General features: G+C 44.9%; 3 protein-coding genes across 4 annotated transcripts; 1 reads left to right on the top strand and 2 right to left on the bottom strand.

Moving 5' to 3' along the window:
- Positions 1-93,552: 93,552 nt before the first annotated feature.
- On the bottom strand, positions 93,553-124,179 carry LOC142566040 (pseudouridylate synthase TRUB1-like). Its single transcript, XM_075676749.1, has 7 exons — positions 123,828-124,179; positions 122,448-122,528; positions 121,816-121,871; positions 115,570-115,651; positions 108,612-108,809; positions 97,245-97,301; positions 93,553-95,538 (listed from the first exon to the last, which is right to left on the bottom strand). Exons 1-7 carry the CDS (start codon positions 123,967-123,969, stop codon positions 95,324-95,326), a joined length of 831 nt encoding a protein of 276 aa, XP_075532864.1. The 5' UTR covers positions 123,970-124,179; the 3' UTR covers positions 93,553-95,323.
- Positions 124,180-124,694: 515 nt separating this feature from the next.
- LOC142566041 (uncharacterized) lies at positions 124,695-125,872 on the top strand. Its single transcript, XM_075676750.1, has 3 exons — positions 124,695-124,948; positions 125,038-125,577; positions 125,662-125,872. Exons 1-2 carry the CDS (start codon positions 124,761-124,763, stop codon positions 125,162-125,164), a joined length of 315 nt encoding a protein of 104 aa, XP_075532865.1. The 5' UTR covers positions 124,695-124,760; the 3' UTR covers positions 125,165-125,577; positions 125,662-125,872.
- Positions 125,873-139,758: 13,886 nt separating this feature from the next.
- Positions 139,759-263,322, bottom strand: dsd (attractin-like protein dsd). Of its 2 annotated transcripts, XM_075676488.1 has the most exons (24): positions 263,037-263,322; positions 259,740-259,940; positions 254,308-254,433; positions 253,195-253,370; positions 251,756-251,915; positions 231,441-231,534; positions 223,703-223,949; positions 216,919-217,099; positions 199,955-200,109; positions 198,982-199,069; positions 197,322-197,386; positions 197,070-197,216; positions 192,080-192,201; positions 191,693-191,852; positions 189,517-189,720; positions 187,546-187,746; positions 177,937-178,011; positions 173,258-173,417; positions 173,103-173,161; positions 171,124-171,282; positions 164,394-164,622; positions 158,114-158,192; positions 155,348-155,461; positions 139,759-147,948 (listed from the first exon to the last, which is right to left on the bottom strand). In XM_075676488.1, the coding sequence occupies exons 1-24, from the start codon at positions 263,288-263,290 to the stop codon at positions 147,715-147,717; spliced, it is 3,690 nt and encodes a 1,229-aa protein (XP_075532603.1). In that variant the 5' UTR covers positions 263,291-263,322; the 3' UTR covers positions 139,759-147,714. The 2 variants fall into 2 exon arrangements, with proteins under 2 accessions (XP_075532603.1, XP_075532604.1); XM_075676489.1 differs by lacking the exons at positions 259,740-259,940; positions 263,037-263,322 and adding an exon at positions 257,501-257,618.
- Positions 263,323-288,358: the final 25,036 nt, after the last annotated feature.

Genomic DNA, 288,358 nt, shown 5'->3' with positions numbered 1-288,358 from the left:
GTTGTTACATTTACTATCGGAGAAAGGTGCACGTGCATGCAACCATAGCACACGTAGTCAGCTTACGAACCATACAGATAGTAATGGCGCCATTATAGTGCCATCTGCTACACAATTAAGTTAGTGGGGCCTTTTTTGTCAAATCAAGACACGATCGTTAGCGCGCATTGCATGCACTGCGCTTGTCAGCTCACAATGGTCAGACCTGGTCTCTGCTGAACTCGCTGCGCAGACTACCACCAAAGGTCGTGGGTTCGAGTAACTAAATTAACTGTGCCCTAATTAACTGTCTTGTTTAACTTTGCCTTAATTAACGCCACAGGTCGTGCTGACGCTTCTTCGCCTTGGCTTCACGCTTTCTTATAAAGAAATTGATATCTTAATTCGCACTAATTAACACCAAAGCCCGTCGGTCTTAATTAAATTCGCCTTAATTAACACTACCAGAAGTGCGTTTGAGTCCCACCAATGGTCGAGGGTTCGACTCCATATGAATTTTCGTGCCATAACGCCGGACGGCCTGACGCCGGACATCAGAGTTTTCGTCCCATCAGCTGTCTAAGTCTTTCGCCATAAGTTATTGCGCTTTAGAACTGTTCGTAAACGCATTCACATGCCAGCCAATCGTGATGTCTGATATATAATTAACCAAGGTGGCCAGTCAATGGCCCACAGTGCTTTCAAAGAAGTTGACAATGAGCAAAACGAGAAGATGAACGCAGGAGCCAACGTTTCGACAAGTCCGTATCGACAAGCCCTACGTAGGGCAAACGGGGCGGTGTATCAATCAGATGCTAATGGAACATAAAAGGTCGTTAACAGGTTGATCGCCTTCTAATATTTCCTTAAATTGCCAAAACTGCCAAGATTGTAACGGCATGCCTAAATTAGATGAATGCGCGACATTGTACAGGCATAGGAATATAGATATGCGTCTTATGGTCGAGGCATATGGCATATAAATAATAGCGGAAGTACGTGCGTGAGTCAGCCTTCGATTACCTTACATAAAAAAGAGATCAAATGCCTTAACAGTTACCTGTCACGTAGACCGGCACGTGTACCCGATTGACACGTGGTGCTACCTTTCCAGAGCATACGCACATGAGTTTTGTGTCTTCTTTCTTTTCTCGCCTCAGTGCTTCCTTCAGTTGATAGTCGGCGTTCGTGCTGGCCACTTCTCTTGTGTCCGTGTCTGCACGCCTTACCCCTTCTTTGCAATATGAATCCTTAGCAACTAGCTCAGCTTTCTTTCGTTCTAAGTGGACTTGTCTTTTTCAAGTCCATTTGTCGAAACGTTGGCTACTGCGTTCATTTTGTTCTCGTTTTGCTCATCGTCTTGAATTTACATCTGCCGCATTCCCCGTGTTTTCCCCTAAAAAGTTGACAGTCACTTTAGCATACGCTAAAGAGGATGAATGCGAAAGCCTGCACACTCGCGAGACATTCATTAAATTAATTGACATGCTCATTAGAATGCGTTGTTACTTCCTATTTTACCCGCCGTGGTTGCTCAGTGGCTATGATGTTGGGCTGCTGAGCACGAGGTCGCGGGATCGAATCCCGGCCACGGCGGCCACATTTCGGTGGGGGCGAAAAGCGAAAACACCCGTGTACTTAGGTGCACGTCATGGATGGTGCATTATATAAAAATGCGAATCGTGCTGAAGGAATCGTTATATTATAACTGCCCAGCGCGGGAGACCTTAAAGCGCGCGCGAGTCCTAGAGTACACCAGTGCGTATAGGCTATCATTTGGGTCCGATCACGAGCATGGTGTCCAACCACACGGCAGTGCACTGCATAGTGTCCCCTTGAGAACCCGTAGATTGGTACCAAGGGCGCTATAACGTAAATCCTATTCCAAACTCTTTTATTCCAATCCTACAATCAGCCCTCCACGATTGGTCAAAACATTTTCAGATCATCCCCCACTTTTCCTGTCTGTCACGTGACGTCACAAAACCCGCGAAAACGCCCCTCTGATATATGTGCAAACTGTACATGCATGATTCAACCAAACGAAAGAAAAATAAATATTTCTGATTCGACGCCTTTTTCGCCATCAGCCCTCTGCTATTGGTCAAACGTTTTCGGGCTGCGCCCACTTTGCCTGTCTGTGACGTGACGCCACAAAACCACGAAAACTTACCGCGTCAAAGTGAAGTCCACGCGTTAAAGATGCATTATTATGCCGAACAAAACTGATTTTTTTTCTTAATAACCGGAGACTTCCCCGTTCCGAAAGGAATAGAAGGTGGCTGCCCGCCGATCGCACTGGCACTGGCTACTCGGAGCTGCCGGAGAGTATGGATTTATTTGCGCATAATAAAATTTAAAGAAAAAAAGCTTTCTCGAGCACTTTCGGCACGTATACGACATGGCTCTGCCAACACTTCTTTGCTAAGAATGCGTTTTAGCGTCATTTTTAACGTTCCGTTGCAAGCCACTGTGATTTCCGACCAACCATGGCAAGCATGTAAGGGGAAGCGGACCAATCGCAGACGCCGGCACTACCCTCCTCATGCGGTTATTTACTTTCATTGTGCTGGCTCGAGCCACATCGAAACCTTCTCCACTTGAGCGTGCTCCTCGCCTCTTGTCAGCCAAATAGATAATAGGCGGCATCGTTGTTGAGCTCGAACTAAAGCTTCCTCTTAAGAAAAGTCACGCAGACACTCCTCTGGGAGTTGTCTAAGTATGCGTAAGCATTGTGCCACTTGTTCATCTCCACGTAGTCTGATGTCATTATCAATATTATGAAAGTTGATCAGGCGAGTGCAAACGACAGCGCCGTGGCAACACGAACTGGTGCGGACGGTGGCGCAAGGAGCATTGATGACCCAAGCAAGTACTGCAGGTGGCGACGCCATGTGCGCCGATGACGTTCTGATCAGTATAAGCCGTTATTGCTATTTAGCACGTTATACATCCGCGTCGAACCATTATGAACCGTGACCAAACGTACTCGGGCGGCGACGTCGTGTGGCACCGCCGTGCGGGCCGCACCTTGAAAGCGATCTGCGACCCCGACAAAGAGTGCCGACTGCTGATAGCTTCGCGGGCTGTGCTCTCGCTGCTTACTTAGCGTTGAAGGCAGACGCGCGGGCCCCTATATTGCAAGCGACCTGCGAAAGTGGCAGAGTGAGGCGTGTGCTGAGAGCTCCGTGAGCGCAGTGTTCTCGCCGCTTCGTTGGCGCTGAAGCGAGAGGCAGCGCGCGAGTGAATTCGCTCGCTTTTGCGGGCTCTATCTTGAAAGCGTTCGTCTTAAAGGACGAACGGAGGGGCGTATGGTTTTCTAGTTGGATAAGCATAGAAATGCTTATACATTTAACGCTACTCAGTATAGACAATGCTATTCGCTTTGAAAGCAAAAGAAAACAAAACAAGTGATTTCCTATAAACGAGGAGTGCGTTTGATTGGCCTTTAAGAAAAACGCTGCGGGTTACTGCCCGATGCTTGCGCCGGTGATTAAGTAAGTTTGACGTTAGTAGATGGGAATAGAAGCAGATTGTAATAGTTTTAAGTTACAGGGCTCAAGTGCCGTGTTTTTCAGCGATTCTTTTCATTTCCCATTCTTCTTGCTCTTCGTTTGCCCTTCGTCACTGAATCGCACGAATCCGCCACTGCTATATCGCCGGACTTGGTCACACTGTGGAAAAAATGACATGAAATAAACACAACCGGAGCAAACGAATGTTCATAAAATATGGCTCCAAGTGTTTAGATTTTTCAGTCCACTCTGGAGTGCTCATCGACACACTCCAGCGTATCAGCACAAAAGCTCTCGCGCACGCTCCCCGCCTTCGAAACGTGTGGCTTGGACTCGAACTCACGACCCTGAGTCAGCAGGCGAAACAACCGCTCAGACCTCCCCCCCCCCCCCCCATAGGCATGGGCGGACGGGTGTGCACTCAGCTGATGTCGTAACTGTCTGGAAATGTATTCGATGCGAACAGGAGCCGTTTGGCGATGACGCAATCGCTATACCTGTCGCGAATCGTTGGCCAAGCGCTGCTCGCGCCGAATATGACTGAAAGGCCCCTAATAGATCGAGCATTCTTCGCCGCAGTCGCGCTCCCGTGTCCTCAATTAATATTCATGACGCAGTGCGCCAAATGTGAAGTAATGATATCTTCGACGACGTCGCTCACCACCGCCGTCTGCGAACTGCAACAGCATGCGCTATTCGCGAGCTGTGCGCATGCAGGAGCGAAGCATAGCTGCGCTAAACCCTCCTCGACAATGACCCGAGCGCTTTCCACTGCCGCCTACAGCGTCTGGACCGCAGGCGTAGCAACGCACATGGTGATCTCTATACAGCACATGACCTGGCCAGTTCACGCCGTCGGTAAGCAAGAAACGTAAGAAGAAAGAGAGAGACAAGCAGGAACAAAAAATCAGCTCCACAAACTATGTGCGAATTTGCATGCAGCTTTTAAGGGGGTCAAAGATTCTGTAAATATGACTCGCAAGAATTTGCAGAACTGGTGCAAATTGAAGTCTCATTATGCCTTAAAGTATCGACGCACAGACAACATCGGTGTCGTCTTTAGAGGAAGCTCTAGCCCGGGCCGAGGCTCCCACCTAAATACCGTGAGAATGCAGAAATCTTTTTGTTCAGCATCACTGCACCAAATTTGGTGAGGTTTGTTGCATCTATAAGAAAGACTTAATATCTAGTGAGTGTAGGAAGCGTATTCGTTATTTAGGGCGTCAATTTTTTTACGAAAATTGTTGACAACAGCAAAATTGAAAAGAAAGACTCGAGCATCAAGTTTACAACTCTGTAACCGAGCAATAAACACACGATATGACCATTCTGTAAACTGCAGCTAACAATAAATCTAAGGAGGATAATATAGATACAGTATACCCGACTATGAGATATGTCGATAATTTGCGAGCAAGTTTTTGCAAAACCCTCGTAAACGCTGTAACAAATCCACGCCAGCTCTAAATTGTCCCTTTGAGATGCTCTAACAGATGCACATTACAAAACCGCGATGTGTGTTTTTGATACATCGTTACGGATCTGTAAACCTTGTGCTTCAATCCTTCTTTTTTTTTTTTGCTTCCAAATTTCCGGGAGTATATTGTAACCTAGCCGAAGAAGAAGTGAGGAAGATGCTCCGGAAGAGGAAGCAGTAGGCGGCTTTTTATGAACAGAAATAAACAGTGATGACCACCTTGTTGGCCTGGTCACCTGTTCTCTTAAAATTTGGCACAGTCGGCAGGATTTTTTCAAAGCTTTATATGGAAACACAAGAAAAAAGACATTGAAAAACTATGTAAGGTCATGTCATTTCTACCAGATAAACGAAGCCAAGTACCGGCCACGACCAGACGAGCTTAATTGTGTTGCCTGAACACTCGAAAGACCTTTTGAAGTCATACATGTAGACTTCGCCGAGCAATTTTGTAAGAGGCTAACAAGGCGGCCATCACTGTTTATTTCTGTTCATTTATCCAAAGAGCAAGCTTCCCGCTTGGTTCCAACATATTCAGGAGGTAAGTCAAGGTTTGATGATTTCTATGTAATTTAAGCTTGCTTCCATAGATATATGACCGAAAATAGCGCACTGGCATTAAAACAGCCGGGGCTTCTTTCTCGTTCGTAGTATAATTAAATTGACGAGGGTTGAAGGTGTAGGAATAGTAACCCATCACTCATAGCTGCTGACTTCGGGAAGGTCGCGTGTCTCTTTGGTATAACACTGCCCAAGCACCATTGTTAGATGCGTCAATATTTATCGCACAGAGCAAGCTGAAGTCCTGTAAAGTAATCACTAGGTCGGATGATATGCGATGTACGAGTTCCTGGTAGGCTGCCTCACGTTATTCAGTCCACAGAAAAGGAACACCATTTTTTGGTCAGTTCAGCCAAGCATTTTGCTATTTTAGCAAAATCTTTGATAAATGCGCTGAAATGGCCAGCAAGTCCAAGAAAAACTCTGAATGAATGCAAATCATGTGTCTTCGAGTTTCGAGATTCGTTGCACCGATTCTTGTTTGCGCTCTTAGTGGCACCATCATACACCCTTCGAAGAAAAACTGCCCGAGGCTTGAATAATTTCATTTTTTCTTTCGTTTATCTTCAAAGCTGCATCACTAAGCGCTTGCAGAATAATGGTAAAGTGCTCAAAATGCTCTTTTTCCGACTTCAAGTAAATTATAATATCATCAATGTAGAGGTTGCATAAGCGTCCAAGATGTGGCTTCCAGAACATTATTCATCATCTTTTGAAATCAAGCTGGCGAATTCTTCCAACCAAAAGGCAGTTTAATATATTCATACATGTCGAAAGGTGTGACAAGTGCTGAAAACGCTTTGGTCTCCTCTTCTAAAGGCACTCGTCAAAAGCCCTTACAAAGATCCTAGCGTGAGAAGACGCTGGAGCCACCAGTTTCGTTGATAATTTCGTACATGTGTGGCATCGGGAAAGGAAACAGGACAGTTTAAGTTGACGGTAGTCGATGCAAGGTCGATACCTTCCGTCTTCTTTCGGTGCTATAGTGATAGGTGATGCGAAGGTAGACGTGGACGGTCGGATAACACTAGTGTCGAGCATCTCCTGCAGTTCTTCCTTGAGCCATATCTTCTTATCCAGCGACATGTTGTAAGGCTTGCGTTTCACAACTGTTGTGTCTCCAAGCTCAAACGGTACCTTAAACTTGGATTTTGCCTTAGGGTAACCTCCTACGCTAAGGAGCTCTGGGTACATCCTGGTAACGTAATCTGCTGTAGCGGGCTTCCGAAAGCTTTCAGTAAGTAGGGAGAACGATGATGACTGATAACCATCTGAAATAGTAACTTAGCCATCCCAATAAAGATTTAGACGGACCTCTTGCATTACTGGACATGACAAAAGCATTTGATATTTTACTCCGTAGAGGACCAGCGCTCTGGTTTCGATACTCTTGCCCTGACACGTGATGATTACCTCCGCCCGCTCATTGTGCACTTGCTTTCAACGCGACAGCGTTAAGGAGCCGGTGTCGCAGAAAATCCGGCGTCGGCGTCCCGCGTCGGCGTTGGACGTCGTTACCACAAAACGAATTTCGAACCAAATTCCGTACCACGCATAGCCAACCACTCATCTACCACCAAAGTTGCGAATACCTTGTCTTTCATTTTTTACGAAGTTTTTCCTCGGAATTTTGAGAACGGCAGCCCACAAATAAATGTAATGAGAAAAAAAAAACACCGACAGCGCATGTCCTTTATGTTAGCTCTTCTCAGACTGAAATATTGAAAGTGCGAAACAATAACAGGAGACCGACCCACGCAAAAGGCCGCGTGTCTACCAGAAAGCTTGCCTTCGTACATAGCGTTCGCAGCCAGCGTTTCCCGGTAAACGTCACGGTTACATAAGCTGCAGTTGCCAGAAAGCACGAAAAGCAGTAAATGATTTTCGAACGCTTTCGCGTTCCACTTTTAAAGGCGAAGCTTAAGCGTCGTCCAAATTTTTGCCGTCGTATCCATACAAAATGAGTGGAAAATCTTTTACCGGGTTCGCGAACTTCGTTTCAACAGATGACTACTGTCCTGAAGGCACATCTTGGACGCTTTTGCAATGTCTACAATGATGACATTATAGCTTATTCGAGGTAAAAAAAAAGAGCACTCTGAGCACTTGGCCACACTTTTGCAAGGGCTCATAGTGATGAAGATCTGAAGGTAAACGAAATAAAAAGTGTATAATTCTTCAAGCTTCGAGCAGTTTTTCTTCGAAGGCTGTTTGATGGTGCCACCAAGAGCACCAAACAAGAGTCGGTGCAACGAATCTTGAAGCTTACGAAGCCTTATGATCTGCATTAACTCAGAGATCTTCTTGGACTTGCTGGACACTTCTGAATATTTATCAAAGATTTTGCTAAAATAGCAAAATGCTTGACGGAACTGACCAAAAATGATATCCATTTTCTATGGACTGAGGAATGTGAGCCAGCCTACCAGGCACTCGTACATAGAATATCATCCGACCCAGTGCTTACGTTACTGGACTTCAGCCTGCCATTTGCGTTGAATACTGACGCATCTAACTACGGTGCTTGGGCAGTCTTATGCCAATGAGACGCACGAGATATATTGGCTGGCGCGGACAATCTGTCTCGTGCGGCACGTTCCAAACAGAACTATGTGTGGCGCGACTGCCTCGCTAATCGGGAGATCGCGAGAGGCGGCGCGTGGGTGACGCGTGGGCGCGATTCACAGCAGCCGCAGCAGACAGACCTCCGCTCATGCAGCGCTTTCTTTCCATACAGACGACGCGCTCTACTCTGGCGCCATCTCGTAGACATCGTCGCAGCAAAGCCAGTCTTGCATGGCACTACGCTTTGCTTCTCACGCTTTCGCCATACCCTCCTCCCCCGCTTTCCGTCTCATGGTTCCGCTGCACCGTCCTCCACCACTTTCCTCCTCATGCTGTTTTCGTGAGCGCAGGTTTTCATCTCCCGCTGCGCGCCTTATTTAAAAACAGTTGCTCCCCTAGATTTGCAAGTTTCCTCCAAAACGACTGTGGTGGACTTAGGAGGTAGGACTTGTCAAAAAAGTTTGACCCCTTGTACCAACTAACCCAACAGCAAACTCTCCTGAAGTAGCGCTATTATTTCTCTTCAATGCGTTAAGTTTCTTTCGTACTCCTCAGGAAACTTTGGCTGTTACTTCGTTAATACGGATATTGAGGTAAATGAGCCCGCCTCCATTCAACGAAAGTGAGAGAGTTAATTCACTAAAGGATGTTCTTACACGCTATGTTATTTCTTCAATTATTCTTTCTGCTTTGTTACTTGTTCACTTTTCATTACTGCTGTTAATGGTTTTAATGATGGATGACATCACTAACTAAAGCCTTACCTTTTGTTTCCAAACAAACGTGGCAAAATAAATTACAAATGGAATATAACTCAACGTACATTTTGCACAACCTAAATTTCCTCGCTAAAAATGAAGTGATTTAGCTTAGAATAACGCAGCTTAATTGGACACCTTATTTGATAAGTCAGCTGTGCCCTTGTGCTGCTGAGCACGAGGTCGTGGATTCGATTCCCGGGCGCCGCACCCCGATGGGGGCGGAATGCCCTATACACAGGCCAGCCCCATATTATAACATTGCGCGGTACAGAATTCGTGACGGCCATTTTTTGTCGCTGTTGTTCTCTCGTCCATTGGTCCTTGGTGTGCTGCTGTTCCCAAGAGTGCAGTACCAATGATCCCTTAATGCGTCAAGTGTAGATATTTTTTTTTATGGGCGCTCTCATATTGCGTAGGCAGTGGCACCATCTATGAGCTGTCGGCATGCTGGCTTGGGCGAACACGTATGCGAGGTATAGGCTCAGCGGCAGTGGCTGGTGGTTGTTTTCGAGCTTGCGTGGTCTGTTAGTATGACGTACGTGGCATCTTTTACGCCGAAAAAAGTTCTGTGAGACGTACTGAAGTGATCAAACTTGGCATGGCCATAGTTTCTGCTGCTGGTGAGGAGGGCAGAGCACGCAGTGCAATGTGCACGCGCATGTTTGAGCCTGCAAGCAGTCTCGGAAATAAGTTGTGTATTTCTAAAACATTTTTTTCATGAATGTGTCCTTACTGCAACATTCTCCTTGCAATTCTATTCTGTGGTTTAGCAGCAAGGAGTTAAGAAGCAGACGCGACTATTGTAACAGCGTGGGTACCGTTGCTGCGGAATAAGTTCTGCTGTTTATTGATCGTTCAAATTGTTATCTGTCGATACATTGCTCGACTGCCTCTGGGTGGACGCAGTTTCCGTTCACGACAAAATAGTTTTAGTTAGTAATAACAGCATACTGGTGCAGTGTGAAGCACATTTGTCAAGTAGTCGAGCGGCCGACAGCTGATTGCACGAGCGTCCGAAACAGCCGCAGCCGCTTGGTGATAGATCTGTCTGTTCATAGCGCATGGGTTGAACATGTGTCTTGACCATTTTTATTTATTCACCATCCATACTTTTTAATGTGTGTGTGTGTGTGTGTGTGTGTGTGTGTGTGTGTGTGTGTGTGTGTGTGTGTGTGTGTGTGTGTGTGTGTGTGTGTGTGTGTGTGTGTGTGTGTGTGTGTGTGTGTGTGTGTGTGTGTGTGTGTGTGTGTGTGTGTGTGTGTGTGTGTGTGTGTGTGTGTGTGTGTGACCACTATACGCCGCACTCATCCGAATTAAAAAAATTGCGTCCTCGCAAAAATAGCCATCGCATTCTTTTTATGTGATTCCCTTTGAATATTACTGCTTTACAAGGCAAAGAGTCAAATGCTGATGCACACAGTTTATACGTACGTATCATGCTGGTTTACCAAACGCAATGATCGCTGTGTTGAGCCACGCCATCACATTAATTTAGACATAGCTTAGCTGACTTCAAATGTGTGAAAACGATGCCGGTGGCTGACGTAAATATTCTCTAACGATTGATGCTAAGATGTTCCTGGGTTGCATTTGGTTGGCCGTACACGAGGACTCTTACGTTTCAATTCTCACGCCAAGCGAAATGAGAACCTGTTACATTTCACTCGCGAAATTCACAGACGCCGCTACTGTTCACCGGGTGGAAACCGATATAGTCAAAATAATTCGCGACACGTACACACACTGCGGCTGATGATACACGTCGAATGTTTGCACAGCCAAAAGAAATTTCCGCATACTCTAGTTACTGCTGAACCCAAAGGCTACACAGCGGTTCCCCGACTAGCTTGGATGAACTGATATCACGTAAATTTCCCAGCGAGGGAGCTAAAACGTATCCGAATCGTTGCGCAGCACGCGACAGCAACGCATTCAAGCAGTGCCGCACGGGCTCGCACACGCCAGAGCGCAAAGGTACGCGACGCGCCCTTTCCTCCTCTCCCGAAGATAAGCTCAATAAAACATTCAGTGACAGCACAATTTTAGCAAGAATAATTATACTATATATTACGCTGCATAGTGTTCTTTGACGGGCGTCTCTTGGGTGCAATGCAATATGGGCCGATACCGAAAGCACTGTGCACTTTTGTTACAGTTCCTCACCGCAAAAAAGCCGAATAATTTCAATAACTAGCCAGTAAAAGCGAACGGGAGAAAAATAGTCGCAGTTTCGCTCGAAGGGCGAGGCATCGATTGCCATAGCAAATTATTAGACAGTTATACGCCGTAAGGATAGTAGTTTTATCGACCGTATGAACTTGTAAACATTCTCTTACTACCTAAACAAGAATGGTGTCAGGCACGCATAGGCCAATATGAACACGTCTCATTGATGACCGCGACACTCGCTGTAAAAACGCTGGAACTAGGAAGAGCGGCAATAGCATCGAGCGAATTGATCTTCGTGCTGCCTCTCGCTTCCACGCGAACTAAGCGGCCAACACACACGAAGCTATCAGCCCTCGGTGCGCTTAAACTATGTACCCATCGCAGATCGCTTTCAAGATAGGACCCGCGATGCCGCGCCGTACGCACCCGCCGCCGGAGCAGACCCCCACCCCCCTGGTGTCTTGGCGTGATGGAAGACGGCGCGCTTCCTCCCCGCCTTCCTCCCATGCACGCGCGAGATCGAGCCACCCATACTCAGCTCACCCTCACACGCTTTCACTCGCGCCTATACAGCATTAGGCGCACGGCCTTCCACGGTCCTGTGGCGTCCCACTTCGACTTTATACGTAACTTCACGCTGACGTCAACGCCGATGAAGGAAATGCTCCTGGAGTGTCATATAATTGCTGCCGCAATGAAGAAGAAAGTAGAGCGCATACCTTCGTTTCCACGCTGGTAAGTGTGACACTGACGCAATTAGTACTTGGATGGTGGTGTTTACGGCTGTCGAATGTTAAGCACTGTGCAATCCAGCGATGCCGCATCGCAACTTCAAGCACACACATAAGCACACACACACACACACATTAATTCCACTTTTCGTCCCGGGCCGATAGCGTACAGACGTCACAACTGCAAGTAACCATGGTACATAGCGCGTTTCTGGTTGTTAGTAGAAGTTAGCAGAAACTTGTCATGAGTCAGTAACGTGAGGGCATGTACGGGTGATGAACCCAACCTGACCCTCAACGTAGGTGATTTTCCCCTCCAGACCTTTTATTGTTTCTCCGAAATGTGTTATCCACCCCACCGCACCTCCACAATATGGTGCTGCAAGTAGCGAAGAGCACACGCTCATTCGTTGCTACTACAAAACATTTGTGACGTGCGCGGAACCCGTTGCAGGCTGATCCTTCTTTACCGCATTGCAATGAAAAAAGTGAAGTAGGTCGCTAAAAAAGAGGCACCCAGTTAGAAATTACTTAAATTATTAAATTTGTAATTAGATTACAAGATTAAACCACGCCATAAGAAAACAAAGGTTTGAGGTTTATTTCAGACAACCAGACAACAATAAAAAAATTTGCAGTGCCTTGGGACTGGGGAAAAGACAAACCACAACAACGAGAACAAAAGAAAGCCTTTAGGTTTTTTTTTTCTTCTGGCTGCTCAAGTAAAATGTAAATTGACGTGATATATGGTACGGTGTAATCACGGCACCAACGCAAACCCTGCTGTAAGTACATCACTATGGAGCGAATAACTAATCACGAGCAATAATACACGAAGCAACGTGCATGAGAACCAGCTGAGACACACTAGTAACTGTAGACAGCCGTGAATGCTGTAACGCAGTTCCTTTGTAGCATCATCAATTCCTCTGGGCTCTCAAAGGCACCGGTCGAGTTACACGTGAGACGAGCGGGACAACAGAAAGTCCGATGGCGTCATAAGGAACACGCTGTGACGCAACGCGCTTTTACCCTTGCACTGGCCTCTGACGACGAGCTACCGCTCCCTATACGCAGCTCGTCTGCAACGCACGCCGTGTCCTTCAAGCTTTCAGCCTTTTGTTCGCGCACAAGGCGTACCTTGTGGCTTAGGAATAAGAGAGCGGGAAGCCTCAGCGAATCTCCGACAGTGCTGCGCGCGTTACGTATATCGCTGCGGGAAGAATTTTGCCCGCGAAGAACAATTAAGGGCGAATGTTCAGGAGAGGTTATTGGTAATAAAGACCATGGGTTTGTACTTCACAAAGCTCGGTAAGCGTCGAGCCGAGACAATAGGGGGTTAAAGAGCTTTCGCAGTGAAATTTCTTACTACCGAATCAATAGGTAATTCGTTCTGACACGAAAATGTTAGTTAGTTAATTAGAGTTTAATAGCCCAAAAGCGGCTAAGGCCATGCTGCGCCAGTCACATGACAGTACAAAATCCGATGTTAAGGCAGCAATAGCTGCATTACTTTAAAGTCGATGTAAATACCCAGATTCATCTAAAAACTCCAACAAGTCAGTGAATGGCACTTGCGGCTCATCTCCGAATATTAAGGTAGGGTGTAAAGGTATATGCAAGTGATACAAATCGTTGAAATGTTTCCACCTCTGTGTTTCAGTATGTGGGCATGACATAATAATGTGGTTTACTAAAAGCGATTCATGGGTATTTCTCGCAAGTTGATAGGTTTTCTTTTCGAAATAGAAAATTGTGTGTTAGATGCGTGTGTCCAGTTCGAAGTCGACATAAGATCACCTCGTAGAACCGTTCTTGGTGACTGCATGATTTGCACTTGCCAAGCAGGGGTTTAGTCACATGTAACTTATTATTTATGCACGAGTTCCATTCTTGCTGCCATTTTGACGCTAGGGCCTTTCGAATCACTCGGATACTGTCTTTGTATGGAAGTGTTATGGGAGTTAGGCTTTCGTGCGTTGCCATGGATGCGCTTCTATCTACTGCTTCATTCCCTGGTATCCCAACATTGCTAGGGACCCAGCAGAATAGTAGGGTTCTTCCGTATTTGTTATTAAAGACCATGTTCAGGATATCGTCAAGCAGGGGTTCAGACGCGGAGTTTAAGTTTAGAGCTCTGAGGGCACTTAATGAATCGATATAAATAATAGCATTCTTCTGCTTGTCGGTAGTAATTTTTTTACTGCCGTCCATATCGCATAAACTTCGGCGGTAAAGACCGAAGAAAAATTATTTATACGAATGCTATTTTCCCAATTTCTGTTACGATTCCGACACCTACGTATTCTTGTGTTTTAGAGCCGTCAGTGCAAAATTCCGTGTAATTTTTATATTTTTCTTGAGTAGGGTTGAGTTGAGTTGTTGTAGGCTACTGGTGGGATTAGCCTTGCAGTTGCTGCCGGCAATTGCTCCACCGTAGCGACAATTAAAATAAATAAATCACATAATCAGACACAGACCTCCCAATTACAAATGGTCACTCCTCAGTTCTTTGTGGAGCTCACCTCACAAGCCATGTGTGATCAAGGGTCTCAAAAGAAACCAAGCCACCTTACTGCTCCGCATTCGCACGGGCTCTGCTCGTACCCCTGCGTGGAAGTATAAGACTGGCCTGGCGTTATCACCATTATGTTCAACGTGTGGTGTGTGCGGTGACATAGAACATTACCTAATGTGCTGTATTGTGTATAACGCGGAAAGGAGGGTGTTATTCGGGTCCCTCCAGAACACAGGACTTCCTCACAGCTCTCTTCAGGACATTGTTTTCCCGCGCGGGAACCGATTTTGTAGGAAGGAGGTCTCTCGCCTTCTGTTAAATTACCTACAGGACACGGATTTGGCATGGTCTTGAGTAGGCTCGGAACTCTTGTATTATGTGTTCTTGTGGAATGTGTTTTTTCGTTAGATGTGTTGGTGTCCAATCACATAGCTGTGTAAAATTGCCCCACGGGGGCAATCCTGGTAGCCTTTCAGCAATCTGCAGGACCTCATGAGAAATATCATAAGTTCGACAGTTTTCCTCGTGTCATAAGATAAGTGGCCGAATCATGTTCGGTTTATTTGTGCAGTGTACCCGTGATTTGCACTGTGTTACGATGTTGTAGCATATATGTTGTGGTGATGACCAAATTTTCAGTATATAGGAAAATGTAAGTTGTGCTCTGCCGTGCTGTAAGGAAGGCTCATTGCAGTCGACATATAAACTTTGAACAGTTGATGTTCTGTACGCACCGCTCGCCAATCGTAGGCCGAGATTATGAACTGGATCAAGTCGCTTAATGTAGGACTGCCTAGCTGCACCATAAACTACACTACTGTAGTCGAGGATGCTACGTGCAAGGGACCGGTATATACGTAGTAAACATGTTCGGTAAGATCCCAAGTGCTTGCGCGATAATATTTTGAACATATTAGTGCTTTATTTGCCTTTATTTTAGTTGTGTTGTGTTGTGTAAGATTATTTATCGTTACGTGTAATTGTCTTTCACAGGTGGGAAGATTTGAGGCGCGGCACGCCACTTGGAAATTGTCGACATATATTGAGTGCATAACAGAGGATGAGGGGGGGATAATTTTATTAATAGAGTTCATTTTTACTATGAAGAGTGTCGTGTTCAGAATGCAACCTTATGGCACGCTATTTTCTTGTGTAAAAGTGCGTGAAAGTATTGTGCCCAGACGTACCAGAAATGTTCTGTTTGACATGAAATCAGATAGACAGTTTAGCATTCTGCAACGGATTCCCAAGTCACGCAGGTCTCTCAAAATTTAATATCGCCACGTGGTATCATACGCTTTTTCTAAATCAAAGAAAATCGCGGGACAGTGTTGTTTGTGTAAAAATTCATCACGTATTTCATGTTCTAGTCGGACGAGATGTTCAGTGGTGGAGCAGCCCTTTTTTGTATCCGCACTGGTGTATGGCTATTAGGCTTCTTGACTCAAGGATGAATGTGAGTCAGATGTTTACGATGCTCTCATAGGATTTGGCTGGACAACTTGTTAGTGCAAGGGGTCTGTAGCTGCTTGGGGATGTTGCAGGTTCACCATATTTTAGAAAAGGCACTACTACTGCATTTTTCCAATCTGTAGGCATTACCCCAGACTCCCATATCCTCTTGAAAAATTTAAGAAGTGCCTCTGCCGATGCTCGAGATAGGTGTGCCAGCATTGCGTAGTAAACATGGTCAAGACCTGTTGCCGTTTTTTTACCGGCAGAAAGAACTCTGTTCAATTCATGTATTGTGAGGGGGTTATTACAGATTTCAGCTGAGACCCCAGTGGTGGGCAGTCTCTGTTTCTCCGCCAACTCCTTATATTTTAAGAATGTATTTGAGTAGTTTCCTGAGCTGGAGATGTAAAAGTGTTCGCCTAATAAGTTGGCCTGGTCCTGTAGTGTTGTTTGTGTCCCTGGACATGTAAGTAGTGGTATTGTGTATGACGAGTACTCTCCTTTAAATTTCCTCACCTGGACCCACGTTCATTTTGATGTGACCGTACTATTAATTGAAGATATGTAGCTTTGCCATGATGATTTCTCCGCCTGTCTTCAAATAAATCGTGCTTTGGATTTGGCCTGTTTGAAGATTAAAAGGTTGCTATAGGTGGGGGGTACCTCCGTAAAATTCCCTAGGCCTTATTTTGTTCTTTTTTAGCTTCGGTACGCTCCTTTGTCCACCAGGGGTTTAGCGTTTTACGCACAATACTGGATGACTGGGGTATCGCCTTTTCTGCCGCTAAGATTACTACCTCAGTGAATTTTCTGTTAGGTCTGTGAACGCTTAGTGCTGGCGAAAAGATATCTTCCAGTTTCGCGTTCTCCATAAAAACCAGCCAGTTAGCGAGCTGTAATTTCCATCGGCGTGGCCTAGTGCTTAAGGTTGGTGGTGATGATAAGAGTTTAATGACTGCGGGTAAGTGATCACTACCATATGACGTTTCGAGGGCTTCCCATTTCAGATCATCAAAAAGAAATGGTGAGAAAAAAGCTAAATCTAAACAAATAAAATGGGGGAAGTTGCTGAAAAGTAGGTCAGTGCACCTGAATTTAAAAGGTAGATATCATTGGATAGAATAAAATCTTCAACCAGTCGTCCTCTTTGGTGAGTTTTGACACTGCCCCAAAGAGTACAATGAGCATTAAAATCCCCTGCTAAAACAAATGGCTCCGGTAATTTATCTGTTAAATTTTATAAGTGCTTAGTAGTAAAGTGGGTGTGGGGGGGTGGAATATGCAGTGAGCAAATGGTGAGGGTTTTGTGAGACAGAATGGTGATGGCTATGGCCTCGAAAGATGTATTCAACTGCACATTTCGAGTAGGAGTGCCGCCCTGCACGACTATAGCGACTCCTCCTGATAAACGGCTGGAAGATTCGGGGTCCCTTCGGACAACGGTGTAACCTTTGAGAATTTGACTATTTTTTGCACCGAGATTCGTTTCCTGAAGACACACTGCAACTGGGGAAAAAATGTTGATGATGTCTTTGATGTCACCTAGATTGTGTATGAGACCTCTACAATTCCAATGGATAGTAACAGCCATTTTGAAATTGAAAAGTAAAAATGGTACTATGAAAGAATAAGAGATAAGAAGATGTTAGGTGACATAGATTTAAAGAAGACTAATACAAGTGAGCTATAACATTTAGGTTATCATGTTCTCATTTAACATGCTTATTGGAACTTTGTCACTCTTTCCGCGCTCGAGCGAGCGCTTGTCGTTCGGTGTCGATGACACCGGGGTTCTTGCGTTGACCTCCATCGCTCTCTCTGAGGCCCTGAAGGACCGAGAGTTGGGCGCCGAGACACGTGTCTCCGGCCTTGGAGTTCGGTTGATTTTAGGACCCTGCGGGACTGGTGTCTGCAGGGCCCTTGAAGAGGATTGAGCAGCGCTGGCTGCTTCCACTACGGGGGCGGGAGGGGTCACTGCGGGATCACTATGCGTGGGCTCGGAGGACTCCTAAAGCCTCTGTGACAGTGCCCCCGCCTGCGTCACATCGGCATAACTTCTTCGCGAAAGGTATGAAAATCGCTTTCTTGCTTCAAAGAATTAGATTTTTTTTCTTTGACAGTTAGTGCAATTACTTCTTTTTCTTTTTTCCAGCAAGGGCAAGATCGCGAGTAAGCTAGATGATCTCCTTTGCAGTTAACACAATGTGGGGAAGAGGTGCAATTGTCGGATTGGTGGTCGTCGGAGCTGCATTTAGCACAAGTTGTTTGTCCTCGGCGGGCATGTGAAGCTTGTCCAAACCTTGAGCATTTGAAATATTGTCTGGGGTTCGGGATATATGGTCTGACATTTACATAACCTGCATCCAGCGAGGTGGGCATTACGCTTATTCCAAAGGTGAGTATAACATGCTTTGTCGGGATTTCTTGGTCGTTTCTGCGGATGACACTTCTTTGTACTTTGATAACATTTTGTTCCTGAAAACCTTCTAGCAGTTCCTCATCACTCAAGCCAAGAAAGTCTTCCTCAGATATCACTCCCCTGCTTGTATTAAGTGTTCTGTGGGCTGAAATTGTCACTGTCGCGTCGCCAATACTGTTTAGTTCCGAGAGCTTCTGTGCTTGATCTTTATCATTAAGTTTTAGGAGGAGGCCGCCGCTAGACATTCTTGAGGCTTTGTATGTCGGTCCAATTTTGTCTTTCAGGCACTCGGCCACCGGAATGGAGAGAGCTTTCTTACTGGTTATGTTGTTTTAGCTGTGCAGTACACAGTAATTGGGAAATGATGAAGCGTTGCTCCGAAAGGAGAATTGGAACGGTGCTTCGGTGCGGAATCTTTTCAGACGCCGATCATAGACGACAGAAGTTTGTGCTGCCATAAGAAAATGTGTATGTTCAGCAACAGCGCCGACCGCCCTCCACGGAGCCCAACGAGGTGACGGGGCAGAGCTTGCGTACTAGTCTGCACGACGCCAGTCCTACGCCGTCACTATAACCAAATATGGTATACCAAAGGTAGGATAGACACACAAGGTTAACCCTTGCCGCCAAGAAGAAAGGAAGTAAATGGAAGAGAGAAGAAGACGGGAAAGGTCAAAAAGTGAGAGAGAAAGACAAAGATTTGAGGAGAGAGAGACAGGAAAAGGCGACTGTCGACTTCCCCCGGATGGGTCAGTCCGAGGGTGCCATCTACGTGAAACAGAGGCAAAGAGGTGTGTTGCCTCAGATTAACGGTCCGAACACCCGGCATCGGCTCAACCACCAGGATCCCCCTTTCCCCGGACACGGCTAAGCCGCTCACGGCTACACGCGGGAGGGTCCAATCATCGTGTACTCGAGTACACGATGATCGGGTACGTGGTGTCGCAACACACCAATCGCCTGCTTACGCAGACGCCCTTGCGGGGGAAACAAAAATGAATTGAAGAAAAAGTATTCTATGCATCGTACACATGCTAATCACACACGGGCACCCTCACGAGGGCGTGGTTTCGCGAGGGCCTCCTTCACCGTCATCTCACCTCACCCTCACGCGGTGAGGTGAGGGTGAGCATCGCCTTCGGGAAGGTTGGTGGGGGCGAGGTGAGAGAGGATGCGGCGACGAGGTGACCTTAAATGAGGAAAAGGCAATTCATATTGTTGAAGCACAGAAAGAGTCATTAAGAACGCATGCATGGCGGGTTTAAGGTCTAAAGCTTTAAAGAGCTCTGGCAGTAAGTTTCTCTAGCGCAGATGTACGTCGAAGCTCACTTTTAACTGACTAAAGTCATAAATGGCTGTTAATAGCGGTAGATAAACCTATCTAAAGTTGCAGCCACTTAAAGAGGCAACGAGAGCGGGAGGAGTGATGGCGATTGGCGAACTCAGATTTTTTTTATTTTTCGCTGATCACCACCGGTCAGCGCACTCCTTTATCCGAAGTAAACACCCTCGAATTTACTTTTTCTTGCTCTAATTAAATCGACAAAAATTTGAGTTTGTATATTTTCGGGCACAGATAACCTTAGTTGACATATGAACTAAAGGAAACATCAAGATGAAGAAAAAACATGGTAATATAGCTAAAGCTTATCTACAGTACAACCAAAAGTTGTTTGCTTTATTCTTCAGCTCGCGCATGAAAGCGACAGTCAAGCGACATTATTTACAGTAAACATTCAGCCTAAGTGTTTTAGCTCAACCTCTACAACGTCGAGCTGTTGCACTGATTCTCAAGAATAAGCACAGCAGCACAGTTGATAGATTAACACGTAGTTGCTTAGTATATATTAGTATACGTAGTAGCCCGGAGCGGGGAGGGAGACACACTTGGTATTTGCCCTCCCCCCCCCCCCCGCGCCATCTGAAATTTCTCTGTGCCATAGGATTTCACCAGCCCAGCCCCTGCCCCATCTCGTTCCCGGAAAAGTGGATCTGCCCCCCCCCCCCCGATTTCTCTCCCGAAAACATTCCTGGCTACGCAACTGCATGCAGTTAAGAATTAAATAAGCTGCACACCTATAGCAATGTGGAAATATTATCCTGTCTATTTCGCCATTTTACTCCCACATTCAGAAGTGGGCTCTATGTTAGTAATAAAGCAGTGCTAGCTCCGAAAGCTTTGCGGTCAGCTTAATACTTAGGTTTAGTCAAGCGCATAGGTCGGCAAACTCACTCATGAACTGACTCACTCATATTCAGACCAACCCGTGAGTCTGAGTCCGAGTGAGCCCGGCTGTGTTGCATTGTGCGGAGTCTGACTTCGAGTGAGTTCGGCTCAATTTGGTCAGTTTGAGTGCGAGTATGCCCGGCTGGGTAAAATTTTTGCGAGTCTGACCACGAGTAAGTTCGGCTGAGTTGCAGTTTGGCCAGTCTGAGTGCGAGTGAGCCCGGCTGAGTAAAATTTTGGCGAGTCTGACCACGAGTAAGTTCGGCTTACCTGCAGTTTGGTCAGTCTGAGTCTGACTGAGTCTGACTGAGTCTGTCTAAATTGCAGTTTCGTAAGTCTTGGTAATATTTTGTTGAGTCTGAGTTCGAGTGAGCGCGGCTGAGTTGAGTTTGGGGGAGTCTGAGCAAGCCCGGCTGAGTAAATGTTTGGCGAGTCTGACCCCGAGTGAGTTCGGCTGAGTTTGGTCAGTCTGAGTTCGGGTATGCCCGGCTGAGTAAAATTTTGGCGAGTCTAACCCCGAGTGAGTTCGGCTGAGTTGCAGGTTGGTCAGTCTGCGTGCGAATGAGCCTAGCTGAGTTGCCTTTTGGTGAGTCTGAGTGCGAGTGAGCCCGGCTGAGTGAAATTTTGGCGTGTCTGAGTGCGAGTGAGCCCGGCTGAGTAAAATTTTGGCGAATCTGTTGTCCAGGTTCGGTTTACCTGCAGTTTTTCCAGTCTGCGTCTGACTGAGTCTGGCTGAGTTGCAGTTTACTAAGTCTGAGTGCGAGTGAGCCCGGCTGGGTTGAATTTGGTGGAGTCCGAGCAAGCCCGGCTGCGTAAAAGTTTGGCGAGTTTGAGTCCGATGGAGTTCGACTGAGTAAAATTTTGGCGAGACTGACCTCGAGTGAGTTCGACTGAGTTTGGTAAGTCTAAGTACGATTATGCCCGGCTCGCTGAGTAAAATTTTGGCGAGCCTGACCCCGAGTGAGTTCGGCTAAGTTGCACTTTGGTCAGTCTGAGTGCGAGTAAGCTTGTCAAATGCGTTCTGTGAATTTCTCATCGCGGAGAACTCGTCAATGACTGTGCGTGCCGTGAGGCATTTGGTTTCATCCACAATAAGTACAAAGCACTTGGAGCTTTTCATCTCTACCTTCATAATTATTAATGTGATGTGACTGAGAATTTCGAAGATCTGGTCTTGTATCGAATGATGAACGTACTTCGCGTTCGCTGCTCAACCATTCAGTTTCTTTTTGACAGTACCGTCATATTTGCCAAACGAGTTCAAGAGCTCAACAAAGTTTCCCTTTTTTAACTTCTGGCACTTTCATTGGGGCCCCTCTGAGCGATTCCCTGAACGGCAGTGAATCGCAAAATATCTGACACTCTTGCTATATAGAAGCGATCTTCCTGCACCTCCCTGGAGTACACATCGCTGAGATGTGTTGCAAGTGACTTACTCTGTTCTCCCGGCTTCATCTGGGTGTAGGAAACCCATGATGTCTGGCAAGACATGCGCGAGTGAGTTTTCGTGCTTTCTGAGACCAGCATCTTCTTCTAGGGCTTTTTTCCGGTTACTGTATCCACCATTGGCAAATGCAGAGTTCTCATTGGCACCAGTAGAAAACATTCTGCAAGGGTAATAGAAAGCTGCGTAAGTCTGCGCGCTGTACTCCAATCAAGGAAATAGACGGTACCAGTCCGAGTGGAAGCTTCTGATCTATTTGCCGTACTTTTTAGAAGGAAATTGATTTAGTATTGGCTGTGTGGGTGACCATGTCTTAAATTTCGAGATGTCCAACTGGCCTGCATGGTCGACATCCAAATCCGAGGCGGTAAATTCTTTCGCAGAATCAGGTTCATGCCTTGCTGCCCACAATGCGGAAAGCTCTTCGCACTGACTGCCCATTTGCACCGACAAGGACGGGCAAGCGTCGTCAGAAGTGATGCTGTACACAGTCTCTTCAAGCGGAATCAAAACAGAGTGCTGAGAAAGATTTTCTTGTCCATGGAGCTTCTCTGAATCTCCCATTGCAGAAGCAGAAAGCTCGGTGGGGACACATTGTTGCTTGGCCCGCTTTTGCAGTCGAAAAAAAAAGTTGGCAATGGACGTTTTCTGCGACATCCGGAGGCAAACAAAAGGTCCTGTGGCGTCGACCACACGTTGGAGCCTCTTCCGGAGGCGAGATCAGCTGGCGTTTACTCCCGCGACACGAGAACTGCTTGCGAGCGTGCAAACGAACTAGCTGAAGTGGTTGGTGCCACCGCTACAGTGAACTGGAAGGCTAGAATGGGTCAGTGAAATGAGCGGAACGGCTGCGCTGCATCGTGAATGGTGCCCCCAGGAGCGATTGTAGCTGTGCCACTGTCATCGCTCACTGCTGAAGCTCCCGACTGTTACGTCTCCATACGGAGAAAAGCATTTATTAGATGTTTACCAGGGCACGGCCGGTCTGGACTGAGTGAGCGCGCGCATCCAGACCGGCCGTGACCAGAGCTAAGCCACACCATTTATCACCCGCCTATCCATTAGTCAACGTACCTTTGACGCCGACTGTTGACGGGTCAAGAAAAGACCCTCTACCTGAAAATGACAAGCTGAACTAATGGTTGAAAGAGGCCCATGTCGACGGTTACCGAAGAACAGCGCCAACCTTGGATTCACAGGTTGCTATACGGTCACATACGTATTTCATACTTAACAACTATTTCATACTTAACACACATTTTGTTTCACACCGCCTACCTTCAGTTTTCCAGCGCGGTGGGAGGGGGGGGCCGCTCCCGTGCCCCCCCCCCCCTTGGAGCCGCCCCTGCGAGTGAGCCGGGCTGAGGAAAATTTTGGCGAGTGAGAGTGCAAGTGAGTTCGGCTGAGTTGCAGTTTGGTCAGCCTGAGTCCAACTGAGTCTGGCTGAGTTGCAGTTTGGTAAGTCTGAGTGCGAGTGAGCCTGGTTGAGTAATATTTTGGTGAGTCTGAATTCGAGTGAGCCCTGCTGAGTTGAATTTGGGGGAGTTTGAGTCCGAGGAAGCCCGGCTGAGTTAAAGTTTGGCGATTCTGACCCCAAGTGAGTTCGGCTCCCTTTGGTCAGTCTGATTGTGAGTATGCCCGGCTGAATAAAATTTTGGCGAGTCTGACCCCGAGTAAGTTCGGCTGAGTTGTAGTTTGGCCAGTCTGAGTGCGAGTGAGTCCGGCTGAGTTGCAGCTTGGTTAGTCTGAGTGTGAGTGAGCCCGGCTGAAAAAAACGTTTGGCGAGTCTTGAGTACGACGCGTCTCTGTGCCTCAACAGCGATTTACCCCTCGCCTTTACGAATGCGCGCCTCCACTTTTACCCTCGGCTGGCACCGCTGCGTCCCGACTGTCGAATACCGGTGCCGCCCTTCCACCCCACCCCCCTCCATGTATGTTCTCTTCTTGGCTATTAAGTATTCTTGGAAGAGAAGTGGGGGAAGCGTGGAGAATGGAGGAAGGATTGCTGCAAAGCGCCAAGCATCCAGGCACTTTCGAACATAGTGTATGTCGTGTAAGCGTTCCGTTTCTCTCTTGCGCCCAAGGTCAAACAAGGCGTGCTGCAGGTGGGCTGCGTTGTTGCGAGAAGTGAGCAAGTTCGACGCTGTCGGAGTTTCTCCAGTTTAGTAAGTTTCGTCAGCGCAGTTAACATTTCCGTTCAGCGTTCGTTTGCACCCTCCCCTGTTTTGCTTGGGCGCTCGAGCCTTCGTGCGGAAGCAGTGCGGGCTGCCGTTCAGCGTGATTTGACATCATGGCCCTGCTCATTCGCTGGTCGTGCTGCTAAGCTACGCTTGTGGCATTGCCTATGATGAGTGGCACTACTGTTGCCTGTGGAGCGACCGGTCATTCCAAATGCTCAATGTCCAGTGCAATTTTCGAGATAAACGAAGTGAGGCGAACTTTCAGTATTGCTCTCGGGAATCGCAGTTCGATTATTACGTTCGAACTACGGGGGCTGGCGATCTTCGGGGAAGCGGCCGTCTAAACCTGCCCGGCCCGCTGCGGCGACTCGCTTTGTAAGGACGACAATACGCCTCGCCAACAACCCGTGGCGCCGGCATGTCTCTTGCGGCGACTCGCTTTTAAGGACGATCGTGCGCCGCTTCCCCAACCTTGCGGCGCTGGGATGTCTAGACGCGGTCGGTGGACCACGTATTGTTAGTGGATTCGCCATCAGTGTCACGGTTTGTATGGAGCGGGAAAACTCCTGGAACAAGATGTTTTGCGGCGCCGTCTCACGGACCTTAGAAGTCGCCAGTCAATGGACAGAGGCGGCGGCCTCTGTCTGCGGGGTGAACTCCGAGATCAAGAGGCGCCTACTCAGGGCAAGACCCGTGTCTGCGACAACCCTCTCACCTCTGAGTAGTCAGTGAAACCTGTGCGGAAGTGAGTGGGCAAACCCTTCCTCTCAAAGGCGGGTCGGCTACGATGACTTTAGACGCTCCGAAATGGTCGAAGGTTGAACGGCCGTTTTCCCTCACCTAGGAATCTAGGGAGGACAGAGTGTATTTAAGCAGCCGTTCAGTGTGCATTTTCTTCCAGTCATGCTAGACTGATGAACTGTAACGTTCTCATGTAGATGCTGTAAATAAATCCCATATTCCTCGTTCTCTATGAGAACAAGTATCTCTCTTAAACAACCTCCTCACGTGGATGAATTGGACGACGGCATGGGCCAGCTACCATCTATTTCATGCCCGACCCCAATCATTACACGATTGAACGTCGCCGATGTAGCTTTCACGCGCACACTTGCTGTCTTGATGGATGGCAAATACAAATAGCAGCGAGCATGACGCCAAGCAGCTGGCTTCGTAAGGTGTCGCTCCGCGACATTCTCTCCAAAGCCAATCTGTGCAATGAGTCTTCAGGAGTAGGCCCTGCACGGTGTTACGTCTCAACATCACCAAGGGTGTTAATTGAACGTTTGCCACGTGTCAAACCGCTGCACCTCCTAATCAGATGTCAGCGCGGCGTGGACAACGACTAAAAGCGCTCACCCCACAATCACCTGAAAACCGGAGAAAAGGATGAACGGGACAGAACCACGACAACGAATGGAAAGGCGCAGTTAATTACACGAGTCAAATCACCAACCATCCCTCGGCACTTCTCCAGCCGTCAAGACAGCGTGTAAACCGGCTGTTGCAGAGTTTCACGAAAGGTCCTCAGCCCGCCTTCGCAGTGGCGTAGCCAGAAATTTGGTTGGCGGAGGGGGAGGGCTCACGTTGCAGCTTGGCTTCCTCCTTATCGAATCTTTAGAGGGATCAAATACATGAATAATCGCTACATAGCCGCTGCCAAAGATGCTGCAAACGAATTCTTGAACGCTGCGCACTGTCGAGACAAGTGAAATATGTGTTTTTTCATAAAAGAATATACTCGCATGCCCCAAAAATTGTGCCCGAAGTAACTGACATCAATGCTTCCATGCTTTTTGTCTATTTAATAAGTAAAGAAAATATCACAGGAACTTTAGAACTATATCAGTTTGAAACCAGCAAAGCAGTGCATGCCGCTGACATGAAAAATGTTAATTCAATGAAATGAACAAGTTGAGCAGAAATATGTTAATGAAATTTTGTCAGTCAAGAACCTTGTTTAGATTTTTGTACATATGGATCGGCCACGGAAAAATCTCAATGACGCTGTGATTTGTTCCAATGTATTGTGCAGGAGCAACTGTCACCGCTCGTATATTGTGAGTAATCGCACCGAATCTATAGTCGCAACAGAGAGCACATATAAAAGCAGGAGTTCTGCAATACATATGAGCGCGAGACTAATGAAAGTTAGATAATGCGAATATATGACAAACGGGGTACCTTATTTCACAGCAGCGTCCATGAGCATTTACTGTAAGTGTTGGCGTCTGGCATCACTTGGCGAAAGGAATTTCATCCGACCATCTTCGTTGAAACGAGGCGTGACTTCTCCTGCGAGGGTTGGCGTCCCGCACCTCGTGCACAAAGAACTTTCTCTCACCCGACCTTCTTCCACAAGGCCTCGTCGAAATGGGGCGTGACTTTCAATCGCCATGACCGTTTCGAGTGTCTGCCTGTCTGCCGGAAGCCCCACAGTGTACAGGCCTGTTTTGTATGTGTGTGTGCGAGTTTAGAGAGGCCCTTTCCTCGAATTGGACCTAGAGGAGAACTTCCACGAACCCGCAACGCGTAGAAGAGACGGACAGGCGTCTAAAATTTCAGGAGGCGTGACGACTTTCTCCTTTCAGCAGGCTCGGTATAACCAGAGGAGGAGGGGCCCTCTTTCTGTGCCGGTCCGTGACGTCGACGGATGCAAGATCCCTCCCACGATTGTAGAGAGCCTATTTAAGGGGCTCCAAAATGTACTTGAACGCTTCATTCTCTTCTCATCATCTTTCATCTACCTTTGAATAAACCGTGCAAGTTTCCCACTAGAAATCGTCACGCCCTTGCTTGGTCGCCATGGTCTACCGGATGCCTGCAGCCCGCCGACAACGCCACGCTACCCAATAAGTAACGTCGGTCGAGCTTCGATAGGCAGGCGCCGCTACATCTCGGCAGCAGTACGATACGCTATCCGGGAGCACGCAACATTACACGTTTGTCCCACTGACTAACGAGTAGCATGAGTCAGGCCATAAAACGCCTTGGGTTGCTGCTTAAAAATTTCCGTAACTGACTTTTTCACGTTATCGCCCGACACGAATCTGGTTCCCTTGAGCTGTTTTTTCATTTTCCCCAAAATGAGGAAGTCGCAAGGCGACAGGTCTGGGCTGTACGGCGGTTGTTGCAGCGTTTCCCACTTGAACTTTGCCAGTTTTGTATTCACATCAGCGACGTGGGCACGGGCACTGTCGTGGAGCAAGATGACCCTATTCGTCAATTTTCCACGTCGTTTGTTCTTGATTGCGACACGCAGCCGATTTGGCGTTTCACAATATCGGAAACGATTAACAGTCTCTCCAGGTTTAGCAAATTCTATCAGTAATGGTCCCTGACCCTCGAAAAAAAAAGTCAACACTTTTCCGGCGGAAATGACAGCCTTTGCTTTGTTTGGGGGTGATGAACTCGAATGTTTCCACTGTAAGCTTTGCCGTCGTGTTTCAGGCTCGTAGCAGTGGCACCATGATTCGTCCCCGGTGACAACTGCAGACAAGAAGTCGTCACCCTCATTGCGATACTGGATCAAATGAGTCAACGCAGCGCCGAACTTCTCCGTCTTCTGACGCTGGTTCAAAATCTTGGGCATCCATTGCGCACACAAGAGCCGATAACCGAGATGTTCATGAATTGTGGTGTGAACCGAACCGTGACTGATGTTCACAGGCTCTCCCAGTTCATCGATGCTTATCCTCCATTTTTGTCTAATCAGCTGATCAACCTTTGAAATTGCGTTGGGGGTGATTGCACGGTGTTTTTGGCACGGTTTTGGATCGTCTTTGCAACTTTCGCGTCCTTCTTTGAACCGCTTGTTCCAACGCTTCACAGTGGCCAATGAAATGCAATGTTCAACGTACATAGCAGCCATACGGCGACTTATCTCTTTTTAAGAAACATCTTCAGCTGTAAAAAACCTCACGACATCACGCTGTTCAACTTTTGTAGCGTCCAGTACGTATGTCACGCAGCCATGTTCAACCCAGTGTATGAGAGCATTAATGAACATTTATCCTCACACCTGCATGTCACTGTTGTAAATGAGAGATGCCTGTGTACTACGCGCATGCCTCGCGGATAATGAACAGAACCATTATTGTGCGTGGTTGGTTGGCTCACTTTCCTTTGACTCGCTCTAGTACATTACAAATGCGAAGATACAATGGCATATACAAATGCGAAGTTACAGCTTGATAAAAGGCAAAAAAGTGTCGCTGGAAACAAAGTTCAGTGCACGTATACACAAAATCTCACAATAAGATTTTTAAATATGCGTCTCCAATAAATCTACTTATCTAAGAAAAAGTCAGTGTATATAATGCGTCAAACAAGGCAAATAAACATGTTGCGCAATCACAGATTCACAAATTACAGAATCTTATGGCTTCCCCCACTCCACCCACTCCCTCCGATGTATCGCGCGCGACGGAAGGCGGCGCGCTTCCTCCCCGCTTTTCTCCCTTGCGCACACAAGACTGAGCCACCATCATCGGCTCACCCATGCCCCCCCCCCCCTTATGCTTTCACTCGCACATACAGAATGTGGGGCGCGGTCACGATGTTATCGCTGTTGGACTTGATGCAGAAAATGAGGGCGACGGCGCCGACAGGAATGCGCCTGGAGTGTCCATATAATTGCTATCGCAAGAATATAATAAGAGTATCCGGCAACTGAAGCGTCCCGCAGCCCATTACTTTCCACAAAAGAAGTAACAAAATCTAACTTCCACCATGCGACAATTCGCTGCGCCGCAACAATGTCTTCTTTTTTTTCTTTGGTGGGGCGGGGGCACCGAAATGAAGAAACGCAAAGGAAAGCACGTTGGCCACAATCGAATGCCTACTTTGGGCACCTAATGCGGCTATCGAAGGAATATTAAAGAAAACGTGAGACGCTTGGTCCCCAGAGAAGCATACGCATACTGCTCGGTATCCTACATCCATGAGACAAGACTTTCCGGAGAGGTTGCGCTCAAACGAACGCGTCGCAATCCGTCGAGTCCCCACAGTGATGGCGGTGAGCGACCATAGTTCCTTTTTTTCATCTGCTAGCCAGAAAGCGTCCAAAACCCTGCGAGGCGAAAATACACTCGGCCAGAGAAAAACGAACGCGCACCGAAGCGCTCTGCGCGGTTGTTGAGAGTTTTTTATTGTGCATAATAATAAGGTTACAAATGGGGATTATACATACATATAGAGGGAGGTCCCATAGTCAACAGACTGTACAGGTGACCTCCTATTACAAATGAGTACGACATGTAAATACAAAGCAGCTATATGCATACGCACAAGACATCATATTAAGTTAGTCCCTAGCTAACGCTGTAAAATATTTAATGACACAAAGCACTTATTAATATAATGATAACGATCAAATTGTTATATTGAGTGCAAAAATTTACGAAGGTTTGATTTGAATGTGTAAAAAGGACAGATTATCTTAAAATGACACGGTAATGAGTCCCAAAGTAGTGTGGCTGAAAAATTAGTAGTAAATTTACCATAATTAGTTCTAGGTTTTGGTAGTAAATAGCTGTTGGTAGAAGCGAAACGGGTAGAGGTGGAATGTGGATACTGGCTGTCAGTTATAGGGAATGGGAGCTTTCCGTTAACAGATTTAGTAACAAGTATTCCAAGTGTGTATTTATTTAGTTTCTGTGACGATAAAATACCGTTCGATCTGAGCAATGGAGATGCTTTCGATGTGTAGCTGCTACGTGTAATGATGCGAATTGCTTGATTTTGACTATGCTGTAGTGGGGATAAATGTGTGGGATACGTCTTCTCCCATGATGATATGCAATAATTAATATGCGTGTGAATAAAGGCGTCGTAGAGGGAGATGAGTGTCTTCACATTAAAGAAATTACGAACTTTAATTATTATTCTAATTCCATAATGCTGCCTTCTTTGTTAAGGATAAAACATGCTAATCAAATTTTAGGTGTTTATCTAATATGACGCCAAGAAACAGTGCACTATCAGTAGGATAAAGTGTGCTGGAAGCAAAGGTTTCAGGATAACACGATAAAAACATGGTAACACGTTTCGGGGTAACACGAGAAAAACGCATGCACTCTGGCTGGCTCTTGCAGCCGCGGGTAGCGAGAACAGGAAAATTGAAAAGGCTCGATGTGGTCCTCGCGAATAAAGTCAAAGTAGAAAAATAAATACGAACGTAGTTACCTTTGCTAGCTTTAGTGTCTTGACATGGACGCTTTGGCGCAGGTGAAAAAAGTGTTGATATTTTTTTCTGTGACATGGCGGCAAATGAACCACCACAACGCTTCGTCTCATCGGACCTCGCTGCGTGCTTTGTCAACTTGTCTGATAGTGCGTTGATTTGGCTTGTCTCGTTGTACCTCCTTATGTACGGCTTTAGGAAAGTCAATGCAACTTTAGTGTGAAATGTTTATAACCGCATTAAACCCACAAAGCTCCGGAATTAAAAATCTAAAGCACGACTTTGGAAATGTCAATGCGCCTTTCGCATCAGAAGTTGGGGAACTTTTATACGCATAAAGTTTTGGAATTCAAATCCATGCACTCCGTAGATTCCGCGGCCAACGCAACATGCCGCGACGAACCCGCTCGCCATCAAAACACCCTTGAAACTTTGTGCTCCTTGTGTTATGTGACTCCCGATGCAGGGGCCAGCCCGAGTTCGCAATGCCAGCCCGAGTTCGCAATGTGCGCGCTGAAATGGCTTTTCGAGCGTGGAAAAGACCATTCCAGAAAAAATCCAGAATTACTTCCGGCGCCGGGGGTTGTTTTGATTGGTCGGCGGTGCATGGACAGCACGAAACAATTTCGGGGGGAGGGGCTGAAGCCCCATAAGCCCCCCCCCCCTTGGCTACGCCCTTGCCCCCTTCATCTGGCAGACTGAGCGAAGACCGGGGTGGGCAACGACGAACGAACCAGGTGTCGCCGAATGATTTCTTTCTTCTACAGATTCCAAACCACTTTCTTTGAAGAGAAGTGACTGCGGGTTAAGGATAGCATGGGCGTGGTATCGCAACGGAGTCGACGATGGTGATTTGCTGTTGGACAGTCTTCAGATTACCTACTCGACTCGCCTAGGGAAGACGACAGGATTAAAAGCAGAGACTTTTCGAGAGTGAGGACAGAGGGTCCTGATGTGAACTGAGCTGTTTAACTTGCTCCTGCATGGAGTGGGCTCCCGTACTGGAGCCGTGTAGCTAAGCTATTTTAATAAACCCTTCTTCCTTTATTTTCTACAACTTGACGTCGTAGTCGATGGGCTTGTTGGATTCCATGCCCTGAACGCCACCCTATAGCCGCAACAACGGTTATTGGGCTGTTTCAAACACTGTATGGTACGTTGTAGGTTTTAGTGGCGCCATCGTCGCGCGCTCTCCGTTAAATGCGCTCAGCGGATAAAAATTATTGCTTTGACATCACGTAGCGAGGGCCAATTTCCCATGAGCTTTTTTTAAAAATATTTTTCTGACTATGCTTCAAGATGATCACGTGACACTCCCTCTTAGATCTTTTCCGTCCTCCGTGTTTGACACTCGCGTTCAGCACAATTGACAGCAAATGTGGTTGCCAGCAGGGTCCCTGTTGGAATTGCGCATCTGCACTTATGGTACATATACAGGATGTTTCACGTAACCTGAACCAAGGATTTTAAAAGAGTGGTTAGCCGCAGCTGAATGAAACCATGGCATATGGTTTGCAGTCATGTGGCGCTCATTAGAGATTTTTTTATTCCGCTTAATTAGTTCATTAACTAAGATGAATTATGCAAAGATTTTAATATTGATTTTAGGGCCAAGTACGTTTCGTTGAGTTATAGAGGGGATTCAGAAATGACCGACCTAATTTCTTGTGGCAACGTACATGCTGGGTGGTGGTTTCTTTTGGCGTTTAAAGAAAGCCCGCGAAATATAGAATAAAACCACGTGACTGCGCTCATGCGCTATCGTATTGCAGCGCTCTTCAACCGCGCTTGGTGCGAAAGAGCCGTGCGCGCGGTCCGTGGCGAAGCGAGGGGCAGCAGCTCTATAGGCATCGGCTTCACAGTGCGTAGGCGTCTTTGGCGGTGGCACACGGAAAGGAAGCGCCATCGTTCCCTATAAGCGATAGGTAACGACGCACGGTTGAGAGCGCTGCAATACGATAGCGCACGAGCGCAGTCACGTGGTTTTAGTTCCTACCTCGCCTGCTTTCTTTAAACGCCGGAAAAGATCGCCACCTAGCAAGTACATTGCCACAAAAAATTGGAGCGGTCGCTTCTGAATCCCCCCTGCAACGCAACGAAACGCACTTGGCATTATAGTAAATATTAAAAATTTTGCATATATGATCTTAGCTAATTAACTAAGTAAGCGGAATATAAAAGTGCTCTAAAGAGCGCCACATGACGGCAAACCATATGTCGTTGGTTCCATTCAGCTGAAGCATGTGCTTGCTGCGGACGCGTCCGCGCCGGCTCCCGATTTCTCGCCAATTTAAATGTGCCTTTTGCCCAGTTTTGTGCCTTTTCTACTCGGAATCGGATTCTTGAAGTTCTTTTCTACCTAGGGAGGCCACATTTCGGCAAGTGCGTGACCTCTGGACTCTTTTACGAGTGATTTCATCTCTCGCCGCCCCGCCTCGGTCTCTAAGCCTAACGGCGAGTACGGCCGCCGCCATTAACGCCCGCCTCGACTCCGACCAAGCCGACGCCGACCTAAGACCTCCCCGCGCCCACCCCGGCTGAGGGGGCCTCCAGCGATCACAACAAACGAGCCTTCCACCCAAGAACGACCCTACAGCGATGGCATACGAAGTCAATGGCCAAGACATGAGCCCGGAAGACTTCACCGCAGACGCCGGGTGGACTATCGTGGCGCCGCGCCCGTCAGTAATCAAGACTGCGTTGAGCCAGCCCAACCTCTTTAACCACCAGCGAAAGGGAGGAAATACCAACGCAACCGTCTCAACAGCGAGAAACTCCTTGATCAAAGCAAACAGGATGCCCGCGATGCCCCAAGATGACATCAAGATCGTGATTCGCATACGTGGCGGTATCAACATAGCCAAGGTAGGCCAACTAACGGTCACCAAAGCAATTTGCATGGCTGCTTGCGTCGATCCTAACTAGCGAAGCGAGGACACGATATGCCCCAATTTGAAGCAGAACATCATGGTGGTCAGCACACCGTCCGAAGCGAACGCAGCGAAATACCTCAGGATCCGCAGCATTTCCATAGGAGAACAAACGTTTGAAACCACTGCATATAGGACGGCGCCGCACGAAACGTGCAAAGGCGTTATAAGAGGGGTTCCGCTCGATGAGACGCAGGACTCCATAAACCGCAAGATCGTCAACCCACGCAACCCGCTCGCTCTGGCAGAATCAAGGATAAGGAATAGAATCAAGGATACTGGCACGGTCATCATCGCCTTCGACGGCTTTCGAGTCCCGAACTATGTCTGATACGACAACGCCCTGATCAAATGTTCTCTTCACCGCAAGCAGATCGCCATGTGTGCGGCAGACTCGGCCATCGTGCCGACGTATACCCCTCGCCTGACGACGCAATTTGCAAAGGCTGTGGACTAGCTAACCCTAACGCAGATCATGTGTGCACCTCGATCAAGTGTGCGCTCTGCGAGGGAAATCACGTCACGGCAAGCAAGGAATGCCCGAACCGCTTCCAACTCCCCTACGTCGTCCGAAGAAAACGAGTTGAAAGAAGAATCGCAGCAAACGCAAGCAAAAGCACTACGAGATCGGGACCAATCGCCCTGAGTCAGCAAGATTTCCCGCCGCTCAAGAACGCCGAGTGTAGCGCCATCAACGACAACGTGGCCGCCAACGCAGATGCTCGCTTGTCCGGCGAGCGGGGCCGCTCGAGATCGAGGAACCGCGGTCGCCTGTCGTCACGATCGAGAGGACGCTCCAGGAACCCGAGCCAGAGATCCTCGTCAAGGATATGATTCACCCCCAGCCCACGAGTTGGCGGTGATGACCGGTTGACGTGGGCCCAACGAGTTCAGCAGCACCAATAACAGGAGCGACAAGAACAGCAGCACCAACAGCAGGCCGCCAGCCAGAGCAAGTAGAAATAGCAAATACGATTAAAAGATTAGAACACGAAAACAAAGAGTTAAGGCAAACAATCTCACAATTTGTCGAGGAAATCAGACAACTCAAAACGCCACAACCCTCCGACTCTAATCAAACCGAAGCCACATCAGAACCCACAGTAGTGGAAGTACCGGTCGCGGAATCCACGCGCAATCCACATAAGCGAAAAGCCGTGACAAACATACATCCATCGAGCACAGACAACGACATTAAGGAAATCAAGGAACTGCTCGGCGGGCTTGCAACTACCGTCGCGTCACTGAAGGAAGGGCAAGACAAACTTGCGACGACTAGGGACCCTCAAGGAAGGTTACGACAGGATAACGCTAGAAATCAACCACATGACGGAGACGATCAACAGCGGTGGGGCAAGGCTCAACGCGCTAAAAATGGCAGACCACCCGTCTGTGACGTCACAATTTACTATCACCAAGCTACATCGGGCGTTGTCGCTCGATAGACAAAGCAACAACGTGGCCTCACAAAGGCCACCTAATGCCAACCACTAAGATGGCTGCGCAAACTGAAGCGTTTCGCCTTTGGCAATGGAATTGTAGGGGCTACGTCAGCAAAAAGCCCTCCCTGCAACAATACATTCGAGCCAAAAAAGACAAACCCCAAGTCATTCTGCTACAAGAGACAAATACCGCTACACCCTCGCTATCCGGCTATGACGTGACCGCAACGACACCGCAACACAAATGTAGAGGTATCACCACGTTGGTAAGCAACAAGCTAGCCCACACGACACACAACATTAATCACGACCGCAGCAATTGCGAATTCATTCTCACCGAAGTCTTCCCTAGAGCCAAGAACGCCAAGAGCATATTCATCCTAAACGTTTACAGCAACCCCAAGCACAGAGCACAAAAATTTAGGCAAATACTCCAGCTCGCCCGCAACCGTGCCGGCGACAACCCCATGATCGTGGCCGGGGATTTCAACGCCCCTAACACGGCCTGGGGATACGTCGCCAGCAGAGCCAAGGGCAAGGGCTTACTAAACGACGCCGATGAACTTGACCTAACGCTCATCACGAACGCCGAGTACCCCACAAAAACGGGTAACTCGGTCAACCGCGACACAACGCCATATCTCACTTTCGTCCGCAACGTTCCAAACTATCAGTGGAACAACCTCTTCGAGGATCTGGGCAGCAATCATCCCACTGTTGAGACGATTGACACCCCACCCATAGAACCCAGAAAAATGACGTACGTCGACTGGGACAAGTTCCGCGAGTTCAGACACGAACGCCGAACAGGCAAAGAATCAATGGAACAATGGACGTCGCAACTAAAGGCCGACATTAAGGCGGCCACGAAGGAAATAGAGACATATCTCCCCGTTCAAAGCATGGACAGCCGACTGGCTCACATGCTCGAAGCCAAACAATCGCTCACCAGGAGATGGAAAGAACAAAGACACAATCGACGGCTGAGGAAAAGAATTTCTTCCCTCAACCGGCTGATTGCAGAATATTGCACGCAACTATCTAACCAGCAATGGAACGAGGTGTGCGACGCCGCGGACGGCCGCATCAACAGCGGGACGACGTGGCACAGAACTAGAACCAAAGCGGACCAGGGTCGTACGCTTAACAGGATCATGCACGAGGAAGTCAAAATTACCACGGAAAATGAACTCATTGACCGTCTCGCGTACACGTACCTCCCGCTGGCCAAAAATTCTAGAGGAACGACCGCCCAAGCATATCGTGGCAAAGCCTACCCAGAGCTAGATCGGGACTTCTCAACCGAAGAGATACGCACGGCGCTTCAGAACCTAAACAGCAAGTCAGCGCCGGGGCCGGACGGCGTAACTAACAAGGCACTTAGAAACCTAGACGACACCTCAATCAAAACCCTCACAGAGGAAATCAACAAAATCTGGAGGAACGGAGCACTACCCGAAGACTGGAAAACGGCCCTCATCGCGCTCATCCCAAAGCCTGGCAAGGCGCCCAACATTAATAACCTCGGACCGATCTCACTGACGTCTTGCGTCGGCAAGGTAGCCGAGCACGCGGTCCTAAACAGGCTCTCGAAACATCTCGAAGAAAAAGATATCTGCCCCTCAGCAATGATCGGCTTTAGACCTGGTCTATCCACCCAAGACGCCATGAAGCTCCTCAAACATGAGATCATTGACGCAGACGCGAGAGACGCGAGAGTAATCCTAGTGCTAGACCTCGAAGAGGCCTTCGATAATTTATCACATGACTACATACTCGACACGATCTCCAACCTCGACCTCGGCACGAGACTCTACGCTTATACAAAATCGTTCCTGAGCGACAGAACAGCCATCCTCCGTCTAGGGGAAATCAAGTCTCCGAAATACAAACTCGGCGGCAAGGGCACCCCGCAAGGTTCTGTCATCTCTCCGACGCTTTTTACCCTAGCGCTAGCCGGCCTAGGCAAGAGACTGGATCAAATCGAGAACGACAAATACACCATATACGCAGATGACGTAACGCTCTGGATCCTCGGAGGTAGCCTGGGATCAATCGAGAACGCTCTACAGCAAGCGATCGACGCGATCGAAGAATACTTCGCTCCCACGGGCCTGCGATGTTCGTCTGCGAAGTCGGAGCTCCTCGTGTACAAACCATCGAGAAGCAATCCCAAGCCAAAGGGCGAAATCAGAGACACACACGCCATTACTCTCAGAACAAAAGACGGAAGAACCATTCCACAAGTCAGCAGAATCAGAGTCCTCGGGATGCTCATTGAGAGCAACGGCTCTAACGCCGCGACAGTGGAGAAGATCGTGACAAAGTCGAATAATGCCTTGAATCTCATACGACGCGTAGCAAACAGACAACACGGCCTTAAGGAAGAAAATCTCCTCAAGCTAACACACGCCGTTGCGCTATGCCACTTCACCTACGAGGCGGCCACTCACAGATGGAAGGTAGCCGAGAAGGACAAGAGAGAGAGAGAAGGAAAGACGGCAACGCAGGGAGGTTAACCAGACTGAGTCCAGTTTGCTACCCTACACGTGGGGAGGGGAATGGGGAGTGAAAGAGAGAGAGAGATAACTTAGGTGTAGGATGTCTATAGTCGGGCAGTCAAGTCTGTTGCCCTCAGGTAGCGAAAAAGCGCTCGAACTGCTTTCTGGGCTAATGAACTGTGAGGCCAGGCTCCCAAGATCTTCGCTTCCGTAAATGGCCTGTCATCTAGTCTATTTAAGGCACACTGGAGAGTCTCACGTTGATTATCGAAGCGAGAACAGTGGCACTAAAGGTGACTGATGGTCTCTTCACACTTGCACTTAGCGCACATTGGTGAATCCGCCATTCCAATACGATAGATGTAGGAGTTGGTGAATGCTACTCCTACCCACAGCCGACACAGCAGTGTTGTGTCACGAGAAGGTTCGCTGGTAATTTAAGTTTCAGTGATGGGTCGAGGCTGTATAAACGACACTTAGAGTTCTGTGGTGTATGCCAGCAACCTAACGTGATGGTACGAGCGAGACTGCGAAGCTCTCTTGCAGCGTCGACTCTGGATAAAGGTATAAGGAGTGTCGGTGAGCCAGCCTGGGCACGTCGGGCAGCGTCATCGGCGAGGTGATTACCAACGATGCCACAATGTCCCGGCATCCACTGAAATATGATAGCATGTCCTCGTTCAGAAGCGCAATGACAGGTTTCGTTGATTTGTGACACCAGCTATTCATAATTGCCATGTCGTAAACTTCGCAAGCTCTGGAGGGCTGCTTTCGAGTTACAAAATATTGCCCATTTGTTGGGCGGTTCTTTTTCAGTGTATTCGACAGCAGCGCGAAGAGCAGCCGGTTCGGAACCTGCAGATGTCGTTACGTGTGAAGTCTTAAACTTGATGACGACCGATTGAGATGGTAGAACAACGGTGCCCGTAGAATTTTCCGAGACGGAACCATCCGTGTAAACATGAATTCGGTTAGCGTATGAACAGTGCAGAAGTTCCAATGTGACCTGCTTGAGAGCCGCGGTGGTCAGGCTAGCGTTCTTCACTATTCCTGGAACAGCAAGGTACACTGGAGGCTTCTTCAAGCACCACATAGGGGATGGCGTTCTTGTTGCGGGTGAGTGCCTCAAAAACAAAGAGTGCCGGTTAGCAGCAATTGATCTGGAGAACGCTGCCTTGGGTCTTTCCTCAGGCAAGCGAGCGAGATGGTGGTCAGGGACTCTGGATATATAGCGAATATGCGCCCGGAGTGCGTCGATATCAATATAAGTCCTTATTGGGTGATCTCTCGCGGTGGCAATTGTTGCCACGGTTGAAGCATTTCGAGGTAGCCCCAGACATGTTCGAAGGGCTTGGCCTTGAATGTTCTGTAGGACATGGATGTTAGTTTTGTTAACATTGGACAGCACTTGTGTGCTGTATCGCAAGTATCCTAGGAAGAGCGTCCTGTATAGTTGAAGCATAGATGCCACGGATGTGCTCCACGTTTTGCCGGCAAGAAACCTTAGTATATGGGAGATAGAAGTAAGCCTCGTCTTCAAGTATGAGATGTGGGGGCTCCATGAAAGGTCTCTGTCTATAATAACGCCTAAGAATCGGTGAGTTTCTGCGTAGGGAAATTGGTTGGTGGTCAATAGAAATGGGGTACCAGGTCATGGGCTTGTGGGTAAAAGCGACTAAGGCGCACTTCTCGGTCGAAATGCTGAGGCCTTGCGCACGCAGGTACGATGATGTTAGGGTCACTGCTTTTTGGAGCCGTGCACGCACCTGGAGACGTGTAACTGCCGAGGCCCATATGCTTATGTCGTCAGCATATATGGAAAGGTTTACTGTATGTGGTAGAACGTCGGCAAGTCCAAGGATTGCAAGGTTGAACATAGTGGGGCTAAGAACCCCACCCTGAGGGACGCCACGGCAAGTGTAATGGTCAGCAGTTCGGCCATCTGCACTGTGCACAAAGAAGGATCTTTTGAATCGATAGCTCCGAATCCACCAAAACATGCGTCCACCAATTCCATTATTTTCCAGGGCATCAAGGATGGCTTCATGCGTTACATTATCATAGGCGGTTTTCACGTCGAGGAATAGTGCAACCGATATACGCTTGTGGTGTTTCTCTTATTGTACAGACGTGACTAGATCGATGACGTTGTCTATAGAGGAACGGGCTCTTCTACAACCAGCCATGGCCTCGGGGTATACGCTGTGGCGCTCAAGATACCATTCTAGGCGGGTGAGAATCATTCTTTCCATGACCTTCCCAACACAGCTGGACAGCGCAATGGGTCGGTAGGACGCTAGGTCAAGTGGCGACTTTCCAGGCTTCAGGAGTGGTATCAAGCAGCTGGACTTCCACCGCTCAGGAACGACGCCATCATTCCATGACTGGTTATAACATTCGAGAAGTCTGCTTCGGCCATCTTCACCTAGGTGGCATAAAGCAGCGTAGGTGATGCCGTCTGGTCCTGGCGACGATGAGCGCCTGCATGTGGCCAGAGCAGCGTCCAATTCCTCAAGTGAGAAGGACACATTCAATTCTGGGAAGCGTGTCGCAGGAACCTCACCCAGAATTTCACTATTGATGGTGACCACACTGCCCGCAATCTTCACACAGAAATCTTCGGCTAAATCGACCTGTGAGCGGCCTTGATGGAGGGCTAGGGCTGAGAATGGGTGTCGTTGCTGTGGAGACGAGCCAAGGCCGCGCACCGTCCTCCATATGATAGACAGAGGCTTGCGGGGGTCAAGTGATTCGCAGAACGTCTTCCACCGTTGTTCCTCCAGCCTGTCCATACGACGTTGGATTTTCTTCTGTATACGTCGAGCGACTCTAAGGTCATGAATTGACTTCGTGCGCCTGTATCGCCTCTCGGCTCTTCTGCGAATCGCTCGAAGTCGCTCAAGTTCCATGTCAAAATCCGTACGTTTTTTAGCGGATGTAAATGTGTACTTAGACGATTCCAGTGCACTTGTAATAAGGTTCTCAATGGTGCCGGTAAATCCTTCTTTGCATGCCTCTTCCACCTTTGTCTTATACGTTGACCACCTTATATATACTTGTCGGGAAGTACAAAAGGAGAAGCTTCCAAATTCAGTGATACTTAAGTAGGTGGGAATATGGTCACTGCCATGAGTCTCGATGTCAGAGAACCATCGAACATTTTGACCAAGTTGCCGTGACACCAAGGTCAAGTCTAAGCAACTGCTATAGTTCGAACCACGCAAGTACGTGGGACTGCCATCGTTCATAATGCTAAGTTCATGGTCGGAAGCAAATTCCACAAGTTTCCGGCCCATGGAATGTATTCTGGAGCTTCCCCAAGCCATTAAGTGATGAGCATTAAGGTCTCCCGTGATAATCCAGGGTCCAGTAGTTGTCGTCAGGATGTCTCGCAATCGGTCGCCGTCGAACCGACTATATGGGGATATGTAGGCGCCTATAAGGGTGAAGGCCACGTTATTCTTTGTAATGCGGAGACACACGTATTGATTTCCATCATGAGGCTGCACCGAGTGGGGAATGTAAGTCAGTTCTGTACGGATGTAAACAATTACTTTGCTGGATTGCCCGCACGTCGACGCCATAAAGGCTTCGTATCCAGAGAGTCTTAGCGCTTTTGACACGTTCGGTTCACATATTACCACTATAGGAAATCGGTTCGTGAAAACGTATTGGCGGAAACATGAAATCCGTGATTTAAGTCCTCTGGCATTCCACTGGAAAATCGCCGCGCTACGCACTTCATCACGGAGTGAAGGCAGTGGAAGAGCCATTGTGCTTATGCAAGATTTGCAAGCACTGGGCTCAGGGCATCCAACACTTGCACTGCGCTTCGAGCTGTTGGCGTATTCGAGTTGGCCACAAGCGTGCGAATCGCATTTATCAAAGACTTGAGCATTGCTACAATTCGGCGGTCATGCTCTGTCAGCTCATCTGGGTGAGGGGTGGAGCATTGTGGTGCCTCTCCTTGTTGGGGTTTTTCCACAGGGCTAATCCTTGGCATTTGTGGCCATTCCACATCCACGGCATTCTTTTCAGATGCTCCGTTATCTATACGCGGTTTGGACACATTCTGCACTGGGGTTGGAGCATATTCAACAGTAAGAGGCTGTGCGGTACGCGTATTCTTTGTGCGGAGAGCAGAATTCCTTGATGCGAGCGTCTGCGACGAGAACGGCGTCGCCTGACGTCAGCAGCTGCTTCACGATGAGTCGACCGGTCCCTCACCCTTTTCTTCAAGATGGCGAGTTCTCGCTTAACTCTAGGACATTCCTTTGATGAGGCATCGTGGGGCTCTTGACAGTTCGGACACTTATAAGTTTTTGCTTAGCAGTTGCCTGCAGAGTGTTGTGCTGCACAGCGGGAACATATAGCAGACTTTCCACAGACGGCGCTCACGTGGCCGAATTTCTGGCAGTTTCTGCACTGCAGTGGCTTGGGAACAAAGGGTTGGACAGCATGTCGCAAATGACCTATCTTCACGTTCGATGGAAGGCAGTCACCTTTAAAGACAATTTTCACGCATCTGGAAGTTCCGAGACGGGCCACCTGTAGTATGTGGGTCCCATGATTGGCAGGCTTTATCAAAAGTGGTAAATCCTCGCCTGAGATGGCCGCATCAATGTCATATATGACGCCTGTAATAGCCTCTTTTCCCATCGGGATGATGGTACGGACGTTCATGCCACCGAGAACAGTGACAGCTGGCAGAGAATCTAACGCCGACGCTTGGGCGACGTCTACCACGACAACATTCTTCCGAGGGTTGACTCGTACGTCCTCAATGCCATTTGGCAACAGTCTCTCGAGTTCAACCGATGCAACTTGCCTGTTGAGGAACCTCATGTTGTCGGAGGGTAGCACAGGTAAGAAAAGGATGGTGTACTTCGGCGAACTCTGCGGAGTCCTCGTAGTAGATGTGTCCACTGAGGCCCTAAGCATCCGCCGCTTTGCTTTCTGGCTCAGGACAGTCACGTAGTCGTCGTCGGAGCTGTCGTCGCTCTCGGTCGAGTCTATCAGGGTAGCCTCGCTGTCGCTCGAGAGGCTGTTCCGCTTCCTTGAGGCTGCCGACGCGGGCGCCGCTACATCAGGTGGGAGTGCGGGTGGCTCCACTTACATTCCCGTCGGGCAGGGGACAGTGTTCCGCGGAAGAAAGCGAGAATTACCACAAAATACTGGTGACGGAGAACAAACACTCAGTAATAGGATCACTTCGTCGTCTTCCTCAATGGACAACTCAATGTACAACTGAGGAAGCTAGTCAAACTAGCGCTGGGAATCTCCAAGAACACCGAGACAGAGCTCCTGCTGCAGCTGGGGGTACACAATACACTTGAAGAAATCGCCGAAGCTCAAGAACGGGCTCAATGGGCAAGACTCTCTGGAACCAAACCGGGTAGAGAAATCCTAGCCAAACTAGGTCGTGACACCACAGTAATCGAGAATCTATATCAAAGCGTTCCGACGGACACGCGCAACTCCTACACGGTTCGCCCACTCCCGCGGAACATGAACCCCGCGCAACATCAACCCAAAAGGCTGGCACGCGGATCGTTCGTCCTGCTCGAAATACGTGATAAGAAGATCCTAGCCTGTTTCGTAGACGCGGCACAGTACCCGACCAGGAAGGTCTTCGTTGCCACCACGATCAATAAGCAAGGTCAAGTCACAAACGCTCTCACAGTCAAGAGCCACAAGTCCGAGATTGCAGAACAGGTCGCCATCGCACTCGCGCTCACAGACCCGACCACCACCCACGTCTACAGCGATTCACGCTCGGCCGTCAAAGCCTTTCAGAAAGGAGCCGTTGCAAGCCAAGCACTACAAATAATCAATAGATCCGCACCGCTGCAGCATCACACCTTCTGCTGGTTCCCGGCACACCTCGGAGAGATCGAGGACGCCCCTCGCAATCTCAGAGATGGCTCACAGGAGCGCGCGAGACCTAACCCTCCGCGACGCCACCTATTCTGGTCGTGACCATCCCAGCGAGAATCGGGACCAGATCACAAAGCACTTTTATCCAGACAGCAGAATATACAGCACACCTCACAATAAGCTCACCAGGCCTCAAACCCTCACGTTCAGAATGCTTCAAACAAACACGTACCCCACGCAGAACAGACTACATCACTACATGCCTGACCTATACAAAATATCATATTGCGAAAATTGCCATAGCACACTAGACGTACATCGCTTGCTCTGGCCGTGTGGTCGGACCCACACAAACAAGGATCAAGACTCCGCCAGGCTACAAGAAGCATTACGCAGCACGGACCCGGCGGAGCAGCTCTGGGCCGTCCAGCGAGCCCACGATGCGGCCAGGGAGTTACAACTCCCGGTCCCAACGTGGGAGTAGCCTGCTCTATGGGACCTTGCGCCCCGTAGCTCGCAGGACCTTTCATTAAAATTATTCCATCCATCCATTCAGCTGCGGTTAACCACTTTCTTAAAATTGTAGTTCAAGTTACGTTAAACAACCTGTATAGTGTAGACGAAACTACGATTGATTACGTGGACCAAAGAGGACTTAAGAAATTCTCAACGCCTAACGTTATGTCCGACACCTGGAAAAGCACTACAGCGAACTGGACTTCCTGCAGTTCTATAGCAAATCGTGGGTAAGTGGCATTACTTATAGTCAAGCTTCTTTGCGCACAATTTCAGCAGGGAAAGCTTTGAAGAGGCAAGCCTTCATTTAGTACAGTGCTAGAAAGAAATAACAGTTGTCTGTTACGAACTCCCAAAAATGCACATGCGCCACAGAAACAAAAGCGTGCGCGCACCGCACACGCACGCACCAACAAATAAGAATTTGCACATTCTCTGAATATCCTTTTTTCACATTTTATCTTTAGACGAAATAAATCCTGCAATGCCAACGTCGAACGTCGCACTTATTTTGTTTTTACAAGACATCGTGATCAACAAGAAATTGGGAAATTTTCTGTATATATATTAAGAGCTCCAGTGCATCCTCTTTTTCTAAATTGTTAGCGTTTGTAATATTTCTGCATTCCCTATATATCAGTCTGGTTTGAAGGTATATTTCATTGATATGTTCAGTTAAAGAGAAAGTCTGAGTTCGTGAGATCTGTGGGCTAAGATAACCTTTCTGGGTCTGATTGAGTGAGCCCGAGTGAACCCGGCTGAGTAGAATTTTGCTGAGTTTCAGTTCCAGTCATCGCTGCTGAGTATAATTATGGTGAGTCTAAGTCCGAATGAGCCCGGCTGAGCAGAATTTTCGTGAGTCTGAGTCCGAGCGAACATGGCTGATTATAGTTCAGGTGAGTGTGAGTCTGAATGAGCCCGGCTGAGTAGTATTTTCGTGAGTCTTAGTCCGAGTGAACCCGGGTGAGTGGAATTGCGGTGAGTCTCAGTCCGGACTAGCCCAGCTGAGTATATATCTGATGTGTCTGAGTCCAAATGATCCCGGCTGACTAGAATTTCGGCCAGTCCGTGTGAGCTCTGAGCAAAAAATATAATTTGCGAGTTAGTCTGACGGAGCTCCGTTTATTTTTGCCGAACTAAGGTCGAGCGCCTGAAAGCAAAGCAGGGTGGCACGCTTTGACAATATAGGAATGACACTAGACAATCAGTCTTGTAAACTAAGCTCGCGGGTTGAAAAAAAAACGGAATATAAGAGAAGGATGGTAGCCTTTGCAGCGTGAGGGGTAGGGTGAGGGAGGGAGGTCAAATTTAGTCAACGTGAGGGTGAGGTGAGGACGGTACTTGTGTCGTGAGGGTGAGGGAAGAAAACAAAAAAATAAGGGCATTTGTTTGCCCACCTCTGATGCTAACACATGTGCCACGCGTACAGCGAGTTTCTGAAGATAATCAACACTTACAGGGATGGCGCATACACGTGCTTACGTTGATAATGCATGAAATTCATCAAGCCGCTGCCGTGCTTTTGAAAAGGCTTAAAGAACAGCACGAGTATATGGGTCGGAGAACTCTTCATTTGTGGGATCTATTTACTGGAGAATTAATGCTACGTGACGGCGCGCGATTCCATGCTGGTACGGCCATATATATATATACTCTAATAAAAATCCCCGGGAAAACGGGAGTAACTGGGCTGTTAGTCCTAAAAAGGGTGCTTTCGTCCCTCAAAGGACTAACTGCATGAATGTGCGTGCCGTGTGCAAATTTCGGAGAGTAGGTGTTTAGTCCCTGGTCGGAAAGAGAGCAACGGGGAGGACGAACGACAACAGTTACTGCCCATGCACTTCGCTGTTTTCGTCCGCGTCATGGAGTGATGCGGCGAAAACGGTATTGTCTATAAATAGTGAATAGTTGGACGTTCGTGCACTGTCTATTGAACTACATGCAAAGCAGCACCTTGCCTCTTCGTGAGAAAATTGCGTGAAACTTAAAAGCTAGAATGTGAAGAGCCATGCCCTTCGTGCGCACACCATAAGTGAGCGATACACATTAAACGCGCAAGTCATTGATAGACGGCTAGATTTTTTTTTTGGTCAATAGTACCTAAGTTCCTTCTGTTCCAACGAGATTACGAACACAACTGAGGCGACGTGTAGCTCAAACGGGACACGCTAAGTGACAGAAATTGTCCTCCTCTGTCGTCTTGAGTGCCCCGTTTGAGCTCGCTACACGCAGTGCCTCAATTTAAATGACTCTAAGAATACTCGGGCTGATTTCTTTCCGCTGCAAGTACACTCAACGTTAGACTCTCACTGCATAGCATGCACAAAATGCCGATTTTCTCTTACATTGCCGCACTTGCGTTCCGATGCTTAACCCTGTCTGAATATCCGGCCCTGTCAACCGACCACCGTCGTCAAGTGAGGAAGATCACTCTGTGTACAGCAAAATTCGCGTATATATCGCACACTTTCAATGAAGTATTCATGTGCTGGGGCCTGAACAGTGCGCTCATGTCTAATAGCCATACGTGTTCGCCACACGCTGTACGTGCACAGAAGCATTAACAGATCGACAGGCACTCCCTCTGGTTCCGCGCATGGCAGGAAGCGTACCCCGAAAGCACTTAACGTCAAATACTTTTTAAAGCTGCGTTTTAGAATATCCCACAAAAACGCTGCGTCATGGCAGTCCAGAAAGATATGCTCGATCGTCTCCGGTTTTTTTGCATATAAAGCAATTCACAGACCAAGGTACTAAAATGATTGGCGAAGTGCTTTGGACAAAGTGCCTAGCCTACATTGTTTTTATCACAACACACCGGTCCGGCATTGGCTAGTTTTTTTTATGGCCATGTAATATTCACAGTGCACTTTCTTTTGCCAAGCCGGTAATAAAAAGAAAACACCGGGGTCAAGTGGTTAGAGTACCTAACCTGTGAGCGAGAGGACTTGAGTTCGAATCCTGCCTTCGGGGCACGTTTTTTTTTTTTCAGCTCAGTAACTTTTTATTAGGGTATAAATGCCTAATTTCATTAATTACACCTTTGCGGAGCATCGGAACGAATTACCGTTACCCCCTTGAGGAGCATCGGAAAAGGGCAACTGTTACTCCTCGAAGGAGTAAGCGCATGGGTAGTAACAGTTCATCCCATGTCAGTTAGTCCTCAAAAGGACTAACCTCCCTAGCCCCTTTCAGTCCTTTTTTTCTTAGAGTATATATATATATATATATATATATATATACTCTAAGAAAAAAGACTCTAAGAATATATATATATATATATATATATATATATATATATATATACACCCCTAGCATTCCGATTGATTATCTTGTAAAGTGTTAAAGTGGGAGGCTTTGGGAATCGTGTCAGAAGTGATTGGAATAGCACAATTACGTACGTCGAACAGCGAGTGTTATATTTTAATGAACGCTATTGCTGCAAACTTCTTTTAAAGTGTGGCGAATACTTTGACTAGCGGTAAGCGCCGCAGTTGTTCCTTGGGCGTCTCGTGATCGGGCTATATTGTTCTACTATACATTCTCGCTCTTCGGAGAATTTATGCTCACCGTTCGGCACGCAACCCGTGCACGCACCATAACTAAGCGGTCCAGAATGATGAATTGACAGAGTAAAGAAAGAAATGGAAACAATCAATACTCCTAAATAGTTGCCTAACAACTTCGTTTCATGGCGACAGCCGACTGCTGTCGCGAATGTCCTTCCCGCCTATATGTCTCCTCAGTCGCGCGTCTTCAAATCCTATCAGGATTTCCTTTTTCTTCTCATTCATTCTATTCCGTTCCTGCTTTCATTTTTAATTCGCCGTCCAATTGTCTTCGGTGCGTCGAATGCATTATGCAGCACGGCTCTTGATTTTGCTCAACCGCCGAAGAAATTGCTGATGACCCCTCGCTTCCCGCCGCCTACGGCGAATGGATCTCGCGGCGACCTGGCGCGTCGTCCTCGGAAACCATTTGGAAAATGCGTCGTTGCATCACCGCCAATCCTTTCTTTGGCGCCGCCGTCCCATATTTCACTCAGCGTCGCCCCCGCACGTAGGCCTCCCACACAAGGCACCGTCTCTGCTGCAGCAATATACGACGGGACGGGCAGGTATAAATAAGTGAGCAGATTACAAAAAAGCCGAGCTGTCCGGGTGAACGCGCGTGTCAGTTGGCGGCACGCAAACGTCGAAACGTGGAGCGCTGTCATCATACTGGAGCAGCAGCAGTAAGCGGGACCTTCTTATTTTTCTAGAACGCGGGGATATATTTTTCGAGGATATGACGTCTAGGAGATGGCGCCGGCTACTCTTCTTTTCACATAGAAATGCAAATAAGTCACGGGTAAGGAAAAAATTGTGCCAGAACCCATCTGGCGATGACTGTCGACGGTAATGCGTGATCATTGAATCAATATAGCGACACAATGTATTGCCACCATTGAAACGAGTTATGAGGCGTGTACATCAGCGGGATTTCACTTTCGCGCTTTGGACGGACGGACGGACGGACGGACGGATGGATGCATGGACGGATGGATGGATGGATGGATGGAAGGATGGATGGATGGATGGATGGATGGATGGATGGATGGATGGATGGATGGATGGATGGATGGATGGATGGATGCTATGAGAGTCCCCTTTGGAACGGGGCGGTCGATTGCACCACCAAGTTCTTATTATATTGGCTAATGTCTTACTTATGTTAAAAAAAAGAAAAAGTGAAAGAGGAAACACGAAAAACTCCCATCACCAAACTTTCTGAACCCCTACTGGAAACTTAGTATTGTACGCCTCCACTGTTTGTCGCTTGCCTACTTTTCTTCCACCAACCTTCCAGTCGCCTCTAACCAATCTCTCTTGTGGACATGTTTACTTTCCCCCTGCTCTTGCTGAACCCCAGAGTTTCAAGAATACCAGAGGTGACTAAATTGACCACTGGGCACCACTGGGAACATTCTAATAAAACATGCTCCATCGTTTCGGTTTCGTTTGGTTTGGTGCCTATGGATATGGCTCAACCCACTACGGGGGATCGGCCATGAATCGGGCGGCAGTGGGTTAGAAGGGAAGAAATGATTCAGAAATGATTCTATCGTTTCCCTAGCTTTACCGCAGCAAGCACATGCTTCTTATAATTTGTTCTTTCTCGCTCTATAAGTGCGTGTTATAAGGCATCCTGGTCTTGCTTCGAAAAGTAATGAGCTTCCCCTTGAGTTATCATAAATTGTTTCTTTCCTGATTTTGGTTTTTCCTCTTAAGTATAGTTACTCATAGCAAGTTTCCTTTCCATTGCCGCCACCCATGAGATTATCTCAGCCTCTCCGACATTCCGCTTGACGTTCTTTGTAGCCATGTTGCGACCATACTTTGCGACCATACCGGTCGCATAATTTCTGGTATGCTTCCTATTTCTTTTCCTCCACTGTGAAGTAATGGCTTTCCTGTTCAAATATCTGAACACTCTCCCAGCCCATTTACTTTCTTCCGCATTCCTCAGTCGTTCTTCATAATCAATTTTACTCTGAGCTTCCCTCACTTCAAAACTTGAGCAGCCCATATCGCCCTGCACAGCTTCATTAGTAGTCTTCTCGTGAGCGCCCAAAGCGAGGCGTCCCACTGACCTTTGGTTGCCATCGGGTCCTGATTGTACCCCTGACTTCAAGCAAACAACCGCATTTCCAAATGTAAGTCCTGGAACCATTACACCTTTCCACATACGCCGGAGCACCTCGTGCCTACTGTATCCCCATAGCGTTCTGTGTTTTATGGCCGCGTTTCTCTTCCCCTCTGCTGTTATTTTTTTCCTGTGTTTCCATGCATCTATTGCCTTCATTTATTCATATGCCAAGATATTTATGATCTTTTACCCGACGTATTTCCTGGCCCTGTATTGACACTGTCTGTTCGCTGTTTTCATTGAATACCAAAACACCTGATTTTTAGCGCTAAATTTCGTATCAATTCCTTCCTTCCTGTCCACAGATAGTAGACAGACGTTGCATATCACTTTGCTTGTTAGCTAGGAACACAAAGTCGTCCGCATAAAACAAACCTGAAAGCTGCTGCTCTACTACTATACCCGCCTGTTTGTATGAGAGATTAAACCCGACACTACTTCGCTCTAGCGCCATTTCCTTACAAACACTCGGCGCCATCTAGTGCTGCCGCTGGGAATACTGCGCGTGGCCTCTCAAGTGCATGGCGCGCTGGTGATTCTGAACGCTCAGAAGTGCGTCTTACGACAACTGGGCTCCTCGTTCGCGCTTCTTTCTGGGCATGCTGCGCCATCTAGTGGCGCTGCCGAGAAGTCCTCGCGTGGCCTCCGACTTGAGAAGCGCGGCCCGCCGGTGCCTGGGAATGCTGAGAATTGTTCCCTCACTTGCCGCGCTCAGTGGTACATACTTAGACTCAAGTTGGCGAGACGTTCATTGAAGAGTGGCACGTACCCAGTGCATTCATGGCGCAGCTCGCTACAGCGTTGGCGTGAAAGGTGTACATTGAAAGCAGCACACGTACCCAGTGCATTTGCGATGCAGCCTTCAAATGCGTCAGGTTGCTTTCCTTGAGGAACCCTTGTGATGTAAATTCGATTCCACTCAGCACTGGAGAAATTTGAGCGATCTTTTTCGTCGTTGTAGAGCGGCAAACTCCCAGTGGCACATACCTGGTTACCCAAGTTGGCGTCAGATGTGTCCATTGAAGAGTGGCACACATACCGGCAAATGCCCAGTGATCCGAGTTGGCATCGAAGAGGTCCATTGAAGACCAACACAGACGGAGTGGCACACACACAGTACTCCAAGTCCTCGTAAAAGGGTTTCTCGAAACAGCAGCGCCTGCCCAGTCCCGCATCTGCAGTGAATTTTTGTCGGCGTATCGGCGTGAAACAGGTTCGGTGAAGAGCGGCACGTATGTAGACATTGTCACATGCTCAGCGACTCAAGTTGATCCGACAGTTGGCTTCGAACCCTGTTACCCTAACACATCAGTCCGATGCGTTAAACATTCGACCACCGACTACCCAATGGCCCAGGTAAGCGGGAAAATGGTTAGCTACATAGATAGATACATAGTCCCTTTAAAGTGTGTGAAGTATAAAAAAATGCTAACTCATTAAAATTATCGCGTAAAGCTTAGTCAACTCATATGAATAAGTCAAGCACACATAAATAAGAGAGAGGGATGGAAGGCAGGAAGGAACACACATAATTAAGTGGAACACATTCAGTACAGATGACCCGTCACCTAACTGCGCTAAAGTCACGGTACAGAAGAAAAAGCTGAATAAATTCACAGGAAGCCACATGAAGTCAGGCACAGAATGTAACAAAGTTGGATCAAACAAAACACACACAGGGAGCGTACAATAAATGATAAATACTCTGCTCAATGTTTTTCGAGGAGAGCGCTCGCTTCCGGAAATTACTGAAGCGCCAATAATACTCGCCTTTGCAATGAATTCTCTCAAGGCTAAAGAGCTTGCTGCGAAATCCCATTACATCACGTATTCAACTTTATCTTTGTATACCGTGAGTAGAAGAGGTTGGATATGTTATTAAACGTCCTTTTTCATCGTTAACAAGTTGGCATCTATTCCTATACGACTTTAGCATAACATTACCACACTCCGTTAAAATTATGCTACGTTCTGACTGCACATGCGCACCTACAGCCTGAAGTAAAGAACGGTAACCGTGGCGGTAGCGACGGCGAGTAGAAAATGCACTCGCGCGACGCTGCGTCTTAGTGAGCACCCTTGCCTTTGCAATATCGCGACACCTCAGCCAATAGAGTGCATCACAAATACTGTCACGAGGTGTATGCGTAATATTTTGGGTGATAATAAAAAAGAAGCGCAGGAATTTTTGGTAGATCATTTAACTATAAATACTGGGAATGCAACACCGAAGATTATATTCGATATGCCTGCCCTTGGTCTTGATCACAGCCTTTAACCATTCAGGGTGCTCTTCAATGGCTGCCCGCTGGGTATCCTGGGAAAAGATTCACCACACTCACTCTGGACAGCGATGATTTCAGGGTCACCACGTTAGTTTGCTGATGGGCTCAGACCTTCTCTTCCAGAATAGCCCACACAAAGACGTTCATTCGGCTTTAGTCAGGGGGGTTTGCCGGTTACTCTTAAGCTGGAATCAAGTCAGGCGTGTGAGCGCGACACCACTGCTGGCGCTTCAATTTGTCCTGCTGCAAAGTTGAAAACTGCTCGCTGAAGTGGGACTGGGACCAGGGCAGAATTTTTCAGCGCATGTGTCAATGTCCATCTTTACGTATTTTGGCCCAAAAACAAGATGAGTCTGGCCCGTGGCGGCACCCCTGCCCAAACCATGACATATGCTGGACGTGAGTTTGGGAAACTGTCCGAAAGGCTGCATCCACAAGTCCTGACGTCGGAGCAACCACACGAGTTCTCAGTGTCGTGACGGGCAGCTGCCAAGTGCTTGCGCCAACAGCAGCCGGCACTTTTCCCACCTTCCCTTTTTTCGCGTTTCCATCAGTCCATGTTGCAAGAGTTGGGGTCGGGCATGTCAAAAGGGGTAGCTGGCCCATGCCGTCGTCCGACTCATCCGCGCCAAGGACGTTGTTGAAGTGGGGAACATGTTCTCATCCACAACGAGGAGTGCTGGGTTTATTTACAATATCTACATGAGGGGTGGAGAACATTACGTCTCAACAGTCTCGCATGACTTAATTGAAACACACTGAGGAGCCGAAAAAAGTTCGCTTACATCTCCTCTGTCCTAACTAGACTTCTAGGCCAGGGAAATCTGCCGTCCCACCTTCGTCCAACCGGAGGGTCCAAAGTGGTCGAAGGATCCGTGTTGGAGGGCGAGCGGGCACACAATTAATCTGGCACCTTCGATCACTGAACACACTGAAAGGAGGGGATCTTCGTAGACAGTAATTGTCACGCTTGACTCAAGCTGGCGCTTCTTGGTTCCTGGGATGGCCCAGCAATTAGCTGGAGCGTCTGTCAAATATCCGTGTCGGTTACATGGGTCCGTGACGAAACGGCGTATAACGCCCTTTCCCAGGAGTTTCTTGCTCCCAATGTCGATGACGGCGACAGTGAATCATCAAACAACACTCAGCCCGCCAAACGTGTCCCGCCTTGTTGTTGCCGCAGATCTGTCCGAGGGGATGCACTGTTAGCTTCACGAAGCGATTCGTCGCAGTGGTGCAGGAGAGGCTAGGAGACTCCCGCTGGCAGATCGTAACAATGTATTCTCTGGGATCTGTAAGCGAACTTCTTGAGTCCCCGTAGCACGACTCTTTTCACTCCCGCCACTTCCCAAACCAATTCACCGCAGCCCTTTAAGGGCAAAAATGTGAATAAAGACCTGTAAACAACAACAACACGACTCTTCTCGTTGTTGTCGCCACAAAGTTTGTGAAATGTCCACTATGAGACGAATAGAATCGCCATACAGCAGACGACGAAGGGGTGACTGGGAGCAAAGAAGAGAGGAAGAGGGGGAAGAAGTGTGAAGAATAATAAAAGGGCTATGAAGAAGAAGACGCGTCTCGCGGCACAGCCGCATCGCAAACGCGCGGCTCGGCTCGGCTCGGCTCGCACTGTTGATTGCTGGCGTCTTTTGGACGGTGCTTCGAGCTGTCTCGCCGTTCCCTGTCGCTGTGCTTCTGCATAAGGAGGCGCAAATAAACCTATTCTCAATTGACGGAGGTGCTGGGATTCAAACCCCGTCGCTTGAAACCCTGGAGCTGCGATCAAGAACGCTACCAACCGCCATGACCGACAGCTCATCCCAAACGGCGCCGACGCCACAGTCCGTCACCTGCGCCGGCGTTCCACGACAACGGGATCCCAAGATCTTCAGCGGTGCAGACGACGAAGACGTACAGGACTGGTTGGCGTCATACGAACGGGTGAGCGCGCACAACAAGTTGGATGACCCAGCGAAGTTAACCCATGTCATCTTTTATCTGGTTGGTGTTGCCCAACTATGGTTTCACAACCACGAAAGTGACGTACCCTCATGGTCAGTCTTCAAGACAACCTTTACGGAAGTGTTCGGCCGACCCGCTGTTCGCAAGCTGCGCGCTGAACAACGCTTGCGCGCCCGAGTACAGCAGACGGCAGAAACGTTCACGAGCTACATTGAAGACGACGTGGACCTTTGTAAATAAGTCAACGCCACCTTGCCCGAAGCTGAGCGAGTTCACCATATTCTGAAAGGCATCGATGACGGCGCATTCCAGATGCTCCTAGCCAGGAATCCGCGTACCGTTTCCGAAGTCGTCAGCCTATGCCAAAGTTATGATGAATTAAGGAAGCAACGTGCTTCGACTTGGCGTGCTACAGGAAGCGACGACTCGTTGGCGAGCCTTGACAGCATGTACGACCCATCCTCATGCTTTCAGCGGGTCAAGGACTTCGTGCGTGAGGAAGTTGCCCGCCAACTTTCCTTAGTCCCCTTCACTCAGGAGCCCACCTCCCGTCTTCCAAACACGCTCCGCACCCTCATTTCCGAAGAGGTCGCTCAAGTTGTCCCTTCCGCACACCATCAGCCGCCTGCAGGCAGTGCGCAGGCCTCCGCCAGCGTCTTTCTCGACCCAGTCCCAACCGGTGCCACCGGAAGCCCATGCTGCATTTTGGACCGCACCGAGAGCTAATCCTTGGAGGACGCCTGACAGTCGTCCCATCTGTTATTCTTGCTGCACTCCCGGACACGTCACCCGATAGTGCCGCCGTCGCCCTCAAGCGTTGGACGACGCCTCTCGGCCCTTCCAGTAAGGTAGCCAGCCCTTTCGCCAATACGCCACTCCTTCCCCCCAACCATATGCTAGTGCTGACCTCCCAGAATTACCGTGGCGTCGCTCGTCATCCCCTCGCCGACGCTCGCTCTCCCCGTCGGTGACCCGCACCATCTGTCCAGGAAAACTGAATGTCGCAGTTCAAGATGCAAGAACTGCGCCCCATTCGAACTTTCTAAGTCCTCGCGCCTGTCCTGCCAACGTGGTTGAAATTTCTGTATACGGTGTTCCTGCATTCGCTCTTGTGGATACCGGCGCAGCCGTTTCTGTGATAGCCGCCAAACTGTGCCGTTCACTGCGCAAGGTGACCACGCCGCTTTCTGGACTGTCGCTTCGTACGGCAAGCGCGCAGCACGTCACTCCGTACGCAGCCTGTAGTCTACGTGAGCTTATTCACGGCATTGTTTATGTCGTCGAATGTATTGTTCTTCCCGCCTGCTCGCGGTTAATATCTCTCTCCAATACCGTCAGAAAATAATTACGAAACTTATCTTTATCAAATATCTAAGTGTGATGCAAAGCTGAACTGGCGCAATCATATTGATCACATTAAATCTAGGGCAGCGCGCGCTGTTGGCATGATAAGCAAACTCGGCCGACACCGCTCTAGGCTACGCAGGCACACTCTTATAATGATTTATCGAAGGTGTGTTCGACCGATACTGGAATTTGGGTGCATCCAATTCTCTGGTGGGCCAGCATACAAGATCAGCCCACTCGTGCTTCTAGAGCGGGAGGCTCTTCGGTATTGTCTTGGTTTACCAAAATTTATTGCAAATGTTTATATCAAGAAGCATGATTGCCCGCTCTAGCCTGCACATTCCGCAATAGGAAAAAGATATTTAAACGTTTATGAATTTTCATTGAGGCGATCACAGTTTGTATTTATCAGTGAGACGAGAGCATTTTTCGATGAGCCATGGTCCTCTTTATATAGACCTCAGGTTTTATTTGTGCAAGCTGAGCTATAGAGTCATTAAAAGTTTATGTACGCGTGATTATTTGCCCAGACAAGCCCTTGCCTAACATAAATATTAAATTTGATTATATATTTCAATCTATGCAAAACTCATGTCCACTACGTGTTTAAATGACATGGTAAAGATCACATAACGCAATTAGGAACAGATAATGTCATCACGACTGATGCGTCAATGAGTGAGGATAAGGTGGATGTGGGTATTTTCTCTGAGGACTTATCCTGATCATATACATTGCGCGTTCCAGATTTTACACCCATATTTTAGGCTTAACTATCAGCTATTATTTTAGCTCTGCGAAAACTTCCTTTAAATTATTCAACAGCTAGCTGTCATAGCGACCGATTCCCTGGCAGTATGCACCATCACTCACTTCATCTTCAGAAAATATATACTGTAATGAATACCTTTAAATCATTTGTCCCTTCAAACTTACGACTGGTGCGATTGCTGCGGGTTCCAGGCCATCATAGTATATCCTTAAACGAAATGGCTGACACACTCGCGGGGATATCCCTTCATGAACAAGTTATATCAGTTATGCCTAATTCGGCTTATGTCACTGCGACTAGGTTTAGGAAATTTTCTCTATTCCATGATTCTATACCGAATTGAAAATCCCAACATATGAATTTACCCATTTGCTTTTTTCATGGGGCAATCAATGGTGTTCCACACATAAATTGGAAATCTCCCTTACAAAATTACACTGCCGCATCCAACCATTAAATGTTTACCTATACAGGTCCGCTCTAACACCGTTCGCTCTATGTCATACCTTCCAGGAACCTGAAAACATTGATCATTTTTTTAGCATGCCGTAGATTTACAAATAAAAGGAAAGATTCAAACTTTCACTCCAAAAATTGGGCATTTCTTTAAATGCTCAAAATATTCTCTCCGCCGGAGCTTCTTTATTAGGCTTTAGCCAGGAACATCTACATGGTCATTTGCAATTATTTCTGTCACCACAAGGAGCACACCATGTTTATTATACTGAATCAAACTGTATAATTAATCAATTCGCTGATCGTGTATTCGAAATTATTACAAGGCTGTCAAATTTGCTGTTTATATATAATTACAAGCATTTTTTATTCGCAGTCTCTGTCAAGTAAGTTTCCTACTTGTCAAAAATTTTTACCTTACTTTGACTTACTATCTCTTTCTCCACCCCCACTTTCCAAACGCCGGCTTCTTGTTCATGTACGCATGTAAGCGCCATGAAGAGTGCTTTATATAATTTTTTTTCTGCGCTTGTGGTATGTGTCGCTTGTTCTATCCGTTCCCGTTTTTGCGCGCTGTTTTATTTCAAGATGAGTCAAAGGAGAGCCCGTCAAGCTGCACGGTACCAACTGTGTTACAACGGAGCTGCTCAGCTCGGTCGCTTCGAATGCAAGCGTACAAGAGGCAAGACTGCTGGAACAAGGTACTGTGAGGATCAACGTCAGCACGGAGGAATATTTTAGATATCTTCATGCCCGTCATCAAAACCACGGTGCACGAGAGGGCCGAGTCCATGCGACAACGATAATTGCACACTTAGATGCTTGATACACAGAACAAGCAACAAGAATAACAATTGCAGTTGATAGCCGTCCTTATGGGAATAATACAAAGCAAGGATAATCGCGCAAGTCAAATTGTAAGGCCGCCTATTTTCGATGGATCATCAACATCTTCAACAACACGGCTAGAATTCTATGAATGCGCTTGTGATAACCAGTTGAATAGTAACTCAGAGATGGTACAGAACTCGTGCATGTTTCTTTCTGGAAACGCTGAAAAGTGATTTGATCTTCATATTTTACATCAAATCAGCTAGATTTGGAACAAGTCGAGCCAAAGTTGTGTGGCATGGTTCAGCTTAAACGCGATTGAACAGTGGGAGAAACTGATTTCGTATAAGCACCGCGGAGGCAGTCTTCTTGATTATTTATTTGAAAAATGAAAGTTGTTTCTGCTTGCTGACCCAAAACTTACAGGGACTACCGTTGTGCCTCCCCCCGTGCTGGCAACGAGCGAAGATGGTCAGAGGCAACTCTAAGCTAAACAGGACAGAAGTTCTAATGATCTTCACAGTTTGAAGTACGTCACAACTGAACCTGTACGTGGTAGCCAGCGTGCACGCTTCACTCAGAAGGCATCATATCGACACCAATTCAGCCCAGTAGATGCATGAGCAGGAACGAGTGCTTCTAATACCTGTAAAACTGCAGCAAGGAACAATTTAAGAGCCATGTGAACACTGTAGCTCCTTCGAAACGCATGCAGCCGTTTATCTTGTTGAACTTAACGTCTTACACGCCAAGATGAAAGTTAATCGAAGGGACATTGACGTTCTAGCTGACATCGCAACATCACTTAGTCTCATAAACTCGCGTTCGGTACACGAAGACAAGATCCGATGAGACAAACCGATCAATGTGCACAGCTATCATAACAAGACCAGACTTTGCAGGACTGTATAACCATTCCAGTGGAATTTAAAGGAGCAAAACATAATATTGAAGCTATATATAGCTATGCCGGACGTTGTGTTTACATTCATAAATTGTCAAGGCCGGGCATGAAGCCCCCTAGAGTTAAACCTCTTGAAAGGTGGAACAAGTGTTCTATCCCACGCCCATCGAAGAATCAGATGCAAGTGGCAGGTTTCTTCATGCCGTCAATACGGCAGAAGTTATTCTGAGCGCATATCCTGACTTAATATGTATCGGAGCGTATCCAGCCGCAACATCAGTGATCGAGGTGCCCTTTAAGCTGAAATACATTACACTCGTACGCAAAAAGCCTTACAGCTTTCCACGAAAGTGTGGTTGAGGAGTGAACTCCAGCAAATGCTGAGCGCTGGAATCATCAGCCAATCAACAACCGCATTCGCCCCTCCTATCACAACAGTTCAGAAGAAAGATGGCTCATTTAGAATGTGCACTGTCTAACCGCTTATCAGCAAGCAACCTAGTATTTTTCCCCTTTCCAATGCCGCGAACTGATGACATCATTTACGAAACGGGAGGCTGCCAACGGTTTTCAAGAACTGATCTCCGCAAAGGATATTGGCAGATACCTCTCCAAGAAGAATGCAAACAATACACAGTATTTGTCACACCTTTCAACGTCTATATGAATACAACAGGCTGTTTTTCGTTGGAAATATTCTAGAGCTTGGTTCTAGAAAAGAATGAAAGAAGCCCTGGAACATTTATCTGGCTATTGTTGCAATGTGTACGTCGACGAGACATAATTGTATATTCTCGCACTAAAGGAAAACACGAGCTTCAATTATAACGAGTTCTGGAAGCATTTGGGTAATACATATGCCACACATCTTCATCAGCTAGAAGTTTTGCAAAAGCAGGCATTACGATTAATTACATTCCAATCGCATACATCTCTCTCTGCTTCCATATTCCGTTCCCTAAATGTTTTACCTTTACGCGTGTTATTCAATCATAAGCTGTCACTACTTATGTTTCGTCTTATAAATACCAAGTTTAATATTCCCGGTTTTACTCGCTCTAGCCTCATCAATTATAACAACACAAGATTTTCAGCACACCTCAATTTTCTCCTTCCAAAAGCGAGAACTAATTATGGCAAATTTGCCGTCGCGTTTTCAGGCATTTCTGTTTGGAATTCAATACCATCTGATTTAAAGACATCTTCAAATCAAATCAAATCATATTTTATTCTCCAGCAAGTATCTGGATGGTCACCTGGGCTAAAAGCTGTACGAACAGCTTGACGAAGGCCCAGGAAACCATTACATGGCAGCAGCAGACAGAACGAAATAACACTATCAATACAGTAGTGGTCATCAAATCAACTCAAGTAGAGCAATCAAGTACAGCATCAGATCAAGTACAGCAATAACACAGAAGTTTTCTTAAACGACATATGAAGAAATACGGATTACATGTGCACAAAGTATGTTCGCAGTTGTTTTTGACTAAAACCTGAAGTATATTTATGTTTATTGAGAAAAAATGGCAGATTGTGGGCCAAGGATTGCAGCTTGTAATCGGTTCTAAACTGTGGTAAGGACCAAGTGTCAGTACAACGAGTGTTAACTATTGGTGTACGATATTCAAGGGAAGCAAGTTGTGTCAGGAAATTACTCATACCTGTGGAAGAAAAGTATATTATTTGTAACAAACGAAATTCATATATATTATCTACAGGGATCAACTTGAATGATGCTATTGTGGGATTAACACTCGACGTTGGTTCAATGTTAACGATAAGGCGAATAATTTTCCTCTGCAATACAAGAAGCTTGTTCATATTTCTTTTAGTTGTTGTTGCCCATACCAGTGTACAATAGTTAATGTGAGAAAGAAATAGGGCGTAATATATTTGTAGTTTAGCGCTTGTGGGAAGAAATGTGCGGCAGCGTGAGATTACACCTGTAACTGCAGACAGTTTTCTGGAGATGTAAACAACATGTGCGCCCCATTTTAGATGGACAGAAAAATACACACCGCGAACATTGTGCTCGGTGACTATTTCTATATGCTGGTCTTGAAGAATGAATGAATTCACCGGAGGAACTGCTTTATTCTGAGCACGAAAAATAACTGCTTTGGATTTACTTGGGTTTACTTTGATTTTATTTACTCTGGTCTATGCCGATAGTTTAGTGAGGATATCATTGCATTTTGGCTCTAGTGTGCTAATATTACTCCCAGAAATAAGTAAGGTGCTATCATAAGCATAGATTGCGAATTTTACTGTGGTGTTGATATTTACGATATCATTGATAAAAGTATTAAATAAAAGGGGCCCCAATATACTTCCTTGTGGCACGCCACATGCAATTGGTAAGAATGATTATTATCATTATTATCATTCAAGCGTAGAACGAAGGAGCATTTCATGAACACTTTATCTGACGCATAGTATAATTTAACGAACCTAGAATTAATTAGATATTGTTCTGCTTTACCGTTATGCGATGTACTGTGCAATTACCGAGTTACTGAATTTTGCCTACAATTGATACTTCTCGTTGTTAGATTTACGTGCCATTTATCCTCGTTTGAATTTCTGCAAGTTATTGTTAAGATTTCTTCAATTATTGTTCTTCTTTTTAACTGTGTGATTATACTTGTGATATTTTTAATAGATTTTTCTCTCTTACCGTTTATTTGCGATGATGATGTAGAAATTGTATAATATATGACATGACTCATTGTTTGCCGCGATCCTACTATCCCCCTTTTCATGTCTTGTTAGGAGGTCCCCCCGACAGTTGTTACTTCGGGACCTCCGAATATGTACTTATACCCATCTTGTATTTGATTTCGTCAAAAATAAAGATTGATTGATTGATTGATTGATTGATTGATTGATTGATTGATTGATTGATTGATTGATTGATTGATTGATTGATTGATTGATTGATTGATTGATTGATTGATTGATTGATTGATTGAGGCGAATCTGAAGAGCAGCTTACAGAAGAGTGAATTTCTTCAGGCGCGTGTCGTTTTTCTCAAGAAGAATTTTCGATGGCCATATAAAAAGCACCAAAGAGGAATCGGTGAAGAGAACGCTCACGAACTGCACTCTTTGAGAGGGTTTCTGGGTCTTGCGGGACATTTTAGAGCATTCATCAGACATTTCACGTCTAAAGCCAGATGTCTGACAGTTCTCACTCAGAAAGACGTTCCGTTTGTTTGGACTGAGGAATGCGAGCGAGCCTACCAAGAACTTGTCAAAGCAATTTCAGGTGACCCTGTCTTAGTGCTGCCTGACTTCAGTAAACCATTTGATCTATGAACCGACGAATTACCAAGTGACACTGAAGCAGTTTTATATCAGCGAGACTCATCTAAAGAACCTGGCCGTCAACTAAATGTTATAGGATGCTACTCTTACACGTTCAGTACATAGGAAGAGAATTATAACACCACGGAAAAACAGTCCTTGTCAGCTGTAATGACACAGATATATTTTAGAAGCTACCTGAAGGCCGATATTTCAAGTTATTCACTGACAACCGGGCCTCTTACTTACCTTCTAAATCTTGCTCAGTCAAAATGAAAGATAGCAAGATGGATCAGCGAGATACAGCAGCTCGCCTTTGATGTAACACATTGGTCAGGAAATAAACTTCCTGACGCTGATGCCTTGTCCAGGTTGCAAATCCCCAACACTGGCGTAAATGAGGGGATGCACTTGGCAAGCATTTCAAAGGGTACGGCAGAAATGACACAGAAGGATGGAAAGTTTGTAGTGCCAGAGACAAGTCGTCGAAATATTTTATATGTTTACTATGACAGCCCTGAATCTGGAAGACACGAAGGACATCTGAAAACTACATGAAGCTTAACCAACGCTTTGCATAGGAAAGCTTGGTGAAGGATAAATATATATGTAAAAGCGTACCACCTGTGTCAACTAACAAAACCTACGTACCACCCAAGTGAAAAACAGATTATTATTCCTGCGTACTCCGACAAACACTTTGAAGAAGTCCAGCAGGATATTGCGGAAGTCAAAAACCTACAGAAATTCTGAGAATTGTCTTCTAATGCGTAAGTATTGTTTAGCTCGGCTTTGGCTTCGTTCTTGCTTAGTTTCGCTTACTCGCCTTTCCTAGCTTATGCACGTCTACCCATGGCCTTTCCAGTGGCAAAGAATGCTTAGGCTTTAGTAGACAATTGTCACATTTCTCTCGCCGCATCAAACCCCTTCAATGCACTTGTACTAATTGAGCCGTAACGCCGTGCACGAGCGCGCCTCGACGGAGCAGAGCGGTACAAAGGGAAACCAGCTGCCGCAGTAGCGCGTGAGGCGTTGCGTGAGGGGAGACCGCCCCGCCGCGCTGCCGTGTCACCCTCGCTGTCGCTCTCGCAAGCCTGTGTTATGCTTGCGTTCCTTGTACACACAAGCTCTCGCCTGCATTCTGACTGTGCCTCTGTAAGGCCCAATGAAAACGCATCAAGCGTCTCAACGCGCTCGCTTGCCCGCGAGGTGTGCATAACTCGAAGGACGCTCAACAGCGTTCAATTGGACATTAGGCCACCCCAAATCTCAAGCGGTGGTGGTGGTGGTGGTGAGACTTTTATTCAACAGAGAGGGTTGAGTAAGTAGGCCCACACCCAAACTTCAAGTTCGCCCATCCTCAAATTTAAGTTGGCCCACCCCCAATTTCAATTTGACCCACCTACAAATTTAAGCTGGCCCACACCCACATTTCAACTTCGCCTACCCCCAAATTTCACTTGGCCCACCCCCAGATTTCAAGTTGGCCCACCACCAAATTTAAGTTGACCCCACCCTCGAAATTTTAAGTTGTCCCACCCCCAAATTTAAGTTGGGCCACCCTCAACTTTCAAGTTGGCCCACTCCCTAACTCAAGTTGGCCCACCACCAAAGTTATATTAGGCCCACCCCCAAATCTTAAGTTGGCCCACACCCTAATTTAAGTGTGCCCACCTACAAATTTCAAGTTGGCCCACCCCTACTACGCTTCATGATGCACTTTCGAAGGAGCCCTATGTACACTCTAACAGTTTACACCCTTTTGAGTGCCCCTTCCTGTCGGCAATGCTATCATGCTGATAACGCGCGTGCCGCTCGTTACTGGAAAGTACCGGGCTCGCAGCGTTAAAGAAAGGAAACGCATCAAGGCAGATGACGATTATCGTTGTGTGGCAGAAGGGGCACTCAAAAGGGTGTAAACTGTTCTTAGAGTGTATCTCTATGGATATTTCATTCTATTTTATATTTTTGCTTTAAATCGTTCCTTATCACTCGAAAGCTACCAATCATCTACATTTACATTATCATAACAATTAAATGTCTTAACTTTGCAAATTACGCATTTCTGTGTAGATACAAGGCATTGCATTTTTCGTGTGACGGAGCTGGGGAGCTAGCCAACTAAAGCTTACGCTTTAAAGGGCCCCTCACCAGGTCTGGCCATTTTGAGCTGACAAGCGCAGAGCATACATTGCGCGATAACAATCGTGTCTGCAAAGTATTACATCGCTACGCGCCGCGGAAAGATCTGAAATTTCAAATCGAACGCTGTTTTCCCTTCTCGCGGCCGCCGCGCTCCAAGCCGGGCGGCGACGCAATCGTGCCCCTGCGCCTACGTAATCGTGTCCGCAATGTGACGTCGCTCGTGGTGACGTGCTTCAAGAATTATTCTAGACAGCATCTGTTATCTGTGCGATCCGTTGCTTGAATTGATGAAGTTTAGAGAAATAATAAAACACACAAACGGAATGTCTGTGTGTTTGTTTGTTTGTTTTTTTTTTTTTTACTTCGCACCGAAGCAAGAGAGATGTACTTCCGCTTCGTCTGCTTGTTCCCACGGTCGTGCGGTCACATGCGCAGGTACCGAAACTATGCCATTTTCTACCGTGTTCCAGCGCGTGATCACGCTCTGTGATCCGCTTGTTCTGCCTCAGTATTCGTGTAGCAGTGAAATATACCGCTAGTCATGTTTCCTGGCGCACAGCGCGCAAAATTGTGCGCTGCGCGAACGAGACAACAGCTCGCGGGCGACGCCGTTGGCGGAAGTGCGTAGCGTCGAAAAAAAAAGCGAGGAGCAAAAAAAAAATACAATGAAAGCGAGGCCTGTAACGTATGTGTCACGCGATCCTCGAGGTCCGGCATGGGAGAACGCAGGGAAGGAATTTCGCTTGCGTAGGCTAGACGGGGCGAGTGGAGAGAGCGCCTTGCTTGGCAGTGGAGCCCGCCTGCTGAAATCATGGGTTCGTGGCACTGAAATATTTCTATCTCGGCTATTAATGAGCCGATTTGAAATTTTTTTTGCGGCGGAACGCTCCATAGAGGACACGTAACAACTTCCAGCGTATAACCAAAATTTGCTATGGGGCCTGGTGAGGGGCCCTTTAAAATAAGGGAGAAGGAGTATGAATCAAAACACGTTTTTCTGATTGCAGTTGGTGAAAACACCACAATGACCGCCACAAAGCCAGGAAAAGAAGTTTACAATGCTATTATCTTCCTCCTGCAGCGAAATATGTTCAAGCAAACAAAGGTTATAGCCTCTGACAACGAACGAACGCTTCGGAGCGAAAAATTGAAAACTTGGGCGAAAGAAAAAAAATTGACCGCTCTTTCACTACTGAGAAGAGGGGTGCAAGCGAAGCTCGGGCTCCGCAGCTCTTCGTTGTCGTGATGCCTCGGCTTCGCGCTCTCTCACGGCGAGGTCGGCACCTTGACGACGAGCCCTTTCTTGAGCGAGTTCCCGGCGGCGTTCATCAAACGCCGCCTGTTCTTCGGCCAAACACACGACGCGCGGCCCACTCCTGCTGCCATTTTTTCAACGCAGCCTGCTTTTCGGCAGAACGAACCAAAGGCGGCCTCCCCATCTGACTAGCGAGCCTGAATTGGCGGGAAACAGGGGGCGCGAGACGAGCGAACGCGCGATCGCACCTTTAAAGACGCGCGCCTTGTGCTGCGTCTACTTCTTCAGGCATATAAAACTCCGCTTTAAAGGGCACTGGTTTGACACTACTCATAATTCCATGCAATAAGGAAAAAACCGACAGTGGCTGAATCGGTTAGCGTGGCGGTCTCGGAAGTCGCGGTTCGAATCCACACCCCGAAAAGCATTTTTTTTTCACATGGCTTGGTTTTTTTTCTTACGGCAACACCAACACCAACGCCGGCACGGGCGAGGCAATACAAGCTCCGCTTGAAAAGGAATCGAGCTGAGATTTGCCACGGCATACCATCCGGAAGAAAACGCCTTGGCAGAGCGGTTGATCCGCGATGTGTAGATGTTTGTAGGACTGTAACCGAAGTTCCGAAGGCGTTTGGAAATGTGCTCGCGAAGAAGCTGTGAAGCACCAGAATCGCCCATGGACAGCTGGACTTGGTTGCAATCATCATTTTGGGCTGCTGAGCACGAGGTCGCGGGATCGAATTTCTGCCACGGCGGCGGCATTTCGATGGGGGCGAAATGCGAAAACATCCGTGTACTTAGATTTAGGTGCATGTTAAGGAACCCCAGGTGGTCGAAATTTCCGGAGTCCTCCACTACGGCGTGCCTCATAATCAGAAAGTGGTTTTGGCGAGTAAAACCCCATAATTGAATTTTTTTTTTTCATCATTTTGCTGCTTACGGAAATAGTCCATGGCTACCTGCTGATCAGCTTCTCTGTTTAGACGATGAAATGTTTATTCAGGAAGCTCCAAAACCCGAGAGCAATGAGACCGTACAAGCGCTCGTTGAAAAGTTGTTCCTATGCCCAATACTGAGTAAAAGTAACTGATATTGAGCCTAGGAACTTTGTGCCACTTTGTTCGCTGGCCGTTATATGGTCATCAAGACGGTGAAATAACGAGGTGTCCTCAAGACAATATATTACGAAAGCAAAGAGAAGAATATTGAATCCAGTATCATAGGAAACATCCTTCACTACCACAGGAGGAGTGCAGTCAAATGCCGCGGAGAATCTGAAGTGTCCGCACAAGAGGAATAGAATTGTCATAGCCATACAGCAGACGACGAAAGGGCAGCTGGTAGAAAAGAAGAGTGAAAGAGGAGGAAGAAGGAGTCTGAAAAATAATGTTTATTGCGGCAAGTCAGCCTCCCAATACATGGGTAATAAGCACAGCCTGAACTAGAGCTGCTGTGTAACGTTCAGGCAAAGAGTTCACCCGGTAATATAATCGTGAAAACTACTGAGCTGCCACACGTTGGCGGGAACTCGCGGTCCTCAAATTTAATTTCAGTGGCTTCCCACTCATACCGAAATAATTCGAAATTAACGAGCGGGCAAATCGGAAAAACGTCTACACCATTTCTCTGTTCAGCAATGGCGTCAGAAACATCCTAAAATTTATCGGCGAGAACATCATTTGAGGCATGTTCGATGGAGAGGCCAAAAGATCAATTTTGTATACCCTGGACTGAAATTATTTGTATATCTGAAGATACCGCGAAGCGCGGGAACATTATTTCAACGCTTTCGCCTTGGATCTGAACTACACTAAGCACTTTCTGTTTAAAATCTATGGTGCATGAAAGCTCCGTATCGTGCACGTGTGGAGTAGCCAACGAGGACGCAGTCCACATGTTGATGCACTGCCCCCTGAAATCCTGATATCGCTTACAGCTAATGTCCAGTGCCTGCGAGAGCCTACTACAAAAGTAAATCAAGAAGGTCGCAAGCAGATGCGGGGTTAATGCGGGATGCGGGCTATTCATGAAATAAAAGATATTATTATTATTATTATTATTATTATTATTATTATTATTATTATTATTATTATTATTATTATTATTCTCAGCTGCTTGCAAGTTGGGACAAATTTATTCACTAATGCCCAAACAAAAGAAGAGACAAAGTGCAAAGAAGCATGTAAACATTTTCAGGAATTGTGTCTCGGGTTTTACCGTATTGCGTTATCTTGCGGGCGAACGTACATAGAACATATAGGTTGTTACCTTAATGATTGCACGTGAGAGCACAGTATGACCGGAAGAAGTAACAATGGGGGGGGGGGGGGTCATTTAGCCTTCTATTTCCGGAGCTGCGGCTGCTCACCGCATTTCTATAAAATTAGGGTCATGGCAAGAGCACATCAGGCAGAACAGAAGATTATGGGAGCGTTGTTTATCAGGGAAAATATTGACAAGAGCGTAAGAACGCCTTCAATTTTACTTTCAGACAGGCAAGTTGCCTTTCTCGATGGTTATGTGTGTTTTTGACGCTTTCTGTATCTTCTCTCTGGAAATGTTGGTGTCATCAACCATCTGCTTTTTTTCTTCTTCAGTGTGTGTTTTTGTTATCTTCATGGCCACATTTTTGTTTCTTTTATTGCCATCCGTTGTCCATATTTTTTCGTTTTTGTTGTTTTTACTGTTGTTTTTGTTATGGCAGTGTCATGAGCTTTTCCCTGTCCACGGAGTAAGATAAACAGGAGCTCCGAGTCCCCTATCAGGTGACTCAGCCTGATCGTATCTTTACTCATTGCAGTAGCAACCGAAAAAAATGGTAGGCGGCCTTAATCTTTGACTTGGTGTCTCTCAGTGGCGCTCGCACCTCGGCGCTAGTGTTTCGGTTAAGCGAGCGAATGTCCTTACCCTGGCACGATATGCGGGCGAGGCGCGAATGAGGGCGAGGAGGAAGCGCAGCGCGGCCACCTGGCGGGGGGTAGCCCCCTAGCGAGTGGCGCACGAAGCTCACCTTACGCGCCCTCTCCGGTGCTGACGTCAGAAAATGTGACGAGCGCACGCGCGCAGGTGCGCGCCGGGAGTAGAAGCGAGATAGGAGGGAGTGACGTCACAGCCGCTCTGCTGGGCAGATGTTCAGTCTATGCCAGGCAACTGTTTTCCGTTAATCAGCCGGTTAAATATCATGTCACCTTCTTGTCACCGCCTTGAAAAAGACAAGACCCCTTGTCGAAACGTTTGCTCCCGCTTTCACCTTGTTCTCGTTTTGCTCATGCCACTTTCATGTGTGTGACGTCATTAGTTTCACTTTCTACTTCCGGGTTTTTAGGAATTTCGCCAAAGTCGTGCTCACGCGGCGGGTCTCTAAAGTCTACGATTATGTGCTTTGGTGTGCGGTAATCAGTAATTTCTAATTAATTCTAACTATTTCGGTCACTTCAGTAACTCATCTTCTAACTAAACTTGTGCTCTGATGTCATATCTATAATGAAACCCATGAATTTTGTACTGTACTATTTTTCTATTTTTTTTTCTTATTTATTTTGAATTTTGTCTCCGGTCATCTCAGGATGTGAACCGGAAGTGCTGCACAACAAACAAGAGTGTCACTCGATGCTCGCGTCACCAGAAATACGTCGCAAAGATATACCGCTCCAACCGGCGACAGCAGCATTCAATGCATTTAATATTTTGATAGCAGAAATGGTTCTAGACAGGTTCGTTTCTCGACTTGACCGACGCACGGCGCTAATATTTGGTGCCAACAGCTAGGGAAGCAAGAAAAAAAAAAGGGGGGGGGGGCGAGGACCTTGGAAAGCCATGAAGAAGGAAGGAGGTGAGCGGAGGCAGAGAGCACAGTGGAATACTGGGCGCTTGTTATCGCTGGGACACTAGTTGGCCGCGCCAAATGCACTGCAAGATAGCCGAGTAAGGAGCTCCTGCATTCCTGTCCGTGCCTCTAGCGTATCTATTTTTTCGCTTGTGAAAAAAAAAATGAGTGCGCATCTCGTGTTACATTGGAGGCAAAATGATTTTATAGGTTTTGTGCGCTTCCGGGTGGCGCATGTGATTGCCTATACATTGACTTCCTGTAATTTCATGCAATAAATAGATGGCAGTCCGAGCTCTGGCCTGTGTCTCTACCCTTCTTCATGTACTTTGCGCAGTACGTTACTCGTTCTGTTTAACTGGAAAGCCAATTATATGCTAGCACACTTTAAGGACTGATGTCTCGAAAGCGGTGCTCGTCATATAGGATTTCTGTGCACTACTGTGAGTTGTAGCCATGGCGGTATCGGAATTAGCGGCGCATCGGAGGCACTCGCCTCCTCCTTAACCCGATCTTTTTTTCACTTCATTACCATGAACGTGCGCTACTCCATACGTTTGTCCATTTCCAGTCGGCAAGCTCGTCAAAACGTTTACAGTACTGAACGCTTGTGACCTGCGCCTTAACTTGTTCTGACAGCGCGTTGACAATGCGGCTGCGCTAGGTTTCAAGGAAGCATATAGTCCATCCTATCACGGGCAAAGGCTTCGGCGAGGCATTGCCGGTAACACTCTCATACAGTCGTCTCCTCACGGTACTGATCGCATTACACACAATGGCATCATTCGATCGCGCCTCTCGGACTTGGACACAGTTTCAACGTTCGAACTCCGAGCACAATACCACGGCCACTCGATCACCTAGACAATTTACGGTGCGAAGATTGTGGTCCGCGATAGGCATGCTTTGGCGCGGTGTCTTTGCTTGACAGACAGTGCACATCCGTCCGGGTGGGCAGGAACGAAGAATGGCCTCTTTCTTTTATGAGCGTCATGCCATTGGTGCTCTTGACCATGTCTTAAGAAAAAGGCAACTGATCTTACGCTGAAACACAGTACAAGCGCAATCGTACAAAAATAATGTTTCTTAACCTCCCCTTGGGCCCCTTGAAAGTTGATTGCTGTGTTCTGCGGCTCGTCATTGTCAATAGGGATCAAATCACCCTGCAGCTCGAGTTCTTCGACTTATGAAAGTTGACTTTGTCACCCGTTGTGCTAGCTGTCTTTTAAATGTTTCTTTGCAACACCTTTCATCGCCATGAATACTCAGCAGTGTTTATCCTACAGTAGACGTTCTTCAATGTCATTGCGTTCTAAAAGGGATTGAAGATAAAGTGATCAATATGCAAAAATAAGTAGCCAATTATAGAGGTTAAATACGCTATTAAAGTAATGTCAAACGCATGCAAAACAACTAGGCAGGAGCGGGACAGCGTTCCATACCATTCCTCCCAAGGGCACGGGACAGAGCAAAACAATTTTCCCCGTTGAACAGTCGCTGATTAGTCTTCACAGCACAGTTCCAGAAAAGACTTCATCAATGCACGTTTTGAAGACTATTTCATCAGCGCACATACCCTGCTGTTTTGCTTCAGAATGGCACTTTGCCAGGACCTATTTCCCACCACCTCGCCAGCCTCACCGTAGAAAGGCCACGCACGACATTTTGTGCAACTGCTACCTGTCGGTGCGTATCGTGCCTCGCTAACATCGGGGTACGCACCTGCGGCCATGCAGCTGTTCATCCGTGTCGTTTGTGTCACCTCAATGAACCTCACCATTCCGGGGCTTAAGAAAAAGTCAGATCTACCACCGCCTGCACTGAGACAACTCAGCTTACCCCAGTTGTACGAGAATTACAGCAACAACGTGCGCATTTATACTAATAGATCGACATCAACCATTTCTGGCGGCGCTGTGGTTACACAGATGAGAGGGGTAGCACTGCAATTTAAGACGCCTCATATGTCACGAAGTCTGCAGCAGCAGAATTCGCGGCTCTCCGCAGTGGGCTTCAATTTATTATCACAGAGAGGTACATTGGCCGCGTTTTCTGACTCAAAACCAGTTTTACAGTGTATGCAGTCAGTCCTCCGACGTCGATCTCGCGAATAGCTGACAGCTGACGTACGAAATCGTCAAACTACAGCAAGACGTCAAACAAAAATGCCGTGAAATTTCATTCCACTGGTTACCTGGCCATTGTAGGATCAGTGGAATGATTACAGAGACAAAGCTGCTCGAGCGTCACATCAAGAAGACCGAAGTGTTTCCATTCCTCTTTCCAGGACAGACGCTGCAAGGCACCTTCGCCACCTGGCACGCACACTCTCGTTAGCAGAGCGGAATACGCCAAAGGGCACCAGGCTACACGAACTAAACTCTTTGTTGCAGCTCCGACCTCCCTAAGGGCTTCATTGATGTGAAGCATCGCTCCTCGACCGGTTGTGGTTAGGAGTGGCTTTCACGAAGACTTACACTACATTGATTACAGTGACTGCCAATGCTGCGTGTGATGTCCACGGTAGCGAAGTGAACATCGAGCATTTATTGCGCCACTTCCCTCGATTTCAGCCCCAAAGACAAACACTTTCCAACGCATTGCGATGACTGGACAACAAGCCGCTGTCCGCGCAAGTGCTACTTGAACACTGCCCCATCGCGATCGTCGGCCGACAAGACTATGAAGGCACATTCGTGTTTCTCGAGGATGACTGAATGTGGCGGCCACATTTCGATGAGGCCGAAATGCAAAACCGCCCGTGCACCGTGCATTTAGTGCACGTTAAAGAACCCCAGGTGGTCAAAATTAATCCGGAGTCTCCCACTACGGCATGTCTCATAATGAAATCGTGGTTTTGGCACGCAAACCCCGGAATTCTTTTTTCTTTTTTTTTTCTTTTTGTGGCTGGCCTGTGTGAATGCCTTTGATTTCGTGGTGCCCTCCGCAAGCGCCGTGTCGTTCCCTCCCTCCCCCTCTCTCTATTGTTCTGTTTCCCTTCCCCCAGCGGTGTAGCCAACCGGACGCTCTACTGGTTAACATCCATGCCTTCTCTATTTGTTTCCTTCTCCTCAGAGTGGCCATAACAAAACAGCTATTTGCTCATGTTTTGCAATCGAAAAAACGATTTTTCGAACACCCGAATTTATACACGACGAAACGATCACAGATTACAAACGTGGCCCTATTTGTGACGGGTTTCAACTGCGTAGCTCGGGTGGTATTAGAAATATTTGAGCTGTCCCACTCCTCCAACCGTCCGATACCTCCCGACTCTTTCCTATGAGTTTTTGTTAATGTTATCACGAAGTTCTGTAATACCCTTGAAGGACTTTATGTGAAACATTCATACTTTGAAATTTGGTAGTAGCTTACACAATATACATAATATCGTTCGTTACTCGCTTACGCTGTGGTTCGTGGCGAAACGGTCAGCTTGGAACATTCTTACGTAACATGTAAACCACCAATTGGTGACCCGCCGTGATGGCGTAGTGGCGTTGCGCTGCAAAGCCCGAGGGGACGGCATCAAATCCCGGACGCGGCGGCCGCATGTCGACAGGGGCGAAATGCAAAAAAAAAAAAAAAAACGTTTACCGTGCATTGGGTGTAGTACGTTAAAGAACCCCAAATGCTAGGAATTAATCCGGAGTCCCCCACTACGTACCTCATAATCATGTCGTGGTTTTGGCACGCAAAACCCGAGAATTCAATTCCACCAAGTGGTGGGAATACTTTTTAACGAGCGTACGCATATCTAATACGCGACTGCGAGTTTCAGTGAATGAGACCGAACGTTATATGAGACCATAAAAATAATGTTTGCGAGCGAGTGTATACTATTGGTTAACGCCTCCATCGCATATATGTTCCGGCTCTTTGGTCATGAGTACTTTTTCTGCAATCGTCAGTATAAGAAAGGGGGCGGCGTTGCACTTTTGCTAAAAGAAGATGGTTGAACCAGTTGAAGAGTTCACTCATTCAACTTCAGGTTATGAGGTATTAACAATGCAAAACCCGATAGATGTATTCTTTGTTGCGTACAGACCGGTGATGTAATCCTATTTTTAGCTTTTCTTGAAAAAAAAGCTATTTAGTTATGTAACGGGTTAAAAAAATGAATCGTGTGTTGGGAGGTGACGCCAATATCAAAATGTTTTCATCTTCCCAGTTGCAACAGAATTTCCAATCTTTAAATACAACTTGTGCTTTTTCAAATACAATATCTGCGGCGACGCGCGTGACTGCGGACGGCACCTCCTTACTAGATGCATTCATAACAAACATTAATTTTCACTCATTAGTCGCCGACGTTGTGTACACGACCAGTGACCATTTGGGTATCATTTCGCTAGAGAGTGAAATCAATCATGCGACCCGACAAATTAAGAAGTCAGTTTTTGTATACAGTATATTACTTCATAAGGCCTTGGAGCCTTTCACCATACTATTGTTCAGCAAACTTCGGACTGCGTTTACCGAGCATAAGACAGCGACTCTGCATACTCACTTTTCATGAATATTTTCAAAACTTTACATAATGCGCACTTTTTATACAAAAATATGACGACGCTATCTAAAGCACGGAAACCTTGGCTGACTCCTGTCCTTCCAGATATGAGTAAACAAAAACATGCGTTGTATGCCCAATGTGTAAAATCTAGAGTAAAATCTAGAGATTCGAGGAATTTAAGAAATTTAGAAACACTCAAACAAGCTTAAGGGTGCAAAGGATGCTTTTTTACGTATGCTTGCTGAACCTGCTAGCCAATGAAGTGATGTGATTTGGCATACACTGAGTACATTGTACCAACCTACTGCTATTGCAGATAATTTGTGTATAGACGGTGCAGCAACTTTCAAGAGATCCAATACCATTCACGATTAATGCATGCTTCACCCTAAAATCCCATCAGTGCCATGATCGGAGCCTCTACAGCTACGCTCAATTCCAACCAGAAAATAGGAAAGGAGCATCTCTTTTTCTCGCTCCAACTAGCTCTTCTGAAGTTTTCTCTTGTATCGGCACTGCTGGAAATAGGAAGCCTCTGGAAGCCGATGGTATCCTGATTCATCCCGTAAAGTATGTTCTATAGATATTATAAGCCCTGTTCTTAACCCATATTTACAACGCAATATTTCCTCAGGTACATTTCCCGGAAAAACGCCGATTACCAACGTTATTCTCGTATTTGAGGGCGGCGATAAGACTAGACTAAATAATTATCGGACTATTTATATAATTCCCGTTTTTTCTAAAGGTATTGAGAAAATTATGCTCATAAGATCGGGCCGATCGCGGCCAACATCCTAAAGAATAGCAACTCTAACAATAAGATACAACTTATATAGGTACCTGCTCACTCGGGGAGTCTAGGGAATGAGGCGGCCCACCTGGTAGCCCGAAGTTTAATCAACCGGGAGGTGGAGCCCTCAACTTCCGACAGGAAGGTATTACCACATACAACGAAATTACCGCTTATTATAGAGAGAATCGCAAGACATACGCGAACCCGCATACAGAACTAACAAGGAAGCAGGCTACGATATGGAGACGTATACAAACCGCTTCTATCCCCAGCCCCCATCGGATATCCAAAATCTACCCGGATGAAATCCAATCAAACTGCCAACAATGAAACCGCATGAAGGCTACCCAAAATCACATTCTTTGGGAATGCGAGGGAAACCCTCCTCCAGAGCCAATACTGCCAACTCCCTCCCACGAGACATGGGAGTCACACCTGTCGACGACTGACTACCAGATTCAGGCAGAAGTAACCAACGGGGCCGAAACGGTCGTGGCAAGCAATTGGCCATCACCCTTCGGACCGCCGGCAAGCTAATTTCACGACCTTGTTATGCCGTAAATAAAGTTCTCTCTATCTATATGCACATAAGATTGCTATCATTCTTTAAACGCCACAACTTCCTTCAAGATTTTCAGCATGGTATTGGAAAGCCCCATTCAACTGAAGCGGCACTCCTGGCTCAAAATGATATGATTATAGATACATTCAGTCGTAAACATCTGGTATAAGGTATTGTAAGGGTTGGGGTCGGGCATGAAATAGGTGGTAGCTGGCCCATGCCGTCGTCCAACTCATCCACGCTGAGGACGTTGTTGAAGGGAGAGGCTTGTTCTCATCGAGAACTAGGAATATGGGATTTATTTACGCAGTATCTACATGAGAACGTTACAGTTCATCAGTCTAGCATGACTGAAAGAGAATGCACACTGAACAGCCGACAACGGCTGCTTAAATACACTCTGTCTTCCCTAGATACCTCGGTGAGGGAGAACGGCCGTTCAACCATCGACCAATTCGGAGCGTCCAAAGTCATCGTAGCCGACCCGCCTTTGAGGGGGAGGGTTTACACACTCACTTCCGCACAGGTTTCACTGATCACACCGAGGTGAGAGGGTTCTCGCAGACACGGGTCCTGCCCCGAGCAGGCGCCTCTTGATCCCAGAGTTGACCCCGCAGACAGTGGACTCCACGTCTTGACTGACGACTTCTAAGGCCCGTGAGACAGCGCCGCAAAACACCTTTTTCCAGGAGTTCCCCCACTCCAAACAAACCGTGACGGTGACGGCGAATCCACAAACAATACTTGGTCCGCCGACTGCGTCTAGACATCCCGGCGCCGCTCGCTTGGGGACGCGGCGTATTGTCGTTCTTACAAAGCGAGTCGCCGCAGCAGACATGCCGGCGCCATCAGGTTGTTGACGAGGCGTATTGTCGTCCTTACAAAGCGAGTCGCCGCAGCGGGCCGGGCGCGTGCCAAGATCTGGTTCTCCGAATATCGCCACCCCCAACAGGTGCGGCTGGCTGGAAAAATTTTGTAGGTCGGTACCCTTGCAGGCCGTTCGTAACAGTATATAAATTGATTTCTCCAAGACTTTTGACTTAATTACTCATTCCAATTATGCGACATCTGCAAGGAAGACAGTCATCGTTGGTGTGCTGGAAGGAAGTATTTTAGGGCCACTGCTATTCTTGGTTTACATAAATGGCATCGTACGCTGTACAGATAATGCCACATTTGTTTCGTACGCTGCGGCATGACAGTTATATACTCGCAGGTACCTTAGCAAAGATAAAGAAAACAATTTCATCTACGATTACGATACTCCCTAATGTGAAATTTCAGAGCAGATCTATAGTGTTTTCATTTCGCGATATATTACCTGGCGCGGACAATCTGTCTCGTGCGGCACGTTGTAAATGGAGCGAAGTGCGGCGCGGCTGCCTTGCTAATCTGGATGTCGCTATAGTCAGCGTGTGGGTGACGCGTGGGCGCGATTCGCAGCAGCTACTCCGATGCCATCTCGTAGCCATCGTCGTCGCACTACGCTTTTCTTCTCACGCTTTCGCCATACCTGCCTCCGTTGTCTGCCTCATGGTACCGTTCCAGCCTCCTCTCCGCTTTCCTACTCGCATCTTCCATTGCCCGCTGCCTCCGCGTTCACTTTCATCTTTCACTGTGCTCGTTCGTTCGGTTACGCCGCCGCAGCCCACGCTCGCCGCAGGCACGGGCGCCAAGAGCTGCGCTCATAAAAAGGCTAACAAGACACTCTCTGATTTCGAAATCTGGGCCGTGGCCAACTGTTTAAAAATAAACCCTGATAAGACACAGATAATTTTGCACACGCCAAAACGTAAAACGTTGATAAAGGTGATGAATAGATTTCGCCAAGAGCTGCGCTCTAAAAAAGGCTAACAAGACACTCTTTGATCTATAAATCTGGGCCGTGGCCAACTGTTTAAAAATAAACCCTAATAAGGCACAGATAATTTTGCACACGCCAAAACGTAAAACGTTGATAAAGGTGATGAATATATTTCTAGAATCACAGCAGTTATATATGGCGGACTTGGAGTACATTTCTCAAAGCACCTTACTTGGAATGAACATGTAGAATACCCGAAATCCAAGATGTCATCTGCAATTGGTGCCAATGCTTGAATGCGACGCATTCTCCCTACTAAGGTTAAAATTATGCTAGACAACGCTTTAGTCGTATCTCGCATGCAGTACTGCAGCATGGTGTGAGGCACAACTGGTGTGACTTATTTACCCAACTTACGCTACAGAAGAGAGCTGTATTTTACACAGCTGGTGCACGTTATACTTACCCAACAAAACCTCTTCTTTCAAAATGTGAAATCCTTCCTATATTTAGTTTCTACAATTATAGTCTGACATTGCGTTACAAAGCTTTCGTTAAATCGGTATTGGTTAAATATTCGCCTTGCAAAACTAAAGTAAGTACTAGTATTCGTCAAAATAGACATAAAGAAATGTGGTTCATGCCCACCTTGGAACTTGTTATTACGAACGATATTTGTCGATCACCCTACCTGCACAACTAAACGCGTCGAATCTTGAAGATCTTGATACTTCTTGTAACCTAAACTAGCTCATTAAAATATTTTTCCACCATAGTTATTTCCAGGACTAGTAAAGCCGCCTATCTTGTCTCTGTTATCTTGTTCATGTTAAACTCAGCTGTTCATGTTTATACCGTATCATGTTCATGTCAAATTTTGCTTGTTTAGAGTATTTGTCGCTCCTGTATTACTCAATACTCTGTAACGCCACCCATGTTTTGTATAATTATTCGTGTAGGACTGGTCGTCATCTTGCTGTATTGCCAATTTGTAAGGGGTCAGGACCTCATCAAGCTATTCAACCTTATAGTCCTGTACGCCTCCTTATCAAAGGAAATAGAAATTGATAGATTCATTCGTTGATTCAGGTTTGCGGTGCTATCTGGCTAACATTTTTCTTGTAACTTTGCCTTTGATAAAAATAATAGGAAAATTGTTTTGCCACAGCAAAACGTTGGTTTGAGTTATATGGCGGTTTGATATTTTATTTCGTGGTTGTGGCGCAAAGAAACAAATACGAAGAAAACTTGTGAGGGCAGCAGCTACAGTAAAGCAGAGTTAACAGAACGCCATCAACCAGTGAAGCATATTTTTTCGATGCTTCTCCATTGCGAACACAAAACACTGCGAGTTGATCAGATTTTAGTACAACGATCTGTGTGAGAATGCCACAGTTGTCAGTCCATCAACTAGGAAGTAGCCGTACTCATACCTGTATACGTGCAGCATATTTAGCAGCATCAAACAAAAACAAAAAAAATGTGGTGTTTAGCATCCTCATACTGCAGCACAGCGGGTTTTCAGGGACGCTGTAGGGTTGGGGCTCCGGGTTCATTTCTACCATCCGGTGTTTACTAACGTGATCCCTACGTACAGGAGCGTTTTCGCATTCCAACTCTCGGAACGCGCGAGCCGCGATTGGGACAACCGGGAATCAAACCACCGCGGTGGTTGCGAGGCGGGACTTGCGGGACTACAAGGCGGGACTTGAGGCAACAAATGGCTAGGCGCGGCACAAGCGCCACGTGTTTATAGTAAGCGAACTAGCCATTCAAAAGGGCCTATGCCTACTATGACATAGCTAGCTCTCTCAAACGCGATCACTCCTGCTCGGATCAACAAACGTGCTGCCGAGCAACGCCTCTCTGAATGCCGCGGGAGAGGCTAAATTTAGCTCAGATGGCGTCATGCGTGCCCCGACAACGGCGCCATCTGCGCATGCGACACATGCATGTTTGCGTAATAGCTTCTTTCCAACCAAAGGACAAGGGCAAGTGAGCTCGCGTCTCCTCTTTCAAGCCGGCCGTGGTTGCACATGGCGGTCCGAGCCTACCCGCCGTATCAAGTCAGAATCAAATTTTATTACTACATACGAAGTTATTACAACATGTACTATAGAGGAGGAGGTCCCGGAGTCGGAGACTGAATTGGGACCTCCTGTACGTGATATATACGAAAGGAAAAGTAAACTTAGTTAACGCAGCAACTAAATACAACTAAAAACAAATGAGAAAGGCATCGATTAAAAAAAAAACAGTAGAACACGAATTAAATCAGTTAAGCAACATATGGAAACATGAACAAATTGAACAGAAAATGGGCTTGTTTAAACAGTTTCATACGTGATTAATAAGCATGATATAAACTTCAGTATTAACCAATAAAAATGCAAACGCATGCATTATGTGGCATATACAAAAAAATGTTATGTAAGGTTCGGTCGGTTTAAAAGGAATTTTTTGAATTCTGTAATAAATGAATATAGTGTCAATAATTTTAAAACAAATGGTAGCGAGTTCCATAATAAAAGAAAGCGTTGAAATGAACAGATTGCTTACATGCAATCTGCGAGAGGCAGCACGAGGCATTCGCTCCCCGCTGCCGGCGCTATTCATCACGCCAGCGTTGTGACAGCAAGTATTCGTGATCATCGAGTGAGATCTGTTCATGTTTTCCTTGGCGCGCATGACGCCATGCTTGTTAATTTAATGAGTAGTCGAATGTTTACCGCAATTTATACAGCCGACATAAAATTGTGAACCTTCGTGTAGTTGTCGAATACTTTGCTATCGCTATCAATGCGAATTCGCCTTTCGTGTGAAATTGAAACATTTATTTAGTGTGGGGATCGAGGTGGGGGGGGGGGGGGTGCCTTCCCGCACCTCATCCTCCAGCTTGCGCGTGGTGACGGCGATTTGCCAAGCTCAGTCTCCGGAAAATCACCGCCCCAGTGGCAACATCGCAGATACGTTTAGCCAAGCTAGTAAGTTTAACTCTGTGACGATGTGGATTGTATGGCCCCGACGAGGCGAAGAAGAAACTGTAGTTCTGATGATGTGGATTGTGTGGCCATGACGTAACAAAAAAAAAAAAAAGCGTAGCCACGAGAATGAGAGCTGAGTGCGGCTCAAGAGACAGACAGCTTGGCAAGGCAGCGCTTGGTGGCCCAGTAGGTTTCTTTATACCCAACCTTACTCTGCTGGCGGTGACAAGATTCCGAAGGCGCCTTAGGTAGAAAAAAAAATGAGCACCTGTTTGCTGCACCGGATTACGGACATTTAGAGTTCTCCTGGAATGTCCGGTAGTGTCCCTCTCGGCAATTCGAAGTTTTGACTGCCCTATTACCATGTCGAATACCGCAATTAAATCTGTACATGAGTAGGTGTGGGTTCGCACCATCGAACCTCTGTGCACCATGTGAGGATATAGAATCCCTGAACTACTTCCCCCACCACGGCCGAAAATATAATTCGGAAAGAAAGACCTGCTTAGAGAGAGAGAGAGAGAGAGAAATTATTCGAAGGAAGGCAAAGAGGTCGGCCTGAACTAGCGTGCTCTAGCCTGCTACTCTGCAGAGGGGTAGGGGAAACGGAGACTTAAAGGCTGGATGAGTGGTGATGATGACATGAAGAAGGATTCACAACGATTAAGGTAAGTTCAGCATTCTCATGGTTGTCAAGAAACTCCAAAAAAGTCATTCAGAAGTGTCATCCGCCTTCCAAAGCATGGCTAGAGTCACGAATCTAAGTATGTGGACTTCAGGAATCTGCTGAGTTCATCCGTGCGCATTTGTGAGATTCACCGCTTGGGGAACTCCCGGTGCATCAAACTAGTATTTGCTTCGTCGACTTTACCAGCGTCTGCCAAAGTGGGGTACGCGATTTATTGCGTCCGACCATTTGTCCCGAGGCCTCTGCAGTGTCGGAAATGTCTCAAGATAGGCCACGTAAGCGCTGTGTGCAGAAATCAAGCAACTTGCCAGCGTTGTGGTGGGCAGCATAATACCGCCGACTGTGAGGCACCTTTATTAACATGTGTCAACTGTCCTGGCTCTCACGAAGCAATTTCGAAGGATCGTCCGAAGATGCAACAGGAAGTTCGTATTCTCCAAAAAATGGCATGAGACAAATCTTCCCATAGAGAGGCTGCTCAATCGGTTCGCCGAGACAGAAAACGCTCGTGTAACAAGCGCCACCCAGTGACTTCAGAAAACCCGCATTCCGGGGCGCAGAGGCCACGATAACCTCTGCCTGTGCCGGAACCGAGGACGGTAAACATGCCTACTGCAAATTCAGGGTCGCTGAGAGCACAGGGCGAACATTCGTCGCTCTTGGGTGGCACAGACACGGAGTGGCATTTGCTGCCCTGTAGACTCACGGTCACGACGCCATACTTTTACATCAGAGAGTGGATGCTAATGCTAGTAAAGCCGATGACCCTACAGGCAAGCAAGGTGTCGAAAAGAATGACAAGAAAATCGTTGAAAAAAATACTGAAGCACCTGCTACAATCAATGCGCGTGATTCTCTGTGGTCTCCAGACTCCGGCCGCTAAACGCGTCGTGCATGTCCTCACCGCACTGGAGCCGCTTGTCGCTGCTCTTTACACAATTTAAAGACCTTTCTTGGCACCTGCGCTGCTCGCGCATAAGCCCCACACACAAGTTTCTTCGTTGCGCGTTTTTGTGGAGTTTCAATTACATTCGTGACCTACTTAGAGCAGCCCCTATTGCGTATTGGCCTTACTCGCTTGGTTATTGATATTTTATCTTTTGGTGCAAGCACCCTTAGTAGAGCCCGAAAGGAAGTGTGCCAGATTTTGCATGAGTATGTCATTGCTAATTAACACTAGATCGCATTGTTCTCATAATCTACCATCTTCGTCAAAATTAGCACTTCTCAAGAAAATAAAACAAAAGAAAAATAATTTATAATCACAATTAATATAGGTATAACTGATCAGGTTAACAGGAAGAACTTCACATTATGTTTCCATTGCGAACTATGGCTAACACCCATCGTGCGTACAACCCGCCGTGGTTGCTCAGTGGCTATAATGTTGGGCTGCTGAGCACGAGGCTGCGGGATCGAATCCCGGCCACGGCGGCCGCATTTCGATGGGGGCGAAAACACCAGTGCACTTAGATTTAGGTGCACGTTAAAGAACACCAAGTAGTCGAAATTTCCGGAGTCCTCCACTATGGCGTGCCTCATAATCAGAAAGTGGTTTTGACACGGTAAGACCTCACATTTTTTAATCGTGGGTACATGCCATAAGGAAGATCATGCGTTCAAATCGTACCTTCACAATTCTTTTAATAATAAGTAAGTGTTAAATCATAGCATTAATGTTATAAATTGTACTGATTATTCAGATTTATTAATCTGTCTGTTTTGATTGCTAATTTCATTTTATTTATAGTTTCTTGAAATATTATGTCAAGTTCAGCTGTCCAATTCTTGACCAATCCCCAGGGTGAGTACGAGCCATATTTTAGTGACATCATCATCTTGATCCGGCGTGGACCGACTCGGACGGCAGCTTGCTGAGCGGCGGTTCGAGTAGGGACCTCCTAAGACCGGGCGTTTTGCTGCCAGCGGACCTGGTGAGGCAGATAATCCGTGCTGCGCATGCTGCTCACCCGGCGACCTGCGGTCATAGCGGCCTGGTGCCATATTCGACTTGAGGGCCTGCACGATGGCCAGCGGTCTTCGCGGCCTGGGACCTAGGAGGCACCCGCCGCGGACCAGGTGGGCCGGTGTGCTCGCGGCAACAGTGGCTGGCTAGCCGCTGGCCTGAACTGCAGCAGCCTGGTGCTCTGCCGGTCTACTGTACGCCTCTTCTGCTGCCGAGTCACAGACCGATGGGGTGCACTGCGGACGCCGGAGGCAGCGGATGCCTATGTACAAGCCACTTCAAGTGGGGCTGGACTTCGGGCTGCCGGCGGATTATCCAAGACGACAACCACCACGGCAACTACGACAACATACCGGCGAATAGGACAGTAGTAGATGTGTACTTAGGCGCGTTAGGGATTCTAGACATTATAGATATTACTATTATCATCGTTCAGTTCTTTGTCGAGTCTGTAACTTATCGCGTCTGTGGAATAAATAGGCTGTGTTGTACGAGCAAAACACCTGACTGCCGTGTCAGCCATGGGTCAGGCTCATGGCTCTAAAAATCAGTTTTCCGGCGTTATCGAAAAATTGACCGTCCGACGTTATGGCACACACATTTATGGTGCCACTCACGACCATTGGTGGAAGTCGAACCCATGACTTTTGGTGAAATCAAAATTCAATGGCACCAAAATGAATGGTGCCACTATTGATGGTCGAACCTATGACCATTGGTGGGAGTCGAACCCACGACCTTTCGTGTTAATTAAGGCGCATTAAGGCACCCTAAACCACGGCTTTTGGTAGGAGTCGAACTCTCGACCTTTGGTGAGACCAACATTCAGTGGCGCCAAAATTGATGGTGTCACCATTGATGATCGAACCCACGACCAGTCGTAGGAGCCGAACCAACGACCTTTGGTGGTAAGGCGAAGTTAATTGAGGCACAATTAAGATATAGTTGATTAAGGCACTCGAAGCCACCACCTTTGGTGGGAGTAAACAATAGCAAGTAACAACACATTCGGACGAGAATGTCAAGTAACTTAATGAATGCCTCGTGAGCACGCAGGCTTTCGCCTTCCTCTTTATCATATGCTAAAGTGACTGTCAACATTTAATGGATCCTAGGTCCATATCATCTATCTTATCACAAGGTATAACCTCCTTGCGTCTAGCGCCAGAGCTATATATTTATTATACTGACTCTAGAGGAAAAGCAGTGCTAAAAAAGTGACAACCGCAACGACGCCGCCTTAATTGTTACTACCGCTCAGTGTTGTAACGCTAGAAGCCAAATATAACGCAAATACGAGCATTTATACGTAGCATGTATGTATGAACAATTTGTAAAGCTTGTTCCGTAAATATTTTAGAAATATCCAACAGCTATTTATTAAATTTTACGGTGCGTGAAAGAGTGCGTTTGAGGGCGCCTGAACGAATGGCGCCACCATACTGGGGGAGGCTTGGGATCGCGTTGATAACGCGTCTCCTCTAAATCGCATCTCGTCGTCTGTGCCTGCGCGCTTACTCAGCGTAGCAACATGGCGGCGCCCTTGCGGTTACCCATTTCAACGCATGGGCGCTAGGGGGATCTTTGGCTCTAGAGTACGTTGTATTGACTCTATGGTCGGAGCTGCTTTTCCGCGCAAACCGTGCTCTCCCTCAGGTCACCGTGTGAGCAGGCGTCACCAGGACGCACCCAAATTGGCCTCCCAGTGGCGGCGCCAGGGCTCCCTCTCCACCCGAGCTCGCTTACACTGAGCGCTTTCTTGCCTTTTCCTCTCCACAATCACTCCCTCTTGCTCGATGCGGCACGTGATCAACGAGTTGGTTACATGGGTCCAGTGCTCCCGCGACTTCACGTTCTCGTGCTTGGTGAATGGCTACCCGGTTAGCCTAGTGCAGCGGGTGCGCGTACTCGGTCTTGTGGCAAGCCTTTGCCCGCAAGCTGTGACTGTCACACTGTGGGGTATCTTGGGTTAATAAACTCATGTTTGTTGGCGATCTCACTCTGGAGCCTTCTCTGCCCCGTGTCGGATTCTACGAACCCTGCCATAGCGGCCTTTGTGCGTTGCAGAGTGGAGGAGCGTCGTGGCCTTTTCTGACCGTCGCTCGTAGGGCAAGCCTCGTGCACACCCATCTCCACAATAGCCAAGCAGGCATGTGCTGAATCATGTAACAGGTCACCGCTAGCAGCAATGTAGCTCTGAATGAACTATCTCGATCACACAAGTGAAAATGTCGATTTTTTAAGACAATGTTTTCTTAGCTGAGTTCACACGAATTTGGCGTATCTTGGTATCTTGTAACCGCTTCCAGAAGAAAACGACCTTCTCTCTAGAGTGGCGTAGCGAGCCCCACACGGTATTAAAATGCAGGTCTGAACGATACAAAAAGCGATAATTAGTCTCAGAGTAAGTAAAACTAACGGTACGGGCGTTATAAGCGTCAACAACCGAAAATTAACCACATTGCACTATACCCCTGTAAAGGGTGCACCGCCGTAGATACTGACACGATGAGGCAAAGCGACCGCATGGCACACTTGGAGTGTGTTCGCTTGGACTAAGTGCACGAGGCAATGGTGTCAGAAGGCGGCTTCGCCAGAGCTCACAAGGAGCTAGAATTAGTCGCAGAGTAGGTGAAATTGATTGTACGGGCATAATTGGCGCCAGTACAGTCGAAAATTAGCCACGTCTCCAGGACTGGCCCAGCTGGCCCTCCGTAAAAAAAAAAGTAAGCCAAGTTTCTACGCTGAAAAAGACAATGTCAATGTCGACGTGATTGCGCGTAAAATACGATATCAATAAGATACAAAATGAGTGAATAATGATTATGAAACAGAAGCAGACACGTACAGAGACATATGATCAACATGTAATGTGAATCATGTGAGCCACAATGCACGTCGACATTGTCTTGTTTGACGTTGACACCTGGTTGACCTCTAGTTAATTTTTTTTAACGTGAAACATCTTTCAGTGTGGTCTAGGGGTTCACTTGCTAAAGGTGCATGTAACGAAAACATGTTGTTATACTATAATCGCTTATATCTTTGCAACCATACTACCCACATGCATTTACTTTGATATCGTTGTGTAGAGGAAAAAAGCCTTTCCTCAATCACACATGGGTCACGTGCACAGATGGCGTGGTTTTCCCAGAATGCATGGTACAAGGTCAATTCACATGGTCGCGAAGGCGAGGCTGAAATGCCGTTCCAAACCAATGAGCAGTAACGTAAATTAGGGTCATGTGACAGTCGTGCGATTGAAGCGCAACGACATCTCGCGGGGCAAAACACCAGTTGATGAAGATTATGCATCCATTACTCACTCATGAAAACATCTGTAAAGTACAATCAGTGTCATTAAAATAGAAAAATGTTACGTTACAGGCTGTTTGCTTTCATCCACGAATAATTATGAATACGAAACTGTGCATGCTTTTTGCAGTTTGCTCGTGGCGGACGCGTGCTGAGATATGCCGCGATGGTGTTACCGAATTTAACACTGTCATGTCGTCAAAACTCTCTTTCTGCGTAGCCATAAATAGTAATTGCAATATATATGATATTAACCTTACAAATTTTGATCAGTAACTTTATTTTCTAACTGCATTTTCGCTAACTAATGTGTTTTAGTAATGCATTCAGTACCAGAGGAAAACTACAGGTAGCACGTGTGCCGTGTTAGTGAAGATGAAAGTGCGTTTTTTTTAATTATTTCAATGTAGCGTTGATTTTATCTTCCCGCCGAAATAACAGGTGTGCTAGCAAAAAGGGCATATGCATGTGGTACTTAGTTAAAAATCTGGATGAACCTACTGCTCTGAATTCATGCAAAACTCTTAAGGCTCCCCAGTGTACTTGCTGGCATTATAGGAGGAGGGCTAAAACACAGATGGGTCAGTTATCAATTGGTGTTGGATTGTGACGCGATGGGTGGCGAATATTCTCACTTACTTATACTGTTGTGTGTTCTTTGTATGTGGTAAAGGCGATGTGATGTTAGCACAAGCCTGGAATGGCAAAAATGTTTTTTCTCGAAAAGTTGGCCCCGTGAAATGTTAGAAAGAAAGTTAGAAAGAAGCGTGAAAAGTTAGAAAGAAGCTGTGGGCAAGTGCGAAAGAAAACCGCGAGAAGGGTGATAAAGTTTCCTTAGCTTTTGACAAATTATACATCAATAGGACAGCTTATATTTGGAGCGAGGAAACAAATGAAAGAATTCCTGTTGTAAAAAACGACGCAGAAAAACCATACCGCCCCACGACCCGTCGTCACGCGCAAGCGCAGAAATAGGCACGAGCGTCGCCGATGATCCAGACAATGCATCAGAACTTTCGTGTTTAGAAATCTTCGAACCTGCCATCCACAGAAATTCAGTTTCAGCCAAGGATAAACGTCTGCGTATCGTGAATTTTAATGCTCGTAGCGTGGTGAACAAGATAGATTCCCTAGAAATAAACTTGCTACAACACGATCCGCACATCGCAGTCATAACGGAAACCTGGTTGCGCAGCGATATAACAAATGAACTCGTTTTTCCACCCCATTACAAAGTATTTCGTAAGGATAGACTGCGCAGAGGCGGAGGTATAGCGGTTCTAGTTAAAGATCAAATCGGAGCCACGCTTATCGGTGATACTCCCGAACTAGAGTACCTATGCATCAGGTTATCGTGCTGGGGTCAATGCTTTGTGCTGTTCGCATTTTATAGACCACCTGATGCTACACCAGAATACTTGAATAAACTTAAAGAGCACATGTCTCTCTACCAAAATAAGAAAATTTTTCTGATTGGCATCTTAACTTGCCTGGTATCAATTGGGAGCTCCTCCAAACAAACAATAAGGCCGATGCAAATGCTAACATTATTTTTGACATTATACTAACACATGATCTTATTCAAGTGGTTAATGAACCCACGCGTGTGCAAGGGTCGTCATGTTCTATATTAGATGTTATTTTTTTAAACCGAACTTTTTCCGAGCATACCTTGTCAATCGAAAATGGCTTATCTGACCATTACCTTATTGCACTTTCCTTGCCCATTGTCAAAACTACTGTTCCTAAAACTTCCAATACCAAATCTTTTAAAGATTACACCAGAGCGGATGACGCCAGCATAGTCGACTACATGGAAACTTGTCTTACGTGCTTTGCAGACAGTGGTAGTGATGTGTCTGCACTTTGGACCGCGTTTACTACAATGTGCAGGCATTGCATAGATACATTCATACCCACTAAAACTAAGAAAGTCAATAAAAATACGCCTTGGATGACGCGTGGAATAATACAACTAAAGCGCAAAATCAAACGAATAAAAAAGAAGCATCGACGCACAGTGGATATCACGGAACTCCAAAAACAGCTGTCATGCGCCGTGCGCGATTCCAAAAATTTTTCTTTTTCCACAACATTGCCCAACTTTATAAAAAACGCACCGGATAAGTTTTGGGGATACCTTGGCAATAGCAAGAAGACTATTACGGAAATTGCAATTAATGGAACCATTCTTAACGACTTGAATGCCACCGCACAACATTTTAACACTTATTTTCATAGCGTATTCTCCCGTGCACGGTCAGGCCCACCTTTGAGTTCTGTAGTGTTGGAAGAGCATGAGGCGAGCTTTATATCTTACCATGGCATAGCGTCTATGTTACTCAATTTAAAAACCAAAACAACCCCTGGTCCTGACAACCTTCCGAATGTGTTTCTTAGGCGATACGCCGAAACTGTTGCCAAATTCTTAGTTGTATTATTCAGAGCATCTTTGTTAAGCACGAAAGTGCCTGAAGATTGGAAGATGGCTCGAGTTGTTCCGGTCTTTAAGAAAGGCGATTGATTATTGCTCGAGAATTGCCGCCCCATATCATTAACGTAATCGTGCTGCAAACTTTTCGAGCACATAATCGCAACTCGCATTAATGAATTTTTAGATGAACACTCCATACTAACAAGTGCTCAACATGGCTTCAGAAAAGGTTGTTCTACTACCACACAATTAGTAACAATAATTGATTCAATTGCCAAAGCTTTGGATGCCAACGGTCAAATTGATGCAGTGTTTTTGAACTTCAGTAAAGCATTCGATTGGGTAATTCACAGAAAGCTAATTTTAAAATTAAGGAACATTAATCTTCCGGACATCATAATTACCTGGATTACAGACTATCTGGATAATCGCCAACAGTATGTTTCAGTTGACGATCACAACTCGGGATATCTACCAGTCACTTCAGGTGTTCCCCAGGGCAGTGTCCTGGGTCCATTGCTCTTTCTTTTATATATTAATGACATTGTTACCGTCGTCAAACCAGGAACACAAATAAGGCTGTTTGCAGATGACTGCATTGTATTCCGTACTATTAAGTCCGTGGATGATCAGAAGGAACTTAACTCTAGCTTGAATAATTTATTTTTGTGGTGCGAAGAATGGGGCATGGCTGCAAACATAGATAAAACTGTCTCTCTTCGCATAACGCATAAAAAGAATCCCCTGGAATACACGTATCAAATGAGATCTGTTTCATTAAAGCAAGTTGAGAGTTACAAGTACCTTGGCGTAACGTTCACTAATAAATTTTCTTGGAACCTTCACATTGACAACACATGTTCTTCCGCCTTTCGGAAGCTAACCTATCTGCGACACAAACTAAGAAATGCCCCTTCAAACGTTAAGCTACTCACTTACCTAACCTATATCCGGCCAAAACTTGAATATGCTTGCGTTGCATGGGATCCCTATACTAAAGTCAATGTTAACAAACTTGAGAGAATACAGAGAAAATCTGTTCGTTTTAATTATTCCAAGTTTAAATGTTCGGATTCGCCGTCAGAGCTGATGTTGGCTAACGATATTCCTTCGCTTGAACAAAGAAGACAAAAACACAGGCTAGACTTTTTACATAATCTAATTATTCACAAATTGGCTTTGGACCCTTCACTATATGTAAGTCATCTCTCCACTAGGTATACACGACACCATCGTCCGGATACACTGACCTATCTATGCTAGGACAGACAGCTATAAGTTCTCCTTCTTTCCCCGAACTATTTCTGAATGGAATTCGCTGCCCGCCCCTTACAATATGTGACTGTGTTTTATGTAAGTTTTTGTTGTCTTTTTTTTTCTGTATAGAATGTGTTCTTCCTGTTGAATAAGCGGGGCAGGTCCTCGGCTCTCAAACTCCCTTGCCTTTGATGTGCAATTTCCCTTGCCTTTTTTTTCATCGTTCTGTTTGCACCATTAATTGATTTAGGTATTGTGTTTTGATCCTTTTCACTAAATGTTTGTGAGCAATATATCATTGTAAAGTATATCTATTTTATGAATGTATACGAACGTATCTTGTATATGTCTTGTACTCAATGTCTGTCCGTCCTGCAAGGACCACAATGTGGTCTGCAGTATGTACTAAATAAAAATAAAATAAATAATATATTGGAGCAAATGACAGCGTCATTGAGATATTTCATTGGCCGTTGAATATGTACAAGAATGTAAACAAGGTTCTTGAATGACAAAACCTCATTAACATGTTTGTCCTCAACTTGTTCATTTCATGGCCTTTAAATTTTTCATATCAGCGGCATGTACTGCTTTGCTGGTTTCGAACTGATATAGTTCTAAAGTTCGTGTGATATTTTCTTATTAAGTTATTATTAAATTATTATTATTACTATTATTATTATTATTAAATAGACAAAAAATATGGAAGCATTGATATCAGTTATTTTGGGCACAATTTTTGGCACGTACGAGTATATTCTTCTATTAAAAAATACATATTTTACTTGTTTTGACGGTGCGTAGCATTCAAGAAATCGTTCGCAGCATATTTGGCAATGACAATGCAGTATGTATTGATCCATGAATTCATGTATTTGATCCCTCGACAAATTGTTTAAGAGGAAGCTTTAGCTCGGGCCCAACTCCGACGCGGCCTATTCAAATACATGTAAAAAGCAGAAACGCTTTTCTGAGATAACCCCTGGATCACTTTTAACGAAATTTGTTGCATTTGAGAAAGAAAGTTCAATTCTAGTGTCTGTTGGAAACGGAATTTCGATTTAGGGTCTGAATTTTGTTTAAAATATTTTGAAAAACTCGAAATTTCGAAAAAATTAGTAGCACGACGTTTACAAATTAATAGCTCTGCATCAAGAACAGATATTGCGGTTCTGTAAACGGCATCTGTTAAAACAGTCAAAGCGGACAAATTTGGTACGTCAATTGGTATCTTACGTGAATTGGTTACGTTGTGTTCAAGGGTTCTGCAAAAGCCGTATTTCCATAATACTACATTTTTTTAGAATCATGTATAACAAAACAATTTTGTCCGCTGTAGATATACTATTAGATGCAATTCACAGAATCTTGATATCATTTTTTGTTGTTGAGTTAAAGAGTTTTAAACTTGATAATTTCGTTTTCTGAAAATTTGCGATTCATGCCAATCTTTAATAACAAAGTGACAGCCTAAATAAAAAAATCCATAACCAACAATCACTATAATTTAGGTTTTTCTTTTAAATGCAACAAACCTCGTGAAATTTGGTGCAGTGGTTGCCGAGAAAACGAATTTTCCTTGTACATGTATTTAGATACGAAAACCCGAGCTAAAGATTCCTCTTAAAGGGAAGCTGAAAGGTTTTCCAGAAAAATTGAGTGAACATGTGTATATAATGGTTTTCAACCCTCCGAATTCGAATATCGTATCGAAATTGAGCGAAAGAAAGCGCAAAAATATTTTATTTTGACGAAAAGTGCAGCAGCGGACACGCCCAGCTCGCGCGTCTCGTTTCCGCCTGTGATTGGTCGGGCGCCTCGTGACGTCAACTCTAGGGACCGACCGCTGCCGCTACACATGAAGCGCGGTGCCAGGTAGTTTGGTGCTGTAATGGAAAATTAAGAGGTAATGGAAAATTTAGAGAGACTGCGTTTTTCTGAGGAGTTCGGCGTTACTCCCTACATGTACGAGCCGATTGCGAAGAGCCGGCCTCTCGAAGAAGCAAACGATGCTGGGGCGAGCAGTGCTTTCGACGCGAACGAAAGCGAAGTCTTGGGATCTCCTCGTGTTGGAAATGCTCTTTGGTGAGTATGTTTTCTGCAAAGCGATCTAGTGATCTCGCCGATCTTTCGCCGATCTAGTGAGCTCGTTTCCGGTCAAACAACTGTAGTGTTGTGTTCCTGCATGCCTCCTCGTGGAACGTAAGCGGGGATGCGATCGTCGGCATTTGTGCGCTGTCCAAAGCTGTCGGCAATCTACAAAGACGGTTTAAACGCGTGAAAAGCTTCCCGGTTCATGCAGTACGTGTAGTGACCTTCATCTGTGCGCCATCCGCACACTACTCGTAACCGAAGGCTGCACAGAAAGCCGGCATGATCGGCCCACCACTTCAGTTGATGCTGCGCACGTTGACTACCACTCTACATACTCGCAGACGCCCCAACAAAGGAATGCAGGGTCGATCGAAGCAGATTACGATGGCATGCACGCAGAAACAAGCACGGTCAGGCACGGTCGCGCAGGCTGCGAAGGAACAAAACACTAGAGTTGACGTCACAACACCGCGGTTTCCGCTAGCATCGTCAGCGTCAGCAGCAGCGCGCGGCATTCGACGGGGGGCGGAGCTACAGCGCAATTTTAACCGACGATTACGTCGCTCCTAATTGAAAAAAAAACCCAAATTTTACCTACATGGTTTATAAGGTTCCTGCATCCGTATATGAGCGTCTTATTGAATTCGACAGACTCTTCAGCTTCCCTTTAAGGAGGAGGCCGAGCTGGGGCGTTTCATTTGCTTGTCGATACATGTATCCGTGGCTTAATGGTTTCAATATCAGGCTTCTGTGCTACAGTTTGAATCCTGCCGTCGGACAATTGTAATGGTTATTTAATTATTTATTACGCAGTACACTGTTCAAAATGACGCGTTTACAAAGTCACAAAGTCGTTTGAAGCCAAAAGGACGAAGTTTCGGCAAATCCATGTACTTCGCATAATTCCCATGCTGGTAGAACCGCTCTCATTGCAGCTCCCGTAGACAGTAGCGCCAGGGTTCCCGCTAGTAATTATTGTATGACACTCTGACTCCACCAGCCAATCACAGAAGCAAACAAATCGTCGTAATGCGACCTTTTCAAAATGGCGTCGTACTTGATACCTTCGGAGCGTCTGCTGTTCTTGAAGAGTCTTCATCCGCAGAAGCAATGAGTTATACAACAGACATGGACAAAGTGTATGGAGTCTGAACATTTCACTCTTGGAAAGTCTGCGGTACAGTTTATTTCACTGCTGAGCCCGTTTGATTCATGAAACAGTGCCAACTAAAGTGAAAATTGACAATAAATAGTTGCAGCGAAGCAAGCATTTTATTTCAATTCAATAAAAAATTAGGCTTTCACCATTTCACTATAATAGTCGAGGGAAAACATATAAAACTACATGCTAATAATTTTATTTTCGTGCTTACCGTCTTATTTCAGTAACAGGAAAAGTTGGAAGTACAAACTATTAGGAACAGTGGCTGGTGGTTATGAGGACGTGGGTGGGGCTTCACTGCAGGCCTTAGTTGTATCCGACTACAAACAAAGTAGCGACCACAAAGGCACCGCCATGTTGCTACCTCTCATTTCTGCAATGCTAAAAATATTCAAAATACGATGCAAAAAGAAGCATTTACACGTAGCACATACATATGGACTATGCGTAATGTTCATAGCGTATATATACATATATTTTTTTACAGGTACGATGGCTACTTATAAAATTTTGATGTGAAATTTATGGTGCGTGAAAGGATGTGTTTGCAGGTGCCTGAATTAGATGGCACAACCATAGTATGGGAGGCCTAGTGGGATGCTCAGCATCACATTGATTGCGCGTCTCGTCTGAACTGCATTTTGTCATCTGCACCTACGTGCCTGCACAGAGTAGCGACATGGTGGCGCCCTTGTGGTTACTGAATTCAGTGTATGGATGCTACGAGGTGGTTTTTCTGCAGAGTTGGTCTATGGTGCCCACCACATTTGACCACGCTGGCCCACTACAATTAGGGAGTGAGCGCAATTGTAAGATAAGACCGTAGGACTCCCGCTGGCTGTATCGAAAGTTTTAGGCTTTCTAATGCATGAAGATGTCATGCACTTCACTTTGGTATGTTTGCGTAGAGGAAAAAAGCCATTACTTGATCATGCATGTGTCGCTTGTGCTGATGGCAGCATTGTCGTGCCACATATGCTTGACGCAAATGGAGCTAAATTTAGCCTCGCATGTGGTGTTCATGAGGAGTTATAAGGTCTACAAGTGTGCAATGTGTTGCAGAAATTTCATGCTTGTTCAGCTATGGCGCCCCTTAGTTTGACAGGTATGACCCAAAAATGACGCAAGTAGACTCTGGCGGCAAGACAGGGGGATATCCAACCTCTTTGATGATGGAGAAATGGAGCCTGAACCATCTACGAGTGCGGCGGGCTCGAGTACTGTAGCTCGAGTGTTGCAGGACAGTCTCGGGCCCCACATTTCTGTACCCTAGTGCCTAAACACCCTCTGCAGAACAAACAGGCCCATAAAGAATAGGGAGCGAGTACGATTGCAAAATTAGACCATAGCACCCCCCACTAACTGTAAAATAAATTAAGTTTGTAAGCTTTCTAATGCGTGAATAAATGTAGCTTGTTTATTTGGTTACGTCATCTCTGTACCCTAGTGCCCATACGCCATCAACAGCACACACAAGATGTTTCACATACCCCACTGTAGCTATGTCCCTGATACAGCCTACCTGATATTTTTTTCATGGTTGTAGACATGAACTTGGAAGATCAATGCTTCAATTTTCTACAATTCCACAGTGGGGAACAGCGATGCTCCTTTCAGGGAGCATAAATGTTCATCTTGTACTCTCTTTACCAGGCTGTGTCCGATGTCAAAGGGGGTTACAAATTTCATGCAAGTGCTTTGAGCTCGTCGTCTAAGCAGCAATTACTCTTTTGACACAATAACAAGAGCTTCTAATGTCACAACGTTTATTTTTATACACTTCTTGAACTTGCCAAGGAAAGCATATCTGACCATTCCTCAAAAGTTAATTCTGCATCTTCTGTTAGTGAACCCTTTGCCTTTGAAAATCCTGTGCTCCTTTTGTAGCATTGCAGGTTTTACCTAACTCACAATTGGCAGCTAGCATAACACCTGATGCTTACCATGGCATCACATACTAAAAGTGCAGCTACAGGACACTGAACATAGAAGCTAATACCTGATTTTACATTGCTTCATTTTTTATGCTTGGAATAAAATGGTGGAACATCTTTCTTGCAGCAAATCGATTAAGCTGACAAGAGACAAACCTAAAAAAAATTGCTGTGAAACTGTGAGCCTTTTTTCATTTATTTTGCATCATTTGTTTCGCCATGCAGTGCTCACACCTTCATTCACAGAGCGCACTCATGTAGTACAAAAAGCAACCATGCAATGCACAAAAGCTTCCAGTAAGGCACAACCTCATTAATGACAGCAACACCAATGTCAAATCATTTAGCTCCCTGCTTGTCTAGCAATACTTTGGTACCAATGCCAAGAGAGTACCGCTTCTGAAGCAGTACTTCTGAAGTACTTCTGAAGCAGTCATTCGGCTTGTGTTAACGCTTTTAAAAAAGCATGAATTTAACAGCTTTCCTTGTCTGTCCATAAAAAACGACCAGCAATAACACAGTTGACTGTATTTTATGTCAATAGATTTTTTAAACATGAAGATCACATTGTCCTATGCTGGCTGCTGGCCTTGCTTAAACAACTCAACCTATGTGTTATGCTCTCCATACAAGTAAGGCTCATCAAATTAGGTTATGTGCCTTCATGCACTGAATATACTGTTGTAGAAATACTAAGTCTGCCAAAGAAAATGTTTGCAGTTATAATTTTAGAATGCTTTAGTAAACAGTGTGAAACTTGCAAATCCCAGAAACTGATATAGTTCACTCCAGTATGCCCATAATTTGGCTCTAAATATTTATGGATGCTTGCTAGAAAGTACAATGGAATCTCAATAAATGGAAATTGCTCAAATGGAAGCACCACTTAAACGGAACACTATCCTCATAGTTGGTTAGTTTTGTATTCATGCAATTGTATTCAGCTTTGTCTCTCAGTAAATAGAACTCCTAATAAATGTAACCAATTAACTCTGCTCTCTTGATGTTCTGTTTAAAGAGAGTCCACTATATTAAGTCACTAGTACTTGCAATCAAATCTGAGCAAAACAGCAGTGTGCAAAATTATACACACTATGTATGCAAGTCTGCAAATGTCTGAACGTTGTAATTTTGTTGTTTGCCACAAGAGTGCCTGGGCATCTGTTCGTCCCAGTTATAAGGCAATGACATAAAAAGATTTCAAGCAAATAAACATGGTGGCTATAGACATGTTTTGCAGAACCTCTTGCACTCTTAAAAAAAAAAAACACATTTTTAAGGATCATTTGCAATGTATATTTCTCGTACAACATCCAAAATATGAGTTAGTAGTGGATTGCAAACTCTGCATTGTTAGCACAATTCTCTTTGCAAAGAAAGATACCAAATCTTTCGTTAAACTCAAAATGTGAATTGTATTCATACCTGTTCTTCCCTCTCTCTTCTTTTTGAAGACTAATAAAGGAAGCAAAGAGCAAATACATGCTGAAGATAAATCAGTGTAACCTTATTGTAAACCTGTGCATTTGATAAATCAGTGTAACATAATTTATTGTAAACCTGTGAATTTCCAATTTGTGTTAAAAGTACCTCGCGACATTCTTGAAGTGGTCAGCTTTGTCCTTCATTTCCCTTCGAACATCTTCAATATGGGCGGACCAAAGGCTACGCAGCTTCTCAGATGTCACTCTGGCTTCTTCCCATGTCCATCTGTAGCTTGGTAGTGCATGCTCAAGTGTGAAGGGACCGTACTGTGTCAACTCCATGTGTGTCACATGAGCACAGCTACCCAATGCTGTAAACAGCAGACAAAAAGAAAAAAACAAAAGATGCAGTTTTGCCTGAAAGTCGAAGCATTGATTACGATATAAAACTATTAAACAGCTATATAAAGTAAGGTTAGTAGTTTTATCAGGTGCATAAATTGCTATAAGCATTTGCTTACTAACTAAATTAACAAGCATGCTGTCACATACGCACAGGCAAACATGAAAACAACTCAATCGATGAGCACAGACACTCGCTTTCAGAACGCTAGCATGATGACGAGCAGCAGGAGTGGCGAGCGAATTATCTTCGTGCTGCCTCTCACTTCAATATGAACTATGCACGCGAGAAAACATCGCACAGGAAGCCATCACCTATCTTGGGCCGCCTAGCCATCAAACATATCGTAAGGTGCCTCCGAGATAGGGTGCAGGCAGCCGCACATCCCAGACAAGGGCGAAATTTTCCTTCAACTACAAAGCTTTGTTTCTGAGAAACCCATGTGCGTTTCCTTTGTAACTTCATGCTACAGACGGGTGGATGTCCATTTTTCCTTTCAAGAGGACATGTGCACCAACCTGCTCCCTTCCCAAACCCCTCCTAGCACGCGCAAGGAGACGTCGCTGCCTCACGCCACCATCCTTCTCAGCTAAAGGCTGTTTCACAGGGTGCGAGTTTCATTCAACGACACAGCTATTTCCGTGGCTCCGCAGCTGCCTGCCAAATTGGTCATGCTGTTGCAGAGTCGTAGCGATTGGAGCAATTTTGTTGAAATTGGGCTTTTCTGGTGATGTTTATTTTATGACCTGTTGTGCAGGCATCTCCGAAGTTGAGAAATAAGCAATCGTAAATGTATAATACTATTAATGACAATACATCTTATTCTATTTGCATACATCTTATTCTATTTTCAAGTAACGACATTCAGGTGTATTTCTGTGTTATTTTATTGTAACAACAGAGGTGTGAATATGTACATTCAAAGCTGCATTCAATTTTGGGCACCGCTCTCATGGAAATCACACTGTTGTCAATGCATGTGAAAGCTGGCAGCGACAATTGCTCAGCAACGTGTGCGGCAGCAGCAAATTTTTTCGCTCGAGTCGCTGCATGTGAAACAACCCTTGCAACATTTCTCTTGCATCTATAGCATACAGTGCACAGCCACTATGCTATCAAACTTGGACTTTATATGGAACCTTACAGCAATGCCAACAACGATGGCAGAAATTCGCCTGGTGTGTCCGTGTAATTGCTATCGCAATAAAAGAAGCATTAACCCTCCACATTCAGATTTCAATGGACATAAAATGTATGCTAAGTTAAGCTGTATTAGTAAACTTAATTTCTAGAATGCCAAAAATATCACTACATTATTACGTGCAGAGGCTAGGCCAGAAGATACACAGAAAAGAAAGATGACTGGCAATGCCCCCTTTAAGTTCCCGTACCAGCTTCCTCTGACGTTGCACTTTTTATATTATCTCCTACAGTTCAGCTAACTTTTTGCTGGCACATATAGATTACATTGCATTCTAAAGGAACCAAAGGCTCACCCTATGACATCTACAGAACTTTTGCCTGCACTAGAACAGCTCAAATACAAGTGATGCATTCCTATAGGGCTTGAGAGAGGAATTGCATTTTGTTCATTATATTCATTATTTATATTTAATTATATTGTTTTTTATCACACGGAGGCTCAGCTGTATAAAGAGAATGCAGAGCACACACCTTTTCCCAAGTCGTGCACAAATACTCGAGGTGAAAAGCCCGGCCCGCACACTATTTCTGGAAAAAAGAGTGAGAGGAAGAGAGTAGAGAGATACATGAAAAATTACCTTTTCTTAACTTCAGTAGTATGAATGCTACTATTCAAGTAGCTAAGAAATTGTTGGACACTTGAATGGTCTACTTGTTTAAAGTCTGAAATAAGCAGAGTTTGTTCTAATCCACTTTAACTGCCCTGCAACCTATTTAAGCCACAATGTAAAAAAAAAATTCTCGAACATAAAACAAAAGAGACAAAAGGTGGTGGCTTCTAGCAACACAATAGCAGTAGTAGAAGATGTCAGGAAGTGCATATATGTACCAATTAGTAGCGGAATCATTTATCTAATTGGCAAGCTTATGGCTAAAATTCTAGTTGTGGAATTTAAGCCCCACTGCTCACGGCGTGTTCATTTACCATGAATCTTGAGACTAGTGCCAGTTTCAAGATGTTTATTCATCAAACACACTAGCATCCTGCAGTGCGCCATGCTGAAGTAGAACATGAGGAAGGTATTTTGGGAAAAAATTATGGGATATTATAACATATCCCATTGCCGAATTTAGTTTTCTGGAACTGGTACAGCGCAACATACAAGGGAAGAAACAAGCCGAGCCGGCCAGATAAAGGAACAGAGCGCTGACTTCCAACTGGTTTATTAGCGAGTTGCACGAAATATATACCTGCAAGAAAGCATCAGGACAAGTCATCACAACACTTCACAAAATGTCACACCGATAGAAGGCTACAACATCATGGGTCACAGAACGCGCAATTTCATCATGCCACCTTAAAGTGATCAAGAAATCTTGCTTCCTGTGGAAATAGGTGCAAAGATGGCACGCTAACGCACATGCTGCCAGCCCTTGCTATGAGATCAGCTTCAATGATCTCCCGGGTAAGTTGTGATCGGTGCTTTTTTAGCACTTCACACCGATAAAAATTCCGATTTATATCCACAGTCGCGACAGTGAATTGAAGTGTCCCTGTATAGCCCGGTGCACATTGTAATTATGTTCTTTTAGCCTTTCATTAAGGCAGCGACCAGTTTGACCTATATATCCCTTCCCGCATGACAGTGGAATTGAATAAACAACTCCAACAATGCATGACTGAAAACGCTTCTTGTGCATAGTCGAACAGACAGTAGTGTGCAGATGGAACACATTTATGACAGTACAGAGCCTGCGTAGCGTAACCAGCACAGAAAACACTAATTCCACGTTACCCTTGCGGCCAATCTTTTTTAATCAGTGAGAGACGTTATGCAAATATGGTATTACTACCAGCCTCTTGTGATCACTATTTCTTTGTTGAGCTTCCGTGACACTATCCTCCTTTAGCTGCTTTAATAGCTTTTCAGCTATGGCCGACAGTAGTGTGGCCAGGTACCCAGCGCACAAAAGTCGATGAACTTGCCCTGCAAAGCTGTGCTGCATGGTATGATGACAGGATTTCCCGAGGGCATTTGTGAGACAAAGATTAGTTATGCTTCGCTTAACTAGCTTAGAATGGGTTGAGTTAAATGATAAAAGAGGTTTTCCGTTTCTTGGTTCATACATCCAGCATACATGGTCATGTGAAAGAAGTAAATTGAGGTCTAAAAATCTTAAGCTGTTGTCGGTGGGCATCTCATGGGTGTAAACAAGCGGATGGAAGCAACTGTTAAAAGCTTTCACAATTTCGTCTGATGTGGGCAGGAAAGCAGCGTTGTCGCAATCTACAAAGACCAAAAAATCATCTACAAAACAGCATACTTTGACGACACTTTGTTTATCTAGCATGCTCAATAGCAGCCAGTCATGACGAGCAAGGTAGATGTCACTTAAGACCGAGGCCAGGCTTGTTTCTTCCCTTGTATGTTGCGCTGTACCAGTTCTAGAATGCAATACCAACTCGCCCCAATCCTCAACCCTAGTGCTCAATTTATGATGGGTATCTCCAGACTTGTGTTCGTCTCAGAAAAAAATGATGCCTGAACATTGGCTGTCTTAAATTTTACAACTGCCATAAATTATTATAAAAATGTTATTAAATTGGAAATGCATTAATAAGTTATCAAATTAAGGCAAATTGTGCTGACATCCCAAGTTCACAGTAGCAAAGTTTCTGTTGCTTAAAAAATTGGCTTTTTTATCAATGCCATGTACTGTCATTAGGAGCATTTTTTTTCTTTTTCCTAAAATACGCAGTGTCTCAAAGGCCTTTGAACATCTACTTCTAAATATAAGGTTTGGACTATTCAGTGGGGCATTTAACTAGCCTAGGAAAATCTTTAGAGGCAGAGGACTCCAGCTTGCATTGAGATTAACATCAGATGGCTTGTATGTGACATTACAGATTAGCCAGTTGGTCTATAAATAATTCCTAAGAAATGCACAAGAAAAGAAGTTCTGTCTTTCTTGTCACTGTTATTTTTTGCGCCGTTCTTAAGCTTGGCATATTACAGGTCTTTTATTGGAGAACAGTTCGCAGCTTCCACAGCAATAGTGAAAATAAGAGATAAGTAGGTAGCATTGAAGTGCAACTTCCCACTGTCCTTCTGGTGGTCCAACATGGCAGTTGCATTCATGCTAGTGCAAGACATATACTATAAAGTGACCTTTAAAAGTAGCCTTGATTTAGGTGTTATAAAAGCACCTAAGCTGCAAATTAAATTACATGGGTCAATTACTTGGATCACTGGGTATGTGCCACTCTTCAATCAACCTCTTTCATGCCAACTTGAGTCACTGGGTAGTCCGTGGTATCACGGGTAGAGAGCATCAGGCTGCTGTGTTCAGGGAACTGAGTTTGAAACCAACTGTGGGAACCACCTGGGTCACTGGGTATGCGACACTGGGCATGTGCCGCTCTTCAATGAACCTCTTTCACACAAACTTGGATCACTGGGTATGTGACACAGAGTATGTACCACTCTTCAATCAACCTCTTTCATTCCAGCTTGGGTCACTGGGTAGTCCGTGGTACCACGGGTAGAGAGCATCAGGCAGCTGTGTTCAGGGAACTGAGTTTGAAACCAACTGTGGGAACCACCTGGGTCACTGGGTAAGTGACACTGGGCATGTGCCGCTCTTCAATGAACCTCTTTCACACAAACTTGGATCACTGGGTATGTGACACAGAGTATGTACCACTCTTCAATCAACCTCTTTCATTCCAGCTTGGGTCACTGGGTAGTCCGTGGTATCACGGGTAGAGAGCATCAGGCTGCTGTGTTCAGGGAACTGAGTTTGAAACCAACTGTGGGAAACACCTGGGTCACTGGGTATGTGACACTGGGCATGTGCCGCTCTTCAATGAACCTCTTTCACACAAACTTGGATCACTGGGTATGTGACACAGAGTATGTGCCACTCTTCAATTAGCCTCTTTCATTTCAGCTTGGGTCACTGGGTAGTCCGTGGTATCACGGGTAGAGAGCATCAGGCTGCTGTGTTCAGGGAACTGAGTTTGAAACCAACTGTGGGAACCACCTGGGTCACTGGGTATGTGACACTGGGCATGTGCCGCTCTTCAATGAACCTCTTTCACACAAACTTGGATCACTGGGTATGTGACACAGAGTATGTGCCACTCTTCAATCAACCTCTTCATTCCAGCTTGGGTCACTGGGTAGTCCGTGGTATCACGGGTAGAGAGCATCAGGCTGCTGTGTTCAGGGAACTGAGTTTGAAACCAACTGTGGGAACCACCTGGGTCACTGGGTATGTGATACTGGGCATGTGCCGCTCTTCAATGAACCTCTTTCACACAAACTTGGATCACTGGGTATGTGACACAGAGTATGTGCCACTCTTCAATTAGCCTCTTTCATTCCAGCTTGGGTCACTGGGTAGTCTGTGGTATCACGGGTAGAGAGCATCAGGCTGCTGTGTTCAGGGAACTGAGTTTGAAACCAACTGTGGGAACCACCTGGGTCACTGGGTATGTGACACTGGGCATGTGCCGCTCTTCAATGAACCTCTTTCACACAAACTTGGATCACTGGGTATGTGACACAGAGTATGTGCCACTTTTCAATTAGCCTCTTTCATTCCAGCTTGGGTCACTGGGTAGTCCGTGGTATCACGGGTTGAGAGCATCAGGCTGCTGTGTTCAGGGAACTGAGTTTGAAACCAACTGTGGGAACCACCTGGGTCACTGGGTATGTGACACTGGGCATGTGCCGCTCTTCAATGAACCTCTTTCACACAAACTTGGATCACTGGGTATGTGACACAGAGTATGTACCACTCTTCAATTAGCCTCTTTCATTCCAGCTTGGGTCACTGGGTAGTCCGTGGTATCACGGGTTGAGAGCATCAGGCTGCTGTGTTCAGGGAACTGAGTTTGAAACCAACTGCGGGAACCACCTGGGTCACTGGGTATGTGACACTGGGCATGTGCCGCTCTTCAATGAACCTCTTTCACACAAACTTGGATCACTGGGTATGTGACACAGAGTATGTGCCACTCTGCAATTAGCCTCTTTCATTCCAGCTTGGGTCACTGGGTAGTCCGTGGTATCACGGGTTGAGAGCATCAGGCTGCTGTGTTCAGGGAACTGAGTTTGAAACCAACTGTGGGAACCACCTGGGTCACTGGGTAAGTGACACTGGGCATGTGCCGCTCTTCAATGAACCTCTTTCACACAAACTTGGATCACTGGGTATGTGACACAGAGTATGTGCCACTCTTCAATCAACCTCTTTCATTCCAGCTTGGGTCACTGGGTAGTCCGTGGTTTCACGGGTAGAGAGCATCAGGCTGCTGTGTTCAGGGAACTGAGTTTGAAACCAACTGTGGGAATCACCTGGGTCACTGGGTAAGTGACACTGGGCATGTGCCGTTCTTCAATGAACCTCTTTCACACAAACTTGGATCACTGGGTATGTGACACAGAGTATGTGCCACTCTTCAATCAACCTCTTTCATTCCAGCTTGGGTCACTGGGTAGTCCGTGGTTTCACGGGTAGAGAGCATCAGGCTGCTGTGTTCAGGGAACTGAGTTTGAAACCAACTGTGGGAATCACCTGGGTCACTGGGTAAGTGACACTGGGCATGTGCCGCTCTTCAATGAACCTCTTTCACACAAACTTGGATCACTGGGTATGTGACACAGAGTATGTGCCACTCTTCAATCTACCTCTTTCATTCCAGCTTGGGTCACTGGGTAGTTCGTGGTTTCACGGGTAGAGAGCATCAGGCTGCTGTGTTCAGGGAACTGAGTTTGAAACCAACTGTGGGAACCACCAGGGTCACTGGGTATGTGACACTGGGCATGTGCCGCTCTTCAATGAACCTCTTTCACACAAACTTGGATCACTGGGTATGTGACACAGAGTATGTGCCACTCTGCAATTAGCCTCTTTCATTCCAGCTTGGGTCACTGGGTAGTCCGTGGTATCACGGGTTGAGAGCATCAGGCTGCTGTGTTCAGGGAACTGAGTTTGAAACCAACTGTGGGAACCACCTGGGTCACTGGGTATGTGACACTGGGCATGTGCCGCTCTTCAATGAACCTCTTTCACACAAACTTGGATCACTGGGTATGTGACACAGAGTATGTGCCACTCTTCAATTAGCCTCTTTCATTCGAGCTTGGGTCACTGGGTCTCTGCTGCTTGCCAATAAACCTCTTTGAGGCCAACTTAGGTCACCGGATACTTGCCACTGGGTATGTGCAGCACTTCATATTAATCAGCACAACAAATAAAACATGTCACCAATTACCCATTATAAGATGGGTTGATAATCACCAATCATCTCCAAACGATGGATGCACCGCCAATTTTTTTGCGTATCAACACTTCAGCAGAAAACTTTATAAAGTTACAAAGACATTACAAGTGAGTCTTTAAAGGATACAAGGAATGACCAATACTTAAAGGTTCTTGAAACATCAATGTACAAACTATTTCGGTATTTCTTGGTGAGGAAATGCTCAACTACTGATATGCACATAGTTTTCACACTGACTAACACAGCTGGCAAGGTACCTTGAAGCCGGAGTATCAAACCAAACAAAAAAAAATACTGAAAAAGGAAACAAAATTTATGAATCAGAACAAAACCAGAACATAACAATTTTTCTTTTGCTCTAGCATAAAATTGATAAACAAAAACTTTCGATTCGCTCTGACCACCTCAAGAGCTTTTCATCCATGCACTAACTGCATGTGCCGCTCAACTATGCTATCTCACTTGTAAGTGCACACTAGCTTGCAACACTGAGTGCACACACAGAGCACCACTGATTTTTTGTACAAAATAAATTTATGCAATTTTACTTTAATTATTGGGTTATGCGAGCGAACATAAATAGATTCAAACTAGTTCGGACCATTAATTTACCACCCTGGAGTTGAACCAAAACTAAACCCTTTTTTTGAAAAAGTTTTGGCTTGACAGTCAGCTTGAAATCTTTTTCTTCCATAACAGTTACGCAATAATGGGATGTAATATTGTAAAAGATACAAAGATATGATTCTCACAATATCTGATAACTTCCTTGATCCCCCCCCCAAGGTTATTAACTTGATAAATATAACGTCAGCAGATGTAACATTTTGTTAAATCTGATGCACTGAATGTTGCACAATTAAAGTACTGCAATATAAAGTATAAATTCATTTCATACGGTCTAAGCCTCAACCACTGTTTATTGTATAAGATGTTTTGATGTTGTAGTGCTGCCTCAAACTAATGTACTTTTGCGGGAAGTACAAGGTTATCACAGAGCAAGGATAAATTGGAAGATAATTTTTTTTTGCTGATATTAAAAATTAGATTTTGGCATTTTACATGAAAAAACACACTTTTATTGTAATAGGGGTATGTGGATTAATTTTGACCACTGAGAGTTCTTTAATGTGCACCCTATGCCCAGTTCACAAGCACTCTTGCATGCCGCCTTTATCGGAATGCGGCTGCCGTGACCGAGATCAAACCTCATGCTCAATATAGCAACATCATAGTCACTGAACACCACAACATTCTTTTTTCGTTTTTAATGCAGTGTACTTCACTGCATTGATGATAACGTTACACAAATTATGTAAATAAGGCCATGTGTCACCTACATAAAGCATTGAATGATCTCAAAAGGCAGCAAGGAAACAGTGTTCCAACTCTGTTTTCTGTTCCTAACAAACATGCAAGAACATTATTGAAATGTGCAAGAATTAAAGTAACAGGTGATGCGACAAAACAATGCAGTCGTTCATGCGAGACTGATTTCCATAGTTTCACAAGGCAAGTTCCACATCAGGCTAAAAACATCACATCAATTTTGGTATATGGAACAGCTAAAGAAGATGAATGCACTTGGAAGAAACAGTAAGAAAGCAATTCAAGAGATCGGAGAATTTTGCAATGACAAAGAACATATCCAAGAGTGAGACCACTATATTTTTGTATCATACATAAATTATCTGTTTGATTGCTGTTTAGGAGCGTTTTGGCAATCTGTGCCATATGCATGTGTTATTGCAGTCACACACAGCTGGCATCAAACTATTCAATTAGAGTTGGCAGTAATAGCACCTGTCCGCTGCATGCCTTTGTCACTGCAATACTACAAGATTCTTCTATAAATACGCAAATTGTCCCAAACTTTAACAACGACTCATGTTCAGTGTCAAAGGTTTAATATTTGAAAAATTAACACAGTTTCTCGCTCTCTTGTTCCATGAATATATTTTTTCAAATCAAAGCTTGCCATCTTTTCCCGGGGACTATTTTTTTCCAAATGGGCGAGTGCGAATTACTATCACTTACTTCAACATCAGGCAATTTGTCTGATATTTCTAGCTAGGTGATAAGTTGTGGGCACTGTTCGAATTCTTTTATTACTGTAGTATTGCTGGAACGCATAAAAAGTCACAAAGATAACGTTAAAGTACTGCAATCTTGACATATATGCAACTGTGAAAGTGCTGGCCATGCAACTTCGTGAAATCACCGACTTCTGTGCTGAATTTGTGCTCCTCATGGACTAAACAACATTGAGCTTACAGACTTCCACTATGATCATCTACCTCTACCTCTACATCTACAATTTGCCCAGCAATACTAACGTTACTTAAACTGAATTTAACTGAACTGTTAAAACTTAATTTTAAAAATACTGAGAAATCAACACATTACTTTTCTAGCTTTTAGGTTCTAGCTGAAAAGTTCTAGCTATAAAAATAATCAAGCCTAGTTTTATTAATTTCAAGTATGGATACACCTGCAATGGTCCTCACCAAATTAGACCAGCGCAAAGCCTTTTTTTAGAAGTTCTTGGCATTAGGTTAACCTTTAACACTGACCTCTGTCGAGTGAGGCTAGGTTAGCAGGATTTTCCAAGGAACTATCAGACATTGTTCGGGATATCATTGGCCTTAGTGAGATTAGAAGAACTGGTGAGGCTTATACAGTGCTGACTAACGGCCATGTCCTCTGCTATAGAGGTCTCCCAGATAAGAAGCAACATGGGGTAAGATTCCTAATCCATAAAGACATAGCAGGCAACACTGACGAATTCTACAGCATTAATGAGAGGGTAGCAGTAGTCGTAATTGAACTTCAAATGATGTATAGATTAAAGGTAGTACACGCCTACGCTCCAACATCCAGTCACGATGATGATGAAGTAGATCAGTTTAATGAGGATGTAGAATTAGCGATGAGAAAAGTGCAAACTCAGTATACAGTAGTAATGGACGACTTCAATGCAAAAGTGGGGAAAAAGCAGGCTGGTGAACAAGCAATTGGCAAGTACAGCGTCGCTTCTAGGAACGCTAGTGGAGAGATGCTGTTAGAATTCGCGGAAAGCAATAAGATGCAAATAATGAACACCTTCTTCAGGAAGCGTAGAAACAGAAAGTGGACCTGGAAAAGCCCTAATTATGAAACAAGAAATGAAAGTGATTTCATACTTTCTGCCAACCCCAGCATAGTGCAGGATGTAGAAGTGTTAAAATGTTAGAAGGGTAAAGTGCAATGTGATCATAGGTTAGTGAGGGCTAGGATTCACCTCAATATGAAGAGAGAAAGAGTAAAATTGGTCAAGAAGAAACAGGCCAACCTAGATGCAGTAAGGGTCAAAGCAAACCAATTCAGTCTGTTGCTAACAAACAAACAAACAAACAAACTGAGGCATGAAGATGACATAGGGGCAATGAACGCAACCATAACTAGGCTGGCTTCAGAAGCAGCAATTGAAGTAGGAGGTCGGGCACAAAGGCGACCATTAGGTAAGCTCTGCCAAGTAATGAAAGGCCTCAAAGAAATGACAAAGAATGAAAGTGTCCAACTCAAGAGATAAGATAGAATTTGCGGAACTGTCAAAACTGATCAACAAGGCAAAAATAAGGGAAATTATAACGTGAGAAAGACTGAGGAAGCAGTAAAAAATCAACACAGCATGAAATTAGTGAGAAGGAAACTTGGCATAGGACGAACCAAGATGTATGCACTGAAAGATAAGCAAGCGAACATCATCAGCTATCTCGAAGGTATAGTAAAAGCAGCAAAAGAATTCTGTACTGACCTATACGGAACCCAGAGGAGCCACGATGCCTCCATTCGAAGCAGTAATGAAGAGGTTGCAGAGACTCTTTCTACAACTAGCGATGAGGTTAGAAGGGCCTCGTAAAACATGAAAAGGGGAAAAGCAGCAGGAGAAGATGGAATAACAGTCATAATGCTTGAAAAACTGGCGGCTCTCTATACGAAGTGTCTACCGACTTCAAGGGTCCCAGAAAAATGGAAGAATGCAAACATTACACTAACCCACAAAAAGGGAGATGTTAAAGTATTGAAAAATTATAGGCCCATTAGCTTACTCCCAGTATTATATAAAATATTCACCACGATAATTTGCAATACAATAAGGGCAACACTGGACTTCAGTCAACCAAGGGAACAGGCTGGCTTTAGGAAGGGATATTCTACAATGGATCACATCCATGTCATCAATCAGGTTATCGAGAAATCCGCAGAGTACAATCAGCCTCTATATATGGCTTTCATAGATTACGAAAAGGCATTTGATTCAGTAGAGATACCAGCAGTCATAGAGGCATTACGTAATCAAGGAGTACAGACCGCTTACGTAAATACCCTGTAAAATATCTACAGAGGTTCTACAGCTGCCTTAATATTATACAAGAAAAGCAGGAAGATACCTATAAAGAAAGGGGTCAGACAGGGAGGCACAATCTCTCCAATGCTATTCACTGCCTGCTTGGAAGAAGTATTCAAGATATTAAACTGGGAAGGCTTAGGAGTAAGGTCAGACGGCGAATATCTCGGCAACCTTCGGTTTGCTGATGACATTGTTCTATTCGGCAACACTGCAAACGAGTTACAACAAATGATTGAGGACCTTAACAGAGAGAGTGTAAGAGTGGGGTTGGAAGATGTCGAATATGCAAAGACAAAGATAATGATGAATAACGGGGGCAAAGGAGCAAGAGTTCAGGATCGCCATTCAGCCTTTAGAGCCTGTGAAGGAGTATGCTTACCTAGGTCAATTAATCATAGGGAACCCTGACAATGAGAAGGAAATTCACAGATGAATAAAAATGAGTTGGAGCGCATACAGCAGACATTTTCAGCTGTTGACTGGAAGCTTACCATTACCATTTAAAAGAAAGGAGTATAATCAGTGCACTTTACCGGTGCTGACACATGGGGCAGAGACTTGGAGATTGGCAAAGAAGCTTGAGAACAAGTTAAGGACCGTGCAAAGAGTGATGGAATGAAGAATGCTAGGTATAACATTAAGAGACAGAAAGAGAGCGGTTTGGATCAGAGAGCAAACGGGCATAGCCAATATTCTAATCGACATTGAGAGAGAAACGGTAGCTGGGCAGGTCATGTAATGCACAGGTTAGATAACTGGTGGACCATTAGGGTTACAGAACGGGTGCCAAGATAAGGGAAGTGCAGTCAAGGACAGCAGGAGACTAGGTGGGGTGATGAAATTAGGAAAGTCGCGGGTGTCAGTTGGAATCGGTTGACGCAGGACAGGGGTAATTGGAGATTATAGGGTGAGGCCGTCGTCCTGCAGTGGACATAAAACAGTATGATGATGATGATGATGAAGTATTTCTTAATAAACGGATGGCAACAGCCTTCAACAAGTTTTTCTCAGCCATGGGGATCTTACAGCATCCCAAAAGTGTATGAGCTCGAACATGAATGCACTCAGGTTTACATATCTTTTTAAGTGCTGTTTTCATATCCTCGCCGATGGCTTAACGCCCTACCCTACTTCACATTTATGTTATTAACATGGTGTTACAGCCCCATACTTATTTGTTTCACGTGCGCTGAAGAATGCATGAAAGGATTACCTAGTGAAAAGTGAGGCAGATTAAGCGCAGAACAGCTGATGCTATGACAAATGGCCAGATGCTCCATGACGGCAACATGGTTTCGTATGGGCTGGTTCTCTGACTGAGGCAAAGGCCCATCATAAGGGCTGACTGCCTGTTTGATTTGACCAAGGAACTGTGGGAACATCTGCATCAACTTTTCTTCTGTTATGTGATCTGTAACAAGAGTTTCAGCAGCCACATTCAAATATAAGTGAAGAGGCACATTCCCATGACATTCACTGCAATACACATGTACACAAAACACATCTACACATATGTACACCGGTGGCGCAAAAGTGAACAGAGGGTGAATTTGTGGTATGCAAGTCAGGAATAGCAACATGTCTCTATGCAACTATGCAAGTGCCACCATTCCACTTCCCATCTACTAGATAGAAAACAAATGCTGTTAGGCTATGTTTAATTTTCGTGCCATACGTACTGCCTGTACAAGTTTCCACATCCATGTCCTGCAGTTGCAATGAAAGCGAATGCTATCAATTTGCATTTGCTAGAGCTCTCACTCAGAATGAATGACACAAAGCAGCTAAAATAGCACTACAATGCCCATGGGCACAAAATTATAAGAACAAAGTGCCAAGGGTTTGAAAAGTTGAACACAGGATATATTTTCAAGCAAAACTGTGGGCTCCCAACTGCACATACACTAATACAGTGGAACCTCATCGATATGGTCCCATTATGTATGTTTTCCCAGTGCCAACATTTGCAATCGAGAACACAAAAAATTACCCAATAGGGTTACACTCATTTTCTGCCGGTTCATACGTTCCTGGAAAACAAAATTTTTCGGCAGAAACGTTCAGTATGTCGCCAAACTGCGATTGTATGATACGTTTTCCGGCCGCTAGATCCCATGTAATTAAGAAAACGGCGCCGCGGCAGCTGCACCGCAATACTCGTCCGGTCGACTGGCGTCAAAACGCCGGCGCGCACTCGGTTTCTCATTCCGGTACCAGCAAATCTCCTCCCGGGTCGTCGCACGCCGCATTCACAGCTATCGCCGCCAAACTTATCGCGATAAGTATCTTCGCCCATCTGTTTTACAGCGCGTGGTGCGTAGTGCTATTGGTAGCGTACTGCACGCTTTTAATAGGCGATAATCCAAACGCGCAGCCGTTCCCTGCTGCAGGGGAGCGATGTGGGCATTACGTTTCGCTTCGGCGGCAACCGGCGTCGCCCACCAGCTCAATTTCGTTTCGGTTTCCCGTCGCCTTCTTAAATCACGATGCAAAAGGAAAACAACAAAACGCATCTCGGGTCGCCGGAGCACTACCTGCTCGACGCGCATCGGCGTCTCGTGCAGCAACGATCCGCGCGACACTTCGCATTACGTTGATGTCAACAATAGTTGAGTCTGTCAAATTTTTTTTTTTTACTTCGGATCGTATGTTTTCCCGTTTAGTATGTTTCTTCTCGCGGTTTTCCCCCCAAACGAATGAACGAGGTTCTACTGTATTTGGTCCAGAATTTAAGAGGAAGCTTCAGCTCTGGGCCAACAGCCTACCTACTCAAATAGATGTAAAACGCAGAAATGCTTTTATGAGGCAGCCCCCCCCCCCCCCCCACCTATTGCAAAAACCAGCGTCTTCCAGTGCCTTCCAGTGTGAAAGCAGCGCGTTTGTTTTTTTTTTTTGTTTTTTTGTTTTTTGGCACTGGATCGCACTGGAGACGCTGGCGCTCGCTGGATGTCACTGGGACACCAGTGAGAATGCTGGATAAGAGCTGGGTCACACTGGACGAGACGCTGGTTTCACTGCCATGACGCTGGGGCACACAGGTTTGTGCTGTCAGTGCCTCCGCACTGGCGCTGTACACGCGCTGGTTCTTGCAGGTTCGTGCTGGAAACTGCGCTGGTTGCGTTTGTGCCGCAGTGGTTCCAGTACGCAAGGAGTATAGGCGCTACTGAATATTAAATACTTTATATAATTTCTTCACTTGGTGCTATCCTAAATAACGCTATATCTTTGGGTCATAAAAGTCTATTTCGTGTCGCAGCTGCTTGGAATAAAGGTGCGTGAGCTGCCCTGTCTATGCATGCATATTTGACACTGAAGATTACTTCTTTTTGTATTTTCCTTTTTGACTGAGCAGATAGCTACATTCTTGAACGAAACCATATAAACGTAGAGGACGCCTCGTTTTTTAGTAGCTTGTACGTAACCGATGACTGCGAGTTCTCACCATTGTCGCAGTGAAATTTAAGTCGAGCTGAGATAACACTACCAGGGGACATTAAACAGACCGAGCATATGCAAATACTAGGCATGAAATTTTGTAAAAGTGGCGTTTAACCTCACAAGTGGCGAGACGTCGTTCAGACGCGTTCGAACAGACTCCGAGTTCGAAGCCTACAGCTGATTGATATTATCGCACTGATAACAAAGCTGAGGCAATTCGTGCGCTTCCACTTTCCCTAGTGTACTAAAAGAAATAATAGATAAAAGGTCCCGAGGCTCAAATACACATTTTAGCATTCGCCAAGTACCCGCGCCGAGATCGGTCCCTTCTATCGAATCTTAGGCCTAGCGTATCCGCCGAGTCCGTCTACATGCTATTGGCCCGTCTGGCCTGGGCTCAGGAATCAATAAGTCTAACAAAGAGAAATCACTCTATATTACTACAGCTTTCGCATCAGTGTTCTTAAGAGGAAGCTTTAGCTCAAGTGCTCCTATCTAAATACATGTAAAAGGAGAATTCGTTTTTCTCGGCAACCACTGCACCAAATTTGACGAGGTTTGTTGCATTTAAAAGACAAACTTAAAATCTAATGACTGTTGGTTTCGAATTTTTGAGTTAGATCGTCAATTTTTTATTAAGAATTGGCAAAAATCGAAAATTTTCAAAAAACGATACTATCAACTTTCTTTACAACTCTGTAACTTAACCACTAAAAATGATAATACGATTCTGTGAATTGCATCTAATAGTACATCTAAAGCGGACAAAATTTATATGTTACACATGAATATAAAAAAATTTAATCATAGAGAAATACAACTTTTGCAAAACCATTGTAACCAACGTAACAAAATCACGTAAGATGTAAAATGACATATTGAATTTGTCCGCTTTGAATGATCTAATGGATGCCGTTTACAGAACCGCGATATCGGTTCTTGATGCAGAGCTATGAATTTATAAACTTCATGCTTCTATTTTTTTCAAACGGTCAAATATTTGAAAATCGTTTTAAGAAAATTCAAGCCCTAAATCGAAATTCCGCTTCCAACAGTCACTAGAATTTAACTTTCTCTTTCAAATGCGACAAATTTCATCAAAATCGGTCCAGGGGTTATCTCATAAAAACGTTTTTGCGTTTTACATGTATTTGAATAGGCCGCGCCGGAGTTGGGCCCGAGCTAAAGCTTCCTCTTAAATAAACAATTTTTTTCGTATCTACAGTGTCAGCAGAAAAAGCAATAAGCGCCGATGTGACGCGTTATAAATATGGGGATATGTGCTGTCGCCGAAGCCTGCCAGCACTAGCCTACGCTTCCCTGACGAAGATATGCGACTAGACAGACATGTCGATTGAAACGCATCACTGAACTAAGAAAACGTTGCATATCCCTTACGCGAAGAACAAGAAACGGCTACCAAAATCGACAGTAACAACCCATACAGCATCCTGGGTCGGCGAATCATTTAGAACTTTTTTCAAAATCAAAATACCAATCGCAAACAAAAATCGGTGTCGTGGCACTTGCAAGCATAATATTGAATACGGACGACAACTTTTTCCTTCTGATACAGGCGTAAGTTTTTGTTGCAGGGCGATAGCACATCTATAATGTCTGCAAGATGTCTCTCTGTGAAACTAAACCTGCGCCTGGACCATGACACCCACAGCCCCGTTACAAAGGGGACGCTCATAGCCACATCTGTGGCCACGACCTACTGGAACTCCAGACCTGCACAGAACTTCCTGCTCCAGCATGTCTGTTCTAGTTCGCCCTTTTTGCTGCTAGGGACAGAGTGTAAGAGCAGAGTGGTGCTAGTTATAAACTGTCCGCTGTTGTCTGCTTCTGCGACCTGTTCAGCAATCGTGCTGCCATTTTGGCAGGCACAATGTGCTTGTATTGGTGGTAAATGAATAAATTCACAAATATAAGAACAAAACAAGAATTTGCGAATGCTTTGCGTTTGAATAGTGAAATTAAAGGAGGAGGTATGAAAGGTATGCATGAAAGGTAAACAACGAGCACGAGTGGCAGCTGCAATGCTAGATGGTATAAATTTCCCTTTCCTAGCCTCCGTAAGAGACTGGAAAAATTGTTTTAAAAGATTCATAGAATAATATAGCTTTTTTTGAGTTGATTACAGAGAACATAATGTCGTAGATGACATCAGGATTTACTGCTGTGCGCCATAGTGAAAGGCAGGTGATCTGGTAAAAGTATTCGCAAGTAAGTCCTGGACCCGATATGTGAAATAGGTTGATCGAGTCTATTTCAAGGAAAGGTGAGCATAGCTTGTTTTTAATGTTGTTGGATGCCTAGCTCAGTAGAAACTACAAAGCGATCCCAATGCTTTAACACGTGCTGCGCTGCAGACCTTATGTCGTGGAACTGTTTTCAAACTGCAAAGCTAGCTTTTGTGCGTGGTACGGCGGCAGCATAATGGTGGTGCGAAAGAAACGTACGCAGTGAAGCTGCATGCATAATTCTCTTTTTGAACTCACGACACATTCATGGACAACTTTTAAGAGTTAGAATGAGTGTTAATCGTTCCTCGAACATTACGGTGGCTTCCACTTTCTAAAGAGCGCAGAAGCGAGCTTTGCAACATATACAATGAAACTATTGTGTACTTTATGAACTCTGTAAACAGTGTGACTTATAATAGTGTGTAAGATCTGCGCAGTTTGCTACTGCCTGAAAAAGGCAATAGGAGTGGCTAATTAACGCTATTTTAGAGAGCAGCGAACTACACGCACCGTGATTTTTCAGGTTCGGGCAGTCAACTTTTGGAGCCAAGTGACCAATCAAAGCCTTGTGACATCACTGTCACTGTGTTTGCAAAAATCATAAACTAGGTAAGCAGTTCGTCACAACACAACAGCCACCATACTAATTACAACGCCGCACCTTACAACGCCGCACCAGTCAGCCATAGAGTAGCAGACGAACAGGTTATAAAGGGGACATCAACGGCCAACGGTTGAACGAGAGTGGGCGCAAGTGGCTCCCATAGAAGCCGGATATCTGTGTAGGTCTGGAGTTCCAGTAGGTCATGCTCATAGCATCCATCCATCCGGGCTTGTGATCTGTAGGTCAGAGGACCAAATCTGGGTCCAAACATTTTTATTTTTGCTCTTTTCTTCTTTTTTTATTGCACTAGAACACTCTCTGGTGCTTTCTGTATTTAAGAAATATATATATATATATATATATGGTGGCCAGGCACCACGTATGTCACACTCTAGAGCTGCTTTTCGCACCAGTAGCCAGTGCCGTCAAGTATGCCGCGCCTGCCCAGTGCACCAGCATCCAGCGCGCGACACTGGGCCCATAATCCGGCATGGCACTGGACACTGGAAACTGGGTTTTGCAATAGGGCCTCAACTGGTTTGAATGCAATTTGTTGCATTTGAGAGAGAAGGTTAAATTCTAGTGACTGCAGCAAACAGAATTTTGATTCAGGGTTTGGCATTTTGTACAATAATTGCCAAGTATCAGCGAGCTAAGAAAAGAAAGATTACAAGCAGGAAGTTTACAAATCCACAACTCTGCACCAAAAACAGATATCGCACTTCTGTAAACTGTATTCATTAGAGTATTTAAAGCAGACAAATTTGACATATGAATTCTGCAAAAGTACTACTCGCATATTAGTGGGTATATTTCAGAGCAGTTTACAGAACTATGACATAATTTTAATTACTGAAATATAGAGTTACAAACATGATATTTATGCAAGATTTAGCAATTTCAAACTATTTTTATGAAAGCATCAACGGCCTAAATAAGAAGTCTGCTTCCTATGATCACTATACTTTTTCGTTAAAATCTAACAAACCCCACGAAATTCAGTGCAGTCGTTGCAGAGAAAAACGACTTCTTCGATTCATTGAGTTTAGATAGAAGCATCCAAGCTAAAGCTTTCTTTTAATGTACTGACTAGTGACTACAAAAATTTATTTACCATGTTCACAAAGTGTTCCAAGGCCCATTAAGAAAGCTAAGTAACCTTCTATTTGTGGGAATAAATTACTCAACATGTAACAGCAATGCAATAGCACTACAAAAGCAGACATCCAAGCAGCAAAACATCAACCTCCTGAAGCCAAAGGAAAATGCATATTCTTTTTCAGACCATGCGTCTACGCTCTTCTACATTGGAGTTTATCCTTACCATGTTCAACTCAAAGCAGCAAGCAATAACATTCTGCTCTAAATTTAAGTGAGGTACACGCAGCACACATTATTAACAGTTTGGTCATATTGATGTCACCAGCTTTCAAGAAAATGATTCTAGAACACCAGTGAATAACAGTGCAAATTCCACAAAATTATGCTGCAATCCACGTTGGAAAATCAACAAAATAAGCTGCCACATGATGTTAAACCTTTCACTGTGTGATTTGGTCAACAAAAAAGGTTTTTAAATGAACAAATCTGATAGTCACTGCAGTCATGCTGCTCTGTACATGTATCTGTACCATTTGATGGAACATTTTAGGTTTGTAACAGATCAGGCCACAATAAGAACTGACCATAAAAATATTGTATCACCGGGTTTTAGGGGGTCTGAGGAGGATATACCATCTTTATAGAGATAGAAAGTCCAAAGTGTAAGGCTCATCAGCTTGGTTGTGGAAAATGTTTCAGTATTGTGTTCCATTTCATACACATTATATTCATCACGACAATTTGCTCTACATGAGAAACAATACCAAAATATTTCTTACCATATGGAGCTATCCCAACAACCTCTCCCAGAGAATTATAAGTGCTCGTTTCAATACCAAAGCATCCATTGATGACAAACTTCTGAAAATTTCAACAATGAACATAAGCCAAAAGCTGACTTTGGCTACAATGGTACACGGCATGCCACTAACTTAAGGCGCAATTCAAGAGAGACATACACAGTCACATGTCTAGACAAGTTCCTCTGTTAACATGTTCGCTGCATTCTAGGGCAGTGATGGGTCACGCCAGTATTCCTGCTGGCTGGCAGGAAGTATTCAAGTAACTCGTGTAGGGCACAAGTGATACCTTTGCAAAAAACCAACACAGATGACAATTTCTTGTTGCATGTGACTGTACATAAGAAACACCTCACCCCAACCCACTGCAAGAGAATGTGGGAAGCTGTGTTATCACAAGCTGAAGGGAGCTGACAGATCAGCACACAAAATTTAAATAATACCCCTGACACACAGGTGAACTAAAGTCCTTTGAAGTAAACACCTTACCAGTTACACAGTGGTTAAGCAGTGGTTAAAATGCTTAAACAGTGGTTAAAGTGAAAGCCATTGAATGGCAAGCATTCTAGTGCCGCCTTGTGATAGTCTCGGTCTCCTTTCTTGTCCCTCGTGTTCTCTGGTGCCGTTTGCTGCTGAGGGACATGTTGCATAGGAGAAAAAAGTGGGACTTATGTGGTTTAGTACATTTTCATCAAGTGGGACAAGTTTTTCATTGTTGCCCACTTCTAGCTCATCGTGGCAGCGTGTAAAATCAGACATAGCCTGCGTACACTAGTCAGGGGCGGAAAGAGTAGCACGAAGAGGGTGGGGGCACCACTGGATCCGCCAGTGGCAGTAGTACATTATACAAGCAATAAATGCATTTTCATATGCTTCTATTGACTTTGTTGAGCACCCTATATACCAACATCATCGTTAAGAGCTACTCATTATCATTAAAATTACCACACAGAAAAACAAACACTTCTTCAAAAGCTTCAAAGGCTAATGCACTTCTCACAGCATTGTGATGTGTGGCCGAGGCTAATGACTGGTTAATATGCTATTGCTAGGAACACTTATGGCAAAGTGTGATGCCTAAGGCCACAAAAATCAAGAAAGTACACAGCTATCATGAATGCCCAAATAATTTCAATTAACAGATTTAGGAAAAGATAGGCTTCAACTTTCTACCCATTACTCCCGTGCAAGAAAGAAATATTGCTCAAGGAAGACTTCAGTTATTTTTGTAGCGACTTGAAATAATAAAACACCATGGAAAAGGAAGAAAACAGTCTGTGCAAGTGCTCTGCCTTTTTGGTGAATATAAAATATAACTAAGAGAAGTACAGAAATGTAGCCACACAAAAACATTCAGTCGTAGTTATATTTCATTGCTACAGCACAGTGAAGTTGCTCTGAAAGATGGGACCAATATGACCCACCTGACCCATTTTCTTATGTAATTAACCTTTTATTTAAATGCAGTGTATTATCAGGGTGTCTACCAAGTTGACATTTACAAATTCCCTGATTTTTCCAGGTTTTCCCTGAGCACCTTTGCAAAATTCCCTGAATGAGCCAGAACTCTGTTTTATGTCAAGACAGGCTGACACCATGTTGCACGATGCTGTCACTCTCTAGTAAGCATGCTGAAACAAAAAAAAAAAGTCAATCCAATTTGAATAGTAAGAAGTAATATCTATTTTATTTAAAAACAAAACAGAAGGACGGTGTTAGTAACATGCACAGCGAAAGAAATGGTAAAACCCATTCCAAATTGAGTTGAACATGTTCAAATACGAATGAAAAGGAGATGCATACATGAGTAAATATTTTTGAATATGAGCTATTTCTATCAACTGATAGCAAGCTCATCGGTATGAGGCCTGAACTTTGTCACAATTAAGATTCTCTCTCTGCAGCTGGGAAGTCAACCTCAACAGTCCTGACATACTCTCAGCCCATACACAACATCTCAGTGTTGGGTTTCACTGCTTTAAAGAGTTTATTCTGGTTTGGATGAGGGACACCTGGCATCTCGGCCTCAGCCAACACTTTGTTTTTTGAGCTCAAGCTCCTTCAAAGAGGCGGCGGCACGCTTCCTTTCCCGTTAATATTCCTTAGTGCGTCGGTCCTTTCGGTTCTCATCCTCCTTCTGCCACCACCCTTTCACCCCATGGATCATTTGATGCATCCTCTTGGTCAGTTGTACAGTCAACGTCCCATTTTCGGACTCGCTAGGGGCCGCAAAAACATCCGAAAAATATGGCTATCCGAAAAAAAAAAAATGAATGCATGTCTTTAACTGCCCTTAAGGGCTAAAATTGCCACAAGCACGTCCGAAAAAACTCTTAAAGCCTGTCAGCACACTTATTAGGCATATCGGTGCTCGCACTTTGACATGAGACGGGGGTGCACGCGTGTATAATTAAGGAATGCATACTGTGTCCCGTGACAATTGCCCCTTTCCACCCTTGTCATGCTTCACCGCCTAGCACTACTGTACTGAGGTGAAACTAACTTTCGGTGACTGGCATTACGCAACGCGTTGTGCTCTGCGAGCTTCGAAGCCAATCGCGAGGATTACAAAGGCGGAGTCGGTGCCATTGCTGACAGCGGCGAATTCTTTCAATGAAAAACACGGCACCGCACGGCAAGAAGCTTAATAGCGAACGTAGAAGCAGCTAGGCTTAACGTTGCCGCGGTAGTGGCTACGGCTGCCAGCGGATCTGCGTGCGAGTGTGCCGGTTCGAGGCGGCGAGATAATCAAAATGGCGGCGGTGGTGGCTTTGATTAATGCCATTTCAGACCTGCAGTCAGGGCAATATACATTGACTATATGGAGTACGTGGTGGTGCCGCAAAGTCTTGCGAATTATCGGGCATGTCCGAAATATCGGGCGTCAGGAAAATCGGTCGTTAACTACTCTGGCAATACATCGTGCCTATGACACGGCGTCAATGACGATTCTTTGCGATTGCTCTTTTACTGGAGCCAGCATTAACACGACTTTCGTTCCCTTTCACTAAAGTTACAGGTAATTTTCCCTGATAAAAGCACAAATTCCCTGAGTTTTCCCTGAGTATTTCCAGACTATTCAAATTCCCTGAGAATTCCCGGTTTTCCCAGTAGCCACCCTGAATTTCCATCTAAACTTAAGAAAGCCAAAATAGTCGCTGTATGTAAAAATGGTGATAGGGGGTTGATTTCTAACTATCACCCTATTGCTATATTAACCGTGTTGAGCAAAATTATACAGAAATGTTTTGAAAAGCATCTAACTAAGTATCTAACAAAATTTGACCTTCTTTGCACCACGCAGTTTGGCTTTCGTGCAGGTTACTCTACTAATCTTGCGCTTTTTTCATTCACTGATCGAATAAAGCACCATACTGACGAAGGTAAATATGCTGGAGCAGTGTTTATTGACCTCACCAAAGCGTTTTGATTCAATTCTTCATAATATTTTAATTACTAAATTAAATGCAATCGGTGTAGTAGGACCGGCGCTGGCTTTTGTTCACGATTATTTAACTAACAGACAACAGGCTGTTAGCATTTCTAATCACCTTTCTAACTTCAAATTAATTGATAGGGGAGCTCCTCAGGGGGTCTATATTAGGCCCATTACTCTTCACTATCTACATTAATGACTTGACTGCCCATCTTTCACACTGCGAACCTTATCTCTATGCGGACGAAACTAAGATTCTAACTGCTGACACCTATATTAATAGCCTAACTTTTAAGCTCAATACCGATTTGGAAAACATTATTCGCTGGTGTCATCGTAACTCTTTAGAAATTAACCCTAGTAAAACAGTCTTCCCCCCCCCCACATGCTACTTCACCCCACTCAAAAGAAAGTAATAAATATTCCAACCATAGCTATCAATAGTTATCCCATCAAACCTTCTAGTCATTGTCGTTTTTTGGGGGTTGTCCTCAATTCCAACTTAAAGTACATTACCCATATTGCACATCTAAAGCAAGAAATTGGATATGGTATCCGGATTCTTATAAAAGCATGTCCATACTTAAGTCTACCAATCTTGCTTTCTCTTTATCATGCATTCCTTCGCAGTCACTTCACCTACTGCATTGCAGCTTGGGGCAACACATATAGCTCTCATCTTGTTCCTTTACAACACGTCCAGAACCAGGCCACCTGCATTATTACTTTCCAGTCACCCCAATGTAGTGTATCTGCTCTTTTGCAAGAGCATCGCATTCTCACAATTCATAACCTATTTCAATTAAACATGGCAATCCTTGTCTATAATTCCCTTCATTCAAACATTCCTCAAATAATCTTAAACACTGAACAATTTGCTAATCATAATAATACTCGATTTGCATTAGCTAACAACTTATTACCTGAAATCAGAACTAATTTTGGTAAATTCACTTCTGCGTTCACAGAGATGTCTTACTGGAACTGTATTTCAACAGACATAAAGCTGTCTCCTAGTATAGGTAGCTTTTAAAAGCGTTTATTCTCATATTTACTTAACTTATGAATGCTATGATGTAATTTAACATGTTCTGTTTGCTTCATTATGTGTAAACCATTACATCTCTTTAACATTTCACCACATCTCAGTCCACTTGTTTCCTTGCGTCAGTTCTTGTTAGAACACTGCCTCTTGGCTACATTTCACTTCCCCTCATTTGTTTTGTTTTTAATTCAGTACAAGATGTAATTCTGTACAGCATTATGCCATGTTTTCAGTTTACTTGTTTTTTTGCATTAATACATTAAACAATTCTACCTCTTTGCTGTATTTGCATTAAACTGAATTGTTTTGTTACTTTTATTTGTTCAAAACTTAATTCTGTGTACTATTATATAATGTTTCAGTTCTTTTGCTGTCGTGTGTAATTATTTGTAGACAACTTTACAATTTTGCTGCATTTGCTCTAACCTAACTTGTTTTGATCTTTCTAATTAGAACAGGAGGTCCCCCTACAGCCTTGAGCTTTGGGACCTCCTTCTGTATATCTTGTTACTGTGCTTTTATTTTCGTGGGTGAATAAATTCTTCTTCTTCTTCCATCAAAGAGCTAAACAACTGGGCCAGGAGAAAATAAATATATTTCAAGATACTATTTAAGATGAGTGCCATTATGTGCATGGAGTACCATTTTTGTATTCAATGAAATAAGCAACAGCATATGAAGTACCAGCGTTATACACACAATTATACAGCTGGTCAAAAACTTCAAATGACAAATGGCAAGAAGCAGATGGCAATCTACTTCTCCTGAGGAACTCACAAAGCAATGCTTAGCAATATGAGCCAGCGCTGTGTATATGAACATGGACAGTGCTGACTTCTAAATGATATTATTTGCAGAAAGAACATTTATGCACGACTACAATAAAAATGCCAAAATGTCGTTTTCCACAGAATAAACAAGGCAAAATATATCAATGTAATTTCTTTAGTGTTATCATGCCTATGCACAATATTGAATGAGATCTTAGTTTTGTTAAAAATTTCTTCTACTTACAGCTTGTCTTAGCCAAGTCACCATTCCCTCCTTCCAGTGTCAAGTTCTTTTTAAAGGCCAAATGCAATAAAATTCTAGACTACATAATAAGCCGTTTCAGATAGTGTATAACCAGCCTCCATGTTTGAAATATGAATGGATGAGCCACAAAAAGTTTCCAAAGATACATGCTTTTGAGAGTGAAAATGTAAGAAATGACGCCATTACCACACACCGAAAATGACTCAGAATCTAAAATGTTGAGAACCAATTCAGCTCCTCTGCATGGTGTCCGTGATTATGCGGCACCTGTGGCAAGCTGTAAATCTCGAAAGTGAGGTGCTGCGATTTGTCTCGTCTACTAACCACCAGATGCACCATCTACTTAGTGCTAGTCAAAGCCTGTTAATAAGAAAATTAAACTACTACCAGCCCTACATTTTTTACAAGGTTGCTTTAACAGTATATATTATTCATTTATGACCAATTTAGCAAAACAGATTCTGTTGTAGTTGGCCTTTAAGTTTTGCAATGCAAGGATACGGAGCTGCTACAGCATGTATCCTCAAAAGAGAAGCAAATACCAATTACATAACATATTAGAAAGGAGAACATGAATCACCGAATAAAGCATAGTATGGCATGTGATAAGCAGGAAAAGAAAAATTGACAACTGTACAATCATTTATTAGAATACAAAGAGGGCAATTCACTTACAATTTACATTCACTGCTGAGCACAATACACTCACCCTGTCGGAAAGTCTCAGCCACCGTAATGCAGTTTTGCTTGCTCCCACAGAGTAACCTAGAATCAGACGTACCCAACTTTATTTTGCTTCATAAAATTTTAAGTCTGTGTGACATGATGTCAGGTTAGGTGGTGAGCTTTATAATTAAGTATGCCAAGTACAGACTAACCAACTTAAACACAAACATAGACCAATAAATGAGCACTTAGTTGTGTCTGTTATCCATCATGGTCTTTTAACTACACTCAACATTCTCCGCAGTAAAGTTTTCAACCTTGCTTTGAGAATACCGTTATTGTATTATTGTGCACCACACACGCACAAAAATATCAACTGGCACTACGAAAATCTCCAGGGGCATGTATGTGCATATGATAATGATAAATAGCACTTATGGTGCCGAATAGTCCTCTATGATGGCCGTAGAGCACCAAAGCAATGGGTGGTCAGAGTGCATATCAGCAAAAGCAGATAATGCAGTTATGAAATATGAGCAGTGCATCAATGCAATGGTACTGAGTAAAAAAGAATTTGTAACCGATTTTGACACAAGGTACTGAGAACCAGAGGTTTCCCTGAGCGAGTGGCCCTATTCATATTTGGATAGTATTACTGTGGTTAAAGACACTCACCAATCACACCTCTTGCAGAAGCCTCCAAATGCCCAATCGCAGCAACATTAATACCATAGGCCTGAAGTCGAATGTCCAATTCTAAAAGGAAAAGGAACGCATGCTTGAGCTTCTAATGCATGATCACTAACAAGACACTGCTTTAAACACCAAACAAACATGACTGCAGGTATTTCAACTAACGTTGGCAGTCACTAAAATAACATGTACACTTGATTAATCCTAAATGACATAAACTAATAAACTAAATAAATTAATATCATACCAGTTCTCTGCCACCACTGTGCTCGTGCCCAGCACTTCCTACAATAAGCTTACACCTTTTAGAAAGTGCACCAAGTACCAAGAACTACTAAAAGTGCAATAAAGTGCTATCAAGATGAGACAAAGGAGACAAACATAACCCCACAAATTAACGCTTTGTGCACCAGCCAGTGTACAGCCTGCATTCCTCTTCCATCACATTTCACAGCCGATATTGCACTTGCAACCGACTTGTCCTAGGTCAAATTGTAGAAAAAAATTTATGGGGCTGCATTGTTAAAGCACTTGGGGCAGTTTTCCTAGTTTGTCCAGACTGTTAACTGTCTACAGGCAGCAAGACCAATCCATTTCTCTCCAGTAGCTTGCTCCTCTGAATGCGAGGTGTGCATACAAAGGTGGGATTTTCTTTTTTTCCCCCAAGGCAAACCGAGCAAGCAAAACTATAGTGCTTTATTGAACAATATGAATTAAAGAAAGTGTGATCCTGCTGTAAAATTTGACCAAAACCAAAGCCAGCAGGAAGTGAACATTTTCTATTTTTAACCTCTTCCTCATTAATTGGGTAAACAGCTCGTCTTCCTTACAACCATGGCATTCCGAGCTCAACAACTATACCCACCACCCTTAATCTGATTTATGCTTGCAAGAGGGTATGCTTAATTTGCCCTAAGAGGGCAAATTGCTTATGTATGCAATAAGTACAGAAACACCAAATTCCGCACCTTCCCACCAGGAATAAAACAGCACATTAATAAAAGGTCGCCAGTAAACAGAGTAAAGGAAAGCAAAGGGTGACAGTCTTTCACAGAGGAGTGTTCTTGATGTCTTTATAAACTTCCCAAAAGAGAGATGCAAATATGCTCGGTTTTAACCGCCAACTTCTTTTGGATTATTCGTTACTTTCATATGCTGCATATAACAAAAAAGTCATATTTTCTCAGCACTTTCCTTGGTTTTAATAACAGTATCTTTGCTTTATTCAATAACTAGCTACTCATTAACCACCATTCAGTAAAACTACCACACACCAACATTTGCGGTAATTTGCCGCCGTGGCTTTTCACACAACAGTTTTCAACTGCGCAGTTCCTCACACAAGACATTTATGTTCAGTACCATGGTTGAATACCAGCTTCAGCTTCTCAGTAATGTCTCTGATATCTTCAGTCTTCTCCTTAAGCACAGGAAATATCGCACGCAATATCTTTCTAGAGTCTTTCACTATCAGACGTTTACTAACAAGCGACGTCGGGCTCATTTTAAATCTACCTAGGCAACAGGTGGAGCACGACACACGACACTACCATAGAATAAAGAACCACTACAACAACCAACCACTACAACCAACATGCGTAGTAGAGCCACAGAACGAGCATTAACCCCTATTGCCTCTATCATACTCTATGATTAACCAGCAGCTGGCATATCTCTGGCTTAGAATTGCATCCATATCCATATTTCATGATGATGATCACTTAACCGTTGCCCTTAGAAAGGGGCGATCACACGAAAAAATAAGAAAAGTCGAAGTTCTAAAAAAAAAAAAAAACACTTTTTCGATCGCGATTGAGCCCCATCTGTATCGAAATTCTGAACCGCGATTGGCTCCCTTCCACAGATTGAGCCAAGAAGCCAATCGCGACCGAGAAATTCGATCCGAATCGGGCCCACCGTGACATCATAGGTGACATTGTGACACCCGTATTAATCGCACTGTCCCCTCAGCCAATATGAGTTTGTACCGCTACCACTGCTCCTTCGTTGCATAGAGTTAACTCTTTCCTTACCACGGCACTAGGTCATGGTAAGAAAAGTTCGTTCTTTATTCAATCGCCGGTAAACAAAATCTTTGAACGCGCACTTAAAAAAAAAAAAAAAAAAAACGCTGCGCCCCTAAACTTGTGGCGCCATCTCGGTGATTGTATACAAAGTAGAGTTTCTGTTTCTGCACGGTTCACATTTTTACCGCGCGGCGGCGATTTTTAAAGGGCGCGCGAGCTCAAAGGTTGACGCGGCTACGGTGGCTATGGTGGACCATAACGCGGCGCGATGGCGTCGACATCTGGAACCGCGCGCGCTCGAAAGAGCGCAGTTTCGCTCGAAACCGACGATCCGGCAAGTGATATTTTGGACTCATCGAGCACAGATGACTCGGACATCGATGCTGCGTCGTCGGAGTTCGGCTCAGATGAGGAAGATGCAGCCGATCTGCCGGGAACATCAGCTGTTACCCGCAGGTGAGTTTCGGATTCGCCGTCCGCTTTGTTTATGTAAGCCGGTTCAATTGCCCTGTTGGTGTCCAAACTATTATTTTCTTTATTTCTAGAGTGGTCACTTCATTTGGGCAAGACGTGCTTCCACCAGCTCAAAAAAGCGTGGAGTTTCGACCCCAGAGAGATCCGGGCATTGACCTCGTGATGACGCTCCGTAGCGGCCCGAAGCGGCTATCGTGAGCGCTCGATTTTTTTTTTTTTTTGCTTTTTCTTTACGGCGGAGGTCATTCATGCTATTTGTGCAAATACCAACAAGTATGCATGGATGCACGTCCTCGAGAAACCGACCTACAGCGAGAAGGATGGTTCGTGGAAAGAAGTAACCCCAGCGGAAATGATGAAGTTCGTCGCCCTACTATTGTACATGGGAGTACTGGAACTGCTGCGGCTGCTTTCTATTGGAGTACATCAAAATTATTTTTCGGGATTCTCCCTCCAAACATTATGTCAAGGCGACGTTTCACCGCGCTCCTGGTCATGCTGCATATTTCTGACCCAGAAACCAACAACGACGCGGCCGCCTCCAAGGAAAAAGAATCTTGGCGAGCTTCCAAAGCCTGCGTTGACACCCGAGAAAGTCAACATTGTTGAAGGTTTGTCTGCTGTGTATATCTCATATAAATTGATATGGCTGTTATGAAACACGCATGTAACAATTGCTACTTGTTATTTTGCAGCAACCCTGTCCCATTGGTTACGGGTAAACAACATCGATGCATCAGGAGCAGCTGCAAACTTAACTAATATACTGTCAGAAAAAATTCAAGATTGCATAAAAGCAGAGAGACGAAGAGGTCTCTTTCCTTGAAACAATGCCGACCATGCTACGGCAAGGCAGAGAAGCGACACCCTAGTCACTTAACTGTGATAATAAAGTTATTTATTCTACGTGGAGTCTTTTAGAGTGTTTGAAGTGCTAGGATGACCATTATTCGCAAGTTCAAGATCATTTGAGCTAGCTGGAGTACATGGAGTACATGCACAGGGGGGGCTGGTTCTGGGACTACGACCAGCTGGCAACTGGTCCCAGATCCCAACTGGTCCCAGATGCCAACTGGTCCCAGGTCGCAACTGGTCCCAGTTACTGACTGGGAATGTGTTCCTTAACCCAGTTGAACTGGAACCAGTTGCACGCCAGTTAAATATCAGTTAGAAATTTTCACCTGGGGCACAGAAACTAGACAAGTGTCCTGGCTTCTTCAGCACATCAACGACTGCTCCGCGTCATTGTTCCAGCGGTATCGCGAAATTTCAGTGGACGAAAGAATGGTAAAATCCAAAGCGTGGTCTGGAATTCGGCAATACATTAGTGACAAAGTTGTGATGGGGCTACAAATTATGGGTTCTTGCGGACCCGAAAACCGGCTACACCATCCAGTTCATAGTGTATACAGGGAAGCATGAAACTTAGAACGACAGAAAGCTGAGCTAGTTGGTAAGGATTCATTATGCAAGAAAAGGTGAGGCGTGCAGACAGGACACAAGAGAAGTGGACAACACGAACGTCGTTCGGCGTTCGTGTTGTCCACTTCTCTTGTGTCCTGTCTGCACGCCTCACCTTTTCTTGCACAATGAAGAGTGAAAAACCTAGAGCCAATAGGCTGGCCTTTGATGTGGTAACTAAGCTTTGCGACAAGTACCTTGATCGTGGGCACATTATCTGTATGGACAATTTCTACACTTTGACCACTCTTCTTGTGCACCTCTTGGAACGCCAAACAGCGTGCGGCACAACACGAAAAGATCGCCGGGGATTCCCCACAGAACTGAAAGGCATCGCTTGGGAGAGGAGAGCTAAAAGAGGAGACATCTGCTGGCTGAGAGACAAGGGAGTCTTGTATCTTCAATGGAAAGATTGACGTGTTGTGCATATGGTTAGCACCGCACACACAACTAACTCACACGTGCTTGCCATACGACGAGAAAAGAATGATGGTAAGTGGCAGCAAATTGCCATAAAAAAGCCACAGCTCATTGACGAATATAACGCCAGATTGCTTGGAGTCGATAAATCATACCAGCTGATTACAGTGTTTTGAGGAAATGCGTCTGCTGGTGGAAAACATTATTCTTCCACTGCATCGATATCACAGCTGTGAACAGCTATATTATTTTTCAAGCATATCGCACGCAGCATCCCCAAGCATCCGAGCTTTCTAGGCCTTCTCGATTTGACCAGCTGGCCTTCAGGACAGAGCTGATTGGACAACTCCTAGAACTAGAGGACACAGCACCAGTTTCTGTCCCTCCCTCACCAGCTGCGCCATGCACGGCTGTACAGCACAAGCCTGAAAGAGGACGTCCGCCGGAATGATAGGAAGTGCTATATGAGGAAAAGAAAGTTGAACACAAGACAAATGTGTTCTGTCGCACATGCAATGTGCATTTGTGCTTCACAATGAGAAACTGTTTCGGCGACTGGCACACCACTCTGGCTGAACGAAACATATATGGCTCAAAAAGTTATTGAGCTGACTTACAATTGTGCTGTGATATTCTGCTATGGAATATAAACTATTTTGTATCTGTCAAGCTTTGTAGAATTTTTTGCTCTGAAAATATAAGTTATCATTAAGAAAGCTTCAGTGAATTTCATTCATTATTTGTGTTTGCAAATTTTTATTATGCATTTTGTTATCAGTGTTTTTTGTCAAAATGTGCTTTTGCAATGTGCATTTAGTACACGCGTTTTGGTATATAATGTTGTGCTATAAATTATTGTTTTCCTTGAAAAAAAAAAATCGTAAGTAGGAACAATCAAGAACGTGAATATTTCACTATGCGTCTTGTAATTTTTCGTAACTCAAAGAGTACTTAATGTATGGGCATAATTTTTGAAAAAATGTTGCCGTGACATACCCACAATTTGCATATTTTGGAATTTTGCTAAAAAATTTTTTGCCAGAGATATTGCTCCTTACTCATTTCTTTTGTTTTTTTTTTGTTCAAGAATTTTTTAATGTAAATAAATAAATGTTTTTGTATTTTTTAAAAATAAATACTATTTGAGAGCATGTTCATTTACCTTCACTTTTATGTACTGCATGACACTGTAAACTTGGTAGCTGTTGCACAAAAAATTCCTAACTAAACCTTCCAAAAAACAGCCAATTTCCCCGTGGTAAGGAAAGAGTTAATATGCTTCGTTGTTTCAACCACCCTGACTGCTCCTTTCATCTTTGTCCACCCCAGTGCCATCGCCTATTCTATGGGTGGCCTACACATGAGTGGGGCAATTTCGATGTGACGAGTGTATTGACGAGGGACAGTGGAGCACTCGAGCACATCACACGTCATTCTTGCGCCACAGAAAAGGCGGAAAGCCTACCTCAATCCTGGGTCCAATGCCCCCTCACCGCAGGCCACAAAGTGGCATCTTTCAAGTTCTGCCGGCAGTAGGTCTGCCGGCAGAACCGATAAAAGGCCTGCCTTCTCGCATTCACCGCAACCGCTGTGCAGCAACGCTGAATGAAAGCCGGAGTTCACAGCAGCCTACTGAAGCAAGTTACGATGACTTGGAGGTCACAAATGAAAGGGATAACATAGAATAAAAAACTGCTATAATTTCAGCGACTCGAGGCTGATTTGACTACATTATCATCATGGTGTGATATGTGGCTAATGCAGATTAATGTTAATAAAACCAAGGCAATGACATTCACTACACGTTGCTCGAAATTGTCATTTTCTTATAATATCAACAACACTGCAATTGAGCTGGTAAATCAGTTCAAATACCTCGGTGTTATCATGTCAACTAAACAGTAAAACACTAGGACTAATACGTAAACCACTACATGGCTACGCCTGACACAAAGCTTCTGGTGTACAATACTTGTCAGACTGCAGCTGGGATATGCCTCTTATTTGGAATTCGCATCAGGGATACTTAACGCAGTCACTGTAATCATCACAGAATCGTGCAATTCGTTTTATGAAACGCAACTACACACACTACAGTATTACCTTCGAAACACCTTGAATCTTCAAACACTTCAGCAACAAAAATGCCATTTCTTTACTTCATTAATTCTTCAAACTCTACCACAGCACTTGTACTTTCCAACTAGAACATATTCGCCCTGCTTCATACATCTTGCAACGCACTGATCATCCATTCAAAGTATACCTACCCCATTGCAGGACTAACTTGTTCAAGTTTTCTCCTTTGATTTTAGCTATTAAACTTAGGAATTAACATCTGAAAGACGTTGCGTCTATAAAAAATTCTGATGCATTTTGTGCCGCTGTATCTTCTGTATAAGCCTGTGCTTTTTCTTGTTTTTATGTTATCTGTGAGTGCAATGTTACCCCCTCTTATGTAATACCCCTGTGGGGTCTTTAAGGGTACTGTAAATAAGTAAAAAGAAAAGATAGTGAACACGTGTCATCCCCGTGTGGCACGTCGTTTTCCACCCAGGAAGACGAGGTTTCAAGCGGTGAGTGTATGACTTTCCAAGTGACTCTTTTAATGTTGAAGATCTAACGATTCCGTTCACTGAAGACGGGCGGCTTACTCGCATTGACGCATGCATGATGCTTTTGGATATTACCGTTAAATTTGGCCTGTCGTGGACAGCAGTTGAGGACATTCAGAAGTTATTCAACAACCTCATTTTAAAAAAAAAGCGTTTCCTGAAAGCAGATGCCTGTTCAAAAAAGTTTGTGGTGTGGACATAGACACTGTATTTAATTTTTACTGTTCACACTACAGGTTGCACCTTGCTGACACAAAAGGTACTCTGGATGAGAGAAAATGCCTCCAAATTGTGTGCGATACTTGCCATACGCAATACTCTGGTAGTGGCCTTGTGCGTTATGGTAGCTTTTTTGTCAGTCTGCCTCCGTCTTATCTTGCCTCCATCCTATCAGTTGGCTCTGCTGTAATATTTTATTTTGATGGAATCAAATACAAGATGGGTATAAGTACACATTCAGAGGTCCCGAAGTAACAACTGTCGGGGGGACCTCCTAACAAGACATGAAAAGGAAATAGTAGGATCGTGGCAAACAGTGAGTCATGTCATATATTACAATTTCTACATCATCATTGGAAATAAACGGTAAGAGAAAAAATATCTATTAAAAATATCGCAAGTATATTCACACAGTTAAAAAGAAACATAATTGAAGAAATCTTAAAAATAACTTGCAAAAATTCAAACGAGGATAAATGGCATGTAAAGCTAGCAACGACGAGAAGTATCAATTATAGGCAAAATTCAGTAACTCGGTAATTGCACAGTACATTGCGTAATGCTAAAGCTCGCTCACCCGAAAGCACTGCCATGAAAGCACGATGAGTGACATCACAGGTGGTATACATTACCAAGAGATGCGGCAGAAAATTGACAAGACTGACTTGACACTGACCATAAATTCTAATGGAAGTCCTGTCTTCAACTCTTCTGCTTACAGTATATGGCCTGTTCAGCTTGCTTTGAATGAGCTGCCGCCATGATTGCACTGGAACAACATTATGACACCAGTACTGTGGTATGGCAAAGAGCACCCAGACGTGACTCTTTTACTCCAAGCCTTCGTGAGGCAACTCCAAGAGCTGAATGAAACTGGATTAAGATGGACATTTGCCAACAACGTGGTAAAATCAAAGGTAAATGCCTACTCATTAAATATCTGGGTGATGTATGTGTCAATGCATTTACTGGTATTTCACTTTCTGTCTTGGAGATGTTCTGCACCTGTTATTGTGCCGATTACTCAGCGCTGCAATCCAACACAGGGTACAATTTAATGGCTACTATGGATGTGGCTGGTGCTACCACCCAAGGGTAAATGTTGATGGTAAGTGACTTAAAATAGTAACAATGTGTATCAATAAGCACAGTGGAAGGAGCAACGAAGTCACTTTTATATTCTGAGTTTTATGGTGTGCATGTAGCCATTGACACACATGCCAGCAAATTTTGCGCTCCATATTGTCCCATAGTTTGGAAAGGAAGCTTCAGGCTTTGTGGCTGTTAACTACACATCTCCCATATTTACGAAACCCATGTGGGTTTCCTTTGTCTCTTCTTGCTACAAACTAGGTGGATGACAATTTTTCCCTTTCATGAAGCTTCCTCCACCTTACGGGCTTCCGCAGAAATAATCTGTCATGTCGTACTGTATATACATTTCCCTAAAATACAAATTACCTACAGGAGATACTGTAGAAAAAATTCTAGAAAAGAGCTAATCCTAGGGGTACACACATTTTGAAGGCATGTTTGGCATGTCACTGTAATAATTAACCTTTCACCAGCTATTCATGTTCAGTGTCAGCAGCAGCAGTTAGCACTTATGCATTGTGTGCAATGGATAAAGCTTGTTACAACTACTGTTCATAATACCTTTGGCACAATGCTGCATAATATTGCCACGTTTTCTGTGGAACTGTTCTGTCTCCAATTAGTCTTTTTACGTGCAGCACACACAAGCAGCCTCCTAAGTAATTATCTTTATAGGCAAGCCCCAACAGGCCTAATTTAGCTGTTTAGCTGCATATTTTGAGGGGCCATCTAATGTCTTGTGGTTTTCATTCTTCTAGGTACTGTGAAATACTTCATCACCACGCCCTTTCCAGACCAAACAGATGAAGAGATGAAGATGAAGAGATGAAACAGATGAAGATGAAAGACATGACAGACGCCTGCAACACTGGTGCCACTGTACATGGGGTCAAGAGGCCATCCCCATTAATTAATTTGCCAGGCTTTAGCCCTATTTGGTCTGATGCCCAGGCTATATGCAGTGTTTTGCTGGGTGTTGTGCAACAGATAATATATCTATGGTTTACAGCAACAGGCACTGACTACTACTGTGGCAAGGCATCCAAAATGGATAATCACGGATAAGAGAATTTTTTCTTTAAATTGCCTGAGCGTATTAACCAGCGGCCAACGGTGCTGCTGGCTCGGAAGTATTGGAAAGCTTTTGAGTGGCAGTGTTGGCTCCTGTATTGCGGCATGCCGTGCCTAGCAGATGTGCTTGAAGGCAGATATCTACACCATTGGAGCCTCTTGGTTGCAGGAGTCTTTCTCCTACTGAAAGACTCTGTTACAAGGGCAGATGTTGACCACAGCAGTTGTCTGCTCACAGAATTTGTTGTGGATGTGCAATTTCTGTATAGTAAAAGCACCATGACTTACAATGTTCATCAACTTCTGCACATACCAAAATCTGTACTTCTGTTCGGGCCTCTGTGAACACATGACACATTCATGCTTTGTTTTTCGGAATAGCATTGGCAAGCTGTTAAGGCTGGTCACATCATCAAATGGCGTGCCCATTCAGATTGCCACACGACTACTCTTGCACAGTAGTCTAATTTATTTGAAGACACTTGCAAGCAGCTATGCACTGTCACTCATAGCTCAGAAGGTTTCTGAAGCAAGTGAAAGCATTGTGCCCTTGGGGAAACCGGAAATTCTCGATCAGTCAATTTTCCTCAAAATACCTGCAATGTAGCAATGCTGCGGTAGAGTACAAAAGACTGAAGGTCTGGGAGGCTGTAATTAATTGACTTGGAGAATAAACTAGGCATACCAAAATTCATTGTACTGCAGTAGCGCTTCCAGGTGGCACCTACAAGAAAACAAAGAATAATTCCTTGTAATGGGCTACCTGGAGAGGAGGAATTTTCCCTCTTATCACATGTGTATGTTACTAGCAGCACAGTGAGAAGTACACATATGATGAGGGTAAGGCTACAAGGTTAGGAGAGGCTGCGGAAGATTGATGTACGGGCTCGTCCTTGCATATATTTCTCATTGTATGGGCAGGAATTTTTTTGTGACCTTGTAAACAGTTATGCATGGTCATAAAATGGAGGGACATGCATCTCCTACTGGGATGCTATGACGGAGTATTAGAGAGCTAATGTTTTTTACGTGCTAAGCAGTTGCGAGGTTGATATCTCGGTATCTCTGAAACATCATGCTGAGAAAGATATTTTCTAGTGTTTGCCATGACTCAGTATCAATTGTTTTTTTCAATTGAGCTTATCAGCTTAACATCTTACTGCATAGTGTATCATGTATGATGCACGTAGAACAACTTCTTGCATAAATAGAATGGAAATTCTACATGTTTATCTTAAGTCTATGTCCTCTCTAGCAGTGAAATATTGAGCAACTTTAGCACTGGAAATTATTTTTGACAACTTATGGCACCAAGCTCATCATGCGTACAATGTGGAAAAAGTTAACAAACCGCTTAGTTCCACAATTTAGACTCTTTAAATGAGCCCACAAAAAAGTATGAAGGCATTTATTAGACAACTGAGATGTTTTAGTTGAAATATAATTTGGTTCTGTGAGGCATAATTTGCTGTATCATATGTGTTTCAGCATGAAGTCATTGCTTTGTTGGAAAGTGTAGAGATTTGTTTTCTCACAAAATAGCAAATTTGGTGGCGAAATATAATGTTTGGACAAGCTATAGGCTTGCTTAGCACCACAACTGAAGCAGAAAAGGTAGAAAATAAACAGTACCAGTAGTGTTTACAATGAACTGCAGAAGAATTGAAAAGCAGGTGAGTTGGAACCTACAGTATTTATTCTTAAGCAGCACACATAGAAAATGAGATGCAAGAAAATTTGTGTGTTTTGAATTCTGTCTTTAAAGTTGTCCTGTTTCCTTTCTCATGTTTAAATGTTTTATGTGCACTGCTCAAGTTTACAATAACGATAGCGTGGAGCTTGCCACATTCCAAGAGCAGCCACTTGGCAGGTTCTTTTTTTTTTTTTTTTGCATCAACTTCCTGAAGACCAATTTTAAACCAAGATCTATAAATAATCCGGTGTATAGGTATTGAAGCCTTCGATACCTCAATAAAGGATGATTTCAAATTTGAATGAAACTTGTATGAGATTGAGCTGTTAAAAAGAAATGCACCACATTTCTGAAAGCGATGTGTCAAGTTGCTTCCAATGGTACTGTTATTTTTACAAGCTTTATGCAATTTGAATGTCTTTTCATGGGCACAAAATGGGCCTGTCGCTGCATAGCGTATGGTATATGTGAGAATTTTGGCTCATAAATCTGTAAACAATCCTTTTGTGAGGTTTGTTTAAACATCCTGCCTGAGCAAAGGTTATTTCAACTTTCTACAAGCGAATTTAAATTCATGCTACAAAGAGAGAAACGGCAAAAAATGCAGTCGTGGAAAATTACTATTGGTATGGTATGGTATGATGAACTTTATTTAATGTCCTGAAGATCAACCCTTAGGTTGACGCAGGCGGCTCCCACATCAGGACAGTAAGGTTTAACCTTACCGCCGTATCATGGGCCTTCTGGAGGACGGCCTGTACTTGATCGAAAAGAACTCCACTGTGTAGGACTCGCCGCCACCAGTCTCTCTCCTTGTCACAGTCTGTGAAAGTCACAGGAGACTACATGCCAAAGCATGTGATCCAGAGTAATTACACTTCTCGCAATTGATTGGTATCTCTCTTTCAGGATATATAACTTTTGACACACAGACTGATGTTTGTCGTATCTTCTATTATTTACGTGGCCGCTTCATAAAAAGCAATATAAAAAGCAGTTCGATGCAAGCATCATCATTTGGTTCGATGACCACTGACTGCGCTAGTTGCTATCACTGCTGCTGAGTTGTACCATACTTTAAGAAGGTCCAAATTTGCTGAATAAATTTCTTTACAATTTAGTCTTCATCTCTGCTCATCTGCTTGGCAACAGCAACAAAGTGAATAGCACAGGCCTGTTGGAGACACCAACAATTGGCCAATTTCTTGCATGCCTTTGTTCTCCATCTCTGAAACAACTGATGGGTATTATTTAAGACATCAAAGAACCATCAAAACTTTTCATGATCATGATCAGCATATTTTATGTCAACTGCAGGACGAAGGCCTCTCCCAGCAATCTCCTATTATCTCTGTCCTGCGCCAACTGAGTCCAACTTGCAGCTGCGTATTTCCTCATTTCATCACCAAACCTAGTCTTCCATCATCCTTGACTGCGCTTCCCTTCTCTTGGCATCTATTCTGTAACCCTAATGGTCCACCGGTTATCTAATCTATGCATTACATGGCCTGAACAGCTCCATTATTTTCTCTTAATGTCAATTAGAATATCGGCTATCCCCATATGCTCTCTGATCCACACCGCTCTCATCCTGTCTCTTAACGTTATGCCTAACATTCTTAGTTCCATCACTCTTTGCGTGGTCCTTAACTTGTTCTTGAGCTTCTTTGTCAAGCTACAAGTTTCTGCCCATATATTAGCACCGGTAGAATGCATTGAATGTACATATTTCTTCTCAATGATAGCGGTAAGCTTCCAGTCGGGATCTGAGTGTCTGCCGTATGCACTCGAACCCATTTTTATTCTTCTGTAAATTTCCTTCTCATGATCAGGGTTCCGTGTGAGTAATTGACCTAGGTAAACATACTCCTTCACAAACTCAGAGGCTGACTGGTGATCCTGAACTCTTGTTCCTTAGCCAGGCTATTGATCATTATCTTTGTCTTCTGCATATTAATCTTCAACCCTACTGTTACGCTCTCGCTATTAAGGTCCTCAATCATTTGTTGTAACTCGTCCTCAGTGTTGCTGAACAGGACGTGATCTGCAAACCGAAGGTTGCTGATCCTAACTCCTAAGCCTTCCCAGTTTAATAGCTTGAATACTTCTTCCAAGCATGCAGTGAATAGCACTGGAGAGATTGTGTCTTTGCCTAACCCCTTTATTTAAAGGTTACGTAAGCCTCCTGTACTCCTTCATTACCTAATGCCTCTGTGACTGCTGGTATTTCTACTGAATCAAATGCCTTTTCGTAATCTATGGAAGCCATATAGAGAGGCTTATTGTACTCTGCGGATTTCTCGATAACCTGATTAATGACATGGATGTGATCCATTGTAGGGTATCCCATCCTGAAGCCAGCCTGCTCCTTGGTTGACTGAAGTGTTGCCCTTATTCTATAGGAAATTATCTTGGTGAATATTTTATACAATACTGGAAGTAGGCTAATGGGTCTGTAATTTTTCAATTCTTTAACGTCTCCCTTTTTGTGGATTAGTATAATGTTCGCATTCTTACAGTTCTCTGGAACCCATAAAGTCATGAGACATTTTGTATAAAGGGCGGCAAGCTTTTCAAGCATGACGTCTCCTCCATTTTTGATTAAATCGGCTGTTATTCCATCTTCTCCTGCTGCTTTTCCCCGTTTCATGTCTTGCAAGGCCCTTCCAACCTCGTCGCTAGCTACAGGAGTCTATACAACCTCTTCATTACTGCTTCGAATGGAGGTATCGTGGCTCCTTTGGGTTCTGTGCAGGTCAGTATAGAATTCTCCCCGCGCGTTTACTGTATCTTCGAAATTACCGATATTACCCTGCTTGTCCTTCAGTGCATACATCTTGGCTTGTTCTATGCCAAGTTTTCTTCTCAATGATTTCATGTTGTGTCCATTTTTTACTGATTCCTCAGTCTTTCTCACATTATAATTTCGAATATGCCTTACTTTCTCCTTGTTGATCACTTTTGACAGTTCCGCAAATTCTATCTTATCTCTTGAGTTGGACACTTTCATTCTTTGTCATTTCTTTACGAGGCCTTTCGTTACTTGGCAGAGCTTACCTGCTGGTTGCCTTTGTGTCTTACCTCCTACTTCAATTGCTGCTTCTGAAGCCAGCCTAGTTATGGTTGCATTCATTACCTCTATGTCATCTTCATACCTCAGTTCTAAGGCTGAATATTTGTTTGCAAGCAACAGACTGAATTGGTCTGCTTTTACCCTTACTGCGTCTAGGTTGGCCTGTTTCTTCTTGACCAATTTTACTCTTTCTCTCTTCAAATTGAGGTGAATCCTAGCCCTCACTAACCTATGATCACTGCACTTTACCCTTCTAACACTTTAACACTTCTACATCCTGCACTATGCTGGGGTCGGTAGAAAGTATGAAATCAATTTCATTTCTTGTTTCACAATTAGGGCTTTTCCAGGTCCACTTTCTGTTGCTACACTTCTTAAAAAAGGTGTGCATTATTCGAAGCTAATTCCTTTACGTGAATTATACCATCATCTCTCCTCTAGTGTTCCTAGAATTGATGCCATAGTTGCCTTCTGCTTGTTCACTGCTTTTCCTCCACTTTTGCATTGAAGTCGTCCATTACTACAGTATACCGAGTTGGCACTTTTCTCATTGCTAATTCAACGTCTTCATAAAACTGTTCTATTTCATCATCATCGTGACTGGAGGTTGAAGCGTGGGCTTGTACTACCTTTATACCATAGTTCCTGTTTAGTTTTATTGCAACTACTGCTACCCTCTCATTATTGCTGTAGAATTCGTCAGTGTTGCCTGCTATGTCCTTGTGGATTAGGAATCCTAGCCCATGTTGCTTCTTACCTGGGACACCTCTATAGCAGAGGACGTGGCCGTTAGTCAGCACTGTATAAGCCTCACCAGTTCTTCTAACCTCACTAAGGCCAATAATATCCCACGCAATGCCTGATAGTTCCTCAAAGAGTCCAGCTAAGCTAGCTTCACTCTAGAGTATTTGTGTCTTGTACGTTGCCAGGCTTAGTTTCCAGTGACTTTTCATGAAATGCTTTGTTCTTTAAGGAACCTAAACAAAGCCTCAAAATAACTTGGTTACTTAAAACATTCTTTACAATCTTCTCTCAAGGAAACAAAATTAGTCATAGTTGAACCCACTTACATAAATCCCAGATATAGCGACTTATTGGTGATAATAACTACATTTCAGTGCATTTATGATTTTCTGGTTATGCTTAATATAACTGCAAGCAGATATAACTAACATTATTAAAGCGCTGCAGTGTTCACACGTCACATTTGAAGTTCCTAAGCAGGTCACATGTGAAGTTCCCAAGCACGGAAGTGCAACTGAGCTGCACATGGCAGTGCATGTGCTGCTCCAGTCCAACAGCGAAGAAGATATGACCTTCGGAATGAGTGAGCAAGTGCCATGTGCACAGTTTGCAAGCAGTGAGAAAGTTTACTTGCTTTCAAGGCATTTCTTCAGTTGGAAGTGGTTGTCAGTTACTACGTTGTTATCGGAAGATCTCTTCAATGCTTTGTTTATGTTGACAGTGATACCAGTTCATAATGACATTCTACCTTTTGAACTTGATACTTTTTCGGCTGAAATGCCATAGAAAACATAAATGTGGCTCTCGGCACACTTGGCCTCATGTGGCTGATGCACAGCTGTGACGGCAAGACCTTTGCAAAATGACAGCATTTTGCATCAGTTTCCGTTTCCTTTGTTTCCACTTCACTTGCCAACACAGATTCCACTCGTCTCACTGACTGCTTGTAGTTTCAAGATGACAAGTGATTGGAACCGGGTGTCATTCCGGAAGCTACGACGCCACATTACAGTCTTTAGATCAACATTCTTCATGGAAATTTTAAGCTAGGTGTGGGAAAGCGCCAGGAACACAACTAAAGATACTGAAAATTTATTTTCGGACCGAAGTAGAGTTGAATTGTAACTTCCAACACTAGCTTCAGTGTTAATTTTTGCATTTTTTGTAGGGTGAGTCTACATACAGGATGTCCCAGCTTATGTTAGTTAAGCTCTTAAAAATAAAATATAGGCTATACAAGGACGCAACCAATGGCATTCTGTTAGCAGTGATGTACCCCACCAGGAGGATTTTTTTTTTCATATTTGAACTATCGGTAATTAGAGATTAATTACACTTTTTAATTACTATATTGAGGGTGCATATTTTAATAGAAACGTAATAATTGTGTTTTGAAACAGTAGTCTAAACTAATATGTTTGTCTTGAGTGTCCCCTTAACGAATGTAGGTTCATATGTCGACAAATGATCCATAAATATCCCACATCGTTATCTTTAATGATTGTCCATAGAAATGGTTCAACTGTCAAGGAATACAGCTGTGTATATCGGCAAGTCACTCCTCTTTATTACTAAACACGCATGCGAATCTGCGAGTACAGCTTGCTGATCTACTTGCACTTTGATATTCATGTTTTTATAAATAGTCTGCCAAATTTAAAAGCGAGCCTAAAATAGTTTGATACATGGAACGCCTTTTCTATTCTTCACATATAAAACATCCACAAAGGATAAGCAACATCCCTTGGAGTTGATGGGCAACATTCTTTGGAGCTAAGAGGAGCTAAAGCTTCCTCTTAGCTCACTCTTCTCTTGCTGTGATGTCAAATTACTTTAATTTCTGTATTTGATTTCAACTCTTCTTATCACTCATCTGATTAACTTTCGTCAATGAAACTATGACTTGCCAATACTATGAACTGAACCTAGTAGTCATTCAGCGAACAGCCTGTGCTGAAGCAGTTTCATCTTCAATGAGCTACAAGTACGATGAATTTGTGTTTACCTTGGAAATCAAGGGCGTTTTGTTAGTCAAGTGAAGCATCACTATTCGCTTTTGACAGATCGAACTTCACGGTCGGCCTCAAGGCGACAATTCCCTTCAGAGGACCCATGTTCTTCACTGTAGAGATTACTGACTACAGCATCTGCATGAAACCTGTGATTTTAGTTAAGCAATAGTATTAACTACAAATTGTAAACATGGGTTATTTATTAGCATATTGTTCACTATAGAGATTACTGACTACAGCATCTGCATGAAACCTGTGATTCTAGTTAAGCATAGTATGAACTACAAATTGTAAACATTAGTTATTTATTAACATATTGTTCACAAGGCTCTTGTCAACAGCAACCCAAGCTGAAGTAATGGGTTAAAAAAACCAGAAAAACACAGGGACACATGGAAATAAAAGTGCTATTTTTAATATTACCATGCTCCTTTGAACATAAGTACAATAACGCCTGCGTACATAGTACAAGAGTCTAGTTGATGAGGAAGACGACATTATGATGGTGTCAGTGCAGGAAATGAAAGATTTTTCAAGCATGCACCTGAAATAAGAGCACTGCAAAGTGATCATTTTGCATATATGAGATCCCAAATTCTATTTCCAAGACACTGTTTTTCGCATGTAATGATTTCTTCAGCCAGTTCTCAACCATTACAAAGGCTGTTGCGGCCAACTACAGCAACAATTCACCCACCAAATAGCTCACACCACTTGTCTAACAAATGCTGACATCCCCATCTCCAAGCTAAACCCAGATGTAGGCGGAAGAGGCGCAAGCACACCAACAGGCAACAATATTACGCAGAAGCACTGTGCAAGATATACAAATAAATAGGCCCTTTTAAAAATAGGGCAGTTTGTTCTGAAAAGAAGAAGAAAAGAAAGAGCAAAGGGAGTGGGTTATAAGGGAAAGACAGATGAGTGCAATGTTTTTGGGGACGCTGGTGAAAGTGCCAAAAAAGGCTCCCTTCTGCGTGCGAACACCATTAGGAAAGACATAAATCAAGACAATAATAAAAAAAAGCTAATCGAAAACTGAGTGTAAAGGTAGAAAATATAAACAGCAGGCTCTTAGTATATTGCAAAGTAAACTCCAAAATAAATACACAACTCCTTTAAGATGACACATTCACAAGAACAAAGCTACAGCATCAAAATCTTGTGGCACACAATTGCATGTTGCTACAAACCCTTAGCCTGACGACACAGTTGCACTGATATGTCCCCTGCAATAAATCATTGTGCGGACAGGGCCAATCAATAAGACTGGGAGGCGAAAACCGAAAAGTAAAACCGGGCTAGAAAGCAAGTAGCACCTAGAGATCCATTCTGTGTCCATCTCTCCACCCTGCCAGAACATATGCTCAAACACTTTCCTAACACACTGGGCAGGGGGTGCTTGTTCTGGCTGCCCTCCTGCCCAGCAAGGTGATGTGTCCTGCTCTACAGTGGCCAAACTAGCTACCACATGCACAAACTCGCAATCTGTGCAGGCATTTGCGAAAAATTGGGCTGTTTGTTATGGCTGCAGAAACTGTCCCAAACAATGGTCTGCTGATGTTTAGTGTTGCTGGATTAAAATATGAAATAACATAGCATGGAAAATGTGCACATATACTAATCAATGGCCCCAGACCCAAACACACTGAAATCAATGACAAAGACCAACTGCGTGATTTGATATGAAATACACAATGACGTGGAATACAAACTGATTTTTTGTGTGCTTAAGTCATTAAGCCAACAGTTTTTGACAAACAAAAGTTTCACATATGAAGGCACTGAAGAGATACAGACAAGGGTGCCACCATCTTGGGCTGTTACACAAGCAATCTTTCAGTTTTGTGTACAGTGACATCAACTTAACATGGTCATGAAATACCAAACATGTGCACAAAAAATTTTTATGCAAATTGTTTGGTTATTACATATAGAAAATGGCAACGTAAACAGTTCAAGATGGTGGCATTAAAATGCTTCTGTGAGAGAGTCAATAATTTGCTCAAGTTCTCTGCACATTGCATCAGCCATTCATGACCCCTAAATATTAAAAGGCCCATAAATGCTTTTGCCATGCATTATCAAAACTTCACAGTAGTTAGTGCCATAAAAATACTATGGCACTATTACCCTACATTATTGTGACAACTGAAAACACTGATATATTGGACAATTTTAGCCACTTGGCCAATGGTTGACAAGAAAGATGGGTGCTATCGTAAGAAGCATATGTGATACAGTGGAACCTTCAATTATACTACAAAATTTAAGGTTCAATGCTATGAGGTTAAATTATAAAGTTAAACCTTGCTTAAACAAACATGATTAGCAACTTAGCCAATTAAAAAAAATTCAATTTTAGCTACATTGATGATTAAATATATTTTACTGCAATTGAGTAAATTAATTGTTAACAGTATTTTTCATTTAACAAAGTCTTTGAGCATTTTGCATTGCACATGAACCAGGGATCATGCTTAAAGCAAAGAAAGGGAGAGTAACTGAGATAGACCTCACCATTTTCATGTATCTTTCCAGGTACAAACTATGCCTGCAGTTGTACGAAAGCAGCTATCAAGCGAAACATAGCACTGTTTCATCCGTTGTCCTGGGACAATGTCCACATAGAACACATTCTTTAGCATCCTACTCTTAAGCCCATCAGCAACATGGGGAATGGAAAAAATAGGATGTAGTGTTACAATGCTTAAGCCTAGTCATTACAAGAGAAAGAGAGAGAAATGGGCTATTGGAGTAAAATTTTCAAAGCACAATGCATGTCAAGAATATTTTTTTTTCTTTTTACTGCAGGCAGCAAGTACAAAAACATCACGATGGCCTCCAACCAGCACGAGAATGATGTGAAAGTAAATTTCACCTTTCCGAGTTTTAACAACATTGTGGATCATCAACCTTCTTAAAGCACATCTTTTTTTCACAAATATGTTGTATAGTGCACACCAATAGCTAGTCTCATTTAGCATATAAGTTTTACTGTTCGATGGTGTTCAGCACGTTGTAGCCAAAAACAATTATTTAGAATATAAGAAATAATTACTAGAGGTTTACAAATATTCTAAGCTTCAAATATGAATTGAATAGTTTTTGCTATTTCATTTGCATTCAATTCGAGAATTTGCCTTTCGAAGCTGTTGAACAGTCATCTGTAGTCAAATACTTAAAGGACAACAGTTGCAGTCTACAGCGAGAAAGGCCAATGCAACTTTAGACCCTTCTCAATAATTCTGGCGCAGGAAAACTGCAGTTGTTGCTCAGATATGCCAGTTCTTGAGAACAAGCACAGAGGAGATAGCTTCTCCACGCGTCACATGCATAAGCAGCCTGCAAATCTGTCTCCATTTAGGCAGAGCAATTTATTATTTAGCCAATATCGCCAAGTTTGGAGTCTTTCAAAACAATGTGTGGTGGTGGAGCATTTAGCTCCTTCAATGAGCATGTTGAAGTGCAGTGTTCTTAATTTGATCATAACTCTCATTGTGATGGTGAACCAGACACAATTAGTTTTCAGTTCTCCCTTATTTACAAGCTTCTTAGTTGATCTGGAATTTAGTTGTTACCACCATTACGTGTATCAAACAATGTAACATAAGCCTTCCAAACAAACTCCATGCTTCCTTATATTATACTTCGCTTATAAAGTGAAAATATTGTATATTCAAAGGTCATTTTTCTCAAATAGTCTCACTCAATTTGATTGGAAAATGTCACAGTTTGATTATGCCTAATAACTCTTTCAGTGTTGGTTTTTTTCGGAGGTGGTGCAACCCCAGCAAAAGTTTTTTTCTCGGATATCATAAAACGAACACAACGGTTCATTTTTGGTTGTGCAGAAGTTAAAAAAATTTCACCTAAGATTGTAATATTCCCTAATGCGAATTTTGAGCGCAGCTGTTTAGGTGTTTTGAATTCGTGATATCTTCAGGCAAAGAATTTGATTCGGAAGGACAAGGTTCTCTCGGTGGCGGCGCGGAGCCTCTGCTCGGGCAGCTCATTTAGCAGCAGCAGCAGCAGCAGCAGCAGCAGACGAAGCATTTCCACTGGTTGCGTCACTCATTGTTCAGAAAGTAAGCGTGAATACGGGAATGCGTGGCATACACAGAGCGAATTCTCTAATGACAGCGGCGCCGCAGGCAAAGTAGTGCATTGCAGTGGGTCCGAAGCTCACGCCAGCGCTTTGTTTCCACACTGGCCGCATGCCTGGTCATGCTGGCACTCCGCTTTCCACCTCACCTTCTGTCATACGCTCCTCAGCTTTCCGCCTCCTGATTGCACTGCACCCTCTTCTCCGTTTGCCTCCTTTGCCTTCTCCGTTTGCCGCCTGCTTTGCACTCGACGTTTGCTTTCATCTTTCACTAGGTTACGGCGACACTTACCGCAGAAACCAGCCCTTAAGAGTTGCACACTAAAATGAAACGGATAATGGCAAACGCTCTCTTGGTACAGTCATCACATTCCTTGCTGACAAAAGGAATGTCAAAAGGAACGTGGCGAAACAGAAACAGTTACACTGAAAGGGATACAGTTAAACCTCAATATAACGAACTTCAATATAACAAGCTCTCGATATAACAAAAGAACTTTTCATAACCTCTCGTCCATAGAACGCCATGTACTTAGAGCCTCAATATAACGAAGTGCGTTTGTATGCGATTTTAATATAACGAAATTTCACTGCCGCCGCAAAGGAATGCCGAGACAATAAATAGAAACTTCCGGAGATACAGATGGTCAAATGCTTGAATTACAAGTGACTGCTTGCAAACACACCTCTTAAATCGCACGCTGCGTGACAAGAGCAACCGCGGAAGTGAAGCCGCATCATGTCTAAGTGCGATAAGATCCTATCGCACCCTGCGCTCTCTGTGCTTTAGGTGTGAGTGAAAGTGTGCGAAAGTGAGACAAGACGGTGGCTTCACAAGTGCCCCCTTCCCGCGCGAGCAAAGCCAAAGAGGTGAGCGAGCTCATGGTAATGCGATCAAACTCGTGCGAAGGGGCGGAGTGGGTGGGTGAGTTGGCACGCGTCTCGGCCGTGGTTGTGCACGGCTGTAAGTGTGGCTGAGCGCATACACAGCCATACACTCTGCTTTATTAGAGGTAATCTGTCGCATGTGCAATGAGTGGGCCTGCCGAGAGTTCGTGGCACCTTATAAGCTGTCTTCCCGCATGTTTAGTATCGGAGATTGCATAATCTCAAGTTTCGGTGACCCGTTGGAGCAAGAGGCAGACGAAGCATTCACTCCCTGCTGGCGGCGCTATCAGCCACGGGGGTGGAATGCACGCGAAAGTGTGGCTGGCTTCACTTAATTCGTACCGCCGATGTAAAGATATCGTCGACATACATGGCATGATACCATATCAATCGTCACCGGCTTACAAATTTATTAAAATGAATTGTTTTCTGAATTACGGTTTGCTTTTTTCAATTGTCTGATAATTCGAAAAATTCTGCGGCCCCTTTCTGTGTAAGAACAATTTATCGGCGACTGTACTTAGTTCAATTAATTATGGGGTTTCACGTGCCAAAACCACTTTCTGATTATGAGAAAAGCCGTAGTGGAGGACTCCAGAAATTTTGACCACCTGAGGTTCTTTAACGTGCACTTAAATCTAAGTACACGGGTGTTTTCGCATTTCACCCCCATCGAAATGCAGCCGCCGTGGCCGGGATTCAATCCCATGACCTCGTGCTCAGCAGCCCAGCACCACAGCCACTGAGCAACCACGGCGGGTGACTGTACTTAGTTCCATAAAAGGCCAAATTTCAATACAACAAAATTTTGATATAACGAAGCGAATTCCTGCTTTTACCAACTTCGTTATATCGAGGTTTAACTGTAGTTGCATATGGTGAATGTCGAAATTACCAAATGCCACTTGAATCTAGTGACATGCACACTTGTAGATGTGATATTTATGCACTGTAATTTATTAATGAAATGAACAAATTGTGAATGTAATAAACACTTAAGGGTCCCCCTTAAGTGTTTCCGGAAAAAGTATCTTAAAGTATAGATTCCGGAAAAAGTATCTTATTATTTACTGTAGGCACCTGGAATTTTTAGCAAATATTCAAATCTTGTGTGCTGACAGCAAGTATGCTATTACATTTTTTCTAAGTAAATCTTATAAAATGTTGAAAAAAATTTTGAGTTAGATACGGGAGGTCAGTTGATAAAAAATGTCCTGCAGGAAGATGTGCAACTTGGCATTTCAATGCTTGTATCTATATTTTAGACGAAGTTATGAAATTCTAAAGCTGCGACATCACAGGCGTGAATTTTTGTTGGTGATTTCTACAAGATTTTAAAATGTTACAATGTCCTAAAACACTAGATCAGAGTGGTTCTGCACTTAAGACTCTCAAGCTTTCAAGGAGGTCAAAAAGAAAAGGAAGAGGAGAATTAAATGAGCAGCAGAGCGACAGTGCCACTGCCAAAATTTATGACTCGGAAATAACTTTTTAAGAAAAGTGCAAAAGAAAAACCTATTTAATAGAGTTTAAAAATATAAATTTTAAGCTTCAAAACCAGGTAGCTTTCTTCTGATGCAGCACTGAAGAATAATTTTTGACAAGAAAGCAAACTGGAAAGATGCTCTTTCAAACGAAACCAAGAGGGCCTGACTCCAATAAGTGGTTTTGGAATGACAAACAGCACAAAATGGGTCATTTGAGTGCTTTCATGGGCGAAACCAAGAATTTTGAGGTATAAACACAGCATTTTCTGACTCGACATGTTGTTTCGAGCTAGTTTTTTGCCAGCAGGTACGCTATGATATGTAGAAAATAGAATAAGAAGCGAAAAATAAATATCGTAATTTTTTTTGTTTCCAAGACCTATGTCCCCATGTAACTTCTCTAAAAAAAATGTGAGGCTAGCATGCAACACAGTTGAACCACAAAGAAAAACAAAGAAGCTGCAGCAATGTGCTTCTCAATATCCTTCCCAAATTACCGAAAAATCTATGTACTACTCGTGATTCCCAAATTTATTGGCCATGAGGGCCACACACAAGTGCAGCTACATGGTGCCCAAAATATGCATTGCACAAACAACTTTCTTTACACAATCCACAAAGAATACACTATGTTTCCCGATATAGAAGCATGACACATGTCTATGGCTGCTGAAATGTGTGCCCATATTGCTATCACTTATAACTACTTAACAAAGCTGGCATTTGATAAAAACGAGTTTCATAGGTGTCAAGGTAACAATGTGCACACAAAAATGGAATAATCACACTCATGCTGCAGTGATGTTCTATTACTTGTTACAACATTAGGCCTAAATTCCAGCATACGCCAGCCAAAGAGTACCGTACCTCACAAACAAGTCTCCTTACCAAAGGCGGAAGTACTGAGGAAAAGTGAGCTTTAAAATGGACACACATCTCAGCGTGTCTTTCCACAGGGGCCCTGTCACGATTGTCACACAACGCTGCTCAACGTGTGCCTTTTGTTTGTCATTCTTTTCAGAACGCTGTCCTCAGGATGTTTGTGAAGACCTCTGTAGCCTGACCCATGTGCCTGCCAACCAACTTTAATTTTGCAGTAATTACCACACAAGCCTTCACAGGAGGCATTTCATGTATGACCTGGTGTCATGCAAAACAGACCTTTGATGCATGCGCTGCTAACGTGCCCTAGCTGGTTCATATGAAATGCGGGTCATCACATAAATAGGCGACACATTATCTGCGTTCCACTGTACTTCACATTCATATATGCACTTCTTGCGATAGTAACATATCTGGCCAAGTTGACTATTACATACCCACTGCACTTATTGAAATTATGTTTAGAGGCCCTTAAAATAGGCACACAAACACATACACAAAAGGAATGCAGTGTATCTGGGCCAGTGATAATCACTTGATCCTCTGTGCACCTTCACAACAAGACTGTTGCACTGTCAACTGCTGGGTAAACAAGGAATGATTTTATTTTGCATATTTCTCAACGATCACCTCACCTCTCCATGTTAGATTAAAAAGTAATTATCCTTTCCTAAACCAGTTTCAAAAATCCAAAGCTTTTTCCCGGCAGCCCCAACTGTTATGTAGTTGCTGCAAGCCAAAACAAACAGCCTCGATATGTGCATGCTGGGCATAGTAGTAGCCACTGCTCAAGGAAGAGAAAAGCATGGAGGCCAGTTCAATAAAGCGCAGGGTCAATCACGATTCACAACAGCATGTCTTGCAGCAGCTGGCGAAATGTCGAGAGCGTGCAGTGGCAAAGGAGCTTGGCTGGTGCCCCATATAAAGGTGGTGCCACCCACCGAAAGGTGACACACTGAGCAATTATCACAGTGGCCGACAACTTATATGCAGGTCCCTGGGTGGGATGAGGGCTTCCAGCAGTCCGATTTGCCATCCTCTTTGATGGTGTCGCTCTTGCAGAGGGTCCCCAGTGAGACCAAGGCACTGGCAATGGCCAGGCCTGACTGGCCCGTGGCTGTGTGCTCCTGACCCCCCGTTGGCATGCGCACAATTAGCGTCAGCACAGCTGCCTTGCCACTGGCACAGGGCTCGAGCGCCACAGGCGTTGGGTGTCCCTGCAGAGATTCATTGATTCACTGAGTCTTGTAGGATTCAATGTTTTGCAGGACATATCCAAGATTGGGAAGCACAAACAAGAAAACTATTCTCAGACATGTGGGTCTGAGCAATGCTAATTACACAATTTGTTGGCATGGTGCCACAATTAAATATGGCTCTCTATAATATATTTCACAAATGTCCATTTGTCGCCTTACACAAATGTTAGGTCCTTGTGCTGTAGTACTTCGGAGCCTGAATGCATACTACATGCCTTCGGTGACATAGCAGCCGTCTTCAAATAATCTGCAGCTATATTTTGCACCATTATGATTGTGAATTAAAAAATCTGAAGAACATGCGGCTCACAACACCTTCAGTTCTTGGAAGATCACAAGAAAAACCTTTGATTCATTGCCAAAATCTGCATTGGGAATTTCTTTCTTTTTTTCCCCATCTTTTGTCATTCATATGCATGTAATATAAAATTTTCACTTCATTTAAAAAATTAGAACCAGATAAGGTTAGCTTCTCAAAGCAACACAGAGTCTATGAGGCACCACAGTGGTGGGCTCTGCATCAATTTTGGCCATCTTTTGTTCTTTAACATGCACCCTATGCTTGGTAGACAAGCGTTTCTGCATTCCGCCCCGATTGGAATGCAGCAACTATAGCTGGACATTAAACCCACTACCTCATGCCGAGCAGCAGAATATCATAGCTAATACAAGACTGTGGTGGTCGTGCACACGAAACATATTTGGTGTGTTCCAATTCTGGTCAGCATCGGAGACTGTCTACACAGACAGCTAGGAAGGCAGCTTCGAGCCCAAGTAATGAAATTCGTCTGGAAACGTCTTGAAGACATCTCTGTGATGTGATGCCACTTCACAGCAACAAGAAAAAGCTATGAAAAGCACATATTACCTATGCACTTTAACTCTATGTGTGAGAACCTATGAAAAACACAATGTACCATACATTAAGTGCATAGGAAGGCACATAGGAAAGCGTGGCTGTTTTCTTGTTCGCAGTTGACTTTCCCGTAGAGTTTCCAAGCTTCCTGCACATATTATTTGAACAGCAAAGTAGCCTGCATTGTCTTTGATGCTGCTTTTGCAGAGCTGTCTTAGACGGCTTTGTCAAAATTTGAATGAGACTTAAGAGGAAGCTTTAGCTCGGGAGCTCCTATCTAAATACATGGGAAAGGTGATTGTTTTTTCTCGGCAACCACTGCACCAAATCTGATGAGGTTTGTTGCATTTAAAAGAAAATGTTAAAATCAAGTGACGATTGATGGCAAATTTTCAAATTAGCCCGTCAATATTTAATAAGAATTGTTGAAAATCGCAGGTTCTAAAAAAATGAAACTATCAAGTTTACAACTCTGTAACTCAGCAATGAAAAACAATATCGCAATTCTGTAAATTGCATCTAATAGTACATCTAAAGTGGACAAACTTGAATTATTATACATGGCTCTTAAACAGACCACTAATGCATTAGTAGGACTTATGCAAGACCCTTGTAAACAATGTAACAAATTCACATGAGACACAAATTCATATATCAAATTTGTCTGCTTTGAATGCTCTAATTGATGACACTTACAGAACTGCGCCACCTACTCTTGGTTCAAAGCTACATTCATAAACTTTTTGCTTCTATATTATTAAGCTCGCCAATTTTCAAAAATGCCTTTTAATAAATTGACGCCTTAAATCAAAATTCCGCTTCCAAGAGCCACTAGAATTTAACTTTCTTTCTTAAGTGCAACAAACTTCACTAAAATCGACCCAGTGGTTATCTCAGAAAAGTATTTTTGCATTTTACATCTATTTGAATAGGCAGCATTGGAGTTGGGCCTGAACCGAAAGCTTCCTCTTAACCGTTTACTTTGCTGTCTACGGTGAGTATTGGAGCACAGCCACTGCCGTAAAGGGGAAGTATAGGCAACGCTAGAAAAACAAAGTAACACAGCAGAATCCCTTGTATTAAATCTACATACAGGAAAGCATTGTTTATGTACCGTATTTACTCGCGTAATGAACGCAGCCCCCATTTTTCCACTAAAGCTTCTTTTTTTTTTTTTGCCCATAATGATTGCACCCTGAACTTCCTGCGGTGAAGTAAGAGACACACAATACGATTCGGCATCTGATATGGCGTCTGGCGGGTACGATCGTGTCAGACACCATATCAGACGCTGAATCGTACGATGTGTCTCCTACTTTTATTGTGGTAGCAGTTATATGGACCCTCCAGGCGCATTTTTGCTGTCGCCGTCCCTGCACACTGCATGCTGTAGGGGTGAGCGAAAGTGCACGAAGGAAGCCGATGATCACGGCTCAATCTCCTGTGTGCATGGGAGCAAATTGGGAAGGAAACGCACCATCTTCTGTCGTGCGGATGGTGCCGAGGGGAGCAGATAGGGGGGAGAGGGGGTGTAGCATCGTTTTACTCCAGCAGCAACTGCGCATTGCGCGGCTGCGGCGCACCCTATCTTGAAAGTGATTGGCAACGAGGGCTGAGTCTAGGTACGACGGCGGCTCATACCTGTGCGTGTGCTGCATTCTCGCCGCTCAGTTTGTGTTGAAGTAATACACAGCACACAGGTCACTTCGCTCGCTGCTGCTGCCGCACTACCTCACGTCAGCGTTTGGACAGAGCGGCCACGGTCATTGAATGCAATGCGTTCATGTTTGCCTGTGCGTGCTGACACCATGCTTATTAATTTACCTAGTAAGTAAATGTTTGCAAGTTTACACGGTCGATAAAACTACTGTCCTTACTTTGTGTATAGCTGTGTACACATTTGCCATTGCAATTAATGGTTTGTATTTTGTGCGAAACTGCGACTTATTTAGAGGTGGCCGCGGAAAAAAAAATCACGAAAAATTTTACCCCGCATAAGGAATGCACCCCCCAACTTTGCACATGTTTTCCGGGAAAAAGAAAAGTATGTTCATTATGCTAGTAAATATTGTACGTAGTAAAAATTAGTATCACCAAGGCTTGTAAGGGGAAAAATTTGACATAAAAGGTCACACTGAGAAAGCTGGTTAGAGCAAACATCAGTGACCTTGGCAATGGCTGTCATATACAGAAAATGTACACCATTGCCAGCAAGTTCAGCTCTTGTTTTCACAGACACACAACTTATAGTGACTGTGCTCTGGAAAATTTTAATATCGCATCAACTCCAATGCCAGCTAAAGTTTCCATTTAACGAAATTCCTGGGTACTTGATAGACTTAAACGCCAAAAAGCACAACACAGCTATGAGAGACAATGCATTGTGTTAAGCATTATGTATTGTGTATGTACTGTGTTTACACTTGCAGAGTTACACAGTTTACAGGGGTGGGACTGCCCAAAGTAATTTTGGAGCAATTTTTGGAGCAAGTAAAATTGCCTTTTGGAGCACTTTGGAGCTGACAAAATTGCATCTTCGAGGAGCTTGGAGCACATAAAATTTCATTTTGAAGCAGTTTGGAGCTGGCTAGTCTGAATTTTGGTGGAATAATGCAATATGAAATACGGCAGCACACTTCGAAACCACGATGAAACAGAATAAACCAACAAGAGTGCTGTACTGCAACTGTCTTAAGCAACGTATTAAGCTGAATTTTGAAGCAGATTACTTTGATACTGAAAACGTCCAGTGGATGCAAATTTTGGTCATATTGCCTGTAGCTTTTAATTTAGTGATAGAAATCACAAAAACATGCATTCAGCAATAGTGAGTCCGAAATTTCAAAAAGTAGTTCCAAGGGATTTTTTCATAAATACATTTTTCTTTAATGTCCCACAGTGTGAGTGAAGTGCCTGGAAATGAATTTCACCAACCCACTGTACGGAGAAGTCGGAGTTATGAACTACTGTGCTTTATTACTGTGATAGCAATTATATGAACATTCCAGGTGCACTTATGCTGGCGGCGTCGGCATCGCTGTGATGTTGCGTATAAAGTGCAGGGGTGATAAAAACTTACGTCGCAGCACGCTGTATGCTGCATATGCGAGTGAAAGAGTGCGAGGGTGAGCCAACAATGCCGGCTCAATCTCGCGTGTGCGAGGGACGAAAGCGCAGAAAAAGCGCGCTCTGTTCCACTGCGCACAAGGCATCGGGGGGGTGGGAGGAGGGTCTACTCTGGCAGCTGCTGTGTATGGTGTGCCCGTGAAGGCCCTGTCTTGAAAGCGATCTGCGATGGGGACAGAGTGCATGTGCCAAGTGCTGACAGCTTCATGTGCGCTGTGTTTCCACCGCTTCATTTGCGTTGAAGCAAGAGGCAGCACGAAAGTCAATGCTCCCGTTGCTGCTGCCGCACTTGCTCACTCCAGCGTTTTGACAGTGAGTGCATGTGGTGATTGAGTGATATGCATTCTTGTTTGCTTGTGCACGCCTGTTAATTTAGTAAGCAAATAATTACAAGTTTATAGGTCCGATAAAACTACTATCCTTACTTCGTACAGCTGTCTGCTAAATTGCGATCGCAATCGATGCTTCACTTTTTGGTTGAAACTACGACTTCTTTTGAAAGCCATTTTTACATAATAGAACAGGGCAATTCCAAAGCATCTAATGCTTACCTTTCTGGTATAACATAAAACTATTCCAATCTGTTTTTATTCCAAATCCACCACTAGCCCTTCGTGATAGGTCAAAATGACTCAGGCCTCACCCATGCAGGCATAAAAACAGACTGGAATAGTCTTAAGTTATACCAGCCCTGGGGAGAGACACTCGCCTGCTGGACCCGCTGCAGTGCGCGCCTCCCTAATATCTAGTTCGTTTGCAACGCTCTCAGCCTACTTTTCATTGCTTTGCGCTTCAGCTAAGGAGCACTGCACCGCTCAGTCCGTTCAACCGTATTCTAATACACTTTAAATACAGCTGCCCTGGCCATCCTGACAGCAGTGACGACGACAGCGGGGAGTGGCCGGGCACGTGCCAGCCACTTGCTGGAAGCGCCAAGAAGTCCAGTGTTATAAACATAAAATTATGAGAAACTTTGCGGGAGGCACTGTCATGCGGTGTGCAGAATGCGAACGGCTGCACTCTTTTCGGAGAACGAATCCACTCGCTATATGCGGCCACTACTGGAGCGCACATGCTGAAGCCGTTCTGGTGCGACATGGCACAATCTCGGTCAATTTTCTGTGTTTGGTGCAGTTTGGCAAAATAATTTTTTTTTTTTTTAATCAAAATGGCACAATTGGCACAGGAGTCCCAACCCCGAGTTTACCATTACACAATCTAAACATTGCTACAAGATGTTGCAAACAATGCTTCTATTTTCAGTGCACACATGTTCTACTACAACACAGTTTTCAACTGTGGGACCTGTTTCTGCATAACATCTCATATATATATGTACCTCTATTGAACAAATAAAATTGAATATGAATCTGACATCAAATGAAGCACCGCTACATGCTGCCCAATCCAGTTTTTGGTTCTTAATTTAGAACTTATTTTTAGAGGTGTGCAAATATTAGAAAATTTTGAATAAATATTTGTATTTGATTAGACAACAAAGCATTCAAAGTTTTTCAATTATTTGATATGATACGAACATTCTAAGTGAATCGAAGATACTATTGGTCATGCAGGGGCTAACAAGATTAAGTGTTATTGTTCCTATAAAACTTGCAAATAAGGGCCCGAATACATAGGGTGAGCTCAGCCATTGCACGACTGCTTTGCGGGAAAGCCAGCCTTTTGGCGACAAGTGGCACAGGTCTCTGAACAGCAAGGGTGTGTAACTCAGTTCAACAACCAAATGATGACCATTACACAAAGGAGTTATGCTGCAATAAGAATGCCTTTCTAAGATGTACAGGTCAAATGGGGTGATCCACTACAGTGATGCCTGTTCACACAGCCTCACTATGCAAACATGCCAGCTGCATGCAAATCTGCATCTCACTGCAGCACGACACAGCTCTTGTAGATTATTCATGCTGAATTCTAAAACTATCTTACACATGACTGACAGAAGGTGCAGTGAAACATAAAACAGCTTCCCTGACATGATTAAAAAGAACTGCTGAACTTACTATTAAAAGTGTAGCTTTTAATTTGTAATGTCTTCAAAACAGCATAAGATCTAGGCCATGAGTAGCCACACTGTCTGCCATACTTACTTCAAACATTGACAACTCTTCCACCAGCAGCTGCGTTTACAATTGTGCCAATGACAGCCTGAAATGGCTGCACGTGATGGCTTTTCGAGGGTTGTACAGTCGCGCTAGCAAGTTTAGCGGCTATAAAAGCACATGATAAATTACATGTGCGTGCTGTCTGACGGTGTTGTGCCTGCTGATGAGTGTGTTGACACATGCGCATCTATCCTTACTCGCTGGCCTGCTTGTTCACTCGGTCCACACCGTCGTGCATGCTGTTCATCGTAATTTGCAGCTTCCGCAAGCTACAGTGCTGACAATGATGCAACGGCTCAGCAGCTACGATTCCCAGGCTGACCTCAGCGCCGTTTCCAACTTACAGAAGTGCCTGCTCGCACAGCCAGTGGTGCTGCTGGCTGCCATGCAGCGACCATTTTAATGTTCTTCATAACGGAGAACTCTTTCACTTTTGTTTCTGCTGTGGCTGTCTGGGCGATAAACACCACTCACACTTCTTGCAGGGCGGCTTGCTTCCCTGCACAAACCACCATTGCTGGCTGAACGTCACGATCAACAAACACTGCCACTCTATCACTGCATGCACGGCACAAAATCCAAATAACATGTTTCACACTTGATAACTGAAAGAAAGGATGACTTCGTTATTCTGACTAAAATACAAGAAAACCCTAATTTACTTTTCCTGGTTTCCACAAGCTTCTTTTTTTTTTTTTTACGAATGACAGTGGTTTGTGCTGGGAGCGTACCACTTTGCAGAAAGCTCGAGTGGTGTTTATCACTCAAAAATCCATGGCAGCAGCACCAGCAGTTTGAGCAAGCACTTCCATAATTTGGAAACAGTGCCGAGCTCGAGCATCAGGAATTGCGATTGCCGTGCCGCTGCTTCGCCATCAGCACATCTAGTGCTGACAGTGGTGCTGACGGTGGTCACCATCAGTCAGCAACATGGTAAATGGCATGCGCATAGCTGCCAAGTGTTGCATACACACTGCGATTCCCTCGACAGTAGGCACTACACTGCCAGATGGCACGCGCATGCAATTTGCCATGTGCTCTTATGGTCTCGAAACTTATGAGCGCAGCTATACATTAGTTACTATTCTGGTCATAGCCTTAACTCCAAGGTTATTTGCAATTCAGAATGAGGGCAGAACTCAACCAATAGCAGATATGAGAACCTTGGAACAGTGTCCACACAGCAAAACACTGCCTTCGTAACATAAAAAGTAAATGGTTGCCGTGGTAACCTGCAATTATGGAGGCTCACCTGCTTCATACCGTCTTGAAACTGCTTGCTCGACCCATCCGGCTCACCGTCCAACTCGAGCGTGACCCCAGCAAAAGGACGACTCGCCATTTGTTCCATTTCCACAAACAGTTGCTGCATGCAATAAGGCATAGCCTTGTCACACAGTACAAACTTGAATACCATCTATTTTTAGTTTTCTCTCTTGAACAGATTTTTGAACCCCTTAATGTTCCAGTTATTTCCACATAAACTGAATGAAACTTCTTAAGTTCCTCTAGATTTGCAGATTTTCTCATGCAACATTCTTTTCATTATATGTAGATATACATGTCGTTTATATTCAATGAAAATTTTAAAAAAGAAAACTTGTTCCAAAAAAGAGATACCTTGCATATCAGTAAGCAGATGTGTGTGCAGGGGCAGATCCAGGGTAGCTTCCTGGCGGGAGCTCTCATCAAAGCATACATAGAACTGAGGGGGTGGGGGGGAGGGGGGCTCACTGTATGTTCAATACTGTCAGCCAGCATGTCTCAGGGGGGCTTGAGCCCACAGGGCAACCTCTGGATTCGCTAGTGCACGTGGCGATTTAGCTTATAGATAGAGTCTCCACTTCCTCAACATGCGTGGATTATGACATTTATCGTCAACAGCAAGTTTTTTCTTTCTTTTATTTTTTCACTACTAGATGCGCTAAACCTTAAGAGACCTTTCACATTGTATTGCACATTCCTCTTCAATCCGCTTCAAAATTATTTCAGTAGAATTTACACAAAATATTTATTCCTTATATAAGATAGGAGAACTGTATGAAAGTGGCTTAATCATATTCTTAGCATCAGCTTTTGAGAAAACTGACACTGATTCAATCTAGACCACTGTGTAAAGATGGCAAAAAGCAACTGTAAGGTGCGCTATGAATACCATTTGCTTGAGATGAAAACTCAGGATGCAGCATCAACATGCCAACCTACAACGCAGCAATACAACTTCACCTCCGAGTTCAGGCCAACAAAAGCAGCTTTGGCATCTAACCGGTGAAAACAGATTTTTCACGTTCAAACCTCTCAGTTTTAAGAACAGACTTGAAAAATGATTATGAGCCCGTAGCTACCTTCATGTCTCTTGAGGTTAAAGGTGCCTTAAAACCTCTTATTCAACAGATACTGTGAAAGCAAGCAGTGTCAGCCTTGCTACGGTGGCAGTGCTTTGTTTCCTTGGTGTGCAGGCCACAGCCATATCCTGAGGCACGCCAGGCAGGGTGTCTTGTCTATGACCTTTGTTTCACGAAGAGTTAACTTACGTCAGGGTTGGTAACATATATTTAAATTGCGAGGTCGTGGCTCAAGACAGAGAGAAAAACTTACATTGAAATAGAGAAAAAAAACACAGGGTCCTTCGGCGGGACCTGGATGTGAGTGGAGTCCTCAGTCCAGGGCTGGAATAATGTAAAACTATTCCAATCTGTTTTTATTCCAAATATGCCATTAGCCTTCCATGATAGGTCAAAATGGCTCGGGCCCAGCCCATATGAGCAGGCTCTGCACCTACTTGGGTGGAGCCCAAGCCATTTTGACTTATTAAGGAAGGCTAATGGCATATTTGCAATAAAAATAGATTGGTATAGTTTCATGTTATCCCTGCCCAGGTCTCCATGTGGCTTGAAACACTCCATTTTTAGCAAAATGTTGTTAAGTGAAGACGATGACTTGTTTAAAATTTCACGTTTTTTTATGTTTTAATTATTCCGGGAGGTCTTCCTTGTTATTTTTAAACTATAGCTTTAAATTAACTAGTGTAGTGGTGAGTCATTGCAATGTAGGAAGGAAAAACAACCACCAACTTTCTAAAGCCGTATCAGATCTCAAGATTTTTCTTTGCCTAGAAAAGCAAATTTCACGCACCCAGATGGCTCACTAATAAGCTCTATGGTAAATCTTTAGAAGTAGTGACCATTCGAGGTGCATATATTTCCCCTAGGATAAAATGGGGGCAAAGCATTGAACTCAGCCAAAGTACTTTGAGAACTTTTACCAGAACAATTTACTGGTTATTTACACACCTAAAAGAATCACTTAAAAGTCACTATCTAAAAAACTACCTAAATTTAGCGACTCTCTCACTAAGTTACCAACACTATCACATACCCCTGACATGCACTTATTTGCAAAGACCAATGAAACCAGATACCCCTGAAATTTACAAGCTTTATGTCATGGTTTTTTTGTGTGAGCTTGAGGAAGGGAGCAAATGGGACTTCCAGATTTCACTGGTCTTTGAAAGTGTATGTGTGAGAGCAGTAAGGCATTTTTTCTGCAGCATGTCCTTTGATGTCCAAACAAATAAAAGAAACGCTATCGCAACCTAAAGTATCAGTGAAACCACAAGACTGAAACCAAAGCCACATAAGCCACCTGCAGTGATTGTTTATAGACTATTTCGCTTTTTTTACTTCTTATGCACTTCCGAGTTGCATTTTTTGGAATATTCTACAGTTGACAGATTTCTTGTTATTGAATGCTATGCATTTTATTGTTTGAAATGCATGTCGTCTAACATCACTGTCCATAGAGCTGAAAATGGGTTGTGTACCAACAGGCTTCCTTGATATTTACACTTTTTTCCCATTAGCTGCAGCTCTGTCAATGGCAAGAGCATATATCTGTTGTCCTTGAAAAATACTCTGCCGGTTTGGAACATCTTCATTTTTGTTTATAGTAGTTTTTACAACCAATGTTAACGAAACACCATGGCACAACCTGACAAACACAAATAGATTGTTAATACCTGTCGCCTTCTGTAAAGGTCGTACTTCTGCTTGATCTTCCACAGGATGGCTGCTATAATTAGCAGCGAGAGAAAACAGCTGGGGCAGAAAGAGGCAAATATTATGTCATGTGAGAAACCGCTGCAAATCACTTAATTGAGGGAAAACACGGGGAAGGCAGGAAATGGAAATTCAAGACGATGAGCAAAGTGAGGACAAAGTAAAAGCGGGAGCCTTAATAAAGTTAATTGAGTCACTTAAAATCTTTGAACGCCTCAAATAGCTATTACTACTTAAATAAAACACTAAAACCACATTATAATGAAGCTGGAGAGGGAGCAGAGTTACTTCATTATATCCATTACTTAGTTACATCCAATTTACTGTAACATAAGCCCAATGGGGTGCACAACTTCAAACCTGCATACAAGACGACGACATCATGGCCCGCGAAACTTCTACATGGCCATAGAGAAGATTAAATTTTAATTAAAACAGAAGAAGAATCTGCAGCATGTGCAACACACAACTTCTTAGCACCAGACGTGACTGCCTTTACGATAGCTGCCTTCTGTTTCAACATGATGTTCTTTCATTTCTACCTTTCACTTGTCTCTGAAACCAGTGAAATGGCAACGCGGTTGAAGAAAACAGCTTGCACGCTGCGATGCGAGCTGAGGTCGAGCAGCACATGGCACACACCATGGTGCGCCAACCACGCAGCTGATCCAAGCTGACCTTCCACTCTCCCGGGGCTTCACATTGGCTTAGCCAACTCGAGGCCTCCAAGATAGCACCGCACCAATGTAATCTTGGAGGCCACGCCTACTTGCACCCGGCTGTGCAGTGCGCCGCAGTGAGAGAAGTGGATGCACTGATTTTTCACTGCGCCGCATGCAGGAGCAGTTCACGATTGCCCACTGTACTTCTCTTTCTCAATATAATGCGCTATGCAGGCTAGTACAGGCTGTGTGCAGCTAGGCGTGGCCACCAAGATTGCACTAGTGGTATCGTGGAGGCCACACCTAGCTGCACCAGCCTGTGCAGCCCAGCAGTGAGAAAAAGAAGTGAGATGGCAATAATGAGCTGCTGCTTACGCAAAGCTGCTCACAGTGGCGAGAAAGACCAATGTTGACAGCGTATTCAACACGAAAACTCTGGCATTGAATGTATGCCAAACCCCCGAGGAAAAGAATAGATATACCGTGCAAGGGTTGCATATTTTTTTAGGTTTTGGAGACATGTATCTCTATGGGAACTTTAATGGGAAATTTCACTTACTTCGCTATAGACATTATTTCGTTATATAGCCCGTTTCATTAAAATGAGGTTTGGCTTTACTTCAGCATCACTCTAGCATTGTAGCAAAACTCTGCTGAATGCGAAGTGCTTTATATCTCAGGTTTCTCTGAAGCAAAAGCATGGTGGTGCAATTAATATGAAATTTATCAGTTTTGAAAGAAACAAGCTTATATTTAAAGCTTTACCTATCATTACATTATACTGAGAGTACTCCAAAAATTTTGGCAAAGAAGAATCTGCAGCAGGGTGAACAAGCTCTCACATAACCAAAACTTTTCGAAGCTGATCGAAAGCTTAGATCAGAAGAAGCAAAAAAAAAATGCATATTATACAAATGTGCACAACAATGTTACATAGAAAAAACAGTTACTGACAAAATCACATTAAGACTTTTCACTTCACAGATAGCAGTACTTGCAGATTCACAGCTCATAGAAAACAAACCCGTGAATTCTGTTATATCATAATGAAGATGGCAGGTTATGTAGGAACTGACATTCTATACTATGGTTCTGTGTTCTTGGTTAGAACCGAAAAGCACCAAACAAGTTAACTTTATTTGTTGAACTTATATCTAGAAATTCAACTTTAACAGAAACAAGTCCATATTCTAAGCAGTATGACATAGACATGGAAAAAGAATTATGAAGACAGTTATGCCAAGTAGCTGCCCAACAATCTGTACTTGCCCCCTGCACCCCTTAGTGCGATTAACTTGCCACTGCTTGGCAATGCCCGCCACTGTATTTAGCTGTGAACAGCAGTTATGAGCTAGGTCATGGGCTGATCGCGCTTTTTCATCCCATTTTGGCTGAGGCACAACAAAATGTGAGATAAAAATCATATCTGACCTTGGATTGAATCAATAACTGTATTTTCAAGCCAAGCAGTCAGGCCACTACACCATGGCCACTTTGTAGGAGAAATAATAACTATATTTCTTGCTAACAAGTCCTTACAGCTGGCTTATCTTGTGTACTGCACCACAGCACCCAGCTGGACATAGCCAAGTGCAATGCATTGATCAAGATATGCGATTTGGTTTGATTTATCCTGTCCTCATCATCATCTTTCATCACGCTTTTTTGTGCCCTTTCCTTTTTCCCCTGTGCAGAGTAGCAGACCAGGGCATGCCAGCTCAGGCTGATCTCCTGGCCTTTCTAATAAATTATATCTCTCTTGGTTTGATTTAAATTCCCTCTAGGTATGGTGCAAGTAAAGGCCACCTCACAGAAAGCTCGCTAACTGTGCATGTCTACTCAAGGAGTTTTTGTGCTGGCAGTGGACATCTAATGTTTTTAGGAATAGTGGGAGTTCTTTTCAAGATCACATGTAATTCTCTAAAAGTATAGCCAGGAGTTCATAACTGCCTTTCACAGTACAGTAGACTTCTGTTAATTCGACTTTGGTTAATCTGATTTTTCGGTTAATCCAATCCTGACAGAAAATCCCAGCTGGTGCCCAGGCATTTCTATGGGTCCAAACTTTCGTTGTTACGATCCTGAAAATTGTCCTTCACCGGATAATTTGACCTTGACCAGTCAGCATGCATGCACCTGGACCCCATGGTGACCCCAATAGTGACCCCTTTGCTGCAGCATCTGTCTCAGCAGAGCTTAGGGAAATGTGAATGTGTTGAACACACATCATCTTTCGTCGAAAAGATGTATTTTCATCCTGCCCGATGAAGATTTTCAAGCAATAACAGTAATTATCCAATGATAACACGTACTTTTGTGTTCTTCTTTAAGGAATATTGGCTCATAAACCGCGTTCGCGACATTTGAATGCTTTCCCGCATAATACAGCTGTATTGCGGCGAAGCTCACTTTAGAAAACTGTGCAGCAAAGCTGACTTCAATAAATCAACTGCCACTGAGTATCACATATTAGACACCTGCCCATTTTTATTGCTAAATATCAGGTGCACATTATATTTCTACTTTGTTGAGGTGCTTTATTGTTACCTCTGCGTTTGTTTTTTTGCTTTGGACCCATAGAAAGTAGACTCTCGTTTGATTTGGGAGCCTGTCAGAATAGGGAAAACCTGCCGAATGAATCAGCAGGGGGTTTAGGGTTTTTTCTGCATCTTGTTTAGTTTGACCCACTAGATTAATTTGATTACTTTCTTTGGTCCCATCAGGGTCAACTGCAGTTAGGAAAATTATTGAGACACTGGAGGGTGGAAAAAAATTGTTTGTGTGTCTACTTGATGCACACATAATGTCAATGCATGGTATGATTGCATATATCTCACGACAGCAAAGACTCATCCTTACTGTCATAATGTTGTTTTCACCCGCAGCAATAGACCCATCTTACAGCATGGTTCACTATACAACCACTGCTGCAAATAATCTTAGCAGTGGTAGTCTTTAGTGGACTGAAAGTAGCTAGGGCTACTTTTTTTTTAAACCCTGACATACTAGCTTCGTGCTGGTCATGATTGGACAGGAATGTGACAATAAGAAGCTTGTAAAATGGTAAGAATGTTTTAGGATATTTCCCTATACCAAATTCCTTCTGCCACCCACACTCCCTAATAATTAGTTTGCAAAACCAACACCACGCTGGCTTTTGTGTTCTGCTGAAAATTGCCTTAAGCCTAAGTACAGCTGAAATGCAGTGCAGTGTGGTGCGGTGGCATGACAGTGCCAGGGCAGTTAAATGTGTAATTCAACTAGGATAAGTTTGTGTGTAGTTCACTAGGACGAGGAAGCAAACAGGAGATATAACATAGCTGTGAAAGTGTGCTAACATATGTTGACCAAGCAAATATACTGCAGAAGAAAGGCGAAAGAACTCATAAAACAAAATATACCAGCCACCCACAGGCTTTAAAAGGGGCGTGAAAGTATCCCGAATTTTCAATATCAATAGAAAAGTCCTTGATATTCTATTCATATATGATTTGAGAACCTCATAATCACTATTTTTGAAAAGTATTACTAAAACCTGCAAAAGGCAAGGAAAGCATAAATGCTTATACAGCTTACCACGAAAGTGACAGGGAAGAAGTTAAATTAAATTCTGGGGTTTTACGTACGAGAACCACGATCTGATTATGAGGAACACTGTGGTGGGGAACTCCGGATTAATTTTGAACCCCTGAGGTTCTTTAATGAGCACCTAATGCACGGTAGACGCACATTTTGCAAAATGCAACCACTGCGGCTGTGAGTTGATCCCACAACCTCGTGTTTAGCAGCATAACGCTGAAGCCACTAAGCAACTATGATGGGTGCAATTTCAAATGAGGTAACTTTAAACCTAGTACTCATTTACAAGCTGTGCAGTCGATTTCACAGTGACTTCCGTTCACTTGAAAACTTTTGTCGTAAACTTTAAAGCAAATTAATCAGTTGGTTTGTTTTTCTTCTGCCCCCGTCTATAATTTTTTCGTCGCATGAAAAAATAATATTTGAAGTTTTTTTTTATTACGATAGTTCATTCACTTAAATTTTAATACTGAATGCCTCTACTTTTGTGTCAACAGTTACTAAAAGACATTCAAATGAATAACGGTCACAAAATATACAATAACTGCTGGACAAAAAAAGTACAGTAAGCTTTCAAAAAACGCTGGACACCACATATACAAGATTTCCTCTAACAGTGAATTCCAACAGCAGATTCAGAGCACTTTGACAGCAAGCTTTTCTACTCTTTTTTCAAGCAGGCCTGTTGAAATGGCAGATCAAGATCATGGCTGCATGTTCCCATGACAGATCAAGAGTGGATCTTAAAGGGACACTAAAGCAAAACAATAAATCAGTTTAAACTAATGAAGCATTGTTTGAGAACCCTGCAGGCAGTCACTTCAAAAAAAAATAGTTTGATTATTAGATGAGAAAATGAAGGTCCAAGTATCAGCATATGAATTTCGTGCCGAAACCCCAGCGCCGATACGTCAGCGCGACGTCAGGGATTCCAAAGTATGTTTTCGCATTTGGGCCACGTTGGCTGAATAAAGGTTCCCGAAACTTGCCATGTTTAATATTTGGTTCCATTAGAACACAATGTAGTCAATCTGTACCACTATATATAATTAGTAGGCCCTAGAAGGTGCCATCAAAATCCATGACGTCACAGCCCCCAGGTGCGGGAACTAAAGTAGGTGTCGCCGCCCGTATTTCGTTCTTGCGCTTTTTCTGGCTTACCAAATGTCTTATCATTGTAAGAGTGGTGTTTTTGGTGTTGTAGAACGGTAATTTACTGATGCAGAAGAAATCATTTTTCACTTTAGTGTCCCTTTAAGGTGAGACTGCTCCATGGAGCAGTCAAGACAGATCAGATTAGACTTCGACCGGCGCCGGTCCTGTCGTTTTTGTTCTTCTTGAGTCCTGGTCTTCTGCGCCTTGCCTTTACTGCTTCAAGCATGAACCAACTAGCCCAAGCAAGAGTTTTACTTGAGATTAGACTTCCCCAGAGGCTGAATTAGAGTATATATATGCACAGGAATAACTTCAGCAAACAATTCATCACACCATGAGAGCACAGTCAGGCACACGTGTGACAGACTATCCGATTAACAGGTTTACGGCGAATTTGAAACCGTTGTTGCAAAAAATCTGTCAAGCCCTGTTTTGGTGTTTAAAATGCTGAAACTTTCGTATGCAGTTGTGAACATCTGCTTGCTCTCAATATGGTGGCAGTGTTCCAAATACAGATTTGAAGAGTTCTTTCTACTGGAGATTGGCGCTTTGTTGCAGAGCCTGTGGACTGCTCTGGATCCGCCATTAGAATTCAGCATAAGATTGACACAAAGGGACCTTGGAACTCTGTCCATGAGCTCAACATAATAGGCCTACACAAAGCCTGTAATAAAATTAGCAAAGATCCTCACAGTGTTTAGTTTATCAGAGAAGAAGAAGAGAGTTCATCCAAAAGGGCTCTGAGGGAGAGAACAGAAACCTTATGCAAAAGGGTTCACTATTCTGCAAAACCACTCAAAGTATGCTTCTAGACGCTGTCAAGTATAAAGAAAAAAAAAAGCACCTTGAAAACGTGATGAAGAACTGGAGCAGGTCGAGTGCCCGGTGCTGAGAGAAAGAGATTTGGAGCACAAATGGAGTGGTGAAGTTGAACACATATACAAAAAAAGTGGTGTTTTGCGAGCCAAAGTTGTGCTTCTCATCGTAGAATGGTAGCTTGATGTTGTCACACTTGCGGCTATCCAACAGGGCAGGCTCCGCATCACCATCAGCACGTGATGGTGGCTGGCCTCCTGCACTCGGCGAGAAAAAAGTCAGTCACTGAGCACACCCAAATGCTTTTTCCTGACTGTGACTAAGAAAATGCAGCATGCACAAGTTCTTGTAATTAATGATGTTCCACACTGTCACTCTGCAACTACTACAGTTCAGACTAGTAAAGTTTTTACAAGCACCAATAAATACCTTATTTGCATGAGTATATCTAGTGAGACTGTGTGCATGTGTGTCAGATAGCGTCCAATATCATACTCGGAAGTTTTTACAAGCGCCCATAATTACGTGTAGTGAGACTGTGTGTGTATGTGTGTCTCAGAAAGCATCCAATGTTATACTCAGAACCATGCTTTGACTACAGTGCAAGATCTAACATCTAACTTGTACTGTATGCAATTGAAGTCATTCACAAAGATTGGCAATCTGTAAAAGGTACACCAGCAAGCTGCGATTTACTTTTTTAACAGCAGAGTGGTTAACACCCACATTCATCATTACAAGGACACCCTGGAGAAGCTGCGCAGAGCCACTAAGGTTGGCCCAGTTTCTTTTATATCGTGTAAATGTGCTGTACAACCATTCTCATCCACATGCTTCAACATCTATGCAAGATGCATTAACACGAAATGGGTCAGGAGGTTTAGCACCATCCATCTAATGGTCCCAATATGTCCCATGACCAATTTGATAAGAGTGTTAAAGCTCTAAAGAAAAAATTACCAACAGCCTCTATAAGCAATGTTAAGCATGTTTGGACGTGTCTGGCAACTTCCTATAACGAAAGTGTTTCTTTGAACACATGCTTATGTTTACGCATGGCCTTCCTACTGATGGGTCCTTTTGTTAATTATAATAAAGCCATACTGCTGATTTCATATAATTACGCTTCATGCTTTAAAATCTGCTCTAATGCCAGTGGTTTTAAACTGCAGTGGTTCTCACAAGATAAAAGACCATGTAAAACACTGTAAAGGTTTAGCATGGCTAGCTCTTCCCTATTTTAATTCAATACAGTAAAACCTCATTAATTAAAATTTCACAGGACCGAAAAAAATGTATGAATTAACTGAATGTTGAATTATTGAAGGTATCTAGAAAACAGTAAGCAAATGCATACTGCATCAACACGCTTTTATTTACTGAATGAATCAGCAAATCCTGTTTCTATTTTGAACAAAAGCAGTATGGAAGCTGCAATTTTCATCTCATGACTGATTAGCGCTCGCAGCAGCGAATGCCTTGTGACTTCCTTTACAGCGTGGCAGTGGCGCGCGTCTTCATATGAGACACTTTTCACTATCATGCATACATCCCAATTATTTTTTCACCAGGGTCGCCAAGTTGCCGCCCATCGCAATGTTGACAGTGCTCTTTATTCTCGACAGCAGTAAAAATGAAACTACTGTTTGCCGCAACCGCTATCGACGCGATCTATGGCACCTATGCAGTCGTGAAGGCGCACGGCCAATGTGGTGCTATGCGGAGCAATAAACACAAGAAAGGCTTTAAAGGCACAAATAGGCACGACACGTTCTGGTGTTGCTGTGATTCACGTATGATTTCTACTAATGACTATGGCGATGTAAACTCTGTCGCTTTGTTTTGGTGGACGCTAACGCCATTTTTGCTCTTTTGTATAGCACGTTTGCGGTGCAACGTGCCTGCAGAGCTCTGAAAATTGTCCGAATTAACTGATGTGTGTCCAAATTCATCTGAACTAACAAGAGTTTCGTTGCATTAAATAATGCATATGCCTGCCGGGACCACAGGACGAGTCCGAATTATCCGATTTTTCAAATTAACGGGCATCAAATTAATGAGGTTTTACTGTAACTCAGAAAATTGAACTCATTGTGATGGCAAACATATACAAGGCACATCTCTCAATTGTACGAGTATTTGAATAGTGAAACTTCCTAACTGAATCTAATACGAATATAGAGAGAAACGACCCTAAAATATTGAATTGAACATAGAATATTTTCTAATTTCTCAAGTGACATCAAATACAAAGCTTGCGTGGAGTCTGTTTGATATAAGAAGAAATCAGGTTTACATGCATTGACACACGCATGTAATACCACTCACAAGTAGATGTTCGGGCAACTGAGGAGCTTTAAAATGACAAACTGGTTTAGGTCATCTGGGACACCATGGCAATGACAGCAACGAAGCAAAGTAACAGTATGTTACCATATGCACGTACAGTGTTGAATTGGCTGAGGGAGAGAAGTGTGATACTATAGCAATGCAGATTGTTTGAAGGGATCAAACATATTAAGACTGGCCAAAGAATAAATCAGAAAAAATTCCTATATAGGCTGCCTAAAAGCTAGCATTCTTATTGAATGGCACAAGTTATCTGCCCTGTGTGTTTGCTAACAAACTTGTGCCTTTACATCATCATCAACAGCCAGTTTTATGTCCAGTGTAGGACGAAGGCCTCTCCCTGCGATCTCCAATTACCCCAGTTCTGCACCAACTGATTCCAACTAGCGCCCGCGAATTTCCTAATTTCATCGCTTAACCTAGCCTTCAGTCATCCTCATTTGCGTTCCCCTTCTTTTGGTACCCATGCTGTAACCTAATGGTCCAACGGTTATCTAACCTGCGCATTACATGACCTGCTCAGCTCCATTTTCTTTCTCTTGATGTCAATTAGAATATTGTCTATACCCGTTTGCTCTTTGATCAGAACCGCTCTCTTTCTGTCTCTTAACGTTATGCCTAGCAATCTTCATTCCATCGCTCTTTGCGCGGTCCTTAACTTGTTTTCAAGCTTCTTTGTCAGTCTCCAAGTCTCTGCCCCACATGTCAGCACTGGTAAAATGCACTGATTGTACACCTTCCTTTTCAATGATAATGGTAACCTTCCAGTCAGGAGCTGGCAATGTCTGCCGTATGAGATCCAGCTCATTTTTATCCTTCTGTGAATTTCCTTCTCACGATCAGGGTTCCCTGTGATTAATTGACCTAGGTAAACGTACTCCTTCACAGACGCTAGAGGCCAACTAGCGATCCTGAAATCTTGCTCCCTTGCCCGGCTATTGATCACTATCTTTGTCTTCTGCACATTAATCTTCAGCCCCACTCTTACACGCTCTCTGTTAAGGTCCTCAATCATTTGTTGCAACTCGTCTGCATTGTTGCTGAATAGAACAATGTCATCGGCAAACCGAATGTTGCCAAGATATTCGCTGTCAATCTTTACTCCTACGCCTTCCCAGTTTAATAGCTTGAATACTTCTTCCAAGCACGCAGTGAATAGCATGGGAAAGATATTGTCTCCCTGTCTGATCCCTTTGTTTATAGGTATCTTCCTGCTTTTCTTGTGTAGAATTAAGGCAGCTGTAGAACCTCTGTAGATATTTTCCAAGGTATTTACGTAAGCGGTCTGTACTCCTTGATTACGTAATGCCTCTGTGACTGCTGGTATCTCTACTGAATCAAATGCCTTTTCATAATCTATGAAAGCCATATAGAGAGGCTTATTGTACTCTGCGGATTTCTCGATAACCTGATTAATGACATGGATGTGATCCATTGTAGACCATCCCTTCCTGAAGCTAGGCTGCTCCCTTGGTTGACTAAAGTCCAGTGTTACCCTTATTCTATTGGAGAATATTTTGGTAAATATTTTATATAATACTGGGAGTAAGCTAATGGGCCTATAATTTTTCAGTTCTTTAAATTCTCCCTTTTCGTGGATTAGTATAATGTTTGCATTCTTCCAGTTTTCTGGGACCCTTGCAGTCGATAGACACTTCAAATAGAGAGCCGCCAGTTTTACAAGCATTATGTCTCCTCCATCTTTGATTAACTCGACTGTTATTCCATCTTCTCCTACCGCTTTTCCCCGTTTCATGTCTTGCAAAGCCCTTCTGACCTCATCTCTAGTTATAAGAGGAGTTTCTGTATCCTGTTCACAATTGTTTCGAATGGAGTACTCATGAGTCCTCTGGGTACTGTACAGGTCAGTATAGAATTCTTCTGCTGCTTTTATTATACCTTCGAGATTGCTGATGATATTACCCTGCTTATTCTTCAGTGCATACATCTTGGTTTGTCCTATGCTAAGCTTCCTTCTTACTGATTTCAGGCTGTGTCCATTAATTACGGCTTCTTCAGTCTTTCTAGCGTTATAATTTCGAATATCACTTATTTTCGCTTGTTGGTCAGTTTTGACAGTTCCATGAATTCTATCTATCTCTTGAGTTGGACACTTTCATTCTTTGTCATTTCTTTGAGGCTTTTCGTTACTTGGCAGAGCTTACCTACTGGTTGCCTTTGTGCCTTACCTCCTACTTCAATTGCTGCTTCTGAAGCCAACCTAGTTACGGTTTAATTCATTAGCTCTATGTCATCATCATCATCACCTCTCTGTTCTAAGGCTGCATATTTGTTTGCAAGCACCAGCCTGATTTGTCTGTTTTTACCCTTACTGCCTCTAGGTTGACCTGTTTCTTCATGACCAATTTTGCTCTTTCTCTCTTCAAATTGAGGTGAATCCTAGCCCTCACTAACCTATGACCACTGCACTTTACCCTACCTATCACTTCTACATCCTGCACTATGCTGGGATCGGCAGAGAGTATGAAGTCAATTTCGTTTCTTGTTTCACCATTAGGGCTTTCCCAGGTCCACTTTCTGTTGCTGCGCTTCCTGAAAAAGGTGTTCATTATTCGAAGCTTATTCCTTTCTGCAAATTCTACCAGCATCTCTCCTCTACCATTCCTAGAATCGATGCTGTAGTTGCCAATTGCTTGTTCATGAGCCTGCTTTTTCCCCACTTTTGCACTGAAATCACCAATTACTACAGTATACTGAGTTTGCACTTTTCTCATCGCTAATTCAACATCTTCATAAAACTGATCTACTTTCTCATCATCGTGACTGGACGTTGGAGCATAGGCTTGTATTACCTTTAATCAATAACTCTTATTAAGCTTGATTACCCTCTCATTAATGCTGTAGAATTTATCAATGTTGCCCACTATGTCCTTATGGATTCGGAATCCTACCCCATATTGCTTTTTATCTAGGAGACCTCTATAGCAGCGAACATATCCGTTATTCAGCAATGTATAAGCCTCACCAGTTCTTCTAGTCTCACTAAGGCACTAACAGCAAATATCTTGCAGCAGAATCACTTGGAACAGCCCTCACATCAATCATTCTGTCTCCCTCAAAAGAGTAATAAGTGTTTATATTTCTTATATATTAAAAACAGAAACAAATATTCAGCAACTTCAAATAGTAAATTCTCAAACAGAATACAAATCCAATAAAAGGGACCATACAATTTGCATACGAAATTTCAAATATTCACACACCACTACTCAATTTTCAAGAGTACTAATATCTAGCAATAAAATAGCACAACCGTTTACTGAGACAAAACAACATAATTAACAGGTGTGAACTACTGGATGGTCTCAGATTTAACTTTGTTATCTTACTTTTTACAGATGCTCAGCACCATGTTTTAATTTAAAGGGCCCCTCACCAGGTTTTAGCATTACAAACTGACAAATGCCGCAACGATTGTGTAAGCAAATTATTAAGCCAATGTACACCATGGAAACAGATGAAAATTCAAAATAAAATAAAAGCCTGCATGCTCTTCTTTTCAAAGGAGGCAGTCTACCCGCCAGCAGGGATGACATCACACACATCGCCTACAGTGCGCAAACAGCCAGCAGCAACACAAACTTGTGAATTCCTGTGAAGTGTAGTGTGTGCAAAGCTGTCACTAGAAATGTGTTGCACAGCAAGAAGAGAGAGAGAGAGAGAGAGAGAGGAAGTGTGGGGATCATAATGTAATAGACACATTGGTCCTTAGCTCCAATATGGAAGAAGGCAGGGCAGGGATGTCGCTTGTGTGTGCCAGTCAAGGCAATAGATAGATCCTCCACTGCAGAGAGGGTAGCCTGCATCCTAGCACCATCACCTCACATTTCCTTTGTTCCTACATGCGGTATTACTAAAGCATCTCTTAAAAATTCTTGAGGTACAATCTTTATGGACAGCACTTTACAACTATAAATGTGTAGCTTATATTCCCGACAGATCGTTTGAGACTTCTTTGTTAGAAAATGAAAAGTAGTAAAACTGACGCTTGAGCTCGTGAGGTTTCATAAAAATAAGTTACTGTGAATATGCTACAAACTTTATAGCAAGCGTTTGTGTACCACGCTAACATAAACTACTTAAGTAAAAATAAAGAGGCAAAGATTGTGGCAGCTGTTTTCTGTTTGTCCCTTAATTATCTTTAAAAAAATAAATTCTGGGGTTTAATGTGTCAAAATCACAACATAATTATGAAGCATGCCACAGTGGGGGACTCCGGATTAATTCTGACAACTTGGGTTTCATTAACGTGCACCCAATGCACGGGACAATGGCCAATTTTGCATTTTGTCCCCACCGAAATGTGGCTGCCATGGCTGGGTTTTGATCCCATGCTACTTGTCACTTAATTATCTTGAACTGTTATCTACAGAGAATATAATTCTCACCTGATCCAATGGAGATGTTGACATAAGCCTTTCCAGAGCAAGAGATGGTGAATTCTACATCGTTGCCGACCTTTATTGGCACATTCATAAAATTGATGTTGCGATAGTAGTCCTCAGAGGACAGGTTGAATGTGTACTGAAAATCAATACTGAGATTATCTGAAATAAAACAAAGTGCAAGGTCAACAATACAGCCAATTAACGTAAGTTGTACGTATGGCTACGCTCACAACTGCAATCCCAACCAAAGAATGCAACAGGTACCTAAGCTCTGCCTTGCTACAAGGACTGTATGAATAAATCTGTACTGAACATATGATGAATTTGTGTACATTTAGCCATGCACATGATAGTATCAGACTGTAAATGCTGCAAGTGAAATAAATCTAACATACTATATATAGTGTAGTGAATTAACTACCTCGTACATGAAAATAATCTTCAGTTCAATCTCCTGTGGGACTCTTTGATTCACGAGTGATTTGGGCCATTAGCCCGGAGCAAAATCTCCTGCGGGGATCCTTTGATACATGAGTGATTTGGGCTATTAACCCGGAGCAATCACTGGAGAAACACCACTTTGGCCTTGCATAATGCCTGCACAATGCAGATCCTGTGGCCTGCATACCGCAGATCATGTTACGATGTGCGCCGCATGTATGCTCAGTGCTGAACAAGCTGGCTTCTCAGAACATCGCCTTGGCATCTCTCCTGCGGCATCCAAGGTGTATGGGTGCTTTCACTTGGCAATTCCACCTTTGGCACTCTTGGCTATTGGATGTTGGGACCCAAGTGGTACCATGCTGCCCTGAGCAAGGCAGTCGCCTCTTGCAGCATATCGAGATTGCCAAGCCTCGGTGGCTGAGTGGACTTTCTGGGAGTTTTCATCCATAGGTCATGACAACCACCCAGTAGCATCATTCTTGATTGTAGCTGCCTCTTGTACAGTTCTCAGTGATTGAAACATGACACTCAGAGCGCATGGCTGTTGCTGTTTTTTGTGCCACTGGTGGGCATTGGGGATATCAAGCTGTATTGTTATAAGACGAAAACAAGGGCCTTTGTGACACATTGTGACTGCATTTGGCACTACAGTGATCAACCAGCACTCGCCAGTGGTTCAGAGCGACAGATGCCGTGCGATCCGAGTATCATGTTTTAATTGCTGAGCACTGTACATTCACTGCTGGAGTCGTCTTTACACCTTGCTAGTGAGTCAATGAACCTGCCCCGACATGCACCTTTTATGTGCATTGCAAAGTGGGGACGAGCTTTGTGTCTCACTTTGATTTTAGCTAGCCAGTACCAGGCACATTACCCAAAACCCCAACAATCCTTAACCCTAAATGCTGACTCAAGCTAATTTGGTCTTGTACAAACCCCTTTAAATAAAATATGGCATTATGTTTTCTAAGTTAATAAGCCAGATGTCATATACTTTTTTTAGGGCACAGTGGTGTGTGACACAGAATATGGCAATAGTTTGGAAATAACTTTCATAAGTTATAAAAGGTGTAACACACATGCAGGATGAGATTTTCTCATTTAAGACAAGGTAGGAAATGTTACATATGCTGTAGATATCACATTTTTCCCTTATGGTTGCAATATCTGCCCTCAGACACTTGATAGACATTCATAAAAACATACAAGCAAAGTTTTGAGATTTTAGCTAATGTCATAAAGGAACAACAGGGCATATGCTCAATTATTTTATGATGAGTATTGCAGGCTTCACTGAACAAATATCTTAACATGCCAGTGCCCAGAGTAAGGATGTTAGGTGGACTTGGTGGCAAAACTTTTGTCAGTGGTAAATGTGCGCACATTCCCTGAGCACTTCACTATGTTTCAATTCTAACACCAGAGATTCTGAAGCCAATTAAATCCTTTTAGGCCCACTTCCATTTAAATTCGAGATTAAAAATGCAACTTAAAACTAAAGACACCGACACATAAGCAAGCAAGGTTGCACTCACAAAAACAAGTGCCACCTTCCTCCTGGGGGCTGCCCACGTAATGATTTTGCTCATCGCATCTGGAGAAGAAGATCAGGAAAAAAAAAAAAAGGGAAGACAATACATGATGAATGTGCCAAGCACACTATGTGTGCAGTGCAAAGACTATAACTTGCCTATCACAGTTTGGACCAATGATACCCTTGGTGGTGCAGTTGCATTTGCCTGTCTCTCGATGGCAAAAAGTACCATGGTTGTTGCAGAAACATGGAGTGCAGTTACCACCATTGGCAGGATTGCCATGGTAGCCAGCAATGCAGTGCTCACAGTGTGGTCCTTCAGAGGAGAGAAAATAAACAAGGGCAGTGTAAACAAGGTAGTCCAGATTGCTTTGGAGCACACGTGTGTGTAATGCATGCACGCATATGTGTTAGGCATCAACAACACTACAACATCATCAACACTAAAAAATGTGGTCTTTAAAGTCAAGGAGTCAGCTTGCATTTTTTTTCTTCAAAACTGAGAACAGAGACTTTTTAAAAAGGACTTAAACATAAGAGTGATGTAAATAGCTCAATTCTTATTTTCCCTATTCCTCAGCACAATGTTCCCTCTCAGCTGGGATGGTGCCAATAGCAATGCTCTCCCTATAGCTCTGTTTTCACTTTTTCTTTTTTCCATGCCTATGGCATCATAAACAATGCATATTAGACAGGGCCTTGAAAGCCACAGGAGAGAGAGAGAGCAATTTTTTATGCAAGAATGTGGGCTCCCTGCTGCATGCAGTGGAATAATATTTGGCTTGCATGGCTATGGCAGCATTGCATACAGATGAACATTTGCTCAAGTTGTTCAAAAGTTGTTGCAGAGCCCCTTTAGCCTCCTGCTACGTTTTCATTTGCAAGTATCTAAACAAAATCTTGCTTTAGGGGTGCGCATTATTTTGCACAGAAGTTTCATGACCACTTCAAAGAACTTGTGAATATCTTCCGAAGCAAAAGCGGCAGCGTGCATCTTCTCCGTTGACATTCACTGTTGGCCATGTCCAACTACACTTCAACCTTGTTATAACAAAATGGGATATAACAAAGTGCAGTCACGGACACATTAAAATGGACCACGGCTAAGGCGGCAGGCTGCACCACGGTGCAGCTATCGCGCTTTGCGCACTCACGAAGAGAGTATCCCGAGTGACGTCAAACTTTTCTGCACCCTCGCTCTCGCGCTGGTGCTTGTCATGCTTGATAAATTTCTAGTGCAGCGTTCGGCTGCTCTGCTGCTGACAGTCAGGACGAAGGGGCGCATGAATCGCCAGTAGTTCAGCACTTTGCGATGTCACGCAGTAGCGGACGGCACGTGTCCCACTCTTTATATTTGCCCATGATATCTCGCACTACTGGGTTTATTCGTAGTAGTTGAAGTGGCTTTGGTAGGCTTTCTCTTATGAGAACTGCTATCGTCGAATCCTGGATGAACAGATTTTAATATCATGCGCCAGAAATAGAGGTAACTCCATTCAACATGGTCACCACCCTAACATGAACCCTTCAGTGCAAGTGTCGCATGGAACATGCTGGAGTAAATTGGAGGACGCTTAAGCTTCGCCTTCAAGAGTGGAATGCGATAGCGTTATCGCACCCCGTTTGCACCGCCCACTCATTCGCTTGGCATGCTCTTGAGTCACACAAAGACGAAACGTGCACCTGAGCAAGCAGAACGAACCAAAGAACTTGGTGTCTCGGAGGGAGAAACGATCTACGCGAGCCAAACGTCGTGATCGGCACGGACAGCCGGGCCGCGATGCGCCATGAAAGAGGACGCGATCATGGGACTGACGCCTCGATGGGATCGTCCTCTATCTCGCTTGGGAGCACCATGCAGACGCATGACTCCTCGCCAGTGGCCCGGCACACATCGCAGGGGACGCTTTCCCACCAGACGAGCTATGGCGCAGCGATCACATCAGAGGTGTCCCGCATCGGACGCTGCACCTAGGAATCGCGCTGTGAGCGGAAAGAGTAGTGGCGTTGCACGGGCAAGTGGCGCGCCACCTGTTGAGGCAGCGCCGTACATTGCGAGGAGGGGGTCTTCTGTGTTTGCCGCAAGATGGCTCTGTGTGCGCGCCGAGCGCGGAAGAAATGTAGCGGGAACGTACTTCGCTACACGTTTAACTGCGACTTCTATAATTTACATGCTCATAATTACTGATATACACCGCAGTATAACTTTCTACGGCACGCTTCTAAGGCAACACCGCATTCACTAGAGGCGCGCGCTTTTGTCCTGCTTTGAAGCATCGAACTCATGGCTTAGTGGTAGAGTCTCCGTCTCACACTCCGGAGACCCTGGTTCAATTCCCACCCAGCCCATCTTGCAAGTTGTTTTTATTTATGAATTGCCTTCCGCCATTTTTCGCTCACGGCCAAAGCCGCCGACGACACCAGCTTTTCTGCGACACGAGCTCCTTAACGCTATCGCGTTAAAACTGCCCACCAGCAAGCTCACAACACCGGCCAAGCAGTCTGCTAATACCGAGCCGCGGTGGTAGAGCATCAAGCCGCACGGTTTGCACAGCGTCAAGCGCTTCACGTTCCAGCAAAAAGAAAAAAAAAAGCTGGGATTCGACGATAGCAGTTCTCATAGGAGAAAGCCTACCGAAGCTACTTCATCTACTGCGAATAAACCCAGCAGTGCAAGAAAGCATGGGCAAATATAAAGAGTGGGTCGCACGCCATCATTCCAGCGACCTGTTGCACACAGATAATTCCGAGTCTGGGAGACAAGACGCCGCAGCGATACTTTGCCTATGCGGTATCATGGTCACCTGACAGAAAAAAAAAATATGTATAGGGCCTGCGGCTTTAAGGTGGCAGCCGTCAGCTGCAGCGCGAGCTGGGCGCGGTGGACAATCGCACCCGTGACAACCTATTCCGGCAGCACATCAGACGTTGGGGCTACAGTGGCATCATCTTACGCTGCTCCCTACAATTAAAGAGCACTAAGCCGATGCTAAAGGTTGGGAGAGGCTGCGAGCTAAAAGGGACGCGCATGCGAGAGCAGACGTCTCGACACCAGGCGCCTTTTTCACTTGGCACTGGTCTGCATTTTTTAACCGAAGCTATGCTTCATTTTATGTGTCCATGACTGCGAATCACCGACAAAAAATAAAGGGGGGGGGGGGGGGCGGTTCTGTTTCTTCACAGAGCAGCGGTTTGATGGCCTGCGGCCATCCGCTACTGCGCGACAGTGCAAAGTGCTCAACTACTGGCGATTCACATGCCCCTTCTTCCCGACAGTCAGCAGCAGAGGAGCCGAACACTGCAGTAAATTTATCAAGCGTGACAAGCACCAGCGCGAGAGTGAGAGTGCGGAGGCAAAGTTTGACTCCACTAGAGGTACGCTCATCGTGAGCACGCAAAGCGCGATAGCAGCGCCATGGTGCGGCCCCACAGCCACTCCGGCCGCATAAGCCGTGGTCCATTTTAATCAGACCGTGACTGTACATGCAATTCCTCTTGAAGTTCCCATAGAGATCCATGTATTTAAAACCGTGCTTTAACAAAGTAAGATTGTTCTGCCAATAGATACGAGCTAGATTTGTCTCCAAAATGCCGACCGTTGTGCACTGAGCATATCGCTTTCCGCCTAATTTGGCACTTGTTCGACGCAGCAGCTCCAAATTCCAACATCGAATACTCTGTCAAACAACACTGGTCATTCTCACCCCCATGTGTAGCCCTGTGCCCAGTTACCACGCATAAGCAGCACATCTCTCTTATGTTATCGTACCTCTATCTCGCTGCAGTGCATAGCTGGCGAAGCTAGGCGCAGGCGTGCCCTCTGAGATCGCAATCTCAGCCATGCCTAGCTGTGCCATGCCATATACTGATACTGATACTTGTACATAGCATGCTAAAAAGAACAGTGCATCCACTTCTTTCTCACTGCGGCACACCATGCTGATTGGCACAGCTAGGTGTGACCTCTGAGATTGCTTCGGTGCGATCACGGAAGCCACAAGCCAGCCAAGCCAAGTCAACGCAGTCATACAGCGAGGCTGCGGCAGCCACGGGGCCACGAGAGAGCAACAGACTGTCTCACATTCACGGGCTAAACACGTCCGCATATCAGCCGACAGTATTTATCGTGCTGTGCCAAGCTCTGCCGACCGTATACTTTGGCAGATTCACAGAATCTCGCTAAAGTGAAACTATCTCCAAAAGTCAAGGAGGTCGCCCAAGAATACCCTTCCGACTGCATAGTTGGCACACCGTGTTGTGTGCCATGTGCTGCTAGAACACAGTTTGCATCGCACTTTGCTAGCTGTTCCCTTCAACTGCATCACTGTTATGCCAGATTCTCGACAATATGATCGAGCAAAGACGGAAGCATAAGCGAAAGATAAACATATTGGAACAGAAGGAGGCTATTGTAAAGGCTGTTGCATCAGGTGCTAAAAAGTTGCATTTTGCACATGCCGGAGGGTCTTTTGCTGATCTTTTATTCAAATTTTATTGCATATGCGGCTGCATAGCAGTTTAACAGGCTGTGGTGCTGTAGTCTTCTTTACATGTTTAAAGTTGAACACGCCATTAGGCATACACTGCAGTAATGGGCAATAATGGATATAATGAAGTAATGGATATAATAAACTAATTTTGGCTTCCCCTTCAACTTCATTATAACAAGGTTCGAGTGCAGTTCATAAGCATGGACAGCTGAATTGATGAGGGTAAAAACTTGATTACATTTTCGTACACCCTTAGCAGAAGCTTGAAGTACAACAGTTACCGTGCATTTCAACCTTATGTATTACACCCCAGCTAGAAATAACATTTTTTTTGTGAGGACTTACCTTCAGTGCGGTGCTGACAGGACTGAAGGCACTCAGATGATCCATTGCAAGTGCTGTGTCCATTGCATTGGCATTCTGCAAAGCAAAAATCAGTACAGAGAATGGTTATAACATTCATGTCTCTGTTACAAATTTTTAACATATTTCTAAAGGACACCAGAACGCCACTGTAACAACCCGTGTAAAGTGTGTGACAAGTGAAAAAGAGGAAAAAGGAAGAAGGCAGAAAATCTCTTTAGGAATACGCAAGATCAGTGGTCCCAAGCAGCCACAGGTTTGGTTCCTAATGTTCGGCTGGGTTCTGTTGTTCCTTATGTTTGTCAGTGTAACAATACAATCATGGATCATTACAAGTGATCCAAAAATCAATAAAAGTGACATCCAAAGAATGTCTACATATATATTTGTTTATGCCAAGAACAGACTTAATCAGCATGTTCAAGGGCTTTCTAATATATTGCGTATCCATATTTAAACTTCTAGTGAACACAGCCCACAAGTGCCTGTTGAAATATTCTGCAAACACAAAAGTTCATGTTGTCAAGTACAAAACTCACTGCACTTCAACAGCTTGAAGTAGGGTGACATGAGAGGTGAGATTTGAGTGTTACTTTTAACACACACAATGTAAATTTTGCAAGGAACATTGTCAATGAGATACTTAGTACAGCACATCAACATGAATTTAGTTAAAACAGCGGCATAGTAAAAATAGGTCAAAATAAATAAAGCTAGGGTGACCCAGAGAGCTTCAAGTGAATGACTGCAGAGTTCCCTACCATGCAGAAGGATTTTACATGGTATAGCATTTTTTTCGGTGTTACTGCCAGTCAACTTTTGTAATGCAAAGCTGCTTGGGCCACACATAGCCTGTAGTACAAACAAACAAACGAAGAACTAACACAACTCATTAGCTTGGCAATCTGGGCAATTACTGGAGCTTTCATATTTTGCAGAAAGGGTTAAGCGCACCTAATGGTGCAGGCAAGGGCATCAAGCAGTGCGTGTCACAATGTGGTGACAGTAATAGTAAGGAGGCTTGTTTCTTCACTTGATTACAAAATCAGCCTTTCTTAAAATTGAGATGCACTATTCTGTAATAATACCTTTCACACTGTTGCATTTATTTACACAATAATTAAATGAGTAACTCGAGACTTCCACTCCTAAAATGGGATTGGTGCTGCATCCACCTGCATGCAGCACAGCTCTTGCAGCATGATACAACTAAATTATTTTGTTACTACTAGAAATGCGCTCATTTATGGATGCACTTATGTTTTAACATTTTATTTCATGATGTAGTAGTCACAACATAAACTGTGATACATAAAATTATAGCCTGACCACTGGTGTTCTGAAAGGATGTATAGCAGTAATTGGTGAGAGAATTTTCAATAATTCTTATTTCACGTGAAACTTTAAAAGAAGCATCTCAAGGAACACGAACATGATGTGCGGTGTTTAATGTCCCAAGGGCCAGCTATGGCCAAAGAGCGCCATGACATATGGTAATAAATTGTCTTTGTTTCCTGTACGAAATGATGAGGTGAGTTGCAAATGGTAGTTGTAATGTGGCTGTAAAGAGGCCGAAAAACAGATTGCCGTGAAATGCATAAAATATATAAGCATCAAACTAATCTCAATTACTCATGATGTGAGCTATGAGCATAAAAGTTTCACTACGAGGAAGTGATATAATAGAATGCAAACAAGCACTACTGCCTGCACAGGGCTCTTGAAGTTAAGGGCTGAGAGGCACATGCTTTAAAAATTTGTCACTGCGGCAGCAGCCTTGAAGGCGAGGCTGTGCTACACATGACCTGGACAAATTATTTCGAATATGTTAACTTCATCTAAAAAGCTAAAAACTGTTTTCAGGTTAAAAAGCGGTTCGTTACTAAGAAAGAATGCTGGATGGAGTGGAATAAGCTGCAGATTTGCACAATGAAAGTACTTTTTCTGCTCAGTTTCAATTTCCCCGCACTGTATGAGGACATGGAGAAGTGTAAGGCTGTCACTACACCTTCGACATGATGGATGATCACTTCCAATCAGTAGCACCAGGTATGGCACCAAAGGTATGACCTGTTCTTAATCGACAGAGGAGCACTACCTTGCATCGTGCTGTTTTCTCCGATACCCAGTAGCCTAATTTGGCTTGAACAGATGTAATCTATTGGATGCCCGAGTATCCACTGTTTCTGCCAGTGCTTCTTCAACTTATGCCGTAAGTATGGTTTATAGTCTGTGGCTGTAATGGGTGTCTTTATGTCGGTGTCACTAAAAACTACTGAGGTAGTGCTCTTGTCAGCAGCTTCATTGCCTTTTATGCCACTGAGGCCAGGAACCCAGCATAGGATGATAACTTGTTTGCCATATAAGCTGAAGATAGTAGTGCATATACAGTTAAATCTGGATATAACAAAATTGACAAATGCTTGAAAACTTTTGTTACAAAGAGGTTTTCGTTATATGCAGTTTCGGCACGAAAATCAGAAAAACAAATGCACAAATTAAACAAAAGGGAAACTCGAGGTAAACTTCACTCAAAACACATTTATTTAGCGACAAAAAACTTATTTTGCTCTGTTGCTTGTTCATGCGAGACGGCAATGCTCGTAAGACATCAAGGAACACAACACTACTCCATCATCATCTAGCGTGCCCGCGACGCAGTGCAATATGGCAATGGCATCCAGCACTTCCTTCGCAAAAGGCAAAGCATGTGATGAATCGACCTCCGAAGATCCGTCGTCGTCACTGTGATATCGGATGCTTTCCATCAGCGCTTCATCCGACATCTTTTCAGCAGTGATGGCGTAGTCATCCGTATACAAAAAATCACAAAGCTACACGTCATCTGGGGCTGCTCCATTCGCGTGCAGTGAAACCCAAGCTTCAGCGAGATCACGCGGGCCTGAAAAATACGACTGGATGAAGTGACTGGACGTGTGGAAAGTCAACTCGCACGTACGTACAGCATCAAAAACAAGGAGCGAATGACATGATGATGAAGAGACAAAGAGACAAAACTACCCACGAGACATGGAAAGCTACAGTTCCTTTTCTTCCAGTAGTGCCACCTGGTGTCAAGTTAATGAAGTGAAGTGCAGAGACTTCTGCAGCAAACAAAGAGTGGTGCTGCCGGCGCGCCGCCAGAGCCACCGGGAACAAGCAAGCAGCAGCAACGTTAGAACGAGCAGCAGGATGAGGCTTGAAGGGAAGAGGAAAGGGCATGCATGCGTAGACACCCGCAGACCAGAATCATTCGTGTTGTCCCTCCCTGCGCTGGCGGCGCGGCATTCTGCGGAAGCCTCGTTGACGCTGGGGCTACGTGCACGCCAAGTGCAATGACACCGATGACTCTGCTTCGCGCTCCATCGGCAGTGGGGCAACACCAGGAGATGCATGCAGCTGCTGCTCTCGCTAAAGTAACAAAATTTGGGGCAATATCACTAGGTGGTCGAAGCGAGGAATTCGTTATTTACAGGGTGTCTCCCGCTGCCACTTTTTAATATAGAGGTCACAAATACATGTGCTTCTATATAGCAACGGCGGGGAATAGAAAAACTTCAGGATATCGAAGAATTAGTTGTATAGAGGTTCGTTATAGGCAGGTTTAACTGCAGTTCGTTAAATACAGTGTTTTTATGTTTTTGTAAACTCATTACTAAGAATTCTGTATTATTTGCATCTCCTTTTATACGCTGACGATATTAAACTTCACCGTGAAATAGAATCAGAGCAGGATTGTGAAGTATTAAAGGAAGATGTTAATTCTGTTGCGGAGTGGTGTGCTTCCAACTTTTTGCGCATTAATTCAACTAAGACACTTGTTGTTTCCTTTAATTGCAAAATGTGCCCTTTACTATATGAATACTCACTTGACAACATTCCTTTCAAAAGAGCGAGTTGTACGCGCGACTTAGGAATATTAGTTGACTCCCGGCTAGCTTTCAAAGAACATGTTTCAAGCATCGTTAATGTATCCTACAGAAAGTTAGGCCTCATATCAAGGATGATTACAAAGTTTACAAATGTGAACTACGTTATTCTCTTGTATTCTTCTTTTGTCCGCTCGAAGTTAGAGTTTAGTTCGCTTGTATGGAACTGTATTCATTTGACCAATGTTGCAAAAATTTATTGTGTTCAGCGACGTTTCATTCGTATCCTGTATGATAGATTTCTCGGACGCCGTGTATTTTCTGCCTGTGAGTGTGGACTGCGCATGTTTAATATTAGACCCCTAGAAATAAGCGGAAATACCATGATTGCTTATTTTTGCATAAACTAATTCACAACTACTTCTCCTGTCCACGGTTACTCTCAGCTGTAACGTTCTGCGTGTCTCGCCTTAACCTGCACAATCCTAGCATTTTGTACATGAATTCCTCTTGCACCTTTAACGCTATAACACAACAAAATAACTTGTGTGATGATCTTGATATATTTAGTTCTAATACTTGCTCATAATCTGACTTCTGTCTCTGAATAATTCAATTTTTTGTTGCACTTTGTACCACTGTTGTTTGAGATATTCTGTTTTGTTTTTTCGGTTTTATGTTCTTACTGTAACACAAGTGCACCAATATTAACCTTTTGAGGGTCAATGAAGTAAATATACGGCGTCGTAAACAAGTCCAAAATGGTCGATGCTGTATATTTACGGTGCCGTCTGTATGACTAGAAAGTGCGCCAATTTCCTAACTTCTTTTTTTGTCATGTGCTGCCACTATGTGGTAATACAGGGAATTTTTCTCGTGCGCTTCCCTCTCTCGGTTTTCATTGCATGGCTTCTTTTAGTGTTAGTTCGCTCCACACGTCTATATACTATCACTCGTGCATTGGCGCGCACGCGGGCGGGTGGCGGTTTGGGTTTTGTTCCGAGGGCGGTTTCGGCTTCTTCCGCTTGCAAAACTGATGGCTATTTTGTTACTAATCGCTCAAAGGGCGACCACTTGTTTCTCGCTCGTTTAGTGCTCACAGGGGTGTGCATAGGAAGGATGCCGCGGTGCAGGTGTTACCGTTGCGTTTTTTTTTTTTTTTTTTAGACTCACAAAAACTAATTGCGTCTGGTTGGCGATAAGATGAAGATTAGCGGAAGTTTGTCAAATGTTTTGCTTTTTTGACGGGCACACAACTGCACAGTTTTCTTGAGTGCGCGCACCTACACAGTTCGATTACGCTATGGATGTACATATTAGTATAAGAGCAGGAACATTTGAGTCTTGCGAAATATTCTCGTGTGCGCATTTTCAAAGCCTTGAACTATAACAATGAATCAAATTTTTAATTATTATAAGTTTATTTCCTTTTTTATTGTTGTTATTAATGAATGAAAAGTAAATATATACAAATGCAAAATATTTTTTTCTTACTTTACGGTCACCCTAGAAAAATTACGGTCAATTTTTTTCGAAATAAGTCCCTAAGAAGAATTGGAATCTGCAATAAAAAAGTCAACCCTGGGTGTTGGAACATGGCGAAAAAAATCGACCCTCCAAGGGTTAAGGCATAAAGCTGTTCTTGGGCACATTAAGAAAACAAATAAGAAATAAATAAGAAAATTACAGCTCGAACTACACTCAGTGAGTACGTGAACACAACAGCCCTATGAGATTCGTTTGCTTTATGTGTTTAACCGCAGAAAGGATCGCATATACTTCTGCCGTAAGAATACTTATATATGGATTCAATGTAACGTATATTAAAAACAATGGTCCTAGAACTGCGTAAGTAACACCAGCAGGAGACTTTGAAGCATCTGTATAAAATTTAGCACGGGAATACTCATCCTGAAGTTCAAGAAAATGTGAATGTAATATGTGCTTTAGGTGCCCGCTTTGATATTTCGACGAAAGAGACGTCCCACTGGATGGTCTACCATTCCCAGGGAGGTGGAAGCCTAGTAGGAGCCATTAGGGCACTCTAGTAGGGGGATGCCTGTTTCATCTGAGAGAGAGCTTCCAATCGGAGGGACAGAGGAGCCCTAGTGGCTGGGTGGTTACCGAACAGCCTGGCCGTGGACAAGTCGTAAATAAGAGAATGACATGGATGATCTACAGCTGATTTTACCTTCAAGGGGTAGGAAAAGCTTAAACATGTCCTTTGGAAGTAGAGACCATTTGTTAGATTCAATGTAGAGGCTTTGCACAGGGCTAGTCTTGAAGGCGCCTGTAGCAAGGCGGATGCCTAACTGGTGGGTAGGATCTAACATTTTCAAAGCACCAAGCATAGCTGAATTATAGACTATGGGTCTATAGTCAAGGCGTGATAATAATAGACTTCCATACAAGCTTATGAGGCATCCCTGTCACTTCACCAGGATATGCGTGACAGGAGCTTGAACAGGTTCATAGTCTTCAGGCACTTCACTTTAAGATACTTCAGATTGGAGATAAATGTCAGTTTACTGTCCAAGACAATACCTAAGAATATATGTTCGGAGCTCACAGGTAGTCATTCTGCATTAAGGTTTAAAACGGGGTCTGGTGGAACACCTCTCTTTTTGGAGAAGAGGACGCACATACTTTTTTGAGGGTTTAGTTTGAAACCGTTCTCGTCCGCCCACTCAGACAAGTTATTTAAGCCAAGCTGTACTTGTCGCTCACAGATACTTACAGTACATGATTTGTAACCTGTCTGGATTTCATCCACATACAGTCGTCGACTGATTTTTCGGACTCCAAAAATTCGGACATGCTCGATTATTCGGCTTCGCGGCACCACCATTCTCCCCATAGACCATAATGTATAGCAACTGCCGAAAGTTAGAACACCTTGCAACCTCTCGTTTCATTTTTCGGACACTCCTTGAGCCAACTCAATCGAGAGCACCATGCACCGACTCTGACCGGTGCATGGTTCAACTTGCTGCACGCCATTTTTGTTTTGAACGGAGCCTACTTGCTGCCCCACGAAGTGGCGCTACTGGAAATCCCCGCTCATCATCATCGTTTCTGCCTGGTTCGCGGCTACAGCAGTCCCGGTCTCAGCTTAGTAAGCCATGTCAAGACAATCCAGCAGCTGATTTGTTTCTTTCTTCGTGCACGACGCTGCGAGTAGGCCACATTTTTCATTTGTGCGACTGGTGTCGGCGTGATGGCGTGGTGATGTCTGCGTTGTGTGCTGTGTCGAGGTTGCGGTGATACAATGCAGCATACGGAAACATCGCGTCAAGTGTCTAATGGCGCCGACAGTGCCCGCGCAGATTGTGCTGGGGAATGCCGGCAAGCGGGTGCCGGGAGGCCTAGGATTTATCCCCTTCCGATGTGCTCCCTACTGACGTCGAAAATGTTCTGCCGGGACCTGCGCAGTGGTTGCATTGCGATTCCAGACACCGTCTCATTTGAGAGTTTCACAGGTGCTGACACTACTGTACTGACATGCGCAGAACTCGACGATGGCGAGATCATTCGTCAGGTTTCTGCTGCAGCGCCGGACGATGACTCCGAGTCGGAAGATGACGCACCATTTGCTATGCTGCCATCGATGTGGAGCGTGTACAAGCAGTGACTGTGCTTTCAGCCGCCTGTAGCGACCGTACAACCCCCTCAGAAATTCAGGCTTATCTGATTGCGCGTGAACAGAACAGCGTGCAACGGTGCATTCACGATTTCTTCAAGCCTACTGCTGAGCCCAAATAAGTACGTTGAAATAAAGGAGTTCTTTTTTTTTTTTCATCTGCCTTTTCGGACACCTGTTTATTCGGACATTTCCGCAGTCCCCGTGAGGTCCGAATAAACGGTTGGCGACTGTATACAGAATAAAACATTGTACGTGGTATGACAGTGTGGAGCGAGTTCATTGACAATAAAAAGAGTGCAGCTTAGCACACCACCTTGATGAACACCAGCCTCTTGCATAAAAGGATGAGACAGAATGTTACCAACTCTAACACAGAACGTGCAATGGAAGAGGTAACTCTGAATCACATTCAGTAAGTTGCCTCGGACTCCCATTCCAGACAGATCACGGTGGATTCCAAAGCGCCAAGTTGTGTTGTACGCCTTCCCCATATCTAAAAATACTGACAAGAAAAACTGTTTGTACACAAAGGCATTACGGATATTTGTCTCGATGCGGACAAAGTGATCTGTTGTGGGTCTACTTTACTTCAAACCGCACTGTAAGGGATCGAGTATTTTGCTGCTTTCAAGAAAATGGATGAGGTGCCGGTTAATAATTGTCTCAGAGTTTGCATAGACAACTTGTCAGAGCATAGGCCTATAATTACTGGGTGAGGACGGGTCCTTGCCCTTTTTGAAAATATTAATTATGATTGCCTCTTTCCAGCCGGACGGAATGTAGCTGGCAGAGAACATGGAGCTAAAGAGTGACAGTAGTGTTCAGTGGGTTTCAGGGTGTAAGTGTTTGATCATTTCATAAATTATTCTGATGCTTCCTGGAGTGGATTTGTTACAACAATTCAGTGAAGCCTGAAACTCCCCCATGCTAAATGGGCAATTGTATGCTTCATTGGCTGTGCCTTCGCGACTCACAGGCTGTCGCTCTGCCTGTCGCTGGCATTTAGAAATGTATCTGTGGAATGGGATGTGCTCGAAATATACTCCTAGACAATCAGCCTGGTCCTGAAGAGTGTCTCATTGTGTGTTTACTAGTGGTAGAGGATGAGTTTCTTGGCCTTTTATTAAGTTTACCCTGTTCCAGGCTTTTCTTCCATCTGTATAAGAATTAATGCCGGAGATTTACCTCTGCCAGCTTTCCCTTTTGGCGAGGTGGCACATTCTTCTACCTTCTGACTTTGTTTCCCTGAAGCTGATAAGGTTTTCTGTAGTCGGAGGGATAGGGAGGTGATTCCAAGCCATATTTTCTTTCTTTCATGCTTCTCTACATTCACCGTTCCACCAGGGAACATGTCATTTAGAAGGCAATCCATTTGTTTGCATGATACATATCGACGCTGCATCAACAATGAATGCTCTTAAATATGCAACTGCATTGTCAATACTAAGCATATGTGTGTTTTCTTATTTCTCTAAACTTCAATTCATCAATTCAAGCAACAGATCACACAAATAACAGATGTTGCCTTGAATAATTCTCGAAGTCACGTGTCACCACAAGCGACGTCACACTGTGGACCCGACTACGTAGGCGTAGGGATGCGACTACACCACCATCCAGCTTAGAGCGCAGTCACCACGCGAGAAAGAGAAAATGGCGTTTGGACTGAAATCTCTTACCTTTCCGTGGCGCTTAGCAAGGTAATTCTTTGCAAACGTGATCGTTAGTGCGCATTGTATGTTCTGTGCTTGTCAGCTCAAAATGGCCAGACCTGGTGAGGGGCCCTTTAAGGCCACCGTGGTGACACACCGAGTTCAAGTTAACTGGAAGTTGACAACAGTCATGTCACGCTATACCCAAGGAGGTAAAAGATAGCCATGGCTGCACAGAACACAAGTTGAAGCAAAGTGCTGTGACTTGAGAACAGGGTAATTTCTAATGCCTTGCAGCTTTTATATGCAGAACGCTCATTAATTTTTGTGTGAAAGCATCTGCAAGGGATACTCTCTATGTCTAAATGATTCTCTTAGATACGGCTACAAAAATTGTTTCTGGAACAGACCAGTGTGGGATACTTACTGGGGCAGTCAGTGAAGTACCAATTTGGGGCCGGGCAGAGGCTGCTATTGAGTCGGTACATCGAACCCATAGGGGACAAGGGTCCCGAGGCTGAACCCTCCAGGCACTGGCCCTTGCCTGTATTGCTGCCATCGTCACACCAGCCACACCGCTCATGCTCCTGACAGGCACTACATGTCTGGAAGTCCTCACATGACAAGGCTGTGTGGCAAACAAACAATACGTAAGGTGTTACCATACGATGTCTCTACCGCAGGCTTGTATTAGCAACACAATAGGCTCCATAGGAGTAGCCATGGATAATATTTTCAATTACTTCAAGCCATTTCATGGCGCACTTATGGTGAAGTCATGGGCAAAATATCGCACTTTATGCGCACTAAAGTGTAACCACAAAGCTTTGCATGCCATTGAATGGTGGTCTTACGAATTTCATGAACAAACTAAAGAAAGGTGCATTCAGCAATGACTAGTGGGAAACTAAAAATCATAATTTAAATACATACACTAAACCTCCATTAAGTAAGGCCCCGATATTAATATGATCACTTTATTTAGGTTCCACTGTTCTCATTTGGAGAGTGCGTTTTAGACAGGACTATTCAAAGTGCAATGGCAGCTGACTCTACTCAGACAATTTATGGTTTCTTGCAATACACTGCAGTCCATCAAACACCACTCCATCCCACTCATCCAAATTGCCACAATTCTTAAAGGGACTGACAACCAATTTTTATGGTACCCATTCTTTTAGTGCAATGAAAAGCTTACCAGTCAGAGTGTTGAATCACGCAGCGGCAATGCAAAAAATGCTCTTTATAAGAATTTTCAATCTGTACTGAGGATGTAAGCGTTAACTGGAAGCATGTGGGAAACAGTGATGGGTGTGCGCGATAGCGATTATATGCCGGCATTGGCAGAATGCAGATGACAAGTGTGGTCATAGCTGTAAGAAAGAAATATTTTGTTTATGAAGCCAATGTCCCTCAATTCATGTTTTCTGAAGTGTTAAATTATTTTTACAGCAATAGCTACGTGCTTTCGTGGTTTCCTGTCCAACAGGTTTTGTCATTAAAGGGTGTTTTTTAACCAAGCCAAGTAAAGTTCTCTAGAGTGAAACGAAGCTTTTACACGTGATACACAGTTAAGCGTGTTGTAGCGATGCGTCCGCTTTTTATTTCCGAAGTATGTCGTCTCTCGCTCGAAGACCTGAGCGAGCGAAGCATGGCGTCTCTCGCTCGAAGACCTGAGCGACCTGAGCGAGACGCATGAATTGCAACTTTAAGCAATGAGTAAGCGGTACTTAATAACACCCAACTTATTTACAGCGATTTTGTATACTACATCTGAAGTACCAAGGCTTCACCACCAGTTTGTGCCAGTTACTGATTTTTGAGACTCTGCAAATTTAAGATTATAATTTCTACTTAAATTGCGAACAACATGCTGGATTCTAACACTATAAATCATGGTAATTTCATTTCCATCAACGTCTTACGAAACATTCTGGTCAGTTGTCAGTCCCTTTATATCGTACAAACAGCAAAGCACTCCATGCCTTGGTTAAACACGCTGCCATTCAATATGGTGACCTTTTACTTTTAATATCCCCATTGCCTTTTACCAAGCACAAAATCAATGGGGCTGATGAATGATGAAATGAAAAAGAAAATGAAATGAAAATACCTGACATCACACTTCATGCAGTAATAGTGCAAAAGGAAGAGAAAAAAGCTAAGCTGGCACTGTGTGTCAGTTATCACAGCAGAATTGTTTTGGGTACCTCTTCAGTACTATATATTGCATTGTAAATATTGCACTATTGTAATTATTGCACCTGTAAATTATTTTCTTGAAGCTAGCAAAAGAAAAATACGACCGTGTGAAGGTATCCAATGCAAGTCCTGTTTTGTGATAGCTTTACAGAGCCCTATCAGACTGCTGCACACTAACTGGCTCTAGAAGGCTGACCTGAGCACTTGGTGGTGGTCCACTCAGTGCACTGGGCCAGAGGAAAGGTGGCAGCATATGCATTGGTCTCAAGGCATCGCTGCTGGCTGATGCACCACATACAACTGCCCAACAGGCAAGCCTTGCATGTTGTACGTGAACTGCACGAGTTGTCACACTTGACTCTATAGTTGTCCGACAGCACTGCCTTCTCAGTCTTGTTACCTGGGCACAAAAGGCATGCATGCTTGATGTCAGATGCTAGCAAAACAGGCATAAAGATAAATGAGACGGGGCAAGTGCTTCAGCAGCTGGCTCCCAAAGCTCATGCTGGCATGTGCGGAAAGGTTGGCTGCATCCAGAACAATATTGCAAAGCTTAACCTTCTGAAGCTGCAGGGTGGGCTATGTGGTATGCCATAGTGGAGGGGTCCTAATTAATTTGACCACCTGGTGTTTTTGAATGTGACACTAAAGCACAGTACACAAGCACGTTTGCGTTCTGTTCCCATCATAATGCCCATGGCCTTGCAAACAACAACTACGAAGGAAATAGCAATGCTGCTAGTTGCAATGGATGTTAACTGTGCATACCAGAAAACTGGCAGTTAATAATAGTGAGATTTGTGCGTCCGATCTGCTACCTACCTATTACATCTCCCCTGACATTATTTTAGTGTTTTGTACCAGTTGACAAAGGTACCGCATTACCTAACCCAGTTGCTCAATTCATTAAATCAAAAGGGTATTCACAAAAGGATAAGGAGGGACATGTGGCAAATAATTGCCATCTCTAGCAAAAAAATGTGTTTCCAGATTACAGCAGTTTCAGGTTCCTTTACTAAGAATGTGCCGAAAAATGTTATTCTCATCAGCACAGTAGAAATGCTCAAAATAGTGTTTTTTCACAAACCGGTGACTCTGCGCAAACATGAATGTCCCGATTTCTTGCAATTTTGCCATGCTCGCGGACTCACCGCGGTTCACTCGTACACAGTTGCAGGAGGCAAGGAGGAATAGCGTGCGCCGACTGATACTCACAGTGATAAGAATCGCACACAATGTGAAAAGAATGGAGCGATGGTCGTTTTCCATTTTTTTTATAGCTATCGCAATTTTTCACACAACTTTGCCCAGGGCCCATTTCACGCCATTTCTCCTACCCCTCACTTCAATCGAACCGAAGCTCTGTTTTTGGAGACCTTGTTTGGCTTTCATATGTGCTGGTTATATGATCACTACACAATTTTTGCCAGGCAGTGCTTGTCATGGGCAAAAGCCAGGGAATTTGACAGCTCAAAAGTGGCTTGGAAGAAAAGAAAGCTTGCAGCTATTGCCATAGAACAAAGCCAAATTGAAGAAGGTCAACGTATGCTTCAGGAGAATTTTAGTTACAATAGATGCAACTTGAATAAGATGACACACTTCAGAACTTTTGGAATCATTTTTCTCAGTTTGTGTTTTTTCGCAAGATTTCCAAAATTTTTTGTCATTTTGGAACAATAGCTCTTGCGACTAACCATAGTCACTTCAACATTTGAAAATTAGTAACTCTTTCAAAAATTCTTCTAGAATAATAAAATTTTGCACCTGGCTTCATAATATTGCCCTGAACACATCCTTCAATTTTTGTCAAAATCAAGTTAGTTGTACAAAAGTTCACTTTCGCAGGCCGTGTCACCCCAGGGTTAGGACAAATTTTGTAAGTGAAGCGTCTCGCATTAAGAGAGCTACGAACAATTACAAGTTACCCTCCTCCCTAGCCATGCCTTTTCTCCTCAACTCGTTCGCCGAGTAATCGGGCTAAGCTCAGCCTTCCACTAGCTCTGCGTCCAGATTATATCCGTTTCTGCACTATAAGTGGTTACGTTATAAGCAGTCCGAGCTGTAATGCCCTCGGGCCAAGAATGCATGAGCTGGAGTGCACAACTGGCTTGGAGAGCATTATCCCTGCCACTATCTCTTCCTTAATAGTACAACCTTCCTGTCTGAGAGTCTACCAGCTTAACATTGTCATGAGCAGAAGGTCATCCATTTTGTGTAGGGCAACCTAATAGTGTAGAAATGCAGACTTCCAGTGCTTTGCATATTCCCTATTGGCAAAAATCTAGGAAACATTACTCGAATTAGTTTTCATTGTACCAGTATCCATGACAATACAGTGCAAAGCAAGGCAGCACATTACAAGACAACCATACCAGAGTCGCGAACAAACGTGTAGCAACGATGATCATTCTGCCAGCCACAGTGAAATTCTGTGTGGCAAGCATGGCAATTATGAAGCTTGTCGCAATTGCTGCTTTCCGACTGCTGGCATTGTTCAACATCAGTCTGGTTCTCTCTTGCATCGGCCAAGCCCTGAAAACAACATTTTTGTCAGTGGAAGGCCTTGCACATATTCAACATCCCACATACCGCATTTAACAGCCATACAAACAGGTGAAGGAAGAATGTAACAATTATGTTTTTTTGTTCCTCCATTATTTGAAGGCTCTTCACTGCTAGTACTGACAATAAGCTTCATTAGAAATCTGTTCATTACATTAACATACGACCATAATAGCACGGAAGAAGTCTCCACCAACCTTAGATCCTTTAGGGCAGCGCTTGTGAGCACATATGGTGCCACACCACACACAGCCATAGTTATTCTGCAGACAGCTTGGACATGAAGTCTGCTTTTCGCAAAGCACAGTCAGGTTGGCCGCTAGGATAGAAAAGAAAAAATTTCCAAGTAATTTTACCAAAGGCCAAGAACAGCAGAGTAGGCTACAAAAGCTACATCGGGCTGAAACAGAAACAATTGCTGTAACAAAAGAGATGTAAAGCCACCTAGTCTACTAAGTTGCCTCACAAGCTGTACAGCCTGCATTTCTGACTGTTCAGTGCAGGTGTTGTGTGATGCAAGCATGGTGTGGTGGAAGCATGGTGTGATAGGCAGCAACAAAGCCAGTTGCAGTCGAAAATACAACACATCAAGATTATGAAAGACAGCAGCTGGACACAAATAAATATAATGATGATATAGAGAAAAAAAAATTTACGAAAAATTTACAGATAATTTTTGGCTGAAGAATGTCGGAAAAAACAATTTTAACTCTTGCTACAACGGGAATATGACCAATTTTTCAGGTGTCTAAAAAAAGTTTTTTGTCGCCATAGACGACACTTTAGCACATAAATGCAGCACTGTAAACTTAAAAAAAAACTATTCACATTTTCAATACATTCGTTGGACAAAAAAAACTTTCCAAATAATAACGAATAATTTGTGAAGCTACATTTCTAAGGCAACTTGAGAAAACTACAATAAGTTGATATAATATTTTGAATGAATTAATGTGTTCTGGGGTTTTACATGCCAAAATCAGGATTTGATTATGAGACACGCTGTAGTGGGGGACTCCGGATTAATTTGGACCACCAGGGGATATTTGATGTTCCCCCAATGTATGGGACATGGGCATTTTTGCATTTTGCTCCCATTGAGATATGGCTGCTGTGGCCGGGATTTAATCCTGCAACTTCGTGCTTAGCAGCGAAACACCACAGCCGCTATGCCACCGCTGCCGGTGATATACAGTATCTCCGAGAGTACATTTTGAAACAAATTCAGGATATATATGTTTCACAGATAAATGTTCCAAGAACACCTCCCTAAAGAAAATAACCGGCCAACAACTGTTCTTTGGATACAAAACACAAAAACTTTAGCCTTTCTGGTGACCATGCCATGCAGCTAGCAGTTCCTTGACTTTGTGAGGCAAAAGCAGACTGTGTATTTCTGGTAGCAAACTATCATTTTTTGTTCAACTTTGCATTCCAAACAGTACAGCTTGCAGTTTCACCTCTTTTACATCTTCCTGCGCTGGTGTTGAAGTTGTACCAATTTTCCAGGAGGAAGTTCATTGCGATACTTACTGTCGAGCCCTAGCGACTGCTGGGCAAGCTCAATTCTGAACTGGCTAATGTTGGCACTTCTGTGAAACTCGGGCTGTTCCATACATAGTGGAAATATTCACTTTTGCATGATCAACATGCAGCAAACCACTTGAAGTGCGCTCGAGAAGAATTAAACCACTCAGAGTAAAAACTTAAACTTACTGGCTGACAGCTGCTGACTTCCAATTATCACTGTTATGCACTGTAAGAACATAGTTATAACAATGTAATGTCATCATCTTCGTGCTGGTGCTCTGACTACATGAATCTGATGTTGATGCATGGTAATCATGAGTTGCATACTTTTTTTTTTCTTTAAGAAGTGGCGCAGGGCAAAGCTCACACGAATTCCCTCCACAATGTGCATGCCTCAGTTCACCAAATGTCAGAAATCAGTTTTGCCACAGAAATAAAACTGAAACTGATTCTGAATGCCCTCTTCCTGGGTTGCCTACAGGTTTTGAATAAACACACTCTTTTGCACAGGGCCAACTTTGAAGCTGGACAGAACTAGGGTTGCCAACTCTCGGATGGACGAATTCGGGACAGGAGTGGGGTAAGAGTCAGCTGGCGACGACTAATCCTGTCAGTGCCAGGAGCCACCAGTCTGTATGTGCAACAATTAAATTTTTAGTCCTGCCATGTTGCAATTTACAAGAAAGGTGCAGCAGTTGGCTGGTTAATATGGCTACCAATACAGATAGAGGTACAGTGTGAATGTGGTTAGGGTCAAAAAAATAAATAGAACCATGACCAATACAATACCACCATTATGGTAATGACATTACAACAGAAGACAAAAAAGAAGAATGAGCAACCAAGCTGTCAGGCTTTGTAAAAAGAAAATCTAGTTTACTGATTGTTATTCAGCAGGAAAAAAAGTTGCACTTTTGCCCAAAATACAAAGCATTGATTACAATAGCAAATTATTAGACGGCCATACGTAGCAAGGTTAGTAGTTTTTTCAGCTGCATAAACTGCTGTAAAGATTCGCTTACTAACTAAATTAACAAGCACATTGTCATGTGCACAGGCAAACACAAACACATCTTGCTCAATGACCGTGGACACTTGCTGTCAGAACGCTGGCATGATGAAGAGCAGCAGCAGTGGTGAGTGAATTCCCCTTCGTGCTACCTCTTGCTTCAATGCAAGCTAGGTGTGTGAGAACACAGTGCACATGAAGCCATTAGCTACCTCAGGTAGCCTAGCCTTCAAACCCACCACAGATTACCTCCAAGACGGGGCACGCACCGCTGCACTCAGCCCCCCCCCCCCCTCCTAGTGCACGCACTTCTCTCTTCTTGCACTCGTGAGAGGACTGCACACACCTTCCCCACCTTATCCCTTGTGTGCCCGAGAAGACATCCCCACATCAAGCCACCATCCTTCTCAGCTCAACCTCACAAGCTTTCCCTCGCACCCACAGCAAACAGCGTGGCCATGATCTTGTCGCACTTGGACTTCATGTGGAACATCACGGCGACGGTGGAAATTCACCTGGAGTGTCCATATAATTGTTATCACAATAAAAAGGAAAAGTTGGGACATGTGGCCGTCCCAACTAGGTCAAGTCAGGACTGTCCCACTAAATACGGGACAGTTGGCAACCTCAGACAGAACACACACTATACAAAGTGAGACTAGCCAATGGCCCCAATTGCTGCCCTACTACCCACTGGATAGCATTATGTATCTGATAAATAGTTCGAATGTGCTAAAAAAGGCAATTGAAATCAATTGCCAGTGATCAATTTTAATAGGCATGGTAACAAAAGAGTTAAGTTGAGCTTAAACGTTTGCATACGGAACTTCTGGGACATTGAGAAGGTCAGTCTAATTGTGAGAAGGTGTTTGAACAAACAGAAAAGGTGCAAAAATAGGACTCCACCTTGAAGTTCCTGCACCAGCTGTATGTGATGTCGCGTACAGTAAAAGCTCGTTCATTTGAATTCCGTGGGGATGCTATGAAAATTCGAATTATGCAAAATTCGAACTAACGAAAGTAAGAAAATATAGCTCAGTTAAGGAAAACATATAGACCGGCGAGGCGTGAGCATGCACGCACAGACGCTATGTCACGTTGGCGTGAACAACGTCTATACTTCGAAGCACTGACGCAGCCGGCGTAACCGGATGCGGCCAACGCAGTCTGACATGCCCGATATTGAGATGGCTCTTGCTCCATCTGCGCAATCATCCCGCCGACTGGCACGAAGAAAAAAAAAATTTTTCAGCTTCGCCCGAAAAGCAAAGCATAGATTGCGACAGCGAATTAGTAGATAGCTATACGAAGTAAGGATAGTAGTTTTATCAGCTTTATAAAGTTGTAAACATTCGCTTACTAACTAAATTAACAAGTACGGTGTCACATATACACAGGTAAACGTGAACACATCTCGCTCGATGACGGCGGAAACTCGTTGAAAAACGGTGGAGTGAGGAATCACGGTAGTAGCAGCGAGCGAATTGACTTTCATACAGTTCTCACTAAACGCGAACGAAACGTAGAAAGTGCATTGCATACGAAGCTACCGGCACTACACGCACTCTGCAAACATCGCAGATCTCTTTCAAGATACGGCGCCCGCATGCAGTCGCAGGAGGAAAACGTCCCCCTCCCTCCCTACGCCTCACCCCCGTGCCTCGCGCGTGTGACAGCTAAAAGAGGGCATGCATCCACCTCGCCTTCCTCGCTCAAGCACATGAGATTGAGCCACATTCGCCGGCTCACCCTCGCACGCTTTCTCTTGCACATACAGCATATGGCGCATGGCGACGATTTTATCGCCATTGAGCTTTATACAGAACCTCCCAGGAGAGAAACAACCTGCAACAGAGGCGTTGGCCAGGCGCAAACGTATCTTTCCAGTGAAGCCTAAACAAAGGGCCGCAGATGGAGAAAGCAACGCTGCACGGCGCACACGGCAACGCCAGTGTCGCCAACGTGCTCCCGCACACTAGCACTCTCCCCATCCACAATGGCACAGAGTTCGAATTATCGATGGTGGTGCAGATTTCAGTGTGAATTAGCAGGATGTGTTACATATTGCTTTCAATACATTGTTGGACGGACTGCGACGGCTACTTCGAATTATCTGAAATTTCGAATTAATGAGTTGTGAATTAACGAGCTTTTATGTATTCTGACAGTTTTTTTGAGACTAGTTATCTATTTATTAGTTTATCAACGAACATGGATTATGTTGCTTTTTCAAAGAAACCAAGGACTCTGCAGAGAGTGCCAAGGTCCGTTTCCTTACTTTTTCTTTTTCTTTTTTTCTTTTTTTTGCACAAAGACAGCTCAAACATTCAGAAACACTTTGAAATCTGTGACATCACACTGACGCATTGGCACTGCTGCTTGGGTGTGAAAAATCAAAAAGAGAAGTTCTGGTTGTTCACTTTCTAAGCTTGTAACTAACCTTTTCTTGTCTGCCAAATTAATGCAAATAGAACCTTCAAAAACACTCCACTAATCTAAATTGATTTAGTGTAGCTCTTAAGTGCCCCTTTAAGCAGACTTTGGCCCCATGTACAGCCCAATTTTAGCCATAAAGAAGAGAAAGCAGGCTATGTAAAAAGGTCAGTAGTTAAGTTGGGCTGAATTGATAAAGAAAAAAAAATCTCTACCTGACTTTCGGGGACATGTGTGGATTCCCTTGGTCGCATTGAAGAGATGAAATGCCTGGCAGGCCTTTTTGTCTGGATTCCAAGCACACTTGATGCCAGTTGCTGATGTAATGCACTTTTCGGGGGTAGAGAAGCTTCGACATGACCCTGTAAGAGTCAAATGACACTGGCTCTGAGGTGCTCTTTAGTAGTGGGCTAGTTGCAAGATGTCACCATCATGCAAGAACATCACAGCAACCCCAACATACATACCTGGTGTATATTTCACAATACTTGTCAACATCTGGCCATTAAAACCACCGAAAATATACATTGACCTGCATAGAAACAATACAGGACAGTAATTAGACTTTGCTGCAAATACTTCAATGCAGCTTCAGAACCAAGAGTGTATGATCAAATGACATATAATTTCTTGTCAAAGTGAACTTGTATTTAAAATTTATAAATATGAAACATGGTGGCATGCTTGTTTAACCCCTCAACTGTTTCACTACATTGAGAAATTTCTTGCCAAATGTAAGCATTAAACTAGTGAGCTCAAACAGGCATAACCATTTTGGGGATGGTTTGGCATGGGCAAACCAGACCTATTTAAATTGAAGTTATTGGCAAAAAATATTCTCAATTTTTAAAAGTTAACATAATGTTATGGCCATATAAAGCCCCCTCATTCAGTACCAAGATCAGACCTGAGAGAGAAAAAGATTCGTAGCTGACATGTCTTGTTCTAAACAACAAACATGAACACAGCCACAAAACAAGATAAAGCAAGGAATTTTTTTCATGACACAAAATAAGTAAACATAAAGGCATTAAGGATTCAGGTCCTTCTTTTTCATAGGCTAGAGTGTGACTAATGTTCGTGAAGTTTCGGAAATAGAAAGCATTTCATGTGATAGAGTGATAACCAGATAACTGTGACAGTTCAGTGAAGGGGTCATTGGCAATAGGCAGAACAACATGTGGCAAGAGTGAGAGAAAGGGAAAAAGTGAGAAGGGCGGGATGTTAACCAGAATAGCATCTTGTTTACTACCCTACAACACAGACAATGTATACACAGTATACAATGTATACATTAGCCAGGAGTGACAGTGACGCTTGTGTATTGTGCAAGAGATGCTGGCCATGTAGCACAGGAAGGGATACAAAGTTAAGGAGAGAAGATTGATTGATTATATTTTATGTTCAAATGCAACACCTTAGCTATGAGAGACATTGTAGTGGAAGGCTCCGGATTAATTTTGACCACCTGGGTTCCTAAGCTAACACCTAACATACGTTTGTTTATTTGCTTGTGGTTGCACTGGCTGGGTATCTCATCTATGATATCGCATTCTCAGCAGCAGAATGCCATTGCCACTGTGTACTCATGGTGGGTGCAAGGGTGAGAAAGGATGTATAGCTGTACATAGCTGGTGTGGTGCTTTGTGCACCCATGGTTGCTAAGAGTGGACAGAGTGCATGGGACCAAATTAGGAGAGGAAGAGGACAAAACACAGCAGGCCACCTTCACAAATGTTTATGGAGCCAAGAGGTGGCGACACCAATAAGCATACCAAGAGGAGGAGCCATATATGAAAGATGGTGGCGAGGCACTTAACATGCAGCATGCAACTGAGACACATGAATGTTTGGCACCACATTGCAGTGTGTAGAGAAAGCAACGTCTGTGGCTGGTGCTGAAGGGTGACTATAATTTGGAGAAAAAAAAACGCAAATAGAAATACAGCACAATTTCAATGTTTCCCATACTGTTACATGCAATTCTGCCACAAGATAGCACAAGGAAGCCCCACAGTTTTTTAAAAGAACTTGCAAGCAGGCACGGACTTGAAACAAGCCAGGTGTTTCCAAGAGAAAAATCTGCAAGAGCAATCTTTTAGATCTCAGAAATAGCTTGCCACTCACTCGTTGTAGACCACCGCAGAATGTCCAAAACGCTCTAGCTGGAGGTAGGATGACGAAGGCACAGACAGTGTATGCCATGAGTCACACTCTACATGGAAAAGGAGAGGAAAGCCTAAATGTCAAAATGAGCCAAGCAAACAAACCAAGGTTGCTCAGGAATAAACAAAAAATAAAAAAGTGGAGAAAAAATTTAATTATGGGGTTTAATGTCCTAGAGCAAAACTGGGTGCCATGAGAAATGCCACAGTGGAGGGCTCCACATGAATTATGACCACCTGGGGTTCTTTAATGTACACCTAAATCTAAGTACACAAACGTGTGGATTTTGCCCCATTGAAATATGGCTGGGAATCGAACCCGCGACCTCACGCTCAGTAGCAGCATGCCACAGCCACTGGGTCCCCACAGCGGGTAAAAGAGGGGAAAACATGTGAAATGTGAGAAAGCAACTACATAGATTCTGCGGAGACGCCTGGCAGTGCGTGGGGTAGAACATTTTGAAATTTGAAACAATGCCAAAGATTGTGGCTGGCTTTCCACTGCGTATATAACACTTCCTCTCCCCAACTTCCCGGTATATACAAAAAAAGCTGCACACATATGCCTTTCTCTTCACAATCACAGGCAATGGCCCTGTTGTAGCTTTTCGAGTGTCAAGTGCTATGACACAGACTTAACACTCTCGTGAAATGCTTGACACACCTGAACAGCTTTAGCATTTCAGAACTGGCCCAGAACAATAAGTACAGTCACACTAACTTTCCATAAAGAGAACAAGTTTGTAGTGCTCCTTTTTACTCAGGTAAAATCATGAATCTAAAGAACCTTTTTTGACAAAGTTACCGCACAAATTTATGGGCCACTCTGATCCTTCTGAGCACTTACAAATGGCATATCAATTTGCATAGACACTAATGCGAGTGTGCAGGACTTCCCTGGGTCGGCACCATGCACAAATAGTGCTGCAACTGACCTATGTCATAGGCAAGAAGGTCGGCGGAGAAGCACTTGTCACCCGTGCTAAAGGCTGTGTCATTGTGGGTGTTGCCACCAAATACGAGCATCATTCGATGCAGTAGTACTGCACTGTGCAGGTAGCGATGAGAGGCACTAGGGGCCAAGAGTGTCCTGAAATGACAGCAGCACACAAGACAGGGTTCAAAAAAGGTGCTCACTGTTCTTCAACAAGATAACAAAAAAATTAATCCTTACGTACATCACAGATTGATGCTGTAAACGATAACGCCAAATTGGTCATTAAATGCTTACAGCTCCTGCTGTTGTTACACCAACTCGCCCAGCAAAAAGTTCTGCAAAATGCTTACAAGCATACTTCAAGTGCCATCAAAATGGTGTAATGATGATGAATACAACAAATGAATATGTTTCCTTCCCGCAGACTAACTAATCAGTCGCAATTAATTTGGTCTTTTTGGAACATTCAAAATCAGACTAAATTAATGTATTTGCACGAAATGTCCTCTTGCCATGCTATGCAATAATGCCTAGAAACAAGCAGTGGCTAGGGTTTTACATGGTCAGGGTGTCAACATGGGTTCTCCAATATAGAAGGATGGCCTCTGGGATTAAAGATTATAAGAGGCACCTAAGGCATTCAGGAATTATGAGACTAACTAGCCTCTCCAAGCAAGTAAATACTGCACAAGCATTCTCGTCTCAAAGAAGCTTAACTCAGAAACCAGGATAAATACCTGGCAATTGTTCGAGGCACAATTCTTTTGCCATAGATTATTTCCTCTGATAAAATACAAAGGCCACAATTTAATGAATACATTAAATTTATGGAGCTTTTGGCTGCCGAGTACAGCTTTCATAAATGCAGGATGAAGTGGTTAAATAACAGCAGAGCATAAAAGTTTTTCAGCACACTGGAACCACTACAAGTGTACTGTAATATCCAACTTGTATCCATGGCTGAAATGTTGGCCTACAACAAACAGCTGCCTAGTTAGCATGATACACATCCAAATCTAAAACTTAAGCTGACACTCTCACCGTCAGGCTGCACTTGAAATCATCTATTTAGATACATGGGTTGCGGTCTGTTATTTGATGCTGTGTATTGCCTTTATAAAAGTTCTTATGCTGTAAGTTCTTTTAGTTCAAAAGGTCTGAATATGCATCACGATCATCATTGCACCATCAACGCTACCATCCTCTCTTCAAATAAAAACCTCTTTTTATTTTTTATTATAAAAGCATCTGATTATGTTATGCAGCCTCCCTTACATTCAACATGAGTGGCCCAGTTCTCTGAAAGCATGTTGATATCAAAAGAAAAAGTATTTTGTCCCAGAACGTAGACACACATGCCATCTGCAGCCCCTTCTCGAAACACTTGGAAAGTTTGCCTCCTGGCAGAGGCTCTGGCTTGAGTGCTCCAGACATATCAAGATCAAGAAGGGAAACATTTAGCAAATAAAGTGGGCATGCAAGATACTAATACTAAACAGAAGAAAACTGAATGGTTGCTACTGTGGAACAAGCAGTATGGGTCAAGCATTACGTTGTTACAACAGAGCACCTTTTCTAAGCAGGTCATGGCACTTTTACTCAGCTAACATTCTTGAGAAAACATGTATACAGAAAAATACTGTTTGTGTCCCACACTAGCCCATAACAACTGTTTCACTTATCATTACCAAGAAATTTTTTCTTCACTAAGACTGAATAATGCAACCATGTCAGCCATCTAGGCTGCTAAAGGCAAGTCTCTTGCAGGGGTAATGCCATTCTGCAAATTTCCTACTCCAGCTATTCCCACTCCTGTATTCATTATTAAGTGAATTTTAGCAGGCTTGGCCCCTTCACTGGTCAAAAATTTAAGTTGAACCAGGAAGCTGGTCCCATCAGGTGCAAGGCATCGAGAGCCACCCCTTTTGCACAACTGCTGCACCGTCATTTATCACTACAGTTTGTTGCTACCAACTGTACAGTTGGCGACAAAAGTTACAAGCTATGAGCTCTACAACAAATGTCATTTTCTGGTCCGTTACTGCATGGCACTTCTCTACTGGATCACTGTTCAGGTTGCAAAAGATACCACAGATTGAAACTTTGAACTTGAGGCTATGCACCTAGGCTTGGCTTCACGGGTATGCATTTCTTTCACAAACCTTGATGTCCAGCAAACAGTCTCTTCTTTCAAAACTGGCAGTTTTACTGCCATTCAAGTCAACATTAGAAGCATACGCTAGCACTGGGACAAATTTCTTTTACTGATCAGCTATAAACATTTACTGCAATACTAGAAAGGAGTTCTTCCTCAATGAGCGAGGCCTTCAGTCCAGGGCTCCATGGCCTTGCAAAATGTTTTTGCTCTCACAAACATGAACATAACTGAAGATCTAACACATCATTTTTCAACTTGATGGCAATGCAAGCCACTTTTTCACCTGTAAGAATTGCTAAATGCTTAAGTTTTTAAAAAAAATTGCTGGGCTGCTAGTACACCTATTAGCGTGCAATTTTCCTATGCCAAATCACTGTCTTTAAACATTTCGAGTTTTTTTTTTTCCCCCGTTTCTCCAATTGCTCTTCATAGACCTCCAAATCAGAGCGTATGCATGTTTACTGATTAACTAAGCTATATGTCGCTTCCTTCAGGACAACTCTGTATTACTGGTGATATGAATATAGAGTTTTTGAAGAAAACAGAAGACTAACGTTGTAGATTACTTGAATGTTCTTGCTGATTTTGGCATATCTTCAACCAATCTCTCCTATATATGTGGAATTTCTCATTGCTTCTTTAGTACCATCTTGTCTAGATCATGTCAATGTGCGCACAGAATAAAATGACACACTGACACGTGTACTTGTTTATCTTTTACCAGTGACTGCTTCTCACCGTTCAAGAAACATTATCAATCAGTGCAGGACGTGCCTGCATGTATCGGAAGTTTTTCGGATGTTATCGATGGTTCTATCCGTTGTCTGTTGTCACTGGACCTTGTGCAATCTGATTGCTTGTATGTATGCGAATTGTGTAGAACTTTCTAGAAGACGCGTGTGCACCAGCAATTATTTTGGAACCTTTGATGACACATGTATAAAAGCCGACGCGCATGCCCTGCAGGTTAGATTTCAACGATCGCCAACTGTGTTCACCACTTTCATTATTCTTTAAGTGTAGCCCGTTTTTCAGGGCACAAGTTCTCCCAATAATACGCTATTTTTGTCACTCACATTTTTGCTGCTTTCTTCACAATCACTACTACATGACATTTGGAGGAGGTGCTTTGCGTTCATGCACCAGATGCCCCAACTAGCCGTGATCAAAGCCTGGACCACGAAGAAAACACCAATGTCGTCGCAGACCATCAAGCAAGCACAGGCTAAAACACCTGCCCCCGGAACATGGACTTCTACCCGAGACAACAAAGAAGATTGCGGCCAAGTGTACAACCTCAATGGCAGCCCCAACGTCCCCTATCAAAAGCCTCAGGAGCCACCAACCTTCCTCGGATCATCAGCTGAAGACCAAGAAACCTGGCTGGAGACCTATGAAAGAATCGCGACTTTCAACAACTGGGACTCCAACGAAAAGCTGCAGCACGTATACTTCGCCTAAGAAGACACCGATAGAATTTGGTTTGACAACATGGGACCTGTTCTGTAGTGGCTTCCTGCGGACCTTTACGAGCGTTGTGTGCAAAGAGCGAGCTCAAGCTTTACTGGAAACCCGCTAGCGGCTGCCGAACGAGAACATTGCGATCTTTGCGGAAGAAATAACTCGCCTCTTCCGCCACGGCAACCCCAACATCTCTGAAGAAAAAAAAAGTTCGGTTCTTGATGCAGGGTGTGAAAGAACAACTATTCGCCAGGTTGATAAGCAACCCACCCAAGACTGTCACTGGTTTTGTTTCAGAGGCCACAATGATCGAGAAGACACTTGAAATGCGCACCAGGCAATACAACCGGCCTGCACTGACAACAAACTCCGCCAAAGCTCAAGCGCTATGCGCTGGTGACCTGCGCGGGAGATTCAGATCAGTCGTACAGGAAGAACTGCAGAAGCTGTACTCCAGGTCGCAGCCCCAGGTGGCCTCAGTCGCTGACATAGTTAAAGAAGAGCGTCAGCGATCACTAGACGAACCAGAAGTTCTGGCATCGCCACAACCCCAGCCGGAAGTGATGACCTACGCTGCCGTCACCGCCGTCAAGGTCCCCTTCAACAACCGCACTAGGGACCCGTAACGCCACACACCCGTCGTCCATCACCGCCAGCACGCTTGGCCGTCGCCCAGTGCAGCTATCCGAGGAAGACTGACATGTCTACCGCCAGTGCCCATACCCGGACTTGGGACTGCGAGGGTTCACTGTGAATGCGCCGCGCCCACAGCAAGGGGAACGGCCATGCGATATCACCGACTACATCGCTACCACTCAGTGGAGCCCTCGACGACCATACCGTTCGCAGTCACCAGGACGCCACCTGTCACCGCAGCGCCAACCATACACTGGTCTAGCACAGGGCCGGTACGTTAGCCCGTATGCGGAAAACTAAGAGCAGCTGTACGTCAAAATGCCGAAGATCCTCCGCCGATGAAGAAGACGCTGAAAAGACTATCAGGACAACATAGCAACGATACGCCGCCATCCCGACGAAGACTGCAAGACAAGAATATGGCACCGAAAGAAGACCTGACGACGCAACGTTCCAGCCACAGGTCAGCACGACACAGCCATGCTCCAATGCCAAAACTTAACTGCAATGCAAAACAAAGAACCACCGGCCTTAACATGCTTCTCGAAGGCCATGCAGTCACCTCCTTAGTGGACACAGGAGGCGACTACTCGGTCATCAGTGGATTATTCGCTGCCAAGTTGAAGAAAGTCAAGACTGCATGGGACGGCCCTCAAATATGGACAGCTGGAGGACACCTAATAACGCTGACTGGAATCTACACAGCAAGAATCACCGTTCATGGCCAGACCTACCCTGCCACCTTCATTATCCTCCAACGGTGTTCACGAGACGTCATTCTCAGCATGGACTTCCTGAACCAAAACGGCGCAATCATCGACCTGAAGTCAAAGTCTATAACACTATCCGAAGATCAAGCGATACTGTCGGAGAGTGGCCGAAGTCACTATGCCTTTAGTGCACTTGAGGACGAGTTAGCATCCCGCCTCGCTCCAGCATCGTTATATTTGTAGGAAGTGAAACACCCGCAGACGTAGAAGCCGTTATCGAGGGTGACGAACATCTACTGTTCGACCATGAAATTTGCGTCTCAAGAGGTATCGCTCGACTGCACGGAGGGAAAGCGAAAGTGATGCTGACAAACTTCAGCCAGGAGTTCAAGCACATCAACAGGGGCACAACGATCGCATACATCGAGGAAATTCTCGAAACCAGCAATGCAATCGCAATCCTCTTGGATTCTACCGCATATACCCCGATGACCATAGTTCCCGAACCAGACTTCGACATAAATCCGTCTCCCCATGAGCAAGCAGCAATAGCTCAGAAATCTTCTCCGATGATACAAAGACTGTTTTTCGACACCATCGAGGATTTGACAAACACCAGTTGCAAAGCATCGCATAATAACCGTAGAGTACACTCGACCACTCTGCCAGAGCCCTTACCGAGTTTTGACATGAGAATGTGAAGCTATAAGGCAAGAAGTCGACAAATGCTCTGCGACATCATCCAGCCTTCAAAAAGGCCGTGGTCATCATCTGTAGTCTTGGTGAAGAAAAAGGAGGAAACCCTACATTTCTGCGTCGATTATCGTCAACTGAACAAGATAACGAAGAAGGACATATACTTCCTCCAACGGATAGACAATGCATTGGATCGGCCCTACAACACTAAATACTTCTCGTCAACAGATCTCAAGTCTGGCTACTGGCAAATAGAAGTCAACGAGACAGATCACGAAAAGACCGCCTCCATAACGCCAGATGGCCTCTATGAGTTCAAGTCATGGCATTCGGACTGTGCTCGGCGCCTGCAACATTCCAGCGCGTGATGAACACGGTGTTAGCAAGGTTGAAGTGGCAGACCTGTCTCATGTACTTAGATGATGGCGTCGTCTTCGGCAGGAATTTCAACGATTAACTTAGGAAGCTTGGGACAGTACTAGAGGCCATCAAGTCGTCAGGGCTCCTTCTGAAGCTGAAAAAGTGCCGCTTCGCTTACGACGAGCTCCTGTTCTTGGGCCATGTGTCATCAGCAAATCTGGAGTGCGCCCTAATCCGCAGAAGACATCTGCCATCGCTAACTTCCCACAGCCCACTGACAAGAAGGGAGTGCGCAGATTCCATGGCCTGTTACAGGTGCTTTGTCAAGAACTTTTCACCCATCGCCAAGCCATTAACCTTTCTTATGAAATCAGATGTTGATTTCAAGTGACAAGGGCCGCAAGCCAAAGCCTTCCAAGAACTTAAACAGCGCCTGCAGTCACCACCAGTGCACGCCCACTTTGACGAAGATGCCAACACCGAAATACACACCGACACAAGCAGCTTAGGCCTCGGCGCCATTCTAGTTCAAAGGAAAGATGGATTTGAAAGGGTCATTGCTTTCGCTAGCCAGTCACTGTCGACAGCAGAAGCCAATTATTCGACAACGGAAAAAGAATACCTTGCCATCATTTGGGCTACCAAGAAATTCCGCCCTTACCTATACGGCAGGCCCTTGAAGTTGTAAGCGACCACCATGCCTTGTGCTGGCTGGCAAATTTAAAGGACCCATCAGTACGGCTCGCACTGTGGAGTCTGAAACTCCAGGAATTTGACGTCACCGTCGTCCACAAGCCAGGGCGGAAGCACTCTGATGCTGACTGCCTATCATGACTACTTATCCGCTGCCGCAAGCCGAGGATGATGACGTGTTCCTTGGAATAATAAGCGCAGAAGACTTCGCTGAACAGCAACGAGCAGACCCGGAGCTAAAAAGCCTTGTCGAGTATTTGGAAAGCAACTCCAACATTGTTTCTAGGGGATGTAAGCAAGGATTGTCTTCATTTTCACTGCAAAACAATCTATTTGTAAAGAAGAACTCCTCACCTGTCAGCACCAACTACCTTCTTGTTGTTCCCTCAGCACTGTGTCCAGAGGTACTGCATGCCCTACATGATGATCTGACCGCTGGGTAGCTCTGATTCTCCTAGACACTATCGAGGATACAGGAAAGGTATTACTGGCCATGCCTGACCGTTGATGCTGCCCATTACATCAAGACATTCCGATACTGTCAGCAACGCAAGACACCACCAACAAGGCCAGCGGGATCACTACAGCTGATAGAGCCTCCTTGCCGACCATTTCAGCAGATCGGGATGGATTTGTTGGGACCCCTTCCGACGACAACATCCGGAAATAAGTGGATCGTCGTGGCGACGGACTACCCCACCCGCTTTGCTGAAATGAAAGCTCTGCCGAAAGGTAGTGCAACCGAAGTGGCAAAAAACTTTGTCGAGAACATCCTGCTATGACATGGCGGCCCAGAAGTCCTCATCAGCAGAGCTCACCCAAGCCGTTCTGCAATACAGCCAGCAAGCCACAGGAGAACAACTGCCTACCATCCACATTTGAATGGTCTTACGGAGCAGCTGTACAAGACCCTCATCGACATGCTGGCAATGTACGTCGACGTCGAGCACAAGACGTGGGATGCCGTCCTTCCATACATAACCTCCGCTTATAACATGGCCGTACAAAAAAACAACACAAATCATGACGTTCAAGCTTGTTTACGCCAGGAACCCGACGACGACGCTCGAAGCCATGCTGTCGCACATCACCAACGAAGAGAATCTCGACGTTGCCGCTTAACTCCAGCTAGCCGAAGAAGCCCAACAGCTCGCCCGCCTGTGCACAAAGAACCAGCAGAGGACCCACAGCCGACACTACAATCTTCGAAGACTCGACATCAAGTACCAGCCCGGCAACTGTGTTTGGGTTTGGACCCCGATACATGGACGAAGACTCAGTGAGAAACTATTACGCCACTACTTCGGACCCTACAAGATCATCCGATGCACTGGCACACTGGACTATGAGGCCGTGCCAGACGGCATTTCGCAATCATAGTGGTACCATGTATGACCTAAAGTCATCCACGTGGTGCACCTTCTACGCACGCTGACGAACTTATGGACTTAGTTTGTTATTTTGCTCTTGTTTTTTCTTTTATTATGTGTGGTTTTATTTTCACTTTCGTTTGTAGCATCGGGACGATGCTCTTTAAGAGGGGGGCGATGACACATGTGCTTGTTTATCTTTCACCGGTGACTGCTTTTTGCTTTCCAAGAAATGTTATTGCTCAGTGATGGACGCGCCTGCATGCATCGAAATTTCTCAAATGTTATCGATAGTTGTATCCGCTGTCTGTTGTCACTGGACCTTGTGTAATCTTATTGCTTGTATGCGCGACGCAAATTGTGTAGAACTTTCTGGAAGACATGCATGCACCAGCGATTATTCTGGAACCTTTGATGACTCGTGTATAAAAGCCGATGCGCATGCCCCGCAGATCAGATTCGACGATCACCGCTGTCGTTGTTCTTTGAGTGTAGCCTGTATTTCAGGGCACAGGTTCGCCCAATAAAACGCTAGTTTGGTCGCTCACATTTTTACTGCTTTCTTCGTCACTACTACGTGACAATACATTCCTTCATTATTGAACCAAAGCTGCCCGACCGTTTCTTCTGACACTGACGATAGCTATTGTGTTACAATTGAGTTTACAGATAAGTGGATGTGGTACAAGTACAAAAAAATACGACCGGCATCATTTTTTGCGTTCTGTGCCAGAAAGTGAGGTGTACAATTCTTTTGTTTGTATCTTCTCCAAAATTTTTTATTCATGTAAAAGGGTAGCAAGTGTGCATAAACCAGAGGAAGACCGAATACCCATGGATGAACAAGAAAGTTCTTGCAGCTATCGAGGAAAGAACTTGCTTGGTCACGTTGCCGGAATTCATCAAAGAACAATGACGTGCTTGATGAATATAAAAAAAGCCCAAAATAGAGCATGCACAGTGCTGCATTTGGAGAAGCAAAAACATTTCCAGGTCAAGTTTACGTAGTTAATGCAAGGAGGGGTCATACATATAATTTCTAAGCCCTTGTTGCAAATGGGTCGCAAGCCCCAAGGGTAGCGTTGGCCTGGTGGCCTGGGGCACAGCTGGAAGCATCCGAAGGTCCTGGCAAAGCATGAGTCGACTGCTAACAGAACAACTTGTTTATTTTAGCATCGCAAAAGAGCGGCCGGTCAGGTCGACCGAAGTGGAGAGACGGGAGAGCACGTTACTCGACGGAAGAATTCGAAGCCTCCCTTGGCGTCCGGGGGCAGCTGCTTTTATACTCTCGGAGTCGAGGGCAAGAAGGAACGGCTCGAGATGAGGCGCATGTGACGGCGGCGCCCGGACACGTTGAGACGAGAAGTGATGCATCCGCCGGGCCGGCGCCGGTCAGACCTCCTCGCTTCACAGTTGGGGAGCTCCTCTCCCCAGCTGCCGCGCTTTGACAAGCGTGGGCACCAACATGTACACACATACACACACACACACACGAAGACACGTGGCATTGAAACATGCCTGGACGCGCTTGGAAGGAAGCATTGCAGCAGCGCTGAACGGGCCAAAATGTCCGCTGCTTTGAACGAAGCCCCGGCGTCCGTTGCATCCGCGCCAGCTATACCGCGCATCGGAGGCGAAACGTAACACCCTTTAATGAGCCATCATTAATGTTAGCTAATTAACTTACCATATTTTTTGCTTTGACAGGAAGCATTGCTTCAATTGATCCACAAGTACAACGGAACCCCGGTTATACGTCCCCTGGTTTCGCGACAACCCGGGTTTTACGACGGATTAGCGCAGTCCCAGAGAAGTCCCCATAGAAGCAATGCATTAAAAACCCCGGTTATCCGACGTAATTTTACGCCTGACCCGCGTTATACGCTGACCCTCGCAAAGTGCGGAACTCTCGTTAAGTGCGAGACCCTCGCGACGACCCTCGCAAAGCGCGTTCGTTTCTCTCTCCCCATCAGCAGCAGCCCGCGACGCTTGCTGTGCTGAAATAGCGCCTTTTCTTCTCCACAATCACTTTCTCCTTCTCTTCTCAGTGGCGTCACCTCTCGTCGCGTTGGGGATGCGTTTCTTTCCCCCCCACCAGCGGCCATCCGCGACGCCTGCTGTGCTGAAATAGAGCCTTTTCTTCTCTACAATCACTTTCTCCCTCTCTTCTCGGCGGTGTCGCCTCTCGTCGCGCTGGGGAAGCGTTTCTCTCCTTCCAGTTTCCCAGCAGCAGATAACCGACAAGATAGTGCAGAAAGGCCTAGGTTTATTGTACGTGTTCGTCGTAATCCTAGCGACCAGCGTTCAGTGGAGGTTTTGAGTTGTGTGGAGCAACGTGATGCACGATGTCCCGAAAGCGGACAGTTCTGTCGCTCAGCGATAAGCTGAATATTATCAAGGAAGCGGAAAAGCGGAATGGAGCCACAAAAGCCAGCATTGCCCGGGACCTTAAGATACCTAAATCTTCGGCATCATTAAGTGCGTCAAGCAAAGGTACCGGAAGCGGTTAGTGCAGCGTCGGCTGGCCGCTATGGAGCGCAGCGAGTCGGAAAAAAAGATCACTATGCTCTACACCATGCATTTTATTGCCAGTTTGTGGAACGCAATGTCGCGAAGCACAATTGCCAACTCGTTCAAGCCCTGTGGCTTTAAGCGAGAGACTGCCTCCTCTGCTGGGGACGCAACAACCTTGATGCTGCTCGAGCCCAATGCAGGCTTCGCCGATGACGATTTCGAGGGTTTAAACCTCACCATGACCTTCGCCAAGTACGTGGAGGCCAACGACAACATTGCGATCTGCGGCAAGGTGTCGCTGGATGACGCCATCAAGGAGGCTTTGCCTAGTGCCGACACCGCTGCGACATTGGACGAGGTCAAATCGGACGAGGTCGGACGAGGCCACAGATGCTGTGCCTGTGCCTACCACGTTCGCCGAGGTGCCACGGAACATAGACAGCATCCGGAACTTCATCTGTTCACGCAATGCTGCAGAGGACCACCTTTTGGACGTTGCCCAAAAGGTGGTCCTACGAGCGAAAGCGCTTGGTTCACGGATCAAACAAGGTCCAAAAGAAACTTACCAACTTTTTTTAAAGTTCACGCCGGCTGGTGAGAATTGCGGCAGTGGGCAGTGGAGTGCCGTAAAGGTTCGTTTGAATAAAGCATGTTTGGTACCTGTAGTACTGCAGCATTAATTCTTATCGCATTTACTTTTTTGGTAATTTTGGTCTCCAAGCCGTGCAGAGTATGTTAGTAGTTTACATTGAACCTTCTCGTAAATCCGTCATGCGATATAAGTAGTATTTTCATTGGCATAATTTATATTCGGATTTTACGACGCTTTCTCGCGGTCCCGAGAAAGTCGTATGATCGGGGTTCCACTGTATCTGATGTGCAGTACATATGCAATTCTGCCGTTTTGCCTGACTGTACTGAGAAGGACCTTCATTACATCCTGTTTATCTCTAAACATTACGAGTCACCTGGACCAGATTGGTCCAGACCAGATGTCAATGTTCTGTGTAGGAACTTCTAGCTTATAAATGTGTCTTACTGCGCATTATAAACCACATTATAGTGACACAGGTAGCTCCAGGTGGTCTTAGTCATTCCACATTATACCCTGAAACCTTGTTCATAGACTTTGGGAAAAAAACATGATAAAAAAATACTAACCGGTAAAACGTACGATCCAAAGTCACTAAATAATTTGAAAGACTAAACTGTAGTTGACACCTACGTAATGCGAAGTGTTGTGCAAGCTGTTGTAGCATGAGACAATAACGTGCGCCAAGCTGGCGGGGCCCGAGCAGGCTTACATGCGCGCTGGCGTGGGTTTGGCGTGGGTCAGCGTGAGTCAGCAGCTTCTTCAAGCGGAGCATTTTGCTGGGTAGTTTGGATGTGCCCACTTGGATGCATGTCGAGCTGGTGGGGCCCTAGCAACCCATGACACATCATTTTCCTGTTGCATGGTGTTTTAAGATGGCAACCGGAGACCGAAACGAAATCAATCTCGTAGTTTACACCAGAATACAATGCCTACAGTGCCACTAAACCGAAATACGGTGCTCCATTTGCACTGCCTGCAGCAAGGAACAGTGGTGCAGGAACAGTGACGCTTCCAATGACACTACACCCCACGCACTGTGAAAAAGGTAGGTGGTAGGTGAAGATACTCAGTGCAATAGGATTGACGGCGATAGCTGTGAATGTGGTGTGCGAAGACCCGGGAGGAGATATGCTGGCACCGGAATAGGAAACTGAGTGAACAATGGCGTCTTCATATGAGATGGGGAGGCAAGTATCACAGGGATGCTGCTACGGTGGGCAGCTACTGTTCTGGATCGTGATTTTTCTTATTTATATGGTAACTAGTGGCCGGAAAATATATCACACTATCGAAGTTTGGCACTGTCCTGAATGTTGGTGCCAAATGATTAGTGTTTTCTGGGAATGTATGAACTGGTAAAAAAGCAACGTAACTGTATAGGCACAGGGCAGTCGCCGTGATGCACAAGCGGCAGCCAGTGATATGCTTGCAAACAGCGCCATAAATGACAGAAGTCAGAGCACTGGCATGTGAAGCAGACGATGGGACGAAAGAACTCATGGTGCATCCAGTGATTTCACACCGCGGGTTTTAAGGCTTCAAGTACCAGAAAACATATTTTCGTGTTTCCGCTTTTGAGAAAGGTCACCACTTGTACGAGGCAGGCCACATTCATGGCATCAGGTAATATATAAAGTAGAAAACTAGTGCAAATTGCAATGCCAATGCACCCCACGAACAGAGCTCACTGCGGCAATAGGACGTGGAACTCCAGATTCTAGATGTTATTTTGCTGTGCACATTAACATTGTTGCATACTTAATTATGTAAATAGGGGAACATCACATGTGTAGGCAAGTTCCCGTTCTCTGTTCGTTGCAATTCTTTTTATCTCTGCAATGCTTCACCATTCTTAAAGGGACACTAAAGGCAAATAATAAGTCAATGTGGTGGACTGTTTAAATACCATTCCAGAAACCCCGCAACACTTGTTTCGTGTGATGAAAGGACTTTCTTTACGAGAAAATTGCATCTGAAAGGTCCGAATACCTTTGTCAAAATTCAAATCTCCCGCCACCCAACCAGGGGAGTAGTGACGCATACACCATCCCCACCCTTTGCTGCCGTCGATGAGTAAAACGGCACCCAACAGACGGCGGCACTGAGCCAAGACAGAGCGGTGGATTGACTGCTGCAGCTGCTTTTTGGTCAAGCAGCATAGACCGTTCGAGAATCCCACGACATAACAAGGAAGTTTATTAAAACACGTTGGTGGGCTAGTTGGTTTGAATCCATGATAGTGTGTGTAAGCGCAACTGAACGAGGACGTAGAAAGAAACAGATACACAGAGACAGTGCTACTTTCACAGGATGTCTACCAAGTTGACATGTCCAAATTCCCCGAGTTTTCCAGATTTTCCCCAAGTGCCTTTGCGAAATTCCCTGAGTGATGAAGAACTATGTTTTATGTCAAGACGGGCTGAAACCATATCGCCCAATGCTGTCACTCTCTAGTAAGCACATGAAAAAAATTTAAAATAAACGACTTAATCCAATTTGAATACTAAGGAGTAGTGGTGATGTTATTCAAAAAGAGAATAGAATGGGGAGGGTTAGTAAAATGCACAGCAAATAATATGTCTTCGCAAAATATTGCAAATGGAGTCGGGCATTCTCAAATACAAATAAAAAGGAGATGCATACAGAAGCAAATATTTTCAAATATGAACTATTTCTATCAACTGATAGCAAGCTCAATGGTATGAGGTCCGCACTTTGTCCCAATTGAGATTCTCTTTGAACAGCTCGTAAGTCAACCTCAACTGTCCTGACATATATGTTGTCATATATATGACAGGACAGTTGAGGTATACTCTCAGCCCTGTTGTGCCATTACCACAAGCCCGGATTCCGAATCCGCAAGATGGAGAATTCTCCTGCGAGCGCCCTTTGGACAAACCCGGGGCTGCGCCGAAAGGCACAGCGCCCTAATTCTCCCTTGACAAGTCAAGATGCTGAGCCGTCAGGCAGTGGTGTCCTCCGGAGAAGCATCGGCGGGCAACATGTTCAAACGTGTCGCCAAGTGCCAGACAGCCCGGCGCCGTACATCCCCTTCCCTGGAGGTCACCGCGCCCGCCAGTTTTGAACGGGGTGGCGAGCGTGGTCGCTGGTTGGACCCCCTCCGACGACCGTCGAGTGCTCACTTTGTATTGGGCCGTTTGAGTGACAATGGTTTCTGGGGGCTTATAAGCCGCGGCGCGCCGCCTGGAAAACCGGATCCGCCGACCCACCGGGAGCAGAGTGCCGCTCTCGACTGGAGTGAGATGTGTCACGCGTTTTCGCCGGACGTCGCCGTGCGGGAACAGTCGCGTTTGCTGTGAGCTCTCGGCCCCAGTGCCGATCCCTTCATGTCCTGTATATAGTGTATAAAGTCCCTTTTGTTATTCTCACTGACGCCTGACTCGGAGTCTTCGCTACCAACGCTCTGTCACGAAACGGGTGACGAGCGCTACGGGACCACCTCAAAGTCGTAACAGCCCGCACACGATGCCTCAGTGTGGTGTTTCACTGCTTTAACGAGTTTATTTTGGTTTGGATGAGGGACACCTGCATATCAGCATCAGCCAACACTTTGTTTTTTGAGCTCAAGCTCCATCAAAACGGCGGCAGCACGCTTCCTTTCTCGTTCATTCCTCAATGCGTAGGTCCCTTCTGTTCTTGTCCTCCTTCCACCACTCGTTCGCCCCACAGACCACTTGAAGCATCTTCTTGGTCAGTTGCACAGTCTACGTCCGATTTTTCAAACTCCCTAGGGGCCGCAAAAACGTTTGAAAAATCGGCCAGTTGGAAAAAATAAATGCATGTAATTTACTGCTCTTAGGGGCTCAAACCGCCACAGGCACATTGGCAAATGCTCTGAAGGCCTGTCGGTACACATATTAGGCATATCGGTGCTTGTACTGTGACAGGCAATACCGGGTGCCAGAAGACAGACATATTCGCTCGTTATCTGGTCGCGGTGAGTCAGACTTCCGCAATTTGTCGTGCGCCCATCGGCATGTTTCGTGGATAGCAACTCGGCTAGCAGGCATTGATCTATGAAAGGTCAATAAACGCCCTTGTGACTGTTTCCACTACTGTGTTGTCATTCCTTTGTCCCAAGAGTACGGGTGAGAGCCCGACAGCTTCTTACATGATATGATTAATAAAAATCAGGCCCCTTGGTTAACCCCCTTTCTTCACGTTCATTACATAATGAGTGTCTTGAATCCGGCAACATTGATGCCTTCAGGTAGCACGTGTGGGTTTGTCGACCAGTTGCCTTCACAAAAAAAAAAAAAAAAAAAAAATGACGTACACGTGACGGATGTTCCACATCCGCCACCAAGGTTTGTGAGTGGTGGCGCTGTCTAACACTCCCAGGGTTAGTTCTAGTAGTAACACATAAATACCCCAGAAAGTGGATGGGAAGACAGCGCGCCACGGTACCTCAATTGGGAAAGCACTGCACGCGTAATGCAAAGACGTGGGATTGTTCCCCACCTGCAGCAAGCTGTTTTTCATCCCCTTTCAAATCTATTAATTTTATTTAATTCAATTAGTAAGTACAAGTATTTCCCCTATGTTGTCCTTGGTGTCTTTGTTTGTTGGCTTCTCATGATACGATTAATAAAAATCGGGCCTTTTGGTTAACCCCCTTTCTTCTCGTTCTGCATATTTCTAGGCATTTTAATTATGAAGAAGCTATGGTTAACCTTCAACATGATTCACAATAATAACTAAATTGGTTTCACAATTCCCTCATCAATGGAAACAGTATAAGACTAAGCTGGTATGTCTTCAGACCGCCCCCCCCCCCCATTTTAAACAGATCCCTACCAAAGTTTCATTTATTCTACACGTGCCTAGTTGTGGTAATTGTGCCTGTCTACCTATTCAAACTGTATTTTTCCATGAAGTACTTGGGAATTTTTTTTGTTTTGTGCTGATTATGTCCTGGAGCACTCATATGGAACATGTTTGCTCTGAAATTCAGAAAAGTGCTTGTATTTTGTACTCCATCAAGTCACTACGTCGGCTACAAATATGAAGGCAGATAGCATACTCTTTAGCATACATTGTGCTGCAGTTTGCCACCTCTTGCTTTTATTTTTGTTCTAATACTTGACAAAATAAGGTTGAGACTCTTCTAAAAAGTATGTTAAAATATGTTATGTGTTGTCTGCACAAGAACTATGACCAGCGTATTTTCATACCTGAAGATGCCTAATTTTGATTGTTTAAAGAAACAACTGTATTACAGTAAATGTGCACACAAGAGTTTTTTCCCTTGCTTACAGGCCTGACTGAAAGCTCCGGCCATATCAGCACTTTGATGTTTCTCGTGTATGCAGCAGGTACAAGAAGTGTAGTTGTGAATATTGCATCTCACTCTTTTATAATAATTTTTCTGCAGAGATGTTCTCCATGAATGGCTGCAAAGCTGTGAAGGAACAACTTTTTAAGTTTAGTGCATTTAAACCTGTTATTTACGAATTTGTATTGACTATGTTCTCATGTTTTCAGCTGCCAGGCACTGCCCCTCAAGCCCTCGTTTGGCTTTGGCAGGCCCATTTTTGTAGTATACTGTTATTGTATTCTAACATTATTATTATTATTATTATTATTTGGCTGACAGTACATTACTCCTGTGGCCATGCCAAACAATGTTGCCAACCTACATAAAAATAGCATGTTATTTGTGATTATTAGTGAACCTTTAAGGTTTTTGATTGAGTGCCCTCATTAATGCAGGGACTAAGTAGAACTCAATGTAGTGCCTGCACTCACCAGGTACGGTCATGGGGCTGGTAGGAGTAGAGGTAATCCACAACAACACCTGTGGTTGTCTGTGAGTGGTAACCTCCAAACACCAAGATCTGGCGTCTGCCAGGATCATAAACACTTGAGTGACCATAGCCACCTTTCACAATGGCTCCCTTCACTTGCACAATCTCCCATTTGTTGGTACCTACACAAACAATGACATGGAAGTAATCAACGTGTGTAATCACTCAAGGCTAAGCATGCAACATGTTCAAGTTGCAGAAATACTCTCATCTAAGCACATAGACATGGCATGTCAAACTGCCATAAGCCAGTCGTGATGGTGATACTAATGAACTACAGTTATTGTATTTATTTGAATATAATGTTTATTTTCCCCAGTATCCTTACCCATGGGGACCCTCTGCTATAGATTGAGCTACTGTTTCAATGTGGCGCAAGCAGCTCCCCGCCACATTTTCAGCAATCCAGATTTTAGACGGCGGTGCAAACTGTAGGAACTAATAAACATTGCCAGGATGAGCAGTACCATATTTTTGCATGTATAACCCACAACAAGAATGAGAACAATTTAACGCTAAAGCTGGGGTGCGGGTTACAAGCGAATTTCGCTTCGAGGTGAGACTTCATGGAAGTGCAAATTTCACCTTATGGTGTGGCTTCATGGCAGTATGGCTCGCACTGCTGTAAGGCCACATCTCAAGAAAATGTGCTCACCAGTGCAGCTTTGTTGTCTCCTAGGGGGAGGGAGTGGGGGGGGCTTCCAATTATTCGGTACTTCAGGCAATCCCTGCTGAGCCTGTATATTCCATCAGCTACTCTATATCGCCTTATATTAGTGTGCATATTTAAGTTCTTTTTCTTGGATCCCCAAACTGCACCGTTACCTTACAATTGCAACCACCTTATAATTAAATAAATATGGTAGGACCTCCAGCTAAACCCTTTGCCATCAACCTTGTATGACTTCAATGGTTGCCTGCCTACCTATTCTTTTATGAATACAACTTAAACCACTTTGCCAGCTGTGCCAATGTAATGTGTGAGCACAGAGGTACCCATTCCTTTTAGGTATCTCTTTAGAAGTAAACCCATCTCCTACTTTGTCCTTTCTGTCTGCTTTCTCTAGTCTTTTTAAAGCAAAGCTTTCTCTGCAAATTCTTCTGGACTTTCCTGACCATGGCTGCTGGGTGCTGCTGTCTTGCTGAATAGCTAAAAAAACTCAGTGCCCCTCCACCCTGGGAAGAAGGATGGCCAGCGAAGCTGTGTATGTGGGCCCCTTAATGGAGAACTGCACCTCCGCCGCGGGTCGGCCCCGCATTTCACTATCTTCGGGATCGGCCTACATATGGGGAGTGCTTAACGCCTGCTTCACCTCCGCTGCGGGTTGGCCTGGTATACACTCCTGACACTGCCCAGGCGGCGTGTCCGTGCAGCGATCATCAGCGCCTTCTGCGGCACCTTCCGTCAAAACTGACACTGACGGACTGCGCTACTCAGGCTGCCCACGTGGATCTACCGACGTGATCGCATGTTCATGCTTGTTTTGAAACAAACAAATGGCGCAAGTTTTGCTGTGTGGTTTCAAACCAATTGTAAAATTAGACAGATACGCCCTGCCATTCGTCATAAAGGAAAAAAGCTCTACGCTGCCGGGCACGTTCACAGCGTGGAAGAAGTCGTCCGTGTGACTCTACTGGTGAAGTGGTGAAGTGCTGGTGAAGTCCCAGCAAGGCAAACACAACTACAGCCTATCTCAGGACGTGAGCACACTCGACTATCATATTATGCTTTCATCAAGCAGCTCAATTGAGTGTGTAGGCATGGCTGCGCATATTAAGCGTTACACGTAGGTGTTCTTGGCCAACCATTTGAGTTACCGTAGACAAAACGTGTTCTTTCGTGGTGCTGTTTTGATGCGCTTGCAAAGCCTCATTGGCCACGGATGAGAGGCACCAAATCCTTTCGTATTACTAAAAGGCTGTTTTAAACAACTTGCACAAGAAATTGTACTACAGTAAAACCTCGTTAAACCGTACCCGCTTAAACAGTAGTTTCGCTTTAGAAGTAGTAAAGTCAAATCCCCGACTCAGCGGCCATTGAACATAATGTGTTTTGTATCCGCATAAACCGTACCAGCTTATTGCGTATGTATCGGTTAGCACGTACTGTTTCCACTTTTTGTCACGCAAACACGGCGGTGCATCGTCTCCATCGGGCGACCCGGCAGAACAACTAGCCTCAGAGATCGGAACAATGGCCTCCAAGCGCCCTGTGCGTTTGCACGTGAAGCCACATCAACATCAATATCATTTCGGCGCCGTGCCAGAGATCATTGTGGCGTCGCGCAAGCGAGGACTCGCATCATGCCGAAGCTCGGATAAAAAAGACACCGGATGCTCAGCATAGAAGAAAAATTAAGACATCGTTCGTGCTATCGAATGTGACACGAAGAAGTCGGCGCTGGCACGCGAGAGGGATCTGCTGTTGACTGTGGTGTGTGGCATTTGGAATGCGAAGAAGTTGCACGGCAGCACTGCTGGGACCGCGAAGAGATGTCAGCTGCGAGGTTCGGCTTTTCGCCATTGCTCTTTCTGTTCTTGCCGAAGTGTTGGCTAGCAACAGTGATCAGGACGACACAGAAAGCAACAGCATGGGCGATTCAGGCCGGACAGTGGCAGAAGCTGCGCGTTACGTCAGTTTCATGAATGCAATCGTCGCGACGAGAACAGCACCCTGCAATGAAAAAGGTGGCCCGCTACTTCTACAGCGCTACCGCGGGCGTGCACGAAAAATACTAACGCCAACGCGGAATCTGCCATGCGAGTATTTGCCGAGAAGAGGGGGCTGGCTGAAAAGCTGCCTCGCAGCTTCAGTAAGTTTGAGGCCGCTGTCACTGCTAGGCCGCCGCGGCATCAAACAAAAATAACGCTTGTTGCGCGAAGTGAATAAATACTGCATGTTTTTTTTCACCTTTCATCGCACGCTCTCTGAGTTCCGTTTTTGACAGATAAGTGGTCGATCTCATGCTATTTTGGTTAAACAGTACTACCGTTTAGCACATACTTTTTCCGAGCTCCGGCCAACTACGGTTTAATGAGGTTTCACTGTACACTGCTATGTTCTGCCAAGCAACCGCAGCACTTTGTTTACAACTGTCGAGGAACCGGCACGACCTTGGGCCGCTCCAGCTGCCAATACTTGGGTGACCGTATCCGGCAACCTGAACCCAAGCAGAGCCACACAGTGTGAAGTGCTCAGCGACTCACGCAAGCCAGAACACCTGCAGCCGCCGCGCAGTACGCTTCGTACCGCAAAATAAATAGCTTTAAAGGATACGGAGAATTTACAAAAATATGTAAGTTGGCTTCCCAGCAAAACTCTTTCCCAACCAAAAACATCCAGTCTGCTGACTACAATACTTTCTAGTGCGATCCTCCAAAGAGGAAGCGCGAGCACAAAACCACAGCCGGCCAGGAAATCTGTAGAGTTGGAGAGCAGGCAGTCCTGCGAAGCAGTTACAGTCTGACGCAGCAGTACGGCCGTCCCCACACCTTTTTCCTGGGCAGTTTTCGATGTCTTGCACATTTGCCATCGTGAAACAGTGGTATCAGAATGTTTACCTGCAGGACAGTGGTGCACGTGGTTCAGAAGTTTCGAATCACACGCGGTCATAACAACACATGCGCCAGCTGGATTCTACGCCGTCGACTGAAGTTGGATCAGTGCCAGAGTTGCACTTTCCAAGCTACAGGTGGCGCGGCCGTTGCCCGGAAACTACACTGTCAGGAGCGTATTGTACTATCTTCCGGATCAGCCCACGTATGGGGAGTGCTTAACGTCTGCTTTACCTCCGCCGGAGGTCGGCCCGGTATTGCACTATCTTCGGGATCAGCCCACGTATGGGGAGTGCTTAACACCTGCTTCACCTCTGCCACGGGTCGACCCGGTGTTGCACTATCTTCAGGATTTTTTTTTTTCTACATGCAGACATGATAGTGGGGAAAGTAGCCCTTAACAGCTTCGCTGTAAAAAAAGAAAAGACAGAGGTCAGACTGCATGCTTGATGGTGGGATCGAGAATCTGTCCCCCAGCATGTCAGCCCACCTTCTAACCATTAGAGAGCTTTAAAATAGGGTACCCAAGCCCCACCCAAGCAAAGGGGCATGCAAACTCCATTGCAAGCCCTTTGCATTCTTTTGTACATCCAGTGGTTTGTGTTCCCTCAACACTTGGGCATCCTAATCTAAAACTCTCGCATGCCACAATCGCACGCATACTTCTACCGTGCCAATGCCAATTAGCTTTTTCAGATGATCATCAAGTGTCACAGTGTCACTTTGCACAGCATGGGTGTGCGAGAGCACACACACTTACGTCAGTTTTCTTTCTGCCACAGATGCAGGAATGAAAGGGGCAAATTTATAGCATTTGATTAACCGCTTCACGAAAGCTTCACTTCACATGGATTCCAAGATATGGATTTGGATCATTTTTTTTTCCTGTACATCATTATTCCATTAAGCTTCAAATGAAGAAACTAGAAGGAAAGTCTTGTAGTCTAGCTTTCCAATTCTAAGTTACAGGAACACAAGCTCAATGTTTGTTTCTTTAACAAAAAAAATGCAGACCCTACAAAGTTGAAAAAATTACATGGCATGTTGCACTCCATGCAAAAGTGTTCCAGTAAAATTATCAAACACTTTGTAAAAATATATTTAAGATATGCAACATCAAATTTGTACAAAACTGCAGTGTGCATGAATGCTGGCATCCATCTTCAGGTGATTCACAGCCCTTTGTACCACAAATCTTAATGTACAAAAGTTGGCGCAGATCTGTTAAGGTGATGCTTGGGCCACCACTTATAAAATACTAATAGAAATTAGAATCGTCACCAGGTACACTTGTTTGATATTTGAAATTACTAGTCCTTGGCTCAAAACATAGGAGCACTGCTTAGCAACTGCTCAGTCCATATTACTGCGAAAAAAGTGACAGGCAGCAAAGCCGTGCAACAGCTCAAAAGGCCCTCCGGCTGACAGAGTTCGGACTACAGTCGACAACCGATTTTTCGGACCCTCAAGGGACCGCGAAAATGTCCGAAAAATTAGGCAGTCCGAAAAAACAAATGTGCCCCCAAAAAACTCAATTTATTGCTTACTATTGAGTTAGAGGCTGGAAAAAGTGATCTGAACCATGCTTCACTTGTATGCAAGCAGGTCCGCCTGAATTTCGGCGAGAGTCATCATGTCGCCATAAGCCGACTAAAGCGTTGCAACCGCTTGCATCAGCTCAGCTTGCATTGGCTATGCTGCTGCAGGCGAGTCGTTGTCGTCGTCGCTCTCAGACTTTGCAAGCACTTGGCAAATGGTTTCTTCATCCTTGATCCTGGCACAAAGTTCCAACTCGCTGTCCACGTCCGTGAACTCCGAAAACAAGATGGTCGAGGGAATTTCGATGCCTGCAGTGCGAAGGTCGTCGATGAGGTGCTCACTGCCAGACCGCTGGTCGACGACACTATCCTCGTCCAAGACAGCCGAGCCGCCATTCAACACAAATCCCGCGTGGCGGAAGCAGTTGCGCAGTGTTGTGGGTGCCACCGACTTCCACGCATCAGCGAGCATGCTAAGTGCACCAAGCACATCGACAGAGTAGGCTTTTCCGCTGTTAAGGCACAACACCACACGCGAAAGCAAGCACGACCGATAGTTCACCTTCAGGCTACGTATCACGCCTTGGTCCATTGGCTGTAGGATACCTGTCATGTTTGGTGGCAAGAACTCGACTCGCACAGACTTCAAGTTGTTTATGTGCCCGTGTGCAGCGCAGTTGTCGATGAACAACAAAACTTTGCGGCCTTCTAGATCAAATTTACGATCTAGTTTTCTCACATAGCTTTAAAAAATCTGCTGTGTTATCCATGCCTTCTTGTTCGCCTCATACAAGACAGGCAGGGACTTTACGCCTTTAAAGCACGAGGCCGATGACAACATAGATTTCTTCTCCATTGTCAATCGGCACGCTTGGCTAAGCAGCACATACAGTGCAGTCATCAGGAAGTTGTCACATCGACTTCGTTGACTGCCTCCTCACTGCCATGTTGCACGCAAAAATAAAAGTTCCGGAAACAGCGTCTTGAAGCACTGAAGCCGATTCAATCAAATGCGAGCCACAGTAGCGACAGAATGTGGTTTTCGTGTCTCCGCAGCATGACCATGATTAGGCCTACTCACTAAGATCGTCAACGCACAGCAAACACAAACAGGCAGTCGAAGGACGAAAGGAAAAAAAAAAAAAGCATTGCGTTACGGCAGTGACGCTGTTGCGGAAGCGGAAGCTGCTAGCATATAGCCTCAATCCAGTGTCTGAGTAGCTGAGGAACTGCCATGCAAGACCAGCACCGGTTTCGAGGCTACAGGAGGAAAATGTAAACAAACAAGATGGTGGTGAGACAGCTCAAAATGCGCAGCAATTGGCCCGGCTGACGCTTGGAAAGTCCGAAAAATCGAACAGCCCTCCCTAGAGTGCCCGAAATTTTGAGCCACGTAATACATTGACTTTATGAGGTATGTCCTGGGGCCGGGAAAACATCAGAAAAATCAAGCATGTCCAAAAAATCAGTCGTCGACTGTATATCAGATTATGGGGTATAACATGATACTGTGTGTCCTCAACCATGCTATCTGTCAAACACATAAAGTTAACTTGACTTCAACATGTCCTGGCTTTATTATGGTGACTTCAGATACAGGCACATTATGAATAAGATGAAGCTCAAACCCACCAAAGGTATACTCCTGCACAACGTTGAGGTATCCATAATCGGGGTTATGTCCAAAGATGACCACCATTGTGTTGTCCACAATGGCAGCAGTGTGGCCTGATGCTGTCAGTGGTGGGCAAAGTTCATTCTGGCACTCGGGCTGATGTGGTGAAAGCTGTGCCCATCGCAGTTCCTCAGGATCCCAGCGCCATAGGTCATTTGATGTGCGGCCATCACGCAATGTGCCACCAAACAGATATAATTTACCCTGCAAAGGAGACATTGCAAACAATGTCATAAGCAGGCATAAACACACTAGAGTAGACTTCTGTTAATTCAATCCCGACCGAAGGTTGCGGCGAGCACCCACCATTTCTATGGGCCCAAGCTTCTGTTATTTAGATCCTAAAATTGACCTTTGCTGGATAATTTGAACTTCAGCAGTCAGTGCCCACGAACCTGTCTCCTATATTGACCCCAATAGTAACCCTTTTAGTAGCAGCGTCTGTCCCGGCAGAGCTCAGGGGACAGTGAATGCATTGAACACAAATCATCTCTCGTCAGAATGCCTACTTTCAGCCCACCCTAAGATTTTCAAGCAATAACCGTAGCTCCTAATGTTTGATTACAGTACATATATGATTCTAACGCACGGCTCCTGTTTTTCTGTTTTTATGTTGAAGGAAAACTGGGCCACATTGGGCACAGTGCAACGAGCTCAAAGCCAAAACCACCTTCACAAAGATTGCATGCTTGACCGCGTAACACAATTGTTATGTGGCAGAGCCGACTTTAAGAAACCGTAAGGCAAAGTTGACTTTACAAAACCGGTCAACAACTTTTTGCTAAAATATCAGGCGTGATTTCTACTTTGTTTAAGAGCTTAAACGCCATCCCTACATTAGTTTTCTACTTTGGACATGTAGAAAGCGAACGCACGTTTGATTCGGGAGGATGTTAAGATAAGGCAAATACTACCAAATGAATCAGCGATGTGTTTTGGCCTTTTTTCGATATCTTGTTTAATTTGACCCGCCGGTTAATTGATCAATTTCGTTGGTCCCATCACAGTCGAATTAACAGAAATCGACTGGACCTTGAAATGTTCAGAAGACACTGTTGCAATGGGGCCAGTCTATTTACAACATTTTGTCCATGCTTTTGACATTTGAAGATGCTGTGTTCAGGTACACAGCAACTTAAATCACAAGCGCTGTCTATCAGTTCATGAACAGCAGATGCCACACCAATGTCTAGCTTAGTCCAAGTTTCCATGCATGCTGATCAATATTTGACATGAAAACTGTTTACAGCGCAAACACATGCAACCACAAAGTATAAGGGACAGGACACAAGCGCTGTTTGAACAAGAAAGGTACTTCATTAAAACTTCTTTCTGGGCGAGTTGGTGCATACTTGACATGTGAACAAGAAAGGTACTTCATTAAAACTTCTTTCTGGGCGAGTTGGTGCATACTTGACATGCTGTCATGTCAAGTATGCACCAACTCGCCCAGAAAGAAGTTTTAATGAAGTACCTTTCTTGTTCACATGTCAAGTATGCACCAACTCGCCCAGAAAGAAGTTTTAATGAACTGATCAATATAACTGTTAAAACTTGCCCACTATATATTTTTAAGCAACTGACTACCATTTGGCAACCAGCGACTATATAAGGTATGGTTGTCAAATTCCATGGTTGCTGCCTTAATACAGACAATAAAATTAAATATTTTCACTGTTCATCTAGAAAGGTATTGCAGTGGCAGCATTCCACTGGCATCTACCATACTAAACAAATCTTTTTGCATATCAGACACAGTCCACACATTTTTTTAAGCAGCCACAGGGCCCCTTGAAGCAGAAATTATGAGACTAGCACTACTTTCAAGTAGAGGTGGGCAAATATAAACTTTTTCGAATACAAATCAAGATACTAATAGCTGGTATCAAATCTCAAATGGAATATCGAATAGTCAAATGCAGACCCATATACAGGTTGATCATATTCAAGTTTTACAGAATTTTAAAAAATCACCAGTTGCAGATAACGTCATTCTATTACTCGAGATGGATTATACAGAGACGTGGACGCTACTTGCATGAGAAATCGAAATATATATTCAATTAATCAACAAAATTCACAAATTGCATTCTTAATTACTTCACAGCACATATAGCAATTTACTAATTGTAGCTGGTGAGCTTGCAAGCCATATCACCTTGAAATGAATTTCCAGAATGACCCGTTTGGATATATGCGCCATCAAACTCAACAAGAATACATTGATGTTCGACTACTTTACTAAAACAAAAGAACAAAAGTAACTGGAATGCCCATGTATTTTGCGCTACACTTCGGGAAATACTATCTAAAAATCAGTGTCATCCAGGAAATAAACTTCAAAGGGATAATCATCTCACAAGCTCACCAGTTCATCATCATCATCAGCCTGTTTTATGTCCACTGTAGGACGAAGGGCTCTCCCTGCAATCTCCAATTACCCCTGTCCTGCGCCAACAGATTCCAACTAGCACCCGCGAATTTCCTCATTTCATCCCTCCACCTAGACTTTTGTCGCCCTCGATTGCGTTTTCCTTCTCTTGGTACCCATTCTGTAACCCTAATGGTCCAACGGTTATCTAACCGGCGCATTACATGACCTGCCCAGCTCCATTTTTTCCTCCTGATGTCAATTAGAATATTTTCTATACCCGCCTGCTCTCTGATCCAAACCACTCGCTTCCTGTCTCTTAACGTTATGCCTAGCAATCTTCATTCTATCGCTCTTTGCGCGGTCCTTAACTTGTTCTCAAGCTTCTTTGTCAGTCTCCAAGTCTCTGTCCCATATGTCAGCACTGGTAAAATGCCCTGATTGTACACCTTCCTTTTTTAATGATAATGGTAAACTTCCAGTCAGGAGCTGGCAATGTCTGCCGTATGCGATCCAACCAATTTTTATTCTTCTGTGAATTTCCTTCTCATGCCTGTGATTAATTGACCTAGGTATACGTACTCCCTCACAAACTCTAGCAGGTGACTGGCGATCCTGAACTCTTGTTCCCTTGCCCGGCTATTGATCACTATCTTTGTCTTCTGCATATTAATCTTCAACCCCACTCTTACACGCTCTCTGTTAAGGTCCTCAATCATTTGTTGTAACTCGTCCCCAGTGTTGCTGAACAGGAGAATGTCATCTGCAATTCTAAGGTTGCTGAGATATTGGCCGTTGATACGTACTCCTAAGCCTTCCCAGTTTAATAGCTTCATTACTTCTTCCAAGCACACAGTGCATAGCATTGGAGATATTGTGTCTCCCTGTCTGACCCCTTTCTTTATAGGTATCTTCCTGCTTTTCTTGTGTAGAATTAAGGTAGCTGTAGAACCCCTGTAGATATTTTCCAAGGTATTTACGTAAGTGGTCTGTACACCTTGATTACGTAATGCCTCAATGACTGCTGGTATCTCTACTGAATCAAATGCCTTTTCGTAATCTATGAAAGCCATATAGAGAGGCTTCGTGTACTCTGCGGATTTCTCGACAACCTGATTGATGACGTGGATGTGATCCATTGTAGAGTAACTTTTCCTGAAGTCAGCCTGCTCCATTGATTGACTAAAGTCCAGTGTTGCCCTTATTCTATTGGAGATTATTTTGGTAAATATTTTATATAATACTGGGAGTAAGCTAAAGGGCCTATAATTTTTCAATTCTTAACGTCTCCTTTTTTGTGGATTAGTATAATGTTTGCATTCTTCCAGTTTTCTGGGACCCTTGCAGTCGATAGACACTTTCTACAAAGAGCCGCCAGTTTTCCAAGCATTATGTCTCCTCCAGCTTTGATTAAATCGACTGTTATTCCATCTTCTCCTACCGCTTTTCCCCGTTTCATGTCTTGCAAAGCCCTTGTGACCTCATCTCTAGATATAAGAGTAGTTTCTGTATCCTGTTCATTATTGTTTCAAATGGAGTACTCCCGAGTCCTCTGGGTACTGTACAGGTCAGTATAGAATTCTTCTGCTGCTTTTATTACACCTTCGAGATTGCTGATGATATTACCCTGCTTATTCTTCAGTGCATACATCTTGGTTTGTCCTATGCTAAGTTTCCTTCTCACTGATTTTAGGCTGCGTCCATTTATTACGGCTTCTTCAGTCTTTCTTGTGTTATAATTTCGAATATCACTTATTTTCGCCTTGTTGGTCAGTTTTGACAGTTCCACGAATTCTATCTTATCTCTTGAGTTGGACACTTTCATTTTTGTCGTTTCTTTATTAGTTTCTTTGTTACTTGGGAGAGCTTGCCTACTGGTTGCCTTGGTGCCTTGCCTCCCACTTCAATTGCTGCCTCTGAAACCAACCTAGTTACGGTTTCATTCATTAGCTCTATGTCATCATCATCTCTCTGTTCTAAGGCTGCATATTTGTTTGCAAGTACCAGCCTGAATTTGTCCACTTTTACCCTTACTGCCTCAAGGTTGACCTGTTTCTTCTTGACCAATTTTGCTCTCTCTTCAAATTGAGGTGAATCCTAGCCCTCACTAACATATGATCACTGTACTTTACCCTACCTATCACTTCTACATCCTGCACTATGCTGGGATCGGCAGAAAGAATGAAGTCAATTTTATTTCTTGTTTCACTATTAGGGCTTTTCCAGGTCCACTTTCTGTTGCTACGCTTCTTGAAAAAGGTGTCCATTATTAGAAGCTTATTCCTTTCTGCGAATTCTATAAGCATCTCTCCTCTAGCGTTCCTAGAATCGATGCCGTAGTTGCCAACTGCTTGTTGCTCAGCCTGCTTTTTCCCCACTTTTGCACTGAAGTCACCAATTACTATAGTATACTGAGTTTGTACTTTTCTCATCGCTAATTCAACATCTTCATAAAACTGATCTACTTCCTCATCATCGTGACTGGATGTTGGAGCATATACTTGTACTACCTTTAATCGGTACCTCTTATTAAGCTTGATTACGCCTACAGCTACCCTCTCATTAAAGCTGTAGAATTCGTCAATGCTGCCCGCTATGTCCTTATGGATTAGGAATCCTACCCCGTATTGCTTCTTTTCTAGGAGACCTCTATAGCAGAGGTTATGTCCATTATTCAGCAATGTATAAGCCTCACCAGTTCTTCTAATCTCACTAAGGCCAATGATATCCCAAACTGGCTGATAATTCCTCAAAGAGTCCTGCTAAGCTAGCCCCACTCGAGACGGTTTGGGTGTTAAACGTTGCAAGGGTCAGTTTCCATTGGCAGCCTGTCCGGGTCCAGAGATTCTTAGCACCCTCTGCTGCATTACAGGTTTGATCGCCGCCTTGGTCAGGTGCTCCGCAGCTGCTGGGGACTGAGGGCCATTGGGTAAGTGAGTAAGCCATGAGGGAGGGGGTCACCGAATACTGCACCACGGAGGCCAATTCCTGTTCTGGTGAGGGAGTGTCTTGTTGAAGCTTAGTGGGCCTTTCTAATTTGGTTGTACCTGGATTAGTATAGCCCCATTCGCTCTTGGAATCATTTGCCGGTGACAGGCGTCACTCCAAGCCTGTCATCGCCAGCTAAAATTCGTGAATTGCAATATGGGCTGTATAGTAATCAATTAGGAAGTTAATGCATTTTTGGTAATTAGATGAATATGTGTTTCGATTTCTTGTACTAGTAATGTCCACCTCTTTTAATAATCCAGCTCAAGGACAAGAATTACCTATGCTATCTGCCACAGGCAATTTTGAAAAATTCCGGAGAACAAAAATGGTCCCCCATATTGGCAGCAGGAATATTTATTTTCGTATAATTAGGTACCATGCCTGTAATGACTAGTGCAAAAATAAACATCTTTCAGGGACATATGAACAGCTTTAAATAAAGGATCTCTAATTATGATAAAAGAACTGCACGAATAGCCTCTCAACAACTTTCGAGCCCGATTGCTAACAAGCTTTCCAAGAATTAAAGACTGCTGTATGATTAGCTTAAAATGGCTGTGTGACTAGCTTAAGAATGCTAATAAATGGCTGCAAAAAAAATGTTCAGAGTACGAGGGAAAAAAAATAAAAATAAAAAGGCTACTGAAGGACTGTGTGCGCCTTAGAGACACATAAAAGGGCCCGTTGCCAAGAAAACATCACAGGTTGCAGCATAAAAGATAAACCTGCTACAAGACTACAGCGCCAATGAAATTAAGTGGCAGACAAACAAAAATCACGTCTTCATGCAGACTCTCACTGCAAAGTTGAAAACGAACTTGCATAACCCATTTTTCTTGGTATTATTTTGAAGATGTTTGTCAGTGTTTCACTTCTGATAATTTCCTATGCATTGCTTAGCACACGGAGAATAGTAACCAAATTTTAGCACTAAGCTGTATTGAAATAGGTTGGCTACTTCAATTATTCAGAAATACTGAATAGTTCGTTTACAAATATGAATATGAACAGTTTCCTTGTAATATTTGATACATATTCTAAACTTCGACTATTCACCCACCCCTACTTCCAAGATATTCACGCCCAAATATGCCATGTGCACTGATAGTCCAGCAGTGGGTGTAAGGTAGGCTTTTGAAAAAAAAATATTGTGCTGAATACACAGTTTCAGAAGAAATAATTTAAAAGTGGTGCTATCCTCAGGGTTTTCAGTAAATATATCATGCCTTGAGCTCTGGCCTAGCATGCGCCTTAAGATAAATATTCATAATGGCAAACAGTGGAATTGTGCGGTGATTGTGCACTGAATTTGTCATGAAAATGATGTCTGTCCTTTCCAGGCAATTCAGATAAAAAGGCAGAACTGCATTGCTTGCCAGAAAGGAGTAAAAAATGAAAACTGGAAAAAGAAAAGAAAGAAAGATAGATTATGGTTGGCGTGCTGTTCACATAAGACCATTGAGTTTCCTACAAAAATTACCAGAGAGAGCTCCGGCCCTGCAATCATACAGCTACTATGGAAATGATGGGTAGTACATTTGTCTCATCTTCCTTTTTGTGGCATCATACATTCTTGTAGCATTATTCATAATACTTTATCTTTGTAAATTTCTAAGCAATCATAGTTTTATAAACACAGCAAGGCACTTACTCTCTGTGCACATGCATAATCACTGTGAATGGATGCATTTATGGTGCAATATCTTGTTGAAAACTATCAGTTTGCAGAGTCACAAAGCCATTTGGAGCCACAAGGACAAAATTTAGGCAAATCCATGTATTACCCCATCATTTCCATACTGGCTGAACTGTCATGCTTGCAACTCTCGTAGACACAAGTGCCACAGTTCCCTCTAGATGTTTTTGTAGGGAGCTTTGTGGATAGGATCACTTTCCTCTTCACACCTGTGTCAATATTGCTCCAAATTGCAAGACACCTACACATTTACTCTAAACTTGGTTTTAATGTAATAAGTGCTGTAACAAGTGCTGTATCAGCACATGGTTTAAAAGAGCCATGGAGCAGCTATTTCATGCCAGGAATTAATGAATTTTGAGATTTTACATGACAAAACCACAATTTGATTATGAGGCATGCTGTAGTGGGGGACTCCTGGTTAATTTTGACTACCAGGGGATATTTATTGCACAGGACACAGGCGTTATTGCATTTCACCTCCATCGAAATATAACCACCACGGCAGAGATTTCATCCTGCGACCTTGTGCTTAGCAGAGCAATACTATAGCCGCTTAGCCCCCACGGCAAGTATTTTTTGTGCCAGGAACAAGTGTACAATGTTCAGATGCTTGTCAAAGGAATAAAGGACGCACCCTGTATGTTACTACTGAATGGCCGTAACGATTGGCTGGTGCACTGGTAGTGGTTGGCTTCACTGTGTGCCACTTTCGCGAGAGGAAGTCGTACCTGCAATGACACATCAGGCCATAAGCAACTCTTTCTCGAACCAACCAAGTGGTCAAGGTGCAACCTACAAATCATGCATGGTATTTAGTATAACAACAGGCAGACAATGACTGATGGGGTTTTCCACCACATGGATGCATGTGGAATATGGAACTTACTACAGTGGAGGACTTCTGGTTAATTTTGACCCCATCGTCTTTTTCCAACATTCACCTAAATCTAAGCACATGAGTGTTTTTGAATAGCTTTCGATATTCATAAAAGCAAGTTCTGGGCTTGTCAGTATGGGTAAGTTCACGGTTTTGTAAAGATTCATTGTACTAACACTTTATAGACAAGACATATAGATACCCAGAAAAGATGTTTTTCCTATCTAAATATGCAAAACACATAAAGAATAAGCATAATCAACAAAAAGAAGAAAAAAACATTTTGCGGAAATTTTTGCAGCAATAGGGGGAAAACGGGAGGCAGGAAACTGGAAGTGGGCTTCACCCCAAGCCACCTAAGGCTCCATTTTCAATTTGTATATACAGCTCTCATCACACGTGAACCATAGGTGGACATTTCATTTGCTTTTACATCACATGTGTGACACCACTGCAGCCGGATATGCTGAATTGGCCTGTCTCCTCTAACTTTGCTTTCAAAAGACAGTGAGTCCCGTGCCAAACTTCTTTTTCCTCGTCCAGTGTTCCTGCTCCAAACCAACCAATGACGCTTGCTTCCTGTCATTCAGTGTCGGCTGAAGACATTTAGCTAGTTCGTACTCAATACTAGAATTGCACAGTATTTCTTTTCAGCAATAGGGGTAAAACCCCAAGCAGGAAACTGTGCACATGCATGCACCCCCCCAGTTTAAGCTTAAATTCGGCAAGAAAAAAAATCTTTTTTGGTATGTTGCCTGTAGGCAACACTCGTTAATAAAGGGTTAAGAAGCTTTATTTTGAGATAGATAGAAGCTTTTAGTTTGCCCCTTTACACTCATTATCCACTTTGCTCAAACTAGAAATAAACATACAGGTAAAAAGAAGAAATCTAGTTCGATTAATTGTTTAGCATCATTACTGCCATAGTTGTACACAAGCAACATAGTTTACCTTCAATACCAACCAATCAATCCCATTTAAACAGTAAATGGTTATAATAATCTGTAATTCCATGAAAAATGTAATCCAGAAAAGGACACATGTTTCATTACATCTTTTTGATCGAAATATAAAGGCACACAACAGTGCAGTAAATGAGATGTAATGGCACGTTATGCCCATATGCTGGAATCAGCTCAGTGAAGCTTTTGTGCAAGCCACTGTGTCTGTTCTTTGCCTATAGGAAAAATGAACAAGCACTCTTTCCAATCAGCTGGCCAAGTGACAATGATGATGATGATGCATGGATTTTATTGGCGCAAGGGCCAGATATAGCCAAAGAGCATCAAGCCAAAGATAATAAATGAAGTGCTGATGGTAGAACATAGCAAATGTCAGGGTTGTAAGTCGGGATGTGAATGGTACATGTAACTTGGCTGTTGAGAGGCTTAAAATTAGTCGCTGTAAAATGATGACAATGACTAGTGGTGTATGCTGTGAACATAGCAGTTCTGTTACCAAGGGATTGTATATTGAACGAGTGAGTAACAGTAGCAGTCATACCTTGCAAGGGCTGGGAGGCACGAGCTTACAAAAATGCTATCGCAGCAGAAGCCTCTAGTGAGACGATGTGCTATATATACCTTGGTCTGATAACTTGCAATGTGCCAACATTTCACAAAAACGTTAAAACTAACTTCTTGTCAAATAGCGGTTAAATGCCGAAAAACATTGCGGGGTGGAGGGGAATGTGTTGTCTGTATACCGAGGAAAAGTACTTTTGTTGTTGAGCTTCTATTTCCCGACACTCTAAAAAGACATGAATGACCGTAAGCATCTCACCACATTTATCGCAGGCAGAAGGATCATCAGCGGCTAATAGGTAGGAGTGAGTTCCATAAGTACAACCTATCCCAAGACGACGGAAAATTACCTCAGTCTGTCGTGTCTTTGTTAGTGATGGCCAGTTCCCTACGTTTAGCTTGGTAATGTGAAGTTTATTAAGCATTTCAGTGTCCTACGTATGTTGCCAATGGTCCCTCAGTTTCTTGCCTATGAAGGGCCTTAAATCTACAACAGGTACCGCTAAGGAAGAATTACTTGGTTTTGTAGTCACTGTTGTAGCTATGCAGCCGACAAGCATATTATCCTCGATGCCTCTTTGGCCAGGTACCCAGAACAATATATGTTGATGAGATGCGTACAAAGCATAGAGGATTTAATAAAGTTCAGTAAAGACAGGCTCTTTGTTCTTTTATAAATAAATTAAGGCTTTGATGTCACTCAATGAATCTAAATATTGGCATGTGTACTTGTGATTCCTTTTTCTAGTTTTGTTTCCTTGATGTGCCACACTGCCGACAAGAGTGCATAGGCCTCCACCCTAAAGATGCTCGTTTCCGGGGATAGCAGCCTGATTCTGAGAAGGATGTGTTGACTGCAGCATAAGAAACACCAGCATGCGACTTTAAAGCATCTGTGTAGAATTCTGGAAACGACTACTTTGACTGAAATTCTAGGAAGTGTATTTTCATGTGTATTTCTGGGGCATTCTTCGTAACTTCTTCAAAAGATGTGTCGCAATCTATAAGCTGCCACAGCCACGGTGGTAATGGCTTGGCTGGTGCCATTAGCAGGTTTTCAAAAAGTGGGACAGCCATTACTTTGCTGAGGCTCCTCACACGCATCGAGAAAGGCTCTCTCACCATTGGATTATTGCGGAAAAGTGTGGCAGAAGTCATATTGTTTACGGTTTCCTTACAAGAAAGTTCAGGGTTAGAGTGTACGTTCAGGAAATACATGAAAGTGGATGACCTCTGCCGATCGAGTGACCACTGGACTCTACATAGAGATCTTGTACCGGGCTAGTTCTGAAAGCGCCTGCGGCCAGGTGTATTCCTATATGATGAACAGGGTCAAGCATTTTTAGGGCACTCAGTGTAGCCAGATTGATACACCACAGCACCGTAGTCTAGACGCGATCGTACAAGACTCTTGTAGAGATTCAATGAGCATCTTCTGTCACTGCCCCAGTTGGTGTGGGAGAGAATTTTCAGTATGTTTATTGTTTTCAGGCACTTGGCCTTGAGGTATCTGATGTAGGGGATGAAACTTAGTTTTGCATCGAGTATGACACCTAGGAATTTATGTTCTTTGTTCATAGCAATGTGCTGTACTTGCAGTTCGATGGTGGGCTGCAGCCCTCTCTTTCTTGAAAAAATGACACAGGAGCTTTTATGTGGGTTGATCTTAAACCCATTTTCGACTGCCCATTTGGATACTTTTATTAGCCCAAGCTGGACTTGCCTCCCGCAGACAGCAAGGCTACCAGATTTAAAAGCTATCTGTACATCATCTACATAAACAGAATAGAAAATGCCTGTAGGTAGTGAATAACGGACCGTGTTCATCTTCACAATAAAAAGCATGCAGCTGAGGACGCCTCCCTGGGGTACTCCGATTTTCTGTGTAAATGAATGAGAGAGCGCGTTGCCTATTTTTACGCGAAAACTATGTTTCGTGAGGTAACACTCCATAACATTCAGCATGTTCCCCCTGATACCTATTCGTGACAGGTCTTGGAGGATTCCGTAGCACCACGTGGTGTCGTAGGCCTTTTCATTGTCAAGAAAAATGGATAAGAAGAATTGCTTCTGGACAAAAGCATCAAGAATATTGGCCTCAACACGCATGAGGATGTCAGTTATTGACCTGCCTTCTCTGAATCCGCATTGGTACGGATCAAGCATTTTACTTGATTCAAGGTAATGTAGAACTGAGGTTGAACAGCGGGAACAAAACAAGGACACGAGGAAACAAATACTACAGACAAGCGCTGACTGCCAACTGGAAGTTTATTTGAAATTCTCCAGCCATTTTACACCTTTTTCAGCAAAGGCATGCATACAACAGTCACAAAAACATCTGCAAATCAGCAACATCATAACCTTTCATCCAAAAAAGCTATTTCTTTTCCCAACAAGGCAAGAGAGGGAGCACTTACACATTTATCTCCTTCCTTTCTAATGTAGTAAGCCTCTATTATTTCCCTTTCCCACCGTTATCCTTTACCTTTTCATTTCCCAATAAATAAACTTCCAGTTGGCAGTCAGCTTTCGTCTGCGGTATTTGTTTCCTTGTGTCCTTGTTTTGTTCGTGCTGTTCAACCTCAGTTCTAAATATTGTCACGCGATGGCGACGTTAAGAACACAGTAGCAATACTGTGAAAGACAAAACTAGCTTTTATTGGGCGAACCTGTGCCCACAAAAACAGGCTACACTTATAGCACAACGATAGCGGCGAACACGGTTGGCGATCGTCGAAAATCTGATCAGCGGGTCAAGCGCGTCGGCTTTCATAGATCAGTCGTCGAATGTTCCAGATTAACTGCTGGGACCCGCATGTCTTCCACAAAGTTTTACACTATTCGCGTCGTGCATACATTCAATCAGATTACACAAGTTGCAGTGAAAGACAGTGGACTGGACCATCAATAACATTCCAGAAACCTCTTTTACGTGCAGGCGCGTCCTGCGCTGTGCGATAACATTTGTTAGGCGGCGAAACGTGGTCGCCCAATAAAGATAAGTACACGTGTCATTACCCCCCTCTTAAAAAGCATCGACCCGATGCTGCAAACAAACGAAAGAAATAAACAAAAGCACTCGTAGCAAAAAAAACAATAATAAGGAAGTTCGTCAGCGTCCGTAAAAAGGTTTAAGGCTCACCACGTAGACCACTTCAGATTGTGCGCGGCGCCGCTGTGAATTCGAAATGCCGTCTGGCGTGACCTCATAGTCCAGAGCGCCAATACGTCGGATGACCTTGTAGGGTCCGAAATAGCATCTGAGTAGTTTCTCACTGAGTCCTCGTCGGCGTATCGGGGTCCATACCCAAACACGATCGCCGGGCTGGTACTCGACGAAGCGTCGGAGGAGGTTGTAGTGTCAGCTGTCGGTACGCTGCTGGTTCTTGATCCGTAGGCAGGCGAGCTGTCGGGCTTCTTCGGCACGCTGGAGATAGCAAGCGACGTGAACATTCTCTTCGTCAGTGACATGTGGCAGCATGGCGTCGAGCGTCGTCGTCGGGTTCCTCCCGTAAACCAGCTTAAACGGCGTGATCTGTGTTGTTTCTTGCACCGCCATGTTGTAAGCAAAGGTTACATACGGCAGGACTGCGCCCCACGTCTTGTGCTCGACGTCTACGTACATTGCTAGCATGTCGGCGAGGGTCTTGTTCAGGCGCTCCGTGAGACCATTCGTCTGCGGGTGGTAGGCAGTTGGCCTCCTGTGGCTTGTCTGGCTGTATTGCAGAATGGCTTGGGTGAGCTCTGCTGTAAAAGCCGTTCCTCTGTCGGTGATGAGGACTTCTGGAGCACCATGTCGCAGCAGGATGTTCTCGACGAAAAATTTCGCCACTTCGGTTGCGCTGCCTTTCGGCAGAACTTTAGTTTCAGTGAAGCGGGTGAGGTAGTACGTCGCTATGCCGATCCACTTATTTCCGGAAGCTGATGTCGGAAATGGTCCCAATAAGTCCATCCTGATCTGCTGAAAAGGTCGGCAAGGAGGCTTGATCGGCTGTAGTAATCCGACTGGCCTTGTGGGTGGTGTCTTGCGTCGCTGACAGTCTCGGCATGTCTTGACGTAACGGGCAACGTCGGCGGTTAGGCGTGGCCAGTAATACCTTTCTTGTATCCTCGATAGCGTCCAGGAGAAGCCAAGGTGCCCGGCGGTCGGATCGTCATGTAGGGCGTGCAGTACTTCTGGACGCAGCGCCGACGGAACAACAAGAAGGTAGTTAGCGCGGACTGGTGAGTTCTTCTTCACGAGCAGATTGTTTTGAAGCGTGAAGGAAGATAATCCGCGCTTAAATGCCCTGGGAACGTCGGTGTGCCCTTCCAAACATTCGACGAGGCCTTTTAACTCCGGGTCTGCCCGTTGCTGTTCAGCAAAGTCTTCCGCGCTTATCATTCCAAGGAAGGCATCGTCATTCTCGTCATCTTGCGGCGGCGCGTCAATGGGGGCACGTGATAGGCAATCGGCATCGGAGTGTTTTCGTCCGGACTTGTAGGTTGCAGTGATGTCATATTCTTGTAGTCTGAGGCTCCAGCGCGCCAGTTGTCCTGAAGGATACTTTATATTCGCTAGCCAACACAATGCGTGATGGTTGCTGACCACTTTGAATGGCCTGCCATAAAGATAAGGGCGAAATTTAGCTGTAGCCCAAACGATGGCGAGGCATTCCTTCTCGGTCGTGGAATAGTTGCCTTCCGCTTTTGACAGCGACCGGCTAGCGTAAGCTATCACCTGTTCAACTCCGTTTCTTCTCTGCACTAGAACGGCACCGAGGCCTGGGCTACTGGCATCAGTATGGATTTCTGTATCAGCGCACTCGTCGAAGTGCACAAGTACCGGCGGCGACTGCATGCGTCGGCCTGCGGCGTTTCCCACTTGAACTCAACATCACATTTAGTTAGACGTGTCAACGGCTCAGTGATGCGTGAAAAGTCCTTGACAAAGCGCCTGTTGCTTGTCAGCTGTTGCTTAATTATGGGGAGACTTGGATTTATGTCGAAGTCTGGTTCGGGAACTACGGTCATCGGGGTACATGCGGCAGAATCCGGGAGGACAAACGCATTGCTGGTTTCCAGAATTTCCTCGATGTATGCGATCGTCGTGCCCTTGTTGATGTGCTTGAACTCCTGGCTGAAGTTTGTCAGCAACACTTTCGTGTTTCCTCCGTGCAGTCGAGCGATTCCTCTAGCACCGCAAATTTCACGGTCGAGCAGTAGACGTTGGTCGCCTTCGATGACGCCTTCTACGTCAGCGGGTATTTCTGTGCCGACCGAAATAACAATGCTCAAGCGAGGCAGGATGCTCACTTGATCTTCGAGAACACCCAAGGCGTGGTGACTACGAGAGCTCTTCAGCGGTATCGCTTGATCTTCCGACAGCGTTATCGATTTTGACTTCAGGTCTATGATTGCGCCGTGTTGGTTCAGGAAGTCCATGCCAAGAATGACGTCTCGTGAACACTGTTGGAGGATAACAAAGGTAGCAGGGTAAGTCCAGTCATGAACGGTTATTCTTGCCGTGCAGATTCCAGTCGGCATAATGAGGTGTCCTCCAGCAGTTCGAATTTGAGGGCCTTCCCATGCAGTTTTAACTTTCTTCAACTGGGCGGCGATGTGTCCACTCATTACGGAGTAATCGGCCCCTGTGTCCACTAAGGCGGTAACTGCATGGCCGTCGAGAAGCACGTCGAGGTCGGTGGTTCTTTGCCTGGCGTTGCAGTTAGGTCTTGGCGTCGGATCACGGCTGCGTCGTGTTGAACTCAAGCTGGAACGTCGCGTCGTCGTGTCGTCTTTCGTCGTCGTATTCTTTGCTTCCAGACTTCGTCGGCTCGGTGGCGTGTCGTTATGTCGTCGAGGTAGTTTTTTCGGTGTCTTCGTCAGCGGCGGAGGATCTTCGTCAGTTCGACGAACAGCAACCGCACCTCCATCGGTTGCTGCTTTTAGTTTTCCGGATATGGGCTCGCTGACCGGCCCAAGGCTGGGCCAGTGTATGGTTGGGGCTGCGGCAACAGGTACCGGCCTGGTGATGGCGAACGCAACGGTCGTCGAGAGCTCCACTGAGTAGCGGCGAGGTAGTCGGCGATATCGCGAGGGCGTTCACCTTGCTGCGGGTGCGGAGCATTGACGGCGAAACCTCGCAGTCCCATCTCCTGGTATGGGCATCGTCAGTAGACGTGACCCGCTTCTCCGCAGTGGTAGCAGAGCGGGCGGTGGTCAGGAGTGCACCAAACGTCTGTCTTCCCCGGGTAGCTGCGCTGGGCGACGGGTGGGCGTGCTGCCGGTGGCGGCGGCGGTGGTCGACGGAATTGCGGCGTTACGGGGCCCTGGCACGGTCGTGGAGGGGGACCTTGACGGCGGGCGACGGCGGCGTAGCTCATCGCTTGCGGCTGAGGCTGCGTTGGTTCAGGGGCTACTCCGAGTTGTTGTTGGAGCTGGTCATGTATGGCATCAGCAATCGAAGCCACTTGAGGCTGTGATGATGGGAACAGCTTCTGTAGCTCCTCCCGCACGACTGCTCGTATAGTCTCGCGTAGGTCGTCGGTGGCCAGTGACTGAACTCCGGCGTAGTTTGTCGAGTTCGTGCGGCGGTCGAATTGCCGGTTTCGCATCTTGAGTGTCTTCTCGATGCTGGTGGCCTCGCGAAGAAACTCGTCGACGGTCTTCGGTGGGCTTCGTACCATTCCGGCAAAAAGTTCCTCCTTCACACCACGCATGAGTAGGCGGACTTTCTTCTCCTCGGGCATTTCAGAGTCGGCGTGGCAAAATAGACGGCTCATTTCCTCTGTGAAGATCGCGGTTGTCTCATTAGGTAGCTGCACCCGGGCTTCTAACAGCGCTTGGGCTCGTTCTTGGCGTACGACGCTTGCGAATGTCTGCAGGAAGCCGCTTCGGAACAGCTCCCAGGTCGTTAAGGCGGCTTCTCGGTTCTCGAACCACGTCCTGGCAGCGTCTTCCAATGCGAAGAAGACATGTCGCAGTTTTTCATCGCTGTTCCAGTTGTTAAAAGCAGCGACCCACTCGTATGTCTCAAGCCAGCTTTCTGGGTCCTCGAACGTTGAACCGCGGAACGTCGGAGGCTCCCTGGGCTGCTGCAGCACGATGGGGGATGCTGGGGCTGCCATTGGAGTGGACTTGGTGGTGATCTTCCTGGTCTCAGGCAAAAGTCTGTGCTCCGGGGGCAGTTGTTGAAGACAGCGGCTTGCTCGATGGTCCGGGACTACGTTGGTGTTGTCTTTGTGGTCCGGGCTTGGATCACGGCTTGTCGGGGGCGTCCGGTACATGAACGAAAAGCACCTCCACCAGATGTCACGTGGTGGTGACGATAAGAGCACAGTAGCAATACTGTGAAAGACAAAACGTACTTTTATTGGGTGAACCTGTGCCCACAAAAACAGGCTACACTTATAGCACAACGATAGTGGCGAACACGGTCGGCGATCGGCGAAAATCTGATCAGCGGGTCAAGCGCGTCGGCTTTCATAGATCAGTCGTCGAATGTTCCATATTAACTGCTGGGACCCGCATGTCTTCCACAAAGTTCTACACTATTCGCGTCGTGCATACATTCAATCAGATTACACAAGTTGCGGTGAAAGACAGTGGACGGAACCATCGATAACATTCCAGAAACTTCTTTTACGTGCAGGCGCGTTCTGCGCTGTGCGATAACATTTGTTAGGCGGCGAAACGTGATCACCCGATAAAGATAAGTACACATGTCAATATGAACTAACTGACCCTCATCAAGATCTTACTAAGGTAATGAGAAGGCGACGACTAGACATTTTTTCAAACAACTTGCCGAGGCAACTTGTTAGCACTATCGGATGATAGCTCGTTACTGAGGTGAGATCCTTGCCCTGTTTTGACACAAGAATGACAATGGCTTCTTTCCATGAGGATGGAAGATGCCCAGCTACCCAGAGAGTATTAAAGAGTATGAGTAGTGTGATCTGTGTGTCTTTGTGAAGGTGTTTAAACATGTCATACACAACCCTGTCGGGACCTAGAGCAGAATTCTGACACGCGTTTAAGGAAGTTTTCAGTTAAGCAATGCAGAAAGGCTGGTTAAAAGGTCTGTTTGAGCTATGTTTACGGATGAGTGGCTTCCGTTTCTCCGTTTCTTTGTATTTCAGGAAAGACAAGGAATAGTGCCTAGAACTAGAAATGCACTCAAAGTGCTCACCAAGAACCTCGGCTTGGTCCTTCAGACTGTTTCCTTGTTCGTTTAGCAAGGGCAACGGATGGATTTGCTGCCCCTTCAATCTTCTCAGCCCGTCCCATACTTTCACCTCCCGTGTGTACGAATTAATGCCGGAAAGAAACCTCTCCCAGCTTGCCCTCTTTGCTTGCCTTTGCGTGATGATGATGATGATGTGTGGTGTTTTATGGCACAAGGGTCAGGTTTGGCCAAAGAGTGCCATGACAAGTGGTAATGTTCATGATGTATTACGGATGACTTGCACAATGAATTCCTCATGGTAGATGTGACATGGCTGTAAAAGGGTCTAAAAGCTGTCGCTGTAAGTGGCGTAGAATATATAGGTGCTAAAATAATGACGCTGACTAGGTAGTGATGTGGGCTATGGCAATGGGCTTTCGTTAAAAACACGATGCAAAAACATATAACAGTGACACCAGAGTTCCAAGAGAGCCCTTGAATGCAGGCCTGTTAGTCATGTGCTAAAAGTTGCCTGGCCAAATGATTTTCAGGGTGTTGGTTTCGGCTAAGAAATCTAAAACTATTTGCAGATTAAAAAAAGGTTCATCGCTAAGAAAAAATGCAGGGTGAAGAGGTATATTTTCGCGATATGCAGAAGGGAAATACTTTTTCCTCTCTGTTTCTATTGCATGCAGGGCACTGAATAAGAACATGGAGGACTGTAAGACTATTGCCGCACTTTATACAAGTTGGAGGATCGCCCCCAGTCAAGAGATAAGAGTGAGTACCATATGTGTGGCCTATCTTTAATTGGCAAAGAAGTACTTCCTTGTACCGTGTTGTTTTCCCACTTATCCAGTTCCCAGTTTTGGTTTTATTATGTGAAGTTTATTCATTGCTTGTGTATCCCGCTCCCCTTGCCAATGATTCCTCAAGTTAAGGCGTAAGAAAGGCTTTAGGTCTGTGGCAGGGATGGGAATATTTCCACCTGTGTCGCTAAAAGTTGCTGACGTAGCGCTTTCATCAGCAGCTTCATTCCCTTTTATACCTTTGTGACCAGGTACCCAGCATATTACAATCACTTGATTGTACACATATAGGGAGCACAACAGACTGTACAGCTCACTAAAAACTAAGTTCTTATATTTTCTTGGACTAAGTAGGGCTCTGACTACACTTAATGAATCTGTAAACACAATCGCACTAGCAAGGTTTGTGAGCCTTATGTTTTGAATAGCCGATAGCACAGCATAGGCTTCCGCTGTAAAGATACTTGTGTGTGGATTTAGTGCCCCGGATACTGAAAATGAAGGTCCCAGAGCTGCGTAGGAAACTCCATTAGAGGACTTGGAAGTGTCTGTATAGTATTCTGTACAGAAGTACTTCTCCTGAAGTTCACGAAAATGGAATTGTATATGGTGCTTGTCGTGCCCGCTTATATATTTCTATGAAAGATGTCGCATTCAATGGTCTGCCATTCCCACGGTGAGGGCAGGCGAGTGGGTGCCATTAGGACATTCTCTGGGACTAAAACACCTGTTTCTTCTGCCAGTGCTATCAAACGAAGGTTCAACGGAGCCCTAATAGCTGGGCGGTTACAAAATAGCCTGGCAGTAGACACGTCACGGATAGATGAGTGACATGGATGCTGCATGTTTGATTTAACCTTGAGTGCATAGGAAAAACTTAAATACATCCTTTGGAGATGTAATGACCATTCATTACACTCCACATACAGGCTTTCTACGAGACTTGTCCTAAAAGCACCTGTAGCCAGGCGTATATCCAAGTGGTGAATGGGATCTAGCATCTTCAAAGCACTAGGTGCAGCAGAGCTATATACCATAGCTCCATAGTTGAGGCGGGACAGTATAAGGCTTTTGTAGAGGCTCAAAAGGCACCTCCTGTCAATTCCCCAAGATGAAAGGGACAATATTTTCAGCAACTTCATTGTCTTCAGACATCTCGCTTTCAGATACCTAAGGTGAGGGACAAATGTTAGTTTTGAGTCTAAGATGATTCATAAAATTTTATGTTCATGGCTGACAGATAGCCGCTGTCCATTAAGATAGATAGCAGGGTCAAGTAATATACCTCTCTTTTTGGAGAATAGAACGCATGTGCTTTTTTGGGGGTTTAACTTAAATCCATTCTCGTCAGCCCATTTAGACATTTTATTAGGCCAAGCTGTACATGTCACTCAGGTAGAAATATTGCATGATTTAAATCCTATCTGTACGTCATCCACATATACTGAATAAAACATTGTTCGCGGTGTGACCCTACCATAGGGAATTCATTTTTACAATGAATATGGTGCAGCTCGGCACACCACCTTGTAGTACACCTGTTTCCTGCGTAAATTGACGAGATAACACATTAACAACCCTGAAACGGAACGTACGATTAGAGAGGTAGCTTTGAATCACGTTCAAGAGGTTACCTCTTACACCCATACCAGCCAGATCACAAAGAATTCTAAAACGCCAAGTTGTGTCGCATGCCTTCTCCATATCTAAAAATACCGATCATAATAACTGCTTGTGCATGAAGCTTGCCTTCGCGTCCTCCTTCCCCGACATTTATTCTGTTTGAATGCACTAAGTTTTTCCACATTAGAATATCGACGACGAATGCCCCATGCTTTTGTTTTGTTTCTTTCACGCCTGCATACAGGCCAGCATACCTACGCCAGCACAGCTGCCGTGACCGACCAACGACTGGCGCGGCTGGAGGAACTGATCACCACGTCCTTCCGCACCATACAAAAGTGTTTCAAATTCATTGAACACACCCTCATGCCCATAATGCGCAACCCCATCTTTTCAGCAGAATTCGCCAACCACCCATACCTCCAAGAACAGATGCAAGCCCCACCCTTGCCACAACTATGTCCCAACCCCAACCCGCAATAGGATCATTACTGGGCTTTACGGTCTGGCAGTGGAACTGCCACAGTTACAACAACAAGAAAGCAGTGCTGCAACAACATATTACCACAGTAAACAAGAAACTCGACATTATCCTGCTGCAAGAAACGGCAACGGTGACCCCCACCCTCCCTGGATATCGCGCTCACATTTGCCAAGCGGAGGGACGGAGCGTCTGCACGTTCATCCACAAAGGGCTCACGTTCATCGAGCACCAACTCAAACACGGCCCCAGCAGGGTGGAATATGCCCTCACCGAAATCATCCCAAGCAAACAACGGAAAGGCAGCCTGTTCATTGCCAACATCTACAGTAACCCCAAGCACCAAACACAGAAATTCAAGACCCTACTACACACAGCCAGCACCCAAGCCAGAGACAACGCGTTGCTCATCGGAGGGGACTTCAACGCCGCCCATCAAGCATGGGGTTACGTGAAGGACACGGCCAAGGGACGGGACTTATTGCAGGATACGCTGGACCACAACTGTGTCCTAATCACGGACCCCACGCATCCTACCCGCATCGGCAACTCCGTAGCACGAGACACCACACCAGACCTTACATTCATCAAAAAGACCACACGGGCACAACACGGGCGTCGACCTGGGCAGTGACCACTACATCCTCGAAATTACAATACCCAACCAATTACGGAGCAATACCATTATACACAAGTGGAAGGACTGGGACAAATTCCGTAAGGGGCGCCTCACCACAGCACAAGACATCACAGAGATCGAAACCTGGACGGCGGAGCTCCGCAATGCAGTGCGCTCAGCCACAAAGACCATAGAAACAGATGAGGACGTCATCATCATGGACAGCCGCCTGGCCCATCTGATCGAGGCCGAACGTTCGATACAGGTGCGTTGGAAGCGGCACCAGTTTAATCGCAAATTGAGGAAGAAGGTGGCTGACTTAAACAGGGCCATTGAACACCATTGCATGCTCCTGCGCCGTCAGCAGTGGAACGAAATCTGCAACCGAGCTGATAGGGAACTGCATCGCAGTTGTACATGGAATCTATTTTGGCACCTCCTAGACTAAACAAAGACCAAGTCATACCAACGCGACCGCCTGGCCTGCCTCATGCACACCATCACACAACAACAAGGAAAAGACGCTGTTATCAGGAGCCTGGAAGCCAAGTGTCTGCCAGACACGCCAACGGAAACCCACCCGCCGTACGGGGGGCTGCCCAACACGTGGCTCAACCGAGACATTACTATATCAGAGGTACGGGTAGCGCTGCACGAGCTCAACACCCGCTCAGCAGCCGGCCCCGATCTTGTTACCAACAAGATGCTACGCAACCTGGACGATGCTTCGATAGAGGCCCTGACCCGTTACTTCAATGAATGCTGGCATTCGGGCAAGCTCCCCCGACAGTGGAAAACAGTAAGAACGATCCTGATTCCAAAACCGGGCAAACTACTGGACATCGGCAACCTGCATCCCATCTCACTGACGTCCTGCGTGGACAAGGTGCTGGAGCACATGGTCGCCAACCGGTGGCAGTAATACCTAGAGAAGGAAGGCCTCTATCCTGACACGATGATCAGCTTCCGGCACAGACTCAGCACACAAGCTGCCATGTTACAACTCAAACAAGAAATCATCGACAACAAGACACAAGACAGCAAAGTAATTCTGGGTCTCTATTTACAATGTGCATTCGACAAAGTCAAACACTCAGCCATATTAGCACAAGTATCAAGACTCAACATGGGGGTAACGAGCTACAATTATATTCAAGACTTCTTGACCAACCGCACGGTAGAACTGCACGCCGGAGACCTCAAGCTCCCCGAACACAAGCTTGGCAGTACGGGTACTCCGCAGGGTTCAGTCATCTCGCCGTTGCTCTTTAACCTCGTCATGATCGGGGTAGCGAGGGCAGTAGCGGGGACCGGCGTCCGGCATACGATCTACGCCGATGACATTACCCTGTGGGCGGCCGGTGGCACCGACGCCTGCATCAAGCAACAGCTGCAAGCGGCGGTTACCGCCATCGAGCAGCACCTTGACGGCACAGGCCTAATGTGCTCGCTCACCAAATCCGAGCTGTTCGTCCTCACACCGCTTCGACCGGGACCAAAGCGCGCTCCCCTTCGGGAGTGTGACCACATCAAGATTGTGACTGCATCAGGGCAACGCATCCCCGAAGTTCCCAAGATCAGGTTCCTGGGCCTATTGCTCAACAAGAGCAGCCGCAACGATGAGACCATCAACAAGCTTACCACCAAGGCAATGGACGCCATCCGGCTCATACACCAAGTCTCTACACGACGGGCGGGCATGCGTGCATGCGTGAAGACAGTCTCGTGCGCCTTGTCCGGTCGTTCGTGATCAGTCACATCGGCTACGTTGCAGCCTACCTCAACTGGCACGTCACTGACAGGTCCAAGATCAACACGCTGATCAGACGGGCTTACAAGACGGCGCTTGGTTTAATGGATACCACGAGTACGGCTCGGCTCTTGCAGCTCGGCGTCCATAACACCCTAGAAGAAATAGCCGAGGCGCAGCTAACCGCGCAATTCGAGCGCCTCTCTACCACCAAGACAGGCCGCAGTATACTAACGTCCCTGGGTTACAACCCCCAAGCTCCCAGCCAGCAACCATGCGAGATCACAGATGAGGCGCAGGCCCACATTTACGTGGACCCCATCCCGAAGAACATGCACCCAGAGTACAACCAAGAATGGCGGCAGGCACGGGCCAAGGCTCTCACCGAACAACACGCCCAAGACCCGCACGTCCAGTATGTGGACGCAGCGGAATACAAGCAGGAAGGCTTCGTGGTAGTGGTCATTGCGGCGGCTACCGGCACCAAGACAACGGCAGCGAGCGTGCGGTGCACGAACGCCACAGACGCTGAGGAGGTTGCCATCGCTCTGGCGATCACCGAGGCTGAGTGTCGCACCGTGCTCAGCAACTCGAGGAATGCCGTGCGCCACTTTGCCAAGGGGCGAATATGCACGCCAGCGGCCGCCATCATCGGCAAGCTCCAACTTCAAGACCACGGCAGCACCGTCCGTATCAAGTGGTTCCCGGCGCACGCCGGCGAGTGTGCATCCTCACCGAACCACAACGAGACGGCCCATTCGGCGGCGCGAGCGCTTACCTTCCGCGCCCCCGAGAGTGACCGTTCCGTGTGGTGGTTTGAAATTAAGGACAGATTGACGAGTTATGCCGAAGTAACCAAGTGTTACCGCTTAGCTCGACGGACAATGCCGCCTCCCCACCTGGCACTCAGTCAGGACGAGTCCGTATTCCTAAGGCAAATACAGACCGCGTCACTCCTCGCCCCTGCAATGCTGCACGTGCTTCACCCAGAGCTCTATCCGAGTGGGCTGTGCGATGTTTGTGCAGCGGGTCCGGCGGACCAATGGAACATCATGTGGGACTGTGCCAGGTTCCCAACGGCAGCTACCTCCAGGACTTACCCGCCCGAACTTCAAGGTGCACTGCAGTCTGCAGACAAGGACTCACAACTATGGGCCGTCCAGCAGGCCCGGGGTGCGCTCGAAAAGCACAAGCCTCATGACCCACTACAAACAGGCCCAACTGGGGTAGTGCAGAGTAGGGTATAACCCCGGGTCGACGCTTGGCCAGTGTTACGACGCATTAGACCGTCGTTTGCCAGCACTTTATTAAAGTTATCCCTATTCTATCCTAGTGTTTGTAGGTTTCAGATGAGTCTCTTGAACACACAGCAACTTTGGATTGTGTTTGTATAGCAGTTCTGTAATGTCATCGAGGTTACGAAGAAGTCCTCAGACATTCCATTTTAGTATTTGTGTATCCGTTATGATAAATGTGTTTTGTGCTGTTTGTTTAAGAGAGGAAGCTTAGCTCATGGGCCCTTTCCAGGCGTCGTGACACAAGGTCTGTCTTTTCTGGAGCGATCGCGAGAGTCTCGCCGCTACTTAGGCGCTGGCGGTACCATCTGGTTGGTTGTTGTGTCCATCGCCTCTTGTGAGGCCATAGACACATACTCTTTTGAGCGCTGCGTTTGACGTGAAGGCCTCGACACATCGGACGAGACCTTTGAGGCCACTGGCCTGGAGGTCAGGTCAACGGGCCCTTCTGCTAGGGTGGCGGAACAACGCTGGCTGTAGCCACATGGGGGGTGGATGGCGTCACCGCCGGCTGAGTGAGTGTGGGCCGGACAGCCACCAGAAGCCGTTGTATCGCTATCCCCTGATGCATCACATCGGCAAAGCTATTCTTGGGCAGATAGGATAGCTGCCTGCCTGCCTCCTTGAAAGTTACGTTTTCCTTTACTTTAACTGTTGCTATTTCCTTTTCTTTTTTCCATGATGGGCACGACCGCAATTATGCGGCATACCCCCCATCACATTTTACACAGTGGAGAGAGTTTTCACAAGATTCAGAGGTGTGTTCATGGGCACTGCATTTTGCACAAGTTTGGTGGCCTCCGCAGCTCTGTGAACTGCAGCCAAAACACTGGCATTTGAAAACATCTGAGGAGATTTGGCACATATGGCCTAACACGGAGCTTGATGTACTCGGCCTCGATAGACTCTGGAAGAAGACTTGAACCGAATATAACTATCAGGTGCTTGGTCTGGATTTCCTTGCGGTCACGCCTCATCTTAATTCTTTTAATGCTGACGACGTTCTGCTCACTGAAGCCCTCCAGGAGTTCAGCTTCAGTTAGCTCCAACAGATCATCATCTGAGACAATTCCACAGGTGGTATTCATAGTACAGTGTGGGGTTACTGTTACTTGGGCATCCCCATACGACACTAGATTGGGCAGTTTTTCATACTGTTTTTGGTCGCGGAGCTCCAAGAGGAGGTCCCCGCTTGCTGTGGTTGTGATCGGCCATTCGCCCTGTGACACCCCTCGGTCACGGCTCGCACGATTATGGTGAAAGGGCCGACGGCCTCGTCGGGATGGTTCTCAACACGGATGAGTTATGGCCAGCGCGGGAGTGCCTCGTTCATGAAAGGTTTCAGCGATTAGCAGTGATATGGCTGTCACCTATCAGCAGCACAAACTGGCGTGTCCAAGCCAGAGATGCGCTCAGTATGATCCGCTCAGTATGACCCGCTCAGTATGACCCGCTCAGTATGACCTTCTCAGTGTACGATCAGCATCAGCGAAAAGGGCAACCTACCTCCGGATTGGTGGGACCTGATGTCATCAACCCCCTGGCACCAGATTGGAGGAAGTGACTAAACAAAGATCACACACGCCTTAAAAGGAGCTACGGACGACGGAAGTGATGGGCGACTACCACTTTATCAACTTTTCTGTATTTCTTTGCATTTCTCTGTTTTACTTTGCATTTTCTTGTACTTATGTAAATATATACGTGTTTGTCCAACGTCCTGAATATTGGACCCAGCCTCACGTTCACCTCACTCCTCCACGAGAAAAGTGGATCCCATGTCTTCGGTGCCCGAGTCGTGACACCATCCTAAATGCTTTATAACCTGCACCAAAAACTTCGGTAAGAGACTTCGAAACAAGGAACGGTGAAATTGTTCACACTGGTTTGTCTGGTTTTTCAGAATGAATGACATAAAAACAGGGGAAAGATTCTTTTTGGCAACCAAAAAAATGGAAGACTTCATCAGAGTGCCCTCTTTTCTGAGAGCGATCAGGGAGTGGGGGGAAGGAACTAGCCATAGATGAATGTAGTTTTCAGCAGTAACGCCAGCCACCCAGCATGGAGCCCTACACGGGGGCACTGCATGGCCTGTAAAAACAGGTCCTTCAAATGCCAGCTGTGCGTTACCACTATAACCAAATATGAAATAACCTAGGTTGGCTATTCACACAAGGTTAACCCGTGCTGCCTGGAAAAATTGGATGTAAGGGGAAGCCAAGAGAAGACAGGAAAGATGGAAAGTGAGAGAAAGACGAAGGTTGCAGGGAAAGAGAGACAGGAAAAGGCAACTACCAATTTCCCCCGGGGTGGGTCAGCCAAGGGGTGCTGTCTACATGAAGCCGAGGCCAAAGGGGTGTGTTGCCTCCACCGAGGGGCCTTAAAGGTCCTAACACTCAGCATCGGCTCAACCCCCAGGATCCCCTTTTCCCAGGACACAGCTAAGCCACGCACAGTTAAACACGGGAGGGTCCAACCCTCATGTGCTCGAGTACGTGGTGTCGCAACACACCAAACACCTGCTGACGCAGACACCCCTGCGGGGCAGCTGGCCAAGTGGCGTCCCAAGACACACAAGACACACCTCCACATTTCACAGGCTTTTAAAGCATTACGATTACTAATCCAGGACTTCATTCAACTGTGACATGAATGACAATTTGTTGCAGTGTTTGTGCGACATAAGTTAGGTTCATGCGTTCACTGCTTTGATTCTGGACAAATCGTTACAAGTATGATTGCCAATGTCACAGCATACTCCGCATGTTAATTCACACATGTCAAGTAAGCAATGTGGGCTTGCTTGAAGCATCAGTCATTTTCCTTATGAAAGTAAAAAAAATGTACTGTGTAATGAAGGGTTATCATGGCTTTCTTCATCTAATGTGATGGCCCTTCGAAGTTAAAGGTACCTCAGCACTGTATGGACACTGGAGGCCTCATATGCTTGTATGCTAACAGCATTGCATCAGTTATGGTTACTTGGCTCCCATGGCCATCTAAATATTAAAACACGTAAAATTATTTGTGCAGCTAAAATTCAAGATCAATGTATTGAACTTTATGATTTAGCTAAAGTTCAGATCTGCACATACGAATTTCTTAAAGCAAACCTTTCTGGCACATGGAAATTGTGCCAAAAGCAAGTTTTTAGAGGCCTAGCCATTCGACCTCAACTTCATAGCTGCACTTTGTAAGAGCGATAAACAAGTCAAGAAAGCGCCCCCCCAATTAATGAGTGGTATGCTTAGGCCATGAAGTATTTGAGCAAAAGAAGTCAGAGCCAACTGTTGAACAACGGGACTTCTTATTCATGATGGCAATAGCAACTTTCCTTGGCCTATAAAAGGTTACTAAAAAAATATACAGCAATGAGCAGCTAAGTTACCTATACAGCCTGAACTGAGAGCAGGTGACAGCAGCTAATCGCAAGAAAATTTTTATTCCTACTTTCTCCAAGACCTTTTCTTGCTTCTAGGTGACATGTGATTACACAAATGAAAGCATGCTAAGTTGCTGGTGCTCAAGGCACTGCCTATGCGATTACTCCAAAAGTATGTTGCACTAAGCCACTAGGCTTCCTTCAATATTTTACAACCTCAAGTGTGACCACACCTCACCTAGTATTTCACAGCTTCATTTGAAGCTGTCATATACTAGGCAACAACAGCTACACTAAAGAAAAAATTTATATTTTTTAAGTATTGCTTCTGGGTGACATGCAGTCGCACAAAGTCTGTAACCCTCTCCCAAAGTCAAGATTTCCTGGTAACACTATCACAAAGAACACTGAACAAGTAGAAAAGTGCACAGGGCCTACTTGGCAATCTGCTGGTCCAGTTCTGTGAGGCTTTCACCACCAAGGACCCACATGGCATCACCTAAGACAAGCGCCTGGTGCATAGCCCGGCCACGCACCCAACCAGTAGCAGACTGAGCTTCATACAGTGGAGCACCCTCAGCAATGCTGCAGTCTTCACCTGTGCAAAGAAAGAATTTGTTTCCCACTAAATACCCACATATACCAAATGTGTAAGGCAAGCATTACAGACTCTACACCAGGCATTTCATTGCCAATGCAAAAAATGCTGCTAACGAGGTCTTCCATTATAAACGACTTCACTAAGGATGAAAAAAACTGCCAATTTGTCAAAAGATGTGTTGTTTCTCTAACTCAATAATTTAATTTTGACTGCCACCACCAACTAGCAGCGTGTCAACTGAAATGGTTCTGTACAAATGGTCACAAATATGGCTGCCAGTGTCACAGTGACACTGGCAAAGCCTTCACAGAGGAGAACTTGTATACTCTAAACAATCAAGAAAGTAGTTTCCACACTTGCATATTACTAATTTGCATTTAAAAGATATGTCCCATTTATTACCTTCTTTAGGAAGTGCACTCATTATGAAAGATTGGATTTAATTAATAAATGCCATGTGACAGGTTGATACAAACAGGCTCAACAGTAATAAGTGTTAGTTCAATTCCTTAATAGCAGCACAAAACATCAACACATTGTCCTCTCAGTAGTAGTAGGCATAATAGGAAAAGTTGGAACAGCACTCAAGGGCCACTGAGAACAGCACATTCGAGACCAACACAAAAATATGGCAGAACATCAATAAGAGCCTTGAGGCCTTCAATAACTTACATGAATCAAGCTTGAACGGATGTTTTCTGTAAAACAGTAACTAATGACAATGCACAACTTAGGTGATAATTATATGTAATTTCAATAATTAAATTCATACTGGTATCATGAAAACAGTTATCTACATATACAAAAACACAACAGAGGTTGGCCCATACAAATGAGTAGAATAAAAGTTGACAACTCAGAAAGTCCAGTGAATCACTGACAGATTTTCTAGTGAAGTAGGATCTGAACTGTACAAGCAAAGACAACACCACAGTCAGTAGATGCTTGCCAGTCAAGAAGTTTAACTGGAAACCAGTGGGGTCTACAAAAACAAGCTGCAGCAGTTGAAAATCAGACAAGTAGTAGCCCTAACCTCATTGGAGCCTAAACATGTGGCCTTTTTTTAAGTGTAGGGCCTCTAGTAAAGCAGCATGGATTGGTCAAGCAAGCCAGGAAGTGGTCAGTACTGACAGAAAGGAAGAGCAATAGCAATGTTGGCAGAGAGAAATTGCACACGTGAAAAGAAGATACAGAAGAGAGGAGGGCCAAGAACAGAAACTTTTAAGACAGGACAGATACATAATGACATTTTTACCAACCAGGCACAATTACTCACCTTTAAAAAATGGGTCACAGATGCAACGCCTCTCCTCCTTGTCACAGGAACCATTGTTACAATCTTGGGGACACACTTGGGTGCCACAGTCACTTCCTGTCCAGCCTTGCAAGCACTGGCACACACCATCCACACAATCACCATGGGAGGAACAGTTGTGCGAGCACCCATTGACGCTGCACAAGAAAAATGCACCATACAGACACACACCATAGTCAGAAATAAGCCTTATCGATGTCCCAAACAGTATCATGCGTGTCAGTTTGCAGTTTTCGCAGTTGCAGCTGTATACCACACCTGATGCTAACCAATCTCTTTTCTTGAGACAGGACATAAATGCTAGGCTTGCACTATAAATGCAGTTACTTGCTTGCACCATGAACAGTCCTCAGTGCTACATTATCTTTTTACAACAAACCAGTGAAGATAGGCTTCCAAAAGAACAATCTACCAGTCTAGCCCACTCTAGCATTTGCTTCCAGTGTTCCTTTCAGAATATGCTACTATCCATACATTCACACAATTACTTGTCAATCACTCTGGACTCTAAATATTAGTAATACTAGTCAATAGTAAAGCTGGAAGAAAGTGTCAGTGAATTAAAAATACACTGAAGCAACAAAAAGCCAATAAAGAGATTTATAAAGCAGGGACATCATTCACATGCCAAGGAGTTCAGGAGCCATGTTATGGCAACATATTGATTGATAGGGCTCATGTCAGAACAATGAAGGACAGTACCATGGGCAATGAAAGATGCCATAGTGGATGAAGTTATGACTACCTGGAGATTGTTAATGCACTCCTCAATTTAAGCACTAAGGTATTTCTGCTTCCAAGTGGAATGCGTCCACTGTAGCCAGTGATTAAGCTCACAATCTCATGCTCAGCAGCATTACAACACCACAGCCACTACGGTGGGCATTAAGGCAACACAGAAATAGTGATACCATTAACAGTAGCGTCAAGTTCTGTCAATTGTCCATATTCATGTTACACTTTAATTTGAATGCTATGAATCAAACACACAACAAAGTGGCAAACTTGGGAACTCTGGAATCATTCTGCACTCAACACCTATTGATACAATGCAAAAGAAATTCCACGACATACCTGTAGGTTAAGTTAAATCCACTCATATTATATACGGCGTCACTGTAAAAATGAACAAAGGCACTCCCAGAATGAGTGACGATTTCTGGAAGCTTTGTAGAGCTTCCTTTTGACAAGAGGAGGCCACTGAAAACAAAAAAGAAAAGAAAAATTGCAAGTCATTTGCCATCACAAGAATTCCAACTTCCTAATTGATAAAACACGTGAAATGTGTGCCGTGTTATAAATGCACACGCATGCCACTTCAGTCTTGTGATCATTTTCCCCACAGGGAAGAGCTTAAAGTAGAGATTTTAAACACCAAGGCCACTGAAAAAAGTTCACTTTTTCTAGAGCTTGGTTTCTAAATGACAGTGTTATATTCAAGGTTTAAAGCAGTGAAAGTGGACCTAGTATTTTTCTTTCATTACCATGGTGCTCCCTCACACAATGATCCAAAAAAACAAGAATTGCAAAGACAAGGATTTTTTCACTATTTCACTTCCAGAAATCATCTTCAGCTGTCAGCAAAATGCAAGTAATTCACAGCAACATGACCCTTTTCATTTCTATAGATGTTTGCAGAAAATAGTTGTCTTCAAAAGCAGGTTTTGGGAAAGGTTCGGGAGCGGGGCTGGTTGCCAGAAGTAAGTCTCGCAGGGTTGGATCACACAATGTAACTAATATCGCCCTTGCTGTCTCCTTCCAGTCTTGCTCTTGGCTTCAGCTGTTCCAAAATTTCAAGTAGGCTTTTCTCTGGACTTTTTCATGCAGAAAACCCATTTCAATTAACAACGATTGGTAGTGCAAAGCTGCCTGTCATTCACAAAGTACTCCAAGCTATTAAATGGACTCATACCCATCACCATGCTCAACACCAATGTCCACACTTCCTCTAAAAGGAAACTGTAATCTACGAGATACATTCTTTTCTTATGATATCTGGGCCGCTATTTTGTAGCGATGCCTTATGCCTTATTCTATGCTATTCTTACCATCCACCACACACGGCCGCCTGATCCCGTTGATAATGTGGGTATACCTTCGCTCTGACCACTGGCCAAGCGCGAAAAGCCTTAAAAAGCATAGAATCGGAAAAGGCCTCGCTTCAAAATACCGGCCCTGATGATAAGCAGGCTTGTTTGGTACCACACTGCACAGGCTCTAAGGTTCTTACAGCATGAGCATGCAAGTCAGCATGCCCAGGCTGGAAGAATTTATTTTTTTTTCAGCACCATTGGTCTCTGTCAGGGTTACTATATGCCCGTAGCTGGCATGCATGTGAGAAGAATGAATTAGAGACAAGGTGTTGTTGCAACACAAAAAGTATAATGAAGAACTGGCACTTGGACACTATACATACCGGTTGTTTCAGCGAGCACGTTCAAAATTTTTTTAATGTGTGGCAGATTGCGCAATTCTAGTTCATGAGCTGGTCTACTTGAAGAGGTCTACTTGCACAAAAAATTGAAATGCATAATCAACTAATAACAAAAATTCACTAACATTTAAACTAATTACCTTATGGCCCATATTGCAATTTCAAAATTCTAGCCGTGGAGTTCACAAAGCGTATCCACTTGGAACAATTTCTCAGAATGACACCAGTTTCGAGATATTAATTCCCGAACTTTGCGGAGAAATGCACTGGCGTTCCAGTTACCCTCTTAATGGAACATCGTTTTATGCATTCAAGCACAAAAGTAACTGGAATGCCAACACATTTCTCCGCAAAGTTTGGGAATTAATATATCGAAACTGGTGCTATCTTGAGAAATAGTTCCAAGTGGATCACCTTTGTGAACTCCCCGGCTAGAATTTGTAAATTGCAATACAGGTCATTAGGTAATTAGTTAAAAACTTAATTAGTGAATTTTCTTTATTTGTAAATTATGCATTCCAATTTTTTGTGCAAGCAGTGACCGGCACTTCGAGTAGACCACCTCATGAACTAGAATTGTGCTATCTGCCAGAGGCAACCTTTAAGAATTTTTTGAAGTGTTCGTTGAAACACCCTGTACACAAAAACTGGGACATAAGTGCAAAGGATTCCAAACATAACCAAAACAGAGTAGTCTCATAGGTCGTGCCAGGGTACAGGCTGGGAACTTGCTGTGCTGGTGGTTTTCTACAGGGCACAGCTGTCACTGGCCTGGAACAGAGATGTCTGATGAGGAATGGAGCAGAAGACTGGAGCAGGAATGAAGGAGGGCAACAGGCTTGGAAGACAGCAACAGGCTTAACAGAGGACTAGCTGTCGTCTGCTCTGATGTTACACTGCTGGTGACAATCTGAGGCACTTGCTCCCCTGTAGACGAGCAGTCAGTCTAGAACAGGAAAGTCCATAGAACTTGACGCATAGCTGCAGGTTCGGCAGTGCATGTGGGCCTGGTCATGCCCACCCGGTTCAGCGGTATTCGATCAAGGTTGCTCGAGCGCTGTTCGCTCGAGCTCTTACAAGTGACCTTGCTTTTATTTCTTGCACTGCACAAATCTTTTAAGCTTCAGCTTTGTAGTCATCTTGTGCTCAACTGCTCCACAATTCTGCTTTTCTTCCTATTCTGCCACGTACTTCATCAGTCTCCAAATTCTTGCTCATGAGCGTGCATAAGTGGTTCATGGTAACATGCGAGGCCAACCCATGTTTACTGTGGTTAGTAAGCAGCTCGTGACATCTTGGCACTGTCGAGATCAAGATTAAGATCTAAGTTTAAGACCTAAATCATGTGTTAGTACCCCTTCAAGGGGTTGAGAATCTTACACTTTGCAACCAAGCAGCAAATGTCCAGTGCTCCTGTAACACTGGACATATGCTGCTATGAGTATTAACCACATTTTGAATCCTGTAACCACCTGGTGTTACAGCAACCACAAATCACTGCAACAAAACAAGGTTTAAAATTGCAACTTAGCAACTATGGTCAACATATAAAGTGCTTTCCAACTGAATAAAACAACACCTCTGTACAAAAAGTTTGTTGCAAAACATCGAATAGAAAGACTTCTTTGAGATTCCTATGCTCTTAATTATGTCAGAAAGAACAAAACCTTTTATGCCCACAAGCATAATTGTCCTGCACTTCACAGGCGGTCATCAGGACAGAAGCTGTGCAGAGCATCGCAGCAGCTACCATCAATGCGGTGAAGGAAGCATGCAAAGTGACAATTATAACAAGCTTGGATAAAGAAAATTAAGCTTTACAAATGAACCTACATTTTTTACTAGTTGGTAAAAATTGTTGAATGCCACACAAAAGGCAAAAGCATTTCCTTTGATTACTCTTTGTGAAGATAACTTCGTGAATGAATTCCCTAAGAACATTTTCAATTGCGTTCACATGGGGGAACCTGTTTTCTGAATTAGGCAAAATGCATGACCTGGAACAAATAAAAAGGGTACAAGTTTCAATCTACTGTTCCAACAGTTCTGCAGCCTCCAAAGGCTATAAAGAAACAGCTGAAAGCAAGACAGTATGACTTACTTGTATAGCAGTCATACCCCTAGCAATTATTCTCTATAATGAGCAAAAATTGAGTCACTTTTTGTTTTTGATTTTTTTTCAATGACAAATTTGTTCATAATGAATAACTACCAAAAGTTATTAAATGAAAATTTAAATATATTGAACTACTAGATATGTCTAGCAAATATTCACAAATGGTGCATTTCATTAAATGCAGGTTCGTCAGTGTGTTAGATGCAAGAACAAAAATTATGGAGTTTTACGTGCCAAAACCAAGATGTGATTACGAGGCATGCCGCAGTGAGGGACTGCAGATTAATTTTCGCCATTTGGAGATCTTTAATGTGCAGTCACTTTAAATGTAAAATACAAACTGTTAACGTTGTGAATGATGCGCACCGTAAAGAAACATCAGACACAGCAAAAAAATAATAAACACCACAGTGGATAAAAGACATTTCAGAGGTCATTCCAGGTTGTTCACATATCATTTCAACCCACAATAGATTAATAGAAAGGAGCAGATAAAAGGGCTTTACCAGACACTTATTAAGGCTGAACTAATACAAATAAATAAATTTAACAGTTACATCTGACCATGTTTTAAACCCACAACTAACCAAGGCAGAAGTTCACACAAAGATGAAGGCTTGAAGTGATTAACAGTGGTAGAACAAGGAATGTTGCAGAAGCAAACATTTCAATAAGGGGACTTGTATTCGCAAGGGCAACTGCTTGCCCTGATTAACCAGAACTACTAGTAAACAGCACAGCAAAGTCCATTTTCTCACATAACTTGCGATGCCCACCTTCCGATACCCACAAGGACTACCACCCCCACAAGTTGCTAGAGGCCATTTTGCCACTGCTACCTTGCATGCAAGCAAAAGTAAATCCCAATAAAAGCTATCTATAGGCAATATTGGCTATATTAAACTGCTATTTAGTAAGACTGTGCCAAGCGTAGCTCATTGTGTGCAGCCAGCTAGCCTGCCTGTATGTGAATTTTCAATATTCCATCTGCTTGCATATTGATGGTAGCTATCCATGGAAGTTCACTGCTAACTATGCAAGTACCAAATCTAAGTGATTCTTACTGCCAGTGTTACAGAAACAACCCCTGCTTAGCTCCAGGGAGCACCTAACACAGAAAATATGGCTAGCAAGTGACATTTGGTCAGCCAGAGTACCTTAATTAACAGCATACATTCTCATGGCAATATTCCCATAACCCAGTCCATGGCTACCCCAGTCTCAGAATTAAAAAAAAAAACTGCTACAACGATTGGTTTCCAAACAAATTAAACTGTTTACATATTAGCAATATCATAAGAAGCCAACAAACACTGACACCAGTGTTTGACACCAGTGGTGTCAATGTTTGTTGGGTTCTTATGATATGACTAATAAAAATCGGGACCCTCGATTAACCCCCTCCCCTTTCTTCTCATTTATTACACATTAGCAAGTCATTCATGCACAGCATTCATCTAAAAATCAAGTAGGCATCATTCCTCTCCCTTATTTGATGAATTGAAAGTGCAATGTATCTAAAATAATGATAACAACAAACATGTTTTAAAAATACATCCAACAATGGCCACCAAATGGTGCACATTGTGTAAACGGCTACCACTGGCATTCTGCATCCATAAAGACACCGCATAATTATTAATCTACCCAAATACAAATGACAATCCATTCACATGCTCCACATTAGAAGTCCTGCACTAAAACACACATCACAAAAGTTTGAGATAATTGCAATGTCTTTTTCTCTTTTTGTACTTGTTTATTTTTCATGTACTTTCTCACGATTGAACAAGGGTGGCTCTAACTACAGCACTACTGATTAAGGAATCACTCAGTGCAAGGAAAGTAAGTGAGGTTTTTATGAACAGGGAGGTGAGACTTCACTGCAAGAACTTGATGCTCCATACAGAAGATGCACCAGATTTTAAAACGGAACAGGTGATGATTGCTGCTTGCCTGTATGCTGCCACCATGGGAGCAAACATGGAGTCGCCATCATACACATACAGATGGTCCCAGCCACACTCAGTCTCAAAATGTGTAAACTCAAACCTAATAGTGGCATTATGGATGCCACTTTCAATGAGCCATGTACACTTCATATCCTTGCTGTAGTTTCCTATCCCATTGGTAATTACACCATTTGGCTCTGTCACTCTGAAAGACAAAGAAAGAGTTATTTTAATGCTATGCTCCTTCAACAGTCAAAACAACATAGGAAAGCATGATTGAATCTGAACTTCTGATGACAGATTATAGTAAACAATATGTCGTTAGGTCTTGATCTGTATGATACACACCCATGATTAAGAAAATAACCCCTCCTGAAGAATGCAAGGAAATTAATAGGATACACTACATGTGCAAAACAACAGGTGAAACTGTGACTCCTGCACCAGCAGGACATTGCGAGCAACTTGCTCTACAATGAAGCAACAGCCATGTGTAACATAACTTCAGTGCGTTTCTGTTGCAGCATCACCCCATGCGTGTTCCTGCTATCAACTTGTTTGACATTTTTTTTAAAAGACACACCAGTACTTAATATCTGCCCTCCGCTGCCTGTTTCCTGTATAGGTTTGTTGAGAATCCTATAATTTTGTTTCCCATTTCTCTCCTGCTACCTCTCTGTCGAATTACTTTTGCAAAATAATTTGCTTGCCAATTCTGCCATTACCGCTTAGCAAGATATTCCTTCTGATCTTCCTGCTTTTGTGGGTATCATTGGATTGTGGCACATGTAGCCAATGCGAAAGTCAGGAATTTACAAACATTTTTATTATCACTCTACTTCTACCTGCATTGCATGTTTTCTTCCACTCTCGCATGGCACACTTTGCTGTTTGCAAAATAAACCGTCACTTTGCGAGTGCTTGTTTTGTCTTTTTATCATTCTGTTACATCGCCACTCCCTTCAAGAGATGTCTTCACATGTGCCCCTGGAACTAGAAGTGAATTTCACAAGCGTTCTAGGCATCAAATTACTCCAGGAGTGGCAAATATTGCAAAAGGAAGGTTATCTGAAGCTGGATGTGTGCACAATGTAAAAGAAGCTGAGTCTCACAATGGAAGCAAAGAGATTGCACTATGTTTCCCCCAGACATGCTTAAAACCTTCATCCAAGACCATCAAGTTGATGTAAGAACATATAATCAGCACTCCTACATCAATTAATATCCTTTATTGTGTTCAAGCCATCTTAATGCATTGTTAATGCAACTATTGACTTCCGATCAGGCAATAACATTAAATGCAAACATGAAACAATGGTAACTGTGCACCAGCAGCAATCTGATAGCAGGTATGACAAGCCAAAAAATGGGGAAATGGTTGTGTGACAATGGGGGAAAAAAAGGAGTACCCAAGGAGCTCAAAAGTGACCAAGCAATTAAAACAAGACGTAATCACAAAGCAATTTGTTAAATTTGTTGATGTTTGGTTTGCATTATTTACTTTCAATAATAGCATACTGCTTTTGACTGCACGATTATGTTGTGCCGAGACCAGGGGAAAGGGGGAGGGGGTATTCTGTAAGTGTCCATCTAGTGAACATGTCCATTTCGTCTGCTGCTGAAGTTCTAATTGGCTGGGGTACGTGTGAGAAGGATACAGGTGCACCCAGCCAACCAACACTTTAGCAGCAGATGAAGTGGACACTTACAGAATAACACACCCCCACTCCCATCCAGGACTACTGAAGCAGTAGTAACATGCATAAAACAATGCTTGCAAGATGAGAGCACAACAGAGCACACAAGTGCAACTAGTACATAGCAAATGCTCCCTGCACTGTAATGGGCTTCCCACTCAACTGACAGACAGGCATGCCTCTGCTAGACAGACTTCTGGCAGCATAGGGTGCCTTTAACAACCTCTCTTACCATCTTTAAAAAATAAAAAAAACACTGGAAGCAGCAATAACAATGCAGCCAAAAGCTATTCAAATTATTCTTGCATGTTAAAGTGGTGCATTCTTCTGCAACGTATTATTGTTAGCAAGACAATTAAAACGGGCCCAACATTGGTTTCTTCACTCCTGCCTTAAAAACTAAATGTGGTGCCTGTTCCCCAAAAAATCAAGAATGATCCAAGGCCAATACTTCACAAATGTTCCAGAGGTACCCCCCCCCCCCCCAAAAAAAAAAAGATATCCCTGTTGCAGCTGTAGCTACATGATGGCAAAAACAATTACATTGCCACAACTTTCGCACATAAAAGAACATTTTTTTTTATTTTTTGCACATGCAGTAAAAAATGTTATAACGCCATGAAAGGAGCTAGAACTGGTGGCTAAAGAGTCTTTACAAACATCCTAGAATTATAAGTTACACCACAAAGCTTCCAAAGGCATTGCACCCTTTAACAGGACGTGTTGTGCTGCGTCTGGTTTTGATTCCTGTGGCTGATAATGAGTCTTTAGTTTGCTAAACTTTATCAGCACTGGTTTGAGCAATGCAATCAACTAAAACGAAACCACCATAGAAGCCAACAATATATTTAGCCCAGCAACAAACGTGCACGACGGCTCACAATTGACAAGAAACGTACTGAGCTAATTTGCAAATGAAAACGGCGCCTACAAAGGAAGGGATCGGGTCGCACCCGATCGCTGCAGGCCTACGACCACAGAAACAACGTCATCTATTCTCATTTCAGTAAGTGCGTGTTCTGTTTATCGCATTACTACTCCAAAGGTTATATTTCAATTTTACGCATGTTGCTTAGAGAGCTCAACTTTTAACATGACGGATGCTCACAAGCGCAGATCCGTTAGCATCACTCGCAGCATCCGACCGCCACCTGTTACTCGTCTCCACTGCAGTATAGGGGCTGTCAGTGGATACAAAGCTCCGACCTGCACGTGAGCCACTAGTGCAGATCGCAGATTTGGGATTACAATCAGTATGCCGCGGGCGAAACTGTGCGATGTCAGAACACACAACAGAAGCGGTTGTACTAGGTTAAGTTCTAGCTGTATCGCCAGCCCACCACACCCCGTTTTGGCTGAGAGAGCGCTCTTGTTTAACACTTAACTCGAAACTTGCACTGGCTATGTCAACGCCACGCGTACGAGCATTAAAAGCAATGCTTTGGAAGCGACTTGAAAACACCAGAAAAGAGGGCATCGGCCAAGACCACCACGAAGGCATGGCGCACGGACGACGCTTCGCACAGCACCCGGCGGTTTCCTCCTGATGGATTACCGCTTGACAGCAGCACTGCGCAAATGAACGAGCAGAAATATCGTTTTACCTCACTCGACCACCACACCGTTGACACCCAGGACCCTGCCAGCCAGGGTAACATAAACAACGTCCGTCCCCCGTGCAGTTCCCGTGCCAGCACTCAGTATCACCGCATAACGTCCTTTGGGCGTCGGAAAGCTGCCATGCGCACAGTAAAAGCACGAAGAGTATCATCAGCCAGCATCGTGGATCGAATAGATGTAGCCGTTTTCTTCTAGACTTCTTTCTAACCATACAAAAGCAGATAACAAATTCCATCATCGGAGTGCCATGTCCTCGGATATTTGGGCGGACGTCGGAAAGCACCGCCAGGGTCGCCGTTGTCGTCTGCATCAGTAGGGGTAGTTTTGGGGGCTTAAAAATTATGATTTCGCTCATTTAGCTGCAAGTTCTTAGACATTGAACGAATAAAACTTATACCGAACTAAATGTGTGCGCTGATGGCGGCTTGATACAATATTCAATGGCATAATTTCTAGAGTGGCGCCATTTTTAAAGAGAGCAGCAGCTGATGGTCGTTGTTGCCTCAAAACATGGCTCGTACTCACGAGGGGGATTGGCCACGCTGGATTAATTGCAAAGTACACGCAACAAAATACCAATACTGGTAAAGGCAAACATTCAAAACGAAGCATTAGGCAACTAAATGATTACAACAACAAAGTTAGAGGGGAAAAAAGTGTTCAACAACATTTAAAAAAATCACCAGCTGCACACTTGCAGCTGATGGTGCAAGTTTGCTACAAAAAGTAACGTTTACGACCGCGGAGCAAATATCTTTCAGAGAATGCTCATTGCAGTTAGCATCACTAAAATATGCTATATCATGCTAATATCTGCAGACCCACCGTGGTTGCTTAATGGCCGTGGTGTTGGGCTGCTAAGCACAAGTTCGCGGGGTCGAATCCCGACCAAGGCGGCCGCATTTCGATAGGGGCGAAAAACACCCGTGTACTTATATCTATGTGCAAGTTAGTCGAAATTTCCGGAGTCCCCCACTACGGCGTGTCTCATAAGAAGTGGTTTTGGCACGTAAAACTCCATAATTTAACTTGATATCTGCAGACACTGCATGGGCAAATATCTCAGAATTCTTCAATGTGCGCAGACACAGGCAGATTCCACTTTATTTCTTTTACTTCTTCTTTTCTTTAAAGTAATTACTGATGTACAGCATACATAATCGGTACAGGCAGAGGAGATGTGCATATAAGTACTCCGTGATGGTACGAGGGAGGTGATTGAGGAATCGGGGGGAAAGGGGGGGAGCCTGGCGAAAATGTTGGGGGGTCGGCCCACTACTGCTTCTTTGCACTGCGCACAAACACTCTAAAAAAGTTTACACCCTTTAATAACCATCATCTGCCTTGCTTGCGTTTCCTCTCTTGAAAACTCGGCGGTGGCTACACTCTAAAACAAAATTACGCCCTTCGGGTCGTATCTTGCCACACAACGATAAACGTCATCTGTCTTGTCCGCATTTCCTTTCTTTAACGCTGCGAGTCCGGCACTCCGCAGTAACGAACGGCATGCGCGTTATCAGCATGACATAACATTCCCGACAAAAAGTAGGGGGCGCAGCGTTTTCAAGAAAGGAAATGCAGACGAGACAGACGACGATTATTCACTCTAAGAACAGTTTACACCCTTTGGCTTGCCCCTTCTGCCACACAAAAATAATCGTCATCTGCCTTGACGCGTTTCCTTTCTTTATCGCTGCGAGCCCAGAACTTTCCAGTAACAAATGGCACGCGCGTTATCAGCATACAACAGTTTACACCCTTTGGAGTGGCCCTTCTGATAACGCGCGTGCCGTTCGTCACTGGAAAGTTCCGGGCTTGCAGCGATAAAGAAAGGAAACGCATCAAGACAGATGATTATTCTTGTGTGGCAGAAGGGGCAAGCCAAAGGGTGTAAACTGTTCTTAGAGTGTTGTTGTGTGGCAGATATACACCCCAAAGGGTGTACCTTTGGCTACAGTCTTAGAAAAATTTACACCCTTTGGAGCGTATCTTTCCCCACAACAATAATCGTCATCTGTCTTGCCCGCGTTCCCAGTCACGAACGGCATGCGCGTTATCAGTGTGACGCAGCATTCTCGACAGGAAAGTAGCCAGAGCCGAGTTTTCAAGAAAGGAAACGCCAGCAAGGCAGATGACGATTATTGTTGTGGGACAAATACACACCCCAAAGGGTGCAACCGTTTTAAGAGTGTAAGAGTGTACACTCTAAGAACAGTTTACACCCTTTGGCGTACCCGCCGTGGTTGCTCAGTGGCTATGGTGTTGGGCTGCTGAGCACGAGGTCGCGGGATCGAATCCAGGCCACGGCGGCCGCATTTCGATGGGGGCGAAATGCGAAAACACCCGTGTGCTTAGATTTAGGTGCACGTTAAACAACCACAGGTGGTCAAAATTTCCGGAGTCCTCCACTACGGCGTGCCTCATAATCAGAAAGTGGTTTTGGCACGTAAAACCCCAAATATTATTATTATTATTACCCTTTGGCGTGCCCCTTCTGCCACACAACGATAATCGTCATCTGCCTTGATGCGTTTCCTTTCTTGAAAACGCCGCGCCCGCTACTTCCCTGTCGGGAATGCTATCATGCTGATAACGCGCATGCCGTTCGTTACTGGAAAGTACCGGGATCGCAGCGTTAAAGAAAGGAAACGCATCAAGGCAGATGACGATTATCGTTGTGTGGCAGAAGGGGCGCGCCGAAGGGTGTAAACTGTTCTTACAGTGTACTTTCCTGTCGAGAATGCTGTGTCAAGCTGATAACGCCCAAGCCGTTCGTGACTAGGAAGTACCGGGCTCTCAGCGTTAAAGAAAGAAATGCGGGCAAGACAGGTGACGATTATTGTTTAGTGACAAAATACAATCCAATGAGCGTAAACTTTTTTTAGAGTGCACTCTAAAAACAGTAGCACCCTTTGGGGCTTATCTTGTCCCACACTCCCATAACATCCCATAACAATAACGGTCATCTGCCTTCCTTGAGTTTTCTTTCTTGAAAACGCTGCGCTCGCTACTTTCCTGTCGAGAATGCTGTGTCAAGCTGATAACGCGCAAGCCGTTCGTGACTAGGAAGTACCGGGCTCGCACCGTTAAGGAAAGTAAATGCGGACAGGACAGATGACGGTATTTGTTTGGGGATAAAATACAACCCAAAACCCAACCCAGTCGTCGTTTTTATACCTTCTTGTGTCCTTGTCTTGTATTGCGCTGTAACGAACCATTATGAATCCCAACCAACTGGCCCAACTTGCCGTTTTGATACAACCCAAAAGGTGTAAACTTTTTAGAGTGTGTTGTGCGACAAGATAAGCCAAGACAAGATAAGACAAGAATTCACAACAATAATCGCCATCTTCTTTGCTTGCGTTTCCTTTCTTGAAAACTCAGCGCTGGCTACTTCACTCTTTAAAAAATTACACCCTTTGGGGCTTATCTGGTCCCACAACGATAATCGTCATTTGTCTTGCCCGCGTTTCCTTTCTATAACGCTGCGAGCCCGGTACTCCCCAGTCACGAACGAAATGCGCGTTATCAGTGTGACACAGCATTCTCGACAGGAAAGTAGCGAGCGTCGAGTTTTCAAGAAAGGTAACGCAAGCAAGGGAGATTACGATTGTCGTTGTGGGACAATATAAGCCTCAAAGGCTGTAAACTTTTTAAGGGTGCATACTCTTTAAAAAAACTTTACACCCTTTGTCGCTTACACTCTTAAAACAGTTGCACCCTTTGGGGCTTGTCCTACAACAATGATTGTTATCTGCCTTGCTTGAGCTTCCATTCTTGAAAATCCTTTCACACTCTGATAAAGCGACGATAGTGACTATAACGCGCCATGGACAGTATAGCGAAGTGCTGGCGTGACCATGTGTCACAGAGAAAGGTGAGCTAATCTTCCAAGAAGATAAAATTTTGCTTACTCACAGATGGTTAAGGCTGTTTCAGACTACACGCTTTATCATACGCATTGGGAAGTTGTCTTCTTGAACTGCGCATTCCCGATGTATTTCGCTGCCGTTTGTCTAGATTTGTTGATGAAAAGAGACTCGTACAATAGCGTTTAGTTTCAGGCAAAGGCATATACGTAGTCAGTAAGTGCGAAGTACCCTACGTCAGGCGAAGTGCGGAGTCAGGCGCTTTTCGCCTGCTGATGCGAAAGACGACGCGCTGACTGCTCTGATTGGCTACAGCCCAGCGAGCCAAATGCAGCACACGACGTCATAGCCTATGCCCGGCATTATACTCGTCTACACAAGCCTGCGCGATGTGTAAATAAAAAAAATATAGCCCTGGGGGGGGGGGGGGGAGGGATATTCTGTAAGAGTCCACCTAGTGGACTGTCCATTTCGTCCGCTGCTGATTGGTTAGGCCTGCTCGTCTCCTCCTCTCTCGTACAGCTGCATCCAATCAGCAGCTGCCGAAATGGACAGTCAACTAGGTGGACTCTTACAGAATACACCCCCTGTTAATCGTCATCTGCCTTGCCTGCGTTTCCTTTCTTAAGATAAAACAGCGCTCGCTACTTTCCTTTCGAGAATGCTACGTCACGCTGATAACGCGCATGCCGTTCGTCACTTGGAGGTATACCGGGCTCGCAGCGTCAAAATACGGGCAAGACATGACGATCATCTTTGTGGGACAAGGCCCAAAGGGTGCAAACTCTTTAAAGAGTGTGGCATAGCGTAGTTTCTGAACTCTATAGCAGTTCCGCAGCTCAAGGGTACATATCTTGCGTAATTATTACACTGACTTCACAGAAATAAGGAATATTTACTTGCTGCACAATTCCCAAGCAGCATATAAAGGCGTGTCCCAGCTAACTTCAGCCAAGGTTTAAACATATGCTGAAGCACTGTAGGAGCTAGTACGCACGCGACCAAATGCATGCTACTTTTTGTCATCTGTCAACTTTCAATGAGAGAGGTGTATTCTAGCAAACATCTCATTAGTAGAGTCTATCTTCCCACTGTTTTATTAAATGTAATTTTCTTTTGTCGTAAAGAAAGCCCGCAAGATATATGATTTAACAAAAAGCACGTGACTTATCAGTGCTCTTAAACGTGTCGTGTATGAAAAAAAGCTCATTTAGCTTGGTACATGTGCTGCCGCTTAAAAAGTGACAGGACAGTCTGCATCACTACCGTAAATCGTGCGGCCAACCCCTGCGCCTGGGTCAGAGTGGACTGCACTGACAGGCGCAGTGGAAGCTGTACTTCCACGCGTTATATGACCGTGCAGACATGGCTTTACCATAAAGTTTCACACAATGGGCTTTACCGTGTGTACCGGTGCTTCACATTGATGGTCTGTACAGTGCACGCTTCCGGACGCAATCATTAAGGCAATCGCCATGTTTCCCAATTTCAAATAAATAATTTGCTGCAGATTTCGAATTCAACCTTCTTTTTCGACTACGACATTATTCGAAATGATTTTGCATGCCCCGAAGAGTTTGGATTAGCGTAAGTCGACTGCGCTAGTTTTCTGCTTCCAGTGCCGCATGCTTATTTGACGATATTTACGGCGTCAAAAGACACACGCTTATTAGTTTGGCCGTTGCTGTCGACAAAGCAACATCAGCCTATGTATAGGCGCGGCATTTTAACTGTGCCGATTTGGCATCAAGCAGGCGCCTTGGGGTGACAGGAACAGTGGTTAAACAAAATGTCGTACGCATAGCACAGATTCTGTGAAGAAGTGGTACGGGGAAGAACTCCGTATTATTTCTACCATTTCAATCAAACATCACAATTAATTTCCCCCATTCTTTTCTCCGACTTCATTATCTGCTACTTCGTATGGTAGCGACTTAAAGAAACACACAACAACAACATCGAGCCCCTCGGACACGCCTATCCTCGCTCGTAACTGGGTGCAGTGCAGCGAAGGCTTGGGCTCGTGTCGGCCAATAGGTAGCGATCGCCAAGGCGCTCGCCCACTGTGCGCTAATAATCCTTCCGCGAAGCTGCCGTTCCGGAAATTGGCGTCGCACGGAGGAAGAAGGGCGCGAGTCAGGGGGTGAATCGGCAAAACTGCGTCCGTAGAAGCAGCCTACTGTGAGGATTCCTTCAAGGAGCGGCGCGCCACCGAAAGGCTGCTAACAGAATTATATCCGGAAACGGTCCGGTAGGCCGAACCACCGTACGCTGCCCCCGCGTGTGCTGCGCAGGAGAGACCAGAGAGGGGTACGCTCAGCGAACGATCAGCAAGCGGCACACATATACAAAAGCATGGCGGGATTCTCGTTGGAGGTAAGCGTGCCTTTCCGTTTCCTCCTGCACGAAAATACAACTTGGCCAAGGGTAAAAAAAAAAAATAGTAATGCTAATAAAGAGGGCGCGAAAGAAAGGCAAACCGGGTCCCTCGACGTCGCGCACCGCAGTCGCGCGCGGCACCGGGAAGAGCCCGGTCGGGCTGGAAAACGGAGTAGCGCGTTGCCGTCACCGGAGCGTGCGGTAGGTGGCGGCTTTTCCGGAAAACCTGCACGGAACGGCCTGGCGTCGGCCCGTCATCGCCCCCAAGCGCGTCGGGCGGAATGCGATGGAGGAACCGCGCACTCCCACGCATGACGTCTGACACGGGGCTTCTGCTCAGAGGCCACATCCTGTCATTCTGCTTTGCAAGATTCGATGGCTTCCTGTATATGCTTTGATTTCACATCTTGGGGTTACATTCTGTAACATCCAGCTGCAGTAATGCGGTCGAGAGCGCCATGTGTGGGGGAAGGGAGAGGATACCCTGTGAAATGCCCACTCGGAGATATTAAAGCTACCACATTTCTTAACGAGAAAGTGAAGAAAGCAAAATCGCAGGGCTGCAAGAAGCATTTAAACTACCTGCCTAAACTGCTAGTTTAGGTGTAGGTTAGAAGTAAGAGTTAACGCGGAATAACTCAGTAACGAGCGGCTTGCAGATGACGTAGCCTTGTTCCACAACTCTGGGTGTGACTTACAACTAATTGAAGACCTCAATCGGCAGAGTCAGGGCGAATATTAATGTGCAAAAAAAAAATAATGTCCAGCAACCTGGAAAGGTAACATGAGTTCGTGATTGGTAATCGGATGATTTAAGTAGCGAAAGAGCATATGTAGGTTATTTTACTTAGGCCAAATAGTGACCAGTCACCCGAATCTCGAGAAGGAAATCCTCAGAATAAAAATGGGTTGGAGCAAAACGAAGAATATAATCACTATATTTTACCAGTGCTATACTAATTTAAACTTACAAGGGTGCCACAGAAGCATTTTCGATCGAAATCGAGCCTGGTCAGGATCGACTTTCTCCACCTTGATTGGCCCTTTTCCGCAGCTTGTGCAAAGGAGCCAATCGCAATCGATTAATTTCATCCGGATCGGGCTCGATCACGATTGAAAGTGTCTCGTGTGACACGGGCATAAGACACTGGGAGCTGGAGGTCAACTCACAGAAGCAGTCGACGTAGTCAAGGGTTCGACGAAAGTTCGTCTGGCTGCAGGTAGCATGATGAAGGAAGCGCTGTCACTGACCGAGTCAACGCAAAACAAAAAAAAAAATGAAACAAAGAAATATGCAGGATCGAATGCACACTTTGGAATATATGTGAAGCGATGCTTTCGTGAAGCGGCTAATGAGATGCTATAAATTTGCCCATTCAATTTCTGCGTCTCTGGCGTAAAGGAAACTGGCGCGTGCGCATGTGCTTTCGCGCACCCGTGTTACGCAGAGTGGCAACTCTTATATTTGTTTGTCTTTCTTCATTTCTTCTCATTTATTAAGGGTAAAGCCTTAGGTGTCTATGTTATGACGAAAAAATGGGCAACGCCGCGAAGAGTAAAATCACGTCAACATATATGCTCGGATCGACGTCACATTTCTCAGGGAGGTTCCTATAAAGAAAGTATATTAGGGGCTTTGAAACAAAAATTTGGTACATTTCGGTCTGGGTGAGAATCCACCCAGGCCTCCGGGGTGCTCGCTTCCCTGAAGCCACGGCTGCTCCACGGTTCTGGTTTACAAAGGGTGTGCCTAGTGCGTGCCCGATTGCACACGTCACGTGGTCAGAGAGTCGCGCTCGTGCCACTGTTCGCGCGTTCGTCGTCGTCTTCCACCGCTGGCTCCGATGCCGCTCATCATGCCAGGGAAAACGACGACGAAGACGGAGGGCGGACGCGCTCCGCATCGGCTCCGCACACAGACCTGTTCAGCGGTCAGCGAACCCACCGTGGAACTCCACTGCCTACCTCAATCAACGCAGCAAGGTGAAAGCCTCCCGAGGACCCCACATTTTTGGAGATCGACGCTCTGCGGCTGAGCCGACAGCCTTCCTTTCTGGCAGCGGCGCAGCCGCCGCACTATACCTCGCGCGGCCACTTCCCAGACTCCAGCATGCAGGTCACAGTGTCTGCAGAGGACTTGAACCCGTCCGAATACAACCCTCGGGACTGGAAGCATGTCGTCCTGCATGTCCATGCACGCGTCCCGTCGGAACACGACCGGAGCCTCCAAATCGTCTCCCACATGCCCAGGCTGGGGACGCCACACAACGCAAACGCCACGACGCCATCGCCGCCCGCGTTCCAGCCTCGCCAAGAACAGCTGTGCGCTGCGAGAGCAGCAGCGTTCAGAGGTCGCCAAGTCGCACCGTTGCCTGCCGACGCTTACAAAATTGTCTACAGATCACAGGGAGGGCTCGCACTTCTCGACATCCCACCGCGCTCGCTACTCGCCACAATCATGTAAGCAGCGCAGCTACAAGGCCGACTTGACATCCAGATCCGAGTACATCCCACAAACACGTGCACCATCGCCACCACGAGCCAAGAGACCACCCTCAAACTCGTCAATCTCAAGGAAATTACACTTCGCGACCGAAAATATGCTATCACAGCCTACATCGCCCCACCAGCCGGGGCGGTGCGCGGAGTGATCACAAACGCATTTTGGGATGAAACCCCTAGCGAGGTCATCGCAGACCTTCAGACCCGAAATTCCGAAGTCCCCATCATTGATGCCAGACGTACGGGGAAAACACGCTCAATCCTTATCACCTTCGCCTACGGACCAGTTCCGAGGAAAATCATCTACGGCGGCGGTGTCCACCTATGCACGGTCTACCGGGGACACATCGACGCCTGTGCGAACTACAGAAAACCAGGACATCGTGCAGATGTATGTACCCTGCCCCGCTCCCACCGATGCCCAAGATGTGGCGAAACTCATGAAAGAGTGGACCCCCCAACCTGCGCTCTACAATGCATTCTCTGCGGTGGAGGACACCTGACCGGAACAAGTGGATGCAAAGCAAATCGAAGAAGTCCTACTACACGCCAGCCGCGGTCCACTCAAAAGAAGACAGAACATCGTCAACGTCATCTATCCAGTCCCAGCCCGCGTCGACGCTCCGGCAGCACAGCTTCTCGCCCTTCGGACGCTCGACATCTCACATGGGCCGACCTGGCCGCCGGAAGACATACCCGCCCGCTCACCCAGCCCCCCGAAGCGCTACAACAGGAACAGGAGCTCCGGGCCCTCAGGGAAGAGGTAAGTCGCCTTGCTTCCCTCGTCCATACCCAACCCCCGACACAATCAGGCCTCCCTAACTCCACTCCAACCCCCGAGACGGAATCTCCCAGCTCACCTCCCCCCCCCAAAAAAAAAAACAAAAAAAAACAGCGAATCACACATGAAATACCACCCCCTCAGTTGACAGACATAGATGCCAAACTCGCAGCGCTTGAGGCTAAATTCGATCGTAAACTACAAGAACTCGAAACACACCTCTAGACTAAACTCACTCACCTCGTAGAAACCCTCACGGAGAAATTAGAGCAACGCATGGATGTTATGCTTAACAAGATGCTCGAAAACATAGAACACCGCTTCACACAAATGCGCCCTTCCATACCCTCGCAACCCACCCTTCAGCCAACACAATTCACCCCTCCTAACCAACACATTCCAATGGACACGCAACTAACCCCCCCTCTCCGCGCCCCCCCCCCCACGCTCCAGTATGGCGGCGCGGGAAAATAATAACCTACAAATTCTAACTTGGAATTGCCGTGGCTTCCGTGGCAAGCGTGCACCTCTGCAGCTTTTACTTCCTACACTAACTGCTCAGCCCCAAATACTTTTACTCCAAGACGCTGCACATTGCGCAACACTTCCCTGCTACACCTCGGTACATTCGGACGCCACAGACAAACCCAGGGCGTCCACACTCATACACCGTAGCATCACTCACAGGGTACACCATATCGCGTCAGATACGCCCTGCGTGATCACTGAAATCACACACCATAAACACACGTTACCATCCATATTTACTGTCAACATTTATCACCTCCCATCACACCCGATGGCGTCTCTAGAGACCCTACTTCGATCGGTCCACCGGCTGGCAGGAAAGCACCCCCTGTTAGTCGGCGGAAACTTCAACAGTCAACATACAGACTGGGGATACAAAACAACAACACACCGAGGTCGCAGGCTCTGGCTGCTCCTCCAGAACCTCCACCTCACCGTACACATTGTACACCGTACACAACAACTTCCTGACGCCCACTCGGATCGGTAATAGTGTCAGTATGGACACCAGCCCGGACCTGGTGCTGACCCACTCTTTCCGAGGCGTCACCTGGACCAGAACACAATACACACTAGGCAGTGATCATTACATTATACAGGTCACTGTGCCATACAAACAACCCCGTCACACTTACATGACACACAAACTCATAAACTGGGACTCTTTCCGCACCACTCGGGCGGCCCGCTCTGATAACCCCATTTCCGATATCGACACCTGGGTGAAATCACTCCAGGATGGCGTCCAACGCAACACAAAAATCATTGAAACCCCTACAGAAACCCCTACATTAGACACCCGACTCGCCCACCTCTGGGAAGCCTATCACAGCCTCCTATAACGGTGGAAGAAGAATAAACTAAACAGGACACTTAAAAAGCGGCCGGCCGCGCTGCAAACCCAAATCCAACAACATTCTGAGGAGCTCTGCCGGTCCAACTGGGGCCAGATATGAGACGGCATTGCTGGGAACCTGTCCACCAAGCGGGCCTGGCAATTCCTCCGCCACCTAATAGATCCGACGCAGACAAAAACAGCAACACAACACCATGTAACAAGACTCATCCACGCACACATAGACAACCCTGACAGCCTTATAGGCACACTTCAAAAAACCTACACCTCCCCAGGCACACCGACTCGCTTGCCTCCCTATACAGGGCAGCCCAAACCCACACTCGACACGGACATAACGGAGACGGAAGTCAGAGCGGCCCTCCTGACTCTCCGTACCAGCTCCGCACCTGGCGCCGACCAGGTAACCAAATCCATGCTTCGTAATCTGGATGATCAATCCATCACACAGATTACGGACTACTTCAACCAGTGTTGGAGGGAGGGCACCCTCCCCCAGTCCAGGCATCATGCGAAGGTCATTTTCATACCCAAACCCAATAAACCACTCCAAATATCCAAAACCTTCGCCCGATCTCGCTAACCTCATGCCTCGGAAAGCTTTTCGAGCATGTAGTATTATCGAGACTCACACAACACATGGCGGAAAACGACCTTTACCCTCATAGCATGGTGGGCTTCCGCCCCCATTTATCAGCACAGGATACCATGCTACAACTTACGCACGACATTTTCAACCCCCTTATCACGGGTCACACAAAGGCAGTCTTGGCTTTGGACCTCTCCAAAGCCTTCGACCGCGTAGAACACCAAGCGATCATGACTGCCCCCTCACCACTGAATATAGGTGCACGTACGTACACCTACATTCAAGCATTCCTGACCGACCGCACGGCTGAGATACATTTTGGTCCACTCACCTCCCTGTCTTTTACTTTACGGAGTGTTGGCACCCCGCAAGGGTCCGTTCTGTCCCCCTTTCTATTTAATATTGCCTTAATCCCCCTGGCACGACAATTGGCAATCATACCCCATCTCACACACACCCTCTATGCCGACGACATCACGCTGTGGACTACCCACGGCAGTGACGGCGACATAGAGGACACTCTCCAGTCTGCAGCCACCCTGACCCAAAATTATGCTGCCAGTATCGGTCTTTCTTGCTCCCCAGAAAAATCCGAACTACTACTCATCAGACCTCGTAATCGCTGCTCCCCGTGCTCCCCCATCACGATCGATCTGGACGGACGCCCAGTGCCGGAGGTTGAAACCCTCCGCATAGTGGGACTCCATATCCAGAGTGATGGTAAAAACACCACCACCCTGAAAAAGCTCAAGCACATTGCAGGTGCGATTTCACACCTCATTCGCCGGGTTTCAGACCACCACAGAGGCATGAAAGAGCGCGACCTATGTCGCCTTATCCATGCCTTCGTCCTCAGCCGTGTGCTCTACACAACCCCATATTTACACTTATCCCGACACGATACTAATGCCCTAGATGCCTTAATACGCAAGGCGTACAAAGTAGCACTAAAACTACCCCTTAACACACCCACAGACCGACTACTCGGCCTGGGCTCCACAACACTATCGGGGAACTTGTAGAAGCCCACCGACAGGCGCAATACATTCGCCTGACACAGACATCCACTGGGCGGCACATCCTGGACTCCCTCGGCATCCGGATACCGGCCAACGACCCTACACTACTCGCCACCTCACGCCACATCCACCGTGAGCTGCTTATTAAGCCGCTCCCGAGGAACATGCACCCACAACACCACGAGGAGCGCCGCCGAGCTCGAGCTAAGGCGCTCCATCGCTATTACGGCACCGAACCGGACGCCGTATGGGTGGACGCCGCATGCATGGGAGAGCAAGCGGTTGCCGCCGTGGTGGACTCTCCCTCTCCCCACTCATCACACTACCCCTCCCCCCACACACTTCCCCAGAAGCTGCAGAGGAAGCTGCGATTGCCATTGCCATCACCCATACGGAAGCCCGGTACATAATAACAGATTCAAAAACAGCTATACTAAATTTTGCACGAGGCCGAGTCCATGTTCCTGCTTTTTGCATACTGGACTCGCCCGTTGCACCTCCACCCCGCCATGTGGAGCTGATATGGGTGCCTATGCACTCCGGGAATCCCGGAAACAAGGCTGCCAACCTTTTAGCCCGAGGTTCTATTAACCGGGCTCAGGTGGCCTCCGATCCGGGATTCACGAAGGAGCGCATGCACTCTTTCAGCGATCCGACGCAGGCTTATACAGCCGCACGTCAGATCTACCCCCACCTCACCCATCCCTAGACAACAGACATGCGACACTTTGGAGGCGAGTCCAGACCCATACACTCCCCTCCCCTGTCACCCTATCCCATTACCATCCCTCTTTCCCCACCCCCGCCTGCTCCCTCTGTCCCGAACCGTTCGCATCCGCCATCCACATCCTCTCGCTTTGCCCGGCGGACCCTCCCCCGCGGGGCCTGGAGCACCTGACATCGTGGTAGGACTGGGAGACCGTGCTCCGCTCAGAGGACCCGGCAACGCAGACCATCGCGACCAGCCGGGCAGCCATTGTTATGGACCTACGGAACATAAACACTTGAGTGGAGTACGGTCGTGCTGCGGGGGCCCAGGGGCCTACGTGCCCCGAACACCTTTGTTTGATTAAAGTTTTTAATAACAACAACTCATCATGCCAGCGTGCCCATACTTCCCCTCCATCTGCAAAGGCGCTGACGGCATTGGCCCACTACCAGCAGTTGCGGCGATTTCAGTGAGTGTTCTCGTGCGCTCAGATGGACAGTTGCGACGATTATTCATAAACGTATCTTAATCTTGACGAAAAGTGTGCCAAGTGTGCAATCAGGCTACAAACGTGTAGCACTTGCTTAATTTTTAGATGTATCGCCAGATTTTTTGCCACTCCTTTGTCGACGCGGCGCAGTATCCTGGATCAGACTCGTACGCGGCCACGGTGGTTGACCCCCAGGGCAAGATACTGAATGCAGCGTCTATCCAACACTCGACGGCGTCCGTCGCAGAGCAAGTCGCAGTGGCGCTGGCTCTGTGCGAACCCGGGCGCACCCAGAGCGTCACGGACTCCAGGTCGGCGGCGATGGCCTTTCTCGCCGGCTCGGTCTCGGCCGAGGTTGCGGCGGTGCTGAGGACCCGCAAGCCAGGCACGGCCCGTCACGTCATCACTTGGTTCCCGGCTCACATGGGCCGGAACGTCTCCCCCTTCTCGATCAACCCCAATGAGCTGGCCCACGACCAGGCGTGAGGTCTCGTCAACCGCGCCGGTCTGAGGGGCCCGGCTTCGCAGGGATCGACCGAACTACGAACCCGCTGCTTACTTTCCACGACATCACTGCTCACTACCAGCTGGGACGCAGGCAGTTTCCGTCTCCTCACCCGAAGCTAAGCAGACCCCAGGCATCGGTGCTGAGAATGCTGCAGACGGGCTTCTTTCCGTCTCGATCCAAGCTGAGCCACTATATATACTCCGGGTGTGGATCCCCGCTGCCTCGACTGCGGTGAGGAACGGTCCACGTTGAACCACACGCTGTGGCAATGTTCTGCGTTGCACCATTCGCCTTTCAACAGGCAAGAAGACCGTGTGGGAAGAAGCCGTCAAGAGCGACGACCTTCAAGTCCAGCTTCGGGCTGTCCAAAGGGCCTGCGACAGGGCTGAAGATCCCGGTCTTCCGCCCCCGTCACGGTTGCGGCCCGCGACTACGACAACGTAGTCCCTTAGGACCAAATAAAGTTTCTTGTCTGTCTGTCTGTCTGTCTGTCTGTCTGTCTGTCTGTCTGTCTGTCTGTCTGTCTGTCTGTCTGTCTGTCTGTCACTCCCCCGTTTGGATATTATGCCATAGCATGGAAATCATCATGAAAACGCAACGATCATCTCAGAGAGGTAGTTGGCGTTGGCACTATAGAAGTATACATGCGACTGTGGCCCAATGATTGGGAAAATAGGCATAGAAAGGTTTGCTTTATTAAAGGAATTGGAGTCTTGATGATGCAGATTTTTAGCAACGAAGATATTTAGGTATCATTTGTTGTATCACGGAGTAATTTCGTCGAAAATAAGGCAAGTCGCCTGGGCACCTATCAGAGTAGTAAAGCTCGTAGTGCCTGCGAGCGGTTCGGCTTGACAGCAGTAGCAGACTATGAACAAACCATCGACTTATCAAACTTGTTGAGCGTGAAAATTTCGTTCACTGCATTTAATGGGCGCCGTCGAGCGGTCAACGTGCAGCTTCTTGCGCCGAAATTACGAGCATGTCCATGGATGAGTAGAAATATACTCGAACTTCTAGCTTGAAGGTGAAAAATTTTTCAGAACAATAAATGGAAAAACAACAGGAGCAACGAATATTACCCGCAAAATTTTAGGTTCTATATAAACAAATCAGTAGCGATTATGAGAAAATCAAAAAAGGGCTCTGCTATACAAACCTAATTCACCGAAATGATGGCCTCGAGCTCCACCACTGGAAAAGCTGACGCCACCGTCGGCGTGACGTGCTATTAGGGATCACGTGGACATAGCGTCCGCGTCGGCTGCTTCGGGAGCGCCGAAGCGAGCTGAAAACGACAGTTTAAATTCCCTCGTACGCTGCGGTGCTCATTTAGTGGCGAGATTCTCCCGCTTCGAGTGTCTCCTTTACAACGCTTGAAAGCACCACAATAGGTAGTGGCTGCCTTTGAAGGCGCGCAACATGGTAGGCTACTGCTCGGTGCCGCAGTGCCGGACGTACGCAACGGAGCCCGGTGTCAGCCTTATTCACACGCAGCCGCAGGACAAGAAGCTGCGTGAAGCTTGGCTCGCGATACATAAAACCGGCAAACAGCCATCGGCTACAACTCGGGTATGCAACAAGCACAGACGCGAGGAAGATTTCTGCTATGGCGCTGGGTCTGTGATGTTCGGAAAACGCGCACTGAGACGCTCGCCCGAGTCCGCTGCCCGACTAATGTCATGACGGTTTGGTCTATAAACTTTTCCATGCTATAAATACTGGCAAGTTCACTGGAGTGGAAAGGGAGCGGTAAGAAGCACATTAAAAAATCATGGCATATGGTCATGTTTATGTTATGAATTAATGCACTGGATTACAAAAAAGAAGCAGCGGGAAATCGCACGCTGAGAACGCCGATAAACATACAGCGCGACGCAACTCGAGAAATAATATTGAAACGTCCAAGAATTTAGAAAAGGAACTCTATGGTGCTCTCTTTATGTGTCTGTCACCGTGCGACTGGAAGATACCTTCTAGCTCGTTTATCTGTTTGTTTCCCGCAGGAGTCCTGCGTGCCTGAAGGAAAGAAAAAAAGGTCACAGTTTTGCCCGAAGGGCGAAGCAATAGCAAATTAGTATACAGCTATACGAAGTAAGCATATTAGTTTTATCGGCTGTGTAAACTAGCAAAAAATCGCTTACCAACTAAATTAACAAGCACAGTGTGACGCGCGCACAGGTAAACATGAGCACATCCCGCTCGATGACCGCGAAACGGCGCTGTCAAAACGCTGGGGTGAGTAAGCGCGGCAGCAGCAACGAGCGAATTGACCTTCGTGCATCTCTCGCTTCAACGCGAACTAAACGACTGAACGTCGAAAGCACAGCGCATACGAAGCTACCGGCACTCCGCGTACATCGACCACATCGCAGATTGCTTTGAAAATGAGGCCTGCGCAGGCGCGAACTTCGTCCACGCGGTAGATCGCTTGCAAGATACGGCGGTCGCGCCGTAAGGAGCAGCCGCCAGAGTAGAGCGATCCCCCCCCCCCCCCCCTTCCCCGGCGCCTCCCCTCCGTGCGTCGCGAGCGACAGAAGACGGCGCGCTTCCGTTTCGCCTTCCTCCCTCGCGCGTGCGAGATAGAACCGCGATCGTCGGCTGACCCTCGCAAGCTTTCAGTTGCGCATGCAGCGTACGGCGCGCGGCGACGTTGTTATCGTGCTTGAACATCACAACGATGGCGACGGTAGAAATGCGCTTGGAGTGTCCATATAATTGCTATCAGCAATAAAAGAAAGTAGTTAATCAGCGCAGTGGCTAGCTCGCTCAATTCCCAAACGCACATTGCTACAGTGAGATGGGTTCTAATCCCAGCAATGGTAGTTGTAGACACAAGTTTTCTTTTTCTTTGCCCGATGACAATGGTTAAACTGAGGTGACGAGGTCGCTTGACGAGGTCAAAATAAAGTGGATGACGACAACGGTCCTCGTCAGGGTAACGGAATGGACCGACGGCGCAAGGCAAAGCAACTTTCGCCCACTTAACTGCCTGCCGCAGTAAAAGAAACCACACGGCGATAGATCGGATTAATGTGAGGATTGTATAGTTAGAGCAGGATACGCCTCACAAGGGTTTTTTCTAGCCTAACACAGACCTTGATAACTCTCTATTCGGAATTCTATCACGTCACTCGCGTAACGTCCAACCTAATGCGCCAACAAGCCACACACTGGGTTACTAAACACAGCTCCACCGCCTGGTGAGTTTACATAGAAAGCCGTTCCAAGTCTATGTCTAGTAAAGCAATGAAGGGGGCTAGTTGGTGAACGTTCATGGTTATATTGCGCTCAGTTTTACAAACACGATACTAAGGAAGGACAGGACGTGGACGGACGAAGCGCAAACTACCAACTGTTTGATACTGTTAAAGAACGCGCTTATATACAAGGATATGGTGCGGGGGGGGGGGGGGGGGGGCTACATATAAAAAGATATGACAAGGTGACGACATGTGATTATAGTTTGGGTCAGGCATACATCCTTCACATGCACCCGTTCGCCCTGGCGAACTCGACCTCAGCTTTGATAAGCGCGATGGACGGAGTGCTTACGCACGTCTCTTTTTCTTTAGCTATCGCAAGCGCCTCCCATATTTCTCGCTCCGTTTTTGTTTTTGATGTTCCGATGACTGTGGTGCTTTCTATTAGCGGAGAGCATTTGCACTGTTTGCAATGTGCGGCCAAGTTGCTAGGTGCTGTCAGAAGCTGGCACGTGTATTTGTGCTCCCGTAACCTATCGTTTAGACAACGTCCAGTTTGCCCAATGTATACTTTCCCGCAGTCTAGTGGGATTTGGTAAACAACTGAAGTAGCGCATTCGACGTACTTTTTTGCGTGCTTAGTCTGACAGACCGTACCACTATGGTTGGCCTCTTTGGATCCTGCGTTCACCTTCTTGCACATGCCTTTTAGTTTTTGCGGGGCGGAGAACAGAACTTGAACGTTCGGGACGAATAAGGGACCAAAATACGCAATTGAACCTCCAGTAACGGCAGTACAGTTCCTAGCCATGGTACGCTCAGTCGCGGAAAGAACCCCTGAGCCAGAAAAAGTAACTTGCATCCAAGAAGTTTTGACGGGAGTGTCAAACAAGAACCTAGTAGAAAAACCCAAACCTGCAGGAACAAGCAGAGTGACTAGGTACCTCAAGAAAGAAAATCTAAAACTGCTCCTTTCGGACAAAACAGGCGTGTTTGTAGTGATGAACGCTCCTGAATACGAAAAATCCGCTCAAGAAGCGATCCGTAAGAATTTCGCAATAAGCAACATTACGTACAAAGCAATTGCAAAACTGAAAAATGAAGCAGGCAGAACATGTGAAAGCATGGGCTTGACAAGGTTGGCAAAGCGCGTAAAAGAGAGCAAAGAACTCACTCTGAAGCCATTTTTCACGGTAAAAACCCACAAAGAGGGAATTCCTTTTAGGACGATTATTGAAGATCGCGGAACATGGCAAAGATGCATCGCGGACTACCTTCAGGCCTGCTTGAACTCTTTACCTTTCGATGACCCGTTCTTGATCCGCAACTCTGACGAAGTTATTGCAACACTAAAGAGTAGCCCGCCGACATCTTGTTTTTCAATCGACGTGAAGGACCTGTTCTACAGTGTCCCGAGGCAAGCGGTGGTACTAGCAGTAGAAGAAGCCATCGACACGTTGGGCTACACCAAATTTCAGGACGTGTGCAAGTGCAGTATTTCTAGTTTTGTGAACTTGTTAAAACTGTATCTACATGGTGCGTTTATCGAATATGGTGACAGTGTGTATGAGCAGAAGGATGGAATCGCTATTGGTTCTTGTATAGCTCCCGTGCTTTCCGACTTATTTTTGAGTGTGGGAGACAGGAAACTTGCCGCCTTGTTTGGAGACACGAACATAACTACCTGTTTCAGATATGTTGACGATTATTTGGTGTGCATGAAAGAAAACCAAACCGATCCATGTAGCGTAGAAACTGTCATCAGCATGTTCAAAAAAGCACATGAAGGTTTAGAGTTCACGTACGAGACTCCTACCGAAGGTCGATTGCAGTACCTTGATATAAACATTAGGATCAGAGGCTCCCACATGTGCTGGTGCTACAAAACTAGAGGAGAAAAAGAAATCCTGAGGTACGACTCTTGCCATTCTAAAATCATTAAAAGAGGCATCGCCAAGGCTTGCATCAGTCAAGCAATTGAAAAATCATGCCACCATGCTGTGAGGGAGAGCATCGATCTGCAAGTAAGCCGCTTGAGAAACAGTGGGTACCCGAACAGCATGGTGGTGCAAATCTGTGAAAACTTGTTGCCCGAAATCAGAGCCAACAGGAAAAGGCAGAAAACACAGAAAAAATTGAAAAAACGCGTGGTGTTGCCTTACATCCATGGCTTGTCACATCGGATAAAAAAGACAGCCCAACGCCATGACGTTCAAGTTCTGTTCTCCGCCCCGCAAAAACTAAAAGGCATGTGCAAGAAGGTGAACGCAGGATCCAAAGAGGCCAACCATAGTGGTACGGTCTGTCAGACTAAGCACGCAAAAAAGTACGTGGAATGCGCTACTTCAGTTGTTTACCAAATCCCACTAGACTGCGGGAAAGTATACATTGGGCAAACTGGACGTTGTCTAAACGATAGGTTACGGGAGCACAAATACACGTGCCAGCTTCTGACAGCACCTAGCAACTTGGCCGCACATTGCAAACAGTGCAAATGCTCTCCGCTAATAGAAAGCACCACAGTCATCGGAACATCAAAAACAAAAACGGAGCGAGAAATATGGGAGGCGCTTGCGATAGCTAAAGAAAAAGAGACGTGCGTAAGCACTCCGTCCATCGCGCTTATCAAAGCTGAGGTCGAGTTCGCCAGGGCGAACGGGTGCATGTGAAGGATGTATGCCTGACCCAAACTATAATCACATGTCGTCACCTTGTCATATCTTTTTATATGTAGCCCCCCCCCCGCACCATATCTCCTTGTATATAAGCGCGTTCTTTAACAGTATCAAACAGTTGGTAGTTTGCGCTTCGTCCGTCCACGTCCTGTCCTTCCTTAGTATCGTGTTTGTAAAACTGAGCGCAATATAACCATGAAGTCTATGTCTATGTAAAAACTGCTGAAGGGAGCGCCCGTCAATGGATGGATGGATGGATGTTATGAGCATCCCCTTTGGAACGGGGCGGTGAGCTGTGCCATCAATCTCTTGCTATTATACTGCCTAATGTCCTACCTAGATTAAAAAAAGAAAAAAAAAAAGAAAACACTATATGAATTCTCACAACCAAATTATCTAACCCCCTGTTGGAACTTTGCTTTTGTACGTCTTCGTTTTTTGTCGTTTCCCTACTTTTATTCCACCAATCTTCCAATCGCCTCTTACTAACCTCTACTATGCCAAGTGAAGCCGTCGCGTCGCCACCTTACGGGGGGCAAAAAAAGCACGCCAGTCGCCGCAGTTTATCTTTATTCTATGGCTTATGTGTTTCGGGTCGTCGTATCTTGGCGTGAGCGGTGACGTGCGGATCCCAAAATGGTGTTAGCGCGCGCGCGTGCTTTTAGGAAAGTTGACATACAAGCAGTTGACATGTTAGCGTTATCCTTCTCATATACATAATATTGTAGATTAGCACTGCCTTGCTCTAGAATAAAAGAAAATTTTATACCAAGGTTCCGAGACCCTCCATGCAATGAGGATGCTAAAGCACCGGCACCACCTGACGATAATAAAGATAATAACGAATACTTATGTTTCTTGCATATACTGATCTTTCACGTGCTACAGTTTCAGTTATTAATTGATTTTTTGTTCTGACAGCTTTCTTTTTTTCTACATTGTGGCAACTGCATAATCATGCCGATAAAATTGAAAAATGCTAAAGCACTCGGATATCTGCGATCCGGAGGCCTCCAATATGGCTCACCTCATAGCCCACAGTGTTGCATTAGAAGTTGAAAATCCGTTAAGCAATTGAAAAGCCGCTGGAAAATTCGATGAACAGCGCTGCGAAGCTCTTGGCAGGCCTCTTCTAGCCCCCCGCAAGATGGCCGCCACCGGCTTCACCCGAGCCCATATATGGGCGCGCCTATACTGGCTTATAGGGTGGTATAAGCGACTTCCACTCCAGCAGCTTTTCTTTAAACACACATAAAGCGACTCAATGATATCCGTTTCTTGAGTTTGAAATACCAAAGAAAAATAAATAAATAAACTATCTTCGCTACTTTTTTCTACACGCGGACACAATAGTGGGGAAAGTAGCCCTTAACAGCTTCGCTGCAAAAATCAGTACTGGAACTTTTCTGACAACGGGTTGATTGCCAACGCTTTGTTACACTTGAGGAAGCTATATCATAAGAAGCCGACAAGGACACCAAGGACAGCATAGGGTAAATTACTTGTACTTATATGAAGTGAATTAAAGAAATCATGAATTCATGGAAATTAATGCGGATGGAAAAACTGGCCGCAGGTGGGGCGCGAACCCTCGTCATCGCATTACGCGTGCGATGCTCTTACCAATTGAGCTACCGCGGCGACGTTTTCCCATCCACTTTCTGAGGTATTTATCTGCTAGAACTAAACCTGGGAGTGTTAGCCAGCACCACCACTCACGGCCTTCACGGCGGATGTGGAACATCCTTTCTGCCACAGGCGTCACGTGTACGTGATCTTTTTGGGTGAATGCAACTGTTTAATAAATCCACACATGCTACCTTAAGGCATCAATGCTGCCGGATTCGAGGTCCCGCTATATAATGAATGCAGGAAGCTGTAGTGTGTTAGACACAGAATGCATTGCGAACACTAAAAAGCAATGTTCATCAAATAGAGAAAACGTGAGTACCATTTGGTTATTCTCGTTAGGTATTGCGTTCATTGGCTGTGGCGTTCTGTCACTGAACACGAAGTAGCAGGTTCGCATACCGGCCGACGCGGTTACATTACGATGGGGATGACTAGCAGCACGTAAGTAGATAAAGGCGTACAAGACCATACGCAGAGAAAAATCATTTGGGACCCTCCATTAGAACGTCTCTCATAGGTCTGGTATTCTTCTGGTACGTCAAAATCTTTCAAAAGGGGAAATATAGAGAAAAATCAAACACTTAACTGATATTTTATGAAATAGCACATCTGTGATCTAGGTGGAAATATACCCATTTATCCGCTAGTATCTACAAAACTTATTTATACTCAAAATAGAAGAAAAAGACAGAAAGACACATCATAACATACAACGATAAGCGTTAAAACAGTGAAAACTGCTACGTCGCGAAGTCGAACGGATTCAGCCTTCCAGGAACCCTTTCACGGAAGTCACTGATAATGCATAATAGCGTAGTCAGCTTTTGGTGCGGGTTACTGAAACGTGGCGTAAGTAAGCCGATAAGCAAGGTTGCTGAAAGCTATCTTATCTTGGCAGAAGGCTATACGCTGTGTTAGCCGTCCACTTCTCGTTTCTCTTCCGTGCGCGTGCATGATAAACCGTAGCGTATGTCGAGCCTGGCAATGCATGTGTAGATATTGCAGATGAATAGCAGCCCCTGCTTCGGCCACCGACATCGCTCACCGAGACACTCGAGCTGTTTTACAGGAGGGCCATTCACAGCATATTCGCGATCTACGATGCATAGTTTACACGTGTAGTAAAAACTTGGACACGCGTGAAGGAACGAGCGTCTTCTCCTCCTCTCTTCCACTGAGATTTATTTTATTTTTTAGTCAGAAAGTGAATGGTGGGAAGGTCCACTGATCAGCGAGCGCACTTATACTTCAAAACATGTGTAAAAATTAGATTTCTGCCATCATAGTGTGTTGTCCGATATTACTTTTAGCCCTGAAAAGGCGGTGTTTTCGTCCAAGACTCATACCAAAGTTACCTGGACAACTTATTTCAGCAACCTGTACGGTGTGGATGGCAGTAAATCTTTTCATTTATTGATTTATTTACTTATAAATAAAGTGGTAGTTTCGACCGAAAATTCGTTTTCTCCCTCATGTCGCAAGGAGTATGAAGTGAATGCGGCGCTACGCTGTCACCTTTGAAAGCCCCTCCGACGCGCAAGAAAGTGTGAGCCCTTCTCGCTGAGATGCTCTAGGCTGGTGTAATGTAAGAAATGCCTTATATCCCCCCCCCCCCCCCGACCAGCCGAATAGTGATCGCGTGGTATATGAGTTCCGCTAGTACCCTTCCCGAAGCGCGAAACAATACTCGCAGGACGGTTACGAGTGTGTAACGCGAATGCTTGAGCGTTAGGCTGAGCTGTTGTGCTAGAGGCGTTCTCGCTTCCGATCTCGAGCGCGCCGAATCATTTCGAGGTGTTAAGGGCCCACTTACGACGTTTCAGTGTAAAAGGATGTTTTATAGCGTTCTCGTTTAAACTACTATTCTCCTCCCCAGTGCACCAGAATTCGCCGGCTTTCTAAGCATACGCTGGTGCAGCCGAAGGCATCATGACGAAGACGGCATGACGACAACGACATGCTGAATGGGATGACGATTCTGAAATTATGAAGATAGTATAATAACGGCAGCGTGAAGACGACTGGGTGATGGCACGACGACGACTGCACGACGACGACGGCCCATACCCAGCGGCACATACCTATGGGAACTGTAGATTGCACTATCTCTGGAATCGGCCTACCTCTACGACGGCGATACCGGACGAAAGCCGAGCAACGAGCTAAGAAAAGCTTACACTTTAAAAGAATACCAATGGCATGAAATCGTTACGTTATCTCGGCTTCTAAACTGTTCATAACGGCCTTCAGACCAGCAAAGCGCCCGCCACAGCATTGGACTGCATTTAAAGTGAAAATTTCTCTGCGAATCCTCCCGGACTTTTCCTGGCCGTGCCGATCCTGTTGGGTGCTGCTGTCTTGACAAATATCTCCTGCTTGAAAATAAGTGAATTACGAGCCCGATGGCGGAATCGAACCTCTGTCCCCCATCACTGCAGCACGGTGCTCTAACCATTAGGTCACAATATTTATTCTTATTTTCTTTCATGGTGTTTATTTCGGGCACACATGACTCCTGTGGAAAACAGATAAACGAGTTAAGAAGCCTCCTTTTAGCTCGCCTCTTCTTACACAGAGCGCTATCCAGTTCCTCTACATTCTTGAAACGCGCTACTCAGGTTGCGGTCAATCTTCACAAGAAACATTAAAATGGTGGTAAGGATAAGCACCTTATCAATACTGAATACCAATCTGGGCGAAATTAGATTTGTTCGTACATCTTTAATGTGGACGATCATTTGAATGAAATGAGTTGCTTATGAAATTATAGCTTCGGCATTTCGATCCAACATGCGTGTTTTCCACAGGCTATGCATTCCAATGAATATGAACATATCAAAGGGCACATCATCACAACGAGTTAGCACCAGCTATCGCACGGAATGAGGATTTAAATCAAAGTCTTTAAGAGGAGTTCGTTCAAGCACATCTCAAAATTAAATAGCCCCCCCCCCCCCATTTCTGCAGCATATAAAATAAAGTTCAATTGTTTCAAGTACGTCACACAAGCGACCATTAATAGACGTCACGAAAATGTCTCTTGAACGTGGCCAAGTCTTGACGGGCAAGATTTCAATGTAATTTTTGAAAGAAACATCCGAGAACACCTAAGCACTTCTTATGAGCTCTGAATGCGAAAGCATTAATGTCCAATTGATAGCCGCTGAGCGGTCGATCGAGTTATGAACTCGCGTGCACGCGAGCGCGTTAAAACGCTTGGCCAATGCCTTCTAGATAGCACAAGGCAGGTGCACTTCGATCCGTGACGTCATTTACTTTGCTCGACTGCCATAGAATCGAATGGCGACGCTCCCGAGTAAGCCGCGGTGATTTTGACGTCACCGCTTTCGTCACGCCGGGCTTGGCAATGGAAATTTCAGTACAAGTAGCCCGATGTCATAAAGCACAGTGAACAGACCTAATATCGAGGAGGTGCTTTTTGGCCCAGTGGGTAAGACACCCCGCATCGGAGCGTGGGGTCGTAAATTCGGAACTCACTACTGCTGACGTTCTTCCTTTCGAATTTATTCTTTTTAGAGCGCAGCTCTTTGGCGTCCGTTCCTGGG

Source organism: Dermacentor variabilis, unplaced genomic scaffold, assembly GCF_050947875.1.
Source record: "Dermacentor variabilis isolate Ectoservices unplaced genomic scaffold, ASM5094787v1 scaffold_12, whole genome shotgun sequence".
NCBI classification, from domain to species: domain Eukaryota; kingdom Metazoa; phylum Arthropoda; class Arachnida; order Ixodida; family Ixodidae; genus Dermacentor; species Dermacentor variabilis.
The sequence above is the reverse complement of the archived record's forward strand: the minus strand, read 5'-3'. Positions and strand labels throughout refer to the sequence as shown.

Coding starts and splice junctions, on each gene's coding strand:
- LOC142566040 (XM_075676749.1), bottom strand. CDS start 123,969: ATGAGCCCGACGTCGCTTGTTAGTAAACGTCTGATAGTGAAAGACTCT. Junction 108,810..115,569: donor TGTTGGGATAGCTCCATATG/GTAAGAAATATT, acceptor CTCTTGTTACAG/ATCACATAACAGAAGAAAAG. Junction 97,302..108,611: donor TCTGCCTCACTTTTCACTAG/GTAATCCTTTCA, acceptor TCTTTTTTCCAG/AAATAGTGTGCGGGCCGGGC.
- LOC142566041 (XM_075676750.1), top strand. CDS start 124,761: ATGGCGTCGACATCTGGAACCGCGCGCGCTCGAAAGAGCGCAGTTTCG. Junction 124,949..125,037: donor ACATCAGCTGTTACCCGCAG/GTGAGTTTCGGA, acceptor CTTTATTTCTAG/AGTGGTCACTTCATTTGGGC.
- dsd (XM_075676488.1), bottom strand. CDS start 263,290: ATGATGGAATTTGTTATCTGCTTTTGTATGGTTAGAAAGAAGTCTAGA. Junction 192,202..197,069: donor CACATGTCCCCGAAAGTCAG/GTAGAGATTTTT, acceptor TTTCTATCCTAG/CGGCCAACCTGACTGTGCTT. Junction 173,418..177,936: donor CTGTCAGCACCGCACTGAAG/GTAAGTCCTCAC, acceptor TCTCCTCTGAAG/GACCACACTGTGAGCACTGC.